This window comes from Canis aureus, chromosome 10, assembly GCF_053574225.1.
Source record: "Canis aureus isolate CA01 chromosome 10, VMU_Caureus_v.1.0, whole genome shotgun sequence".
Classification (NCBI taxonomy): Eukaryota; Metazoa; Chordata; class Mammalia; order Carnivora; family Canidae; genus Canis; species Canis aureus.
Window position 1 is genome coordinate 27,074,772 of NC_135620.1, and position 203,374 is coordinate 27,278,145.

General features: G+C 39.2%; 4 protein-coding genes, 1 long non-coding RNA gene and 1 pseudogene across 36 annotated transcripts; 4 read left to right on the forward strand and 2 right to left on the reverse strand.

Moving 5' to 3' along the window:
• The first annotated feature begins 3,242 nt into the window (after nt 1–3,242).
• MYOT (myotilin) lies at nt 3,243–21,927 on the forward strand. 3 transcript variants are annotated; one of them, XM_077911804.1, is made up of 11 exons: nt 3,319–3,401; nt 5,746–5,815; nt 5,960–6,523; nt 11,570–11,744; nt 12,833–12,937; nt 16,027–16,076; nt 16,901–17,033; nt 18,271–18,478; nt 20,376–20,541; nt 20,962–21,095; nt 21,319–21,927. In XM_077911804.1, exons 3-11 carry the CDS (start codon nt 6,168–6,170, stop codon nt 21,489–21,491), a joined length of 1,500 nt encoding a protein of 499 aa, XP_077767930.1. In that variant the 5' UTR covers nt 3,319–3,401; nt 5,746–5,815; nt 5,960–6,167; the 3' UTR covers nt 21,492–21,927. The 3 variants fall into 3 exon arrangements, with proteins under 3 accessions (XP_077767929.1, XP_077767931.1, XP_077767930.1); XM_077911803.1 differs by lacking the exon at nt 5,746–5,815 and having other exon boundaries at nt 3,243–3,401; XM_077911805.1 differs by lacking the exon at nt 5,746–5,815 and having other exon boundaries at nt 3,243–3,401; nt 16,030–16,076.
• A 1,528-nt stretch (nt 21,928–23,455) lies between these two features.
• PKD2L2 (polycystin 2 like 2, transient receptor potential cation channel) lies at nt 23,456–57,628 on the forward strand. Of its 9 annotated transcripts, XR_013387721.1 has the most exons (16): nt 23,456–23,584; nt 24,297–24,398; nt 26,205–26,338; nt 28,253–28,509; nt 31,030–31,323; nt 34,623–34,851; nt 36,637–36,807; nt 37,086–37,267; nt 46,501–46,621; nt 47,798–47,899; nt 49,302–49,363; nt 49,966–50,017; nt 53,557–53,669; nt 54,261–54,381; nt 55,491–55,608; nt 57,334–57,524. XR_013387721.1 is itself a non-coding variant. In XM_077911793.1 (15 exons), exons 1-14 carry the CDS (start codon nt 23,554–23,556, stop codon nt 54,355–54,357), a joined length of 1,947 nt encoding a protein of 648 aa, XP_077767919.1. In that variant the 5' UTR covers nt 23,456–23,553; the 3' UTR covers nt 54,358–54,381; nt 57,334–57,524. The 9 variants fall into 9 exon arrangements, 6 of the variants coding, with proteins under 6 accessions (XP_077767919.1, XP_077767921.1, XP_077767918.1 ...); XR_013387722.1 differs by lacking the exon at nt 49,966–50,017; XM_077911793.1 differs by lacking the exon at nt 55,491–55,608.
• FAM13B (family with sequence similarity 13 member B) lies at nt 55,711–142,235 on the reverse strand. 16 transcript variants are annotated; one of them, XM_077911775.1, is made up of 25 exons: nt 142,176–142,235; nt 117,242–117,408; nt 115,797–115,988; nt 115,121–115,333; nt 113,963–114,140; nt 113,518–113,659; nt 108,701–108,796; nt 106,150–106,310; nt 90,007–90,048; nt 88,988–89,143; nt 87,183–87,315; nt 79,780–79,844; nt 77,561–77,609; nt 76,794–76,944; nt 74,025–74,090; nt 72,429–72,639; nt 71,166–71,295; nt 70,489–70,570; nt 68,089–68,318; nt 66,064–66,147; nt 65,738–65,833; nt 61,763–61,846; nt 61,510–61,673; nt 59,793–59,894; nt 55,711–58,073 (listed from the first exon to the last, which is right to left on the reverse strand). In XM_077911775.1, exons 3-25 carry the CDS (start codon nt 115,951–115,953, stop codon nt 57,950–57,952), a joined length of 2,916 nt encoding a protein of 971 aa, XP_077767901.1. In that variant the 5' UTR covers nt 115,954–115,988; nt 117,242–117,408; nt 142,176–142,235; the 3' UTR covers nt 55,711–57,949. The 16 variants fall into 16 exon arrangements, with proteins under 16 accessions (XP_077767901.1, XP_077767903.1, XP_077767905.1 ...); XM_077911777.1 differs by lacking the exon at nt 142,176–142,235 and adding an exon at nt 138,499–138,575; XM_077911779.1 differs by lacking the exon at nt 142,176–142,235 and adding an exon at nt 137,783–137,804.
• On the reverse strand, nt 103,910–106,143 carry LOC144322159 (uncharacterized). The gene is made up of 2 exons (XR_013387725.1): nt 105,988–106,143; nt 103,910–105,742 (listed from the first exon to the last, which is right to left on the reverse strand). It is a non-coding gene; the product is annotated as an uncharacterized LOC144322159 (long non-coding RNA).
• Nucleotides 136,389–184,948, forward strand: WNT8A (Wnt family member 8A). Of its 7 annotated transcripts, none has more exons than XM_077911808.1 (9): nt 164,474–164,615; nt 176,769–176,844; nt 177,034–177,207; nt 177,299–177,332; nt 177,566–177,704; nt 179,098–179,223; nt 180,119–180,261; nt 181,570–182,027; nt 184,667–184,948. In XM_077911808.1, exons 3-9 carry the CDS (start codon nt 177,140–177,142, stop codon nt 184,713–184,715), a joined length of 1,017 nt encoding a protein of 338 aa, XP_077767934.1. In that variant the 5' UTR covers nt 164,474–164,615; nt 176,769–176,844; nt 177,034–177,139; the 3' UTR covers nt 184,716–184,948. The 7 variants fall into 7 exon arrangements, with proteins under 7 accessions (XP_077767936.1, XP_077767935.1, XP_077767933.1 ...); XM_077911811.1 differs by having other exon boundaries at nt 164,475–164,615; nt 184,660–184,948; XM_077911806.1 differs by lacking the exon at nt 184,667–184,948 and having other exon boundaries at nt 164,476–164,615; nt 181,570–183,014.
• Nucleotides 157,459–163,289, forward strand: LOC144322158 (transcription factor BTF3-like; annotated as a pseudogene).
• Nucleotides 184,949–203,374: the final 18,426 nt, after the last annotated feature.

Below are 203,374 nucleotides of genomic sequence, written 5' to 3' on the forward strand. Positions count from 1 at the left end.
AACACAGATATCTAAAACTTTTCTCCATGACTACCTATGTTTAGTAGTGAGCCTTTAAGACCTAAAAAGACATTGAATTTATGTGATCTTTCATAGGAGATGACCATCTTTTTCATTAAAAAAAATCATATGTGGAAAAAAATTAATGCAAGTTCCAAAAAAGTTAGCCAGTTTTTACTGAATGTCAACTATGACCCACAATGTCCCAGGCTAAGATAAAAAATAAATAGTGTCTCCCTCAGAAAACATTTAACTTGAAGAGATACATTAAACCACGTAAGAGTCCATTATATGATTTCCTGTTTCATTTGAGTCTCTCAGCAAGCCTCTGATTAGGTTAGTAAAACAGATACTATCTTTGTTTTTCAGTTAATTATTAAAGCTCAGAGAGTTTAAGCAACTTGTCTAAAGTTACATCGCAAGTATACGGTATACGGCATCGTGGGCACTTACACTCAGGCCTCCAATACAGATAATAAGATTAATGGGTCTACAACATTACAGAACATTAACGAAAGTAATGTAACCATTTTTACTGCTGGGGTCCAAACCTAGTGTAATGTCCATTATTTCTCGCTTGAAAAGAATACAAGATCAAATCAAGTGCTCAAAAGGAGATTTCAAATTACAAGTGCTACTTTAGGACAGAACTCCAGTAATGATAGTGAATTATGCATAACCTGAAAATAAATGAAGTGGTCTTCACTCATTACTTCTTTCATTGCAATGTAGCATTTGCCTTCTCTCGGTTGATACAACAGAAAGTAGCCTCATCACATACATTTGACATCTGACTTTAAACAAACCTCCAAGCACCATTTTACAATAGTGTGTGTGTGTGTGTGTGTGTGTGTGTGTGTATAGTTTATATTTTAAAAAAACAAGAGCTATAAACTCTCTGAATGAGTGACAGCTAAATAGCCAAGCCATCCTTCCACTGACGACAGGACAATAAAGAATTCCCCTAACATGCAACAAGAGATGGTTCAGTGAGACAGTAGGAAATTACCTACAGGGATCCCTGGGTGGCACAGCGGTTTGGCATCTGCCTTTGGCCCAGGGCGCGATTCTGGAGACCCGGGCTTGAATCCCATGTCAGGCTCCCGGTGCATGGAGCCTGCTTCTCCCTCTGTGTCTCTGCCTCTCTCTCTTTCTCTCTGTATGACTATCATAAATAAATAAAAAATTAAAAAAAGGAAGTTACCTACATATTGTTAGGCACTAGAATGATTCACCAGAGGCCCTTACTGATAATTCAGAGAAATAAATGGAAAAGGTTGTCTTTGAGGATAGGTTGGAATATAGTTTACTCACGTGACATCTTATGGATTCTTTCAGTTTTGGGACAATTTTTCTTAAATAAGCAACTAAACCTTCAAATAGCCATATTTGTGAGGAAACAAAACACCATTCAAAAAAGTAAACCAACCGTTATAAAGAAGAAAAGGAGATCTATAACAGATTATTAAATATAGACCATCATATTGAGCATGGGGCCTTCAAAGACTTTCTTTACCTTTGTAAAATCAGTCCTTGACTCCCTTACTGTGGCAAGAATTTTAGACTAGACGTACCACAGAGCTACTACACTGAAACCAACATTACATCTTACACAGGCATAGGGGAAGAAAAGAGATAAAGCTTAAAGGATAAACAGTAAATGGAACTAAAATTCCTCAACTATAGTATGTTTAGAATCTGCCCTAGGCAAAGTTAGGGACTTCATAGTTTGTCCTGGGCATCTTCCCTACTCACCTGGTAGCATAACAACTTAAACTTTTAGGTACTAAGATACCTCAAATCTAGTATCCCCTCTTCCATACCATTCTGAACCAAGTATCAGTCACATATACCATACTTAAAGTGCTTACATCAAAGCCCTACTCATAGTAAATGCTATTACTTGTTGGTTATTCTTGCTACTTTGATTGTCACTTGCACTTACATTTTAAGTCTCCTTAATTTGGATTAAAACACTTTGTCCCTATTAATGGAATCTGAAATATCAGTAAGCAGATGTAGAGAAATATTTTGGGAAATTCCTGAAATAAGACTTGGTAGGCAAACACCTACTCGTCCAGTCTAGTGTGCCTTTTCCACTAAGTAATGGCTGTGTGCCCAGGAAGCAATTATCAAACTTTCTCTGAACACCAAAGGAAGATACACCTACATGGTCAGCTGTGAAGAATTTTATATGGCTCATAAGCACTCAAACATCAATTGGACCTTAATGTACATGGTAATTAAATCAATACTGGAGCACCCATGAAGGAGGTTAATAAATAGATATGCTTTAAACAGAAGAAACATACCAAAACTGAAAACACTAAATGGTGATAATTCCACTCAACTGATCTGATACTCATGCCACCTACCCCTCTTTACTACTTCTGTTGTTGATCTGAAAGTTTCTTCCTCTGTAATTATTTAGTTCCCTAACAAAAATGGAAACCAAAATACCAAGACAGTCTCCTCAGTTAAAAGAGAAAGGAAATTGTTTAACTGCTAAGAGTTGAGGGAGATGAGGGAAAGAGTTGACAATATAAAGCCCTAAATTTACAGAATGCTTATTTGTCTGGTAATTTCTTTCTTTTTTTTTTTTTTTTTTTTTTTTTGGTCTGGTAATTTCTTACGTGTTTCAAAACTCTTGAAGAACAAAAGAACAAGGTCATAGAGGCATATGCCATACAGATTCAGAAAACTTGCTAAGAAACCAAATCATGTTTTTCCACTTCACCACCTTCCCAGTGATACATCACCATCACCATGCTCTCTTGCTTTGCCAAGACCACACCCTGTCTCTTGAAACAAACTGCTTGGACTTTGCTCCACCCCTACTTCTATTTGGCAAGGGGGGTGGGGAGCCTTCAGAAGAACAACTACCCAATACAAATCAGTTTGGAACCCATCAATCCCTGTCTTGTTTCTGGAAAATTTTTTACTAGATAGAACATCAGTCTTGGAATACAGTCTCCCCTTTAGTCCTTTCTTAAATAGGAAAGATTCCAAGCCCTCATCACAATAAAGAAACTTGAGTTTCTTTAGACTTTTTTCCACTTCCCAACTCTTTGCTCTTCCTCCTGCATGAGCTTGCTAAAGCTCACAGTCAAAATTCGCATCTAAAATAAAGAGGCCTGCAAGAGAAGCTCATGTAATCCCACTCCTTAAATATCACTGAGACATCTGAGATATTGTTTAGATTGTGGACTCTTACTTTGACATGCCAGCATAGGTAGATGGACAGGCAAGCACATCAGATGTCACTGTTTGGCAGCTGATAAAAGTCAGTGGCGCTATAATACTAAGCACAGAGCCACTAGATTAGTCTGTGAGGGAAGGGGTTGCCTCTTCCTTCCCTTCAGTAGTGGGTTAAACCCAGCTGGCACCCTCTGGAACGACGGGTAAGTCCCATCTTTATTTCTGCTACAGTTTTGGGTTTTGTTTTTGTGTTTCTGTCCAAATCAGAGGAATGTGCACAAAGATGATTTTCACATAAGATGTTTGAAAGTCACAACATCATGTTGTTATACAGAAATGTGAGGAGAAAGTAACTTACTCATTACACTGAAACTGGAAGGCATTATAGAAAAGGTACAAGGAAAGATGGTCATGTGTTAGTATTTTTAAATCATTTTTTCTGGGATACTTGGTCTGACTGTAATTGATGTCCTAGGAAATACCCTCAATCAGTTTTTGTGCAAGTCTGAACTATATTAGAAAGAAAAAGTTAAGATTTTTAAATAGGAAACTGCATAGTATTTTACTTATAAAATCTTTGAAATGTATTTACGATTATTTGGAATAAAATGATACTGTTGTGTAAAAGAATCTATTATAGAATTAAGTCTGGACAGTGACTACAAATATGAAGAAAAGCTTCTCAGAGTTATCTATTTGAGCAACTGCATAAAATTTTGTTGAAACATGGGAACAATGAAACTTTTGAAAGAACATATTTTCAATTGAGCTTTGAAAATAACAGTAATTGTTAACTATGCTGGCTGATACCAAAATGTATAAGATAGTTGATATTCTAAAAACATATATTAAAAAAAAAACAGGGAACATTTGGAAAATATCTACTGGCTATTTGTTAAACAGTTTATTACTTGCTATATGAAATGAATCTGAATGATTTGCCTTCCTAAAAAGGAATTTAAGAACCAAATTTGGATTTGATTCTGCAATGCAATGAATAAGCCCATAACTATAAAACTACTGCCTTGAAATAGAGCCCTTTTTTGAGAAGATCTAATTAAAGCCTCCTTCTGGATGTTTTCCTCCAACAATTTAAAGGCCTAATATAGTTAATTACTAAAATGCACTCTAATTGAACATGTTTGTGTTCATAAACTTGAAATTAAGGAATATATGGATTTTTAAGTGTTCTTTTTCAACAGAATCTTCCTCTTCGCTGTTAAGTCACATTTGTTCTTTCCTAAAACTGCTAGTTTTAATTTAACTCTAAACTACATGCATAGCCTTAGGATAAAGCTATTTGGTCTGAATTTTGTTCATTAAAAATGATACGTTCTTCAAGATAGGAAATTAAACAACTTTAAGATTTCATTTTGATGATGACAGGTTAGCTTTATCAATTAAAAGTTTAATTTATCATTATCTCAGAGTTGGCTTATACTATGTAAAATTAAATGTATTTTGAACTAAATTACCTGATATTTTGATTAGAGACAGAATTAACGCCACAATTCATAGGGTTAGTCTGTGTGTGTAATGTCTACATATAGTTCCGCTTAGACTTACCATAATAATGGAAGAAATCAGAGACAAATATAATCCTTCAAGGTTGATTTTAGGGGCAAAAGATTCATCTAAGGAAAAATGGGGATCATAGGAAGTCCGAAGAACCAATGCAGAATTAAGTCAGAGAAATAGCACCCATCCTTTCTGGTAAGGCATAACTAGCTTCATACTGCCTTACATCCTTCTATACATCCTTGTCTGCCATTTTGGGAAAAAAAGTAAAAGAGAAGCTGAAACAATTTCAGAATTAGTCTAAAATACACATGAAATATGAAAAAATAGAAAGCAAACTAAGAATATTGACAGCAATAACTAGATAATCTAAAAATAACAAGAATTTATATAATGCTCTGGAATAGACATACATACATACACAAAGAAAGACACAGATTCCTTAATTATCATTTAGTTTGGCACTATGGTCAATTTGGAATCAAGGAAAGAAAAAGAGGCAGTACATTGAAAGGTAAAAAAAAAAAAAAAAAGATTACACTCCAAGTTGACAACAATGATTTATACAGTTCCTTCTACTTTATGAAATTCTAAAAGGATGAAGGAGTAAATGCAGACGCTCATGTTCTTTATAAAAAAGATTACTGTTCCCCTTGATTTACCAGGACATCATTCATCACAGATCACCAGGACATTAATTAACTGATGTATCAGAAGAGCTTTCATTGGTCTTCATGAGCAACAGGAAAAATACAGACTGAATGGGAGTTGACATGTTAGATATTTAACAGCTAATAATTTAAATCATTAAATCTCTGTGGTTAATAAAACTGAATCTTCTGGGCAAAAGTTAATCTTAAAACCATAAAATTATCACACTGAGCAACATCACAGAACTTCTTTCCGTAAGTAACCAACCACTTGGCAAACTCAAACTTCCCACTCCTTTATCTTGAAAGTCACTGGGCATGCTTTAAGAATTACCCAGAGGCAAACAAACATTAATAAATCATTTCTTCTTGTTCTCAGGAGAAAAGTCATTTGTACAAAGACAGAGCTAAAGGAAGAGGCCTAGAAGCCAGGGAAGTTCCACCTTGAGGTGACCTTGAAAGCATATAAGAAAAAAAAAAAAAAAAACAAGCTGTATACGCTCCTAAAGATGTAAAACAAACAATAGTTTTTTATGAAAATATTTTAACTGAATCTTTTTTTTTTTTTTTTTTTTTTTTTTTGCCTTTTGAAGGAACAATATTCTTCAAGAGAAGTCTACTCCATCAAAGACAGGAACACAATATTCCCAAGATCTCAACGAGGGGCAGACCAAGACTGCTTCTGATTCCTTGGGACCGTCTGTGATTCCAGGCTTGCCATCCCAAATTAAGGACCCCACCCTTCCAGGAGCAAATTATTACAGTAATAAATTGCCTTCATCTTCCATATACCAGCTAAGCATGTTTAACTACGAACGTCCAAAACACTTCATTCAATCCCAAAATCCATGTGGCTCCAGACTGCAGCCTCCCGGACCGGAAACCTCCAGCTATTCTAGCCAGACCAAACAGTCTTCCATTATCATCCAGCCCCGCCAATGCTCAGAGCAAAGATATTGTGCCTCCTCAACAGTGAGCTCTCATGTCACCATGTCCTCCTCTGCTTTCCCTGCTTCTCCCCAGCAGCATGCTGGCTCCAACCCAGGCCAAAGGGTTACAGCCACCTATAACCAGTCCCCAGCCAGCTTCCTCAGCTCCATATTACCATCACAGCCTGATTATAGTAGCAGTAAAATCCCTTCCAACGTGGACTCCAAGTAAGTGAATTTCTTTTATGTATAACTATATATTGCATATACACTGACCTTGCATCTGAAGAGTGGGGGGCGGGGGGATGTCCTGGTTCTCTATTTGTTATCTAAACAGGCAACTCGACCTCAAGGTCTCACATCATTCTCCTAAGACACCTTGAATCAGGATGCCGGCAGTAAGAGGTTTTATCTGATCCATTCTTCAGTGCTTATATTAAGCTAGACCCAAATTACCTATTATCACATACTATTACTTACCTATTTTCCATCTTCAAAAAAAAAAAAAAAAAAGATTCCTAACATACCCATGAACAGTGAACTATTCTCTCCCAGTTCTAAGTTAAGGTTCTCATGCTGTAAATTTAATTCCTCTGGTTCTGGGCTCAGCTGAGATGAAGAACACCTGTCTGCTCTTCCTCAGATAGGATTTCCTCTCACACAAGCAGAGGCTATTAAATGTCTTCTCGGTCTCAGTCTTTTCTTCCTATTATCCATTTCCCCTCTGACCCTGAATATCCAGTTGGCTAAAAAAAAAAAAAAAAAAAAAAAAAAGTTTTTTGTTTTTTTTTTTAAATAAAAACCTGGGATTCAGATGCTGAAGTGTATGAATTTTCCTTACTATAATCAGAAGAAAGGCTTGAACAGATACATGACCTTAGGATTCCCTTTGGTAATTAAAACCACACTCATCCAAACTGGTTGAGCTGATTGTTCTGTCTAAATAAAGAGAAGAATACCTGGTGCCTTATGCAAGCATGTACTACTTGCAAAGTCCCAAAACTATCCTAGGAGAACCTGATATGAATAAGGACACGGTGGCTGTGCTTTTTTTAAAACATGAACTAAATACTTTGTGCTTATGCAAACCTAGAGATATCAGTTTTCCTATCCCTTGGCTGGCTAAAACACCGGATAATTAATTCAGAGGCATCTGAAAAATTGTCTGATGGAATATGTTTTGTTACAGACTTATCAACAAATTTGCTGAGATGCTTGATAATTTCCCTCAGTCTTCTATGGAGGCTAATTTTTCTAGAGATTCCTATTGTTGGTGACAACTCTGGAAACAGTTGAACTACAGCAAGTAATCTGCAAAAAATACATCATCTTAAAAAATCAAAATGAAGAAAGCCAAAAATATGTTAGAATCCTATATATATTAGGTTGAACCACTTGAAATGGTTGATAGTCAACTATTTTTCACCTACAAAAAATGGTATTCATTTGACCTAATATTTTTTTAACAGATTTTATTTATTTATTCATGAGAGAGACCCAGAGAGAGAGGCAGAGACACAGGCAGAGGGAGAAGTAGGCTCCTTGCAGGGAGCCCAATGCAGGACTTGATCCCAGGACCAGGGATCACGACCTGAGCCAAAGGCAGATGCTCAACCACTGAGCCATATAGGCATCCCAACCTAATATTTTTTAAAGATGCCTTTAAGAATTAGGAGCCCTCTCTTTCTCTTCCCTCCAAAATTTCCGTTATACCCATCATCACACATTGTAGATTTTTCTTGTTACATTTTACCCCAATGATTATTTTTCATCTACCTTTCTATTATTTTCAGATCTCCTATTGAGCATTTTTAATCTAAAATCATCTTTTCTGGGGACCCAGGCCAAATAAATAAACAACCTGTTCTGACTACACTCTTTGCCTTAGTCTTTCAACCCTATTCCAAATATCTGTCCAGAAAAGAAAGCTACAAATATTATGGAACCTCAATCATGTTCCTGGCTTTGTGCACAGAACTGAAAGAAAAAGGCAAAAATGGAGAGGATAAGAAATAAGCATAGGAAGTCCCCAAACCAGAGATCAAAGATACAGCTTTAGCTGCTCCATTTGCAGCAATCATAGATAACTCTTTTAATCTTCCCACAGCCACTTGATATCCATTGGGTGTCCAGCTGCACAGGGTGGAAAGCTCTGGCCCTTTGAACATTTGTGCACAGCTCCCTCATTGTTATGGTGGCCTGAAGTTCACCCTGCCTTCAAAAGTAATCCCTTGGATTCTGACCTAGATTGCTTTGAAAGCTTTATTTAGCTTTTCATCAGGAGGAAACCCTTAAGCAAACATTTTATTCAGTCGATCAGAAATTGAGGATATCTCTAATTCTAATTATTCCATTCAAAAAGCCTGCTGTGTGACATTCAGCAAGTGTGCCTTACCTGCTCGGTGATTCAGTTTTATGATCTAGAACAAAATTACTAATGTGGGTGATTAATGATAGGGAATAAAAAGACCTATGAAGCAGGGTTCAAGAATAATATTAGTTTATAAATGTGAGCACATATCTAGTCTTAACATTTAGGCCATCTAAACTGATGGGAGGTGGTGGGGAACACCTGAGTGGCTCAGCAATTAAGCATCTGCCTTTGGCTCAAAGTGTGATCCTGGAGTCCCAGGATCAAGTCCCACATCGGGCTCCCTGCATGGAGCCTGCTCCTATCTCTGTCTGTGTCTCTGCCTCTCTCTCTCTCTGCGTCTCTCATGAATAAATGAAATATTAAAAAAGAAAAAAAATCATGAGAGAGGGGCACCTGGGTGGCTCAGTGATTGAGCATCTTCTTTTGGCTTAGATTGTGATCCTGGGGTCTTGGGGTTGAGTCCCACATCAGGCTCCTCAAGGAAGCCTGCTCTCCCTCTGCCTATGTCTCTCCCTTTCTCTGTGTCTCTCATGAATAAATAAATAAATAAATCTTTAAAAAAAATAAAAAATAAATTGATAGGGGAATTCAGTGAATAATGTGACTAGATCACATACATATCAGTAATTCTCACACTTGGTTCTGATAATCCTTCAAGATTTCTTAGATATATTGCATTATATTATGACAGTATAAAAACAACTTTATTTGATTCTAATTCACTTTAACAAATGTAAATTTTATAAAGATGGTAGGCTAACATCAAAAAAAAAAAAAAAGAAAAGAAAGAAAGAAAAGAAAAGAAAACAGGCTATGGGGCTCCTGAGTGGCTTAGTTGGTTAAATGTCTAATTTGGTTTCAGCTCAGGTCATGATTTCAGAGTTGAGAGATCAAGTCCCACATGGAATTCTGCACTCAGTGCAGAGTCTGCTTAAGATTCTCTCCCTCTCTCTCTCCACTCTCTAAAATAAATAAAAAATAAAATCTTAAAAAAATAGGCTATCAAAACTTCATATAGTAAGAATAATAGATCTGTAAGACCAAAGGAATTTTACCATTTTGACATGAGAATTCAATTTTAAAAAATAATAACTATTTATTTAAACACTTGATTTATTTACTTAACTGAACAAATTAGACTTTAGTTAAGCATTAATATAGACAGCCCTGAAGACCTAAAATGTAAAGGGGAGAAATGTGTACCATCAACCTTCAATACAGAGCATCCTGAATACAATTAAAAACATTCATTCATTCAACTGATAGAGTAATGCCTATACCATAACTTCTTGTGTGAAAATAAACATTACAATGGTCAGTAATAAGCCATCTTTTTTACTTCAGAATGTTTATAATCTAGAGATTAACCAAGTCTCCAAAGCCTGCAAGAATTAAAACTCCATCTCCTCTCAAATGAGATAAATTTCCACTTAGCTTGTAAGTTCTTTTATTTTTTTTAAGATTTTTTATTTATTTGAGAGTGAGCATGCATATGGAAGAGAGAGCAGAGAGGGAGAGTGTCAAGCAGACTCTCCACTTAGCAGGGAACCCGACACAGGGCTCCATCCCAGGGCCCCCAGATCATGATCTGAGGAGAGGGCAGACGCTTAACAGACTGAGCCAGCCACGGACCCGCTTGTAAGTTCTTTTAATGCCTTGAAAATATCTGGACAGGAACAGGTCAGAAAAGAGATCCAAGCTGCCTCATCTTGGTAACTAGAGGTTTATTATGAGACTGCTAAAATATTCAGTGAGGGTAGTGACCAGTTATCCTGCATTAAACAGATTTAAGTGCTTACCTGCTGGGCCCTAAATGAATAAACCAGGTGAAATCTGAACAAACAACTGGTAAAGTACAAGCTACCTAACAAATTTAGTAATACAGGAATCCCTACCCCCTGCACTCTGTCACAATCAACCGGGGAATGCAGGGAGGGGTTAAAACATCTTTCAAGATAACTTAGGATCAGAATTTGGAATACGGATTTAAACCAAACTCTTCAACTACTATTCAAATTTGCTTTTTTCCCTCCAACTCCCCTTTTCATTCAGGCTACATTTCTTACTCCTTCCTCCTCTAATCATTCCTTTCTTTCTCTAAAAATCATGTCAGCAACATTTAAGAAATCAGTTACTGTAAAAACTATTTGTTACATAGTACCACATTTGAATTGTGTAAGCTAACAAATTAATAGGAATTGGAAGTTAAAAGAAAAGCCAGACTATGTCAACTGTAGACTACATTCAAATCAACAGAATATTCACTAAATACCAGTGGTCACGCTGGTAAATGTTTAACAATCAGCCCTGGAGAAAGGAGCTATGATTTGTGCTATTTTACCAATTTTCCTGTTGTACATACTCCCATCATCACCAATTTCAAACTTCAACATGAGATCATAGGGAGCTGAGAATGGTATTCATTCATGAAACAAACTTACCAAATTGAATTATAAGACTGTAAGAACTCTCAAGCAGCCAGTAACTAGACTTACTCTCTCACTACTTTAGGGAAGATCTTCCAGGAAGGACATCCTCCTTATGCCTAATCTAATTCATTCCTCCAGCCGCTAAATTTTAATTTGCCAAGACAAAAAAAAAAAAGCTAGTAACCATTCTTATTAAATCCCTCTTGACTGTTGCTAGAAAATTGTTTTTAACAATGCTAATAGTACTAAGTGGTAGTTTCAACCTGTATAAAGGTAACTGACAGAGTAAGGTCAATTCTGTTTTAGTACATCTTACTTTGAAGACCTTTTTTAAAAAAATCTTTCTGGGGTGCCTGACTGGCTCAGTCACAGACCATGTGACTCTTGATCTCAAGGTCCTGATTTCAAGCCTCATGTTGGGTATAGAGATTAAATAAAAACTTTATTAAAATATATTTTTTCTTTTTAAAGCTACCAACAACCCTCATTTGGCCAAACTGTAAATGCTAAGCCATCCCAAAGTACAAATGCTAAGCCCATCCCAAGGACTCCTGACCATGAAATACAAGGATCAAAAGAAGCTCTGATTCAAGATTTGGAGAGAAAGCTAAAATGCAAAGACAGTCTTCTTCATAATGGAAATCAAGTAAGCTAAATGTCTATTTTACACAAAAAGCCAATTAAACTATAAAATCTAATCTAAGAAAATTCTATCTCACAGATCTATGTCCATATAATCCGCAAGGGATAGGATTATCTAAAATGAAGAACTATTTGGATCCAATATCAAATACTACACATTAAACCACCTCTTGGTTTTCAGTAGTAGTAGAATGACACAAAAGAAGTAGAGAATGTAAAACAATGTAAAAGAATGAAGCAGGTAGCTCTGGTGGCTCAGTGGTTTAGTGCTGCCTTCAGCCTGGGGTGTGACCCTGGAGACCTGGGATCGAGTCCCACATCAGGCTCCTTGCATGAAACCTGCTTCTCCCTTTGCCTGTGTCTCTGCCTCTGTGTGTGTGTGTGTGTGTGTGTCTCGTGAATAAATAAAATCTTTAAAAAAAGAATGAAGCACGAGAAGAAAAAGAAATCTGAAAAATTTAATAGAAATTTTAAGCATTACTCTCTCATAAAATATGTCTGATGACCAAATAACCAATAGGAAATACTCTCGACTTCTTCGTATGCTGTGGTATTTACTATTGGACATATTAGCTATTGGACATATAACTATGAGATTTATGAGACAACTCTTCTGTACCTACTATATCAGTCACTTATCTTTGAAACAGTACTATACACCTTAAATCCAAATACATTTAACATACCAGTTGCACTGCTTTCAAACAGAAATTAAATCTAATATTTAATAAAAGTTCATTTAATAAAAGTTATTTCTCCATGTGAGGATATGTTGTACAATCTTCAAAGATGGAGCAAACGAGAACATGCAGAACAAAAAGGAAGGTGAAGAACTTCCCTTGACTTGGGATAGCCTTACTTAAGGGTGGTTATGCCTGCGTCTCCTAAGAGCAAGAGGAAAACAGATGAGGGAGGTAGCACTAGAATGGAAGGGAAATGCTTTGAATGAAAACAAAGTTTTAAAACATAATAAATAATTGTAATTCGACAGAACTATACTTCTTTAGTGTAATTCTTGGTAGTTTTAAGGTAAAGATATGCAAACAAGTTTTATTACATCTCATTACTATCTCCTTAATGATTTATTTAAAGCGGCTAACATATGAGGAGAAGATGGCTCGCAGATTGCTAGGACCACAGAATGCAGCTGCTGTGTTTCAAGCTCAAAATGACAGTGAGGCACAAGACTCACCACAGGTAAATTATAATCATCTTTACCTACTTTTCTTTGGTGTGATTTTTAAATGTCTTGTTTTCCAAATGCTTACAAATACCATTTGAAGCAAAAGTCAATCATTTCCATGCTCCATTATGTATAAAAAGGAGAGGCCACATGGGCTAAAATATACAAACTTAAAATTTTACCCCATTTTCTTGCCTTCTAATATCAGCATATGAAATGTCACAAAGTCAAAATATCAAAAGGCTAAGAGTGTCACTTTTCATCTGGACATTTAGTAGTCTGTTACACCTACAACTCTTTTTCCAAGGTTTGCAGGGATAGACAATTTATGAGTTGTAAATCTTTAATATGACAGAAGTTAAAACTCTAAGCTATAGTAATTATAACCTTTTCTCGTAAGCTGTTAATCATTTCAACGTTTTAAAATATAATTGTGAGGGCACCAGGGAGGCTCAGTCAGTTAAGTGTCTGACTTCAGCTCAGGTCACGATCTCAGGGTCCTGGGATTGAGCCACACTTCCAGCTCCCTGCTCAGCAAGGGAGTACGCTTCTCCCTGTCTCTGCCTCTTTCCCTCCTTGTGCTCTTTCATAAATAAATAAATAAATAAATAAACAAACAAACAAATAAATAAATAAAATCTTAAATAAAATTGTGAAACTAATGAAACATCCAATTCCCTTTGTTCCTGTATTCAAAAATTCTTAGTAAAAACAAAACAAGCAACAGCAACAATAAAAAGGCCTTGAGTAACGGCTCTAAGATTAACAAAAGGATCCTTTCAAAGAACAGATAAACTTCATGGAGGGCATAAAGTGAATATCCCACAGGCTTGTTCCTGATCAGCTTCATTCCAACAAGTAAACTTAACCCTGAAGACAAATACACAGTTGAAGAACAGACTGAACTGTTACTGCTGTCTTCCTTGTGTAGTCACCTCTCATTTCTTGCCAAAAACTCCACAAGAAACTGGGAGCCAAAGGGATAAGATTCGACACCCAAGAACCCCAAGCCTCTAAGCACAGGAAATTGAAAATAGAATTTTTGTTTTGTTAAAGGTGATTAGACCTACTAAAAAGGATAGAGCAGGGTCTAATAGGGCAAGTAATGAGAAAATGAAAACAGAACTTGAATCTCTTTTCAGCTACTCAACAGTCCATACATTCATTCGATTAGTTCATTTATATGGAGCACCTACTCGGAGTTGGGCTCTGGACTGTACAGATTACAAGATGTGAAACTAACTCTGTTAGAAGGAACTCAAAACAACATTATATTGATGGCCAATGTTATAAATTCAGTGTATGGTTTTGAGGGCACCAATGTATCATTTTTCTCATACATTCCTTAAATACATTAAAATGAAGGTGATGATACCAAGAAAAAAGATAGCAGCAAAATATTATGAAATCAGAAAAAATAAACCCTAGATTTTGTATGCTTCAAACATTCTAATAACCCAAGATGTCATCAAATTATGTAAAACTGAAATATTAAATTCTGAAAATGAATATATATATTCAAACCACTACTATAGGAAAAAGTCAAAAATTTGGATATTTGAGGTTTAATCAGATGACTTCATCAAAAACTCAGCTGATTTGATAAATGAATTTTTTTGACATTTTGCTTAGATAACCTTAAGACTAGTCAAAATTTGTTAGTTTTAAGAATTTTATTTTAAAATGACCAAATACATTAAACATATTCATTACAAAATAACTTATACTCAGATTTGTTGCACATATATATATGTGTGTGTGTGTGTGCAATTTTTATATATATAAATGTTTTCCAGGTATTTGGATACATATATATTTTTCACTTGTCTTGCCTACTGTGCAATCCCACAGGCTTGTTCCTGATCAGCTGCATTCCAATAAGTAAATTTATCATTGCACATGTATTTTGTGAAATACACAAAATAAGTACTAAGTATATGAGAAGATATTTAATTATGATTTCCATCAATCTCTGGTTTTATTCCCAAATGGAAATAATTTCCTGGGGCTCAAATATAAATCCTAAAAGATGTTTCCTTGGGATGCCTGGGTGGCTCAGTGTTTGAGCACCCGCCTTAGGCCCAGGGCGTGATCCTGGAGTCCCAGGATTGAGTCCCACCTCAGGGTCCCTACATTGAGCCTGCTTTTCTTTCTGCCTATGTCTCTGCCTCTCTCTCTGTGTGCCTCCCATGAGTAAATAAATAAAATCTTAAAAAAAAAAAAAAAAAGTTTCCTTAAATATACCTTTATTAAGCAGGAAATATTTAATGTTTCTTCAAACCTTCTCATAGCTCTACACATACCTTTCATGGTGTCCATCATGATTTTGTGCCATAAGCTAAAAAGAGAAGTATTTTCCAGTCTAATATGTGTTAACTGCTGCTAGTGCACTTTTGAACAGTAGGCATAATACCCTGAATAAATTGCCAACACAAGTGACTTCATGTCTATTCCTGTTTTACTAAAGGACAATCTGTACTATGTGCTCTCATTTCAAATACACCAGGGGGACACATCACCCTTTGTTGTAAAATACTCATATGAAAAATGAACCACCAAAAATTCCAAGGCTAGCTAATTTTCATATACCATGCCTGTTGAATAGTCCTATTAATTACGGGGATTTCTTGCTAGAGTATTAGAAGGTCAGTGTACTATATTTCAGTTGTTTTTAATACTTAACCTTTGAACAATGCAGGAGTTAGAGGTGCTGAGCCCCCCCAACAATAGTTCAAATCCACATATAACTTCTGACTCCCCAACAACTACTAATAGCCTACTGTTGACCAGAAGCCTTACCAATAAGTAGATTAACACAGATCTTGTGTGCTATATGTATTATATACTATATTCTTAAAATAAAGGGAAAAGATGCTGAGAAAATATAAAGTACTGTGCTGTACTATATTTATCTTTCAAAAAAACCTTCATATAAGTGAGTCTGTGCTGTTCAAACCAGTGTTGTCAAAGGATCAACTATATATGTGATTAACCATGACTGCCCAAATACAGTCAACAAAGAGATGTTCAACTATGATACTTAACTCTGCTTCATTTCAAGCTAACAATCATGTTGACAATCTCACTTTGTTCTAATTTCAAGCAGCACAACTTAGAACATGCACGACTGCAAGTTCCTACATCACAAGTAAGGTAAAAATAATTTTTCTTCTCACTTTTTTTTTCTTCTCATTCTTAAAGAAACATTTATTTTGCTACCAAAAATATTTTCAGCTTAAAAATGTAGTATCTATAAAGCCTTACAAGCTTTCTACACTTTTTATTTTTAAAAATGTGAATTTTCTAATGCCTAAGAGGATGATCAAAATTTTTATCTGTTAATTATCAGAGCTAGATCTCAGAGGAAGTTTTTTTTATATGTTTTGGTCAAATAAGCCAGGGCCACATGTCCATGTTAAGCAACTTTCTCATGGTAATTGAAACCCAATTCCAATTACTAAATCATTGCACATAAGAACTGTCCATGGGAAGGGAGACAGAACATAAAGACTCCTAACTCTGGGAAGTGAATTGGGGGTGGTGGAAGGGGAGGAGGGCGGCGGGTGGGGATGAATGGGCGACGGGCACTGAGGGGGGCACTTGACGGGATGAGCACTGGGTGTTATTCTGTATGTTGGTAAATTGAACACCATTAAAAAATAAATTTATTATTAAAAAAAAGAACTGTCCATGGGGTACTCTGCATTGTAATCAGTTTCTTCATCAATTTATAGCATTGTATAGAAAACACAAAGATATATAATTTGTACCAGATGTTTCTAGATTGCTACCATTTCTAATAATCAACAAATATGCCACTGCTAAATAGGAGTTCCAAGGCTTCTCTCTATTGTTATTACACCAACATATCAAACACTAGACACTCTGGGTTCCAATCCAGTGGCTTAACTATATTTGTGTAAAAGGAAGAACAATGACAACTTTCCTACATAGTGATTATTAAAATATTTTTGTAGAAGTAGGTCGTCTTCAAGGGGAGATGTGAATGATCAGGATGCAATCCAGGAGAAATTTTACCCACCTCGTTTCATTCAAGTGCCAGAGAACATGTCAATTGAAGAAGGAAGATTCTGCAGAATGGATTTCAAAGTAAGAGCTCAAAAACACTGGAGGAAAATTACCAAGACACTACGTTTTGGAAAACGTCCTCTTGCTCTTCATATCTTGCTACACACCTGGGGCACATGGGTGGCTCAGTCAGTTAAGTGTTCAACTCTGAATTTCGGCTCAGGTTTTGATCTCAGGACTGTGAGATTGAGCCCCGCGTCAGACTCTGGGCTGGGCATGGAGCCTGTATAAGAGTCTTTCTCCCAGTCTGCCCCTGCCCGCCCCGACCCCCCCCCGCAAAATAAATAAATAACTTACTGTACACCTTAACAAATAACACGTACAGTGGGTAAGAACAAAAATTCTGGAGCCAAGCTTACCTGGGTTTTAATCCTGGCTCTGGCACTATCCAGCTGTGTAACCTCAGATAGGGCAATTAACCTCTCTGTTTTCTGTGTCCTCTGTAAGATGGGAGTAACAAACGTACCTCCTCATAAAATTATGAGGCTTAACTGAGTAAACAGGCATAAAGTACTCCATAAGTGAAGCTACCAAAACAATAGAATTTTTTTTTTTAAAAACAATAGAATTTCTAAAGCAAAATGCCTCTTTAATTCTTCTCCATTAAGAAATTCAAGCTAACCTACTCAGTTGGCCTAGAAGAGTTCTTTAAGCTAGAAGGGATCTTTAGAAAGACCTCCATTTTTTACTATACTCATTTTGGAATCCTTTTCTTATAAAATATTTTTCTGGATTCCTTATGAATCAAAGTATATGGATTTAATTATTAAGGGTTAAAGAAAAACACTTAACAAACTGGCATTTAAAAACCAGAATTATAGCTCAAGAACACTCTGTTTTGGTAAAGTCATTCATTAGATCAGCAAGCGTCACATGTATGTCCCCGTGGGACTTCATTTGCAGTCACCATTAGTGAAAAATGCCATAGCACTTCCTATTTCTTGTGGAGACCTACATAACATAAATTGATATTCTAAATATAGTAACTGAGAGATCTTAAGGAGCCTGAGGTTACATACAAAAGGGTTAGATCTGGTTTGAGGTAGTCTGAAAATACTAAGTTAATTTAGAGTTTTAATTTCCACTGTTTTGTTAAAAAAAAAAAATCGTTGAAACCAAATACCTTTTTAAGCTCTTGCTTTGCATTTTGCATCACAAACCCACTCATATACTAGAATGGTTAAAATCTGTAAAAGGACAAATAGGTTCCAGTGATGATATAATTTAAAATACTGTCATCTTCTGTTTTCCTTTCCAGGTAAGCGGATTGCCAGCTCCTGATGTGTCATGGTATCTGAATGGAAGACCAGTTCAATCAGATGATTTTCACAAAATGATAGTGTCTGAAAAGGGTTTTCATTCACTCATCTTTGAAGTGGTCAGAGCTTCAGATGCAGGTGCTTATGCATGTGTTGCCAAGAATAGAGCAGGAGAAGCCACCTTTACCGTGCAGCTGGATGTCCTGGGTAAGCTTCAAAGAGATCTACAAGAGCTCCTTAAAATCTAGCAGTATTTTTAAAAGCAAGTGTTAAAAAAGAAAAGCCCAGGTGACTTCATATTTAAGGTTAATGTCTACACAACCCAGCAGAATACCAATTTTTATCTAAAAGCCACAGAGTAGTGGTGGTAGAAGAGAAGGGAGCATTTTTGAGGGAAACTCAGTGAAACTTCAATGACAGAGCTACAACCAAAGTTTTTCAGGAAAAGAAATAAAGAAATGGTGCAATTTCAGACAAAATAAGGCATACAGTTGACCCTTGAACATCAGTTTGAACAGCACATGTCCACTTACATGCAAATTTTTAACAACACAGTACTGAATATGTTATTTTCACTTACTCATGATTTTTTAAATATTTTCTCTGGTTCATTTTAGGAATCCAGTATATAATACATTTAACATACAAAATATGTTAATTGACTGTTTATATTATCATTAAAGCTTCCAGTCAAGCGTACGCTATTAGTAGTTAAGTTTTTGGGGAGTCAAAAGTTAATGCAGATTTTCAACTGCATAGGGTGGGGGGTGCTCCAACGCCCTAGCATTGTTCAAGGGTCAACTATACAAGCATTTTTAAATTTAACTAAAGGATCTAAAGTCTATTAGTCTAATCATTTCTCTGACATATAGTCCAAAATAATCTGATTCCTATTTTTACAGAATTGTCATGAACACACATAATTTAAAACTGAGGAATTAACGTTAACTTTTAGCCTTAGATTATGTTTTCTTTACTATGAAACTAGTCTCTAATTATAACAAAAACATGCGTACTTGCTTTAGAAAACAGGTATGGCTAAACTCATGCCTCGGATTTCTTTTCAGTAAGGCAGTTTCTTAGAAAACTTATGCAGTTACTTTAAAATATTACAGCTTAAGTACTTTAAATATATATTTCATTTGTAATGGTTTAAGCCCTAGTATATTGCAGAAGAGATATTTTGCTACAATTCACTGATGATTATATAAAATCTTGATCAAGTTGAAGGATGGACAACTTCCTTGAGTTTGCATTCTACTCGGAACAACGAAAAATCTTTAAGATTATTCTATGATACAATTAATAAAGGGCCTCAGCCTAACGGAAAAACTAGTGATCTGGGAATCAAAAAAAATCCAATTCAGGTGATTAACTTTGGGCAAATCCTTTTTGTGCCAAGAGCTCCAGAAATACTATAATGTTAGAGCTGAAAGAGGCTTTGGCAGGCATCTGTCCAATTTCATTTCTCCTTCAGAAAAGCTAGGGTTACAGTAGTATAGTATCAATTCCTCTTTTCCCTCAGGTAATTAAAGAAATGATGTAACAATTACAGACATTCGTATACTATTTTACAGTTTACAAAATGCTTCTTCATTCGTCATCCCAGCTGATCCTCACAGTAGTTTTGAAAGGTAGTGGTAGGCAGAGCAGTCATTATTACCTATATGTATTTTAGAGTGCATTATCTATTTAACTATTTTACAATAGATAAAAATGAGCTTCAGAGAAACTGAACAAATTTTTCCCAATTTGGCATAGCTGGTGGAGCAAATGGAGAATTTGAACCTAAGCTGTCTAGTCTTGCCACCACTGATGATGTTTCCTTATAGAAGAGACATAAATGAGAATATAACTTAAATTCTTTGAATGAAACATGATTATAAATTCAATACATTACATTACTGTTTTAGAACTCTAATTGGTATATTACCAAATAGTATTACTGTATGTTGTTTTAACTAATGCTAAAACATAAAGCTTCCAATCTTCTTGAATTAGTGTTTTTTAAACTTTTTATGTCAACATACAAATTTCATAACACCTTGGTTTGACTTATATTTTTATAATATTTCCAATACTTGAATTTTTTATTAATATGTAGCAAAAGAACATAGAAGAGCACCAATGTTTATCTACAAACCACAAAGCAAAAAAGTTTTTGAGGGAGACTCAGTGAAGCTAGAATGCCAAATCTCAGCTGTACCTCCACCAAAGCTTTTCTGGAAAAGAAATAATGAAATGGTACAATTCAACACTGATCGAATAAGGTAGGATAAGTATTTTTAGATGTTCCTCTAGTTTATTTGGGTGAATGCAGTTGCACTTGAAATGCATTATAAATGGCATGCATTTGTAATCTGTCTAGTTCTTAAACCATGTGTAGAAATACAATAAACCTCATTAACCCTGATTCTACTAATAAAAAATTTAAGGCATAAAGCTAGGATTTACCTTTTTACTATCAATAAAGAAAGATGGCTCAAGGAAATTATGACACAAACAAAATTAAAGGGGGGATTAAACTCCATAAAACCAATACCTATTTGGCATTGACTAGGTGCAGTCTCAGAATTTCCAAATGCTTCGTTTTCTAACAATCAGACCCCCTGGGTCAGAGGCATCATAAATAAACATTCACAGGAAACTTAATTCCTATACTTCAATTTTTTATTATTGTTTCTTTTCAGTTTATATCATGATAACTCTGGAAGAGTTACTTTACTGATAAAAGACGTAAACAAGAAAGATGCTGGGTGGTATACTGTGTCTGCAGTTAATGAAGCTGGAGTGACCACATGTAACACAAGATTAGATGTTACAGGTATGTCATGCTATAAACCCAAGCATTATAAAGGACTAATCAGAAACATTTAGTTAGAAACACAAATCCCAGCAAAATATAAAAATGTATAGTATAAAATATGACATTTTCCCCATAATCAGTTCTGATTTTTTTTTCTTTTCCTGTCTGATACTGAATACCTAGTGCAACCCATTTGTTTAGAACAGGTTTTCTGAATTAACCTCTATTTGATCTATTTCAGTCCGTCAAAACCAAACTCTTCCGGCCCCTAAGCAGTTACGTGTTCGACCAACTTTCAGTAAATATTTCGCACTTAACGGTAGAGGTCTGGATGTGAAACAAGCTTTTAACCCTGAAGGAGAATTTCAGCGTCTGGCAGCTCAATCTGGACTCTATGAAAGTGAAGAACTTTAATGAGGTTACCAACACTGGAAAACACAATAACTACATTATTAGTAATATATTCAATTAAATTAAATTTTTAAAATAAATAAATCCATGGCAGTATTAACAGATTATGGCTTTAATTAGGTAATATAACTAATATACATTTATATTTATCCTTTGACTCTTGCACATTCTATCTTCTTCTCTGGTTTGCGAAGCCTCTGGAAAATCTGGGCATATGAGTTTGTAATTGTAGAATCCATCTCAAAATGTGAGATTTTAACATTTAAGTCATACACATCAACTTTTTAAGCACATCTAATGCTTGTAATAAGGTTTACCGGTACTGCTTTCTAAATACCGTTTTACCTGTTTTCTCTTATAGGAATACTAACAAGGCATTGATTATCTGAGTGTTCCATAGTTCAATGTCAAAAGAGAATAAAATTTCAAATATTTCAAAGACTGTCTTCTCTTCACAAAAGTCTAGATATTTAAAATGTAACTTTCTGGTCTTTACATACTATACAACACTTAGCAAAACCTAAGAACAACAAGGTCCCAAAAAGCAACAATATCATGTTCTAGAACTGTGTCTCAATGAAGCTCACTTACAGCTCAGTCAATTCCTGACATTAGGCTAGACTTTTCTATGGTTTTCACTTCAAAAGCAAGCAACCACAATAACTTAAATTCCGACAGATCTCTCCTGAAATTGTGATTTTGTTTTAACCAAAAAAGTCCCTAAGCCTTCAAGATCTTGGAGCCTACTGAGCTCAACGGCTCAGTAAGAAGTTTATAGAGCCACCTGCCGAATTTTTGTATCTTAAGTAAATTTTGATGCCAGTGGGGGGAGGGGGGGGTTCTTCCTACATTTCAAGTGCAGATAACCTATAACATTGGAAGGCATAATTTTGTGAGCATCTGAGAATCTAAGTACAGGAAGGGAAAATCCTTTTATTACACAATTCTTAAGCTAGGACATTAGCCCTTTCTTCTTAGGCCTCCTGTCCACTCGCCATGGCCTTTTGCTAGGCCTCTATTTCTTTTATCATTGGTAGTCTTTGACCCTCACGGCTGTGTGGCCTCGTTTTGCTTTTTATCTACACATGAAATAGCATTTATCAACATCACTCAACATCTCTTTCAGAGAAATCACAAAAGCGCCTTTTTTTTTTTTTTTTTTTTTTTTTTTTACTTCCCCAACAGCTTGATGGTTTTTCTTTGCTGGCCAGCCCTAGGGCCTTTCTACTGAATTCCATTTCATTTTCCCTTTTTCCGACATGAGAGTCTCTCCTGTCTCATATCCTGGTGGGGTTTTGGATGCCTTCATTTACAGCCATTTTTTTTTTTTTTGGTTTACAAACGTTCCCCATCTTTGCAAAGCTTCTGGGCCAGGTAGGAGTCTGGGCTCCCAAGGTCTCCTGTTTGGCCTCACTCATCCAAGACCTAATCACTTCAGAGCTGGAAATTTTTTTTTTTTCTTTAATTTATCGCCTTCTTTAGCCACACTGGGTGGCAAGCGGGGTGGAAGCTATTTCCAGCAGCAGCTCTCGGTTAACGAGAACCGGCGTGGGCTCTGGCGTCCAGCACACCTGCCCCGACCACCTGTGCACTTCGGTAAGTCACTGACTCTCTCTCTCTCTCTCTCTCTCTCTCTCTCTCTCTCTCTCTCGGCGCCTCAGCGTCTCCAGACCTAAAATGACGATAAAACACCTACCTTTCAGGAAGGGGGGATGTGAAGACTAAACAAGCCAATAAATGTAAAAGGTGTTCAAGACACAGTAGCCCGCTAGAATTAATTACTACGATTTTTACGACCAACCCCAGGCCCAAAGCCAGATTCGCCCGAGAAGCCGAGTCTCCCTCCGCCAGAGACAAACGCCGCAACTCCCAGCCCCGCCTCGGCCGCGGGCTTTCCAGAGCATCCTCGGTGCGCACGCGCGCTGGCCACTTGTAGCGCGGCTTGCGCCGGGGCAGGAGCGTGAGGGGGCGCGCAGGCGCAGGAGCCAGGGGGCGCGCGTCGCAAAGTTACGCGCAGGCGCGGCCAGCCGGGCAGGCCGAACGGGCGTCGTTGTCCAGGTCCGCCATGGCGGAGGCGTCGAGGTGGCACCGAGGCGGTGAGGGGTGACCCTAAGGCGTGGTGGGGCTGGGCCGACTTGCAATTGCAAGGAGCGTGGAAGGAGCGGCGGAGCCCCGTGTGTGCTCACGGGAAAGCTAGGATTCCCAGCGCGTTTAGCCCGCACAGCCTTCCCGTGAGGAGGGGTGGACACCGGTCCCTTTTCACAGATGGGAAAACTGACGCTTGGAGGCGATATGGCGCCGGGGCTCGAGTTGGAGGCTCCGGGCTGCACACAGGCCGTCGCTAGGCCCTCCTGCGATGCCCTTTCCTGATCTGGGGAGTCTTCCCTTATAAGACCCAGGCGGGGTCCTTCCTCCTCCAGCAGGATCCAGCCCTTCCCGAGCAGCAGTGTAGACGGTAGAGAAAACGACTAGGGACAAATGGGTGGGGTTTTTTTTGTTGTTTTTTGTTTTTGTTTTTGTATTTTGCTTTTTTCACTTTCAGACAGGGCTTCTGAGGAAACGTAATACATAAAATTCATTAGTGTTGAGTCGTAAAGTGACCGCCCGCTCACCCTCTGTGAGAAATGTTAGTAATTATTCCTCCTAAGTAAAAGTGACAGTAAAAAATATAAATAACCAGAAGCCCTTGGAGCTCTCCTTAACAGAGTGTTATCAGCTAAAAGTGGCCGTGTTTTCCCATCATCGTAATTTGTATACATTATAAACTGCGTAATAATGTAAGGAACCAGTTTGTTTTGTGTCTCGCAGGGACTCCGAAACCTAAGCTGCATTACAGAAAGGAAGTAGAAATTAGAACCACACTTCAGGAGTTGGCACTCTACTTTATTTTTTTAATAAACCTATGTATATGTAAGTATGCAGATGTAGATGAAGACACTGTTTGAACTAAGACGTTATGTGGAGGTGAAAAATAAAACACGCACTTTATGAACCATAGGCTCTCAGACTAAGACCTGTGCAATAAAATAGCGACCACATTTTAGACTTACCTCTAGTTCATGTAGATGGTACTGTTTCCATTTCTTAAAGGGCAAAGCTTTGCTGAGGTCACAGATGTAATGAAAACCTTTCATAGACGACACTGAACTGTTCCTTTCAGTTTTCAGTTCTATCCTGAATATAATTGTACCCTTGACTTGGCAGTGTTGACACGATTTCTGCTAGAGCCATGTGAATACATTTGCTCAGTTTCATAGGTCATTCTACACACGAGACCAAAGAAGTTAGTCCTGGTGTCTGCTTTGTTCTTTCTCTGGCCTATTGCACAGTTAGTAGTAAAATATGCTGGTGTTGAGTCGCAGAAGGTATGTATGGATCAATGCAAATCTTTAAGGAGACTGGGAAAACATCTCAATCTGCATTTCTCCTTTCTGTGGGTCAAGAGCATTGACTGACTCAGTAGTAAAGAGCATCTCCTCATTAGAGCACCCAGCAAATAGTAGGTATAAGCTCATTGGCCAGACTTCTCTCACGTTGATATGGCCTGCATACTGGCAATTACGTTATCAGCTAACTAGTTGGAGTAGGAGTGAGTTTGAGTAAGATCTTGATTAAAAAGACAATTCTAGATCTTATAAATTAAGACAACTTAGACTGGTTTTTAAATGCTTCTTACAGAACATTAAGGGAATGGAAAAATATAAAAATCAAAATCTCACTATTCAGAAACATTTAAAAAAATCTTTATAATTAGGAAGAACTGAAAGCAACTTAAATCTATCAACAGAGGATTTGTAAAAAAAAAAAAAAAAAAAAAAAAAGACAGGATTTAACATTTTGGTATTTACAATGAAATAATATGGAACATTATAAAGTATGGCATAGGCTTATATGCTATAGAATAATGTTGAAGATAGATATTGGTAAAAACTAAAAGGCTTCTAGCAAAAAAAAAAAAAAAGACCTAAATAGGTCTAAATATGACTAAATAGTCATACTGAAGAAAGACCCTGGGGATCCCTAGGTGGCGCAGCGGTTTGGCATCTGCCTTTGGCCCAGGGCGCGATCCTGGAGACCTGGGATCGAATCCCATGTCAGGCTCCCGGTGCATGGAGCCTGCTTCTCCCTCTCCCTGTGTCTCTGCCTCTCTCTCTCTCTCTCTCTCTGTGACTATCATAAATTAAAAAAAAAAAAAAGAAAGACCCTGCTATAAAACCTACCCACCTACCCTTGAAATAGAACAAATACTAGTTAATTTTTAAAATTATTATCATATGCCAAAACATGGTTTTAAATGTTCCATATGCATTACCTCACTTCTCAAAACTATGAGGGAGGAGATGTCATCCTTATGTTAGGATTCAATTCAATCTGTTTGAATTTAGAGTCCATAGCTTTATTCACTACATTACATTGTCTACTCAAAATAGAGAAAAAGCTTGGAGAATAGTATGCATAATGTGATCTCATTTCTGTAAAAATAAATTTATTTTCTTTATAAATGTGTAGGCATATGGGAATATCTGAAGAATACATGCTAAACCTAAGTCTAGCAACTTCTTCCTGTTTTGTATATTTCTGTTTCCTTTTTTAATTACTTTTATAATTAGTCAAAAAATTTGAATTTTCGAAACAAAATGGGGAACAAAATTTAATTTTTAATCCTGATAAACAGTTTTTAAAAATAAATTTTTAAACAAAAATTCTTTTCTTTAGTGACTTTTGGGATGGTAAACCCACATATGTATTACTTAAACAAAGTTATGTCATCTTTATTTTTGGACACTTCTGTGCCTGGTGATGAAAGAACCAACTTTAAATCTATACGCAGCATAACTGATTTTTGGAAGGTAAGGTATCATGTGACTGAGAATGAAGTAGCTTTTGGTATTGCATAAACTAACTCTTGGCACACATAATAGGCACTGGAGACATTTGTTGAAGGAATGAATAAAAATGAATATCGTTCCTTTAAACTTTTAGAATCAGCCAATCAGTGTATATTGAGAACGTATGCTCTCATTGTAACAGAGTTCTTAGAATTTTAAAAATTATCCCTTTTTTAACATTATCATTGCATAATTTAAAAAATTATCCTTTTTAACATTATTATTATTTGGAAAATAATTATTATTTGGAAAATAGTAAACTTGCTTATGTGAGGTTAGGATATGTGTCACGCTGTAATTGTATATAGTGAAAATTATTCTTAAAAAATCCTTAAGTGTGGGGCAGCCCCAGTGTCTCAGCAGTTTAGCGCCGCCTTCAGCCCAGGGCCTAATCCTGGAGACCTGGGATCGAGTCCCATGTCAGGCTCCCTGCATAGAGCCTGTTTCTCCCTCTGCCTGTGTCTCTGCCTCTTCTATCTCTCTGTCTCTCTGTCTCTCTCTCTGCCTGTCTCTCATGAATAAATAAATAAAATCTTTAAAAAAAAAAATCCTTAAGTGTGAATGCCTCACTGGCTTAGTTGGAAGGGCATGGAACTCTTGGTCTCCGGGCTATGGGTTCAAGCCTCACTTTGGGTGTAGAGATTAATAAAAAAGTAAAACTTTAAAAAAATCCTTAAATGGCCCATTAAGTGAAATGTATATAATTTTGGTATACAGCCCTGTACTGTGTGTATTACAGTAGTGTACAGTATACAATCAAGTATAATAATAAAGTACATATGCAAAATATAACTTTATAGTGTTTTTAATTATGTGAGAGTATAACTCCTTCAGCTTTGGAATAGATTTGTTTTTTCCATTACATTTAACTTAGCAAGATGCTCACATTATTAGGAAAGAACAATTAAGAGAATGGAATTTTCAGGTACCAACTCACAAACATTAGGACATATAAGGAAGAGATAGGAAGGTTTTCCAGAGTTGATTACAATTCAGTTGTGTTTTCAAGGATGCATACCAGGAGGGCGTTTTAGGTTATGTGCTATAAGTAATTCTACACATGGAGCTATGTTTGGCATTATAGGAATATAGAAAATGAGGTTTAAAAAAACAGGCCAAACTATGAATTGAACAGAGGTCAAATTATGAATGCCATGCTGGGAATCTGAAACTTAGGAAGGAGGCAGGGTCCTTCTTTAGTGTTAGAGGGGAAGTTCGAGATGAGAAGCAGATGATTAGAGGTCATTTGTATAGGCCAGATGAAATAGAAAAGAACAAGGAGATCTTCCCCAAGACTAGGAATAGAGTTCACCCTGCTTTTTTTCATCGTGCTGTCTTGAAGTATGCATGGCCAATGACAAGACAAATGCAGGAGAGAAAAAACAGAATCCTGGGTTTAGGATCTCTTACAAGGGCAAAGCCAGGAAGGAGTAGCAGTCATCACCACTGGAGCTGGTGGGAAAGGAGAACAGACAACTTTGAGGGGAAGTCATGATTTGTGGCCATGACACCATGAGTGTGTGACTATGGGTTTATATACTCATGTATTGGGGACAGTTTTCAATATACCCTCAAACAGAGAAGAAGGGTTGTGAAATTAAATGAATTAATATTTGTAATTTTAAAAATCCTTAAATGGCCTTAAATGGCAATGCTAGAGCAATGCATAGTACACAGAGCTTAGTGAATGTTAACCATCTTCATTATCATCATTGAATTCATTTCCTTTAATACTAGTGGTGACTTGGTCAGTAGTTTTCATACTCCTGAAAATCACTGATTTTCATGGTCTTAAGATAACATTTTGAATGTAGATTCTCTTATACAATTGACATGAAAATATTTTTCCTATAACATTTATCTTTCTATATGAAGTTTATGGAAGGACCCCTTTTGGAAGGTCTGTACTGGGACTCATGGTACACTAACAAGACGTTGTATGATTTAAAGAACAGCAGTCGCATCTACTATGAGAACATACTTTTAGGAGTCCCCAGAGTTCGTCAACTAAAAGTCCGCAACAACACATGCAAAATCTATTCATCTTTTCAGTCTTTGATGAATGAATGTTATGATAAATATACTTCTAAAAGTGAAGACATGGATGAATTTGGCCTTAAACAGGAAACTGAGTAAGTAATGTAACTTTTTCTAACATCTTACCATTGTATGTTTTTTAAAAAATTAGGAAAATATATATTTTTTCCAAATAATACCAACAATGGTCTGACAGGTAAGGAGACTATTTTAATAATAGTATCAAAGGAAGGAGCGGTGTTTAGAAAAGTAAGAGTGAATGTGTTATTTTGATTACCAAAGGATATTAAGAGTATTTTTTCTAACAGAGTGTGAAGTGCTAAGTCATTTTGGACATAAGGTAAAGCATCCATTTTTGCTTTTACAATACTCAATCAGTTTTTCTGTCTCTGACCAGACTCCCTCAAACACATCCCAAAAGTGTCTTGGGACCCCTAGGGAGTATCTTAGGTGTGCCCTGCTGCTTTCCTCCTTCCTCACTCTGGCTCACTTCAGTGATATCTTGTGTTACTGCCAATATGGAAGAGGAGCAGTTATGCTCTGAAGGCATTGCATTTGATGATGTCTTCTAAAGATATTACAGCAGTGTTCTCCAAATTGGCTGAGGCTAATGCTGATGTACACTCATGTCTATACTGAAAACATAAAACCCAAAACCACTGACATTGCCTCCCCTTAATACAGAAGATTCTGGTATCATTGCTTTTATGATCCTATGAAAATCATAGGGAGAGGGAACAAATTTTTTAATGTAATATTTATCAAAATGATACAATTTTCTAGAAGCAGCTTCTTTGAGCTCTTCTAGTTATTTCTTCTGGTGTACTTCCTATTTCTAAATGATGTGCTTATCCTGCTGTTACTTGATTTTACAGTTATATGTATCTGTTGTCTCCGTCATAAAAGGTGTCTGTCCTGTGTCCCTCCCTCTACACATAACTTCCCATTTCTCTTGGCCTGTAGTTAGATCTTAATTTTTGCTAATCATTAGTCAATGTTTATATTATAAATATGAGCAATGATTACATTGCTTTTCTTCAACAACCTCTTCTGTAGCCCCAAGATTAATCACTGCTTTGCAGTTTTTGTTGACTCATTTTTTTCTTTGTGTTAAGTTTTTGGTTATACTTTAGAATAATAAAGTGCTTGTATAATTCTTAGAAATCTAATAAACTCAAAAGCATGGTGACACATTCTCTTAGATACTACAGTACTATATACTACTCTTTCAATGAAAAATTACAAAATAAATCAGTTATTCAATTGCACATCTTAAATTGGAATCTGAAAACTAATCTGTTAGGTATTATTCCAAATTCTCCACAAACAACTACAATTAATTTAAATATCAAAATTAGGGACACTTGGGTGGCTCAGCAGTAGACTGTCTGCCTTCGGCCCAAGGCATGATCCTTGGATCCTGGGATCGAGTTCTGCATCGGACTCCCCATAGGGAGCCCGCTTCTCCCTCTGCCTGTGTCTCTGCCTCTCTATCTCTTATGAATAAATAAATAAAATATTTAAAAATAAATAAATACCAAAATTAACACCACAGATTTGGAATTACAGTGCTTGTTATTCCCTAACAACCAAAATAAGCATCAGTCTGGGCATGCTTGTCTATCTAAAATGTAACATTCGCTAATTAAAAACATAAAAAATTGGAAGTAGGAGAGGATTGGTGTAACAAATGTTTTTGTTCCAGTTTAACAACCATGTGGAAAACACTCAAAAATACAATGGAATTTTCATTAAATCTGAGTATTTTTTCTTAGTGGTATCACTTTTCCCCCCTCCTGAAAACAAACACAGTACTATTAATATTAATAGAAAAATGAGTTTAAGCAGTGCAGTGCACCTTTGGGAAATCATTCAAATCCTGTTTGGGGAGACCGAACAAGGACTTAAATGAGGAGTCAAGACTTTATTTTTTGATATCCCATAATTAAAAGTAGAAAAGATGGGGCGCCTGGATGGCTCATTCAGTTGAGCATGGGACTCTTGATATCAGCTCAGGTCATGATCTCAGGGTTGGGGGATCAGACCAGCCTCCCGCTCCACACTAAGCATGGAGTCCACTTGGGATTCTCTCTCTCTCCCTCTTCCCCTCCCCACCTCACATGTGCTTGCTTGTTCTTGATAAATAAATAAATGGAAACAAAATTCAGTTATGCATATTTTACTTTGATTTATGAACTTTCATTAAAATACCTATTTAACGATCTAGACATTGTAGGAAAGCCCTTGTTTATTGACATTTATACATGGCATATGACCTGTAGAAGACAGACTACGAAGCTCCTCTTTTACTGTATGGAGACCAGTATTTCTGAATCATAGTGCTTGATATTCTTGTCCTACAAAAAGACTAAAGATCTCATAAGACAACAGAAACATGTATTAAAGAAAAAAAAAACTCAGTCATGGTTTTCTAGATTATAAATTCCTTGAGGCAACAGATGGATTTTTTTAAAACCTTTTCTCATAGCATCTAGTCCAGTGTGTTGTCCACACTAAACACTAAAAAATGAAAACATACTAAATCCTTAACTCATTGTCTTGCTTCAAAACTACTATAATACTTATAAACTTAATACTGCTTTTTTTTTTTTAAGGAACCGTAAATTCTTAGAATACATCTCAGTCAGGCTTTCTCGTCTCTCCATTATTCTTTTTATACCTAACAGATGGAAGTATGCTGCTCCTACTAGTTCCTCCCCTTGGCACTGGGGATTTGTTGGTGTTTACCAAAATGGGGGATTTATTTTCACTTTATCAAAATCAAAATCTGAAACAAAAAACAAGTTCGTTGACCTTAAACTGAACAGCTGGATCACAAGAGGGACTAGAGTTATTTTTATTGATTTTTCATTATACAATGCTAATGTAAACCTGTTTTGCATTATCAGGTAAGTAACTCAAAACCTCTTTATTAGCCTCTTGAATTTAAAAAGCTTCCAAAGGGGTGGTTGGCTGGCTCAGTCACTGAAGCAGAGGACTTTTGATCTCAGGGTCATGAGTTTGGGCCCTACATTGGTGTGTAGCCTATTTCAAATACATGCATGCATATATAACATCCAGATACCTCATTAGGGTTTCCAGTTTGTGTGTGTACTGAGATTTAAATCATAAGCCCCAGGGGTGCCTGGGTGGCTCATTTGGTTAAGCATCTGACTCTTGATCTCATCTCAGGCTTTGATCTCACAGTCATGAGTCCAAGCACCATGTTGGGTTCCACACTGGGCCTGGAGCCTACTTAAAAAAGAAATCATAAGCCTCAAATATAATGTAGTTATGCCAATAATGAAAACTATGGTAAAGCAACATCATATTCATTGTTTCACTGTTTTGAGATATATTCAAGAAAATGGAGAATTATAGTATGTTTATATTAATGATATATAGTCCTATTGTCATTCTGCAGCTGTGCAGATCTAACATTTAGTCTTGATATCTTCCTCTAGATCATTCAAATCTGTTGATGTCCTTTCAGAATGAGCTTCTTCATTAAGTTATTAATTTTTGTCTCAAGAATGAATAATATAAGTTCCAAACAATATACACCAATAGCCCATATCCTAGAAATGATTAGAGCCTGTGGTGATTTGCAAAAATGGCCCCCATTCTTCACATCTTTGCCATGTAACCTTGCAGTGCTCTGCCACCCAAGGCCAGGTACACTTACACCCAGCTCCTGATGCTGGGCTCAGCCTTGTGACTGGATGTGGTCAACAGAATGGGAACAGATGAGATACAAGCAGAAGTTTGAAATGAGTTTGTATTTTAAACCTGTTCCCTTGCATTTCTACCATTACATGAGAAGGACACACCCAGGTGATTTGGACCCAGGGAAGATGATAAGAGGTATTCCCTTATGAGGAAAAGGAGGAGGTGGTGGAGGAGAAAAAGGAGAAAGAGAAGGCAGGGGGAGAGAACCCTCTAAAGAGAAAAATTCTTTCCATTAGTCTGATGATCTTAGGTCATTTGCCTAACGTGGACCATGTAAATTGGCTTTAGGCCCATGTTCTAGAATCAAACACTGACAAAGGAAAGAGGATTACCATGATTGGATCTGTTTGATCCATGGATCCATTGATCCATGATTGGATCAGGTTGAATCAGCTTCCTCTGAGTGATCTGGGAATGAGTGGATACCTGATACAATCAGGGTTCTGTTAGAAAAGAGGAATGGGATAATGACCACTAGACAAGCAAACAGTAGTATCTACTGAAATCTCAGTGAGCCTTACATCTCTCCCATGAGTCTTACATTTTTACTCTGAATGGAATATGGAATTGGTGTCTACTCTGATAAGGGGATTTTGTTCAACAGGGACAGTGAAACACAACCATGGCCTTTAAAATCTGGAAAAATGAATAAAATGAATAAAACAAATCGATTGTCTTAAGTAGCCAATGGACATTATGTCATTTATAGTTTTTTTCTCTTCTTTCAGGGAATCAGAGTTTTTTTCTTTTTTTTAGTTTTTTAAAAGATTTTATTTTTATTTTTTAAATAAATTTATTAAATCAGAGCTTTTTTACCAACATTAATCACTTTTTCCAACAGTCCTGCTCAGAATAAAGTGAAGAATACAAATCATTTTTATGTTTTAAATATGAGGAAAAACATTGGGATAACTGGCTTAAAATCATGTGGAGAACTCCTTGTTACACTAGACTAAGTGCAGCTTTCCTGTCTCCGGGGTTTCTGCTTATTCTTTTTTTTTTTTTTTTTTAGATTTTATTTATTTATTCATGATAGTCACAGAGAGAGAGAGAGAGGGGCAGAGACACAGAGAGAGAAGCAGGCTCCATGCATCGGAAGCCCGATGTGGGATTCGATCCCGGGTCTCCAGGATCGTGCCCTGGGCCAAAGGCAGGCGCCAAACCGCTGCGCCACCCAGGGATCCCGGTTTCTGCTTATTCTATGTTTCTGTCTTAAATGCTACTTTTTAGAAACCAGATTTTGAAACTTTAAACGGGTTGTATACCTAGTAAGTAGTTATATGGGAACACGTTACTTAAGACTTTATCCATTGATTTTCCTTTTGTAAACATGTCTGGCAAACTGAACTGAATGCTGTTCTTTTTTTCCCTTTCCACGAGTGTACAACTTCAGATCAAAATCTTGAATTCCTCTCACTGCACTCACTCACCATTCCACACCTACTACATGCAAAGCAAAAACAAACAGTTCTGTTTTCTCTTTAACTGGTTTTTGGGGTTTTTTGGCAGCACCTTCTTCCACTACCAGTATTTGCTAATATAGGAGTAACAGTCGGAATAATTACATTGTGATAGAGATACTGGGTTCCTTAAATTACTGCCAATTCTGAGTTATTTGAAGTTACAGAGAAGATTAGACATACAGTGAACAACTTCAAAACCTTTAAATTTAGTGTTGGAATTCATTTTTATCCTTGTATTTGCCTGTAGATCCTTGAATCCAACATCGTGTGCCTAAAGTAAACAAGAAACATTTGTTTTAGTAGAATATGTAATCTTGACCCTTAGAAGTAAGACATGTCTCTGATAATCTAAAGGGGGAGAGGGTATTTTCCTTTTCTGAAATATTCAAGAATTATGTATTCTGGGCGGGGTGGGGGAGGAGTACTGATTAATAACAGTAAGTAACAGTGGGCAGCCCAGGTGGCTCAGCCGTTTAGCGCCGCCTTAGGCCCAGGGCCTGATCCTGGAGACCTGGGATCCAGTCCCACGTCGGGCTCCCTGCATAGAGCCTGCTTCTCCCTCTGCCAGTGTCTCTGCCTCTTTCTCTGTTTCTCATTAATAAATAAAATCTTAAAAACAACAACAAAAAAAAAAACCAGTAAGTAACAGTATAGCATTTTCTTGAACATCATCTCATTCTCCTGTGGAGATAAAATAGTATTCCCTGTTATGACCAAGCAAGCTGAACACAGAGTAGAAAGAATGTCTGGCTAAAATCACATCTTACTTTTCTCAAGTACATTGGTCTTTGGCCACTGAATATTCAGAGTACAAAAGAAGCGGAGCCATTAAAAAGATAAGTGAGTGCACTAGAATTCCGTGTGTATTAAACAACATGATCCCAAGAGGACATATTTTGTACAAAATAACCGATTATTACAGTACACATCATCCCAGAAGTTTCACACTGAGCTAGGCACTGAAATCGAAATGCTTGAAATAAATGCACAGTCACCCTCACAACCTAATTTTACAGATTGGCGGCAGAATTCCCGGCAACCGGAGGAATAATTACTTCCTGGCAGTTTTACTCTGTGAAGCTCCTCAGATACGTTAGCTACTATGATTATATCATTGCTTCCTGTGAAATCACATTTTGTATTTTTCTTATTGTCTTCACAACACAAGAAGCCCAAAAAATAAGAGAATTTAAGTCTGCCTATTTCAAAAGTGTTTGGAACTGGCTAGAATTACTACTCTTGGTGGTAAGTATACATTCCTGTGTATGGTTGGAGGGAATCACATCTGAACTCTCCAGGGAGGGAGGTATAAAAAGCAGGATTTTCTGTTCATCTGGGACTTACTTTAAAAGCTGCAAGTATCGATCATAAAAAGAACTGTCACACCATTAGTATGCCTCCAAAACTAAGAAGTCTTATTTTTTTTTAAATATTTTATTTAAAAAAATAAATAAATAAAATAAAATATTTTATTTACCCATGAGAGACACAGAGAGAGAGAGAGAGAGAGAGGCAGAGACACAGGCAGAGAGAGAAGCAGGCTCCATGCAGGGAACCCGATGCAGGACTTGATCCCAGGACCCCAGGATCACGCCCTGGGCCAAACTGAGCCACCCAGGGATCCCTAGAAGTCTTATTTCTTTTTTCCTTCCTGATTTGATCCTTGAAATAATCAGCATAAACTTAGAAGAACAGGTGATTGTATAGGTATTAGGATTTAATGTGTACAGGTCTCCCTCCCCTCAAAAAAATGTGTTTCTTATAGCACCTCATGTTGAAAATTGTGGTTATTTTTGGACATGTGCTCTGCTATGTTGCCTTAATCCACTTTCCTCTTTACACTGAATTTTGAAAGAATATGCAAAATCAAGCCTAGAAAGAATACTGAGAGAGGAGGGGCAGGTGGTAGTGAGCAACAGAGGGTAGCTCCTAGGTACAGAGAACACCAGGACTGGGGAGACAGTCTCTGAAAGAAATTCCAGAAACTGCCAGTTCTCATCACTGGAACGTACTAAAATACAAAGAGGTCGGCAGATGGCAAGACATTAGTCTTAGGAACAATGAACAAACATTTCTGGCTTCTACGCTCCTATTGACACTTAGAGCCAATCCAGGATACAGGTTTTGTTTCTCAAAATGAGATTAAAAGTTTCTTGGCCAGCATGGGTGGCTCAGCGGTTTAGCGCCACCTTCAGCCCAGAGCGTGATCCCGGAGATCCAGGATCGAGTCCCACGTCAGGCTCCCTGCGTGGAGCCTGCTTCTCCCTCTGCCTGTGTCTCTGCCTCTCTCTTTCTCTGTGTCTCTCATGAATAAATAAATAAAATTTTTTAAAAAAAAAAGTTTCTCATAGTGAGGAAATGTTCCATCTACATCTCTGGTGTCCTCATTTAGCATTTAACACACAACATGACATTGAATGTTTAACTATGATCATTTCAGGCCAAGGATGTTAAAGGAAGATTTTCATGACAGTTAGAAAGCTGTGATGCCTGACATACCCTGGTTCTGAAATCCTCTTCCAGAAGAATTGTCAAAGGGCTCTCAAAGGGCTTTTTTTTTTTTTTCCCCCACAGGAAAAATTCTTTTTAGTGTGGCAAGGTAGAAGATATTAAACTTTTAGGTATCATGTGTATGGACGTGTTGAACTACTACACAGTACACCTGAAACTAATATAACACTACCTGTCAACTACATTGGAATGAAAGACAAATAAAAATAGGCTTCTAAGAATCACATAGTTACATGAGGCAGAAATGCAGTCTTATCAGAATATATAAATTTGTGTTTCATGACTCAGGCAGATAGATTAGGTTGGTCAGGTGATCAGTATTTTTATACTTTTGTGATCCTGATGCTATCATAAACTTAAGTTGAGGTTTATTTCCATTCATGTAAAAGCCTTCACCTTAATTCTCCCTTCTTTTTTGTTAAACTTCTGGGGAACTTTTTCCTGTGTCTGTTCATAGGCTGCAGGAGATTTAGAAGTAGAAATTGTCTCTAATTTAACTTTTCTTATTTTTCCACTCAGTTGTGTTTTGTGACTGTTACCTTCAACATATACTGTAATGTACAAATTTTTCTCTTACTTGGAGACCTGTTAAAAAATACTGAAAAATATTCAGACTTCTATTTTCTTGCATATTGGCACACTTATTACAACAATGTAATTGCTATCACCATCTTTTTTGCATGGATAAAGGTATTTATAATTTATATTAAATACACCAGATATATTTTTTACTGTATTGGATAGCAAAACAGGAACTAAAGCTGCAAATTAGGGGGGAGGGGAAGGATTTTCTTAACTACAAAGTAATTTTAAAAGTAGCTTGGCCTTGCAATGATTGCGGGCAAATCCTCAAACACTCCTATCATTAAGTACTTCCTTTAATTTGAAGCAATTTTTTTCTGAAATTAATTTTACTCACTCTAAATAATTATATTATTCTTGTTTCAATTAACTTTGTTCTTTTTCAGATATTCAAATTTATAAGCTTTAATAAGACAATGTCTCAGCTGTCATCAACCTTGTCTCGCTGTCTCAAAGACATAGTAGGATTTGCCATCATGTTTTTTATAATATTCTTTGCTTATGCTCAGTTAGGATTTCTCGTTTTTGGATCACAAGTTGACGACTTTTCCACTTTTCAAAATGCCATGTAAGCTGCTAGTGTAAATGTAATTGTATTTACTAGCTTGTAAGAAAGAAAAATCATGGAAAGGCCTATAATAAGTAGTAATATATGTTTTAATAAATTTAGATTTGGCTTTTTATTTTCACTGATAGCAAAATACCTGGTCACACTCAAAGTAGTATTTAGCATTAAAAGATCCAAATGGATAGTACAGTCCATTTTTTAAATGTTAAGAGGTCAAGTTAGAAAAATAATTTTTCACTGGTAAAAATTTTATCAGATATAACAGAAATTGGCCTCTACGTCTCTATGATATTTATTGTCTGGAGAAAAGAAAGCTTAAATGTTTTTCTTTAAGGGCTCTACCTTCAGAATCCTTTTACTGATACTCACCTGATTGTTCTTTGCTGACCTGGCAAAGCTGTGTTTTGAAAATATTTTTATACACATAAAGCAATCAGCATGCAATGAACTTATACCACTTACCAGGTAGAATCCTTAGAAAGTATTCAGGCTTTTTTTTTTTTTTAAGTGAATAATTTAAATAAATTTGCTCTCCTTTTTGGGTAAAGTAAGTTCTGTTTGTGTAAGAAAATTACAATAGTCTGAAATATCAATTCTCAAAATATGTTCTGTGTAACTTAGATCAAGACTGGGGGGAAGTGGCTTCATATTTAAATAAGTTTTTCAAATTTGGCATCACTCTTTTGAAAATTTGCAGTGCATATTAACATACAGCCTTGAGGAAAACTGCAAGAAACTTCTTTAGGTTAGAAAAAATTACTTGTCGATTCCCTTTTACTTGGTTTTGGGAGAACTTTGGTCTAAAGAAACGTTTTAGGTTGCTCTCTCTTCACCATCCACATGGAAATCCTTGAAGTGCCAGTTCTAAGAAATACCATAATAATTTCTGGAATCCTTTATTAATCAGTGGACTAGGAACCAAGGGGATATAGTTCTACTCTCCAATTCTGCCACCAGCTATTCAACTTTTCTAGACCATTATTTCTTTTTTTTTTTTTTAAGATTTTATTTATTTATTCATGAGAGACAGAGAGAGAGAGGCAGAGACACAGGCAGAGGGTGAAGCAGGCTCCATGCAGGGAGCCCGACGTGGGACTCGATGCCAGGACCATGGGATCATGCCCTGAGCCGAAGGCAGATGCTCAACCACCCATCAACCTGGGTGTCCCTAGACCATTATTTCTTTATCTGCAAATGAAGAGACTGAACTAAATTAATCCCAAAGATCCTTTCCAATGTCAAACAGCCTATAATCTGCGAAGTTTAATTAGCTTTCTCATGAGTGAATTATGTTTGCAGTTCCTACTTCTTGGTCCTTTCCTAGGATCTTATTTCAAGCATTACTTAATAATAAAATGTAGTAGTATTGGACATTGAATATAAATGCAGTAATTTAAAGAACCTGGAGGGATGCCTGGGTGGCTCAGCGGTTGAGTGTCTGCCTTTGGCTCAGGTCATGATCCCAGGGGATCTAGTCACGCATTGGTTCTCCCTCTGCCTGTGTTTCTGCCTCTTTCTGGGTCTCTCATGAATAAATAAATAAAATCTTTTTTAAAAATTAAAAAATAAAATAAAGAACCTGGAAATTGGTCTTACTTGATATAGTGAGGAAGAAAGGAAGTATAAGGCGCAGAATAAATAGGTAGACAACTTTAGATTGCATTAATGAAGGGACTTCTGCTTTTGGTAATAATGTGCTAGGTTATTCAGATCAACCTCCATTCAGACAATTTAAAAAGCTAGATGAGGGGCACCTGGATGGCTCCATTAGTTAAGTGTCTGCCTTTAGCTCAGATCATGATCCCAGGGTCCTGGAATCAAGCCCCAAGTTGGGCTCCCTGCTCAGTGGGGAGACTGCTTCTCCCTCTCCTTCTGTCGTTCCCCCTGCTTGTGCTCTCTAGCTAGCTCTCTCTCTCTCAAATAAATAAATAAAATAGTAAAAAATAAAATAAAAATAAAAAGCTAGACAAAATCAGATAACATTGAAGAACTAACCAAAAAAATAGATAGTGGATCAGAACCAAAGAGCAAGAACCCAGAGAACTAAGCTCAGCATCCAAGGCTTCTCTTGCCCCAAAGGCTTTTCTTTAAGTTGATAAGAATTTCTTTTATTGTGTTAAAATATATATGCCACCCAGGCATCCCTCCAGGTTCTTTAAATTACTGCATTTATATTCAATGTCCAATACTACTACATTTTATTATTAAGTAATGCTTGAAATAAGATCCTAGGAAAGGACCAAGAAGTAGGAACTGCAAACATAATTCACTCATGAGAAAGCTAATTAAACTTCGCAGATTATAGGCTGTTTGACATTGGAAAGGATCTTTGGGATTAATTTAGTTCAGTCTCTTCATTTGCAGATAAATATTTTATATTTTTAGTCTCAAATAGTCAATGTTCAGTCTCTTCATTTGCACTTAACCATTTCTAAGTGTACAATTCAGTGATATTAAGCACATTCATATTGTGCCACCATCACCACAATCCATCTCCAGAACTCTTTTCCTTTTGTAAAACTGAAACTATGCCTATTAATCAAGAATTCTCCATGTCCCCTTCCCCAGTAACCACCATTCTACCTTGTGTGTGTGTGTGTGTGTCCCTCTTATTAACTCTAGGTTCTTAGTGGGATCATACAGTATCTGTCTTTTCATGACTGATTTACTTCACTTAGCATGTCTCCAGGATTCATCAGTGCTGAGCAATATGTCAGAATTTCCTCCCTTTTTAAAGCTGAATAATATCCCATTCTATATATAAATCTCATTTTGATTATCCATTAATCTGTTAATAGCCACGTGGACTTCTTCCAAGTCTTAGCTTTTGTGAATAATGCTTCTATGAACATGGGCATACAAATCTCTTCGAGACTCTGCTTTCAATTCTTTTCGGTGTACACCCAGAGGTGGAATTGATGAATCCCATGGAAATTCTATTCTAAATTTTTTTGAGGAACCACCATACTGTTTTCTACAGTGGCCGCATCATTTACATACCTACCAATGGTACACCAGGGTTTCAATTTCCCTACATCCTCATCAACACTTGTTATTTTCTGGGCTGCTTTTTTTTTTTTTTTTTTAATAGTAGACATCCTAATGGGTGTGAGGTGATATCTCATTGTGGTTGTGATTTGCATTTCCCTGATGGTTGGTGATATGGAGCATCTTTTCATGTCCTTAGGATATGTTGGTCTCTTGATGGTGTCCCAGAGGCTCTGTTCATTTTTCTTCAATCTTCTTCCTTTCTGTTTCCCAGGCTTGATAATATCAATCATCCTATCTTTAGGTTCACTGATTTTTTTTTCTTCTGCCTACTCAAATATCCCTCTGACTCCCTCTAATGAACTTTGATGTCAATTATTGTATTTTTCAGCTCTACAATTTCCTCTTGGTTTCTTTTGGTTTTCTATATCTTTATAGATATTTCCATTTTGTTCATAAACCATTTTCTTGACTTCCTCCATGTCTTAGAGTTCTTTGAGCATCTCTAAGATGGCTGTTTTAAAGTCTTTGTCTAGTAGGCTTGCCATCTGGTTTTTCTCAGGGATAGTTTTTGTTGGTTTATTTTTTTCCTTCGATGGGTTCATAGTTCCCAGCTTCTTTGTATGTCCTGTCTTTTCTAGTTGTTGAAAACTGGACATTTGAATGCAGAATGTGGTAACCCTGGAAATAAGATTCTTGCCCTTCACCAGGTTTCCTGTTTTTATTATTATTATTATTATTATATACTGTCTTCATACCGAGGATTAGCCTAAAGTGTAAAAGTTCTTTTGTAAACAAATTTTATTCATTTATTTGACGGAGAGCATGCATGCGCACAAGCAGGGGGAGTGGCAGGCAGAGGGAGAGGGAGAAGCAGGGATCCCGACACAGAGCTCGATCTCAGGACCCTGGCATCATGATGTGAGCCGAAGACAGAAATTTAACTAACTGAGCTACCCAAGTGCCCCATGTAAAGGTCTTCTTAGGTCTTTTCTGAGCCTGCATGTTTCTTGGAGATGCATGGTGACTTTCTAATTTCCTCTATATATGCAGTTGCTTTTGATGTCTTTAATGTCTGGCTCCTTTTCTTTAAAAAAGGAAAAATGAAGGAGGAGGGGAGGGCACCAGCCATTTAATCCCAAGGACATTTCTTCAGCAAGAGGGAGAGGGACATGCAACAGACAGGGGAATATGCCCACCTCTGTCTGCACCCCTACGATCAGAAGGAGCTATCAGCAATCAGAACACAGACCCTTAATGTTTGGAGAACAGTGTCCTGATTGCCCACCCTCACTCCCAGAGGTTGCATGCAAGCTGCCCCAGGGATACATGCATGGCTGTCTGCCATGGGCTCGGGGGTGGGAGATAGGTAGTTTTTGCCAACCTGAAACCTGAAATAGACCAAAGTTGTCTAAGCCATCCCCTGACCATTGCTAGCCTTAACGAGGCTCCAAAGCTCCAAAACAGTTACACCAAATTCTGCCTATGTCATTGTTGCCTAGGTGGGGACTTACATTAGTAAGTCCTAATGTTTCTTACTCCACCACCTTCCTCAAACCCTCCACCATGAAGGCATTTTTGATGATCCAGAGAAATAGTCAAGAAACTGTGCTCCTCTGAGGTGGGCACTTGATGGGATGAGCAGTGGGTGTTATTCTATATGTTGGCAAACTGAACACCAATAAAAAACAAATTTATAAAAAAAAAAAAGAAAAGAAAGAAAAGAAACGAAACAAAACTGAGCTCCTGGCCACCTCTCCCAGAAAGGAAACAGAAGGCAAAGTCCAGAGCTTGCCTGGGGGGTGTCAAGGAGAGGGCTTATCTGAGAACTTCTCCACACATCAGGCAAGGAAACTGAAGTGCTAGTGCCTCAAGTTAAAGGTGAACCAATCCCTCATAATTACCCAGTATCCAGGGAATTTCATGTCTTAAAGTTGGATTAAGATGGTCCTGGGCTAGAAGGTCTGTGTGCATCTGCAGAAACAAACAAAAAACCTCTCTGGAGAAAGGTTTATTCATTCTAAGTCTCAAATTACTTCTACAAGCAATTTTTCAAATATAACTTACTATTGATAGTCAAAACCAACCTGGTACAGAAGGGGTAAGAAATCATAAGCAAGAATTAGCAGATAACAAACAACAGACTCAAAGACTTCTGATACTGGAATAACCATGCAATACTTCCTATATTTAGAGAAATAAAACATAAGTCAGAAAATATCGTTATAGAACAGGACAGTATAAAAATTACATATTTGAAAAAGTATCAAAAACAATTCTAAAACTGAAAATTGTAGTAACTGAGATTTAAAACCTAGTTGACATGGGGCACCTGGGTGGCCCAGTCAATTGAGCTTTGGACTCTTTATCTTGGCTGGGGTCTTGATCTCAGGGTTGTGGATTTGAGGCCCACAGTGGGCTCCATGCTGCACATGGACCCTACTTAAAAATAAAAAATAAACAAAAAAAAACCCTAGTTGGTTTGACAGCAGGTTTGACAGCAAGTAAGAGATTAAGATAATGAATAAAGTAAAAAATAGGTCAGCAAAGAATTACTGAAAATGTGGCGTAGAGATACATCAGGTGGGAGAAGGTATGAGATAGACTGGAAAGAGAAGGCCTAACATGTTTAACTTGAGTTACAGAAGACAGATAGTGGACTAGGCAATATTTGGAGAATGCTGAGAAATAGCTAAGTATCCAGGCATGTGAAGTCGTATTAACCATAATGATATATTATTATGGAATAATCTGTTAGCTGGAAGTTTTCTCAGTAAAAGAGAACTATAGAAAGTTACCAAGGGTAAAAATAGTATTTTCATTCAACATAACCCTGTATGCAAAGCAGTCATGGTGTTCCTTTTAGCTTAGGGTGGGAGGGTGGGAGGAGATAAACTCCAATTAGGAGGAGAAAAATGACAATTACATTGTTTGAAGTCTCCTGATTATAACCATTCAGCAAATTGGTTAGGGTTTTGTTATTCACATTACTTACACAGCAGGGGTATCTGGATATTTTCCTGATACAGAAGGGCTGAATGGGAGCTGTAGTTAATGAGCTAATTTCTGGAGAAGAGAAATGATGCCTCCTTAACGTTTCTCCTATAAATACACCTCAAAGATTACAGATCAAGCTTGATCTCCTATACCAGAGAGGAAAAAATATTTGTTAAGAGACTTTGTTCTTCTTCCAGGTCAGCTTATCTTTTTCTATCTTGTATAGAAGAACATTATGAAACAGTATTAAAAGCTGAATAAATGGAGTACCTAGGTGGTTCAGTCAGTTAAGTGGCCAACTCTTGGTTTCAGCTCATGTCATGATCTCAGGGTCGTGATCTCAGAGTCATGAGATCGAGCCCAGTGTCAGGCTCCGGGCTCAGCCTGTAGTGTGCTTAAGACGCTCCCTCTCTCTTTGCCCCTCCCCCCTGCTCTCTCTTGCTCTAAAATAAATAAATCTTTAAAAAAAGAAAAGAAAAGAAAAGAAGGAAAGGCTGAATAAACACTTTAAGCATGATTTAATTGTGTCTTAGGTACCCAGGATGAAACTCCAGGTAACTCTTGAGTCCAAGTAGCCAATTTCTTTAAATACATTTTCTTCCTTCATTGGTTTTTTGTCTTATTCAAATTCAATTAATTAACATATGATGTATTATTAGTTTCAGAGGTAGAATTCAATGAATCATCAGCCTTATATAACACGCAGTGCTCATCACATCAAATGCCCTCCTTAATGCACATCACCCAGTTACCCCATCCCTCCAATCCCTCCCCTCCAGCGACCCTCACTTTGTTTCCTATGATTAAGAGTCTCTTCTGGTTTGTCTCCCTCTCTGGTTTTGTCTTATTTTTTTTCCTCTCTTCCCCTATGATCCTCTGTTTTGTTTCTTAAATTCCACATATGAGTGAGATCATAATTGTCTTTCTCTGACATTTCACTTAGCATAAGGCCTCTAGTTCCATCCACATCATTGCAAATGACAAGATTTCATTTTTTTGATCGCTAAGTAGTATTCCATTGTATTTATATTCCACATCTTCTTTATCTATTCATCTGTGGATGGACATCCAGGCTCTTTTCATAGTTTCTTCCTTCATTGTTTACAGCTATATGCTCCCTTTACATGCTGGGCAAAAGCAACCAGGAATAAGAAGACTTCCTCCTTTTGACTGACAAACCAATCAAGCAAAGTATCTACATACTACTAAAAAATTCCATCCCAGGCTTCCCCATAAAATAAAGAACTCATTTTAAGCATCTAATAGCAGTAACAATGGCATCAAAATATATCAAACATATATTCAAATAAGGCAAAAGTATCAAATGTGGTTATTCCTTTTTTCAAAATGTGGTTATTCCTAATTAGCTTATGAATTTTTAAAACTTTTTCTTTAGTACTTTCTAAAATTTCTCCCATGAACATGCATTATTATTATAATTAGAAAAACCGGACTGCTTTTTCCTCTTTTAATTGTCCAATATTAGAGTCCTGGCTATACATATGAAACATAAAATAGATGTTATCCATTCCAGAAAATATGAGTAATAAAGAAGCATGTTACTGTTACAAAGCAAGAGTAACAGAGATTATTTTCCTATGTACTGTTCACATAATACAAAGAAAAAAAATTTAGTTTCATCTAATTATTAGTAATTTTTAAGTTATTAATTTAAAATGATCAACTCAGGAACCTGGGTTTTAAAAATGGAAACGACAAATCTTTTTCTAACTTAATAACCTACTGACCCAATGACCTCCTTTGGAATATAGGTTAAATCTGGTATCATTTCCTTTGGAATTTAGTTTAAATCTGATTCCTGGGACTGTTGGCTCTATTAACATTAATTAAAATAATGCTGAAATTTAATTGCTGGTATAATACAGAACCCAAGCAACAATCCTTAACTATGTTTATCACCATTTATGCAAAATTCTAACTTGCTTCCGCAGATTGCTCAGTGTTTGTATTACAGCTAAAAAGATAATTATTCCTAAGAAAACCATTTTAACTTGTAAAGAAAGATCCAAATACTTTTTTTAAAATTTTTTATTTATTTATGATAGGCACACAGTGAGAGAGAGAGAGGCAGAGACACAGGCAGAGGGAGAAGCAGGCTCCATGCACGAGGAGCCCGATGTGGGATTCGATCCCGGGTCTCCAGGATCGCGCCCTGGGCCAAAGGCAGGTGCTAAACCGCTGCGCCACCCAGGGATCCCCCAAATACTTTTAAAATTAATTGTTTAATATATGAATAAAGATGAAATGAAACAGTTCTCAACTTAAAAAAATGAATAATCTACATAATGTATAACATATGCCTGGCATGTCTGGCAATGCCATTGCAAATTAATGATGAGAAAATAAGGTGTTAAATAATCCTAATTCTACCTCTCCTACTACTGTGCTCATTCAAAGCCTTAATTTCTTAATTTTCCACCTTTAGTATTAATAAAATGAAGATCTGTAATATCTTAAATATTATTTTACATCAAATCCAAGATTTACAGTTATTGAAGAGAATAAAATAAACCTCAGGGGGCGCTTGGGTGGCTCCATTGGTTGAGCATCTGACTCTTGATTTTGGCTCAGATCATGATCTCAGGGTCCTGGGATTGAGCCCTGAGTTGGGTTCCGCACTCAGCTGGGAGTCTTCTCTCTCTCATCCTCTCCCTCTGCCCCTTTCCCTGCTCACTGGCATGTGCTCTCCTTCAAAAAAACTAAAGAAAACAAAAAAACTCCAGATCATATTTGAGGATCATTACCAGCACTTGAGACTCAGCAAGTGACAAATTGTTGCATCTTATTTTAGCAGAAGAGGTGTATAATTTAAACAGCACATTTTTGATATTTGAAATTTTAGGGTTCTTGGGTCTAGGTACAAGTTGAAAATCCTGATTGGACAAGGTCAGGTATTCTAAGTTTTAGAAGAGCACAGGAAAGGCTAAGAAAGCTATAGCCAAGATTAATTGGTAAGCAGGTATCTCAAGGGCCAAATCTTGCAGGTGAACATTCAGTATGTGGCAGCCTGTCATTTCCTGAATCACCGCTGAGCTATTGAAGTACTTTGTCTTAACTGTGGGGCGACTTTCCACACCTAGTTTTATAGGACTGTGCTAACATGACTAACACCAGAGAACCTATGCCATATGCAGCTGGATGGATATTTTCCTAGACACAGTGGTAACCCCCATCAGTTGTCATTTATGTATGAGGGGATATAATGTTTTCCTTTCTTCCTATCAAAGATTTGCACAATTTCGAATTGTTCTTGGAGATTTTAATTTTGCTGGTATTCAGCAAGCCAATCGTATCCTGGGACCCATTTACTTCATCACTTTCATCTTTTTTGTGTTCTTTGTCCTGCTGGTAAGTATGACCGTATATGTTCCCTTTTTTGCTTATATTTTTTTAGAATAAAAAAATGAAATTGACTTAGAAGAAATTACAGTATCACTGCTTAGCTGTCAGAATTTTTACATTTATTAGGAATTGTGTGGATTCCTAAGAATCCAGGCTATGTCCTGTGTCTAGATGTTTTCAATTTGTCCAAAGGAGACCATAATCACAGTAGTTACCATCTTGGTGTCTCCCGTGTGCTAGTCATGTGCTCAATCTTCTCCACATATAACTTGAATATCCCAGGTCTCTCCAGCCCGAGACATCCCACACTGGTAGGGATGAATATGCTCTGCCCATAGCTAAAAGCTCCTTTGTGATTTTTAGAAGTCTCCAGGATGGGTCTTCCATGTGTGCTCAGGACAAATTTATTTGGTCTTCCTAATCAGGAAAACTTGTTTTCCTAGTCCAGGCATTGCTGTAGTCCTCCTTAAAAACATTTTGTCAACGTGCAGCAGTTATGCCCTGGTGGTGGCCAAAAGTCCTCAGAGTGACAGAGTTGGGCCTCAGCGAATGGTAGGCAGAGAGTAAAATACCCTTACCACAGCTGTTTGTATTATCTGAACAGAGTATTCATAAGAGCTTTAGTATGGCTGTGCATTTAAACAGCTTATGGAATTTTAAAAAAATACTCTTATGAACATATAGTTACATTATTCTATTTTCTTCTGATATGCAATGTTTACCAATTAGTGTATTTGCATGTGTGTATATATACATATATACCAGTTCATATGCATATTTTATATTTTCTCATTTACCATAAACATATTTTCCTATATCCACACTCTATACATTCCTCATTCTACTATGTTATAGTCTGCATGGCCATTTCTCTATTACTGATCATATGAGCTACGTTATTTTTATTTTTTTTAAAGATTTTATTTATTTATTCATGAGAGACACAGAGAGAGATAAAGAGCGTGATAAGCAGGCTCCATGCAGGGAGCCTGACATGGGACTCGATCCCAGGTCTCCAGGATCACGCCCTGGGCTGAAGGCAGCGCTAAACAGCTGAGCCACCAGGGCTGCCCCATATGAGCTACTTTAAAATTTTAAATCTAATTTTACAAATCCCAGCACTCATCAGAGTCACTAACATGTAAGTTTTTACTGAAATAATTATGTGATTTTTTTTTTCAGAACATGTTCTTGGCAATTATTAATGATACCTATTCTGAAGTGAAAGCTGATTACTCAATAGGCAGACGACCAGATTTTGAACTTGGTAAAATGATTAAAAAGGTATGTCCAAGTCTTTTCCTAACTCAAATTTTTTACGCTTTTATGTATTTATTCATGAGAGACACAGGAGGCTTTAGTTCACATTTGCAAGATTCAAGGACATGTTGAATTCTCATTGCCGACACTGGATTAGGGCCCCCCGCATATTCTTCACCCAGCCTTGAGTATAGTAACATCTTCTGGCCTCATTCCTGCGCCCGCCCAGCTATGTTATCACTTCTCTGCCAAAATTCTTCAGAGTTTCTCCGGGCCCATCAAATAAGTCCAAGGGCCTCCTTAAGTCTCACAGTCCCAACTTCTCTCTAATCACTATCACTGAACTACATATAGCGTTCCTACCTTCAACTCCATTTACAGCATTGTTATGTCCCAGCTCGTGTTTGAGCACAATGCTGTGTACCATCTCTTGCTGTACCTCTCCCCCTGCGCCTCTGCTCATGTCACTCACTGACCCCAGCAATGCTCCCTCCATCCTGACATTCTGTTCTCCTTGACAGATTGGCATCTTCCCTGTCTTCTTCAGCACCTACTTCACTTGAGTTCTTAGCAGAGTCATGAGTGTGCCATCTTGCCCACCTCTGCATAGCCATGGCTCTAATCACATCACTTCACATAGCAAAAGTCCTAAAAGACGTGAGGTTATTAGTGTTTGAAAACCGTCCCAGAACTCACTTGTAAAATGAAACTATTAATATGCCCTCCAGTGAGCTAAAGTGTAGGTTTTTTCATCTTTTTAAAGATTTTTTTATTTATTCATGAGAGAGAGGCAGAGACACAGGCAGAGGAAGAAGCAGGCTCCATGCAGGGAGCCCAGTGAAGAACTTGATCCAGGGACTCGAGGATCACGCCCCGGGCCAAAGGCAGGCACTAAACTGCTGAGCCACCCAGGGATCCCTCATCTTTCATCTCTTGATTACCATGCTGCTAATGTGCATTAGAGTGTTAACATTCTTTTTTTTTTTAAGATTTTATTTATTTATTCATGAGAGACACAGAGAGAGGCAGAAATGTAGGCAGAAGGGAGAAGCAGGCTCCACACAGGGAGCCCAATGTGGGACTCGATCCCAGGACTCCAGAATCACAACCTGAGCTGAAGGCAGACACTCAACCACTGAGCCACAAGGCATCCCAAGTGTTAATATTCTTAAATGCAATAAATGTTAATAAAACTTCTTAATCATTTTTTTCAAGTGTGATGCCCACAAGAGCACCCCTTTTTTTCACTAGCAGGCAGAAAACATATGCAGTGACAAAGTGAAGGAAAGAAAATCATAGCATTGCCTCCATATTTCTTTAGGGTTGTAGTAGTCCCTAGAGACAAGCATTCCATATTTCTTTTTCCTTGATCAGAATATAGGATATTTATTTGCTGAAGTTTTAAACTATTTTTAATTATGTCTAGAGTTACAACAATGCTCTTGAAAAGCTCAGATTAAAGAAACCTGAACAGGATGAAGACATAAGGTAGGATTTTTAACTTACCATTTAAGACTGTATATTATATGAGAAACTCACAATAAGTGAGGTCTTGATTGCAAAACAATCACCATCCAATGTGTTGATTCCAAATATGTTGTCAATACATCCTCCAATAGTGCCTAATTCTGAGAGTGCTATGATATTCTAAGCTAAGCTAATTAAAAATTAATAGAACATATGCCATGCCACTCAGAAAAAGCTTTAGCAGAAAACTGGACAGGACAATACAGACCCCCCTAAAAAGGTAGTTAAAAATTTTAGTCTGCACTAAGCACACTGACTTAGCTATCAAAATAAAAACATTTTTATACAAAATATTTAAGGATACCTTTATATTTAATAAATCATTTTGCTGCCAAAATGCTTCCCAAGACCAGGCCTGTGGCCATGGGACATAATATAAACACTTTTTTATATCTAGAGATGTGACACTCTGGAGAACTTATTAATGACCACATTTTCCAAATGACTGGTGTTATCAAAAAGACCAAAAATGCAGTTCAGAGCCTAACTATAGAGCTGATATTTTATGTTGGCATTTCCTTTTCTACTGTCATATGTCTCTGGTTTTTATTTTATATTCTTAGTATGAAAGGAGATTTGGCTGAGCAAGCCAGAAGAGAAGGCTTTGATGAAAATGTAAGATTTTAACTTTCTCATAAAGATAGCTTTATTAGAAATATGCCTACAAGAGTTCTGATTAATAATTGAAATGATCTGCATTCTTTAGAGCAGTAGCTGCCACCTCCAAAAACGTCTCCCAGTCTAGCTATTTTGTTTAGAACAAGTCATTTCAATGCTACAAGCTACCTGTCTTATTGTTGCTCTCAGCCAGATTCCTGGTCCTACAGCTGTACAGTCGCTGTGGGATTATCACACAGGATTTAGTGAGTATACTCTTATTGACATGATTATATAATTTTCCTCTTGATATCATTAATGTGATGAATCACTTAATGTTTTATACAGTTGACCCTTGAACAACAGAAAGGTTATGTTTACAGTACTGTAAAAAAAATCCATGTGTAAGTGGACCCACACAGTTTAAACTTCACGGGTCCACTTATATGTGGGTTTAAAAAAAAATACAATATTTATTACAAATGTATTTTCTCTACCTTATGATCTTCTCAGTACCTTAATACAGTATATAATACATATTATATACAGAAAATGTTTTAATCAACTGTTTATAGTATAGGTAAGGCTTCAATCAACAATAGTCTATTAGTTAAGTTTTCAGGGAGTCAAAAGTTACACACACATTTTCAACTGCACAGGGGTTGGTGCCCCTGTGTTGTTCAGAGGTCAGTGGTATATGTACTGGAGTGAGGTTTCCAACTGTGAGGTAAGGGAGTCCCAAAATGGAAAGGCTGAAGGTTAAAATGAACTTTGTGGTGTTGGATTAGAATTGTAGATGTGCGTGTGTATTCTATAGCTCTATCTACGCACTAAGTCTAGAAGTAAAAACTAGGTTAGTTGCCCAGACCTTGGTTTCCAAATACCATTCTCTTCTAAAAGGAACCAGGGCCTCTGAGGAGATATGGCTACATTCCAGGGCTGGAAAATACAACGTGAGTCTGGAATATCTGGTTGAGCCAGAAAGTAAAAGCGCTCAAAGAATGATGAAGATCTGTTAAAAAGACAAAAGGTCAGGTTCAAGGGGCCCTCACTAGCCAAATCTGGGAATATTTAAGCACCATAATGAATAATATGTGTAACCCATTGAATAACATAGGATTCCACTGACCTAAACATATACATGGACAAAAATTGGAGGAAAATGGAACTTCTGCATACTTCTCCACAAAATGCATATTAATTACAAAAAAAAAAAAAAAGGAGTTATGTCAGGGTGGGGGAATCTGGCAGACAGTGCCTTGGTCAGTATGGGAAAAAACTGAAATCATACATCTTTTGATAAGATGCTAAGAGAACACAGCTTTTATAATGCTCTTGCCAAAGATGTGTAACATAACAAAATATCACACAAAACTAAACTACTGGCCTGTATTCTTCAAAAGTATCAAGAAAGCCAAGGTAAAGCTGAGGAACTACACCAGACTGAATGAGAGTAAAAGACAAATCATTGTAATGCCTAATCCTGGACTCTAGATCCTTTTACTATAAAGGGCATCACTGGGACAACCGGGAAATTCGAATGGGAGACTCAGCATTAGAGGATAATAATCTATCAATATCAATTTTCTGATTCTGATGTTTATGCTGTGATTATAAAGGAGAATGTCCTTGTAGCAGCAAATACACACCGATGTGCTCAGGGACAATGGGACATTCATGTTGGCAACTCCAGATAGTTCGAAGGAAAAAAAAGTGTATTGTTTTCCCTAAGTTTGAGAGTCTTTAAATCATTTCTGAAATAAAAGATGATGTAAATTGAAAATCATACTGTGTTCCCAGGGGAAATCAGCTAGAATGAACATAATACTCATCCAAGTAAAATATGGACTTACAAGAGAGAAAGAAAACCAGGTTAGCATGACAACATTCAACACCATAATCAAAAGAACCATATCTACAATATGCAAGGAAAGAAAATGTAAGCCAAGCATATTTATATCCAGCAGACCTCTGCTTCAAGTGTAAAGGCTCAAGTAGTTTTAAACATGCAAGAAGACAGCGCTGGACACTTAACAAGCGCAGAGACGACAGTAAGAGGCAGCTGCTATCCACAGGGAAGATAGGAGATGATTAGGACCTTAGACCCGGGAGAAAGAGCCCCAGCATCGCTGCTTGGCTCGTGAGGGAAAGCATCACTTTGCCGTGAACATCAAGGCGGGTTTCACAGAAGTAGTGACGGTTGAGATGTGGTTTTTTTGAACAATGAGTCAAGTTAACTAGGCTGTCTATTTAACTCGTAGCACTGATACAGTCACATTTTAACAGGCCTGGTCATTTAGAAAGAATTGCAGGGCCTGCCACCTCAACACCACATTAAAGTGTAAGTGATTATGTCAGAACACGAATGCTTTGTGGGCAAAGTAAAACTAGCAGGATTGGAAGCCATCCTTTCCTACTTATGCTATGTTGGCTAAAGACAGACTATCTGATGGAGTAGTTTCTCCGACCAGAACAGCACACACTTATCCCGTAAACAGTGTACAAATTTGGTGTCACCATCCTCTCTGGGGAATGTAATCAGAATCCTCATAAAGGGATCCCTGGGTGGCACAGCGGTTTGGCGCCTGCCTTTGGCCCAGGGCGCGATCCTGGAGACCCGGGATCGAATCCCACATCGGGCTCCCGGTGCATGGAGCCTGCTTCTCCCTCTGCCTATGTCTCTGCCTCTCTCTCTCTGTGACCATCATTAAAAAAATAAAAAAAAGAATCCTCATAAAGGGATCAACTTCGGTAACTTTGGTACTTCACATTATTGCTGGAGTAGGGCAGTATCATACTGATTCACCAAGAAGTCTTTGGATCACCTCTGGACACAAGGTGTCCTCTTTCCTATTTTTTTTAAAGTGCTATCCCTATTTTTTACAACCTAAGAGTGCATTTTTTCTAAAGCTGGAAAAAAGTTCTTTGGACACGAAAAGGGAAGTGAGTGGTGGTGAGGACAAAACAGGAAGGACTCTGGAGGAGCAGAGACAAACGCAGCAACAAGAATTTTCTGGTATGCCGAACTTATTTTGGGGTCTGTGGACAGATTGGGAGTGCGCAGATTGATGCAGTAATACGGAAAAGGCGCCTGGGGACTCTAGTCCGGTAAGGCAACAGGGGTGTGGCTTCCAAGCAGCTGGGAGGGCAAATACCCACAGATGTACTCAGAAGTACATTGACTTCATTAAACAACAGAAGTACAGAAAAGAACAGCTTAGCCTTAGCCAAGCGAAGAACAGGGAACATCAGAAATTCAGCCAGAGAAGCAGAGAAGAGGCAGTAAAACAAGAATAAGCTGATGATTTTAATTAAAAAAAAAAAACCCTAGTTCCAATGAACAGTTCTTACACCAAGTCCTCTCAAATGAATCTGCCGACTCACAGACCTGAAAGCCGGGTAGGGCATCCATGGGGCTCAACATCACAGCCCTGGAGAGTGGACTAGTTTAAGATTCTCAACCCCATGGTGCTTGTGTGCCAAAGACTTCATTAAGACAGAAAATTTTAAAGGCTGCAGCTACAAATGGCAACTATATTTGTCCTCTGCCTTGACAGGAGATCCAAAGTGCAGAGCAGATGAAAAAGTGGAAAGACAGGCTTGAGAAAAAGTACTATTCCACAGAAATTCAAGATGACTACCAGCCTGTCACTCAACAAGAATTTCGAGAGTAAGTAACTTCCAACCAGGGCACTGTGGGCTATCATGATATGGGGGGACTGGGGACACAAGCTACAGTACTTTCCTGAAACTAGACCTTTTGGAGATGCCACCCCTTTTTCTCATTTTTACCCAGCTTTTTGTTTTTAAATATTTTTTTATTTACTTGAGAAAGAGCATGACCAAGAGGAGGGGCAGAGGGAGAAGCAGGCTCCCCGCTGAGCCGGGAGCCCAATGCAGGACTTGATCCCAGGACCCTGGGATCATGACCTGAGCCAAAGGCAGACACACAACTGACCACGCCACCCAGGTGCCCTTTTTACACAACTTTGAAATTGAACAGAAAGCACAACTCTACTTGTTTAGATCTAAGGTGAGAGTGAAACCAATTGTTTTTATCCTTTTATCTCCAAAGAGGACTGCTATTTATATTGGATATGAATGGCAGAAACTCTTCTCCAGTTTTAGAATAGAAGATCCATACTTGGCCACACTAGGCCATGTTTTAGAAACTCCCAAGTACTTCACGGTAGGTACTAACAACCTGCTGACTCTTTACGCACAAACGTATGTTACTCATTCTCTGTTACTCATCCTCTAGACTCTTTTTATATGCCGTGGAGCTGGAGAAGGAATTACACTATGTCAGTTTAAAACTAAACCGAGTGATGCGAAAGCTTTCAGCTCTACAATCTTGAGACAAGGGCATGTGAGAACATATGGTATGATCACTGAGCATTTCTTTTTTTTTTTTTTTTTTTTTTTCACTGAGCATTTCTAACAAAGATTTCTCCTTGTACTGAATTATTTGGTAAACATGTGCCCATTATAGATACACTGTAAAAACACTACACCTATCTATCATCAAACTATTTTCAGAGCCAATGATAATCCCAAGAGATTTCCAAATATTAAGTGCCCTTGAATGGGACCTCCTGTTCGATCCGTGCGTATTACAGCAAGCATCCAGAGTACACACACTGTAACACATAAAGGATTTTATGAGATTTATTAAATTCTAGCAATGTGAAGATAAAGTACAAAATAATGCTGCTTATGGTTTGTGGGGAAGATCTCTAATAGGTCACTAAGTAGATAAAAACAGTTTTCTTAATGTTACCTAAAATATAGAAATGTTGGTGCTTTTATCATGTACCATACGTTGTAACTTCTTCTAGGATAAATTAATAAATCCTTAGGATTCTGGAAAACCATTATATAATATGGACCCCAAATAAAATAATCTCATCTCCATTCTTCCCAATTTGAGGTCACCTAGAAAAAGTTAAAATGTAGAAGAACAAACTTCCCAATTTCCTACAGAAATTTCACTAATACTGGAATACACACTGGAAATTCATCTAGAAAGCTTCTAAAGTAACACATTTAAGGTTTCCTAAAAGTGTTTCTTCAACTACTCTAAAAGCAAAATATACTTTAAAAAACAAAGAACAAGGTAGGAGTATCAGGGCTAAGAGAAGTCAACTTAATGTAGGAGAAGTATGAATAAGGGCACCCTGCTTGGGTGGTTGGAAAAATGTGTGAAGTAACTCTTCTAATTTCTTTAGTAGGTTCCTTCCATAAGCCCCCTTAAAAGAGCCATATGTTCTCTTGGCCCAAACAACAACATGAGACCATAACACTCAACTTCTACGTTGGTGCTCAATCAATTTTAAATCTATCCACCTCAGTCAGGGCAACCTTTTCTCTTAGAAATAGTACCTCAAGTTTGCTTATTAGGATAGTTCAAAAAAAAAAAAAAAAAAAAAAAAAAAGGATAGTTCACTTGCAGTAAGAAGTGCTGACGGTTCTCTCTGCATCTTCCCCCTAGATTTCCACAAAGCTATCAACAAACAGCGTGGCCTTTCCTTGTCTTACCAATCCTCAGAGCTGCTGCCAGCCAAGAGACTTAGTCACACTCTTGTCCCCCAACATGGTCCCTGGTTGAGGTAACTCAAACAAAGCCTAAGAACATTAAGGGAAGGAAACACTTAAGGTCTCCATTTTCTTTAACTTCTAATGAAAACAAAACAAAAAACATTTACAATGACTTAGAACACTCAAGTTCTTTTATTACAAAAGTCTATACAATGAAGTGCCAGACACAGCAATGCAATTATATTGGTGGCCATATATATCTATATATTATTTGTATATAGATATACAGCTTCTACTTGTACCAAAGTAAAACTATCACAACTGCCTAATTCTACCACCTACTGCTCCACTATGACACACAATACTGTCACGCAGCAGGTACGTGCCACCATGCCACTTTTGACTATTCTACTCGCAGCCAAACATTAACAGTGAATAACCAATACCATGAAGCAGCTGTTAATTCTAAAATGAAACCAATCAGGCCACTGACTTATAAAAATATGGTACTCATATAGATTTAGCATTATAAAGAAGGAATATATTATTTAAAACATTTAAATAGTGCATATGGACATTTTTGCATGTGGTATATAAAACATTCATATAAAACAATATACAGTGCACATTAAATCAGATGTTTGGATATACTCCTGTCTGGAGACTGAAAGAAATTAAATGTACACTGCATGCTGGATTCAAATCAAAGTGATAATTTCTTTTGGCATTTTCAATTCATTTTTCTAGGTATACATTATGAATAATCTAGCTGTTATCAAAAGGAAATCACACGGAAAGGGCTGGATTTAGTGCTTTATTCCCGAACTACATGTTCACCACGAATGAACATTCCTTCCCCCCCAAAAAAGGCATTGCACACACAAGTGAAATGTGAAATACTAGAAACACTACTTATTCTCGAGCTACTTCATGTGCTTACTATGTAATAGTGCCAGAAGTATGAGGTTCATGCTTCCCTCACTTGATTAAAGTATGTTGCAGAAGTCCCATTTTTATATGGAACTGTTAGTATTATCTAGTTAAGAAAACCATGCATGAGTCAATGCATGCAAAACATGGGCACAAAGTGAGACACTCATCAATCCAAAAAAGCACCAGGAAAAAAATTAACACTTAGATTAAGCCTAACCAGAATACACTGTTATGAACTATATTCTTAGCCCAAAAAAAGTCACCGATCTGTGAAAATGATTAGCAGAATACCAGAAGAGTACCTGAAGAAAAGCCATGCAAAGCTAAAGAAAAAAAGATAAGCTTAGAGTATATGACAAGGGGCATACCACTACGCATCTCTGAACACCACTACACAACTGCTTTAAACAGCATGTGACTGAGCAAAGTGTTCCTGTTAAGAGGATGTTTTATGGATTTTGCTGATTAAAAGAGGAAAAAAAAAATGATGCAACCCCCTGAAGGTACATGTAAAAATGCAGTGGTATAGCCCTTGTTAAGAAAAGATTTAATTCAGGCATAATGATTCTTTTTGCCAACTTAGACCCATCTGACTGAACACACAAAGCTGAGCACCATCAGTGTTCCTACAGACACATGGCTATTTTCTCACATTTTCTGGAGGTGGATGGGGGAAAAAATACAGGATCTGATTCAGACAAAGCACATCATCACCAGCTAATAAACAGTAACTGAGGAAACAGTAACTTATGTCCCATAGGCAGCATGTGATATGATTCAGTTCTGTGTTGATGTGTGGTGTGTGTTTTCACTATACTAAAACAAGGTCACTTTTTGGTCTACCCTCTGTTATCTTCATCCAGGAGCTGTGTGACCAGTGAATTGGAAAATTTTGCTAACATACGACCTGTGAGAAAGTGTCACTTTGGAAATCAAACAGAAATGTGTTCCACAGTAGGACTTGAAATTTCAGTTGATTTTGGTTTTCTAAGAAAACATAGGACATAGTTGCATTTGTGCACATTTATATGCTTTTCTTTCAAATTTTCAGTCATTCTGTAAGAAAAAGGCAACCGAAGAATTCAATGTGAAGATGTTCCTCTGAATTTCCTTCAGTAATTAAAAAAATAATAAAAATAAAGTTGATGATAACAAAAAGCTTGTATCTCCAAAGTTCTTGAAGTTGAAAGAATAAAGTACTAGTCTTTTGCTAACAGGATGTATCTGTAGTACAAAACAATGAAGAAAACTGGATGTTTGCTAAAGGTGTGGAGAGGACAGTCTGTGGTTAATATGGAACACCACGCTCCCTAAAGAGGGTCTACTTACCCTCCCATTTTTCTCTAGTGGCACCACAACCAAGTACAAAATGATACTCCCGGAGTGCCTGACAAAATGAACTCAAGTACCAGCCAAGTACACACGATGATAGCTTCAGGGAATACAACTGATTTTTATGATGTTTTCAAAGAGCATACTTTATATGGATTTTGAAGAATCTTGTTTGCTGATAAGAACTTCAAGAAGCCTAAGTTTGGCTTTAATTTTCTTGTACTCCCTATACTCTTCAAGCACTGGAACACGATCCTCTTTCTGGGCATTCCTAGGGAAGAAAATAAAATCTGTAATATTCTAGAGATCATCTGAAAAATAAAGTTCCAGAAGCTGTCCTAATATGAGACACAATGTTATCAAATATAAACTCCAGTAAAAAATTCCTCTGCAAGAAAAAAGATTACTGGACTAATTCCCCCCATCTCCAAGAAACATTCCTAAAAAACTTCTATTTCTGACGAATTTCTCTGCTGACAGATTAAATAATGCTATATTTTTATCAATGATCATTGCAAAGAACTAGGAAGTAATTAAATATCTTATTAAGATATGCACTGCTAAGCTCAGTCAGGTCTATGAGTGTATGTCAAGCGCCAGAGGTTACAGTCATTTCATACATTTACCAAACTGTGGCTTCAATGAAGTGACATGTAAAACATCTTACCCACAGAAAAAAGTAGTTTCCTCACTTTGTATTAATGACCCAATGCATTTCAGTTTAATCTCTAGGTAAAGCATCAAACCATCCTGAGTATAATTATAAGCAAAGTTTTCTTCCATTCAGACAAAAAAAATAAGAAGATACTTGAAAAATGCATTCTTACACTGAGGGTTTTGTTTGTTTGTTTGTTTTTTTAAGATTTTATTTATTTATTTGAGAGCAAGAGAGAGAGACATGAGCAGGCGGGAAGAGTAGGGAGAGGGTGAAGCAGACTTCTCGCTGAGCAGGGAGCCTGATGTGAGGCTCAATCCCAAGACCCTGGGATCATGACCTGAGCTAAAGGCTGGCACTTAACCAACTGTACCACCCAGGCACCCACACTGAGATTTTTTTTTTAAACCATTTTTGCCAACTACACAGAAGTTTCAAAGTAAACACATTTTGGAATTTGTAATGTAGCTACTGGCTTGGTAAGACCGCCCAGTTACAAACATGGAAAAACTTTTCTGAGGCCTGAGACAACACTCATTTCTGGCCACCATCTGATTTAGATGTACTTTCCTTAAAAAAAAAAAAAAAAAAAAAAAAAAAAAGGAATATTTTTCTTACTTTTCAAAGAGTTCCACTGGGTCAGCTGTGCCCAATTAGATAAAAGCACATGCCATATTGTATTCTAGAAGCCACACTGCTGACTGGCACCCTGTTACATATCTTAGAAATGGGGAACCTGGAATGGCCCAATAGGTAGCCTAACCAGCGATGGTCTTAGTATAAGATCCACACTAGGTGACAATACCAATCATGTTAAGGGACCTTTCCTAAAAAGGAAAAATAGGGGCACCTGGGTGGCTCAGTCAGTTGAGTGTCTGACTCTTCATTTTGGCTCATGTTGTGATTCTCAGGGTTCTGAGAATGCTCATCTGGGAGTCTGCTTGCGATTCTCTCTCCCTCCCTTCTCTCCCCTCCCTCTCTCTAAAATAAATAAATAAATCTTTAAAAAGAAGGAAAAACAAAAATAAAAGGAAAACATCTTATTTCACAAACATTTCCAAAAGGGTGAGAATGTAGAATTCAAAAACACAACATAACTGCCACTCAACCAAGCCTAGAACAACTCTGAAATACTGTATCAGATGTTTACTCTGATTTTTTCTTGCAGTTAATAGCAGGCCTTCAAAGTAAGAAGGTATGTTTTATACTTTTATTTTCAATGGTAACATCCTTACATGCACCATTTATTTCTATTCCTATACATTCTTTTAATTTAGCATATAGGCACTTATAAGTTTAAGGAGAAAGGACTCAGTTTTGTGATGTTCAACAAACCTTCCATTCTGTTGATAAAATGCTTCTTCAAATTCCCGTAATGTTTTACGTAGTTTCTTTTTTTCAGCTCTGGCTTTCCAAAGTTGTTCCAGTAATTCAGGCCTAAAATTTTAATAGGAAGAAAACATTACTAAAAGAGCACTATGGTTCTTAGCAGAGGTCCAAACCCTGGCTGCAAACTAGTCAGCTGGGGAGCATTTAGAGTATCACCCATGCCTAAGCTACAGCCCAGACCAACTAAAAGGGAATAGCTCCAGGTAGGGTTCTGCATCAGTATTTAAAGAAAAATTAAAGTGAAACCAAGGCTCCTATGGAAAATAATATGGACGTTGCTCAAAAAATTGAAAACAGAAGTACCATATGATCCAGTAATTCCACTACTATTTACCCAAAGAAAACACAAACATTAATTCAAAAAGGTATCTGTACCCCTATGTTTATTAGGTCATTATTTAAATAGCAAAGATATGGAAGTAATCCAAATGTCCATCAACAGATGAATGGATAGGGACGCCTGCGTGGCTCAATGGTTTAGCGCCTGCCTTCCACCCAGGGCATGATCCTGGAGTCCAGGATTGAGTCCCACATCGGGCTCCCTACATGGAGCCTGCTTCTCCCTCTGCCTGTGTCTCTGTATCTCTCTGTGTGTGTCTCTCATGAATAAACAAAATCTTAAAAAAAAAAATAGATGAATAAAGAAGGTATGGTATGTGTGCATGTGCACACAAACACACACACATACCACTCACACTATGGAATATTACTTGGCCATAACAAAAGAATGAAATCCTGCCATTTGCAACAACATGGATGAACCTAGAGGGTATAATGCTAAATGAATTAAGTCATAGAAAGAAAAACAAATACCCTATGATTTCATTTATATGTGGAATCCAAAAAATAAAACAACCATATAACAACAGTATCACTAATATCGAGAACAAACTAGGTAGCTGTGAGGGAGAGAGCTGGGTGGGGAGCTAAGTAAAAAGGTAAAGGAGATTAGGAGGCACAAACTTCCAGTTATAAAATAACAGGTCACAGAAACAAAAAGTACAGCACCAGGATGTAGTCAATAATACTGTAGTAACATTGTATGGTGACTACACTTATTGTGGTGAGCACTGAGTAATATATAAAATTGCTGAATCACACACTGTATATCTGAAACTAATATAACATTTTATGCTAATTATACTTTAATATAAAAAAGGCGAAGCAAGGGTTGAAAATCACCATCACACACCGTTAACAGGGAAAGAGGCTGGCAGAGAACAAACCTAACTTTCAGCTAGTTTCAGCACTGTGTTATGAAACAAATGTAGGATTTTAGTTTAATTTTTAAAACACACTAATGTTTGATAAAGAAAATGTGAATGACAACATGTATTTGTAAATCACACCCTTTAAGGGTGTATCTCTCTCTCTCTTTTTTTTTAATATTTTATTTAGTTATTCATGAGAGACACAGGCAGAGGGAGAAGCAGGCTCCATGCAGGGAGCCTGATATGGGACTCGATCCCAGGACCCCAGGATCACGCCTTGGACCAAATGCAGAGGTTCAACTGCTGAGCCCCCAAGGTGCCCCAAGAAGGGTGTATCTCTTGAGCATTACATTAATTCCCTCCAAGTGCCTGATTATATAACACTGAATTTCTTGCCATGTAAATTTCATTATACAAATAGATTAAAAAAAATCACAAACCAGCACACATACATAGAAGCTGCTCGAGTACTTGACAATCGGAGATCCAGAGCCAGTTTTTCTGGATTTTCTTCAACATCAGATTCAGAGTTTTCCAATGAAGATTGTGCCTGTACAGCAGTTTTCAAGATATCAGTTAGCTCAGAGGACAGGGTAACACCATCTTCTTCTTCTTCCTAAAAAGATATCAAACAAATCATCAAACAGGCCACGACTCTCAACTTTTTAAGGAAGATACGAGAGAAAGATTTCTCTTAAGGATTACCTTGATTTCTTCAAAAAAATGGGCAGTTTCTCCTTCTATGATTGGTTGTAGCATCTGACCCCTTCGCTTAGTAGATGGAGATCCCTGTAACATTAAACGTGGTTTATACTTTAAATATCTAAATCAGGGATGCCTGGGTGGCTCAGCGGTTTTTGCGCCTGCCTTCGGCACAGGGCATAATACTGGAAGTCCCGGGATCGAGTCCCACATCAGGCGCTCTGCATGGAGTCTGCTTCTCCCTCTGCCTCTGCCTCTCTCTCTGTCTCTCATGAATAAATAAAATCTTTAAATAATAATAAATATCTAAATCATTCAAAGAAAGCTTCATTCACTATGGAACAGATACTAAACTTTATTTTCAAAATCTTAATCATACAATTTAAAATTTTTCAGCAATTCCTTACTAAATTCATTTTTGCTTATGTTTAATTGTTGTGTACCCACACAAATGCTAATTGATCATTTATGTCTGGATAATCTAAAATGGCTCATTCAATAAGTAAAAAATAAAGTATTACATGTAATTTTATTCAGAGCATTTTCCTTTTTAACAAGAGCTGTCAACTTTTTTGGTCTAGGACACCTTTTAAACTCCTTTTTAAAAATTAACAGCTTCAGGGAGCCCCAGTGGCTCAGTGGTTTAGTGCTACCTTCAGCCGGAGGTGTGATCCTGGAGACCCAGGATAGAGTCCCACGTCAGGCTCCGCCCATGGAGCCTGCTTCTCCCTCTGCCTGTGTCTCTGCCTCTCTCTCCTTCTGTGTCTCTCATAAATAAATAAAATCTTAAAAAAAAAAAAAAAAAAGTAACAGCTTCATTGAGATATAATCCACATAACATAAAATTCACTCCTTTAAAGTGTACAATTTAGTGGTTTTTAGTATATTCAAAGTTGTGCTACTACCACCTCTAATTCTAGAATAGCTCAACACCCCCAAATGAAACTCTGTACTTATTTAGCTATTAACTAATTTGCCCTCTCTCCCTACCTACCCTACTTTCTCTCTATGGGCTGGCCTATTCTAGGTTGAATTTCACATAAATAAACCCTACAATATGTGGTCTTTTGTATTTCATTTCTCTCACTTGGCATGTTTTTAAGGTTTACTCATATTGTAGCATAGATCAGTACTTTCATTCCTTTTTCATGGCTAATATTCCATTATATGGATATACCACATTTTGTTTATCCATCAGCTGCTGCACATTTGGATTTCTTCTACATTTTAACCATTATAAATGATGTTATGAACATTTGTGTACAAGTTTTTGTGTAGACGTGTTTTCAATTCTTTCAGGCATATACCTAGGAGAACTGCTAAGTCAGATGGTAACCCTATGTTTAACCCTTTGAGGTACTGACAAACTATTTATCAAAGTGGCTGTACCATTTTCCATTCATCAGCAGTGTGTCATGTAAGCATTCCAATTTCTCCACATCCTGTCAAACTGTTGTCTTTTCGCATTAAAGCTATACTAGTGGGTATAAAGTGGCATCTGAATGTGGTTTTTATCTGCATTTCCTAGTAACTAATGATGTTGATCATCTTTTCACATGCTTAATGGCAATTTACTTATCTTCTCTAGAGAAATGTCTATTCAAGTCCTTTACCCAATTTTTTTAAAGATATATTTAAAAAAAATTAAAATCAAATGAGAGAGCTTGAGTGAGCAAGTGGTGGGAGGGGCAGAGGGAGAGAGAATCCTGAAGCAGAATCCCTGCTAGGCAGAGCCTGAAATGGGGCTTGACTCCAGGACCCTGAGATCATGGCCTGAGCTGAAATCAGTAGCTGCTTAAAAGACTGAGCCACCCAAGGTGCCCCTCCCCAATTTTTAATTGATTTATTCATCTTTTTATTACAGAACTATAAGAATTCTTTATATAGTCTAGATACCAATCCCTTATCAGATACATGATTTGCACACATTTTCTCCCATTCTGGGGGTTGTCTTTTCACTTTCTAAAATGTACTTTGAGGGATACCTGGGTGGCTCAGTGCTTGAGCATCTGCCTTTGGTTCAGGTCGTGATCCAGGGGTCCTGGAATAGAGTCCCACATGGGGTTCCACGTGGGGCATCCCAAGGGGAACCTGCTTCTCCCTCTGCCTGTGTCTCTACCTCTCTGTGTCTCTCAAGAATAAATAAATAGGGCAGCCCGAGTGGCTCAGCGGTTTAGCACCGCCTTCGGCCCAGGGCCTGATCCTGGAGACCCGGAATCGAGTCCCACATCAGGATCCCTGCATGGAGCCTGCTTCTCTTTCTGCCTGTGTCTCTGCCTCTCTCTCTCTGTCTCTCATGAATAAATAATAATAATAATAATAACAATAATAATAATAATAATAAACAAAATCTTTAAAAATAAATACATAAATAAAATGTCCTTTGGGACACCTGCGTGGCTCAGCGGTTGAGCACCTGCCTTCAGCCCAGGGTGTGATCCTGGAGACCTGGGATCAAGTCCCACAACAGGCTCCCTGCATGGAGGCTGATTCTCTCTCTGCCTGTGTCTCAGCCTCTCTCATGAATAAGTAATTAAAAAAAATGTTCTTGATGCACAAAACTTTTTAATTTTAATGAGGTCCTATTTATTTAATTAATTTAATTAATTAATTAAATAAATAAATTAAATAAATTAAAGGTCCTATTTATTTAATGAGGTCAGTGTTTTTAGTGTCATATCCAAGAAAACACTGCCTAATTCAAGGTCACAAAGATTTATTCTTCTATTTCCTATGAGTTTTAGTTCTTACATTTAAGTCAATGAACCATTCTGAGTTAAACTGTGTCATATAAGGATCTACATTTATCTTTTTTTGCATATGAATGCCCAATTGTCCCAGTACCATTTGTTGATAAACTGTTCTTTCCTATGCAACTGTCTTGGCTTAACTTTTATACTTCAAATTTCTCTGTATGATAGTCATATTTAGGAGTCCATAAGATCTAGCAATACTTGCTATTCCTTCAGTTTAAAAACAAACTTGTGGAGTTCTAAAATGGTTTTCATAAAGAAATTCAAAGGCTAATTGAATTTGAATTATGAATATGTCAATGATACACAAAAAAGCTTTGTAATCAAGGGTCAAAACTGTATGAAACTGTCTTATGTGCAAAGAACATAACCTATACAGGATTTCTTGTTCAAAATAATTGATTATATATAGTGTTGGGATGACCAACTCAAAAACAGCCATTTAAAAAGAATCTGTTTCTGAGGGTTAAAAAATGCTCAGAAGGCCAACATGAACCTTCTAATAATGAGTAGTCAGGTAGTCAAAGCCTGAAAGAAATGCCCATGCAAGTGACTATCGATTTAAAAATGACCTTGCATGCCTAAGCAAACCATATCTCCACTGAATTAATTCCTACAAGATGATTCAGAATGGGCTACATGCTGTTTTCTATTTAAGCCTAAGAGAAATCTAGAGCCATACTATCTATTGGTTAATTTGGAGACAGCACTTAATCTGCACATAAGTATTTGAGTTTTACTTTTTCTCTAAAAATATACACAATTGTAAATACGCATTAATACTTTTTCATTTAAAAAGATGAACTTGAAAAAAAAGGAATTTATTAGACTGTGTAATTAAGTCAATATCATCATAAGAGCCATCACAAAACTGGTATGTTTTCAAACACAATAATTTAATTTGAAAGAAACTAGGCCAGGGTCTGAAATATGTTTTGTTTTGTTTTCTTTTTTTAATTTCACAAGGTAGATGACCCTGGCACATCACTTCTTGCCCCAGTTTCATCATCTGTAAAATGATGCCATCATCTGCTACTTGTTGTGACTTGTCAGGATTTAATGACATCTTCATTTAGTGTCATACATAAAATGCTTTTACATGAGCCTGAGAGATGGTAGGTAGGCACTGATTATTAATTGCTTATTCTTTTAAAAGTAGTAACCTAACCTTACATAGTAGGTCTTGATAAAATGAACTAGATAAATCTTTGTGTGTTTTACTCACAAGGACAGGAGTGATGCTAGCTCTTGTCAGCATCTGTTTTACAAGTCTGTATCTCTCATAAAGAGGTTTCACAATGTGCCTTTCTTCCCTGGTCACCTAAAGTAAGAAAAATGGAAATTACCTAGTCATAAGAAATTCTAAATGTCCAAAACATTAAGCAATATGACTTTCTACTAACTTTTAAGAAGTTATTTTAAATAAGTAGACAATCTTATAAATGCAGAAAACTAGTCTCTATAAACTAGCTCAAGATGTGGGCCACAAAAGAAATTCATGCTCTTTTTTAAGGTAGAAAATGAAATTTCTTTAGCAAAAGAGACATTTACCGGCCTTCCATGCTGACTTTCATAGTAAAGAAGACTTTTTTGGAGAGAAGTTTTCTCTTCTATCAAATGATCTTTTGTCATTTTCTAGAATTTAAAAGAAAAAAAGAAAAACACTCATTGGCACCATCATTATTTTCCTCAATATCACAATGTAAATAATTAGGGTGAAAAGGGCAGCCCATCACCACTCCAGCCTACACTAATAAGGATACAGCCTTTCCTTACAAATTTGCAGACAACAGTTTTCAGTCGCCTGTAGAATCTGGTCTTCAAGTAAGTAGATATCCACTCTTGGTGAGCTTGGATAAGTTACTGAAATGCTTTTTGTCCAATATTCTAATCTATAAAATGGGGATACTTCACCCTACCTATCAGGGCTCTAATGAGAACTAAATGAGCTGATATGTTAAAAGGCATTTATAATTTATAACAGTGCCTACCTACCACACAAGAAATACACACAAATGCCTACTGTTTAATTTTACAGTCTTTTATTGGCATTATTACTCTAATTGTTTTTTTTCTAATTTTGTATAAACACACAAAACATACATATACCAACAGCACAGATCTTGTAATTCAGTATTTCTACTAAACTATTAAGTAAATCTGGCAGCAGTGTAAGTGGAAAAGATCCTGAAAAAGTACACTGCCAGTTTATGACCTAAACTTCTAATCTATGAGCTCAGCTTCCTTTCCTATGACACTTTCTTTACATTGCAATACTCATCTCCTATCTTTTAGTACTCTAAATTACAGAGGAGGAAGGGTATCCCAAATTTATTTGTCCGCAGAACCTTCCCAATTTGTTCCAATGGACCACCTTTAACATTCCATAAAATACCCTTTTGAATCTAGACATAAACTCTCTACTTATTCTCAGGATTAGATAATACTATCTTATTTCTCATCAGAGTGGAATAGAGGTTAAAAAAAGAAAAAAATAAATTTTCCTCTAACAAATATAAATTTAGATTATGTATAGTATATTCCTCTAACAAATATAAATTTAGATTATGTACATCCAGTAGAGGATAGCTGGGGTAAACTGCAAAACACTGACTTCAACCTCAAGCATGCACCTTAAATCTAGGACAATAAATGTGAATAAAGCTAATCCAATCAAAATCATTTCTAGGAAAAGGGGTGGAAGGAAGGGAAAGAAGGTTGGCTGATTCAACCCAAAATTAAAAAACAAAAAAAGCTAAGGGAAGGGAGTGATTAAAATTTCTAATCCAGCCCTGATCAAGGGAGATAAAACACTCCAATATTTAAACCATGAAAGAGGTGTACTCTGTTGTTTAGATAGGAATGAGCCATAGGGCTCATTACTGCCAAGACAAAAGTTTACATGAGGCCATCTCTGTATTCTTGCAGCAAACCTCATCTGATAAATAATTTGGGTTTCCAAGTGCTTTGACCAGGACTGCCCTAGGCTTGGGCTTTGAGGAATGGTTCTTCAAAAAAATTCATTTATTCAATCCTCATAACAACCATATTGTCTTAGTATTTTAACAGACATCCATATCTGTCATAGGACAGTTGAAGGGACTCAAGGGCAGAACCCAAATAAAATAATGAGTCAGGGCCTGGCAAAAGCTAAGAGCTCAATACATGTAACTATTAAGATACAAGGCCCAAGATTCAAGCTCAGTTATGTTTAAGCTTTATACACACTCATCTTGCCTATTGTTTCTAATATATATGAACAGATCACGACCTTTTTCTTAAGATTTTATTTTTAAGTAACCTCTCAATGCAGGGCTTGAACTCACAACCTTGAGATCAAGAGCCGTATGCTCTACCTACTGAGCCAACCAGGTGCCCTTTAGTTTTACTATTATGATTGTGTCCCAGAATGACTGGGTATTTCTGGTGTTCAGATAAAAACATGTTGTTTATCTATAAACCTGGGGAGCAGACTCAGGCCAGTAAGACTACCTACACATCTCCATGACACTGGGTAATTTTTTTGTTTTAGGGACTCTAAAGGCTAGTATGGGCAAAATCATAGCTCAAGATTACTTTGATATCTTCTGGAAGACACCGCTCAACACGTTTTTCTTTCAGTCTTTTCAGAATAAGTTCAAGTGTTGCTTCCTTAGATGGCTTCTTCTCCTTCGGAATGACCCTGGATTCATCCTCATTCTCTTCATCTTCATGGTCTAGAGAAGAGCCAAAGCTTTTCGGAAGAGTGTTACTACGTGGGCGTGTCTGAGGTACAAATTCTCCATCAGAGCTTTTGTGTTTTGCATCTATATTTCAGAACCAAGAGGACAGATAGATCAGTAATGATTTTGCTAAAGATCCAAGGGTTAAAAAAAAAAAATCCAAGGGTAATAAGCAAGATATGTAACAGGATAGTGGACATTAACAGCACACAGGCTCAGATATTTCAAGGTTATATGAAATACTGAAATCTATATGTGGCAAGCTATACCATTCGTTCTTTCAATGACAATTCATAGAAAGCCTACCATAAAGTAAGATTCTCTGATAAGCACTGGTAATACAGGAGTAAACAGAGACATGACCCCTGTTCTTTTGGAGCATATATTCAAGAAAGTAAAAATAAAAACCAAGTAACCAGATTCATAAAATAATTTCAGAGAATGCTAAGTGCTATAAAGGAGAGAAGACACAATGGCATCACAGTGCTAAAAGGAATGTGCTTTGGGAAGAGCAATTATATTTAATGGACTGAAACAGGACTTTTTGAGATGGTAACACCCTAAGTGAACATGGAAGCAGCAGCAGCTAACCCAGCCTAGAAGATTTAGGGAAAGAGATCTTTTCCAGTTGAGGCAATAGCCAATGCACAGGCACTGAAACATGGCATGTTTAAGGAACAGGAAATGAGAGTGGAATGTGATAAAATGGCTAAGGACACAGTAGGCAAGGAAATGAGGTAGCTAAGGATCCATATAATCTCAGATCTACATGATCACTATTTCTCTCCATTATAAGGAGTTTAAGTTAAAAGGGAAGCTTACTGAGGGGTCTAAAGATAGTTAACAAAGTTTTTTATTCTGGCTGCTATGCAGAGAATGAACTTTGAGACAATAAAAGTGGAAGAAAACTGGAAAATTAGTTAAGAGACTAATGCTTGTCAATTTAATATAACCATTAGTAACACATTTAAGGTAATGATTTTGACTGATGGTTGGAAACTGGCATTTTATAAGAAACTGCTTCATAGAATTGTAGGGGAAAGTCTAAAGAGGTAAGGAAGCTTATTTTAACCACAGGGATGTTAACTCAATGACAACAGGGATACCGTCTTATTCACTGCCAAAGGCCCAGATGTCTACAAGTACTTGGTACTTAATGACAGTAAAAATTTTATTGAATAAACTCAAATGAATACACCAAAATGTGATGCTACAAATTATAAACCCATAGTAGGTGCAGATAATTTTTAAGTATTAACAATTACTAAAAAACATGCTGATTAAACACGCACAAAGTAAATATAAATTAGCAATTGCTGTGCTAGGCCAACACCCATAACACAGAACTAGTTTTTATTTAAAGACTTATAATTTTTGGTCTCTGTAGTATAAACAGTTGATTGTGATAGTGTTAAATACCCATCAAAAAATTTTTTTAACATTTTATTTATTTGAAAAGGAGAGAGAGTGAAAGACTCATAGTACAAGAGCAGGGGGAGGGAGAAGCAGACTCCCCACTGAGCAGGGAGCCCAACTCAAGGCTTGATCCCAGGACTCTCTGATGACAAGCCAAAGGCAGACAGACGCTCAACTGAATGAGCCACCCAGGCATTCCCCCATCAAAAATTCTTAATTCTTAATGAAATATCTACCAAAAATCAAAACCGTTTAATATTTGAACTATATTTCAGATAAACCTTATTATATCACCTATAAATATATAATCTAGGGCACCTTTCAAAAGACTATTACTAACAGAAACACCAGAACGACATACAGGAAAAAAAAAAAAAAAAAAGACATACAGAAGAATATAGTAGTATAACTTTGACCATACCTAATAAAAGAACAGGGCCACCTGGGCGGCTCAGATGCCCTTGAGCATCTGCCTTCGGCCTACATCATGATCCTGGGGTCCTGGGATTGAGTCCCACATCAGGCTCCTGCAAGAAGCCTTCTCCCTCAGCCTATGTCTCTGCCTCTCTCTCAGTGTCTCTCATGATTAAATAAATAAAATCTTAAAAAAAAAAAAAACTAATAAAAAAAAGGAAACATTTTTTTTGCCAAACAGCATCTCAAATTTAAATTATCAAAAATTATAACCATAATTGTCGTAGAATTTAATTCTCATTAATTCATGTCATAGAATTATTAATTCATATAATTCTCATGCAATTATGAGAATACTGTAATAATGAGAATTAAAAATACATTTAAAGCACATATAATATTATAAAAATGATATATTTCCTACCTTTAATTTGCTTCCGCAGTTTGGTAAGCTCTGTCATCCATTTTAATACCTTTGGATTGGCTGCAATATCACTGTAGGAGGGCTAAAAAATTAAGGAACACTGACACCTCTGTGGTAAGAGATAATCATTAATTTTTTTTTTTTGTTATTTGTTTGTTTTGGTTTTGAGGTTTTTTTTTTTAATAATTATTAATGTATGCCTAAATAATACTTCACAGTTCCCACAGCAGAGATTTCACTCAATCCTTGTTTCATCTTATTTTATTTGTATACAGATGGTATATAAAGTAAAGCTCTCTCAGAGCAGAGTCTAGCCACTGACAAAAGCCAGATTTGAATATGAGTCTTCTGACTCCAAGTACAGGATTCTTTCCACTTCACATGTTCTAATTATTAAATCTCTCTCCCTCTCCCACTCCCCTTGCTATTTGTGGTCAATGTAAAGTATTTCCTTTAAAAATTATACAAGCTTTTTTGCCAAATGAAATATAAAGATGCAATGATAAGAATAGTGGTGTGGAATTAGAGTGCTAAGGATCTGTATGATCTCAGATCTACATGATCACTATTTCTCTGCACATCTCAACTTCATTATATAAGGAAAGAGATGGACTAATGCTCTCTAAGGAACCTCCTCCAATAGATCTACCAAATCCTGAACAATGTTACACACTTACCTTGCTATTTCTTTCCCTTTCAAACTGTTCCTCAAATTGTCTAATTTTTTTCTGAAATTTCTTCACTAATTGATATGGTGTTCTGTCTTCTCTTTTTTCATCTTTTGAACTGAAAGACGATCTCCGAATCCTGAATTAAAATTAAAACAAAAGGCAAACACTGTGTTAAAATTTCGAGTTATTACAGATGGTAGGGCATGATCTATCATGGGGTTCATTTCAATGTACAAAACTATCAAATTACTATGATGTACACCTGAAAACAACAGAATTTTTAATTTACTTTTTATATTTATTTTTAAGCAATCTCTATACTCATAGTGGGGCTTGAACCTACAACCTTGAGATCAAGAGTTGCCCACTCTACCAACTGAGCCAGAATGGCACCCTGAAATAAAAGAATAGTGTATGTTAGTTATATGTCAAAAAAAGGAAGAAGAAGAAGAAGAAGAAGAAGAAGAAGAAGAAGAAGAAGAAGAAGAAGAAGAAGAGGAGGAGGAGGAGGAGGAGGAGGAGGAGGAGGAGGAGGAGGAGGAGGAGGAGGAGGAGGAGGGAGGAGGAGGAGGGAGGAGGAGGGAGGAGGAGGGAGGGAGGAGGAGGAGGAGGGAGGAGGAGGGAGGAGGAGAAAGGAAGAAGAAGCAGCAGCAGCTGCTGCTGCTGCTGCTACCCAGTCAAAAAATTTTTTTCCAAGTTATATCTCTAATCACTCTGATATAACATAACGCCGTTGCCAAGAAGCAAATCTTTAAAGTAAAAAATTAAGTACCTAACATTAAAGGACAGGTAGTAGTTAAAAAACAAACACTTTACACTATAGTTTTTAGAAACCACACCATTAGCTAACATCAGTACTGTTAAAAACAATTTGTAATCACTCAAAAGTTGTTTGGACAAAAGCAGAAAAGAAACAAATGCCTAGCAGCTCAGAATTCTTTTTGTCTTCAAACTGCAAAGGAAAGGTTTTGACATTTAGAATCAATTTTAAGTTTTAATAATAAAAATGCTAGAGATTGGTGGGCTCCACCTGCCTCCCTTCCAGAGTTCCATATTTCAGTCATAGGTGAATAAATGAATATGTATACTGTGAGAAAATGTCTATTAGAAAGCAAACCCCTACATCTCAATGCAGAATTAGAGGAGTCCCCTCCAAAAACTTACAAAAATATTTTTCATGATACAGGGGGGAAAGTCTGGATTAAATCTTTCAAAGGATTTAATGACATAATAAGAATTGCCTCTCGAAAATATGTAAGAACAATGTACCTAGTAAAAGAAAGTGCCTTCGATGAGGAATCCAATGTTTCTGGATCATGTAGGAAACGCTGACTTTGCCCAAAATCTAAACTACGGTGTGATAATACTGGAGGACAGTCCTCTTCCAAGGGGTGATGATTCATTCTTCCAGCTTGTGGAGAAAGCTGAGCTTCTCCAGACTCAGAGTCTTCCTGCCAAGACTTAAAAGCAGGAAATGGCTCTGTAAAACAAACACAAAGAATAGTACCCATGGGTTTCTTGGTTCCACATGAGAAAAGAAGTCACACAATTATCAGCTGTATTTTCTTTAAACCATATTATATAGTGGTTTATATAATATTTATTATATGCTTTAAAAAAACAAAGGATTTAGGACTTTCATAAAGCTACTGTCGTTTATAATTTTCTATGCTTCTTTTTTTTTAGCTTAGAGTTCTATTTTTCATATAAGGAGTTATACTTAAATTTCTAAAGCCAGTCACAAAGCAAGAAAGGACACTGTCAAGCTCTTTAAAGTTATATTAGTTATATTATTTTTCAAGTGCTGTTTTATAGAGTAAACACGCAACAGTCCTCAATAGTTGCCAGGTGAATAAACTATCACTCATTGTCAAGTGACTGTTTTAAAAGTGGAAAGAAGCTATTCCCCATTCTATTCACAACACTCACTAAATGAAGCTCTCTGACCCCAAAAGAATTCTTAACATTTCCAAATGAGCAGCTAACTCACCTGACAGCACTTGGCCTCTAACATTAAACTGTGGTTATTTTTTATTACAGAATTTCTGTTTAATATATATCTTAACAATTAAACATTCAACAGTATTATCAAGACAAAATTTAACAGCATTAGTCTTTCAGCACATTTATCTTACTGGAGTTATCCTGTATGTTCGCAAATGAAACCACACCGATATATTTGATGTCTGTGCACAGATGAGGTTTGATTACATACAAAACACATACAGATAAACATACAATCCACAAATATACTCCAAGAACAAAAATACAAGTATCACTGGAATCCAGAAGGGGGAAAATTTTTCCATCTACATATTAACTTTATTTATAACTACAATTTAAAACTTTGATATATGGCTATTAGCAATAGTAAAAGTGAGTTTTTAAGTATTTTTGGATGCAAAGATGGCTTGACAGTGTCAAAAAACAAGACTGATGTTTTTTCTTCACACAATAGCTAAGGATCGCTACTTTAGTAATTTAGTTTTAATTTATATATTAGCAACTAAAAGCATTACATAATTTTTCCAGGGTAATAAGAACATAATTTAGTTTTTAAAGCCCAGATCAATCTGATAACTAAAAATTGGGTAAAAGCGTGCAATCCCACAATAAACCCAGCAATAAAGTGATTTTCAAAGCAACCCTTGTACCTGCTTCCCAGCAAATAACTTGTAATAAACATTTTATGAGAAATCACCTGTTTTAAGAGGGAAGTAACAAAAACGAATTTTTCTGGGTATCATTTTTAACCCAGAACAGTTTTCCTAATATATGTGGACAGCAGGAGAAGGGCTCATAAAAAGGCAAACAAAGTGAACCATAAAAAGGCAAAAAAACTAAACTATGGTGAACCATACTTACCCTCCCCATCTCTCTGCAGATGCATTGTTTTGAAATCAATGAGGGGAAAAGTGATAGGGCATGACGCTAATAAAATGGAAAAAATGGCAAAAAATACTAAAGTGAACACACAGCACAGTCAGAACAAACCATACACATAACTAACACAAAGCCAAAGATACCAAAAACATTTCCCTAAAACCAGTTAGGCATTCTGCTCAAAAACTTTATTCAAAGAAATTACTACTAACCAAACTTTAAAAACAAACACAAACATACATTTCCATTTCAGCAAGCAAGGCAAAAAAATCAAAGTAGTGCTGTTTTATTAAAACTCAAACATAAAACTGAAGAAATGGAAACTCTTTAACACCAAGTACTGTTTGAAGCTTTTTAGTTTAATCGATTTGACAGAAAAATATCTCCCTTAGTTTGCTCTTTGAAAAGACGCCACTTGTATTTCATTCAAGAGTTTTAGCAGGAGAGAATCTGAAGGAAAGATATTGCCCACTTCCATTAAAAGCCAAAACCTTTTGATTGGCTGCTACAAATTCAAACCGGTGGGTAGACGTGCACTACCTGCTTGCCAACTGCATTCTGTTGACTATCCTTTGAGCAATACAAAAAACAAAACCCACATACTAAGGAAGAGTAAGGTGGGCTTCTATGTGGAGACCCCAGTTCTCTATTAAACAAGGTAGGTCTCTGATTCCAAAGTACCTAGTGTCTAAAATTAACTTGGTCTCTTAAGGAAGACTTTCATTAGAGCATCCTAATTCCTAGATACAGAAAATCAATCTTTGTGTTGGTAGCAAAGTTGGAAGGAACAAAATGGTCTGCTAACAGGCATTCTTCCAAGCACATGCAGGGTTCATGGCAGAGAAGTTCACCCAAATGTCTACTGCCACTGGCTCTCTGAAAGTCATTGACCCCTATTCCTGTAAAAACCTGCAGGCGGCCTACATGGATTTGTCACAGCTGTTGAGCCAGGTTTCTAACAGGGCAGTTGAGGCACTGAAAATTAGAAGTCTATAGTTAGTTTCTTTCTGTACCACAAGCTGCAAGAGGTGGATTCTGACAGGCAAACAGTGAGCCCGGCATTAAGTTCTCTTTAGGTAAGCCTCCAGAAAGCTGAAGCTGAATACAGAAAAATCTATCTCCTCAGACCATGGAAAACAAGTGCTCTTCTGTGCTTAAAACTTAAGATCAATTTGGCCCAGGCCACAGATTATGAAAGGCTATTTATCTACATTCTCCAAAAAGGGTGAAGCATCAGCCCTCTGTCAGAATCCCAGCCTCATCTTTCAGAGACTGCTTTCCTACTACGGCTGGCTCCAAGGATGCTCTGTTGACCACCACTTCTTTTCAGGGACTATGCCAGGGTAAATAAATGAAAGGGATGGTTGATCTGTACTGCCACCAGGATGCTAACATATCCCCTAATTCTGGGGAGCATCTTCATAAATTCCAAACATCCTAATGACCCAGAACAAAGCAAATGAAAGACAACTTCCTGATTTAGTCTAAGTTAAGACACATAATATGCCACTTGGCATGCCAAACATCTAATACAAAAAAGGAAAAAAAAAAAAAGGAAGGGGGTGGAGAGACAGCAGTAAAGATTGGCACAGACGATGACTTGGTTGGGGCTTTAAAAAATTAGCTATACCTTAAAAAATAAATAAATAAAATTGAGTTGTGATCAAATGAGTAGACTTGAGGTGGCAAAACAAGCCCGTAGTATTAGCACTGCAATTCTTGTTATGGCTACTCTATGTCATCAGCTAACTTACCAAATGTGACATAACCAAGGGGACTTCAAGTGAATAAATAAGTAACTTGAAGATTCCTGAGTGTCTCAAAAACTCTTTACCTAGGAAGGTGTATGATCCAGGACTCCTAAATTCAAGTTTGTTGCTGGCTTCCACTCTCCCACCCCAACATTTTATTTCAAAGTTTATAAATATACCATAAACTTGAAAAAATTTTACACTGAACATTCAAACATCAATCACCTAGATACTACCATTAACATTTTACTATACTTGCTTTTTAACATTTATCCATCCCATCAACTTATTTTTTTCATGGATTTCAAAGTTAACTGCAAGTAATGATACATTCCTCATAAACATTTCAGCATGCAAATCATTCACTGGAGTTCAATATTTATTTAGGTTTTGCAACTTTTGATTAAAAAAAGAAAAACTTATATACAACGAAATCCAAGTCTTTACACATTTACTGAGTTCTGACAAACACATACACATGTGGCGTGCTTTTTAAACTTTTCTCTTTATGTAAAAACTGTTAGGACTCTGTATCCATGCTAATACACAGGTGCAGGGATATGGTATATTTGCTTAGAAATGCCTTTAAAGAACATTAAAAAAAAAGTATTCCTGATGATCATAAAGGAAAGATAGCTACATATAAGCCCCCTGTTTAAAGTGAAATCTCTAAGCCCTAACATATGAAATTTTCAAAGACTGGGAGACAGCACCGGTTTAACAATTAACAAAAGCCTATCCTGGAGATTTTATTTTTTTACTTCTAACTTCATCTTCAAAGCTAACGGATCAGATAAGAACTTCTAGTATATATGAGATAGTCACCCTACAATCTCGTTAGTGCATCTGAGTAACAACACTCACTCTTCTTATATGAAAGAAAGAACTGAAAGTCAAAATGAATAAGGCTGTCCAGAAAAGAACAGTAGTCTCATTATTGCTTTAGGTAATTTCAGTTACAAATAAGAGTATCAGGAAAATAACGTGTGGCTAAAATTACCTTCCCATTTATCACCATCAGAAACATTCTTCAGATCTAAATGTGGAATTTGGGTTCCACATGCTGCTTCCCCTTGAACACCAACACTTTGACCTCCTGGTACTTCTGATTCAGTGTTGGCATTCAAATCACATATCTTGCTACTAGAATCCTGTATTTTAAAATAAAGAATACATTTCATAACCACAAAGCTTTTCTCAATCAGCTTAAAAACAAGCAGCATATATCCTTGTATGGTCTCCATTAGTGTATTATTGTGCCTATCTATACTCAGCTGTCCCACTCCCACCATCGAAATTATTTTCAAATACATATTTGCAATTTTATAATATGTAGTGCTGGAAGACAAAGTCTGGATCCCAAATTCAGGGAAAAAAAAATTTAATATATTTTTTAAGATTTCTATTTATTAGAAAGAGAGCAAGCAAGCACAAAGGGGGGACATGGGGAAAGGTAGAAGGCTTCCCACTGAGTAGGTAGCCCTATGTGGGGCTTGATCCCAGGACCCTAAGATCATGACCTGAGCCAAAGGCAGGCACTAACCAAGTGAACCACCCAGGCACCCAAGAAAATGTTTTTATAACCAAGTTACTTATAATCAAAAGTGACTAATTAAGTCGCTGCTTAAATGTAAAATACCTGGTAAGAGAATCTGTATTTACATCTCCTTTAACCTATTCAACCCAAGAGTTGAAGGCCAGATATAATAATTGGTAGGTTAAACCTAGTCAAATTTGTAAGAATCACAAGAAAAAAATAATTCTTACCAGAATCAAGTGTGACAATGTATCACTGTCAAATGACACACATTCCTTCCTAAAAATACAAGTACAGTTATTAGTCTTTTAGGAATAAGTAGGTTACTATCATTGCACATTTCTTACCTAGATTCCTCTCTTCCCCATATAGTCAGCATTTATAATGTGAGAGAAGAAAATGACAACTGAACATATGCCCATTCTTTGGAGCCCTATATCTGAAAATCACACACTACTGAAAAGATCCACAGAATTACTTCAAGTTTAGAAAAATTAAGTAACATTCACCACCCTCCCCCACACAACCACCCCCCAAAAGAAAAACATTTAAGAGTAAAATTAAAATCCACAATAAATAGAAACCAAACGGGGTTGACTAAATAATGGAAAGATTTTGTAAAGTAAATATTAGCTTTAACCAGAGCTTTATTATCCCCCACTCTGGGACTTCTTTCTCTTAAAGACTTTTTTGTAAAGGTATAGCGATGGTTCTTTATATTTTTTTATGGTCCTATATTTTAAATCTGATTGTTTTCTATCACAATCAAAACAAGATTTCTACTTCTAAACTTCTCCTTCCTCAAAACATAATGGTAACATATAAAAAGGAATCTTTTTAAAATTTCAATTCACCCCATATTCTCCCCCATAAAAATGAACCCCTATTTAGAACAAGTAGTAGAGCAAGCTGTCACAAATGATCTCTACCTATTTGACCAACAATCCACAGAGCATCTAGTATCACAGTAGGTTGGCAATATAACTAATACAGTGGGAAAGTTCTTCTCCCCAAAGATATGGTGGCAATTTACAATGATACACAGATGTGGTTTCTCTCCCAGTGTGTACCAAGAAGACATGTCTTGACCTAACTATGGCAAATCATCTCATCATATGCATAATTACCTTATTCTTGCTGAGCATAAGAAATGAACTAAATTAAATTCTCTGGCAAGCTCAAAGGCCTTCCCTTGCTTAGAGTGGGAGCAAACGGTGGAATGAACTACATTCTACCTTACGACTACAAAAGACCCAATCACCTAAATTTGAGAAACATGAGTGTTAGGCATGCAAAATGTAATCCAACTAACCAAGGAACTCTTTGGATCTAAAAACAAGTTTGCTAACCTATACACAAGTTGAAGAGGAAAGAGCTTTTCCAAAAAGATTGAGTCCTCACTAAATGGATCCTTATTGTTCTACCAAATCCAGATGTCATCATTCTGGGGATGCCTGTTAATCTTATATCTTCAGCCCATAGCTCCAATACTCCCTGGGCTGGAAGAGGATCATTCCTGCCTCCTGAAAGGAAGCACAAGGAACTGCTGTAAGCAGGAAATCTGTGGACCTTCAGAGTATGGAGACACTCCAGAGACATGGCTCCAAAGAATTTACTTACCCTCAGAAAACAGGTTTCCTACTCACAATTAAGAGAGACAATGGCATTAACACAAGTTTACCTTTGCCAACAAGCTATCATCAAATCAGTAATATTTGAGAATCCTTAGTATTTATAATCTAGTCTGCATTTATTACAGATCTGTTTTCTGAATATCAATCATCCTTCCTAAGAAAGTTATAGTAACTGGCAATGTTCAAAGAATCAGAAAAAGGGTAACAAGATCCAAAACCCATTCAGTGACTGAAAACATTCTAGAAAGCTTCTGTTCAAAGGACTGTATCTATTGAGTATCTATGGAGACTACATATGGCTGAAATACTCATTGCCTTAGTATCTCCCTCCCATTTTTCCTGGCCAAGGAAGTAAACAAGCACAAACTATGTAAGACTATGCTGGGATAAACCAAGGTGGAGCTGGAAAGGGAACAAAAATATCCTATACAAATGTGGTAAAGCAAATATGCTATAATCCTTCAGTTAGTTATCATAGTTCTAAGACTATGAATTAACTCACTGAATGGTATATTAAGAATATCAACAAACTCCCAATTGTTCTACAAATCAAGTGAAAAATTTTGAGTGTCTCCAAGAAGGCTCAGTTTTCCTCCCTCTGAACATTTTCCAAGTTATAACTAATGTCTGTCTGAACCTGTGGCTCCCCTGAGTATTTATGAATATACTTTATATTTACTACTAAAACAAGAAGTTGGTTTTTTAGGTTATCAAAAATATATGTTATGACAGATTCATCTAAAAATCTCACCCCCAAATCTGTAAAGTGCTCTAATTCTCAAAGTGATTAATTAGTAATGAGAGAAAATGCTTACCCCTCAAGGCAGCCATCTTCACTATCACCGTGGTCACTGCATGGCTCTAAGAGTATACCTATAGACTGACAAAAAAGAACACCACCACTGTATTAATGGAGCTCCCAATATTCACATATGAGAGAAGTTTCCCATCTAAATTATGGTATTAGATCACAAGTTAGTCAAATTCTTCATAGTAGTCTATAGGTGTTGGCATCTCTTTTTAAAGAGAGTAATTGGGCAGCCCTGGTGGCTCAGCAGTTTAGCACTGTCTTCAGCCCAGGGTGTGATCCTGGAGACCCGGGACTGAGTCCCAGAGAGAGAGAGAGAGAGAGAGACACAGGCAGAGGGAGAAGCAGGGGTCTCCAGGATCACGTCCTGGGCTGAAGGCGGCACTAAACTGCTGAGCCACCCAGGCTGCTCTAGAAGATGTTTTATTTAAAAAAAAAGTTTTATATAGCTTTTTATTTTTATTAAGTTAAAAAAAGCAGTAGTATTTATGGTACCTTGAATGAATTTAATAAACACTTTCTAATTTTTAAATTTTATTTTCTAATGTGGTAAATACTGATACACCTATGTAAACAAAACCCTTCTGGGATACTCAACCCTTTTAAGAGTATCAAGAAATCCTGAGACTCAAACTTTGAGAATCACTGATCTCCATATCAGACTTCATCAACCTTTCTGTCTAGGATATAACTTTACATTTTCAAATTTGGGCCCATGAAATAATCATTACTAGACACAATATTTAAAATAAGCCTTGATGTTTTACTCAAAGAACCAAGTTCAAGTCCCAGCTCTACTTTTCTCATCACAAATATGAGAATAATCATTTATTTGCCTATCTCACAGTTACTGTGAATCAAAAGAAATAGCTTAGAAGAAAAACAAGGTTTTTTTAAAATTTTATTTATTCATGAGAGACACAGAGAGAGAGAGAGAGACAGAGAGAGAGAGACAGAGACACAGGCAGAAGGAGAAGCAGGCTCCATGTGGGGAGCCCGATGCGGAATTTGATCCCAGGACTCCAGGATCAGGCCCCAGGCTGAAGGCAGCGCTAAACCGCTGAGCCACCTGGGCTGCCCACAAAGTTCTACTATAAAAACATACAATCATATCTCCAACTCTATTTAACCTACAATTCATTATACTATGAAATAACGGAAACAAATATAAAGACTGCTATAATACTTTCTAGCCAGATTTAGACAACATAATTATTTTTAAGATTTTATTTATTAGAGAGAGAGCGTGAGCACACACACGCATGAGTTGGAGGTGAATAGAGGGAGAGCGAAGCCCGACACAATAACAGAAGACAAAAACTGATACACTAACAGTGAAGAAGGCAGATGGAATTCAGAGTAAGGTGCAGAGTTATCTTCTACATTATGCCCCAGGACAAAAAAAAAAAAAAAAAAAAAAAGAGGTATTAAGGTCAGGTTAAAGTATGTCCAGACTTCAATTTAACAGATGAAAATAAACAATACTTTTTTGAGAAACTAAAACTTTGAGTTTTATCACTTAAAGGAATTTTACTTCCTCAGAATTCACTCTACATAAAACATTCATTCCTTTGTAGATGGGTAGAAATAACTTGTTTCCTCTAAAACATTAGCCAGTAAACAAGCCCATACCTCCTCCTCCTACCCCTCTCTTCCCCCAAACCATCAGTCCTCAAAAGGAAGTCTAAGGTGCTCTAGTCTCCGTTAAGGTAAGCTAAAGAGCTTTGGTGGTGGTGGTGGTGGTGGTGGAGGCAGTACTCTTGAGAGCAGCAGCTGCAGCATAATTGTAATGCCAATGTTTAGGGGCTGTTGGGGCTCAATTCCAGGAGCTAATTAAAGCCTAATGGGCATTTCTAGTAATTTTTCTGGCTTCCCCCCAGTCCTTATCCATCCATTACTGATGATTTCACAATATTTAGTTCTGCATCTCCCCATCTCCACCCACCCAATATTCCAAGCATGCTAAGGTACTTTCTTTTAAGTAAGCTAAATATCCCCACTCCATTCTACACATTTAATTTGCTTAGTAAACCTTACTACACAGTATATAAAGTATACTTCTAAGCCAATTTCTTCTACTGATTAAGGTGTATGTAAGTCACTACAGTAAAGGAAATCATCAACAAAATGAAAAGGCAACTAAACGGAGAAAATATTACCAAACAATATAGCTGACAGAGGTGCTTGAGTGGCTCGGTCAGTTAAGTGTCCAACTTGATTTCAGCTCACAATCTTTGGATTGTGAGACTGAGCCCCACATCAGGCTCTACGCTGGGCATAGAATGTGCTTGCAATTTTCTCTCCCCCTATGCCCCACCCCCAGATCAAGTACATGTACTCACGCTCTCAAAACAAACCCACAATATATCTGACAATGAGTTAATATCCAAAATGGATAAAAGAGCTCCTATAATTCGATAGGAAAAAACAACAGGATTTAAAAATGGGCAGAGGATTGGAAGAGAAATTTTTCCAAAGGCATATAAAATGTCAAAAGGTACATGAAAACATGCTCAACATCACTAATCATCAGAGAAATGCAAATCAAAACCACAATTAGATAGCAACTCACACCTGTCAGAATGGCTATTATCAAAAAGACTAGAAATAACAAGTGCTGGCAAAGATGTGAACCACAATATATTGTTGGTAGGAATGTAAACTGGTCCAGCTACTATGGAAAGAAGTCTAGATATTCCTCAAAAAATTAAAACCAGAACATATGATTATCAGCAATTCCAATTCAGGGCACTTATCCAAAGTAAACAAAAACACTGCTTCAAAAAGATAACTGCACAGCCACTTTCACTGCAGAATTATTTACAAGAGTCAAAATGTGTTAACAACCTAAGAGTCCATCAATGGATGAATGAATAAAGAAAATGTAGTGCACATACTTATACAACGGAGTATTATTCTGCCATAAAAAGAGAAGCAAATCCTGCCATTGGTCACAACATGGATGGACCATCAGTGCATTACACTAAGTGAAAGAAGTCAGACAGAAAGACAGATGTCACATGATCTTACATGTGACATCTAAAAAACAACCTCTTTTATCATATGACCGCTACTCAAAAAATGCAAAGAACTCCTAAAACTCAACAGAAAACAACCCAATTAAAAAATGAGCTTGGAGTTTGAGAGATTAAAAAATATATATATATATATGGGCAGGGTCGCCTGGGTGGCTCAGTGGTTGAGCGTCTGCCTTTGGCTCAGGGTGTGATCCCAGAGTCCTGGGATCAACTCCCAGACTGGGCTCCTGCATGGAGCCTGCTTATCCCTCTGCCTATGTCTCTGCCTCTCTCTCTCTCTCATAAATAAATTAAAAAAAAAAAAAAAAATGGGCAGAAGGCCTGAAGTCACTGAAGATATAGATGGAAAACAGGCATATGAAAAGATGCTCAACATGGTATATCATTAAGGAACTGCAAATTAAAACAATGAAATACCACTACACACACTTATTAGAATGGCCAAAATCTGGAACACCAGTAACAGCAAATACTGGTGAGGTTGTGGAGCAACAGGAATATGCATACATTACTGATATTATATAAAAATGGTACGGCCATTTTGGAAAACAGTTGTGGGATTCTTATAAAACTTGTACCATATGATCTATCAATCATACTGCTTTAGTATTTACCCAAGGAGTTAAGAACTTATGTCTACACAAAGAAACAGATTTTTGTACCAGTATTATTCATAATCACAAAACTTGAAGCAACCAAGATGTCCTTCAGTAGGTGAATGGATAGAAAAGCTGTGGTACACTGAAACAATGGATTATGATTCAACATTAAGAAGAAATAAGCTATCAAGCCATGAAGAAAACATGAAGAAACCTTAAATGCATATGACTTAAGTAAAAGAAGTCAATATGAAAAAACCAAATACTATATAATTCCAACTATATGACATTCTGGAAAAGGCAAAACTATGTAGACAACAAAAAAATCAGGGTGGTGGGAGAGAAGAACAGAGTACAGGGGATTTTTAGGACAGTTTAAAAACCAGAGTATGATATTATAATGAATACCTGTCATACATTTGTTCAAATCCAGGAAATATACAACACCAAGAATAAACTTTTAGGTAAACTAGACTTTGAGTGTTTACAATGTGTCAGTGTAGGTTCATCCTTGGTAAAATATGTACCATTCAGGTGAGTGATAGTGATAATGCAGGAGGCTGTGCATGTGTTGCAGCAGGGAGCATATGGGAAATTACTTGTACCCTCCCTCTCAATTTTGTTGTAAACCTACAGCTGCTCTAAAACACCAAGTTTTTGGAAAAAAAAAATTCTTGCATTCTTATCAAAGTAATCGATACACTACTTTCATTCAACACATTTACTTAGGGGGTGCCTGGCTGGCTCAGCTGGAGAGCATGACTCCTGACCATAGGGTTTAGAGCTCAAACCAAACATTAGGTGTGGAGCCTACTTAAAAGACAAAAGAGAAGAGAACAAGAACAAATTTACTTAGTTGTTCTAAGAGCCAGATGTTCTCCATTTGTTTGGTCACATATTCCACAAGTACTTAATGAATACCTATGTGTTCTAGATAATGGGGATGCAATAATGAACAAAACAGGTAAAAATCTCAACCCTCATAAAGGCTTAGGGTTTTACAGTCTAATAGTGGCAGAAAGACAATGAACTAATAATTTAAAAGATATGTACAACAGTAATAACACTACCAAGTGCAAGGAGGAGAAGGACAGGAAACTCCAGGACTAGATGGGAGTGGGTCAATGGGAAGACCCCCTAATACTAAAACAGAGTGATGAGGAGATTTAGCCTTACTGAAAAGGTAAAAGTGAGAAAACATCTGCAGGATCAAAGGAAGAAGCAAATCATGGAACACCTGGGAAAACAGCAATCCATACAGGACCTTAATACTAAGATGTCCATCAGTCAGTGTTTCTGAGTGCCTACTCCTATATGGCATTGGAAGAGTCTGAGAAGAGAAGTGACATTATATAATTTTCCTTTGAAAAGAATCGCTCTGGCTGCTGTGCTGAGAAAAGACCACAGGGAGTCAGAGATGATATCATTCAGGAAATTATATCAATCTATTAATCTAGGTGAAATATTGGTTTGGACCCACATGTTGGCAACAGATTCCATATAAACTTTGAAAGTATAGCCAAAAGGCCTCTCTGTAAAGGACTAGATATTCAGTGAAAGAAACCAAGGATGACTCAAGGTTTCTGGCTGATGCATATGGAAGAAATTCTCCTTTACTGAGATTGAGATTTGAGAAAAGCAGATATGTGGACAAGATTATAAATTCAGTTTGGTGCCTGTAAAATTCAAAATGCTTATAAGATATTTAAGTGGAAATGTTAAGCAGAGCAACTTGACACAGGAATTAAGTTTAAGAGAAAGATCTCACCTAGATATATAAATTTGGAAATCTTTAGCAAGTAGATGCTATTTTAAAAACCATTAGCCTAAATGAGATTATGGGGGGAGTGAATGAAAATAAGCAATATTGAGAACTGGGCACTGAGCCATTCCAAATTTCAAAGGTTCAGAACATGAAAAGCAATCAACAAAGAGAGCAGCCAGTCAAGTAGAAAAAACCCAGAGGAGAGAGAGATCCTAAAAGTCAAGGAAAAAAAGGTATCAAGGTAGTGGGAGTAATTAATTGAATTAAACTGTACTCATATATCAAGTAAAATATGCAACAGACATTATTGGTAACTTGCAAAAGCAGTTTCAGAAGAATGATGGGGGCAAAAAGTTACCTGAAGGAGGTTCAAGACAGAGTGGGAAGAGAAGAATTAAAGAGACAACACATTCAAGTTATTTTATTATGGGGGAAGCAAAAACATAGGGGCTTAACTACAGTGGGGTGAAGAGTCAAGAGAGAGTTATTTCCTAAACATGGGAAAATAACATTTTATATTGGTGGGAATGATCCAATAGATAGGCAGAAACTGATAATCCAGAGAAGGGCAAGGAGACAACTACAGAAGCAGTAACCACGAATAGATGAAAAGGGATTGATCTAACATATCAGTAGAAGTAAAAGCATTAATATACAAGTACAGTGAAAATAACATGAACAGCTTAACTTCTGTGAGCTTAACTTCTGTGAAACGTCTCCTAGCTTATAAAATAACTGTATACTTCTACTTCTCTGGATATCTCTAACAATCCCCTAATATAAATATTACTCCCCACCTGTCTATGGAAAAGCAAAGAGGAGATAAGGAAAGTTGGGTAATGTGGCTAAAGTCACAGTGCTATTAAGAGGCAAAGCCAGGGATCCCTGGGTGGCGCAGCAGTTTGGCGCCTGCCTTTGGCCCAGGGTGCGATCCTGGAGACCCGGGATCGAATCCCACGTCCGGCTCCCGGTGCATGGAGCCTGCTTCTCCCTCTGCCTATGTCTCTGCCTCTCTCTCTCTCTGTGTGACTATCATAAATAAAAATTAAAAAAAAAAAAAAAAAAAGAGGCAAAGCCAGAATACAAATCTCAGCTGACAGATCCTGAATTCTTTATTACACCTACACCTAAAGTTTATGCTTTAGTATGAAAACATGCTGAAGAAAACCTCCTTATTCATTAAGAATCTTATTTTAGGGCAGCCCAGGTGGCTCAGCGGTTTAGCACCGCCTTCAGCCCAGGGTGTGGTTCTGGAGACCTGGGATCGAGTCCCACGTCGGGCTCCCTGCATGGAGCCTGCTTCTCCCTCTGCCTGTGTCTCTGCCTCTCTCTGTGTGTGTCTCTCATGAATAAATAAATAAAATCTTAAAAAAAAAATATCTTATTTTAAAAAGTGTTATCAAAACTAAACTTTGAAACACGTCTTAGGATACTGCTTTGTATATTTATTGCCATTTTAAAAACAATGTTACCAATGCCAATTATCATCAATGAAAACAATTTACTTTTAAAATGATGTTCACCAGTTTTCTTTATGAAAAGATCCCATGCCAACGACCCCAAAATTCTGAGGCACTGAGGCAGCAAAACAGTACCCTTTGAGGAGCAGGAGGCCAATAAAAGGTTCAAAGGTAAAAAAAAAAAAAAAAAAAAAAAAAAGAGAAGAGATCTCACATTCTTCAGAAAAAAATTGGGAAATAGAAAAAAGCTATTAAAAGTAAGAAAATTCAACCATAACATCACCAACCACCTCAGCTAACATTTTAATGGAAAGATCCAGGAAAACTATTTTTAAATATTTTATATATAATTCTCTTTTTAAATATTTTATATATAATTCTCTACCCAATGATGGTTCTAGATCTTTACAGAGAGAGTTATGTTCTTGGGATTTATAATTAAGACAAGTATGTGTGTCAGTTTCTGGTATCAAAGGAACACATAAAGCAATCAGAGTTGTATGTTTAGCATACCTACACAAAGATTTTTTAGTCTGTGCATTTCTTACCTGATTATTTTCTTCATCCTCAAATACAAAATCTTGTTGCATAACTTCATTGTCTAAATTAGTGCTAGCCACAGGTTCTGAACAGTCTCTGTTACTTTCACTGGCATTAATAATATCATCAGCAATATCAACCCTAGTAATGAAGATTAAAAAATCAGATCAGGCCAAATGTTGATTATGTAATACCTTTAAAATAAATAAATACCAATGATCTCAAACTTACACACTAAGTTTATTTTTGTCTCTCAAGGGAATGTTGTAAGAAAATTACCTTGTTTGTTATTCTCTTTGATAATTTTTTTCTATTTTTTTTATAATTTTCAAAAACAAATCTGAAAAGATAATTTATGTGCCAAAATAATTTTCCTTAAAAATGTATACTCTGAATCATAATGATCTGTTCCAATAAAATATAAGCCTAGCACTAGACAACAATAATATCAAACACTTTACCAAGTACTGTAGGAATAGCTTCCTATTGTAGATTTTTCATGTTATAGAATTTAGAATATGCAAAAATCCTGCAGCAGGCTTTGATTTACAAAGATGATACTACCAATAAAGTCAGAACATAAGTTACTTCCCCAGAAATAAAAATAAAAATATTGTCTGAGCATGGGCAAAGGTTTTCAGGATCTCTAGCCAGAATAAAGACAAACACTAAGGAATCTACTTATATTCATTTTATCCTTTGGAACACTTTCCCATTATTTCCAACTTCTAACTACTGTTTTTGGGGGTTTTTTTTCAGATACTGCTTTTTTCCTTTATATTCAGCCCAATAGTCGAGATCAATCCAGTTTTATTAGTTCTAATCATGCATTCAAAGCAACACAAATCAGGGCCATGGAGGTACACAGGCTAATGATGCCATCTATTCAGACTACACAGCAAACCTGCAGTTGTACAATATGGTATTTCTAAAATAAACATATTGTAACCACTAGTTTTCATATCTATTAACTTTTTCAGTTTCATTTAATATTTAATAGCTATTCTAGAGTGTACTATATATATTTGGCCTTTTAAAAATCAAACTCTTCAAAAGAAAAATCACTCTACCCATTTTTTTGTACATCTTTCTCATATGTCCTTCAAATAAAATCTGATAAATAAAAACAATGAAATTATTGTATTATGGTCTCAAAGAAAGACACCTTTATATCCCTCAAGTACAGGGCTGAGATAACAGGAAAGGAGAGGAGACCTTTCATCCATTTAAAGGTAACAAGTCAGATGAAGAGTGAAATAACCTCACAAATCGCATAGCACACAGAGGTACTTTTTAACTGATACAAAATTCAACTATTAACAGCTAAACAACAAAAAAGTATGGAGGGAGGGCAGCAGGGTAGTAGCTGGTGAAGGGATAAAATGTAAATTGCAAAAAATGATTCTGCTCACCATTTCACTCAATGACTATGACTGATGCCGATCTGCTGTCCCTGCACCCAGCTGTCTAGATCATTTCATGTCTCTCATTGGTGTGACCATTTGTTTCAAATAGTATGGGTCTAACTTTTTTAACATTTTTCATACAGCATAGTGAGGTAAGTTCACTACTTTATCTGGTGTTCAGGGAGGAAAATCTGGCAGTATTGAACTTAATGTCTACTAACTTAATTGAAGATTTAGATTTTCAATGTTAAGTGAGCATATACAATTTATATACAAAGTCACTTTCCACACACACCGAGAAATTCCCAAGATGAGATCCCATTACGTAAGTAAACTATGGTTTTTAAAAGATCATAAAATAATTTTATAACTGTTAATAATAGTAAAATGTTATAAAAGTTTCTTACTGGTTATTAGATCCTTCCCCATCACAATTAATACTTTCTGCTTCATTATTACACACCAGACTTTGCTGTTGTAAATTCTTAAGATCATGATCTATGCTGCTCTGCAGATCAAAAAGGTGCTGTTCCACAGCTGCTCTAATTGTTCTTTCTAAAATGCTACAAAATAGAACACATTTTAGTGAAAACCAGTCACCGAACTGGGCATTTGTCCACATAAATACAAACATTAAAACGTGGACTAAGGAGACAAATTAACAGGGTATTTAAGTGGGTAGAGTATAAAAAGAAACATAAAAGGAATTCATGATACTGGGCTAAAAGTTTAAAAGAAATTTACCCAAATAGATATTATACAAATCAATCACAGTATCACTATTACTACTTAGGTGGGAAGGATCAGTTGTCCCAGTAATTCATTCCTTGCTAGTATACCGAAAAACCATTTAAATACTTTTCAAAGCTACATTTATAAAGCAAAATAATTTGTCAATACTCAGCTAAATCAAAGAAACTAAGAGTCCTGCCCATATTTTTTACATGAAGTTTACTTCTTTAAGAAAATTTAATAGAGATGACATATCTCAATCATCTCAAAAGATTAAAAAAATCCTTTGTGGCAGCCCCGGTGGCACAGCGGTTTGGCACCTGCCTTCGGCCCAGGGCATGATCCTGGAGACCCGGGATCAAGTCCCACATCGGGCTCCCTGCATGGAGCTTGCTTCTCCCTCTGCTTATGTCTCTGCCTCTCTCTCTCTTTCTCTCTCTATGAATTAATAAATAAAATCTTTTAAAAAAATAAATAAATCCTCTGAAGAAAATTCAATTTTTATTTTATATATTAGGCAATGCATTCTTTCTTCATTTGTTCCTACTGCAGTACATAAAATATTAACTAGGTTCACTGCCTTATGTATAATCCTTCCCCTAAATTAAGCACAATAAATACATGATTTTCATTTCTAAAGTGAAGTAATATTTTTAAATTTTAAAAAATGGTCTTCTACAAGTATACTACTTACTCCGCAGAGGCTGGTAAGATGCTGATGGGAGATAAATGGGCACTGTAATTGAAGAAAGAAATTAGCTATAAAACTTTGCAATACTAATGACAAAAAGTGTTGAAAACTGTCACAGTTGCACTACCTTGACACAATCAACTTTCACATTCATTTCTGGCAGAATAGGATTCTAATTTTCTAAAGAATTTATTTCCACACAAAAAAACTAAATATACATATCCGTGTGTATGTGTAGCCAACTATTTCACTTGGTGCTCACTTGGAGAAACACTGACCTATATTCCAAGGCTGAAGGGAAAAAAGTGTACTACTAGCCCAACAAAACCACCTCATCTAGGATGGTATGAAGGCCTCAATGTTCACTCTGTACTCCTTGCCCGAAGTAACAGCATATGCTACTACTCAGAGGATGTACTCAAGTGACGAAAAAGGCAAAATTGATTCTAAAATTAGACTACTTCATTCACTGTAGCATTAACAGACTTTCCTTAGCAAATTTCGCACCACACTATCTACTAATACTTACAAAAACATAAATAGCCTCATCTTCATCATAGTTAAAAATTCAAGTGAAACCCATGAGATACGAATACCACTTAAATGTTTAAAATTAAAATTGGGGGCACCTGTGTGGCTCAGTCAGTTAAGCATCTGCCTTAGGTTCAGGTCATGATCCCAGGGTCCTGGGATCAGGCTCACTGTTCACAGTCACCCATGGGGTGACTGGGTGATGGACATTAAGAAGGGCAGGGAATGCAATGAGCACTGGGTGTTACATAAGACTGATAAATCACTGAACTCTACGTTTGAAACTAATAATACACTATATGTTAATTAATTGAATTTAAATTTTAAAAAAGAAAAAAATATATTCTCAAGATTCTCTGTAGAAAATCCAATAAACATCATGCAGCAATCTTCAGGTCTCCCTTAGAGCAAACACATGAGTAGCAAATTGCACAACTGCTTTATAAGACAAAAGTAAGTCACCCTGGTTTGGCACATATAACATCCCTCAGCATTTTTTTTTTTTAATATCTTGCATCCACTTTATTTTTTTTTAATTTTTATTTACTTATGATAGTCACAGAGAGAGAGAGAGAGAGAGAGAGGCAGAGACACAGGCAGAGGGAGAAGCAGGCTCCATGCACTGGGAGCCCAACGTGGGATTTGATCCCGGGTCTCCAGGATCGCGCCCTGGGCCAAAGGCAGGTGCCAAACCGCTGCACCACCCAGGGATCCCACATCCCTCAGCTTTATAAGAAAAATTTAACTGCCAACATTAGGCTAGTTTTCATGAATGGATTATTCTCAGCTCAAAATACTTTCAAGATAAGTACTTAAACTTAAGTTTTCAAATTTAAATGACATTTTTTGGAACTTCGTTTCTGAAGGAAACTGGGGAGAAAAATCACATGTATGTGCACAAAGAAGAGTTTAGCTGTGGGTCTGTTTCTAGTAGTTTCAGGTTAAAGTCAGTATTTAGTGACTTCTGCAGAAAAAAAACAAAAACAAAAAAAAAGATAAATGAAGCTCTTCCTATAGCTTAAATGTTAACTAAGGTTAGATCTTTCTCTGTTATTTTGCTACAATGATTTGTTGTTTATATATGAGGTTGCCTATTTAATCATAAAAGTTAAATCTTTACATGGTCTGATCAGTTATATTTTACTCAATAATATTTGTAATTCCTAAGCTTAGGTATTAAAAGTAATTTTAGGGGGATCCCTGGGTGGCTTAGCGGTTTAGCGCCTGCCTTCGGCCCAGGGCGTGATCCTGGAGTTCCGGGATCGAGTCCCGCATCGGGCTCCCTGCATGGAGCCTGCTTCTCCCTCTGCCTCTTTCTCTCTCTCTATGTGTGTGTGTGTGTCTCATTAATAAATAAAATCTTTTTTAAAAGAAAGTAATTTTAATACCTAATTATAATCCACTGACAATGTAGTTATGTTGAATGGTGTAAAAAAAATTCCTAAATCCGGGATGCCTGGGTGGCTCAGTGGTTGAGCATCTGGCTTCGGCTCAGGTCACACGGGGCCCCCACAGGGAGCCTGCTTCTCCCTCTGTCTCTCTCATGTATAAAGAAATAAAATCTTAAAAAAAACAAATCTAAATCCAACATCCTTCCCTTCACCATTTAATTTGTGATTTCTAGTGTGCTTTGGTTTTTACCTTACACAAAAATCTCAAGAAGTTCTAACTCTCAGCTACTTCGTCCAGAAGTATGTTACTAAAGCCTAACACCATATTTTAACTTTTGTTACAGTTTATATCCTTTCTGTTCTTTTCCAAATTTGCCATTGTTAGGCATCTACTTAATCTCCCAGAGGAATTATCTCACCTTTTTTGTCAGATTAGGTTATTACCAAAATGCTAGTAGAAAAATGGAAACACGACAACTAGAAATACAAATTTAAAATAGGATTAATATAAAATTAATATTTTTTGATGTTAATATACCATTCATGATGAGAAAGGCTATGAAACTGACAATTATACATTGCTGGTGAAAAAGTAACTTAGTACAATTCTTAGGGAGATCACTTTGGTGACATGGTTTCTGTTTGTTTTTAAAAGATTTTATTTATTTATTTGACAGAGAGAGAGAGCACAAACAGGGTGAGCAGCAGACAGAGACAGAGAAGGCTCCCCACTGAGCAAGAAGCCTGATGCGAGGCTCAATCCCAGGACCCTGAGATCATGACCTGAGCCCAATGCAGACACTTAACCATTTAACCAACTGAGCCACCCAGATGAACCTTGGCGAGGTGTTTTTAAAAGTAATGCATGCTCTTTGACTCAAAACTTCCACATCTGCACTCTATTTAGAGCCTATCAAGGGACTCCTGGGTGGCTAAGCGGTTGAGTGTCTGCCTTTGGCTCAGGGCTTGATCCCAGGGCCCATTCCAGGGCCCGGGATTGAGTTCCACACTGGGCTCCCTGCAAGGAGCCTGCTTCACCCTCTGCCTGTGTCTCTGCCTCTCTCTCTGTGTCTCTCATGAATAAATATATAAATTTTTTTTAAAAGAATCTATCAAATCTCTCAAAATCTATTCTAAATTAAAAAAAATAATAGTACTTTGTGCCATAAAATTTTCTTTGAAACATTTTTCCCATTATTTTATTATAAAAACTTCCAAAAGCATGAAAAAGTTGAAAAATGATAAACACCCTCAGATATACCAACTCGATTCTTTTTTTTTTTTTTTTTTAACCAACTCGATTCTTAATTAATATGTTACCACAGGGCGCTTGGGTGGCTCAGCGTTTGAGCATCTGCCTTCGGCTCAAGGCATGATCCTGAGGTCCTGGGATCGAGTCCCACATCTGGCTCCTTACAGGGAGCTTGCTTCTCCCTCTGCCTGTGTCTCTGCCTCTCTCTCTGTGTGTCTCTCGTGAATAAATTCATAAAATCTTTAAAAAGGGGTGGCCTGGGTGGCTCAGTGGTTTAGCGCTGCCTTCAGCCCAGGGCCTGATCCTGGAGACCTGGGATCGAGTCCCACATCGGGCTCCCTGCATAGAGCCTGCTTATCCTTCTGCCTGTGTCTCTGCCTCTCTCTCTCTCTCTCATTAATTAATTAATAAATAAATAAAATAAATAAATAAATAAAATAAATAAATAAAAATAAAATCTTTAAAAAAAATTTAAGTTACCCTATTTGCAAAATTATTTTTAAGAAATATCAGAAAATAGGGGTGCCTGAGTTGCTCAGTTTTGTTCAGCATCCAGCTCTTGATTTCAGCTTAGGTCATGCAAGTCCTGTGGTGGGCTCCTGCTGGGCATGGAGCCTGCTTAAGATTTTCTCTTTCCCACTCCCTCTGTACTTCTCTCCCTCATCCCTTCTCTTTCTCTCAAAAAAAGAAAAGGAGTAAAACAAAGAAATAAATATATAAAATGGACTAAAGTACACACAGTCAATGGCCCAATTTGAAATTATCCATGTTCATAAAGATCAGGAAGTAACATGAGAAAGTGTTTTTGTATGTGCATAAATAATGTGTGCAACTATGTATCAAATGGCTACATTTAATAAACGTGTTTTTTAAAAAATAAAAAAGATTTTTAAATGTATTTTTAGAATTCTACATACAAGCTACTAAAGACTGTCAAAATGCGGGGGCTTTTCTACTACCCCTACCCCTAAAACAAGAATGTGACCCATGGGCCACACTCTCCTGGAGTGGCAGTGTTATGTTATTTTATTGGAGATCTAGACCCCACTCCAGACCTAAAAATCAATAAAGCCAAAGTAAATAACAGCACTAACACAAAAAGAAACAAACAGAACACAAGTGGATCCATGCATACACACTTGCTTAAGAACAAAGGTAGCACTACAGAAAGCAGAGCAAGGGCAATCTTTTCAAAATGAGTACTGCACAATCTGGTATCCACACTGAAAAAAGTACTTTGGCCACACTTCCCACACCAAAGACAAAAATCAATTCCAGGTAGATTACACACCTAAATATGAAATGTGAAATAATACAGCTTTAGAAGTTAATACAGGAATGTTAACTATACTAGAATTAAAATTTAGAAATTAAAAATAGAAATAAATTAAAAATAAAAACATGTATATAAGCACTGGTAAAGAAAAAAAAGAATACGGAAATATATGTTCAGGAAAAGATCTCTTAAAACACAAAAAGCATTAACCAAAGAGGGAAAAGTATAGTAAACTTGATTAAAATTATGAATTCTTCTTCAGAAGACATAAGATGGAAAAGGCATAACATAAAATAGAGAAAAGATTAGCACAATACATATTTTTAAAGGGCTCCTACAACTCAACAAGAGAAAAATAGGAGGGGTGCTTGGTTGGCTTAGTCTAAGCATTCTACTCTTGATTTTGGCCCAGGTTATGATCTCAGGATTCTAAGATGAAGCTCCATGTCAAGCTCGACACTGGATGGGCAGCATACTTAAGATACTCTCTCTCCCTCTCCCTCAGCCCCTCTACTGCTTTCCCCCCCTCTTAAAAAAAAAAGAAAAATAGGAAACAATTGAAGAGCTATTTCAAAAAAGAACTGACGACAATACACATATAAAAAGGGGATGAAAAAAAAGGGGGGATGAACCTATTAAAATGACAAGGAAATATTATTTCTATTCCTTCAGAACAGTTAATACCAAGTGTTAGCAAGGATGTGAAGCAATGGGAATGCTCAGACACTGTTTTGTTTTTTTTTTAATTTTTATTTATTTATGATAGTCACACAGAGAGAGAGAGAGAGAGGCAGAGACACAGGCAGAGGGAGAAGCAGGCTCCATGCACCAGGAGCCGACGTGGGATTCGATCCCGGGTCTCCGGGATCGCGCCCTGGGCCAAAGGCAGGCACTAAACCGCTACGTCACCCAGGGATCCCTGCTCATACACTGTTAATGAGGGTGTAAACTGGGACAAGCACTTTAGAAAACAATTTGGTAATATTTACAGAAGTTAAAAGTCAAAAAAAAAAAAAAAAAAGTTGAAAGTCAGGTTCATGTCTTCATGTGCATGCATGTGTCACCAGAAGATGTATAGAAGAATGTACCGGGCAGCCCTTTCTGATGGTGACGACCTCCCCATGAGAACATGCCCCTCACAAAGGACCTCCTGCACCCATCCCCGGAAGAGAAAAGGAAGCACAAGAAGAAGCACCTGGTGCAGAGCCCCACAAGAAGTGCCCGGGATTCTACAAAAGCACCACCATCTTCAGCCACGCAGACAGTAGTTCTGTGTGTCAGCTGCTCCACCGTCCTCTGCCAGCCCACGGGAGGAAAAGCAAGGCTTACAGAAGGATGCCCCTTCAGGCAGAAACAGCACTAAAAGCTCCCTGAATCAAGATGAATAGGACACTGTCCCAATAAAAAGATTTTGAATTAAAAAAAAAAAAAATGGGGGCAGCCCTGGTGGCGCAGCAGTTTGGCGCCGCCTGCAGCCTGGGGTGTGGTCCTGGAGACCGCGGATCGAGTCCCACGTCGGGCTCCCTGCATGGGGCCTGCTTCTCTCTCTGCCTGTGTCTCTGCCTCTCTCTGTCTATGAATAAATAAATAAAATCTTTTTTTTTTAAATAAAATCTTAAAAAAAAAAAAAGTAGCCAGAAAAGCTATTCAAAAAGTAAATGATCAAAAAGAACCAACTGGGGATCCCTGGGTGGCGCAGCGGTTTGGCGCCTGCCTTTGGCCCAGGGCACGATCCTGGAGACCCGGGATCGAATCCCACATCGGGCTCCCGGTGCATGGAGCCTGCTTCTCCCTCTGCCTGTGTCTCTGCGCCTCTCTCTCTCTCTCTCTGTGACTATCATAAATAAATAAAAATTTAAAAAAAAAATTAAAAAAAAAGAACCAACTGTCCACCAAATTTAAACTAGATCACTGAGGCATAATTATATGATGGAATGCTTTACATCAGTGAAATAAACCACAATGACGTACAACATGGATAAATCTACAGTATTTACTGAAAAGGAGGAGGATGGCAGAGTAGTAGGGGACCCGAGTTTACTCTGGTCCCTGGAATTCAGCTTGATAGCTATCAAATCACCTGGACATCTATGAACTCAACAGGTTTTGAGATGTAAGAAAATAATTACTGCAATTCGGGATCCCTGGGTGGCTCAGTGGTTTAGCGCCTGCCTTTGGCCCCGGGGTGTGATCTTGGAATCCCGGGACTGAGTCCCATCATATCGGGCTCCCTGCTTGGAGCCTGCTTCTCTCTCTGCTTGTGTCTCTGCCTCTCTCTCTCTTTCTCTGTGTGTCTCTCATGAATAAAATCTTAAAAAAAAAAAAAAAAAGATTTACTGCAATTCTACCAATAGAAAAGCAACCACATTTTCCAAGGTAGGAGGTGCAGAGAAGTAAATCTGAGAGGATATACTAGGAGGGAGCCCTTGGACGCTAGCTACTGGAAAGTGATATAGCAGCAGCAGAGGGCGAAATCCAAACTTTTAAAAGTCTGCTCTGGCGAAGGGGCGTCCCTGCCTGAAAGCTGTTCAGGTGGTGAAGTGGAGCATAATCCTAGATAAGACAGTGTGGTCTCAGGATCCCCGGGATCACAGTAAGAACCGGCATGCCTGAGTGCAGCAGAGTTCTCAAGCTTCAGAGCAGGGAAGCTAACTGCAAAGAGCCCAGAAATGGGCTTTCTGCTTAACGTTGCCATAAACCTTAAACTGTGGCGCAGTCCAACCTCTGTTCTCTGAGAAGGGATCCAACAAGTGGCAGAGGAGAAGCCCAACAGGTGTGTGCACCACAGGAGTCTGTAAAGTTTGGACACTTGAAAGGGGGTCCGCAAGCCTGAGATAAAAACATCTGGTCACAGGCTAGGCGAACAGAGTGTGGAGTCTTGTCTGTGAACAGTCAGACAAGAATGACTGACTGCTTTTCCACGAGGGCACAATGAAAAGTGAGGGTGTGTGAACTTTCAGCTCCTTGGCTCTTTCATTCCCATCACTCAAAGCAGCATGGGAAAAAAAAAAAAAGCAGCATAGAAAGCCTTCCGGGAACAAGAGCTACACAGAGCAATCTGAAACTGTTTACACTGAACCCAGCCCCGTGGCAAGAGGGGGGGTGCAATTCCACCCAGGGAAAGATACCTGAGATTAGTGTAATAGGCCCCTCCCCCAGAAGACCAGCAGAAACATCCAGCTAAGAGACTAAGTTTACTGATCTCACAGAAGTATAAAGCAGAGCACCAGCACTAAGGGAAAAAAATACATAGAATTCATGGGTTTTTTTCTCATGATTCTTTTAGTGTTTCAATTTTAAATTTTTTTCCTTTTCAACTAATTTCTTTTTATCAACTTTTTAAAATCTTAAAATTTTCATTTTTACATTTATATATGTATATATATTTCTCAATTCTAGTTTCCTTTCATTATATTCAACTTTATTTTTTCTATATATGTAAGTTTTTCTTCTATACAATTTTGGCATCTAGTTTCTTGTAACAAACAGACCAAAATACACCAAGGATCTAGAGTATTGCTCTGTTCTGTTCACCTATTTGATTATATTCTCTCTTTCCACCACTACCCCCTTTATTAGTTTCTGGTCTCTTCTGATTTGTTTAGTGTCTATTTTTCTGGGTCCTTGTTGCTATTTTATTATTCTGTTCTCTAATTCATCTGTTCTTCTCTGGATAGAATGACAAGACAGAAGAACCCCCAAAAAAGAGAACAAGAGGCAGTACTGACTGCCAGGGACCTATCAGTAGGGATAAAAGTAAGATGTTAAAAACTAGAGTTCAGAATAACAATTATAAACATACCAGCTACGCTTGGGAAAAAACAAACAAACAAACAAACAAACAGAAGACACTAGAGAATCCCTCTCTGAAAAAATAAAAGAACTAAAATCTAATCAAGTCAAAATTTAAAAAGGCTATTAATGAGATGTAATAAAAAAAATGGAGGCTCTAATTGCTAGAATAAATGAGGCAGAAGAGAGAATCAGTGATACATACAGAAGACCAACAGAGAATAAAGAAACTGAGAAAAAAGATAAACTACTGGATCACTAGGGAAGAACTCGAGAGATAAGTGATGCCATAAAACAAAACAATATTAGAATAATTGGGATCCCAGAGGAAGAGGAAATGGGGAGAGCAGAAGGTATAATTGAACAAATCATAGCTGAGAACTTCCAAATCTGGGGGAAGAAGCAAGCATCCAAGTACAGGAAGCATAGAGAAACTCCCCTCAAAATCAATAAAAATAGGTCAACACTTTGACATTTAATCGTGAAGCCTGAAAATCTCAGGCACAAAGAGAAAATCTTTAAAGTAGGTTGGGTCAAGAGATCCACAACCTACAAAGGTAGAAACATTAGACTGGCAGCAAACCTATCCACAGAGACCTGGCAGGACGGTATTCAAAGTGCTAAATGAGATAAATATGCAGCCAAGAATACTTTATCCAGCAAGGATGTCATGCAAAATAGAAGGAGATAAAAATAGAAACTAAAAGAATTTTTGATCACTAAACCAGCCCTGCAAGAAATGTTAAAGGGGATCCTTTAAGCAAAGAGAGAGCCCAAAAGTAACACAGACATAAAAGAAAAGAAACAATACATAGCAACAGAGACTTTGCAGGTAATACAAAGGCACTACATTCATTATCTTTCAATAGTTACTCTGAATGTCAATGGGCTAAATGCTCCAATCAAAAGACACGGGTTATCAGATTGGAAAAAAAAGCAAGACGGGGCAGCCTCGGTGGCTCAGTGGTTTAGCGTCGCCTTCAGCCCGGGGTGTGATCCTGGAGACCCAGGATCGAGTCCCGAATCAGGCTCCCTGCATGGAGTGTGTTTCTCCCTCTGCCTATGTCTCTGCCTCTCTCTCTCTCATGAATAAATAAATAAAATCTTAAAAAAAAAAAACAAAAACAAATACACATGGAACATTCTCCGGAACAGATCACATACTGGGTCACAAATTGACTCTCAACTGGAACCAGAAGACTGGGATTATTCCCTGCATATTTTCAGACCACAATACTTTGATACTTGACATCAATCCCAAAAGGAAATTTGGAAGGAACTCAAATACTTGGAGGTTAAAGAGCATCCTACTAAAGAATGAATGGGTCAATCAGAAAATTAAGGAAGAATTTTAAAAATTCATGGAAACAAATGCAAATGAAAACACAACTTTTTTTTTTTAAGATTTTATTTATTTATTCATAGAGACACGGGGGGGGGGGGGCAGAGGAACAGGCAGAGGGAGAAGCAGACTCCATGCAGGGAGCCCGATGTAGGAATCGATCCAGGGTCCCCAGGATCACACCCAGGCTGCAGGCGGCGCTAAACCGCTGCGCCACCAGGGCTGCCCCAAAACACTACTATTTTCTAAGAAGGAAGTATATAGAAATATGAGCTTTTCTCAAGAAACAAGGAAGACCTCAAATACACAACCTAACCTTACACCTAATGGAGCTAGACAAAGAACAGCAAATAAAGCCTAAACCCAGCAGGAGAATAATGATTAGAGCAGAAATCAATGAAATAGAAATCAAAAGAACAGTAGAACAGACCAATGAAACCAGGAGCTGGTTCTTTCAAAGAATAAGATTGATAAATCCCTGACCAGACTTATCAAAAAGAGAAAGAATCCAAATAAATAAAATCATGAACAAGAGAGGAGAGATCACAATCAAACACCAAAGAAATACAAACAATTGGGCAACCCCAGTGGCTCAGCGGTTTGGCGCCACCTGCAGCTCGGGTGTGATCCTGGAGACCCGGGATCGAGTCCCACATCGGGCTCCCTGCATGGAGTCTGCTTCTCCCTCTGCCTGTGTCTCTGCCTCTCTGTGTGTGTGTGTGTGTCTCCCATGAATAAATAAATAAAATCTTTTAAAAAAATAAAATAAATAAAATAAACCACTGGTTGTGAAAAGGTGGTCAGTCAACCAAAACACACAAACTATTTTCATAATATTTACCTTTTTCACTGTGCTGACTTTTGCATGATATACCAAATCAATGGTAGAAAAAAATGCTTGGGGTCTTAGCATAAATCAGGCAAGTGGTACCAGACTGAACCATGGCCACTGCATTCTTTACCACTACTCACTTGCAATTTTTTAAAAAGAGGACCAGTCCTGATGAAGGAGCAAAAATTATTAATTTTACCTCAGCCCTGAGTATAATTCATTTTTGTATTTGGTATGACAAAATGGGAGGCACATTTAGAAAAACACTTCTGCACAGCGTAGTACAATGCTTGTCTTGTTTGAATTGTGAACTCAAGTTTTATCTGGGATCACCGTTTTCACTTGAAAGATAGGCTGACAAACTATATATAGTTATTCCAACCTGAATAATCTGGCAGACATTTTCTCAAAAATGAGCAAGACTGAGACTTCAAGAAAAACAAGTGACACAGCTGATAAGATTTGAGTTTTCAAGTAAAAAATTGAATTCTGGAAAACCTTTATCTTTACCATAAACTCATTAATGTCCCAGGACTTAAAAGATGTCTTTAATACAATCAGTGGTAATATTAAAGAATGTGAACTGTTGATACTATGTAACAAAATGTATCATCATTTGGAAGATCCAAGTAACTCCCTGAAGCCTCATTTTCTGAATGCCTAATTACCATGTTACAAAATCAAGCATGAATAAAATCACCACAGCACAAGACAGACCGACCAAAAGACCAGAGCATGAAAAATTCTCAGATATGGTTTCAAGTTATGCAATACAAATAACTTCTAAAACGCTGCTACTTACCATGTTTTGGCATATTATCAAGAAAGAATGGACACAATTATCTGAAAAGACTATGAATGTTCTATTTCCAGCTATATACTGGTGTGATGGCAAATTTTCTTCATATACTTAAACCAAAATAACATACAGCAACGAATGCAATGCAGAGGAAAATGAAAGAATTCAGCTGTCATCTACTAATGCCAGACATTAAAGAGATTTGTAAAAATATAAAACAAGTCACTAAAAAATTTTTCACTATGATGTTTTTTGGAGATTTTGGAAAACAGTTAACATTTTAGAATTTTACATTAACATGTAATGGATTTATTACTACTTTAAATATATATGTAAATCTCTCAGTTTTAATTCCTAATATAATAAATACCAACAGTTACAAGCTACAGAAACAAAAGTTCTTTGGATCCTAAATAATTTTTAAGTGTGTGAGGGGGGTTATAAGACCAAAGTTTGAGAACTAATGACCTAAACCTAATAGAGGAGGAGTAATCTATCAACCAAAAAACTGTTAGGTAAAAAAAAAAAAAAAGAAAAAAAGAAAAACAAAACACAAAAAAGCCCCTTAGGTCATCAATGGCCATATACAAGCATCTTCCAAACTACAACTCAACAAAGATATACTTCCAATGGCTTAAATATGTTGCTTTAATTTATAATGTGGTAAGTGCCTGTAGGTAAAATCAACATTAACAGAGGTTGCGGGGGGGGGGGGGCAGCCCTGGTGGCTTAGCGGCTTAGCGCCACCTTCAGCCCAGGGTGTGACCCTGGAGACCCGGGATCAAGTCCCACGTCAGGCTCCCTGCACGGAGCCTGCTTCTCCCTCTGCCTGTGTCTCTGCTCTCTCTCTCTCTCTGTGTCTGTCATGAATAAATAAATAAAATCTTAAAAAAAAAAAGAAAAAAAGGTCTTGGGGATCCCTGGGTGGCTCAGCAGTTTAACACCTGCCTTTGGCCCAAGGAGTGATCTTGGAGTCCTGGGATTGAGTCCCACATCAGCCTTCTGCATGGAGTCTGCTTCTCCCTCTGCCTGTGTCTCTGCCTCCCTCTCTCTTTTCTCTGTGTCACTCATGAATAAATGAATAAAATTTTTTTTTTTTAAAAAAAGGTCTCTGGAGTTGTAAATAATTTTTAAGAATGTAACATTTAAAAACAAAAAGTTTGAGAATTGCTATTTTTAAACTATCACTAAATGTTTATTCCCTTAGGTTTCTAACATATTTTCCCATAGTTACTTGTGAAGAAAAACAGAGTAGCTACCTAATACTCCAGTAAATATTTATAAAGTACCTCCCAGAAAAACTCAAAAAGATGGAACATTAAAAGTTACCAAAAGTTCAATCTCCAGTATCCACTAATTCCCTAAAACAAATTTATTAATAGCTCCCTATATCCTAGGGCTTATGCTTATGCATTCCCCTATTTTTCTTTCATCTATGGTAGACAATCAAAGAATGTATTTTTTGGGCAGCTTAGGTGGCTCAGTGGTTTAGCGCTGCCTTCAGCCCAGGGCCTGATCCTGGAGACCCAGGATTAAGTCCCATGTCGGGCTCCCTGCATGGAGCCTGCTTCTCCCTCTGTCTGTGTCTCTGCCTCTCTCTCTCTCTGTCTCTCATGAATAAATAAAATCTTGAAAAAAAAAAAAAAAGAATGTATATTTTTACCTTTATGCAAGCAATCAGCCAACACTACAATAAAAGATTAATATATATATATTAACTGAAATTTTTATCATTACTAATTCTCAAAGACCACTTTGGTAGACACACCTGTTTTTGCTGCCTGATATCCCCAATCTTTTCTTTTGGTAAACAGCCCCATTTTTCTGTGGCAAATTAATCCCTCTTCTCATCCAATAATCTTGATACATAAATTACAATGACCAGCTCTATCTAACCAGACACTTGACCCAATTTAGACCAGACTCTCTTCCCTGCCACCCCACAGGAATCTGGTCTTGAGCAGAATGAGAGTAGGAAACAACTGGAAGGAACTCTCTGAGTAACAGCCCCATGCTAGAGATTCTCCCATAACCCTGCTACTAAATTCTCCAGGGCTTCCTGTGTTATCTCTGCTTTATCTGCAGACTCTGCAATCTATCCAGGATTCTTCTAATAAATTGCTTTTTTTCTTTCCTTTAACCAAGGTCCATTTTTGTGACATGTAATTAAAGGAATCCTGACTACCTATCTCCAAATCTCCAATGAATCTAAAAATTAGTTGGAAGGACTGTCTACAAAACTAGAAAGATATTCAAAAAGACGAAACTATTAGAAGTATCCATTTAAAATAATAACTTTGCTGATAATAAATAAAAATACTGAAAAAATTTCCCCTCTATCAGCGCTACTCAATAGAAATTTCTGCAATGACAGAAATGTTCTGTATCAACACTAATACAGTGGCCACTTATATGACTGTTGAACACTTGAACTGTGGCTAGTACAACTGTGAGAGTGATTTTTAAACTTTATTTAATTTTGGGATCCCTGGGTGGCGCAGCGGTTTAGCGCCTGCCTTTGGCCCAGGGCGCGATCCTGGAGACCCGGGATCGAATCCCACATCGGGCTCCCGGTGCATGGAGCCTGCTTCTCCCTCTGCCTGTGTCTCTGCCTCTCTCTCTCTCTCTCTGTATGACTATCATAAATAAATAAAAATTTTAAAAAAAAAAAAAAAAAAAAAAAAAAAAAAAAAACTTTATTTAATTTTAACTGGTTCAAGTTCAAATTTAAATAGCCACATGTAGCTAGTAGCCACCTATTAGAGATGTAACTCTAACTTACCAAATTAAGAATATTCATTTAATCTACTGTTTTCAGGTCCTGGAGGAAAAAAATGCTAATGGCAATATAAATCAGGATAAGTCTCTTACGCTTGCTGGAAATACTTACTAGGCCAAAGAAAAGTTCACTATTTGAACCTAATAAATGAATGCAAATAATTCAAAAGAAGGAAAAAGGGGCCTAAGAAACCTAAAAAGGTTGTTCAGTAGCAGTTTAGTAGAGAGAAGCTAGCTACAATAATTCAAAACTTCCAGAAAAAAGGACAGGAAATATATAATTAAGATATAAACAGCTCAGCATATAATTTCTAAATATCTTAATATGTAATTATACTTAAGAGGCTCCCCCCTTCCCAAAAGTAAATTAGAAGAGCATGTACACAGGGATCCCTGGGTGGCGCAGCGGTTTGGCGCCTGCCTTTGGCCCAGGGCGTGATCCTGGAGACCCGGGATCGAATCCCACATCGGGCTTCTGGTGCATGGAGCCTGCTTCTCCCTCTGCCTATGTCTCTGCCTCTCTCTCTTTCTCTCTCTGTGACTATCATAAATAAAAATTAAAAAAAAAAAAAAAAGAAGAGCATGTACACAGAAAAAGCACAAACATAATGTTAAATCAGGGGCAAAAGAGTAAACAAACATGTTGATATACCACAATTACAATCATGTTTGAAGAAATCATTTATAATATATAAAGATCCAGAGGCCCACAAAGAAATTTAATAGTTCTGTTTGGCAGTAAACATCTCAAGTTGTTTTATAATTTTCCTATATGAAATTGGACAGTTTCTCCCTTGGATATGAGTTATTTTATGTCATGAGTTAAATGACATTTTGCCTTCTGTTAAATTATTTCCTCTGCTTTTCAATCATTCTACTGAACATGGATTTAATAAAAGATATCTAGCGATTTAAATATACTGGGATCCCTGGGTGGCGCAGCGGGTTGGCGCCTGCCTTTGGCCCAGGGCGCGATCCTGGAGACCTGGGATCGAATCCCACGTCGGGCTCCCGGTACATGGAGCCTGCTTCTTCCTCTGCCTATGTCTCTGCCTCTCTCTCTCTCTCTCTCTCTCTGTGACTATCATAAATAAATAAAAATTAAAAAAATATATATATATACTGCTGCTCTCCTAATTAGAAAGGGCTAGTTGACAAAACATGAGACACACCTACCTCTGGGAAATGAACAAGGGGTAGTGGAAAGGGAGGTGGGCGAGGGGTTGGGGTGACTGGGTGATGGGCACTGAGGGGGGCACTTGGCAGGATGAGCACTGGGTGTTATGCTATATGTTGGCAAATTGAACTCCAATTAAAAAAAAAAGGGTTAGTAAACCATAGAACTTTACAGAGAACTAACATACCTAGAGCTATGGGATTCTCGAATTCTCCAACGCTTCCTAAACAGTATGTTCAATGACTCCAGCTATGCATTAACATAGTGCCTCTACCCTACCACATTTATAAAGTACACAGTATGCCACGTAAGTAGTATTCCTTAACACACAAAAAAAAAATTGGAAAGAAATATCTTAATGCATCACAGAGTTCTCTTCTTACAGCCCAACTCAACCTAGTTCTAGTCTAGAAGCTGGAAATACAAGTTAATTTGACCACTTTATCTTTCCATTTCCAAAGGTCCTGAAATTTTACCCAACTCAAAAAAAAAAAAAAAAAAAAAAAAAAAAAACTTTAAGAAGAAATGTAAAAGGCTGTATTTTGAAAAAAATATATAAATGCTGACACCTGAAATTTTCTTTTTTTTTTTTTTTAAAGTTTTTTTTTTAAATTTTATTTATTTATGATAGTCACACACACACACAGAGAGAGAGAGAGAGAGAGAGAGAGAGACAGGCAGAGACATAGGCAGAGGGAGAAGCAGGCTCCATGCACTGGGAGCCCGACGTGGGATTCGATCCCGGGTCTCCAGGATCGCACCCTGGGCCAAAGGCAGGCGCCAAACCGCTGCGCCACCCAGGGATCCCTGACACCTGAAATTTTTTTAGCAAGTTTGCTTAAAATTTTCTTGTTGCTCTTTTTCATACATAAATCAATCTTTCACACATCATTAAAATTTGTATGATTCAGTGCTTCAGTGAATCTACATCTAGAATAAAAAGTTCAAAGGCTAAAGTTTTCCATTGAAACACTACCTTGTTGATGCTGTAACACTATTTGGTTCCAGGATATTTTCAGTCATCCTTAACTGTACCACCTCTGCCATGTCACTTGATTTTTCTGCACCCTCTTCTGGAAGTTCTTCTATCTGTTCCAACTTTTCATCTTCCTCTTCTTCCTCAGAAAGTTCATTAACCTATATAAATAAGAGAAAATTGAAAATAAAAAATGAATACAACTGTTAACTGACATTAAGATAAACTAAGAAAACGTTCAACACAACTCATTTTTTACTTCATTTCCTAGGACCAATTTTACTAATGGAATAAGTAATTGCCAACTCTCTCATATTAGAAGAAAACTGCAAACCAAATGTAACGTTTTAAAGCACAAAGCAATGATGACCTTCGTCTATCACTAAGAACATGAGTAAGACTGCAAACGATGAAAAGCTTGCACACTGCAGTTAGTTAACATTAAGAAAGCTTCATTTCCTAAGCATTCAGTTTTACAGACTGAATACGTAGGAAGATTTCTAACTGACCTCTCTGATTTCCAGGTGCATTTAACAAGTGATTTTAATATAGGGGAAGTGTCGGAAAAGGGCAGATAAATTTTGCCTTAAGGTGTTAACTTTATTTTAGAAAATGCCAGCTAACTTCTAAATGATTCAGACGGAATTTTTCACGAAAAGACTGGATCTTACAAGGGAGGACTCATTGTTTTGGCCAATAAGCACAACTGAAAACATTCAACACAACTCATTTTTTAGGTTAGAAGGTTATAATTCTAATTTTGGGAGGAGCTATAAAATGTCTTCCATTATCAAGCTGACTACCTAAATAAATAATCACTCTAATAATAATATCAGAGAAGGAAAACCAACAAAATATTCCCAAATGAGAAATAACTTTTCAAGCTATCCCAAAGAAGAAACCAGTCATAAATTGTCTTGACATCTTTTAATTTAATACTAGTCATTAAAAACACAGAGCAGCAAAAGTATATACCTTTATCCATTCTAGACAAGTGCACTGGAAATACCTAAAATAAATTCACCACTATGTGTAACAGTGGTGCTCCTTCCAGATAGTCAAACATATTCTCTGGAATACTCCAGAGAGTAAACTTCAACCAGAAGAAAAGTGATTTCCCTGTGGTATTCTCTACCACACTCGTAATAGGCAAGGACAGATGGCCTGCTTTCAAGTGTAATACAGTAAGTACTTAAAAGCCAGACTCTGAAGGCAGAAAGTTGTATGTCCACACTCCTACTGTGCCCTTAACTATCTCTCAGTTTACTTAATTTTTCCAAGTCTATGATTAAAATGGAGATGTCATATATACTATCTACGTCATAAGGCTAGTTGAAAGGATTAATATATGCAAACTCTTATACAGTGTCTATACATAATAAGCAATAAATAATAGCTATCACTATAACTGGAATTGTTATTTCTATATAGCACAGAGCCTAGTTTCTACATGTAACATCACTTCTTTTGAGAAAGACAGGCAATATTTGCCACCCAAACTAAAGCTGGAGCTCTCAACCACTGGTGTATCAAGGTCAGCAGTCAGCTGGGTCACTAAAAATTCCTTATTAATAATAATACTTAATAATTTCAATTTGTGAACCACTTATTTTATATATAAAGCATACTCAGCAGATTCAGCTGAATTTGTTGTGCTCCTAAAAGCTAACCCTCATCTATCCCCTATCATGTTGAACAGTGATGAAAAAGACTAAAAAACAGTAAATGATTATTAACTGAAAGGTAGTATTTATACACGAAGGTGAAAATTTCATATGATAAATCAATATTTAAACTGAATCAAATGGAAAATAATCCTCATTTCCATATATGTATTTAATAAATGAAATTAAAGAATATACTTAGTATCTACCTGATAATTCAAGAAAGAAAAAAATGCAAGAAAATACTGATTTCAGTAGTATTAAATGGGAATTACTGTGGCTGATCAATGAAGGTTTGGGCACCACAGAATTATTTAAAAAAAAAAAATTTAAGATAGCTATTTAAGCCGAGAATAAGTATTTATTCAGTCCACATATTTTTGGTACAGAGGTACTACTATTTTAACATGCACAACATATGTTTTAAAAACAACTCTGTGCCTGTAGTCAATAGCTCTCAGGAACTACAAATACCTTATACTCAATTATATTGAATATATTATATTCAATTCAATAAGCTTTATGTAAACTAATTGACATTGCCCACTATTTTCACCAATAATCATCCAATAAGATATGACATGAAAAATACCCTAGTGGGATTTCTTTTTCCCCTCTTCCCATTTCCCAGGCCTCCCAATATAACTTCCTGCAGTAAGAAATGATTAAATAACTTTGAGTGAGAGTATTAAAAACTTTAAAAATGCCCTCTCTCACTCCACACTTCACAAGTTCTTAATCCTTTCCTGGTCAGCCTGACCTTCTATTTATCATTGCTCTAATCTGTTCCTAAGTTATTCTGAACCTAGCCTATGTACGCAACTGCCTCAACTCCACTTCTAGAAAATCGCTCACTCCACTTATGGAAAACCCTCATCCATACTTACATCTCTTCTTTCTTTGACTGCTGTAATTCCCTTCTCTAGGGCCTCGTGAAATGCCTGCTCTCCAGACTCCAGCTTGTGGAGAACGCTGCTACCTGCCTTCTCAAATGTATAAAGAAACATAATTATCACCTACATCTTCAAACCACTCTACTGAATTTGCATTCATGTAGGGATCCCATACAAAGAACCTGTCCACCAACTCTGGGTCATTTCTCAAACACTCCCTATTCATCATCTCCAGTCATCTCTCTCACACTATTAATAAAAATATCTACCACCTTGAAAAGGCTCTAACAGCCAAATACTTGCATCAATGGTATAAAACTCCAAGAGAATAGAACACTAGATTAACTTTGCTTCCTTCAAATATAAAAAGTAGAAAAAAAATTATCAAAGCACTGCAAAGATGGGCCTGGTTTATCCACATCTTTAAATATGGGGAAAAGAAATGAGCAGCATTTAAGTCAGGTCGATTTAAAAATACAACCAAAATGTGCTAAATTTGAGGAAATTTTACTTTCACTCACTACATTATCACTTCAGTCTCACAAGTCAAATTAAAGTTACCAGATCTGCTTTCAAGAAAACAAACTTTCAGGTATCTGAATTCTGAAATAATTTGGTTGATTAGTAATGTGGGCCAAAATAATTAAATATGCATCACTGTTTCCTAGGACCCACAGCACTACTCCATTTATTGAGCATATTCTATTCAATATGCTAACATCCCTTTTTTCTTCCCCAAAGATTTTTAAATTTATTTGAGAGAAAGAGAATGTGCAAGAAAAGGAACAGAGAGAGAGGGACAAGCACACTCTGCACTGAGCAAGGAGCCCAACATGGGCTCGATCTCATAATACTGAGAATGAAAACCTGAGCCGAAATCAAAAGTCAGATACTCCACTGACTGAGCCACCTCAAAGAAAGAGGCATTAAGAAATGATTAAATGTAGATAAATGTGCAGAATTCAACATTACGTTTTGGTGTTAATTAACCACAATTCTATTTAATGTAAAGCACAACACTTGTTAAGTCAATTTTTCTAAATTTTTTTTTTAATTTTTATTTATTTATGATAGTCATCAGAGAGAGAGAGAGAGAGAGGCAGAGACACAGGCAGAGGGAGAAGCAGGCTCCATGCACCGGGAGCCCGACGTGGGATTCGATCCCGGGTCTCCAGGATCGTGCCCTGGGCCAAAGGCAGGCGCCAAACCGCTGCGCCACCCAGGGATCCCTAAGTCAATTTTTCTAGTGCTTAAACAAATATAAAAATACAAATGCATTAGATGTGAATTATTTGACCATACATAAGCTGCAAGATATCAGAAATATCAGGGAATTAGATCACAACATAAAACATAGTTAAGGCATACCCTGAAGCCTTCAGAGTCATCAAGATATAAATATTAGGGCAAACTGGCATCATCAGTTTCTTACAAGTCAAATCATCTTAGAAACGTAGGAAATGAGTAACACAAATGTATGCATATTATTTCATCCTGAGCAGCCATAAATTTTATCTAAAAAAATTACTAAACTAAAATATATTTTTTTATTTTATTTTTTAAAGTAATTTCTACACCCAACTTAATACAGCTTGAACTTACAACCCCAAGAACAAGAGTCACATGCTCCACCAGCCAGACACCCCTAAACAAAACTAATTTAAAGAAAAGAAAGGTAGCATACAAGTCCCCAAAGATGGGATTTCTCATGAGCATCAAAAGATATTAAAGGTTTGGGACGCCTGGATGGCTTAGCAGTTGAGCGTCTGCTTTTGGCTCAGAGTGCGATCCCAGTTTAGGGATGGAGTTTCACATCGGGCTCCCCACAGGGAGCCTGCTTCTCCCTCTGCCTGTGTCTCTGCCTCTCTCTCTGGCTCTCTCTAATGAATAAATAAAATCTTAAAAAAGAGATATTAAAGGTTTAAGGAATATCTATCTCCCTGCTCTCTTCTTGTCATTTTCTTTAACGCAAGAATAATCTTGAAGAGGGTTCTGAAGAGGGGCACCTGGGACGCTCAGTAGGTTAAGCAGCTGCCTTCAGCTCAGGTCATGATCCCAGGGTCCCGGGATTGAGCCCTACATCAGGCTCCCTACTCAGCAGGGAACTTGCTTTTCCTTCTGCTTCCCCTCTTGTATGCTTGTATGCCTGTATGCGCACGTGCGCTCTCTTTCAAATAAATAAATCTTAAAAAAAAATTTTTAAGTAATTTTGAAGAGATGTACCAAATTTTTAAGTCAGGACCTGTATATGATAGAAATTCAAAAAATATGCCAAAAGTTCCATGATCACTGATTCTGGCTATGAATTTCATTCACTTGATTTTACTTTAAATATGTATACATATGCATGTTTTCATTCTCAGATCATACATTACAAACTGCAATTTGGCTTGTTACTGTTTCCTTAAAGTTTCTAATACTTGAAAAGAAAGAGAAAAGAGGTGGGGAGAAGGAAAAGGGAAGAAGGGAAAGAGGGAGAGAAAATCAGACAAAGATACAAATGCCTACATGAAGAAAACATGAAAAACTAAGGAAGGTCTCAACACCAAGTATTTTAAAAAGACTTATCCATAGAAGTTCACAATAGTACAGAAACTGTTTTTTAAAAACGATGGGCTATCCAGAAAATAAAACTATTAAATTCACATTACCAGAATCAACACCTATAAAAACTAATGAAAATTTGTATGGTAAACTAACTTTCAAGAGATGCTGCTTCTTAATCTAAAAGCAAATGAGGGGCAGCCTGGGTGGCTCAGTGGTTATGCGCCACCATCAGCCCAGGGTGTGATCCTGGGGACCCGGGATCAAGTCCCACATCGGGCTCCCTGCATGGAGCCTGCTTCTCTCTCTGCCTGTGTCTCTGCCTCTCTCTCTCTCGCTCTCTGGTTTCTCATGAATTAAAAAAAAAAAAAAAAAAAAATCTTAAAAAAAATAAGTAAATAAATAAAAATAAAATAAAAGCAAATGAAGTCACCCAATGTGCATCAATAAATAATGACCATAAAATTAATCCTCAAAACGTGGATATATACAAGTGAAAAGGGGAGCTACTAATAATTACATGAGAAACAAATATAAACCAGAACTCTTCTGAAAAAAAGGGGTATACTATCATCTTTTTTAATGGAAATCAGTATACTAAATCAAATTATAATGTTGCATCCATACAATAGGGACCTATGCATATGTAAACAAAAGAGTATGTTCTCTATATTCCAATAAGAAAAGAATTCCATGGGCAACCCATGTGGCTCAGCAGTTTAGCACTGCCTTCAGCCCAGGGCCTGATCCTGGAGACCTGGGATCGAGTCCTGCATTAGGCTTCCTGCATGGAGCCTGCTTCTCCCTCTGCCTATCTCTGCCTCTCTCTCTGTATGTGTGTCTCTCATGAATAAAAATCTTAAAAAAAAAAAGAAAGAAAAGAATTCCACAGTACACTGTTAGCTGACATACTTAAAAAAAAAAAAAGGGACGCCTGGGTGGCTCAGTGGTTGAGTGTCTGCCTCTGGCTCAGGGCATGATCCTGGAGTCCTGGGATTGAGTTCCACATCAGGCTCCCTGCATGGAGCCTGCTTCTCCCTCTGCCTGTCTCTGCCTCTGTGTGTGTGTGTGTGTGTGTGTGTGTGTGTGTGTGTGTGTCTCATGAATAAATAAAATCTTAAAAAAAAATAAAAATAAAAAACTGAGCAAATATTTACTTTGCATAACAAAACTCTAAAAAAACATACATAAAAAACTAATGGGCCAAAGGAGTGGGTATGGGTAAAATCAAGAAATTTCACTATTTTACTTCTTTTTAACCAGGTGAATGATTTACTCATAAAAAAAAAAAAAAATAGCCCCACCCCATGTCCAAAATATAAGTAACTGCATAGGTTTTAACCTAATAGAAGTTTTTTTGGGACACCTGGGTGGCTCAGCGGTTGTGTGTCTGCCTTCGGCCCAGGGCGTGATCCTGGAGTCCTGGGATCGAGTCCTACATCGGGCTCCCTACATGGAGCCTCCTTCTCCCTCTGCCTATGTCTCTGCCTCTCTGTGTCTCTCATGGATAAATAAATGAAATCTTAAAAAAAAAAAAGTCTGACAAATTATTTCACTTAAGTGCAAAAGAAAAACCTGCACACAGACCTAAATTACAAATCCTAAAACATGAAAATTCTGAATTAATATGGCTTTACAATAAATTAATGACTCTGCATCAATATTCTCATTTCATGAAGGAGAAAGTAATCAGGTCCTTGTACCATCTCAACCATTAACGCATAGCAGAAAAACAAAATATAACGTAGCCAGAGAAATGGATGCTAACTTTCCAAAGACATAAAAGTTAAAAAACTACCGTGATGCTTCCCAGTAATGACAATGATTGCACTGCTCTATTGACTTGTGACTTTAATCCAGAAAAGCTTCCTATTTTTAAAAGTTTGTGTGAACTTTGTATTCAATCTTTCCCTCCCCCTTCTATTTCTCACCCTTTGCCTACATTCCTCCATGCTGGTTCTTCACAAAAGCAAAAAAGAACACCCTATTCTTACAAAATAAACAATGCTTAAGTTAGAAGAAAAACATACAAACCCCACAAAATATCTCAACATATACTCTGCTTTCAATGCCTTTTCCTTACTATTCAAATTGAGAACAAGAAAAAAATCACATTCATATATTACATGGATGTGTCACTCCATATTATTACATATAATAACCAAGAGAACTGCTTTGTTTAGTACTTTAAAATTTCACCTGAGTTTGTGTCAAGCCCTAAAGAGCATATTCTTTAAATATGCTCCGAGTATTTAAAATATTCTCACCTGTTCAGTAATTGAACTCAAATCATTAGATGAGAAATCTTCCTCTTCATTCTCAAAAAACTCATAGTAATTTTCCAGAAGTCCAGCCATTATCCTGCTCACTATTTCTTGTTCTTTCAGATCTTCCACATCTGTATAAATGCTACGAATAAAAGCCCACATTGAATTGAGAGTCCTTAAATCAAATACACGTAAAATTAGAAGACAACCAATGACTCACTTTATAAACCTGAGCAATTTATGTCATCATTCTGTGCCTCTGTTTTCCCATCTGTTAAGCCTACCTAATTTGTACCCTCTTCACAGAAATGCTGGGAGGATTAATCAGATCTACTATAAAAAATAATGGTTTACCAAGCAACCTATGATTCTTGGGAAATAATATAATGACTCTATTTCACAAATTCAATTTTTTTATTACATAAAAATTTCTGGAAAAACTTACTGGAAGACATCTGGACCAAAGACAGCAGCCAAAGAGTTTGCAGACCAAATTTCTTCATGATGTGATGCTACATTGGCTAAAAATCTACACAGAAACTTTAACAAACTGTAATTAACAGGTGGAAGCTGCTGTAAAAGGAACCTCAACTTTCTTCCAAATTCATCTTCATTATTATAATCTATAAAACATAATGACAGGTTTTTTTTTTAATGAAGTAAAAGTAAAGCTCAGATATTTTGCCAGGTTCACATTACTCCACCCACATCACCTTTTTACTATTAACAATTCAAAACCTCTTCACTTCCTCCACCAGAGGCCAAATGCCTTAGAGCTTCGCATTTCACTTAGGTGGAAGAGAAGAGTTGGAGAGAAGGAACTCAACCCCTCAATTGCTGAAGGATGTTTTCCCCTCAGTTACTCATCGGTCCAAACTCTCTAATTTAATTACTTTTCATTCTCATCATATTGCCTCTTGCATGACTGTACCTGTGTTTTAAAAGCAGTGCCAACTACAAGAAGTCAAAATGCACTGGCCAATGCTAATCAACAACTATGAGTGAATAAAAATGATTTAACCAGCACCACCAAAAATCTAACCCAACAAATACAAATCAGCCTTTTTCTCCTTTATTTGAAGTCCAATGTCCAATTTGGTATTTTACTTCCTTCAGGCATGAACCCAAGCATAAGTTTCAAGTATATTCTGAATCTGGAATCAAAGTTGTCTTCTGGTTTTTGCTAGAAGCTCTATCAAACCAGGGATAAATAATATCCTATAGTAACATCATCACTAAGGAACAGCACTGGCTATTATTGGATAGTATGCCACACATACCACTTTATATGTATTTCTCTTCTTTCCCAACCATCCTATTCCTTATTCTTGTCTCTTGCCTTTCTTTCTCCTCCCCCTCCTTAACCTTAGCTTAGGTTTCTTGACCATCATAAAAAAAAAAATAGTACTACAGAGATCTAAGAAATTGCCATTCCTGTAGCTAGACCATATAGACCCAAAGAGCGTTAAGTCCCCAAATGGGAACATAAGCAATTAATCTCAGAACTATTATAATTACTGTTAACATGTCAAGATTTCCACAAGATAAAAAGACTTTGAAATTAATGGTAAAGGATTGATTGGTAAGAATCAAATTAGACTACCTTGAGAAAGCTGCATCAAGTGAATATGCAAACTGCCAGGGATAACAGGTTCAGGAAGTTCCTGAAGGAAAAATCTAAGAAGACTAATAGCTGAGGGAACATCTGCTTCCTTAACCAAATCCACCTCTTCTCCGCTGTCGTATCTCTGCCGAAGCCACTCCACTGTCTCAGCATTTCCATTGACTTGAAAAAGTCCTTGTTGCTCCAGACCTCCTAATTAGTTGACAGTAAAAATTAAGTAAGCTTCAACTTCAACTACCTGGCCATATATATTCATTTTCCAATCAACTTAAAATATTCATACATTTGAAAAGTCCTTCTTGGCTCTCCTGATTGGGCTAAACACCTTCAAATCACACATTTAGAAACATACTATCTCTGTCCTGAGAGAGATTCTATTTTATCCACCCCACCTCCATTAAAAATATTCATATCACCATCCCACTAAAAAATGCTCTATGCAAAAAAAAAAAAAACACACACAAAAAAAAAAACACAAAAAAAAACTCTATGCTGGGCATGTCTGACTTTATGTAAGAAACTTCTTTCATTTTTCCTTACTGTATTTTGGACTTTCCATACTAGAAAGAAAAAAAGGAAAAAAAAATCCAAGGTCAAAGGGATAAGCTGTGTTTATTAAAACAAAGGCTAGCCCTCAAAGTAAGGAAATATATACCATGTTCCTCAATATAGTCCACAACGTGGCGGACTATGAACGGAACCTCATTGTCTGGATGTCCTCCCTGCTGCAGCTCATCAAGTGGAATTCCAAATATTTTGTTAGCAAGAACGGAGTTGCAGTTACTCAAGGAAGGGGAGGAGCTCTTCCTCATATCTTTTTTGCAGCCAGAAATCAAAGCTGTCTTTTCTGCCAAATGAAAGACAGAGATAGAGATAGAGAGAGAGAGACTAATAATCAACAGATGACAATATGCTTAAATACATTACAAAAAAAGCTTTACACCTGAATGTGTTTTCATCATTACATATGTTCCTGTTGTCAGACCCACAACATGTTCTACAAATAAAGCTCAATACAATCATCCAAACATTTTCTCTAGTATGTATAGTTAATTTTGAAAGCTGCCTTCAGTGTTTGAACATTTATCAAACAATAGCAAATACATCATTAAACTTAACAAAGGACATTAATGTCCCAAAGACAAATTAAGGGGCAAATGTGGCTCCAAGAGGACCTTTATTGACCAAGCTTATTGACACAGGTAAAAAAAAAATCAAACCCAATCATTTCTGCATTGTGCTATCTGAAGCCCATCTAATCCTGTAATTTATAAACACCCAAAATAGGAAAGAATCATTTTTTATAAAGTGATAAATAATCACTTTTCATCAACAACAGGCTAGTAAGAGCAAGATTAACCAGTTCTTCTTTCTACATGACAGAGCAGCCACAATACATTTTTATAAATGAAAGAAACTTTTTAGTTTTAGACATCAACTTTCAAATGAGAATGTTCTTTCATCAAGCCTGCTATTTCATTAATTATTTCAAAGAAAAATGTCCATAGCCAGTCTTGTTCAGAAGAAATAAGTTATTTGTCTTAACTTCGTAGGAATAGCGATCAGTAAAACAGTGAGAGAAAACAATGTTTTGAGTATCTGAAGCACAGAGAACAAGTAATCCCAAGAAAAAATTGTTTCCTAAAATAAAAGTTATTACTTTAAGTGGGAAATGGGTATTTTGAAAGAAAAACCTTTCAAAAGTTATGTTAACGAACAAAATGACACCAACTGGGCTGGCTTTTTTGATCACACCAGAGAAACAATTCCTTTTCTCACCACAAGAAAGAACAGAGCAAAAAAATAAAACTACTCGATATTCTAAAGTTTCCAAAAATAACTTCTATATTTATTACATAATAGCCGTACCAGTGGATCAAGAGTGTCACACTTACTTACAGAAACAAAAGAAATTAACTTAGGGGAAGCAAAATGCCATAAATTTACATAGCTTTAAACAAGCAAGACCCATTCTTCAACATATCTAGTGCCAGCTAATAACTACAAAACCTCAAGTTAATAATCAAATAGCAACAGGAGATAATCTCCAAATTTTTTCTGGATTTATACAGCACAAGAGTTATCATTTTAAAAACTTACCTTTGAGTACTTAAACACCTAAGTTTAAAAAATGGCTTCTGCACCAGCTACCCTCACTGAGCAAGCATTCTTTTGTCATTTATGGCTGTTTGAGATTATGGCAGAAGATCAGCCTGTAGTTCCTCATTGAAGAAACGCAGAACTCGATCAGTACTTCAGCAGTTAATCTAGAAGAAAAAAACAATTCTTTTCATTTTCCAAACCATCTCTTACTATGAGAAAGGACTAGAATAAGCAGTGAAATCCATTTAGGGAGGGCACCTACACTGAAAATCATTCTTCGGCCTCAAAATTTGCCTGTGACCTAGTTAGAGGGAAAATCTTGCACAAGATTTCAAATTATGATGGCCAACCTGGACAAGAATCTTTCTGGTAAAAGCAAATAAAGGAATTGCAAAGGAGTATCTTTAACAGTACAAACCTTCAGAGATTACACCACTCAAATAATCCATTTTCCTCAACAGATTCTTCATTTGAACACATATGAGGACCCACCCATCTCCACTGGGTCCCCACATACTCAGAACAAAATGCAGAAACATTTTCAGATCATAGAACAGAAGAAAGGATTTTAAGCTTGGAAAAGCACTCTATGTACTTTATTATTTTCTTTGTATACAGCAAATATTTTGTTTAGCAAGAATGTAGTTGTCTCAACTTTATGGCTTGGAGAAACAATAGCACATGCTGGGAAAAAAGCACCAAAAATGTTGACGTTCAAGTATTAAATACACCATCCGATAGATGTGAACCTGAACAACTTCCATGTCTTCATGTCTCTAATGTTAGGTTTCCTTTATAGAAGAGTAATACCTATATAGCTGTTTAACTGAGATAATACATGCAGGTAGTAGAGAACCAATTTTCTCTCTTTGTATTAAATGTTAAAAGGCTAGCAAACAGACTGAAGAGAGAGATCTGTACGACAATACATTTAATATATGATCTCATCTGTGAATTGTTGTTTCATCACCCTCTGTGAGTTGCAGTAATCTACTTTAAAAATCTTCTAATAAAAAAAAATCTTCTAATAAGCTCAGGAAACTACCCTCTAGCACTCTACTCAAGAGTCCAGGTAAGCAGAAGAGTATTACCATTCAGTGTGGTTTTCAAAAATAAAAATGTCTTATTAGTAACATATACGTCCAGGAAGAACATGAAAAATGGAGAGGAAGGAAAACCACATTCCTACAACAAATCTTCAGTAGATGATTACTTTCCAAACATCCTGAAATGCCTGCTAAAACATGTAGGCTATTCATCTGAAACACAACTTCAAAGTTAAGTTGCAGTAGATCCTTTAGAGAGGTTAATTTCAGAGATAAAATGTTTAACGCACTTACATTAAAGTCAGGTTGATACCTTCACAACAAAAAGAAAAAGAGGATTTGCTTGATGAACAATAAATGAACACTCATTAGAAGAGTCTTGTCAGAGGCAAGTTCTATGTATCATTAAAATGGGTACTCAGTGTTTCTGTATCTTGTTAATGAAACCAGGAATCAGCACCGTGCATATTTAGACTAGTATTTAGTATTTAGACTAGAGAGTGGCCCAAAATAACATTTCTGCAAAATGCAAAGTAGTTTTTGACTTTATTTAATACTGTTCCCCACTCCTTGTCAGAGCTTATATCATGTAAATATTCCCTTCCTATCTGTAGTGGATTCAACTGTGCTCCTGAAAAAACGCATGTTCACCCAGGACTTCAAAATGTGAACTTATTTGGAAATAGGGTCTTTGCATATGCAATTAGTTAAAGATCTCAAGATGAAAGCATCCTGTGGGGCGGGGGTGGGGGTGGGGGGGGTGGGGCATGGGTAACTCAGGCCTCTGCCTTCTTCAGTTCAAGTCATCATCCCAGGGTCCTAGAATCAGGCCCCTGCTGGGTGGAGAGCCTGCTACTCCCTCTCCCTCTGATGTTCCCCCAGCTTGCGTTCTCTCTCCTCTCCTGACTCTCTCTCTCCTGACTCTCTCAAATAAATAAAATCTTAAAAAAAAAAAAAGTCATCATGGTTTTAGAATGGGTCCTAAATCTAATGATTGGTGTCCTTATAAGCAGAAGACAAGACACACAGAGAAACACAGAAAGGAAGAAGGCCATGTGAAGATAGAGGGAGAGACTAGGAGTTATGCTGTCATAATACAAGAAACACCAGGAGCCACCAAAGCTGGAAGAGGCAAAGGAAGATTCCTCCCCAGAAACTTCAGAGAGAATATGGCCTTGCCCACGCTTTGATTTTAGCCTTCTATCTAGCCTCTAAATTTGTGAGAAAAACAACTTCTGTTTTAGAGTTCTGTTTGTATTAATTTGTCATGGAACCCCTAGAAAATTCATGTGATATCTAAACTACAAAATCTAATTCTCAAAGAAAATAGTGTCACGTACCATAGAAAGATGTCTGATGAAATGTCTTAGCAGACAGGATCAATAAATGCAAAGAAAGCAGCTAATCAATAAAAAGGCTTGACACAAGAGATTACAATGTGCACACTTTCAAAATAACCAAGGATTTCCAAAAGCACAATTTTATTATAAATCAAAACAGCAAAACCATTTTAAGACTTTTAAAAATTTTAAGTACACTGTACCACCGCCCGCCAACATGGGACTTGAATGTACGACCTCAAGATCAAGAGTTGGGTACTCTAATGACTGAGCAAGCCTGGCACCCCTAAAACAGCAAAATAATCTTATATACAAATGACAGTTGCCTCCCACAGTGCTAATGACGAGTAAGAAACCATTTTGAATTTTACATGATGAGACAAAAGTGATTTAAAAAACCTCAATTAAATACCAATTTTCATTAACAGTGGGTGATAGGTACATTCAGTAAAGCGTACCTTCACATACCAGGCTATCAACTAAGGAGCAAGATATTTCTGCATTCCATTTAGTCCCACTTATACACACACACATATATATATGACAGCAAGATATACCTTTTTTAATAGCACAGAATCTTTTAAGTACCTAATAAAATTATCAGAGAGGGCTGGGGTTTTTTTGTTTTGTTTTGTTTTGTTTTTGTTGTTGTTTTTTTAAAGATTCCATCCATTTATTCACGAGATATAAGAGAGGCAGAGGGAGGGCAGCCCTGGTGGCGCAGCGGTTTAGTGCCACCTGCAGCCCAGGGTGTGATCCTGGAGACCTGGGATCGAGTCCCACATCAGGCTCCTTGCATGGAGCCTGCTTCTCCCTCTGCCTGTGTCTCTGCCTCTCTCTCTCTCTCTGTGTGTCTCTCATGAATAAATAAATAAAATCTTTAAAAAAAAAAAAAAAGAGAGAGGCAGAGGGAGAAACAGGCTCCCTGCAGGGAGCCTGATGCGGAACTAGATCCTGGAACCCGGGAATCTGGCCCTGAGCCAAAGGCAGACAGATGCTCATCCACTGAGCCACCCAGGTACCCCAAAAGGGGCTTTTTAAAAAAGGTAGCAGGCAGCCCCAGTGGCTTAGTGGTTTAGCACCGCCTTCAGCCCAGGGTGTGATCCTGGAGACCCGAGATCGAGTCCCACATCAGGCTCCTTGCATGGAGCCTGTTTCTCCCTCTGCCTGTGTCTCTGCCTCTCTCTCTCTCTCCGTATCTCTCATGAATAAATAAATATAATCTTAAAAAAAAAAAAAAACAAGGTAGAATACCAACATCAAAACGATGGACAAATAACTGAGCTCTTACAATAGGCCAGGAGCTATTTTTTTTAAGATTTTATTTATTTACTCAAGAGAGTAGGAAAGAATATACAGGGAAAGGAAGAAGCCAACTTCCTGCTGAGCCAGAACCAGACATGGGGCTCAATATCAAGACGCTGATAGGGGGCAGCCCAGGTGGCTCAGGGGTTTAGCACTGCCTTCAGCCCAGGGTGTGATCCTGGAGACCCCAGATCGAGTCCCACATCGGGCTCCCTGCATGGAGCCTGCTTCTCCCTCTGCCTGTGTCTCTGCCTCTCTCTCTCTGTGTGTGTCTCTCATGAATAAATAAATAAAATCTTTAAAAAAAAAAAAAAAAAGACGCTGATAGGATGACCCAAGCTGAAGACAAATGCTTAAAAGACTGAGCCACCGAGGCACCCCTTAAGGGCTTTAAATGTATTAATTCCTTTATCCTTACAACAATTCTATGGATGCAGATACTTTCATTATATCCATTTCAGTGACAAGAAAACCAAAAAAAAACTGAGAACTTTCTGGGGTGACAGAAATGTTCTATGTCATGACTGTGATAGTGGTGGTTACATGCATAATGCACATGTCAAACTTACTGAACTGAACTTTTTTTTTTTTTTAATTGAACTGGACATTTAAACTGATGAGTGCTACGGTACATAAATTGTTATTGCGGGCAGCCCCAGTGGTGCAGCGGTTTAGAGCCGCCTGCAGCCTAGGGCGTGATCCTGGAGACCCTGAATCGAGTCCCACATCAGGCTCTCTGCATGGAGCCTGCTTCTCCCTCTGCCTGTGTCTCTGCCTCTCTCTCTCTCTCTCTCTGTGTGTGTGTCTCTATGAATAGATAAGTAAAAATAGAAAAATAAAAAAAAATTGTTATTGCATATAAATGATACTTCAAAAAAACTGAAAATAAAATAAAAAAAATAAAAAAAAAAAACTGAAAATATTAAAAAGAAACCATACAGGGATCCCTGGGTGGCGCAGCGGTTTAGCGCCTGCCTTTGGCCCAGGGCGCGATCCTGGAGACCCAGGATCGAATCCCATGTCGGGCTCCCAGTGCATGGAGCCTGCTTCTCCCTCTCCCTGTGTCTCTGCCTCTCTCTCTCTCTCTCTGTGACCATCATAAATAAATAAAAATTAAAAAAAAAAGAAACCATACAAATCAAGACATAACATCACTTTAATAGGTTAACAAATACCAAGCTATTTTCATTATAGGGTATGTCATTTTTAAAATGTACTTCCCCATCCAAAAAAGAAAAATTAAAGATCTATTTTAACCAATTTCAAGAACCTATCCTATTCAGCCCTAGTAAATTATCCAGCACATTTAGAAGCTACTACATTTTCTATATCGCATTAAGAAAAATTAAAATTGGACTGAAGATTAAGTCTTTTCAAAGCAAATAATGTAACAGAAAACTAATAGTAATAAGATTTGATCTGTGATACACAAATAAAGTTTTATCATTCTGCAAATAAGCAATCTAAGAGCAGCATCTGCCACGATAAAACCTCTACATTCAAAATGAGGAGAAAGGAACAGGAAAATTCACTTTTGCCCTAAATGCTTTTGACAAAATAGGACGCAATTCACACAGAAAAATTTAAAAGAGGTACCTTAATAATTGCTAATGCCAGAAAGAAAAAAAACATCCTATCACTTGTTTACTATGAGAAAAAAGCCAACAGGGAGCTGGGCCTCAATAAAAACGGTAAACTTTGGGAACAGAAATTTAAGTTTGTAGACAATTACACTGCCTAAGTCAATGAACCAAAGCTTAAGACAAATAAATTTACCCCTGCTCCACACATTCAGCTTTTCATTAGCAAGCTCTAAACATTTCATCAAAGCACCTCTTTCATTCAAATTGAACAAAGATGGCTCTACAAAGATTCCCAAAATGCTAAATCAGTGTGTTCCTTCCTGATGTAAAAAACTGAACAACGGGGGGATCCCTGGGTGGCTCAGCAGTTTGGCGCCTGCCTTTGGCCCAGGGCGCAATCCTGGAATCCCGGGGTCAAATCCAGGGGTCAAGTCCCGTGTCAAGCTCCTGGCATGGAGCCTGCTTCTCCCTCTGCCTGTGTCTCTGCCCCCCTCTCTTTCTCTATCATAAATAAATAAATAAATAAATAAACAAACAAACAAACAGACAGACAGACAAGGCACTAATTTGTCAGAAATCCTTAACAATACACCCAACAAAAAGGAAGGCTGAACAAATGTCCCAAGAGCACATAAAGTCACCTGTCATGTGTTCATAGATGCTATTTTGATCAGGAAAAACACCAAGTCAATTAAATTATTAAATTCATATTGACTATGCCATTAAGTGACTATAGTATAAAACAATTCAGTATTAGAAATTTTTTTAAGTTAAAGAGCTATTATTACACTCATAAGTTTAGGAACTTCTTTTTTTTTTTTTTTTTTTTTTATTTATGATAGTCACAGAGAGAGAGAGAGAGAGGCAGAGACATAGGCAGAGGGAGAAGCAGGCTCCATGCACCGGGAGCCCGACGTGGGATTCGATCCCGGGTCTCCAGGATCGCGCCCTGGGCCAAAGGCAGGCGCCAAACCGCTGCGCCACCCAGGGATCCCTAGGAACTTCTTTACCTTAAAAAACAGAAAAAAAGAGTATGAAATACTTCTTGTGACAATTTTTACCCCTATGCCTGAGGACTTGTTCATCTGAATGCACTTTTTTTTTTTTTTTTTTTTTTTTTTTAATGCACTTTAATATACTACTTGAAAGTACAATCTTCCTCCGTGGTGATTTTACAAAACTAAAATGAGCAATGGAATTAAGCCTATTTTGTAAGACAACAGTTGCCAAACTATACTAGATATAGCACATATACTTCAAATACTAAAACTCACTAAATGTAACCCATTTTACCTTGAGACAGCTTATTATTCCTCTCTTATTTAACATACTCAAGCAAAAATTGGTTGCCCTTGGAAATAAGCTATTGGTAAACAGCCTGGTTCATTCTGAAAAACTCTCAAAAGGGTTTCATGACCACAGTCAATTATTTTATAACCTCCAACCACGACTTCAAGCTATTCCAATCAAAACAAAGTAATAAAACCAGAGGGAGATGAAGTCTCCTGTAACTAAGTCCCCTCATCTCTTCTCCTCACTAATCTCCTCAAAACTAAAATCTAACCCAAATCCCCCTGGCACAAAATTCCACAATTGTGTTCCACTGCCTAGAGTCCTGGACCCCAAATTATTGATAAGGGAAAGAGACAGGAATTCACTCTTCATTTTTGTATTATATGCATATTTCTAAAGTAGAGTAGTAAATAATATACTAGTATATTATACATAAAATAAACATACACAAAAATAACTTTAAGATTAAAATATACATAAAAACACAAATTCTAGGGCACCTGGGTGGCTCATTTGGTTAAACATTAGACTCTAGGTTTCAACTCTGGTCATTATCTCAGGGTCGTGAGATCAAGCCCCACTTCAGGGCTCCACCCTCAGTGCAGAGTCAGCTTGGGAATTTTTCCCCCTTCCTCACTTTCCCCCTCTCCTTCCTCCTTCCCTCTCAGGCTGTATCTCTCAAATAAATAAAATCATTAAAAAGTAAACAAAATAAATAATTAATTAAAAACTGTAAATTTTACTACTGCTACACACACACATTTTTTTTTTTAAGATTTTATTTATTTATTTGACAGAGAAAGAGAGAGACAGAGAACAAGTAAGTGGAGCAGCAGGCAGAGGGAGAGGGAGAAGCTCAGCTGGGAGCCCGATGTTGGGCTCAATCCCAGTATCTTGGGATAATGACCTGAGATGAAGGCAGATGCTTATCCAACTGAGCCACCCAGGCACCCCCACATGCACACTTTAATATATCATCTTGTCCTTCCAAAGTACAAGAGCATCTCATGACATCAAAAAGCAAGCCAATTAAAAAATGAGCAAGGGACCTAAACAGACATTTTTCTAAAAAAGGCATACTGATGGCCAACAGACATGAAAAGATGCATAACATCAGTCTAATCGGGGAAATGTAAATCAAAAATACAATGAGATATCACCTAACACCTGTCAGAATGGCTAGTATAAAAAGAAAGAACACAGGTTGCAAGTACACAGACAAAAAGGAACCCTCCTGCACTATTGGTAGGCAAATAAACTGGTGCAGCAACTATGGGAAATAGTATTCCTCAAAAAAGTTCCTCAAAATATTAAATACAGAAGTACTATACAATCCAGTAATTCCACTCATGAGTATTTACCCAAAGAAAAAGAAAACACTATTCTGAAAAGATACATGCAACCCAATGCTTACTGCAGCATTATCTACAGTAGCCAAGACATGGACACAACCTAAATGTCCATCAGTCAATGAAGAAGATGTCGTGTATAGGGGATCCCTGGGTGGCTCAGCAGTTTAGTGCCTGCCTTCGGCCCAAGGCGTGATCCTGGAATCCTGGGATCGAGTCCCACATCAGGCTCCCTGCATGGAGCCTGCTTCTCCCTCTCCCTCTGCCTGTGTCTCTGCCTCTGTGTGTGTGTGTCTCAAGAATAAATAAAATAAAATCTTAAAAAAAAAAAAAAAAAAAAAAAGATGGGATCCCTGGGTGGCGCAGCGGTTTGGCATCTGCCTTTGGCCCAGGGCGCGATCCTGGAGACCCGGGATCGAATCCCATGTCGGGCTCCCAGTGCACGGAGCCTGCTTCTCCCTCTGCCTGCATCTCTGCCTCTCTCTCTCTCTCTCTCTGTGTGACTATCATAAAGAAAAAAAAAGAAAAAAAAAGAAAGAAAGAAGACGTAGTGTATATAGGCAATGAGATATTACTCAGCCATAAACAAAAAAGAGATCTTGCCATTTGCGACAACATGTATGGACCTGGAGGATATTACATTAAGTGAAATAAATCAGAAAGAAAGACAAATACCACACAATATCACGTGTATGTGGAATCTAAAAAACAATCAGAAACAGATTTGCAAACAATAAAATGGTAGTTGCCAGGGGTTGGGGAGGGGGGTGGATATGGGCAAAAAACTGGAGATAAAGAGGTACAAAATTCCAGTTACAAAATAAATTAAGTCACAGAGATGAAAAGTACACCATAGGGAATACAGTCAATAATAATGTGATAACTCTGTAGGGTGACAGATGGTAACTATACTTACTACAGTGAGCATTTCATAATGTATATAAATGTCAAACCACTATGTTGTACACTTGGAACTAATACAATATCATGTCAACTATACTTATGTTTAAAAAAAAAAATAGTGCCAGTACCCTCACTTCTGAGACCAGTGACCTAGAGCACTATTTCTCTCACTTGTCTGGGGATGGGGAGGGGCTTTGCTCAATATACAAAGTACAAAGCCACAACCCCAATCCAGTATCCATTGAGAGTATGGCTTGAACCTCTGTATGTTTAATAAGTTCTTCAGGTCATTATATCGCTTAGAAATATTTAAGAACTTCTGGTATACAAACTTAACCCTAAATTCCATTGCATGGCCTACAAGTACTTCACCCACCACTACAATCTCCCTTCCTGCCACTCTTTGACCTCACTCTACTCTCCAGCAATACTAAGTTACATGACATTCACAATCTACACTTCTCAGGCTCTACACGTATCATTTTTTGTGCTTAAAGTCATAACTCTACACCATAATCAACCACCACTCTGACCAATCCTATCTTACTCACCAAACTTCTATTGATCTTCAAGTCCAATTCTAATTTCCTGTCAAACCTTGCCTAATTGCCAAAGCAGTTCTCCTTCTCCTTTGCTCCAAATGGACCTTACCTTTTTAGCAGTACCATAGAATTTAAAAGTATGTCTGTCTCTCCATAGATAGCATAGATAGGATCTGTGAAGGTAGGAACCCTGTCATTTCATCTTTGTAACACTAAACACCTCACCCAATGCCTGACATACAGTTTTTTAAATATTTATTGAATAAAGACTTTATTCAATAAATACTGTCTATTCAAAGTTAAGATTAACAAGGGGAATCTCCTTACATGATTAAAAACTAAATAAAAATAAATAAATAAATAAAAATAAAAATAAAAAATAAAATAAATAAAATTAAAAAAACTAAATAAAACATCAAAAATGGCTGCCATATCTACTTTCCACAATAACAATAAGCGAAGATAATCAAGTCATGAAGGGAAAGCAACTATTAGTTATGAAAATATCTAAAGCACTTTACAAGTTATTTCTCACACCTAGAATAATTCTGTGAATCAGACACTTTTACATATATAAAAAGTGAAAGTGGGGCACCTGGATGGCACAGTCAGTTGGGCAACTGACTCTTGTTTCAGCTCAGGTGATCTCAGGATCTTAAGATCACGAGATCCAGGCCTGAGTGGTGCTCCATGCCAGCAGAGTCTGCTTAAGACTACCTCTCCCTCTGCCTCTGCCCCTCTTTACCCTGTGCTGTCTCGCTCACTCTCCTCTCTCGAATGAATAAATCTTTTTAAAAAAGTGTAAGTGGGGATGCCTGGGTGGCTCAGTCAGTTAAGCATCTGCCTTTGGCTCAGGTCATGATCTCAGGGTTCTGGGATGGAGCCCCACATTGGGCTCTCTGCTCAGTAGTGTGTCTGCTTCTCCCTCTCTTTCTGTGTGATCTCCCTGGCTCTCTCTCAAATAAATAAACAAAATCTTTATAAAAATAAAAATAAAATTTTAAATATAAATTTAAATTTAAAAATAAATTTTTTAAATAAATTTTTTAAAAGTGAAAGTAGTATGAGCCTCAAGTTACTTACCTAACTTCAAATTTATAAATGGTGATGCTAAAATATGCTGCTGAATCTACTGCACATCTTTCTAACCCAAGTGACTTAAAAATCTTAAGAAGGGATCCCTGGGTGGCTCAGCGGTTTAGCACCTGCCTTCGGCCCAGGGTGTGATCCTGGAGTCCCGGGATCAAGTCCCACATTGGGCTCCCTGCATGGAGCCTGCTTCTCCCTCTGCCTGTGTCTCTGCCTCTCTGTGTGTGTGTGTGTCTCTCGTGAATAAACAAATAAAATCTTTAAAAAAACATAAAAATAAACTCAACAACAAAGAAACAATCCAATCATGAAATGGGCAAAAGACATGAACAGAAATTTCACAGAGGAAGACATGACCAATAACCACGTAAGAAAATGCTCCACATCACTTGCCATCAGGGAAATACAAAACAAAACCACAATGAGATACCACCTCACATCAGTGAGAATGGGGAAAATTAACAAGACAGGAAACAACAAATGTTGGGAGAGGATGTGAAGAAAGAAGAACCCTCTTGCACTGTTGGTGGGAATGTGAACTGGTGCAGCCACTCTGGAAAACTGTGGAGGTTCCTCAAAGAGTTAAAAATAGAGCTACCCTAGGAATCCCTGGGTGGTGCAGCGGTTTAGCGCCTGCCTTTGGCTCAGGGCGCGATCCTGGAGACCCGGGATCGAATCCCACGTCAGGCTCCCGGTGCATGGAGCCTGCTTCTCCCTCTGCCTATGTCTCTGCCCCCCTCTCTCTCTCTGTGTGACTATCATAAATAAATAAATAAATTTTTTTTTTTTTTTAAAATAGAGCTACCCTACAACCCAGCAATTGCACTGCTGGGGATTTACCCCAAAGATACAGATGCAGTGAAAAGCCGAGACACCTGCACCCCAATGTTTATAGCAGCAATGTCCACAGTAGCCAAACTGTGGAAGGAGCCTCGGTGTCCATCGAAAGATGAATGGATAAAGAAGATGTGGTCTATGTATATAATGGAATATTACTCAGCCATTAGAAATGACAAATACCCACCATTTGCTTCAACATGGATAGAACTGGAGGGTATTAATGCTGAGTGAAGTAAGTCAGTCAGAGAAGGACAAACATTATATGGTCTCATTCATTTGGGGAATGTAAAAAATAGTGAAAGGGATTAAAGTGGAAAGGAGAGAAAATGAGTTGGAAATATCAAGAGAGGTGACAGAACATGAGAGACTCCTAACTCTGGAAAACGAACAAGCGGTGGTGGAAGGGGAAGTGGGTGGGGGAATGGGGTGACTGGGTGATGGGCACTGAGGGGGGCACTTGACGGGATGAGAACTGGATGTTATGCTATATGTTGGCAAATCGAACTCCAATAAAAAAATACACAAAAAATAATAATAATAAAGTAAAGTAATGCCTGTCTCCTGATTAAAAGGTAAGCCTGTAATGTGCTAGAGGAAGATGCCTCCCAACAGGTTCCCTTTTCCCACAGGCACTCCAGCGTCACTGGTCCACTAATATGGCATGATTTTCCATTAACTCAAAGTGACTATCAGCTAAATTAATCCTTCACACTAAGTATCTGTACAGTGAGTGACCCTTTTTTAAAAATAGCACTATAGGGCAGCCCGGGTGGCTCAGCAGTTTAATGCTGCCTTCAGCCTAGGGCGTGATCCTGGAGACCCGGGATCGAGTCCCACATCAGGCACCCTGCATGGAGCCTGCTTCTCCCTCTGCCTGTGTCTCTGCCTCTCTCTCTGTGTGTGTCTCATAAATAAAATAAAATAAAATAAAATAAAATAAAATAAAATAAAATAAAATAAAATAAAATAATAAAATAATAAAATAAAATAAATAAATAAATAAATAAATAGCACTACAATTTAAAAGGTGGCAATAAGGCATACCTGGGTGGTTCAATCAGCTAAGTACCTGTCTTCAGCTCAGGTCATGATCCCAGGGTTCTAGGATGGAGCCCTACATGGGGCTCCCTGCTCAGCTAGGAGCCTGCTTCTCCCTCCTTCTTCTCCCCACTGCTCATTCTCTCTCTCTCTCAAGTAAAACTTTTAAAAAATATATAAAATAAAAGGTAACAAAAAAACATGTGAGAAAGCATATATACTGAAAACACATACTCTAGACAGTTAAATGTGTGCATGTAATCTCAATTTTTACAAATTTTGATTCTCCCAAACTCCTCTATCCTAGTAACCTTTCACCTCTTTTCCACTGGAAATATGCACAACCAGTGCCTACCGCAAACTAATGAACAAGGTTTTAGGAAGACTAGTTTATCATTTCCTACTGCACACAAATACAAAACTGTAACACTTCATTTTTTTCATGTAAGGGGCATTGTCGGTATTTCACAACTTTTTCTTTGGGTCCCTTGAAATCAGGATATTTCTCCTTTTGCACAAACTTGTGAAGAAACTTCTCTGGGGAAAAAAAGAAAGAAAAGCTAGCATATGAACAAAAAAACACTTAATATACTTATTTCTGTATGCGTTGTCCCCATTAGATTATGAACCTTGAGAGCAAAATATATGACTTCACCTTGTTTACCCAGTTGTGAACACTAAACAAAAGGAGAACTCCAATATCTAAACTGATGCTATCATTTCTGGTGTACTTCCATTTCCAGTTCACTATCCAAATGAATCCTCACAACCATCTTCTGTGAGATAAGCAGGATAGATCATCATTCCCTCTCTCAGAATAGAAACAAACAAACAAAAAATCTCAGAAAGCTGAAAAAACTAGTTCAAAGTCACTGAACTAGTGACTAGAACTCTAAGACTGCTATCTTTTAAGTGGATGCTCTCTTTCAGGCAACAATGACTACAATCATCACTGAAAATTTTGTTTAAAATTTCACTGAGATGTTTGAAGACACACAGGAGGTAAATTATAAAACACTTGGGCAGCCCAGGTGGCGCAGCGGTTTGGCGCTGCCTGCAGCCCGGGGTGTGATTCTGGAGACCCAGGATGGAGTCCCGCATCGGGCTCCTTGCATGGAACCTGCTTCTCCCTCTGCCTGTCTCTCTGCCTCTCTCTCTCTCTCTCTCTCTGTATGTGTCTCTCATGAATAAATAAATAAAATCTTTAAAAAAAATTATAAAACACTTAAATATTTTGTACCTGCTACCCAAAAAATCATTATTCAAACTACAACATTCCTTAGTAGAAAAAAGTTTATCTTTTGAAATTATAAGTTTCAAAAATGATTCTACAATCAATCATAATATGGTCTGCTTTTCCTATAAAAATTCTTTCATCTTATCTGATTCTAAATTTGAGTTCTTTTGCCTTTCCAATTTCTTTTCTTTAAGTAGGCTCCAGGCCCAGTATGGAGCCCAATGTGGGGCTTGAACTCACAACCCTGAGATCAAGGGCAGTCCCGGTGGCTCAACGATTTAGCACCACCTTCAGACCAGGATGTGATCCTGGGGTCCTGGGATTGAGTCCCATGTCAGGCTCCCTGCATGGAGCTTGCTTCTCCCTCTACCTGTGTCTCTGCCTCTCTCTCTGTGTGTCATGAATAAATAAATAAATAAAATAAAAAAAAAATACTGTAATAATGTTGTGGCATATGGTGATCACACTTACTGTGGTGAGCACTGAATAATGTATTGAACTGTTGAGTCACTGTAATATACACCTGAAACTAATTTAACATTACAATGTCAACTATACTTCAACAATAAAAGAAATTTTAAGTTGTTTCTGCTATTTTCTTTTTTAAAGATTTTATTTGACAGAAAGAGGACGAGAGAACATAAGCAGGGAGAGTGGCAGACAGGGGGAGAGTGAGAAGCAGGCTCCTGGCTGAGCAGAGAGCTGGAAGTAGGCTCCTTCCCAGGACCCTGAGATCATTACCTGAGTGGAAGGCAGATACTTAACCAACTGAGCCACCCAGGCGCCCTTAAGTTTTCTTATTTATTTATTTTTTTTTTTTTTTTACTTTTTCTCTCCAAATGTACGGAACAGCAGCTTGATAAACAAAAATAAATGTTTTAAGAATAAGTAAACAGCTCGATGTTTTGTTTTTAAATTCCCTAAAGAGGACAATAATAAACTTGACATTCCTCTGAAAGTTGTTTAAAATCAAAGAGATATGAATTATCATGCATCATATACACAAGGAAAAGAAAATACACACTAGAGCTAAGTAATAACCTGACAGAAAAGATTAGAGTATTTCCCTCTAACAGAAATCCAATAAATTTCATTAAGTTATCCTATCAACGCACCTCATTTTTCTCAACTGAAGACTTTCATGCATTCTGGTTTATCTACCTAAAACACTGTCCCCACTTCACCCTACTCATCTTCAGCTCTTACTCAAGTACCATTCTTGGAGGGGCTTTCTCCAATCCATTCAATCTAATGATCTCTGCCTGTTAAATTTTCTCAAGGTTTATCATTCCTTAGCTCCAAATCATTCACCACAGGTTTTACTATATACTCCTTTCATGTTATATGTCTATTTCTCCCAAAACAGTATAAGCTCCATGAAGTCTGCTGGTGGGTTTAAAAAAAAAGGCTTCATTAAGGTATAATTTACATACCACAAAATTCACTCTTTTCAAGTGTACTATTTGAAAGTGTCTAGTAAATTTACAAAGTTATATAACTGTTACCAAGTGACTACTTGTTAACTCTGGAATTTAGAAGGAGATAAATATCTGATGAATGAATAAATCAATCTGATAATGACTTACTCTACTACTATGTGTTCAGTGTACCATGTGATTTCATAGGCAAAATTGCCTTTATTACTATTCTATTTCAAATTATCCTTCCTTATTTCCATTTCCAATCAAAGTCAGCTCTCCCTTAAGGCCCCAAATTGAAACTATTCACCTATTAGCCTACTGCCTCCCTTGGGGAACCATGACTCATTCAGGTCAAGTTCATGTATGCAGGGCAGCCTGGTTTAGCGCTGCCTTCAGCCTGGGGCGTGATCCTGGAGACCCAGGATCAAGTTCCACATCAATTCCACATCAAGTTCTGCATCGGACTCCCTGCATGGAGTCTGATTCTCCCCTCTGCCTGTGTCTCTGCCTCTCTCTCTCTCTGGTCTCTCATGAATAAATAAATAAAATCTTAAAAAAAAAAAAAAATTCATGTATGCATACTACAATTCCTTTTTCTCTACCAAGTAATCTCCTCCTTTGCTCCCAGCCACATTAATAAAACACTCAAAAAACAAAGTTAAGTTTAGGAGCACTAATGTTACTCACTGGTGAAGACAGGACATTTATTTAATGGATGTACCTTTGTAATATTGAAGTGATGGAAATAAGTTCTTAGTACTGATATACATCTATTTGGGTTCTAAATAAAGAGTGACTTACAATATAATTGGAAATATTTTTCAGATATAATCAGTCCCTTTGTTGTTTATCCAACGTATAAAACAGAAATTTTCTAGCTGTTTTTTTTTAATTTATTTATTCATGAGAGAGAGAGAGAGAGAGAGAGAGAGACAGGTAGAGACACAGGCAGAGGGAAAAGCAGGCTCCATGCAGGGAGTCCAATGTGGGACTTGATCCCAGAACCCCAGGATCACCACCTGAGCCAAAGGTAGATGCTCAACCACTGAGCCACACAGGTGCCCCTCTAGGTCTGTTTTTTAAATTTCAGTATTTCATTCACTTTTGGAACAGTTTTCAGATAAAAGATTTAATTCATGTATAAAATAACCTTAAGAACCTATTTTTAGGGATCCCTGGGTGGCGCAGCGGTTTGGCGCCTGCCTTTGGCCCGGGGCGGGATCCTGGAGACCCGGGATCGGATCCCACGCTGGACTCCCTGCATGGGGCCTGCTTCTCCCTCTGCCTCTCTCTCTCTCTCTCTCTGTGACTATCATGAATAAATAAATAAAATCTTTAAAAAAAAAAAAAAAGAACCTATTTTTAATTAATCTTGTTTTAAAAATAACAAAGAAACAAAAAAATTCAAAAATGAGCAAAGGACAGGAATAGACATTTCTCCAAAGACACACATATGAAAAGTAGCTTTCTGACTTAAGGAAATGAAAATAAAAGCCAGCTCAACTCCATTAAGATGGCTATTACCAAACAAATAAATCAACCAAAAAAAAGGAAGAAAGTAACAACTGTTGGGAGAGGATGTGGAGAAAATGGAACCCTTGTGCTTTGCTAATAGGAATGCAAAATGGTACAGCAGCCCTGGAAAACATTTTGGATGTTCCCCAAAAAGTTAAACATAGAATTACCATATGATGCAGCAATTCCACTGCTAGATACATACCCAAAAGAGTCAAAAATAGGGACTCAAACAAACACTTGTATATCAATACTCATAGCAGCATTATTCACAAAAGTCAAAACGTGCATTAAAAAGGAAGACAACATGGTCACCTTGCTGGCTCTGTCAGTAAACATGCGACTCTTGATCTTCAGGGTATGAGTTCAAGCCTCACATTAAGCATGGAGCCTACTTTAAGAAAAAGAGACAGACAACAGGCCCAAAATAGAGTCACCTAGACTAAGCCTTCATCGCCAAACCAAGACTCTATATCTACCTAGCTGCTTCCCCAAAGAATGTAATCTTAACCAGTCAGTCTGGAATTTCCTGGTCAGCACTAGTGAAGTAATCTGCCTGAGAGACTCAGGCTGTCCAAAGTATGGTGACCTGCCCGAAACAACCCACTCTTTGCTAGTAACTTCCTTATCCTGCCTCCTTCTGCCTATAAGCCTTCCATTTTGTACAGCTCCTCAGAGCTCCTTTAGATCTGCTACATGGGATGCTGCTCATGAATAGTTGAATAAAGCCAGTAAGATTGTTAAAATTTGTTCAATTGAATTTTCTTTTTTAACAGGTAAAAACAATCCAAATGTCCATCAATAGATGAATAAACAAAACGTGGTATATGATACAATGGAATTCAGCCTTAAAAAGGAAGTAAATTCTGATACAAGCTATAATATAGATGACCATGGTCATCTAACATGGTTAAATGAAATAAGCCAAACACAAAAGGACAAACACATTCCACCTACTTAGGGTACCAAAAATAGAATTTAAAGAGACAGAAGGTAGAATAAAGGTTATGGGGCTAAGAGTAAGAGGCAATAAGTAATTATTGTCTACTGAGTCTCTGGGATGATAAAAAAAAGTTCTGTAAATAGATAATGGTAATGGTTGCACAACACCGTAAATGTACTTAATGCCGTAAATTGTACATTTAAAAATGATTGAAATCGTAAATTTTGTTAAGTATCATTTACCACAATTTTCTCCAAGCATAGTTACAGTAACTTCTATTTTTATATCCCCCAATAGCAAATGTTAGTGTACAATGAAGGAGAAGCCATGCACAAAATGAGTGGTTATTCATAAACGAAAATAAAAATAGCTGTCATTTTACTGGTAAGGGAAAACTGACAAGTCGCAATGCATTCAATTTCAGCCATTTTCTGTCCTAAAACAATGGCAGTCTAATAAAAAAAACATACTGTAACATTTACTTCACTCGGTGAAAAATCTTCTGACACTGTTAATATGCCTTTCTACATCTTTCTAAGGACTTAGGTTGTGTCAAAATCCCTAACTGGTGACACAAACTGGAAAAAATACTGCCCTAATTTTAAAAACAGCATAGATTAATAAAGGAGCTCCCAATGGATATACAAATAGTGACCATCCAATTTCAACAAGTAATTAGTAAATGCACACACAGTACCCGTGAGAAACCCAGGCCAACAAGTATGGCTACTGCACTTGCAAAAAGGAAAGCTGAAGACACAGCCTCACATTTAACTCAGAGTCATTACTTCAAACTATCATTTAATGTCTGCCTCTAAAAGTGCATCCCAGTTATTTAACGTCCATAGTATGCATTACCTTGGTGCCGACTGTTATTTTTAGATTATCAGCTCCCTGAAAGGAAGGTAAATGCCCAACTTGAGGTACTTCTCTCGACAATTAGATGGCATAATGAGGAACCGAATGAAATTCTGCAACTGCCTAAAATTCAGTGATTTTTAATTGATCACAGACAAAGGTTACCAATTTCTCACTTCTCAAGTGTGCCAACCGATTCAATTTCCTATAACCTTATTTCGGAAAAGAGTCGCCCCAACTGAAACTTAAGGCTGTACCCCTCTCTGGGCTGCGTATTCAGAGTGCATTCTAGACAAGTCCCCAATATACCAATTTTGGCTATATTCTCTTAGCAATTTAAGGAAGTCAGCAACCACTCATCTCACGTGATCTTAAAACGGGGCGCAGCTGAGCCTAGATTAAACCACACTTTTTTTTTTTTTTTTTTTTGCATCAACTTCACCGACCAGCATCAAGGAAGTGGGCAGGGAGGTGGCGCAGTCTGGTGTTCAGGCGAGACTAGAAAACGCGTGGGCTGCTGTGCCTCGGACTTTGGGGGAGCTAGGAGATAAGAAGGCACACCAGCTCACGCGCATTGCAGCGGCTGAAAAATCGAAGATTGCCACACCCCCTCCCCCCCCACCCCCGCTGAAGCAGGCACTGCTTCACCTCCTCAAGCTCAGGCAGGAAGGGGGCCCGCTCTACGGGCTCGCCCACCGCAGGGCACTGCCGCTAACCCCGGCACCCCGACGTGCAACGCCCTTGAGCATCGCGCGGCTGGGACAAGGCGCTGGGGGGCGCAGGGCGGGGGGGGGGGGGAGCCGCGGCGCTGGGCGACCCGCGCATGCGCAGAGAAGGGTACCCGCCCGTTCACCTACCGTTGGAACCACGACGCCCCGTTCCCCGGCCGCGGCCGCTTCTCCAGGACCTGCGGCGACGGCACGAGAGAGAGAACTGAGGCCCCAGGTGGCTCCGCGGCCGGCGAGCCTCCTCCTGTGGCGGCCACTGGCGGGACGCTGAAGCGACGGCTGCGGCGCGGGGCCAGCCCGGTAAGCGACCCCCGGATGCCCCCGGCGGTGGCGGCGGCGAAGACGCGGAAGAAGGGGCAAGAGCGGCGACTGAAGCAGCGGCTGAGGCGCAGACCCTCCCTAACGGCGAGCGGGAGGAGAGCGGAGGGCGGAGGGCGGGCGGAGGCCGGGCCGGACGTGACGTGCGTGGGAGGGGGCGGGGCGGGGCGGGCCGCGGGTGGGGGCGGGGGCGGGGCGTGCGCGCGGGCTGGTGGGGGTCCCCGAAGGCCCTGGCCGCGGCCGGGGGGTTTGTGGGCGTCAGAACCACGTCTGCTTTTCCGGCCCCGAGCCTGGGCCCCTGCGCTAGGCTGCGAGAAGCCCGGCGCGCGCTTGAGGGAGGCGTGTGGGGGTCCTCAGCCCGGGGAGGCTGGAAAGAAGAGAAAACTCGGGAGGCGACGTAGGAGGGACACAGTGTCCATGTGTTAGACCGAGGCCCCCTGGTCTCTGCAGAGGCGGCCGTGGCCTCCTGCAGAAGCCCAGGAAAACCCGGGTGCCCTTGTCCAGGTGAGGAGCACGGGGTATGCCGAAAACCGCCAGGGAGGCCGAAGCGGTGACTCACGTGCCCACTTCCCAGCGTTGGGGGTCAGATCGGGACCCTGCCCCCGCCCCCACCCTTCCTCTTCACCGAAGGACCAGACCTTGACTCCAGAGAGAACATACAGGCCTCTAGCGCGGAAACCGTCTGGGAACATGCGCGTCGATAGGCGACATGCTCGCAGGGAGTTTCCTATACTGAACCAGAGTCTGAAAGCAGAGCTGGAAGGCGGAATCAGGCGCCCTGTGAGCTTGCATAGCCACCCAGACCGACCCTGCAGCTCCCACGCGCTCACAGAGGTGTGAATATTCAGCCAATCTCTTCTTTGCTTTAGTGTGTTAAGGGCTTTGAGATCTTCCGCTAAGTAGAACACGGTATTCCTGTTTTTGGACTCCTTGATGCCTGGTAGATCCACACCTGCACAAAGAACTCTGGGTGTCTGTAAAAATATAAATGGCTACAATTCGGTTGTCTCCTGTCTCCCGGAGGTGCGAGTCACCTACCGAGAACCAAGAAAATGCCAAACAAGAACCCTCACAGACCTTGGGACGAGATTTAAAAAAAAAAGAAAAGAAAAAGTCACCCTGTGAGATGATCTGTAAATGTGTTACAGAGGCCAGGGTAGCTCCCAAATTTCATCAGAGAGTAAAATCACCTGTAACTTCAGTGTCACCTGCCCAGTGGATGCTGTCATAAAAGAAGGGTGGGGTCCATCAAGAGCCTAGAACCAGCAGAATCTGAGTAAGAATGTAGTGTGGGCCCCTACTCTGTCCAGAAGAGAGGCTACTGATTCTAATGACCAGGACCAATAGCTGTTATCAGGACAGGTAAAAACCTAATTCAATTTCAATCCCTCACTCAACAAATACTCACTGAATACTTACTGTGTTCTAGCCTCTCGTACTCCTCAGCAAGTAAGATCTCTGCCTTATTGAGTCTCTATACTAGCAAACCTAAGTTCTGAATATCCTTTAAGAACATGCAAAGACCCAGGCTCTGATGCCATACCCATGAAGTAGTCTTCCCATCACTTAAGGGGTCTCAAGTAAATAAACCCACTAAGAAGCAATTGTCCAAGGCACATGACTAGTACTAGTTAAACTTGCTATACACTCTTTCTCAATTAATAAATTCACATCAGGGTTATAAAATCAGCTTCTGTTCACTGGGTTGAATTATAAAGGTGTTTTATTCAAAAATAAATTTGTTTTATCCATATTAATTTTTCAGAGCCTGATTAAGCTTAAGTGAAGGGAAATATAAGTTTCTGAATATTGCCAAACTGAGGACCAGACAGGCCCAGTTTCATAGCAGCCCAATCAAGATGCAGCCTAGGCATCTTTCTTTAAACATCTTAAATGGAAGCTTTACCTGTGGTTCCATACTTGAAGAACAGGGGCAGCATGATTGCTTCTAAAGCTTAATCATAAGCCAGTGAAATTTAGAGTAAATCCGTAGCATGAAAACCTTCCTGTACCTGTCCTACCTATGCAACACAGGCTCTTGTTGACATAACTGACTGTAATAGATACATTACTCTGAGTATGCAACCTAAGACTAAGCTCCCAGGGAACAGAGAATGCTCTGCATTTATGGCCCTACTCCCACAAAGTAAGGGCTCCCAAAAAACAAACGAATCAGTTGAATGACCATTTTCCCCTGTAAAACTCAAGAACATGTCCTTGGAAGATATCTTTTCTAGATCCTGCTTTATAATATGTAACCGGAATGATATGTGACCAATATGAATCCGTGCAAGATTCAGGAGTATCATTTTAAAAAACAAAAACCCTTCATTTTTATCTTTCACCATCCTTTTAAACCTGGGCAGCAGTAGTACATCTGTTATATATTTGATTAAGGCAGGTTTCATGAGTTCCATGGTCACCCTCAGGAACAGAAAATTCCTAGGGTATCTGAGGGACGTCTGGCTGGCTCAGTCAATGGAATATATGACTCTTGATCTTGGGATCATGAGTTTAAGCCCCATGCTGGGCATAGAGCTTACTTAAAAATAAATAAATAAATAAATAAATAAATAAATAAATAAATAAATAAATAAAGTCTTATGGTACTTGAGTCACAAAGAGTGACCCTTTTGCCTCTTCACCTGAGGCTAGCTCCCGCACTGCTCTCCCTAGAGGGGCACCAGGCCTGGTCATTCTAGTGCTCTCCCAGCTTCCCACCCAGAGGCAAAGGGAGGGAGACAGAGGTAAATCAGGATTCTTTACTTTCACGTGATGGTTTCACACTTGAGCAGATGTTTAAAGCCACCCATGAATATTTGTATGGTTACTCCAGAAACCAACCCCATCCCCATTCTCTGGTGGTTTCCTACCCATAGTTCTCTTGATTTGCACAAAAGTGTCTGTTCTGGCAGTTCTTTTACTCCCTCTTTCAGTCCCTTGGAATCTGGAGGTCTACCTCCAACTTCTTATCTGTTGAAACTTGTTTTTCTCTGTAAGGACCTTGTCGGTTAGGAGCTAAGGTCACTCTTGACACTGATCAGTCCATTTGCAAGTGGCCCTGGGGGCCACGCCTTCTAGTTGTGCTTGGGTCTCCACACCCGAGGGAGTGCCATTCACAGCATCCTTGTTGTAGATTTGTATCTTCATTTTGACAGTTTTCCAGCAGGTGGCAGTAAAGTATTTTGTCCAAAGTAAACGTATTTTCCAATAAATGGAAAGTGTGAAGTGTCTGGATGAAGGAGAACTTCTTTCTCATGGTGCTGTTTATGCTCGAGGTAGCACTGTATGGTCCACACCTGGTCTGCGTGAATCTCTCATGCACTTCTGGCCCAAACAGACTGGGGAGCACAGGTCAAGCCCAGTGTGGTTTCAGCATTCCTCTGCTCTTTTGCCAAAACAGTTGCCAGCCCTTCTCTTGTCCTCTGTATTTTCCAGGCAGGAATCAGACAGAGGTCCACTGTGCCTCTCTCACCACAAGAGTACTCTGAGTAGTTCCATTGAAGGTTCCCTCCCTCAGCTTGAGGTAAAACTAAGGCAGGTGTGTAGTAAGAATTCATGGCATTGCAGCAACAGTCTCCAATGAAATAATATTCTCACTTGACTTTTTACAACTTGCTCTAAGCATTTAGAGTTATCTACGTGATTCTGTCTAAATTTCTAGGGGGAGTCCATCTCAGAACTCACTGTAATGAGTATTTTGGAGGGAAGGGGCAGTTGTTGGATATTTTTTGTAATATCCTGGTGTTTCATTAAAAACAGTAGTTCTTAACCATGGACAATTTTTATAGCCATGTCTAGAGACACTTCTATGAGCTATTGGTGCTGATGGCATCTAGCGGGGGAGGTGCTATTGGGCTCTAGCAGGCAGAGGTCCAGGACACTGCTAAACATCCTATGATATAGAGGACAGCCCTCTCCACAACAAAGAACTATCTGGCTGAAAATGTAACATCTTGTGACAGATAGTATTTCTACACTTGGCAATCACTGTAAGTAAGAAAACACCTCAAAATTACATCACTTTTTTCTTCCTTTTGCCTCCAAGTGTTTCACCTATGGATGCAGAGGTTACATTTTAATATATCATTAATGTCAACAACAGCATTTCACATAGCTGTATGGCCAGGATGAGAAGTGACTGGTGTGTTGCCAGGACTACCTCTGGAAGTGAGGCGTGCCAACAAAATTATTATTTCAGGTGAAATTTTTTTAGGTATTTCTCTGCAAGATGATTTTTATAGTCTAGGAAAATAAATACCTTACCCAGCTTCTCTGAGCAGAGGCTTTCAGCCCCTCAGAAGTAGAGTCAGGAGTCAAATACTATAGAAGAAATATCTAGTTGCTGCAATGCCCAGAACACATTCTAGCTGCTGGCTGGGGGGATGGGATGGGTTTTGGTGGAGTGGGGGGGACTTCAACCTGTCTGCTTCCCCGGGGTCACCAGTGTCACCGGGATGAGACTGAACTTAGGGAGCAGCTGTCTCTAGACACTCTACCATGGACACCCTTACTATTCCTGGAGGATGCAAATGGACCCCGCCCCCCACCTCACCCAAGGAATACTTTGAATTCAGCTCTTGTAGATGTAGCAGGACATGGAGTCCTGCTCTTGTGCCTCCAGTAAGGAAACTTTGATTATTTAGGTGTCCTCCTCACCCTTACTGATCCCCTATCTAGCCAAGGCTATTTGAGGACTAGCATAGAGATGAACTTTTGTTCACTCAAGGCTGCTATTATCTTTTTTAATACAGTGTTCACAAGAAACTGGAGCCATGCTAGCCAGCAAGAGCCAAAGAGGCATAATCCATCCCCACTGATCCTATCACTTAAAAAGTAAAACATTCAACACCCACAAATGTCGGACCTGGAATGAGAACATGGAACTTGTAATAAGAAAACCTGTATCTGAGTTCTAGCCCTTTCACTTAGTAGCCATGTGACTCTGATCCAGGTACTTAACCTAAATGCACCTTAGAGTCCCCATTGGTAAGATAGGAAAGAGGATACTGAAATGAACTGGTATGCATAAAAGCGTTTTATAAGCTGTGTACAATTCTTTTCACTCCTCCCTCCTGTGCCACTTTCAGAGACCTGAAGAAGTCTCTGGACATGTTTTGCCACCATCTGGGTTTTTATTGCTAGCAATGAGCCCCATGTGGAAGCCTTTCTTGGCAGAAGTTGCTAAATACTTGTAAATTTATTTTTAAGTGAAAACCAACAACCACTAAGAACCCCCAAACTCTTGGTGTTATTTTTAAGATAACCCTGAACCTTGTGAATTCTAATCCATATGAGCATACCGCCTCCCTACTTAGGATGCATATTTACACTGCCCACTTATAGAAGAAGACATGCATAGAGATAAGAATGGGAAACATACACAGTTTTATGTGCAGGAGAAACTATGGCACAGGACACAATGCTATAATTATGTGGATTCCCACAAAGCAGTAAAATGTTATCAAATTTCAATCAAACTCTGCCAATTGTCTCTTTCCTGAAGTATTCGTGTATATTGGGAAAAAAGAAAGGACTAAAAACTCCACAAAATTAAAATTTTCTCATAAAGAAGGAACTCACCATTAGACAGTGGTATTGCTGGCTCTCCTGAGGAATGCAATGGAATCTGTCTGTGCCACTGTGCAAGAATGCATGTTCTTCATAAACAAAAAAAATATTACTAGCTGCAAAGAGAAGAAACTGTTCCAGGGTGTACAAATCCCACGCCAACATCCAAAATAATGGCAAATACTGTTCTGATCTTAGCAACCTAAAGTAACCTTTGAGCCATTTATTTATTCAACACATATTTCTTGAGCAACTATTAGGGGTCCAGCACTGTATTAGGGGATATAATCATGATCTCTGCCCTGAAAAAGCTTCATCTTACATATCTCTGGAATAGAACATTTCTGGAATAGAACCAAAGCTAACATAATGTTTATTTCAGCTTCCATATTCACTCACACAGCTTCTGGTACCATCCAGTTTGGGGAGCTAGAACAATTAACAGTAACTCTCATCTTTGCCAAGTCCACATTTTTGGCCTGATCACTCAGAATTCACTGTATGACTGGGGGGTGGGGAGGCGCCTGGGTGGCTCAGTTGGTTAAGCATCTGCCTTCAGCTCAGGTCATGATCCCAGGGTCCTAGGATCAAGACCCCATTAGGCTCCCTCCTCATGGGGAGTCTGCTTCTCCTTCTCCTTTTGCCTGCTCCCCCCCCCCTGCTCTCTCCTCTCTCAATAAAATCTTTAAAAAAAAAGAAAAAGAAAAAGAAAGAAAGAAAAAAGACCTAAGTGTTTTGGTCTCTCTCTCTCTCTCTTTTTTTTTTTTTTTTTTTTTTTTTTTTTTAGTGTTCTGGTCTCTTGATTAAATTCCTGTAGTCAAGTAGGTATTTTTTTTCCAGTCAGAACTTTTCTGCTTTAAAAAAGGAAGGTTGGGGGCGCCTGGGTGGCTCAGTCAGTTAAGCATCTGCCTTTGGCTCAAGTCATGATCCCAGGGTCATAGAATCAACAGGGAGCCTGCTTCTGCCTGCTGCTCCCCCTGCTCCTGCTTACACTCTCGGGCGCTCTCTCTCTCTCTCTCTCTCTCTCTCTCTCTCTCTCTCTGTGTCAAATAAATAAGATCTTTTAAAAATAAATAAAATAGGGCAGCCCCGGTGGCGCAGCGGTTTGGCGCCGCCTGCAGCCCAGGGCGTGATCCTAGAGACCTGGGATCGAGTCCCACGTCGGGCTCTCTGCATGGAGCCTGCTTCTCCCTCTGCCTGTGTCTCTGCCTCTCTCTCTAGCTGTGTCCCTATGAATAAATAAATAAATAAATAAATAAATAAATAAATAAAATAAATAAAATTAAAGCGGGGGATGGTGCATGGCTGGCTTATTTGGTAGAGCATGTAAACTCTTGATCTCAGAGTTATGGGTTCAAGCCCCACATTGGAGGTAGGGTTTACTTAAAAAAAAAAAAAAAAAGATATCCCTTTCTCTTCTCCCCTCTCCCTATATCCATGTGGGGGAAATTTAAAAAGTGCTCAGAGATTCGATGAGATTATGACCTTCACAAAACCCAGGTAGGACAAAGAAATCCAGAAATCCAGGTAGGAAGATCTTGCCATTCTGCATACCCTTCCTCTTCCAAAGGCCTTAGGCTTTTGGATCTTCCTACCATTTGACCAGCCAGACTCCTCAAACTCATTAGGGCCACACCTTCTCTGGCAAACTAACAGCCCAAATATTTGCAGATTACAATCTAAATGCAACCACATTTTTGCCAAATATTTACACCTGACTGCTCTTTTCCACTAAAGACAGGATATAATGATTTACAGAAGCATCTAGTGTTTTTCCAGTTCCCAAGCTCCTCAGCAGAAAGACTCTGAAGTATGAAGGCTCACACTCTCCTTTCAGCCTTTCACAGTGACAGAAACCAAACTGTACATTGGACAGAAGTATCACAGTTATTATGCATGTGTCCTATCACCCTTTTAGAGAACGGCACTGCCTGTATCCTGAATGAGTGTCTTACCAAAAACAAAACACTTGCTGGAAAAAGAAATGGCCCATAGCGTAACCAAATTTGTTGTCTTTTAACAAGGTTTTGCTATTGGTTTCTTCATTTGCTTTATGTGTATTGTTTTCCTTCACCTGGACTACTTGGATGCTTCTTACTCATTGATACATTTAAAAATATTTATTGAGGGGGATCCCTGGGTGGCGCAGCGGTTTGGCGCCTGCCTTTGGCCCAGGGCGCGATCCTGGAGACCCGGGATCGAATCCCACGTCGGGCTCCCGGTGCATGGAGCCTGCTTCTCTCTCTGCCTGTGTCTCTGCCTCTCTCTCTCTCTCTCTTTCTCTCTCTCTCTCTCTCTCTCTCTGTGACTATCATAAATAAAAAAAAAATTTAAAAAAAATTTATTGAGGGCAGCCTCGGTGGCTCAGCGGTTTAGCGCCGCCTGCAGCTCAGGGCGTGATCCTGGGGACTCGGGATCGAGTCCCACGTCGGGCTCCCTGCATGGAGCCTGCTTCTCCCTCTGCCTGTGTCTCTGCCTCTCTCTCTCTCTCTCTCTCTGTGACTATCATAAATAAATAAAAATTAAAATATATATATAAAAAATAAAAATAAAATAAAATCTTAAAAAAAAGTTTACTAAATAAATAAATAAATAATAAAAATATTTATTGAGCACCTAGTATGTACTGTGCCAAGTGCTGGAGAAATAGCAGTGAACACATTAGACACGATCCCTGCCTTGTGGGGAACACAGTGTAATTATGTCAATAAGCCTAAGTCCAGTTTAAATATCCTAAGTATGACTTTATCTGGGCATCCGTTGTGACCTCATTTAGGTTAGATAAAACATCTGTCTTCTCTGGGCTTCAGGCATCTTCCCCATATTTCACATTGGAGACTTCCCCCTCAACAGGAGAACATGAAAAAAATCTGACCTACCAAAGGAAAGGGTAGGGAAACTTGATGGTCTCTGCCTTAATTGAGGATGGAGTAAAGAAAAAGAAAACTCTCCTCTGAGATTTCCTAAACAAGTTTTATGAGCACATTGAGGGGAGCAAAATTTCATACAACCTGTGTGAACCAGAAAACACTGAGATGAAAATTCAAAAGCTGATCACTTTAGTGCCCCAGGCACCTCGCATAAGCAAAAGTAAAAATCCTCTGTGGAGATCCCACAGGTAAGGTTCCAAGAAATATGACTGATAATAAAATATTACTAAAATAACAAGGAAATCATGCATTTCATAATAATACCAGCAATGACTGCAAGGATTTTAGTTACCAGATATGGAATATAAATAAAATATGTGTGACACTGTAATATAATAAATAAATATTTGTTCTTTTCCCTAGTTCTTGGCACAGAGCTCCTAAAACCCTTGTCATTTCCTCAGTAATAGGGGTAAAAGGAGTGTATTTCATTATTCACAAGTCCCTTTTTCCATCACACCTGAGCTTATGCTAAGTTGAATTAGAGTGGGGCCCCTAAATAGGCCCATATGAGGCCGATGCCAGAAAGACCAAATGATTAGAGGGTTAGAACTTGGCAGCCCCACATCTGACCTCCTGGGAAGGAGAGAAGCTAGAGATTATAAGCTCTATAAAAACTGGAACAAGATTTGATGAGCTTCTGAGTAGGTGAATGCATCCATGAGCTGTGACAGTAGTATAGCCCAAATTCCTCAGTTTTTTGAACTTAGGATCCTTCTGTACCTTGCCCTAAGTACCTCTATCTGGCTAATCATTTGTATCTATTATAATATCCTTTACAAAAACCAGTAATAGAGAGTTAAGTGTTTCCATGGGTTCTGTGAGCCATTATAGGGAATTATTGAACCTGAGGAGAGGGTAGTGGGAACACCCCTGATTTGCAGCCAAGTCAGACAGGAGTGGGGGGAAACCTGGGGACCCTCTACTTGCAATTGTTATCTGAAAGGGGGAGTTATCTTTGTTTTGGAGTGATTAGATGTGCATTGCTGTCTTGAAAAAGGAAGGGGGTGCCAGTGCCATGAGCCAAGGTATATGGACAGCTTCTAAAAGCCAAGAAAAGCAAGGAAACAGATTCTCCCTAGAGATCTGAGAGCCCTGATTTTAGCCTAGTAAGATCCAAATGAGACTTCTGACCTACAGAACCATAAGGTACCGAAGTCATGGTTGTTGTTGTTTTTTTAAAGAAAAATAACTTTATATCTTGGAATAATTTCAGGCTTACAGAAAAGTTGCAAAGAAGGGAGCCTAGCTTGCTCAGTTGGTGGAGCATGAGACTCAATCTTGGGTTGTGAGTTCAAGCCTGATGTTGAGTATACAAGATTATTTAGAAACAAGTTTTTTTCTTAAAAAAAGTTGCAAAGGGGCAGCCCGGAGGGCTCAGCGGTTTAGCGCTGCCTTCAGCCCAGGGTGTGATCCTGGAGACCCAGGATGGAGTACCACATCAGGCTCCCTGCATGGAGCCTGCCTCTCCCTCTGCCTCTGTCTCTGCCTCGCTCTGTGTGTGTGTCTCTCATGAATAAATAAATAAAATCTTTAAACAGAAAAAAAGTTGCAAAGATCACACAGAGAGCTCCCAGTTTCCCTTAATGCTAGTACCTAATGCCTTTTTAAAAAACAAAAAACAAAAAACATGGACATTAGAGCAGTTTTAGGTTCACAGCAAAATTGAGCAGAAGGAAGAGATTTTGTAGATATCTTCTGCCCCCACGTATGAATTTGTATTTTTTAAGCCACTAAGTTTGTGGCAGTTTGTTAGAGCAGCAGTAAAAAATAAATATAAAGGCAAGTGGCATTTTGAGGAGGAAAAAAAAGAGAGATGTAGAGATATATAGAGATACTGTAAAATGCTGTTAAGAAACAAAATTGGCTTCACTGAACAATTCATGAATTGAGTAGCATCCCATCTAGCAAAGAGAGGGAGGGGAGCGCTGAGTTTGAAATGGAAGATTTTTATAGGCAGAAGCAAGATGGGACTAGGAAGTTAAAAGACTGGATTATTTCAGGCAAAATTACCTTCCCTTAGGAAAAGGCTGAGGTTTTATCAGACAGATTACCTCATTAGTGCTGACCAGGAAATTCCAGATTGACTTTTAAAATTCCACTCCCGAGAGAGGCTGAAACTGCAATTATGTGAGCTAAGTATTAAGTCTTGGTGGGGCTATACACAGGTGACTCCATGGGCCTGTTTTTTCTTTTTAACAACGCTAACAAAAAATGAGAGAATAATTCATTCAAAATCCAATATAATTGTTACTTCTAGTGGAGGGTATGGAGCATATAAGAGGGACACCCTCCCCAAGAACAGGGCCACACTAGCCTGTAAGTCATCTCTATGGGAACTAGGAAAAGGGTTGTTCTTGAGCAAATGAATTAAAAAACAAGAGCCCAGAGGGCCCACAGTCTGCCCCGGGAGCCTTTGTACGCAAGGAAAAGACCCCATTCTCCAGGAGATCTCCCTCCCCTTGGCTAGGACCTTTATGAAGGTCCAACTCTCACCACAGTGCTGGCAGCCCCACCAGGGAACTTCAGAGTTTCTATAATATTTTACTATTCAAGCTGGGTAGAGGGTTTGTTTTTCATAATTAACCTTCAAACTCTATATACATGTATATACTATATACTCTTCCATTCGTACTGATCACAGTTTTTAAAGTGTTAAAATATTCAGCTATGTGATAAAATGTATACCATTCCATCCCATGCAGAGCTTTACCAGTACTTGGGCACCATTCTTGCTCTTTGTACAATCTAAGAATCAGGGGGTTCTGAAGAATACTGGAGTGACCCTTTCTTTTAATATATATTTTTTCAATTGTTCAGATATATTTTCTATTATCATTATTTCTCAGATATATTTTCTTTTTATTATCATTACTTTTTAAAAGTAATCTCTATACCTAACATGGGGCTTGAACTCACCACCTCAAGATCGAGAGTTATATGCTCTACTGACCAAGCCAGCCTCATGTCCCTAGGGTAATACTTTTCCTAACTCCACATAAGCTCTTTTCAGAGTAGGGGCAAGTCATCCATGAGCAGGAAAACAGGATTCCCCTTCTTTCAGCCCTTATCCCTATCTTAAATAAGAGATTTTTGTCTGTGTTCTCACCCAGATATTGTACACAGTGGTAGGAGCTGAATGTGCAAATCACAAAGAAGTTAGTGGGCACCTATAATCCAAGAATGCTTCCTGAGACCTAAGAAAAATTTCATTATTAGAGATCTGGTATGTCTGATAAAATCTGACATGCTGACCTGAGAATAAGCAGACAGATGAACTTAGAAGGTTCTATCCCAGCCTAGGAGTCTTGGATCCTGAGATACTACAACTCCGAGATTGCCTTGACTCTTCCAAAGAAACCCAGGACCTTCTCTTTTCTTTTCTTTTTTCCTTTTCTCTGCTTTTCCTTTTTAAAAGGGCACCTGGGAAAAGGACAGAAGGCTACTGAAACACCTCTCCTTTATTCCCATGCAGACATGCTATCTTCAGAAGGGGTCACTTGGGTTCACTAGTCCATCAATCCAAACCTCAAACCAAGTTTTGCTACTCAAATACAAGCTTCTGCACCCTTCCAGACCTAAGAAGTGCATGGCTCTACTCAACTGTGATGTTGGATCTAGAGAAGTACTCAACTTACACAGTAGCTGAAAGATGGTCTAATTCACACTGCCACGCTTTTTTAAAAATTGTGTTTTTTTCAAATGGAAAAATAATACATAGTGACTGAGAAAATTTCAAAAAATTTAGAATAAAGAATAAATGGGACACCTCGGGGGGCTCAGTGGCTGAGCATCTGCCTTCGGCTCAGGGCGTGATCCCAGGGTCCTGGAATCGAGTCCCACATCAGGCTCCCCATGGGGAGCCTGCTTCTCTCTCTGCCTGTGTCTCTGTCTCTCATGAATAAATAAGATCTTTACAAAAAAAAAAAAGGAAGAAAGAATGAAAAGCAAAATTCTCTACCTGCTCATTTACTTTCCTCCCCACAAGTAAATTTTATGAAGTATATTCTCCCAGACTCCTTTCCATACATTTATATAATGCACACACTCACACAATTGCTTTTCTTGACATAAATGGGATCATACTGTAATATTCTATAATATGCTTTTTACACATAATTTTCCATAGAAATTCATCCATATTAGTAAAATATAGGTTGTTTCCAGTTTTCTCCATTAAAAACCATAGTGAAAAAAATTCTTGTACCAAAAAAAAGGTCGAATGAAGAAACCTACATAAGCCACACAATAAAATTCTTTACAAAGGAGAAAACAAAGCAGTGGAATAAATGTTTGTATACTCATGTATATACTTGTGTATAACAGATTCCTAGAAACAAAATTGCTGATTTGAAGAGTAACACATTTAAACTTGGTAGATACTACCAAACCTCCCTCAGAAGAGGCTTTCTAGGAGATGCCTATTTGCTTAAACTTTCACCAACAATGGATATAATGTGTATTTTTATTTTTGGTCAATTAGATGAGCACATTATTTGACTTGCATTTCCCTAATTACAAAGAGTCATATATATGCTTCCTTGCCTGCTGTATTTCTTATTCAGTGAATTACCTATCCAACTCCATGGCCGATTTTTCTGCTTGCAACTTCCTCATTTTGATCATAAGCGTAGCTACTATATTTCAAGCACTTGGCTGTGTTCCAGACACCATGCTAGATGCTTGAAAATAAAGTTTGTCTTAAAACAACCCATGCTGTGGATGGGAAATACAAGAAGCATACAGAAATGAGATTCATACCCTAGTCTTTTTTACTCTTGAGGCTGCCCCTTCTCTCCTATGTCACTTTATCAAAAAGCCTCATTTTAGGGGCACCTGGCTGGTTCAGTCAATAGAGCATGCAACTGTTGATCTCAGAGTTGAGTCCAAGCCCCATGTTAGGTGGGGAGCCTACTTTAAAAAAAAAAAAAAAAAAAAAAGCCTCATTTTGCCCAAATGTGGAAACCGAAAGGGAATTGACTCACCCAAACATTCATAGCCTCGTAGCTAGATGCCTATCTCAATGTAGACCACTGGTGGGCTTTTCACTACGCTGGTCTTCCCAGAAAACAACATTTCCCAGAGGCGATTCAGGCAAATATTTCAGATCGGCCAGCCTATTACCTGTGTTCTTAGAAATAAAGAACTAACACAAACTACAAAGGTCAAAGATAAATAAAACAGAAACCAAGAAACAGAGACTTTGGCCCCATTCCATCCATATCACATAGTCCAAGAAGAGGACTGATGGCCCTTCAAGTCAGCCTTAGGGTGTAAAATGGTCTCCCAGTTACTTCCCAACACCCACCTGCCAAATTACAGTTTTTTTTTTTCAGATTTTATTCATTTATTTGAGAGAGAGAAAGTATTGGGAGGGATAGACAGAGAGAATCCCAAGCAGACTCCATGGCGAATGTGGAGCCTGGCATGGGGCTTGATCCCTCCACCCTGAGATCACGACCTAAGCCAAAGCCAAGAGTCCAACACTCAACCAACTGTGCCACCTAGGCGCCCCTTCAGCTTTAGAGTCTTAAAAAAAAATGGGGGCGAGGTGCAGTGGGTTAAGCGTCCAACTCTTGATTGTGGCTCAGGCCCTGATCTCAGAGTCATGAGATTGAGCCTCGGGTTGGGCTCCACACTCAGTGCAGTCTGTTAAAGCTTCTCTCCCTCTCCGTCTGCCCCTCCCACCCCTCTGCATGCTCACACTCTCTGTCTCACATAAATAAGCAAATCTTTAAAAAACACACACACACACACACAAAAACTCTGAATCTGAATGAACTATTAATCACAGACATGAGTAGCAAATAGTTTGAGTTTCTTCTTTCTATAAAGTTGAAACGTTCATTTTACAGTTCTTTATTTAATAATCCAGAATTCCAAGAATTCCACTCCTTTTTTTTCCTCAAAGTGATTAACCCAATGAGAAATACAGGAGGGGTGACTGGATAGCTCAATCAGTTAAGTGTCTGCTTTTGATCTCAGCTCAAATCTTGATCATGGGTTTGGGCCCCATTATATATATATATATATATATATATATATATATAAAGCAGGATGGGGTAAATTATTTCTAAGAAACTGCTAAACTCTCTTCCTTCCAAAAGCATTGATTAAATGCCTATATAATGACTTGACAACAGTTTGAAGCCAGTTCATGGAGGTGCATTAAAATATTTTCTGGGGGGATCCCTGGGTGGCGCAGCGGTTTAGCGCCTGCCTTTGGCCCAGGGCGCGATCCTGGAGACCCGGGATTGAATCCCATGTCGGGCTCCCGGTGCATGGAGCCTGCTTCTCCCTCTGCCTGTGACTCTGCCTCTCTCTGTGTGTGTGTGACTATCATAAATAAATAAAAATTAAAAAAAAAATTTTCTGGGGATCCCTGGGTGGCGCAGCGGTTTAGTGCCTGCCTTTGGCCCAGGGAACGATCCTGGAGTCCCAGAATCGAGTCCTGTGTCAGGCTCCTGGCATGGAGCCTGCTTCTCTCTCCTCCTGTGTCTCTGCCTCTCTCTCTCTATGTCTATCATAAATAAATAAATAAATAGTTGTTAAAAATAATAAATAAAATATTTTCTACCTTCAAAAAATTTAATTTTTCCAATCATAAAAAATTTTATTTTTTTCTTGACGAAATCGTCTTTATTTTTTTTTACTTTTTTTTTAATAAATTAATTTTTCATTGGTGTTCAATTTACCAACATACAGAATAACACCCAGTGCTCGTCCCGTCAAGTGCCCCCCTCAGTGCCCGTCACGCATTCATCCCCACCCCCCACCCTCCTCCCCTTCCACCACCCCTAGTTCGTTTCCCAGAGTTAGGAGTCTTCATGTTCTGTCTCCCTTTCTGATATTTCCCACACATTTCTTCTCCCTTCCCTTATATTCCCTTTCACTATTATTTATATTTCCCAAATGAATGAGACCATATAATGTTTGTCCTTCTCCGATTGACTTACTTCACTCAGCATCATACCCTCCAATTCCATCCACGTTGAAGCAAATGGTGGGTATTTGTCGTTTCTAATGGCCGAGTAATATTCCATTGTATACATAGACCACATCTTCTTTATCCATTCATCTTTCGATGGACTCCTTCCACAGTTTGGCTATTGCGGACATTACTGCTAGAAACATCGGGGTGCAGGTGTCCCGGCGTTTCATTGCATCTGAATCTTTGGGGTAAATCCCCAACAGTGCAATTGCTGGGTCATAGGGCATGTCTATTTTTAACTCTTTGAGGAACCTCCACACAGTTTTCCAGAGTGGCATAAAAAATAAAAAAGTCCTATGTGCCAAACACTAGATTGGACACTAGAAGTCCAGGGACAAATAGAACATAGTTCCTGTTCTTTTGAGGAGCAATAATCCCTCATGTTATCACGTTAACATGTTACACGTCATGAAGCACTTTAAATGTATTTTGAACACATAATACATTTGCAATTTATTGCAAATTTAACTTGGAAGCCATCTACTTTTTATTTTTCCTATGTTTTTTGTTTTGTTTTGTTTTCTGTGATAAATCCAGATCTCTAAAAGACCAGAACATGGTTTCAGGTTGGAGGGATGGGCTAGACCAGGAAGGAGAGATCTTTCTTTCTTTTACAAGTGGGACCCTGGTAAGAGTTGGTTTCAGGATGCTTCAGACAGTATTATCAAAATCTTTTTTTTTTTTAAGATTTTATTTATTTATTCATAGAGACACAGAGAGAGAGAGAGGCAGAGACGCAGGCAGAAGGAGAAGCAGGCTCCATGCAGAGAGCCTGACGTGGGACTCGATCCCGGGTCCCCAGGATCACGCCCTGGGCTGCAGGCGGCGCGCTAAACCGCTGCGCCAACAGGGCTGCCCTATTAACAAAATCGTAAATGGCATCTCCACCCTTTTAAATACTTAGAGGGAGCCTTTCACTCACAAAATCCTTCTTTGAATTCAAGGTAATTCTCCTGTTTCAAGACAGTTAAACTGGGTCACAAAAAAAGAGCCACTTTCCCAGGATTAGATGGCAAGATGGAGTAAAATTTCATTACCTTCAACTCCCAGAGTCTCATTCGGTGAAGCCCAACCATGAAGGGCAGAGGACTGATGCTGACATCTAAATTATGTTTCCAATCAGATTGATCACGTGCTTGACAGAGCTGCTAGATTAGCCCATTAACCTCTGGAATGCTGTCAGCCTCAGGTCTCAGAGTCCACATGAATATGTCCTGCTGCAATTCTCTTTTAGAAGTTTCTACCTACTGGGGGGCCTCACTGGCTCAGTCAGCAGAGCATGCAACTCTTGATCGTGGGTTGCAAGTTTGAGCCCCATGCTAGGTGTAGAGATTACCTAAAAATAAAATCTTTTAGGGGCACTTGGGTGGCTCAGTCAGTTGCTTAACTGACTCTTGATTTCGGCTCAGGTCATGATCTCAGGGTCATGAGACAGAGACTCAGGTCAGGCTCCATGCTCAGCTTAGAGCCTGCTTGAGATATCCTCTCCCTCTGTCTGTCCCCACCCTCTTTTTTTCTCCAAAACAAATAAGTAAAATTAAATAATCTTTAAAAAAATATTTTTTAATTAAAAAAAATAAATTTCTACATATCAATTCTCTCCCATGTGATTATAAATCCTTTACTGTATACAAATGCTCAATCAGTGAGCCATGAAAAACTTCTTTAAGGAGACCAGCTATATTGGGTGTGTTGTCTTGCTTTTTTGTTGTTGTTTTTTTCTTTCTTTCTTTAAAGATTTTAAGTAACCTATACACCCAACATGGGGCTCAAACAGTGCTGAGATCAAGAGTCACACATTCCCCCAACTGAGCCAGTCAGGCACCCTATTTGTTGTCTAATTCTTTTTTTTTTTTAAGATTTTTTTAGTTTGATTTTTTTAAAGATTTTATTTATTAATTCATAAGATACACACACAGAGAGAGGCAGAGACATAGGCAGAGGGAGAAGCAGGCTCCATGCAGGAAGCCCGATGTGGGACTTGATCCCGGGACTATGGGATCACGCCCTGAGCCAAAGGCAGACACCCAACCACTGAGCCACCCAGGCATCCCAAAGATTTTTTTTTTTTAATTTGAGAGAAAGAGGAAAGAGAGTGGTGGGAGGTGAGGAGAGAATTTTCAGCAGACTCTGCACTGAGCCCAACATGAGGCTCAATCCCACAATCCCGAGACCATATCCTAAGCCAAAAATCAAGATTCGGACACTTCACAGACTAAGCCACCCAGGCACCTGCTGTCTAGCTTTTTTTTTTTTTTTTTAAGATTTTATTTATTTATTCATGAGAGACACAGAGAGAGAGGCAGAGACACAGGCAGAGAGAGAAGCAGGCTCCATGCAAGGAGCCCAACATGGGACTCAATCCCTGAACTCCAGGATCACGCCCTGGGCCGAAGGCAGCTGCTCAACCCCTGAGCCACCCAGGCATCCCTATTGTCTAGTTCTTAAGTGTGTGAGTTTATACACACAGACTAGCCGGACTGTCAGAGATAAGCACTCACCTATTACTCCCACCTCATCCACAATTACTTCATTCTTCCTGTCTCGGTTTCCTTATTTGCAACCTAGAATTTGATCCTGCCTTCCTCCTTCCCAGGAAGTTTGGGTAGATTTTTGATGCAAAAGCAGGGCCAAGAGCTCTCCAATTTTTTTTTAAACCAAATATCACCAGACAAACATTCTATTAGACTTAAATCCTATAAGGAATAAAGCTCTCAGTAAACCCGTCTTCCTGCTATCAAAACCCCATTATTTGACAGAATCAAGAACAAAAGATTGTTTGATGTATGCTTCAAAAACTGTTTGCAGGGGCGCCTGAGTGGCTCAGTCAGTTAAGCGTCTGCCTTCAGCTCAGGTCATGACCCCACTGAGCCCTGATTTGGTCTGCTCCCTGTTCAGGGGGGAGAGAGTTTGCTTCTCCCTCTCCCACTGCCCCTCCCCCTGCTTGTGCTTTCTCTTCTCTCAAATAAATAAATAAAATCTTTTTTTTTTTAGATTCATTTATTATTTATTCACGAGAGACACAGAAACACAGGCAGAGGGAGAAGCAGGTCCCTGCAAGGAGCCCGATGCAGAATTTGATCCCAGGATCCCAGGGTCATGCCCTGAGCCAAAGGTAGATAGACGCTCAACCACCGAGCCATCCAGGCATCCCTAAATAAATAAAATCTTAAAAAAAAAAAAAAAAAAAAAAAAACCTATTTGCAGTTAGTGATGAAAGTCAAGGGAAAGGAAGGCAGAACTCCTGAGACAGACTTGTTTCCATGGTAAAAGTTCATTCTCACCTAAGAACTGATAGGCAAACAGGCATGAAAACCACTCTAATATCAAATATTGAGAACTGAATATTGGAGAAGGGAGCCCTGTTTCCACACTACAGGCAGAGGCTATTTGGAAACATAATTATACCTTTTATTCTAAATTGATTTAAACTTAAAATTGATGGAATATAGAGCGCTGGACTGTTCCATGGTGGTGTTTTTTTAAGGGCTTAAAAACAGCTGTTTTCTTTCTTTCTTTCTTTCTTTCTTTCTTTCTTTCTTTCTTTCTTTCTTTCTTTCTTTCTTTCAAAGATTTTATTTATTTATGCATGAGAGACACACACACACAGAGAGGCAGAGACACAGGCAGAGGGAGAAGCAGGCTCCATGCAGGGAGCCCGACCCAGGCAGGACTCGATCCCGGGAATCCAGGATCACGCCCTGGGCTGAAGGCAGGAGCTAAACCACTAAGCCACCGAGGGATCCCCCCCTTTTTTTAAACAGCTGTTTTCTAGGGAAAGAGACTAGAGGAGGATTGACTCCCTTTGGTACAGTGTAACTCCCACACAAGACTCTCTCTGCTCTGTGGCCAGCCTATTTTAAACCCAGTCCAGACTGCACCTAACAAGTTCCAATTGTCTCCGAATCTGTGGCAAACTCTCCAAACTCGAATTCTACAGAAGAGCAATTTTACCACATTGAAACAGGACTAAAAGATGGAGGGATAGGGTAACGGGGTGACGGGCATTAAGGAGGGCACATGAGGGATCCCTGGGTGGCTCAGTGGTTTAGTGCCTGCCTTTCGCCCAGGGTGTGATCCTGGAGTCCCAGGATCAAGTCCCGCATCAGGCTCCCTGCATGGAGCCTGCTTCTCCCTCTGCCTGTGTCTCTGCCTCTCTCTGTGTGTGTCTCTCATGAATAAATAAATAAAATCTTAAAAAAAAAAAAAAGATGCAAGTGTCTTAAAAAAAAAAAAAAAAAAGGAGGGCACATGAGGTGATGAGCACCGGTGTCATACCCAGATGATAAATTATTGAACACTACATGTGACACTAATAATGTACTACATGTTAGCTAATAGAATTTAAACTTAAAGAAGAAGGAAGGAAGGAAGGAAGGAAGGAAGGAAGGAAGGAAGGAAGGAAGGAAGAAAGAAAGAAAGAAAGAAAGAAAGAAAGAAAGAAAGAAAGAAGAAAGAAAGAAAAGAAAGAAAGAAAGAAAGAAAGAAAGAAAGAAAGAAAGAAAGAAAGAGAAAGGAAGGAAGGAAGAAAGAGAGAGAGAGAGAAAAGAAAAAAAAGAAAACAAGACTAAAGACAAATCCTCTGGAGAGAATGGACTTGTATTTGGGGATTCCTGGGGAAATACACTGTGCAAAGTATAAACTGTGATGAAGAGACGAAGGGACCCTGAAAAAATTATTGCTCACCTTGGTGGTTTTGTCCCAGGTGCTTTATAAAATCTTTCACAGGGCACCTGGGTGGCTCAGATGGTTAAGCATCTGCCTTCTGCTCAGGTCATGATCCTAGCGTCCTGAGATAGAGCTCTGAGTTGGGCTCCCTGCTCCACCTTTTTCTCTGTCTGATTCTCTGTCTGCCTCTTCCCCTCTCCTTGCTCATGTGCTCACGTGCTTTCTCTCTTTCTCCCTCTCTCTTTCAAATACATAAATAAAATCTTTTTAAAAACCCAAACTTGGGTCACCTGGGTGGCTCAGTTGGCTGAACATATGCCTTCAGCTCAAGTCATGATCCTGGAATCCTGGGATCCAGCCCCATTTCGGGCTCCCTGCTCAGGGGGGAGTCTGCTTCTCCCTCCAACTGCTCGTGCTCTCTCTCTCTCTCTCAAACGAACAAAAATATTTTAAAACTAACTAACTAAAGAAATAAATAACCCAAACTTTTATCTGTGACACCTTCACTCATTCAGGTGGCCTGTATGCAACACCTCCATGTGCCTAGTACTACTATTATAAAGATATGTCAAACACCTCTTGATTCATGCTTAGCTCCCACCACCACCAGAAATAAGCAGAGATAGCTCCCTGTTCCCTTTTGCGAGCTTCCTTAATAATTTTTACCATTTGGGGCACCTGGGTAGCTCAATCAGTTGAGCACCTGACTTCAGCTCAGATCATGATCTCAGAGTCCTGGGATCGAGCCCCAAGACAGGCTCCACACTCAGTGGGTAGTCGGCTTCTCTCTCGCCTTCTGCCCCTCCCCTCCATGTCTTCTCTCTTTCTCTCCCCTTTCTCTCTCTCTTTCTCTCAAATAAATAAATAAAATCTTTTTAAAAATATTTTTTACCATTTGTTGAGCACCTACAGTATGCCAAGTACTTTCCATATCAGAGGTCCCCAAAATTCCTCTGTTCACAGAACCATAGGAAAATTCAATAAGCTTGCCACCATTCCCTTGGGCCAAAGGAAATACCTAACAGCTCCATGTAGTAAATAATTAGATCCAAAAACACTAAGATGCATTAATATACTAACAACTTAGTAGTTGCTTGAAAAAATATTTTTATTTTATTCTTAAATAACTACAAGTATTTACAAATGGGATGTTCACACCTATAGTACACTGCTCAGCTTCTTAATCGGATTGGATACCATCGCCCTCCTTTTGTGTTCCACGCAGATTTTCACATGCTACTTGCCTTTTATCGTACTGAAAACCTCGCTTTGTGAAATAATACACAAAGCATCACAAGGCGTCAAGTAATATAGTGCAATCTAATGTTGAAATGACAAGCTACCTCTGCTTCATTGTGTTTGCCTCAGAAATTTGAAAAATTCCTCGGTGGTCTGGCGTGACTTCACTGCAGAGCTTTAGGGTGCCTGAACACACAGTTTGAGAACCATGGACATACACTGCTTCCCTTCAACTTCAAAACAGCTGTGAGTACAGCTATACATTTATAGATCTGGGCAACCAGGCTGAGGACAGTTGAATAATTTGCAAAGTTCACATAGTTAGTAGGTGGTGCTGGATCTAAATCTAGGCCTGGATCTTGCGTCCCCGCGTGTGTGCGCCTAACCTCAGCTGGTCCGCCCGAGACCCCCTCCGAGCGCCAACCCTAGTCCCCTGCGCGGTCCCATTTGCGCTCCAACAAGATGAAAGAAACTATCACGAGCCAGGAGAAACTCGCCAAACTGCAAGCACAACTGCGCATTGGTGGGAAAGGAACTGCTCGCCGAAAGAAGGTGGTTCATAGAACAGCTACAGCAGATGATAAAAAAACTTCAGTTCTCCTTAAAGAAGTTAGGGGTAAACAATATCTCTGGTTATTGAAGAAGTGAATATGTTCACAAACCAAGGAACAGTGATCCATTTTAACAACCCTAAAGTTCAGGCATCACTGGCAGCGAACACTTTCACCATTACAGGCCATGCTGAGACAAAGCAGCTGACAGAAATGCTACCCAGTTTCTTAAACCAGCTTGGTGCAGACAGTCTGACTAGTTTAAGAAGACTGGCTGAAGCTCTGCCCAAACAATCCGTGGATGGAAAAGCACCACTTGGGGGATCCCTTGGTGGCTCAGCGGTTTGGTGCCTGCCTTTGGCCCAGGGCGTGGTCCTGGAGTCCCAGGATCGAGTCCCAGGATCGAGTCCCACATCCGGCTCCCTGCATGGAGCCTGCTTCTCCCTCGGCCTGTGTCTCTGCCTCTCTCTCTCTCTCTCTCTCTCTCTGTGTGTGTGTGTGTGTGTGTCTCTCATGAATAAATAAATAAATCTTAAAAAAAAAAAAAAAAAGGAAAAACACCACTTGCTACTGGAGAGGATGATGATGATAAAGTTCCAGATCTTGTGGAGAATTTTGATGAAGCTTCCAAGAATGAAGCAAACTGAATTGAGTCAACTTCTGAAGAAGATAAAACTTGAAGAAGTTACTGGGAGCTGCTATTTTATATTATGACTGCTTTTTAAAATTTTGTTCATGGATCTGATAAAATCTAGATCTCTAATATTTTTAAGCCCAAGCCTCTTGGACACTGCAGCTCTTTTCAGTTTTTGCTATACAAAAACTTTATTTTTTGTATATTCATTCTTTGCAGCTAATTAAGTTGAAGAAGCCTGGGAATAAAGTTTGAAACAAGGTTAATAAAGTTCTTTACCTAGGAAATAATAAATAAATAAATAAATAAATAAATAAATAAATTTATCTAGGCCTACTGGACTCAACATCCTGTTAATCGTGCTACCTCTCACCAGCTTTGCAGGATATTAGAATCACAGACTCTCAGATCTGGAGGGGATATGAGGCATGATATAGTCTCAGCACGTGGAAAACCAATGCCTGAAAAATGAAATGATCTGACCAAGGTGCACACTGCTTAAAGGCAGAGCTGGGGCCCAGGCTTCCAGGCTCCTAGTCTAGAGCTCTCTCCATTCCAACAGCCTACCATCCTTTTAGGAGGGTTTAACAGGAGGAGAAGTGTCCCCAAGAAGAATCTGCCCAATAAGTACCCATAAGTGGGGTCTCATGGGGTCCTTGGAAGCAAAGAAGGGCTACCCTCCAAAGATCAGAGGCTGCTGTTGGTGTACATATGGTAACTTACATTCCTCCCTCTGGTGTCTTCCATTTGGAACTAATCTTCAAGCTAATCACTGCTCTCTCTGCTCTTTTTGGGCATCTTGTCGCTATCAAGTAAAGCCCCACCACCTGAGTCCCCTCTCCTCTTGACCTTCCTCCCATAGTTCAGGGCAGGGCTTCTGAAATGCCCAGGCGAATGATGGTTCTTCTTCTCATTGGTGGTCTTTGCATTTCTGTTGCAACAAGGAACCATTTGTGCAAGAAATGTTTCTGCAGTTTTAAGAAGCACTAAAATAAGCAAATGGCAAACATGTTAAGGTCATGCAAAGGTATATCTGAAATTTCCAAAGGAATTTTAGAGTTACAAATTTTTCATGAAAACAATAGCTCCCAGAAAACATCTTCTTGGGTTCCACGTTCCCACTGAGCTGTTCATAAGTATCAACTGCAGGTAAGAACGGGGACATAAGAGGTCCCTGGGTGGCTCAGTGGTTGAGCATCTGCCTTTGGCTCAAGGGGTGATCCTGGGGACCTGGGATGGAATTCTGCATCAGGCTCCCCTTCAAGGCTCCTGCTTCTCCCTCTGCCTGTGTCTCCTGCTTCTCTGTGTGTGTGTCTCATGAATAAATAAAATCTTAAAAAAAAAAAGGGGGGAATGGGGACATAGGATAGCAGATCTTCCCATCCTACTATCCACATGACAACTATCAAAAAAACAGAAAAAATAGAAAATCCCTTAATTTTCTCTCTGCAGTTTTATGTTTTCAGAACAGGAAGCTCTGGATTCAATTTTTTTCTGTGCAGACATAAAACCATTTCCTGGCTGGGCATTAATCCTCCCCTGCTTTTGCACACTCCTCTAGAAGACATCCCACACTCTTCTTCTATAGAAGCCAAGAGCTGAAAGCACTTGTTCAGGAATGGACAGCAAGGTCAGGATGATGATGATGATGATGATATTCAACTCTGGACATGTACTGTGTGCCAGGCCAGGCACTGTGCTAAGGGCTCTACATTTATTATTTATTTTCTTTTAATACGAAATTTTATTTTTAAAAAATTTTTATTTATTTATTTATTTGATAGAAAGAGAGAGCTCAAGCAGGGGGAGCAGCAAAGGGAGAGGGAGAAGCAGATCTCCACTGAGCAGGGAGTTTGAAGTGGGGCTGGATCCCAGGACACTAAGATCATGACCTGAGCTAAAGGCAGATGCTTAACTGACTGAGCCACCCAGGTGGCCCTCATATGAAATTTTAAATGACTTATTTTCAAATATATACACAGAATATGGCATAAAGCATATATATAAAGTATATATATAAACATAATATATATTTTTTTATATATTTTAAAATAGTTATAAAGCAGGTGCCTGCCTGGCTGGCTCAGTCAGTAGAGCATGTGGCTCTTGATCTCAGGGCCATGAGTTTGAGACCCATGTTGGGTGAAAAGCTTACTCAAAAAAAAAAAAAAAAAGTTACAAAGCAATAGTCATGTAACATCACTCAGATCAAAAAAACAAAACATCACCAACACCTCAAAAGCTCCTCTCCCATCACAACCCCACCATTCTTTGTAGAGGTAACTTCTATTCTAATTTTTATAATCATCATTTCTTCATTTTTCTTCAAACTTTTACCAACTTTGACATAGCCATAAATAATATGTGGCTTAGACTATAAATCGCTTCCCTCCAGGATTCAGCCTCCTATTCCAGGGACCTTTGCTGCTCAGACTTCCCTTCACATCTTCCTGGCAAATCCTCTACTTCCTGGATTCTTCATCTAGCTGCTTCTTGAGAAACAGTAAAAAGCCAAAACTGCATATCTGAAATGTCTTTACTGTATCTTCAAACCTGATTGATAGATAGACTCAGAATAGAATTCTAGGTTAGAAACCAATTTCCATGGGACATTTGAAGGCATTTCTCCATTGCCTTTTAGCAATGGGATTTGCTAAAAATCTACTGGGATTTTTGAGATATCTGATGTCATTCTTATTCCTGTTCCTTTCTGGATGCCCTGTTTTTCCCCTCTGAAAGCTTTCAAGATCTTTTGTTTCCTTTTTAAGTTTGTTTGTTTGTTTGTTTGTTTGTTTGTTTGTTTAGTGATCTCTATATCCAAACGTGGGGCTTGAACTCACAATGCTATGATCAAGAGTCACATGCTATTCCAACTGAGCCAGCCAGGCGCCCCTGAGATCTTTACGCAGGATCTGGAATTTGGGAGTGATGAATGCTATACTGTACAATCCAGATCCCACTTCAAGAATGCAGGACTTAGGGATCCCTGGGTTGCTCAGTGGTTTGGCACCTGCCTTTGGCTCAGGGTGTGATCCCGGAGTCCCGGGATCGAGTCCCGCATCAGGCTTCCTCCATGAAGCCTGCTTCTCCCTCCTTCTGTGTCTCTGCCTCTCTCTGTCTCTTTTTGTGTCTCTCATGAATAAATGAATAAATTAAAAAAAAAAAAAAAGAATGCAGGACTTATCTCCCTCAGCTTCTGGGAATGCTGCCATGACCCTCAGCTATCAGTCCTCTTTGGAGAATGCTTTGGCTGAAGAAAACCTCCAGGACAGCCTGTACTGCATAAGCGACAAGATGGGAGTACGAAAGGTCCAGCTCCCTCACCACAATTGGCAAGTTCTGAAGGCTCATCCCAGCTCTACAGCTCCCCATGGGAGGTCAGCTGAGGTCTTCCCTGGGCCTGCAACACAGCCCACTTCTTCCTCTGCCCCATCTTGTTTCCTTCTCCTTCCTTCTATAAGTGTCGACCCCAAGAGCACTGTCTCATAAACACCCTGCCTGCTACTCTCCATCTTAGAGTTTGCTTCCTGGACAACCCAGCTTGAAACTACAACATGCTTTAGGTCCTTCTGCATTCACCATGTTGAACAATCCGTTGGCCGCATATTATTAGCTAATGTTTACCTTTACTGTGAGTCTGATGGCATTGTGCCTAGTTTATAGATGCACAAACCCAAGCTGTGGAAGCACAAAAACTTGCACAACAAGGCCACCCGGGTAGTAAGTAGCAGAAAGGGGATTTGAAACCAAGTCTGCCTCAGTGCAAAATCAGCACAGTGTTTGGGGCACCTGGGGGCGCTCAATGTTTGAGCATCTGCCTTTGGCTCAGATCGTGATCCCGGGGTCCTGGGATCGAGTCCTGCAACAGGTTTCCCAAGGGAGCCTGCTTCTCCCTCTGCCTATGTCTCTGCCTCTCTCTGTGTGTCTCATGAACAAATAAATAAAATCTTTTTTAAAAAATCAGTGCAGTGTTCATTTCTGGAGTAGCTGGGGAGTTTTGGCTATGCACCCAGGGTTTCAGGCTTTCTGAGGAAGGAAAGAGAAGCAGGCATCAGAATGAGTGGGTACACAGGAGTTAAGCACCCAGTATGAATACAGTTCTCCATCTTCTTTCAGGGCAAGGCATTTTGTTCCTATGGGAGAGCACTGACTCCGCAGGCTATGATGGATGTTGTGCCATCAGGAAGCATGGCATCCACTCAAATGAAAGCTGCATGTTTCTCCATGAAAAGTTCTAATAAATATTGGACTGGTAAAAAAAAGAAAGAAGAAAGAAAGAAAGAAAGAAAGAAAGAAAGAAAGAAAGAAAGAAAGAAAGAAAGAAAGAAAGAAAGAAAGATACAGTGGGGAAACAGAGGTTCTATCTAGCGCTTTTCTCATCTGACAAAGATTTAATATTTAATTTTATTGCCAGCCAAGTTCACGTGACATTGGAAAGAGTCCTTCTGGACCTCATTTTTTCTTTTGGCAAAATTTAAAAAGTGAAAATAGACAAATCCCATGGGTTTTACATACTTCAAGAATCATGGGATGCCTGGGTGGCTCAGTGGTTGAGCGTCTGCCTTCAGCTCAGGTTGTGGTCCTGGGGTCCCGGGATCGAGTCCCGCATTGGGCTCCCTGCAAGGAGCCTGCTTCTTCCTCTGTCTGCGTCTCTGCCTCTCTCTCTATCTCTCTCATGAATAAATAAAATCTTTAAAAAAAAAAGTCCTAATCTGTAAGAAAGGAGAGTCTTTGTAAGAATTTGGTGGTCCTCTAGCCCTTGGGTGAACCTTCTGGTGGTGACACTGGTTCTGCCCACACTCAAGACAAGCTCCCACAGAAAGTGGATGTCAGGGCAGCCTGGACAAATTTCTGTATTGTTCCATTAGTGCTAGAAGGGCTCTCTGATATCACGTGGTCCAGGTACTATACTTTACCAAATGAGGGGGAACCCTCAGGCTCAAAGGGAAGACTCAGTGGCAGATGCAGAGATAGAAACCAGGCCTCCTAATGGGATGATCAATTGCCTCAGTTTTCCCAGAATATGGAAACCTTGGTGTCAAACTTGGGCAAGTCCAGGGAAAAACATGATGAGTTGGTCATTCTGCTTCTTGATTTTGCTTGTCCAGTGCTTTCTATAAATATCTTCAGGAAGCTGCATCATTCCCTGCTGATCCCAAGCTCAAGAAGAAAGTTTGTTTGTTTCCTTTAACTTCCCTTTCAAGTCTTACACAGAATTTTTGTGCACTGTGTGCTCCTCCTTATTGCCTATTTCTCTTCATTTCCTTTCCCTTGTTTTCTCTAGGAAAGTTGAGTCTGCAGGGCAAGCAGGGTGACAGTCCTTGAGGAATTGGGAGGGCATGAGTTTATCTCCATAAAACCAAGAAGTCCTATGACTGCATCTCAGTGGTCAAAATGATGTCCAGAGAGCAAAGCAGTATTCCTCATATCACATGGAAGGTAAGAGTTAGCCTTTGAGTAAGTAGACAGCTCCTGAAAAGGTGTTATTTCAGGGCCAGGGATGGTTCTGTGCTGTCCCTCCAACAAACACCTCTTCTTACTCACTCAAGTCAATAATTCCATCATCAGGGCAGCGCCGGTGGCTCAGCGGTTTAGCTCTTCCTTCGGCCCAGGGTGTGCTTCTGGAGTCTCGGGATCAAGTCCCGCGTCGGGCTCCCTGCATGGAGCCTGCTTCTCCCTCTGCCTATGTCTCCGCTTCTCTCTGTGTGTGTCTCTCATGAATAAATAAATAAAATGTTTTTAAAAATTCCATCGGGGGGACACCTCTGTAGCTCAGTGGTTGAGTGTCTGCCTTAGGCTCAGGGCAGGATCCTGGGGTCCCAGGATCTAGTCCCATATGGGGCTTCCTTCATGAAGCCTGCTTCTCCCTTTGCCTGTGTCTCCGCCTCTCTCTCTCTGTCTCTCATGAATAAATAAATAAAATATTTTTTAAAAATTCCATCGGGGATCCCTGGGTGGCTCAGCGGTGTGGCGCCTGCCTTTGGCCCAGGGCGCAATCCTGGAGTGCCGGGATCGAGTCCCTCATTGGGTTCCCTGCGTGGAGCCTGCTTCTCCCTCTGCCTGTGTCTCTGCCTCTCTCTCTCTATGTCTATTATGAATAAATAAATACCATCTTAAAAAAAAAATTTCCATCATCAGAGTTTAATTCCTGCAGCTTAGCCAAAGACTTTACTCTCATTACATGCAAATGTCCCTTGCAAAGGTTAATGAATCAGCCATCCATCTCTCCGAAGAAAAATACTTTCTCAGAAATTCCAACCACTTCCCTGCCTTTCCAGTGCACCCATCCTAGTCTATGTTCACAGTTCAGGCTCACATGCACATGCAAACTCTTCACCAGTCTGCATCTCCTCTACCTACACTCCCTGTCATGTCCCCACAAGCTGGGGACATCCTTCCAACCAGCTCCCATTATAGGGTCCCATGAGAGCAGTGTCTCATAGAATAAAGTCTGAACACCTCTGCTTGCCTGTGAAGACCTGTCTGATTTGCTAATGGGTGTGCTCTGACGTACAGAGCCTTGGTTTCTTGGTTCACAGATATAGTCACAGAGCCTGACCTGGGGCACAGTTTGCAGGGATGCTAAAAAATATATACATGTTGATCAACTAACTGATTCAGCTCCTTCTACACACATTTATCACTTATGATTTCCTGACTGAAGCCTCCTCTCACAAACTCCCAACAACACCCTGACTTTGCACACATACTCAATAGTCAGAAATTTCTGTTATACCTTGGTCCTTGGGCTTTTTTTCTTAAGATTTTATTTATTTATTTGGCACAAAGAGAGAGAGAGTACAAGCAGGGGGAACAGCAGAGGGAGAAGCAGACTCCCCGCTGAGCAGGGAGCCCAAAGCAGAACTCAATCCCAGGACCCCAGGATCACAGCCTGAGCCAAAGGCAGACACTTAACCGACTGAGCCACCCAGGTGCCAGTTCTTGGGCTTTTTAGCCTGGAAATCCCTGCTTTCATCTCCATCAACCTAGTCAGTCTACCTGTCCTTCAAGATCTGTTCAAGGGGATCCCTGGGTGGCTCAATGGTTTGGCCTTTGGCCCAGGGCATGATCCTGGAGTCCTGGATCGAGTCCTGCATTGGGCTCCTTGCATGGAGCCTGCTTCTCCCTCTGCCTGTGTTTCTGTCTCTCTCTCTCTCTGCGTGTGTCTCTCATGAATAAATAATAAAATAAAATCTTAAAAATAAATAAATAAATGAATAAATGAATAAATAAATAAATATCTGTTCAAGTCCTGTTTCTGCCGCAACCCTTTGTGAGGATTCCAACCTGGCATAGCTCCTCCTTTGCTGTTGTGTTCACCTCTCAGCCGGCACTCTGGCTTAAGTAGTCCTGCATTTCTGCACTGCCCTGGTGCTGCAACCTTACAGTACTGTCCCTCTGCTGCTTTTGCTGGCATTGCTTCGGTCTTCTGCTCTTTTCTCTGAATCCCCTCTCTCAGATGGTTCATACAATCTCACAGCTTCAACTATTCCTTCTCCATAGGAGATCTGAAATCTAGACACTCAAAATTCTGTCCTTTCTCTGCAGCTCCTCAGCCAAATTTCCAGCTCCCAAACATTTCCATTGGGCTTTGCTGCCATCACTTTTTTCACCAAAAGAAGCCCTGATTTCTCAGGTCATGCTATCGCCTTTCTCTCCAGTCACATAGGCTGGAAAAATGCTAGGACTGAGGAGGAACGAGGAAGAATGGTAAATTAAGTAACGAGAACTGGTCAGTTCTTCTTAAGAGAGATCTGCCAATATCTTTGGCACCACCTCCACCACCAACTCATTGTCCACACAGCAGTCAGAGTAATCTTTTAAAAATGTCAGTCAGGGGCAGCCTGGGTGGCTCAGCAATTTAGTGCCTGCTTTCGGCCCACGGTGTGATCCTGGAGACCTGGGATCGAGTCCCACGTTGGGCTCCCTCCATGGAACCTGCTTCTCTCTCTGCCTCTCTCTCTTTTTCTCTGTGTCTCTCATGAATAAATAAAAAAATAAAATCTTTAAAAAAAAATGTCAGTCAGGGTGGGACACCTGGATAACTCAGGTAAGCATCCAACTCTTGATTTCCACTCTGGTAATGATCTTATTGCCAACTAAGCCATTCAGGCACCCCAGAATATTATTTTTTAAAGCATTATTCAAAGAATAAGAGAAAACTCTTAGATATTAAAGATTTGATGCAGAAATTAAAAGAATGTAATCTAAAGGTTGGAAGACGGTGTGCCAAGGTGAGTCAGTCAGTTAAACATCTGACTCAATTTTGGCTCAGGTCATGATCTCTCAGGGTCATGAGCTTGAGCCCCATGTCAGGCTTTGCACTGGGTGTGGAGCCTGCTTAAGATTCTCTCCCTCTGGGATCCCTGGGTGGCGCAGCGGTTTGGCGCCTGCCTTTGGCCCAGGGCGCGATCCTGGAGACCCGGGATCGAATCCCACGTCGGGCTCCCGGTGCATGGAGCCTGCTTCTCCCTCTGCCAGTGTCTCTGCGCCTCTCTCTCTCTGTGACTATCATAAATAAATAAAAATTTTTAAAAAAATTAAAAAAAAAAAGATTCTCTCCCTCTTCCTCTGCTCCTCCCCCCACTCTACCCAGCACACACACTCTCTATCTAAAAATAAATAAGTAAACAAAAATAAATAAAGGTTGGAAGAAAAGTTGAGGAATTCCTCCTAGATAATAAACCAATAAAACAAAACAAAAACAGATGGAGTCCAGGCAAGAAGAGATAAAATGATAAAATGAAAGGATCAGCCAAGGAAGTCTGTTATCCTCACACAAACATACAAATACAATTGTAGAAAAAGAACATAGAAAATGAAAGGAGGGATCCCTGGGTGGCGCAGCAGTTTGGCGCCTGCCTTTGGCCCAGGGCGCGATCCTGGAGACCCGGGATCGAATCCCACGTCGGGCTCCCGGTGCCTGGAGCCTGCTTCTCCCTCTGCCTATGTCTCTGCCTCTCTCTCTCTCTCTGTGACTATCATAAATAAATAAAAATTTAAAAAAAAGAAAATGAAAGGAAAGAAACTATCAAAGAAATAATACAAGAAAGTTTACCAAAACAAAAAGACATATGTTTACAGACTGAAAGAATGCATGAGTACTAAACAAGAAATAAAAAAGTTGTAAACCAAAGCCACATCATTGTGGAATTTCAGTATGCTGAGGAAAAAGAAAAGTTTCTACAAGTTTCCAAAGGGAGTAGGGGGAAGAAGCACAGGTAACCTATATAAGACTAGCATTCAAAATGGCATAAATTTCTCAACAGCAATACTGGAAACTAGAAGATATTGGAAAAATGACTTCAACATTGCATGGGAAAATTATTTCCAACCTACAACTCTATACCCTACCAATATATTAATCTAAGAAAAAAATTAAATATCAACAAGCGAGAGTAGAATAAAGATTTTCAGACATGTGAGGTCTCAAAAAATGTGTTTCCTATGCACCCATTCTCAGGAAGCTACTAAAATATGTTACCCACCCAAATGAGGGAGTAAACAGAGATTAAAAAACATAATATTTAAGAAACAGGATGCATAACAAAGTGGAGAAGCAAAGTGAACCCTATCCTGATAGTGAAAAAAGATACTCAAATGACAGCTTTTCAGTATGCAGAGAAACAGCTCAGCCCGACTGGAGCGGGTATGAGAATTCAGTGTCTTGAGAGGCATTTTAGAAGAGTGGCACAATTAGGGGCTGAAGTGGTAATAACTACATAGAAAAGAAGCAAACAACAAAAGAAAAGAAAACTATTCATTCCAGGCAAGACAGAAAGACTTGTAGGGAAAGAAAAGTAAGGCTGGTTTACCACATGCCCCTCCTCTAAATAGTATTTATATAATCATAGTGTAAACACTGAACACTTTCCTTTTTTTTAAATTTTTATTTATTTATGATAGTCACACACAGAGAGAGAGAGGCAGAGACATAGGCAGAGGGAGAAGCAGGCTCCATGCACCGGGAGCCCGACGTGGGATTCGATCCCGGGTCTCCAGGATCACGCCCCGGGCCAAAGGCAGGCGCTAAACCGCTGCGCCACCCAGGCATCCCACTGAACACTTTCCTAAGTAAAATTATAGTTTAACTATCTTGGGAGATGAGAGAATGAAAAAGATGGATTTCTATTTGGTAGATGGGGAAAGAAAAGAGAGGCAAATCCTCAACTTCCATGGTGGGAAGTCAACAGGTAATACCTAAAATTGAGAAATTAATAAATAGGATTCAAATATATTTTGTTTAGAAATATAGAAGTAGGGGTACCTGGCTGGCTCAGTTGGTTGAGCATGTGACACTTGACCTTGGGGTTGTGAATTCAAGTCCCAATGAGTGTAGAGTACTTAAAAACAAAATCTTAAAAGTAAAATTAAAAATTTTTTTAATTTAAAAAAAAATTTTTTTTAATTAAAAAAATAAATAAATAAAAACGTAAAATAAAATCTTTTAAAAAAAGAAATGTGGGGCAGCCCAGGTGGCTCAGCGGTTTGGCGCCACCTTCAGCCCAGGGCGTGATCCTGGAGACCCGGGATTGAGTCCCATGTCGGGCTCCCTGCATGGAGCGTGCTTCTCCCTCTGCCTGTGTCTCTACCTCTCTCTCTCTCCTCTCTGTGTTTCTCATGAATAAATAAATAAAATCATAAAAATTAATAATAATAATAATAAATAAAAATATAAAAAAAGAAATATGGAAGTAATACTAATAGCAACAAATAAAAAGAATTGAAAGTGGTTGCTTCTTAAGAAGAAAAAAGGGGGTATAATTGAAGGCTGTGCTTTTCTTAAATCCTATAAAACTTTTAACTCTTAGGAGCATGTTTTTTATTTAATATAAAAATTAAGAAAAAATAAGGTCGATTGTTTTGTAGTGTCACAGAAAGGTGTCCCTGAGGAAAAATTCAAAACCAAGCTGAGGAATAATAACACAGTTCTACTTTTTAAATTACATAGGTATAAGGGAACCTGGCTGGCCCAATTGGTAGAGCATGTGACTCTTGGACTCAGAATCATGAGTTCTATCAAGCCCCAAGTTGGGCATGGAGTCTACTTAAAAAATTAAATAACAGAGCAGCCCAAATGGCTCAGTGGTTTAGCTCTACCTTCAGCCCAGGGCCTGATCCTGGAGACCCGGGATCGAGTCCCACATCGGGCTCCCTGCATGGAACCTGCTTCTCCCTCTGCCTATGTCTCTGCCTCTCTCTTTCTGTGTCTCTCATGAATAAATAAATAAAGAAAATCTTTTTTTAAACAATAATAAATAAATAAATAAAGTTAAATTAAATTAAATTAAAATAACATGTATATATCAACATGCAGAAAAAAGAATCCACACTAAAATTCATAATGGTTATCTACAGGGAATGGATGGGTGAGACTCATTTTTTAGATTATGTATTTCCATTTTGTTTAATTTTTTTGGTAACGAGCATGAATCATATATACAAAATTTTTTAAAGTTCATTTGTTCATGCATGCACATCAAGTATTTATTTGGCTGATAACTACCTTAATTATGCCTTACACTCACAAGCACAAGTTTTTCAAGGATGGAGATCATTTTAGAAGCTTTACTGTATGTGCCCCACCGTGCCAACCAATGGGCTGGCCATCCATCAGGCAGGTTCATACAGGCTGAAATTACAGTAGTGAAGCTTCCATCAGAGCAACAAGAAGCCTGTTGTACCATCTACTGTCACCAGATGGCAGGTCTCCATCAGAAGTCCCATTCTATGGACTTTTTCTCATTATTTTCATTCCTTACTCCACCAAAGTAATTTATCTCATTGTATTATTATAAATTGTTTAAACGTCTCTTTCAGACCAGACTGAAAACTTGTCCAGGATAAAAACATCAACTAAGAGACTCCTGGGTGGCTCAGTTGGTTAAACATCTGCCTTTGACTCAGGTCATGATCCTGAGGTCCCAGGATTGGGCTCTGTGTCATGGTCCCTGTTTCTCCCTCAGCAACCACCTCCCTCCCACACACACACACACTGCTCATGCTCTCTCACTCACTCTCAAATAAATAAATACAATCTTTAAAAAAAAAATCAGCTAAGGGTAATTCATATTAGACTCATAAGTGTTGAGTCCTGGCCTGAATTCAAGTAGATACATTTTTTTTAGAATGAATAGATGGATGAATACTTCTCTGAAAACTAAAAATCCCACAATCATCTCCATACTTTCTTCCTCAACAATCAACTGAAAAACATTAATTGGGAATTTCTGTGTCCTATCCAAGGCTCACAGATGGGAGTTTAGAATGGTGAGAGAATAAAAAAACAGAATAAAGAAGTTTTAACCACCTGATATCTCTCTTCAGAGGAGCTCCTCCAACTCCAAACCTTCCAAGGCTAATAGTGAAGATATACCTTCTGCCATCTGGGCTTCTCCATCCAATGGGAGAAACTGCTGTTGTCCCTTGAGAGATCCCCCTGTGATTGGGATTTACAAAGCCTACCCTACAGAGCTTTCACAATGATGAAGGAAGCATCTTCAAACATGAAACAGTAATAGCTTGCAGATTTAGATCCTCTGATGGACCCCAGCCCTCACAAGCCCATGTGTTCAACAGACAACTAACTGTTTCCATTTCCCATACAGGAGGCCCCCTTTTTTTCTTCCCCACACCTGGAACTCTGGATCTGAGAGCCAGAGAACTTAAAGTATGCTCCTCTTCCTTCCTTGGACATACTGTGTGTGGAGGAACTTTGCAAGTCATTGAGAAGTTAAATTGGGGGGACCAAAGGGAGGGTCCAGGGTTCAAGCAGCTGTGGCATTTCGACTGGGAGTTGAGGATCCCCAGGGAGTGGGAAGAGACCAATCTCCAAGGAGAAGGGGTGGAGACCAGAGATTGAAAGTCCCTGAGCTCTGCTCAGTGTCACACTTTAGAAGAATATGCATGGAGGTATATTCTCCCCCCCTGCTCCATCCCCCCTTATCTAATTAGCAGAGGAGTGTAAAAAGTCAGAAATCCTATCTCTCTTTCTCTTCTGTTATTTCTGGCTACCTCCACCCACTCACTCTACTGCCCCCATTCCAACTTGCTCCACAATCTAAGTGGTGCTAGTAGGGTCAGGGCCCTGGAAGGAGCCTGGAAAAGAAAAGTAGGGGAACCAGGAATTTGGGAGTTTAGTGAGAGTGTGCATTCGGAAAGAAACATTGGTCTAGGATGCACACCATCATCGTTGTAGGGTGACCAATCACCCAGCTTGCCCAACACTGCCGGGATGTAAGCACTGCAAGTTCCACTCTATGGGAAATCTTTCATCTAGAGCAAACCAGGATGGTAGGATCCAAGTGTTCTTGGCCTCAACTCACTGTGTAACCATGAGATGTCTCCTCTCTCTGGGCTTCATGTAGTTCAGAAAATGGGACCCTCTAGCTCAGATACTCTACTGTTCTTTGGATGGCCTCTAGATTTCCTGAAGCTGGGCACCACAAGGGCAACTCTGGCTTATTCCTCATTGATTATAATCCCCAGAGCTTTCCCTAGGATTCTTGAAACTTCAACATCCTTGAACAGTAGAGGTAGAGGGGGCCTTTAAGACTATCTGATCCTGGGCAGCCTCTGTGGCTCAGCAGTTTAGCGCCGCCTTCAGGCCAGGGTGTGATACTGGAGATCTGGGATCGAGTCCCACATCGGGCTCCCTGCATGGAGCCTGCTTCTCCCTCTGCCTGTGTCTCTCTGCCTCTGAGTGTGTGTGTCTCTCATGAATAAATAAGTAAATAAAATCTTAAAAAAAAAAAAGACTATCTGATCCTACTTCCTTTCTAGTTCTATGAACACCTTTCCAGAGGTACATGCATTTGTTCATTCATCATAGTTAAATATACACCTAAACCTCTATTTACTGTTTACTAGGTACTAAGCTCCTTGAGGGCAGGTAGCAAGATTTATGGCTCAGCAAGAGTGAAAGCCTTGCATATAACAAAATGATAAATAGATGGTGTTCAATTCCACATCGAAATCTTTTGCACTGTATCTCCCAGTGGCCTAGAGGGAGGACACAGGGCTCTAACGGTGTGCTGTGGGGTAGTTTGTCCCAGTTCAGAAAGCTGGGACAGGAATTTTGCAAACTGGTTGTTAAACACAGTCATAATTAAAAATTAAATTACATGGGGGAGCCTGGTTGGCTCAGTTGGTATAGCATGTGACTCTTGATCTTGGGGTCATGAGTTCAAGCTCCATGTTGGGGATAGAGATTACTTAACAATAAAACCTTGAGCAGCCCGGATGGCTCAGCAGTTTAGCGCTGCCTTTGGCCCAGGGCCTGATCCTGGAGACCCGGGATCAAGTCCTACGTCGGGCTCCCTGCATGGAGCCTGCTTCTCCCTCTGCCTGTGTCTCTGCCTCTCTCTCTCTCTGTGTCTCTCATGAATAAATAGATAAAATCTTTTTTAAAAAATTAAGTTTCGTAACCAATAAAAACAAAGAGAACAAGTACTCAAAATTCATCTTTTCCTGATTACTTTCTGATATTTTACTACTATCTACACTCTTTTTTTAAAGATTTTTTATTTATTTATTCATAAATAAATAGAGACACACAGAGAGAGAGAGAGAGAGAGAGAGAGGCAGAGACACAGGCAGAGGGAGAAGCAGACTCCCTGCAGGGAGCCCTACAAGGGACTGGATCCCGGGTCCCCAGGATCACGCCCTGGGCTGAAGGTGGCACTAAACGGTTGAGCCACCCAGGCTGCCCCTATTATCAATACTCTTAAGGTAATTTACATCTATTATAGCTATATGATAGAATATTACATAATGATGTGGTACTGTTCATCTCTTCCCAAGCCCACGTTGGTAGTTTGAAAAAGGCCATGGTGGGAGTATTTACACCATGGAAATCAGCAAACACTACCAATCATGGCTCCTGACACACCAGAACTGGTTGTTAAATACCTGTCTACCAGCACATCACTGGTTCAGAGACGTTATGGCCTTGTGATGGTACCACTCTATCTCCCTGTCATCATCTGCTCTGGTCTTCAGATCCAGATCTCCCTCTCTGGAAAAGAAAAACGAAGAGTTGGATCATCACTTAAAAACTAAAGAGATAGGGATGCCTGGGTGGTTCAGTGGTTGAGCATCTGCCTTTGGCTCATTGCCTTCGGCTCAGAGCATGATTCCAAGGTCCCAGGACTGAGTCCCGCATCAGGCTCCCCATGGGGAGCCTGCTTCTTCCTGTGCCTATGTCTCTGCCTCTCTCTGTGTCTCTCATGAATAAATAAATAAAATCTTAAAAAAAAAAAAAAAAAAAAACTAAACTAAAGAGATAGGAGCATGTGGCTGGCTTAGTCCATAGAGTTTAGTCTTAATCTTAGGGTTGTAAGTTCAAGCTCCACGTTGGGCATGGAACCTTTTTTTTTTTTTTTTTTAAAGGAGAGGGACACCTGTGTGGCTTAGTCTGTTAAGCAGTTGAAGGAAAAGTTCAACATTCTTTTCTTTTAATTTATTTTTAAAGATTTTATTTATTTATTCATAGAGAGAGAGAGAGAGAGAGAGGCAGAGTCACAGGCAGAGGGAGAAGCAGGATCCATGCAGGGAGCCCAACGTGGGACTCGATCCCGGGTCTCCAGGATCACACCCCGGGCTGCAGGCGGCTCTAAACCGCTGTGCCACCGGGGCTGCCCAAGTTAAACGTTCTTAAGAAGGAAAAGTTAAACATTAGATTCTTGACTGGAGAAAATAGTAAGCAAACTTCGGGGCTTTTCCCAAGTGACTCAAGTCTCAGATACTTCTTTTCCCCAAGGAGAGGAGCCCACAACCAAGCAAAGGAAGACAGCTTGCTGGGCTCAGAGGCCGAGCTTTAAGTCCATTAAGGACATTTTGCTTTTGTGACATTTGCGCCCATCCTCTTAGAAAAATGTAACAGGAAAAAATATATACAAAATAGGAATCCAAACGTCTTATTATTAGATTCAACATATCTAAAATTATACATCAGGGCACCTGGGTGGCTCAGTTGGTTAAACGTCCAACTCTTGATCTCACCTCAGGTCTTGATCTCAGGGTTGTGAGTTCAAGCCCTATGTTGGGTTCCAGGCTGGGCATGGAGACTACTTTTAAAAAAATTAAATTAAATTAAATTAAATTAAATTAAATTAATAAAATTGCATTTTAAAAATAGTAAAAAAAAAAAAAAAAAGTAAAATAAAATCACTACATCAAATCATTGTAAAAATTTCTAAATACTGGGACACCTGGGTGGCTCAGAGGTTGTGTATCTGCCTTCAGCTCAGGGCATGATCCCAGGGTCCTGGGATCGAGTGCCACATCGAGCTCACTTCATGGAGCTTGCTTCTCCCTCTGCCTGTGTCTCTGCCTCTCTCTATGTCTCTCATGAATAAAATAAAATCTTTTTTAAAATTTCTTAATATTTTCATTTCTGTACTTAGTAACAGGTAGCAGTTTACAGAATGACACCAATCCTAGCCCATAATTTGAATGCACTGCCCTAAAAAGTAAAAAAGCCAGAAGACTCCTTGGCTCCTGGAACTCCTTTGATGAGGGGATGTCTGAGCTCCCTTTTTCACCAAATCAGGCCCTGGGGGGCTGGGATGTGATCTGGATACCATGGAAATGAGTCATGATGGTGACCTCCTGTTTGTATTTTCCTCTGAGTCTCTCTGGACTGCCTTCCCCAGTCCTAGAAAAGAGCTCCATCAACCAAGGAAGATCTTGACTCCTTGACCCCAAACCTATCTAAATGGTGCCTCAGGTCCCTATTAGGTAGTGGTCACAAATTTCTTTCATTAATTTGTTTGTCATCCAGGCATCTTCTCAAGCACTTAAGTGAATCTAAAGGAGGGATTCCTGGGGTGCCTGGCTGGCTCAGTTGGTAGATTGTGTGACTCTTTTTTTTTTTTAAGATTTTATTTATTTATTAATGAGAGACACAGAGAGAGAGAGAAAGAGAGAGAGAGGCAGAGACACAAGCAGACTCCATGCAAGGAGCCCGACATGGGACTCGATCCTCGGTCTCCAGGATCACGCCGTGGACTGAAGGCGGCGCTAAACCACTGAGCTACCCAGGTTGCCCAGATTGTGTCACTATTGATCTTGGGGTCATGAGTTCAAGCCCCAAGTTGGGCACAGAAATTACTTAAAATAATAATAATAATAACAAAAAATTAAATAAAAGAGAAATTCCTGCCTAAGGAGCTGATATCCTAGCAACAAAGTGATGTGAAAAGGGCATTCAGTTTTTCAAATACAGCCCTGGGTGGCCCAAAGGTTGATTTTCACATATAAAATGATAAACCCTCCTAGGAATGAAGGAAATTAGCCAGAACTTAGAATGTGGTAGAAGGGCCTGTTATGGAGATGGGCTCTGAAATGTTTCTGCTCCATGGTCCCATGATTCCACAACTTTACAGCCACCAAGGAAGGAGATAGGAAAGGTGTATTCATGTACTTTGGTAAAATGAGTAGGAGGGTGCACCAAATAGGGTTCCCCCTGTAAGTAGGAACACTTGGGGAAGAAGGCAGGACAAAGAGTGAAGTCTGGGTGACAGATGAGGACACGGTAGCTCACAGGAACTAGTGACCTACTTTCAGGGTTAGGAATCTCATCTGCTCTAGGCTCCAAGACTCTAAGAAATTGAACCATGTAGCAGAAAGAGAGCAGTCTGATCTATAGAGGAAAGAAACCTCAAGGGTAGGGAAAGGCTTCAGCCCCTCGGTCAGCCTGGGAGGGAAGAAGGGCTGGTGGGGCGGGGTGGGGCGGGGCTTTCCTTGGAGGCTTTGGGGCTGAGTCCTTCCTTTCTGGTCCCCCATTGGGTCAGTGGATCCTGCAGCCCTGCCAGGGAAGGACAAATGAGAAGAGCTGTTGGTTTTTCCCCTTTAGCCATTCAGAATTTTCCCACATAAATACCGAGAAAGACCCTGCTCTCCCCTCACTTCTCAGGAGTTGCCCCTGGGCTGGACCTGGCGCCCTCAGGGTGAGCAGGGCCATGGGGGACCTGTTTATGCTCAGGGTGGCCATGGGCATATGCTACGCCACCTTCAGTGCCTCTGCCTGGTAAGTACTTTCCATCCACCTTCCCCACCCAGGAAGCTCCCATGATCTCATTCCCATTCACCGCTGCTTCATTTTTTTCTCTTTTTGACAGGTCAGTGAACAATTTCCTGATAACAGGTCCCAAGGTAGGATGATCTCTGGCTTCTGTTTTTAGCCACCCAGTTTCCTAAGGGAACTCTTTTTGAGGAAAGAAAAGAGGGAAGGGGAAGGAGACAGTGACGGAAGTTCCCCACCCAGAGGAACCCATAATTGTTCCTTCATGGAGAGCGAGCCCACCTGAGTCCTGCTTGCCCCCCAGCAGCCCCGGACGACCTGACCCAAGTCAGGACTGACCTTCATAGTACTTTCCCTTTGCCAGGCCTATCTGACCTACACCACCAGCGTGGCCCTGGGCGCCCAGAGTGGCATAGAGGAGTGTAAATTCCAATTTGCTTGGGAACGCTGGAACTGCCCGGAAAGTGCTCTCCAGCTCTCCACTCACAACAGGCTGAGAAGTGGTAAGTTGTGCTCTCGCACAAAGGGGTATATTGTGCATGGTGATAGTGCGCTTGCTGCACGTGTACGTTTTGTGTGTACGTTTGTGTGACATGTATACGCACAATGAAATGAAAACGTTATCAGTGATCTACTGACCTGCCACTTCCTGGCTGTGAAACCTTGACCGAGTTACCCCTCCCCTTTTTCAACCCCAGTGTTGTCATTGGGTCAATGAGGCCAGCTCTATTTAGCTCCCCAGGAATACTAGGAGGGTTGCATGGGGTGGATACAAAGGTATTTCCATACAAATGTCATCATTTCTCTATTTTTTTAAAATGCAGGGCTGTATGTGTGTGTTTGTATACACTTACCTTGCACTGAGTTGCATGAAATAAAAACAGGGAAAGGGTTCTGTGTTTGCAGCCGCTGAGGGGTTTCCCATCTGCCCAGCTGTCATAAACTCCCAACAACAGAGAAGCTGAAAGATCATATTGAGCTGTATCTCGTGTGTGTGTGTGTGTGTGTGTGTGTGTGTGTGTGTGTGTGAGCGCGCACCTGTTGGTTCTTTATAACTGTGTGTAGTAGTTTGCATAAAGTTCGTTTATATACAAAAAATACAGAGTTGCCTGAGAAGGGGGGCAAGAAGGGAGTAAAGAAGATGTGGAAGAAGAGAGTCCACACTCTCTTTACAGATTCCTGTGGGAATGTGGAGTGTGTGGAAATGAAACGGAAGAATGTTTTTTAGTAATATATGAGCTCAGTAAGTGGTAGCCATGATCATTATTATTATTAAATAGTTCCTGAGTTATATCAGAAGGAAGAAAAGGCCCTTCTCTCTTTGCTAAGTCAGCTTCATGGCCCTTAGTCCCCACTGCCCAAGGACTGGAAGCAGTGGCTAGTGAACAGAAGCCCAGGCTGGATTTTAGAAGAGCAGTGTCTTGGTCCCAATACAAGTGGTGAGGAGAGTGGCCTTGGTGCCATCACTCCCTCTCTGGGTTTTATTATCCTCACCCCCATAGGGATACTGTCTACCTGAATGAAGTAAGGATGCTGGAAAGACATGCATTGTTCTCTCAAGTAGAAGAGCATCCTCTCTCTCTCTCTCTCTCTCTCTTTTTTTGTAAGATTTTATTTACTTGAAAGAAAGAGCATGAGTGGTGGGGGGAGGGTCAGAGGGTGAAAGAGAAGCAAACTCCCCACTGAGCAGCAATCCCAATGTGGGGCTCAATCCCAGGACCCTGGGACCATGACCCAAGCCAAAGGCAGATGCTTAACTGACTGCACCATCCAGATGCCCAGAAAGAGCATCCTTTTAAACCCAAAAGGGACAGGGGACAGAGGAGAGAAACAATTGCTTTTCTAAAGCCTCTGCTTTGAGTCACCAAGTTTCCAGTCCCCTCTTTCTCTCCAAAGCCACCAGGGAGACTTCTTTCATTCATGCCATCAGCTCTGCTGGAGTCATGTACATCATCACCAAGAACTGTAGCATGGGCGACTTTGAAAACTGTGGCTGTGATGAGTCAAAAAACGGAAAAACAGGTAAGCTGTGCTCTGTGTGGGTAGGAAGAAGCGAGGAATGCAGAGCTACATGCAGGTTAACGTCTTCCAGGGAAAGGCTAAGGGACACAGGTCCCTCAGATACCGAGATGCTAGCAGCAACTTCTTGGTGGGAGCTCCTGGACCTATACTATTCCAAGAGTTGAGCCCGGGTCCTTGATTCCAGGATCACAAAGTAGCACTGAGCTCTAAAACTAATAAGACATCGAGGAATGAGAAGGCCAAAGACAGTTTAAAGCTAACCCTCATATTTCAGGCTGAGAACAGCTTGGCCATAATCCAGAGCTACTCAATTATTTGTAGACGATCTAAGAGACTCGGATTTGTCATCAAAGAGGGAGAAGATGGCTCTAACAAGACTACTGTAGGATAATGGTGCACAATTACAGAATATTTGAGCTGCAATGAACCTGTAAGATCATCTTGGCCAGGCTCAGTATGCTTACATTTACTGTGCGTAGAAAGACTAATTGCCTAGAGATGGAAAGTACCTGAAGGGTAGGCAGTTGGCTTTGGGGAAAGGACCTTACCCACTCACCTCCACTTCCCTCTCTCACCTGCAGCTTTACATGCTTCTAGGGCTCTTGGAGAATGGTTTGGCTATGTTAGCTAAAGTGACCTTGACCCTTCTGAAACTTAGCCAGGAGGAGTATGTAGGACTTGGGCAGCCCCGGTGGGTGGCGCAGCAATTTAGCTCCGCCTTCAGCCCAGGGTGTGATGGAGCCTGCTTCTCCCTCTGCCTGTGTCTCTGCCTCTCTCTCTCAGTCTGTGTCTCTCGTGAATAAATAAATAAATCTTTAAATAATAATAATAATAAAGTTTGATTTACTTATAAAATGAAAGAAGTATGTAGGACTTATTGTTTCCTTATGTGTAGGAGGTCATGGCTGGATCTGGGGAGGCTGCAGCGACAATGTGGAATTTGGGGAAAGGATCTCCAAACTCTTTGTGGACAGCCTGGAAAAGGGAAAAGATGCCAGAGCCCTGATGAACCTTCACAACAACAGGGCAGGCAGGCTGGTAGGTATAGGAGCCCCCCAGTGAACTATCAGGATCACTATTGGCAATAGCCTCACATGTGCACAGCCCTTTACAACCTAGCAAGAGCTGTCTCAGACCCATGTGCCATCCTCATACCACCTAACAGGACTGGGATGGCCACCGCCATTCTCTGGATGACAAAGTCAGTTCAATACAACTAATAAGCATCAGAACCAGGCAATAAACTCAGATCTTCTACTTTAGTATTATTATGAAACATTACCATGTAGCCCCTTCTGCAGGCAGGTTTCTGAGAACACAGGACAATACGGTAGCAATGCCTTGCTTTCATGACAAAATTTTAAACATTTCAACTGTGTATTCTAGGAAATTAATGGGGGAGGGGAGGGAGATCATCCAAATTGTATCCTAAAATCTGTCTGGATTTCTAGGGATTGGGACTTATCTAGACTTCTCTGGAGGGGCTGTTTTCACCCAAGACTTCTGGAGTGTTCTGAATTCAAGTGCAAGCAAGTTGGATTTAAAACTAAGAGCATAAAAATTTCCCCGTGAGCCCATACCTGGAAGACCTGATTGCCCAGGGCAAGGGGAAGAGATTTTCAAGGCAATTACACACACATGGGTAATTGCCTTGCCGGTAGAGGTCCAGACTGCATGAACTCCCCTACCACTGGGAGAGGACAAACCCTCACCAATACTCCAGCCTCTACCTTCAAGACAATAACAGTGCCGATGATCATATTTTCTCCTTTAATTTACCCGGAACTTTCTTGATCATTCTTATTCCAATGACAGAGAGAAACAAGCTCAACAAGGGATGGAGTTGGGCCTAGAGCCTCGGTTTCCTATTCCTGCAACTTCTTCAACACTTGCTTGATTTTCCCATACAATACCCAACAGCACTTTAAAATTACCCTTATAGGGACGACTAGGTGGCTTAGCGGTTGAGCACCTGCCTTCGGCCCAGCGTGTGATCCCGGGGTCCTGGGATCGAGTCCCACATCGGTCTCCCTGCATGGGGCCTGCTTCTCCCTCTGCCTGTGTCTCTGCCTCTCTGTGTGTGTCTCTTATGAATAAATAAATAAAATCTTTTAAAAATAAATAAAATTACCTTTATAAGGCCTTTACACCCCTGAATACTCTAATTGAGAAGATCTGAGGTGGGGCCCAGGAACGAGCATTTCCCACAGGCCTCTCCAGTAATTCTGATGCTCTTCCAAAGTTAAGAAGGACAACTCTAAAATATCCCATTGAATTACTAGCCTTTGGTCTTCCCTACCCAATGTCATTTTATTTTTTGTCCTCTCTCACTTCCTCTCTCTCTAGGCAGTGAGAGCCATCATGAAAAGGACCTGCAAATGTCATGGCATCTCTGGGAGCTGCAGCATCCAGACATGCTGGCTGCAGCTGGCTGACTTCCGGGAAATGGGAGACTACCTGAAAGCCAAGTACAAGCAGGCCCTGAAAATTGAGATGGATAAGCGGCAGTTGAGGGCTGGGAACAGTGCTGAGGGCCACTGGGCCCCCACTGAGGCCTTCCTTCCTAGTGCAGAGGCTGAGCTGATCTTTTTAGAGGAGTCACCAGATTACTGTACCCGTAATTCCAGTCTGGGCGTCTATGGCACAGAAGGTCGGGAGTGTCTGCAGGACAGCCACAACACATCCAGGTGGGAGCAACACAGCTGCGGGCGCCTATGCACCGAGTGTGGCCTGCAGGTGGAAGAGAGAAGAACTGAGGCTATCAGCAGCTGTAACTGCAAATTCCAGTGGTGCTGTACAGTCAGGTGCGACCAGTGTAGGCACGTAGTGAACAAGTACTACTGCACAAGCTCCCTGGGCAGCGCTTCGGCCAGAGGCAAGGGCAGTGCTTCATAGCAAGCACTTGCTTAGTTGCAAGTGAATTTGACAATGGGAGGGGACATGGTTTCTTTCTCAGAAAGAGTGAATTAGAAAATCACATAGTTGGTCTGTAGCTCTCTTCATATCTGCTATTGATGGGGAAATGGAGGCCCAAGGTTATATAGCATATTCTTGACAGAGTTGAAATTGGAATGTGGCATTCTAACGTGGGCAGACCTCATTTAATCTCTCCTGCAAGCTGTTTCCTGGACTTTGTGTCTGTACTTTTGCATCTTGCTAAAGGGGAGTTTGGCTTGGGGGTCTTATCCAGAGGGACCCTCAAAGTACTTGTCACCATAAGTTTCAGAGGGAATGGAAGCAAAAACCAAAGAGTTCTGTTCAGACTTCTGAAGGAGCAAGCTTCCCCGATGCTGGCTAACTCCAGAAAGAACAACTATATGTTCACGCAGATCATTGAGGCAGAAACCATATATGTACCTAGTGGGTGGCTTTTAAGGTATTGAGTTTTTCATCTGAGTATGCACTTTTAAAAAGTTCTCAGGGCACCTGACTCGCTCAGTTGGAAGAGCATGTGACTCTTGATATTGGGGTTGTGAGTTCAAGCCCTACACTGGGTTCAGAGCTTACTGAAAAAAAAAGTTCTCCCCTCAAAACCCTGGGAAAACCAGGAAACCAGGACCCAACATAAACTGAGGACTTTCCCAGCTCAGAAACCACCTCTGTAGCCATGGAAAAAGAATGGTCATAGCAAATGGGCAGGTGACCCCAACTTATCTAGAGGAGGCTCTCCTCCATTACCCTGCCCAAAGAGAGAGATTTTTGCCCCCAAGAGCTGTGAAAGGACTCTTTTGTTATTTTCCCAGATTGGGAATTCAACTTCATTTTGCAATAAATGCTAGAATATACATCTACCTGAGACGTTTTATTTCTCACTTTGGTAACCTTAGGATAAGAAAGGGAATTGAAAACCCTGCTTGTATATTCCAGTTGTGCACAAAACTAAGGGAAAAACTGGAAATACACAACCCTCTTGGTATAAGTGTTTAAGAGATGATATAATTGAGAATCAGGAACTGGTCAATAGGAAAACAATGTAGACTCCTGGATTTAGGTGGTGTTATTTTAATGCAACCTAAGAAACTTGATGAACAAGGAAGCCTTTTGAACTTGAACCATATTCAAAGTGTGTTTGCTCTCTTAACTTGGGCTTCCTGGGGTGTCTGTATGCCTCAGGGAGACCCTGGGCTAGAGAGACTAGGAAAGTTGTGGATTCTACCTTTCTCATTTGCACTTCTACATCTTCCACTGGCAATCTTGGGGTGGAGAGCCCTTGGGGGCTCAAAAATTGGTCTCCTAAATTTGAGCATCTCAGCTTTAGGAGTCTCCCCTTTGTGCAAAGGCCAACCATAAACAAGTACAATGACTGATCACCAAGAGTGAAGAAACCTCTCAGCTTAATGTTTTAAATTAGAAAACAATTTAAATGTTCAACAGTAGGGCAAAGTAGTTAAATCATGGCCCCACAATGGAATATCAACCATTAAAATCATATTTTGGAGAAATACCTGGCAACATGAAAAACATACATGATATATTAAGTGAGTAAAGTTAATTACAAAACAGCATGTTCAGGATAACTCAATTTTGTTTTCAAAAACTTGAAAAAACTGGCTGACTCAGTTCTTAGGTCATGCCACTCTTTTTTTTTTTTTTTTTTAAGATTTTATTTATTTATTCATGATATTCACACACAGAGAGAGAGAGAGAGAGAGAGGCAGAGACATAGGCAGAGGGAGAAGCAGGCTCCATGCAGGAAGTCCATGGGATTTGATCCCAGGTCTCCAGGATCGCACCCTGGACCAAAGGCAGGCACTAAACCGCTGCACCACCCAGGGATCCCATCATGCCACTCTTGATTTCAGGGTTGTGAGTTCAAGCCCCACACTGGGCATAGAGCTGACTTTAAAAAAAAAAAAAAAAAGAGGGATCCCTGGGTGGCGCAGCGGTTTGGCGCCTGCCTTTGGCCCAGGGCGCGATCCTGGAGACCCGGGATCGAATCCTACGTTGGGCTTCCAGTGCATGGAACCTGCTTCTCCCTCTGCCTATGTCTCTCTCTCTCTCTCTCTCTCTCTCTCTCTCTCATAAATAAATTTAAAAAAAATTTTAAAAAAAGAAAGAAAATATTTGCTATTGTGTAGTACCAAATAGAGTAATATGTTTACCTGTTTGTGTTTTTCTGTGTTCTTACACTTGTCTACGATAATAAATATTTTTCTTATCAAAAAGAATCGTTACTGGGGTACCTGGCTGGCTCAGTCAGTACATGTAATTCTTGATCTCAGGGTGGTGTGTTCAAGCCCTCGAAAGAAAGAAAGAAACCAAGAAACCAAGAAAGAACAAAAGGACAAAAGAAAAAAGGAAGAAAGATAGATTTAAAAAATACTTTTTATAAAATACTTCTGGAAAAAAAGAATGAGTTATTTTTTTTTTAAATGCCAACAGGAAATAACCTTCTTCTTCTTCTTCTTCTTTTTTTTTTTTTTTTTTTTTTTTTAGTGAATAGAAATGTGAAATATTCATTAAGGAAGATGGCATCTCAAGAGAAACCATAGGGGATGCCTGGGTGGCTCAGTGGTTGAGCCTTTGCCTTCAGCTCAGGTCGTGGTCCTGGGGTCCCGGGATGGAGTCCCGCATCGGCTTCCTGCATGGAGCCTGCTTCTCCCTCTGCCTATGTCTCTGTCTCTCTCTGGGTCTCTCATGAATAAATAAATAAAATCTTGAGAGAGAGAGAGAGAGAGAGAGAGAGAGAAACCATAAGCAGGTACCTTGAAAGCTTACTGTGGTCTTTATTTCTTCTGGTGCATTTACAACTCCCACGGATGGTGGAAACAAGAAAAAATCCATTAAAGTACAGCCTATGTCAAGAAAATGGAAGATTTCTTCTACCTTTCTCCTAAGAAAGTTTACAGAAAGACACTACAGTTATTGACAGAGAAAGTGTGTGTGGCGGTAGTGAAAAGGGGAAAGAGACACCATCTAAGCATAAAAATTATGGTGAAGAAATAGGCAATCAAAAGAAAAGATTAACCTGGGGCTCAGAGAAAAACAAAAATCATAAAATTATGTGGCATTGAGGTCAATCCTCCAGTGCACACAGATGCCAAAGTGCCCGTCATAAAATCCGAATTGTGAAACTGTGCTAGGGAAATGAACAAACTAGATTTTCTCCCTTCATTCCTAACGGAATCTCCATCCAAAGGACCCAGGTACTTGATGCTTTGCCATCAATCAATCACATCAACAATCTTCCTACATAGACCCTGAGCCAGAAAGGAAAGGAATTCAGATTTCTCTACATCCATCACCTTCCTGTCAGGGATCCATTCCATGGCTTACGGTGTTACTCAGCTTCCTTAGTTACAACCCTCCCCTCCTTCCCTTTTGGCTCACCCTGACAAGTGGGCTCTCATGGAGGTGACAGGACAGTAAAACTCCTATGTTCAGTACGTTCAGGACCCCAGACAGGCAGACTGGCCATAATCTATGGTGGATCTTGAAAACCTGTTGAAAAGAGAATCAGCTCAATAAGGGAAACCTGTCCACAAGCCTATTCACCCATTTCAAATCCAAGCACTGCTTCATGTGGCCTGGAGAACAGAAGCCTGTATTTTCTGTCTAGATTAAAAGGAAAATATGCTTATGCTTGCCAGGCCCCTATAAAGTTTTTTTCTCCTCCCCCTCCCACCTCTTTTTCCTCCTTCTCTTCCTCATCCTCCTTCCCATCTGACCTTTGCCATGAGTAGAACTAGGGATTCCCAAGAAAACTGTGAGGTCTGTTCCTAGAGTCTCCTAAGGTGCCCTGCCAGTCTCCTCAGGGCTTGCCAGTGGTTGTAACAGTAAGGGTGGAAAGAAAATAATGGAGCGCCTATTAAGTGTCAAGGGCTTAATATATGTTATATGCTTCATCCCTGGGAACAACCCAATTAAAGAGTTACAATTATTCCCCTCTTATTACTGAGGAACTATGTCTCAGATAAGTTAAGCACTCACCCTAAAATTAAACACAAGGAGGTGGATTTGAATTCAGGCCAGGATCACACAAATCCACACGCTTTCTTTTTTTTTTTTTTTTTCCACACTCTTTCTTGACACCACTTGTGCTCTGGGAGCCCAGCATCTCCGGTGACATTCTTAACTGTCTTGACAGCTTTGCCGAATGACTACCATTCATATGCAGTGAAAGGTGTCCTCTTCCTCCCTCTTCTGCAAGTAGGAGAGTTAAATTTCTCAGCCCTTCTCTAGAATGGGGAAACCTAACTTTTGACTTGCAAAGATCTTCCTTAGAATGATAAAGCAAGATAGCCTGACTCCTGCTGACTTGGGATGGCGAATCCTGGTTCACTAGGGGGTACTCAGAGAAAAAAGCTAACAATTATGGTCTATATTAGAGGTCAAAGTTTCAAAGGAATGTCAAAGGAGGAGTGTTTATTTTAGAGGGTAGAGGAAGGAAAAACAGGATCTAGAGAAAGACAAATTTCTAGCCCCAGATCACAAACTACTTCTAATAATTGATCACAAAAGATAGAGACTCGGCCCAGATACAGATGTTTGAGTTGAGGGGAAATGCAGTGAAAGCGAAAACCAGAGAAAGGGCTTCAGGAGAAGTTAAAGACCTTTGAGTAGAACTACAGCTCTAAAGCAGCTAATCCTGTCGCATTCCCTAACAAAAAAAGGGGAAAGCTGGGTTTAGAGGAGAGAAGTGTCCAGCCCTATGTCACCAAAGGAGATAACTGATGAGATAACACTAGACTCCAAGGCCCTGAACACTCTCCATGGCTGGTGCTTTGCCAACCCTTGTCAGACTGCCGTTTTCATCAAAAAAGGGACATTGGATGAACAATGCGAGTATTGAGGAAATTAGGTCAAGGCTCCAGGAAGCTTCAGACTCTACTTGGTCAATGAGGGAATAGGGAGACTAGGGGTAAGGGAACTAGGCATATGGGTGAGGGAAAAGGCCTGCTGGTATACGAGGACCCCAAACACATTCCCACATTCCTCTCAGATTCTCCAGTACCTGTGCAGACCTCTGCTGAGGTGCTGAGGTACTGAGGTCCCTTATCATTTCTTCACCAGGAGCTTCTTACAGCCCAAAAGAGATCACTTGATTCAGCCACATGCTTCTCAACAGAACAGCTCCTAATCAAAAGCCTAAGGAAGAGAAGCACACTGAATACTCTGTTTTGTTTTTTGTTTTGTTTTAAAGATTTTATTGGGATCCCTGGGTGGCGCAGCGGTTTGGCGCCTGCCTTTAGCCCAGGGCGCGATCCTGGAGACCCGGGATCGAATCCCACGTCAGGCTCCCGGTGCATGGAGCCTGCTTCTCCCTCTGCCTGTGTCTCTGCCTCTCTCTCTCTCTCTGTGATTATCATAAATAAATAAAAAAAATTTAAAAAAAAAAAATAAAGATTTTATTTATTTGTTCATAGAGACAGAGACAGGGAGAGAGAGACAGGCAGAAATACAGGCAGAGGGAGAAGCAGGCTCCATGCAGGGAGCCCGATGTGGGACTCGATCCCAGGTCTCCAGGATCACGCCCTGGAATGAAGGTGGTGCTAAACCGCTGAGCCATCCAGGCTGCCCACATACTCAGTTTTGAAAGACCATCAGGGGAGGGGGCACCTAGGGGGCTCAGTCAGTTAAGCATCTGCCTTAGGCTCAGATCATGATCTCCGGGTCCTAGGACCAAGACCCGCCATGGGCTCCCTGCTCAGTGGGGAGTCCGCTTCTCCTTCTCCCTTTTCCTGACCCTTTCATTCCCCACTCATGGTCTCTCTCTCTCAAATAAACAAATAATATCTTTAAGAAAAAAGAAAGAAGAAAAGAAAGAAAGAAAGAAAGAAAGAAAGAAAGAAAGAAAGAAAGAAAGAAAGAAGAAAGAAAGAAAGAAAGAAAAAAGAAAGAGACTATCAAGGGAGATGGGAGCCAGTCCTTTCCTCCTGTGATAAAGTGCTAAAGTGCTTATCAGGATGTTTGCTACATGTCTAACCTGAGTCATCAATGCTATATTTTAAGGTTACCAAATCTTTTAGGACCTCTCATTATGGATTCAGGCCTTTAAATTCTCCTTTTCTCCAAGCTAAAAACCCCTAACTAGTTTCTCACTATTTCTCTCTCACATTCTTTTTCCTAGACTGCCTTCAAATGCACCAAATCTAGGCTTCTATGAGGAGTTAGGTAGGGTGCAGGCCACATACCCTTCTCAAGCCTCAACTGCCATGACCTCTTTGTCCTCAATTATTTAAAGAATCTACCTAATCTCCACTGTCATAGAGTTTTGATCGACCCATCAGGCCCTACTTGCATTTCTCCATGGCCTGAGTTCATTTCTAACCCCCTTCACTCCAGTGAAGTAGCCTTGATCCCTGCCTCCGTCAGCTGGGACCATAATCATCAAAGTCCTCCTGTACCAGGGGCTGGCAGTGGTGCAGGGGCAAGAACATGCAACTAATATCAGGACACACTTGCTCTCTGCTCCCACCCTTGGAGAGCTTTCTTCTCTTCTCTTCTCTTCTCTTCTCTTCTCTTCTCTTCTCTTCTCTTCTCTTCTTTCTCTTCTCTTCTTTCTTTCTTTCTTTCTTTCTTTCTTTCTTTCTTTCTTTCTTTCTTTCTTTCTTCTTTCAAGATTTTATTTATTTATTTGAGACCTTCTCCTTACCCTTGGGTATAAATGGTAATGGTATGTTTGGGAAACATCATATGTTCTTCTCTTTCCTTTTTTTTAATCCAAAAGATAACAGGAATTGCCTGCCTTTTATTTGATAAAATCTAAATATCACTGCCTATGATATCTAGTCATTACATATTTTTCTGTCTCAACAATAGGGCTGACAAGTTTCCCCTTGGAGGTAAGACCATGTTACTTCTCTGTGCCTCTATAAGCCTCTCACAACACTTTGCATGTGGTAGATGATTAGTGCTCTTCCGACATTAAACAGCTCATGGAATCTCAGAGATGGAGAAGACCTTAATCATCTCCTACAATCCTCTCATCTTGCAGAAGAGGTACAGGGACACCTGGCTGACTCAGTCAGAAGAGCATGGGGCTCTTGATCTCAGGGTCATGAGTTTGAGCCCCATGTCGTGTGCAAAGATTATTTAAAAACAAACTTTGGGATGCCTGGGTGGCTCAGCAGTTAAGCGTCTGCCTTTGGCTCAGGTCATGATCCTGGAGTCCTGGGATCGAGTCCCATATCGGGCTCCCTGAATGGAGCCTGCTTCTCCCTCTGCTTGTGTCTCTGCCTCTCTCTGTGTGTCTCTCATGAATAAATAAAATCTTTTTAAAATTTTAAAAATAAAAATAAAAACAAACTTTAAAAAAATTACTGTAGGGCACAAAGTCAGAGTTACCTTGGATTTCTGATATCTCTGGAAACCCAGTGCTCTTCTATTACTTCATGGTTTATGTCTGTTGTCCCAAGTATAACTGTAAATGTGTCTCCTTTCACACTGAAAAGTACCCTGGCTTGGAGATATGATGCTCCTATTTATAACCTATTTTATTCATTCATTCATGTAATAAATATTTACTGAACACCTACTCTGTTATACACATAATACAAACACAGGGGATACAGAAGTTCATGACATTGACAGGTCTCTGCCCTCATAGAACTGGCATTCTAGTGGAGGACACACAGAATGAGGAAATAAAAAAATAAATTATTACACGTTGAGATAATTGTCATGATAGAAATAAGTACAGCTGTCATAAAAAGGCAGCAAAGTCTTTAGAAAAAGTGGTGAGAAGGGCACCGGGGTGGCTCAATTTGTTAAGCAATCATCTCACTCAGGTCATGATCTTGTGGGATTGACAAGCAGAGAGTCTGCTTCAGATTCTCTCCCTGCCCTCCTGCTCTCTTGCTGTCTTTCTCCCTCTCCCTCAAATAAATAAAAAATAAAATCTTTTTAAAAAGAAAAGAAGAATTGGTCCGATAAGGCTGTGAAGTTGACATGTAAACTGGTACCCAAAGGATGAAGAGAATCCAATTATAAGAGTTTCAGGAAAGCATAATCCGGAAAGTACCCTCGTAAGTAATAAAGCCCAAAGCAGAAAAGAGCTTGAAAAATTCCAGGAGTTGATCAAAGTTTGATGTGACTGGGGCATGGTTTGCATGTGGTGGCATGAAGCGAAATTAGAGAAGCAGGCACTGGTCAGATGGTCTAAGAACCACGGGGTCATAGTAAGAAGTCTGAATTTTGCACCAGAGGAATGAGAAGCCACTAAAAGATTTTTTTTTTTTTAAAGATTTATTTATTTACTCAGAGAGAGCGAAAGAGTGGCAGAGACACAGGCAGAGAGAGAAGCAGGCTCCATGCAGGGAGCCCGACGTGGAACTCGATCCCGGGTCCGCAGGATCATACCCCGGGCTGCAGGCGGTGCCAAACCGCTGCGCCACCGGGGCTGCCCCACTAAAAGATTTTAAGTGAAGTGGTCATAGGATCCTAGATACTTTTTAAGAAAACTCATACAGGCTGCTATATGGAAAATGGACTGAAGAGAGGCAAACACGGAAGCTTGGAGACAAAAGAGCAATTGTATTAAGTTAGGAAAGAGGGCAGCCCCGGTGACCCAGAGGTTTAGCGCCGCCTTCAGCCCAGGGCGTGATCCTGGGGTCCCGGGATCGAGTCCCACGTCAGGCTCCCTGCATCGAGCCTGCTTCTCCCTCCTCCTGTGCCTCTGCCTCTCTCTCTCTCTATGTCTCTCATGAATAAATAAAAATCCTTAAAAAAAAAAAGAAAAAAAGAAAAAGTTAGGCAAGAGCGGATGGTGGCTTGGAGTAAGGTAAGGACAGAGTGAATAGAGAGAACAGGGAAGATGAGAAGAATGTATAAAGTAGAACCTGATGGACTCAATGTGGTGGGTGAGAGAAGAGGAGGGATCTAGGATAACTCTGGTTTTCTAGTGAGTGGCATAGGCAAAATGAGAGAGGACCAGGTTAGAGCTGATGGGAACATGGGAATTAAGAGTTGTCTTTTTCTTTTTAAGATTTTATTTATTTATTCATGAGAGACACACACAGAGAGAGAGAGAGAGAGAGGCAGAGACACAGGCAGAGGGAGAAGCAGGCTCCATGCAGGGAGCCTGATGTGGGACTTGATCCCTGGTCTCCAGGATCACACCCCTAGCTGACTGCAGCGCTAAACCGCTAAGCAACCGAGGCTGCCCCAACAGTTGTCTTTTTAATTTAATTTAATTTAGGGACGCCTGTGTGGCTCAGCGGTTGAGGGACTGCTTTGATTCAGGGCATGATCCTGGAGTCCCGGGATTGAGTTCCACATCGGGCTCCCTGCAGGGAGTCTGCTTCTCCCTCTGCCTGTCTCTCTCTCTCTCTTTCTCTCTCTCTCTCTCTCTCTCGAATAAATAAATAAATAAAATCTTTAAAATTTTTTAAATTAAATTAAATTTATTTAAAGTAGGCTCCACACTCAATGTGGGGCTTGAACTCATGGGACCCCGAGATCAAGAGTCCCATGCTGTACTGACTGAGCCAGCCAGGCACCCCAAGAGTTCCATTTTAACTCAGTCAATACAGCATGGGACTCTTGATCTCAGAGTTGTGAGTTCAAGCCTTACTATGGGTATAGAGCTTACGTAAAGAAATAAAAATTAAAATAAATGGCAGGGTGCCTAGGTGGCTCAGTCAGTTAAGCATCTGCCTTCTCCCTTTGGCTCAGGTCATAATGATCCCATGGTCCTGGGATTGAGCCCCCCATCAGGCTCCCTGCTCCTTCTCCTCTGCCTCTCACCCCACTTATGTTCTCTCACTCTCTCTCTCAAATAAGTAAATAAATAAATAAAATCTTTTAAATAAATAGATTGCAAAGAGTTCCATTTTAAGCATGCTGACTTTTCTGAGACATTCAAGTGGAGATATCAAGTAGGCAATTGGCTATTAAATCTGGTAAAGCTGGGGCAGCCGGGTGGCTCAGCGGTTTAGCGCCGCCTTCCGCCCAGGGCGTGATCCTGGAGACCTGGGATCGAGTCCCGCGTCAGGCTCCCTGCAGGGAGTCTGCTTCTCCCTCTGCCTGTGTCCCTGCCTCTCTTTCTATGTGTCTCTCATTAATAAATAAATAAAATCGGGATCCCTGGGTGGCGCAGCGGTTTGGCGCCTGCCTTTGGCCCAGGGCGCGATCCTGGAGACCCGGGATCGAATCCCACGTCGGGCTCCCGGTGCATGGAGCCTGCTTCTCCCTCTGCCTGTGTCTCTGCCTCTCTCTCTCTCTCTCTCTGTGACTATCATAAATAAATAAAAATTAAAAAAAAAAAAATAAATAAATAAATAAAATCTTTAAAAATAAAAATAAATCTGGGAAAGCTGACTAAATAAATTAGAGAAGAAATTTGAAATGGAGATGTAAATCTAGGAGACATGAATACAGAGTTAGCTCTTGAGGTCATGGGAGTAAATGAGACTTCCTAAGAAGAGGAGGAGGTGAAAGGAAGAGGGTACAGGTTCAAGTCCAAAGAAACACTGCACTTCTCCCACTGATGCCTACCTGTGCCCAAAGAGGAAGCTGAGCAACTGAACCTCTTTTCGACCCCTGGAATCGCTAGGTACAGACTTGCTGGCAGGTAGAGAAGTAGACAAGCTCAAATCTGTGGGTGGCCTCTTTCAATCTATTCGTTCAATGAATGCCTTCTGTGGGCCAGAGATATAAAAACGAAGGGACATAGTCCTTCCCAATCAAGAAGGAAAGCATACTTGTGCACATAAAAATGTGCTATGGTGAGCATTGTAGTGGAGGGACATAGGGAAGCAATGTGAATACAGGAAAGACAGCAAGTAATGTTTGCCTGGTCCAAAGCTGAAGCAAAGCTCTTTCAAGCAGTGAGAGGAACTGACCATTTTGCAAGGGAGCTCTGAAGCCAGAATGGCTTTTTCCCCACCTCTGTTTGGTTGTTTGATTCTGTTTTAAAAGCAAATCTTATGCTTTCTGGAATAAAGGTAAAATCCTGACAGGTTGGCAGGGATAAAACAAAAACAAAAACAAAAACAAGGCTTTGGTTCTCTGACCATTGACAATAGAGAACAGTCCTTTCCGATGGGCCTTAATCAGGTGTGGGGTGGGGTGAGAGTCAGAGGAAAAAGTGGAAGATGAGAGTGGTTTATTGCTGTTCACAAAAAAAGCAATAAAATACTTTGCCCTGAGCTGCATAAGGGTCATAATCAGTATGATAAGCTATCATTTAACATGAGGAGGAAATTGAAGTTTCATTTCCTTGCTTTTGTAGCACCCCTTGAATTGAGTTGATGACACCATTCAGTCAATCAGCATGAGGCCTGCCTTACCAATTTTGTTTTGCAAAACAAAGCCAGTCACGGTCAAACTCAGTTGGTCAATTCCATAGATTAACGTGAGAGGCCCCAAGAAAGCAAGACAGCTGGGATAGCTCCTGGCTGGGAAACGATGGGTTAATCCTAGGCCAGCTTGGCAGGAAACTTCGTAAGATCTTTCAGGTCCCTGGCACCCTCCCACTCCTCACCCCTCCAAGAGCTTCCCACACTCACCAGTGTCCTGGGGTTGACTCTGAATAATCTCTAGAGTTTGAAGGAAAGGGGTGGGCTGGGGTATGGATGCAGTTCCCCACTGTGTCCTATAATCCTCCTTCTCAGGTCTGATTTCTTTACACACAGGGAGGGTAGTATGTATGGTGACAACGGAAAAAGTCTGACTTGAATCTATATGAGTGTAAACTGGGAAGAATGAAGTTTTCTTGAAAAATTAACAATACAAAATTTCTCCCAAATCCTGGGCTCTGAGAGGTGTATAAACACAACCCACAACCTAAAGAAAATAGTGAAGATAAAAATACTGTTAGAGCTTTCCTGAACAGGCAGATATTTCTGTTGCCTCTACGGCTAAAACGTTAGGAAAGAATTGTTGATTTTCCTAGAGGATGACCCAAACACATTCTGGGTCCTTTCCATGCCCAGAAGTTGTTAAAAACTGAGGCTACTTTAGAATAGATCACAATCTGGAGCTTTTCAAAGTTCCCATTTAGCTGAGATAATTCCATTTTTCTCTTTTTCTGAATTCTAATGTTTCTGGTGAGAAAACAATTCTGCCAGTAACCCATAAGGGCTATCAAAAAGCCAGGAAAATGCAGTGAAGTTGCCTGAATAATATGAGGGTTCATGCTCCAACAAAGATTAAGGTAATGTTTGATTTTAGTTCCCTGGCTATCTTTTTTTTTTTTTCAAAAGGATTTATTTCTGCTATCTCTGGACTATCAACACAATATAATTTTAAGTAATCAAAGGAGGCAATTTGATATTACAGGAAAAGCACTGCTGATTTTGCTGCAGATTTTACTATAACGCCATGCAAATCACTTTCTGAGCTTCAAAATCTTTGCTATAAAAAGAAAGGGATTGGATTCAAATGCATTAGATATGCACAAAACTTTTTTGAAATTCTAAAATTCTATTCTGAGACTCTAAGTGTCTCTATCCTGACAGTTCTGCTCATATGATGTCCCATGCCAATGGCCATATGTTATAAATTAGAATGAATTTCGGTTTCTAGAAACTTACAGCATGTAAAACAGCTATAGTAAGATGTTCTTCATATACATACAGTCTTATGATTAGATTTCAGTAATTTGATTTTTTGTGCTGAAGGAAGCTTATTTGTATATTATATTTTAGAAGGGCTTACTATTAAATTAACACCACAAAAAAAGACTGCAGGTGGAGGTTGTTAACAGTTTCTGATAACAATCTTTTCAAGGGGCTCCTTGCATAATAAGTAGCACTCTGGATGTGAGCCAGGAACCTGGGTCCTCAGCCATTAGCTACATTTGTGACCTTGGGCATGTCTCTTAGCTTCCCTGAGCCCATTTGCTTCAATTATAAATGAAGGGGTTGTATTAGATAGTTTAATATTCATTGGTGAAGCCGAGCAAGAATGAGTAGTGGTTCAAGGTATAAAAAAGCATTCAGGCCTTTACTGATACAGAAAATGAAAAGGAATTTGGAGACACTTTTTAAGTGATAAAGGAGGAGGAAAAAAATGATCTATGATTGTAGGCCCCAAAAAGCAACAGCATAAACGTAGTAAAGCTCCAAGTTCCACTCCACTGATTTATTCATAATAAATCCATTAAATGAATGAACTGGGTCTGTACACAACACTTAGCTGACCCTATGAGAAAAACAAGGTTTTCTTTTTCTTTTTTTAAAGATTTGCGATGCCTTGGTGGCTCAGTGGTTGGGCATCTGCCTTTAGCTCGGGGCCGTGATCCTGGGGTCTTGGGATCCAGACCCACATCAGGCTCCCTGGAAGGAGCCTGCTTCTCCCTCTTTCTGTGTCTCTGCCTCTCTCTGTCTCTCATGAATAAATAAATAAAATCTTAAAAAAAAGATTTGGATATGTCAATTATATCTCAATAAAACTCAAAGAGTTTGAAATTATGAAGCACATCACAGACTGAAGTAGTTAAAAACAGGGTGCTCACATGCACTCTGAGCCAGAGGCAGATGCTCAACCACTGAGCCACCCAGGCCTCCTAGCATACCCAAATCTTTACAGCAGTTTATGTTCATGTCAAGGAATACCAAACCCCCTGATAAAAATAAAGGGAAATGATGAAGGTGAGGGAAAAAAAAAAAGATGAACAGCCTTTGAAAATAGTGGAGCTGTGAAAGGAAGAAAAGTCTGAGATCCAAGGGCACAGAGTCCAGTGAAAAGGCCAGCCAGATGGCTTTGGAGAGCCTAAGGCCAAGCCCTCAGAATCAGGCAACTCCTGAAGAGTATAGAGAAGAGGACAGGTAGGGGTGCTCAAACCTATAGGAAGCTACACAAAAGGTCTGGCTATCTGCATACAGCAGTGGATTCAGATTGGGACCTACCATATTAGCAACAGAAAGGGGGACGTGACAATGTGATTTTACCAATGAGTTAATACCTGAATAATATGATATTTTCAAGTATATTTTATTTCTTAGCACAAAGATAACAATGGTTTCAAATATTACATTTTCTTACATCCCTGAGAGGCATGAAGGAACTCATAATGGTTTGCCATTTGTATGTTGAACTTGTATCTCTGAAAGGTGCTAACAGGCTAAACTACACTAGAATTGGGGGGGGGGAGGGGCTATTAGATATAATATTTTTTTAATTGAACTTTGAATGGAAAGACTGGAACTTTAAAGCCTAAAATTTTCAACTGGGATGTTTAGTCTAAAGCCAGTCATCGGATGGTTAGAAGTTTAGCATGACTAATTCTTCACACTCCATTTGCTAAATGACACATTATAAAAGCAAGCATGAGCTTGTTTCCAAGGTTTCAGCTTCATTGTAGACTGTTTTATATTGGTCCTTGTCTAACCATTTTATGGTGCAAGAGGCTCTAACCACATATATTTGTTAAAGACTCCTTGAAATGTTCTCACATTGCAAGGACCAGAAACACTGGATAAAGTCCAGGGAGGTTGTCATTCAGGCCTGAACATAAAGGCCACCTAGAGAGATCAGGATTTTACAATCCTGATTAAGATAACTTATTATTTTTGTAAAAACAGCTTAACCCTCTCTATCCCACAATTACAAAACTTGTGCTGAAAACTTCGCAGATCCCTGTAGAACAGCTGAGAATGCTAATTAAGTAAGCCCTGCATGGCTGTGTCATAAAAAGCTGAACACGGAGACAGTAATAATAGAAAGTTTAAAGAAGGATCTAGAAATTGTAATTCAGGTTGACACATTGTTGGTAATCTGTGTCTTTCAAGGGCCTTGCCTATTTCATCTAGTTTGTCAAATTTGTTGGCATAAAGTTATTCATAATATTTCCTGATTGCTCTTATAATTTTTTTAAGATTTTATTTATTTATTCATGAGAGACACAGGGGGTGGGGGGAGAGGCAGAGACACAGGCAGAGGGAGAAGCAGGTTCCGTGCAGGGAACCTGATGTGGGACTCGATCCTAGGACTGCAGGATCATGTCCTGGGGCAAAGGCAGGCGCCAAACCGCTGAGCCACCTGGGGATCCCGCTCTTATAATTTTTTAAAAGATTTTATTTATTTATTTGAGAGAGAGCACAAGCAGGAGGAGGAGCAGAGGAGAGGGAGGGAGAAGCCGACTCCTCGCTAAGCAAGAAACTTCAAGAGGGGCTAGATCCCAGGACCTCAAGACAGTGACCTGAGGCTTAGTCAGACACTAAACTGATGGAGCCACCCAGGCGCCCCTGCCCTTTTAATATCTGTAAGGTCTGTAGTGATCTGACAATATCGGGCCTAATAAACAGAGTTGGTTTAAGAAAGAAAAAAATTTTTTAAAAATTGAGCCTGATTTGATAGACCATATTGAAGCCATAATTCTTCCAAGGAGCATTCCACCACCTCAGCTAAGAAATGCAGATGAGGCAAGTAGAAAAAAAAAAAAAAAGAGCGGGGAGTTTTTTATGGTTCTAGTGACGGGGCTGTTGGTCAGATTAGTTGCCCATTTGTCTGCAAGCTGCTTTCTCCTCCCATTCCCTGCTCCTAGCTATCACAGTGCAGCTGCTGGCCAGGAAGCCTGAGGAAAGGGCTCCCTCTGGAGCTGATGGCGGTGGCACTTTGGAAAGTGCTGGCAGGGGGTAGGCTATAAAAAACAATTTGGTTTGGGAACAAAAGGCATCAATCAAAGCAGTGTCATCCACCCTTGATTTGGATGGGAGAGAACTTTTTGAGTCCTCTTGGGAGCAGGAAAGGAAAGACAATATCATTTTATATAGTCATCTTAGTCCAATGGACCCAAGGGTCTAATTTAATAGGAAAGCTATGCATGACTGCTCCACAAAGATCTCTTTCTTTAGTCATGTCTTGTGGTGAGGTGGGAGAAAGCCATCTTGCTTTTACTTTGTATCTGAAATTGCTAGAAATCACTGGATTCTACCTTTAGAAGTAAACTCTGTTAAAGGCTCTCTTAAGTCCAACAGTCTAGGAAATTTAACTACCTTTTGGAAACCAATTATAGATCTAAAACGAAAGGTATAAAGTTAGGATAGGGCCTGTTGTTTTAACAAAATAATCCAGGAAAAGGGGAGCCTGGGTGGCTCAGTGGTTGAGCGCCTGCCTTCAGCTCAGGTCATGATCTCGGGGTCCTGGGATGGAGTTCTGCATTGGGCTCCCTGCAGGGAGCCTGCTTTTCCCTCTGCCTGTGTCTCTGCCTCTAAATAAAATTAATTAATTAATTAATTAATTAAAATAAAATAAATCTTAAAAAAAATCCAGGAAAAGCATCTGAAGTCCAAGAAGGAGGAAACAAAAAATTGAGTCCTCTCTGAATCAAAAGTCGAAGCTTAACATACATAGGTCTTACAAACAGTTAACTGCATAAAACCAGTGGCAGTATTTCTGAGCTAGGAAAGTACTTGTCAAAAGTCATCTGTGACACTTTGACATCAAGCTAATCTGTGGTACCCTTTTCCCAGGGCAGACACACTACTGCCCTGGACTCTCTTCCTCTAGCAATATTCTAGTCTTCAAAATGCCCCCAACAGCAGCTGAGGTAGGTCTGCCCAGGTTAGACATAAGGTACCATGTTTCCTGGCCAAGTTGAAGAAGACTGGTAACAGGCATAGGAGTTTCCAGATGCCATCCCAGATCTAGACTTCCACAGAAGTAAAGAAACATCTGAAATGCTTAGTTGAAAGTCATAATGGAGTTGCCTGCTTGCCTGTTATCTTTGGTTTCTTCGAGTCCTGGAGAAAGGAAATAAATGAAATAATATATATTGGTTAATACGGATACCACACTACTATTCAATGTAAGAGAAATGCATTGAATCACCAGCACTTAACTATGACAAATGTGTGCATAGCAGTGCTTTGGTTCTGCCTCAAAGATTGTGTCGGAAGGTGCTCTTTCTCTCCTCTCCAGTTACCTAGGAAATAAATAAGAAGGCAGTCTTCCCGTTTTTCCTATTCACCCTATGCTACACTTCCCAGTTGTGATCAATGAAATAATTACCTCAAATGTGTCTACAATTCAAGAATTCTATAGCTAACTATAAGTTTTTCCATTTGCCTATTAGTTTTGTCTATTCCTTCTCCAAAATACATCTATTTCTCTTGTTACCCCCTCTCCATTTTTAAAAATTCTTTTTTCTTTTCTTTTTTTTTTAAATTTTTTTTTTATTATTTATTCATGATAGTCATAGAGAGAGGAGAGAGAGGCAGAGACACAGGCAGAGGGAGAAGCGGGCTCCATGGCAGGAGCCCGACGTGGGACTCGATCCCAGAACTCCGGGATCGCGCCCTGGGCCAAAGGCAGGCACTAAACCACTGAGCCACCCAGGGATCCCCTCTTTTTTCTTTTCTAAGATGTTATTTATTTATTCATAAGAGACATACAGAGAGAAGCAGAGACACAGGCAGAGGGAGAAGCAGGCTCCATACAGGGAGCCCGATGCAGGACTGGATCCCAGGACCCTGGGATCACGCCCTGAGGCAAAGGCAGATGCTCAACTGCTGAGCCACCCAGGTGCCCCTCCTCTTTCCATCTTTTTAAAAGATGTATTTATTTATTTGAGAGAGAGAGAGAGAGAGAGAGCATGAGCAGGGGGAGTGGCAGAAGGAGAGGGAGGAGAAGCTGACTTCCCTTTGAGCGAGGAGCCTAACATGAAGCTTAATCTCACAACCCTGAGATCATGACCTGAGATGAAATCAAGAGTAGAAGCTTAATCAATTGAGCCACTCAGGCACTGCCCACTGCCCACCCCCCACTCCATTAAAAACAAACAACAACAACAACAAAAAACAAGTGTCTGGAGGCTGGAGCTGCCCTTCATTGTGGAATTTTTCTGCCATATACAATACTGCCTTTTTTATGCAAGAGTAGCCTCTTGTGGTGGAAATGACTGCCTTAAGCTGTCACACTGAAATCTCATTATAAAAACTATTTGCTTTTTCCTAAGTGCTCTTGGCCATTGCTCAAAATATAAAATCTAGGAGGTCTCTGGGTGGCTCAGCGGTTTGGCACCTGCCTTTGGCCCAGGGCACGATCCTGGAGTCCCGGGATCCCACATCAGGCTCCTGGCATGGAGCCTGCTTCTCCCTCCTCCTGTGTCTTTGCCTCTCTCTCTATGTCTATTGTAAATAAATAAAACTTTAAAAAATATTAAAAATATATAAAATCTATCACTTATTTTTTATTAAGATTTTGGTTTGGGGACACCTGGGTGGCTCAGGGGTTGAGGGTCTGCCTTTGGCTCAGGGCGTGATCCTGGGATCCTGGGATGGAGTCCCGCATGCAGTTCCCTGCATGGCGCCTACTTCTCCCCCTGCCTATGTATATTTAGGTTTGTCTTCTCAGCCCCCAATGCTAGTGTTCTGAAATGAAGCAGGTATATCAGTCTCAGGAGGAGTATGTCCAAAAATTCATATCTACACCAGCACTAAGAACTTGTAAAACATCTCGGTGATAGATAGCCTATTAATAAAGAACCCTTTTAAGTTGATATCTATCGAGGTGTTTATCTTTTTAGGGGTGCCTGGGTGGCTCAATTGGTTAAGTGCCTATTTTTTTTTTTAGGTTTATTTATTTATTTGAGAGACAGTGTGAACAGGGGGAGGGGCAGAGGGAGAGGGAGAGAATCCTCAGGCCGATTTCCCAAAGAGCAGGGAGCCAGCCCAACACGGGGCTTGATCCCAAGACCCTCAGATCATGACCTGAGCTGCAATCAAGAGTTGGATGTTTGGGCCACCTGGGTGGCTCAGGGCTTGAGCTTGTGCCTTTGCCTCAGGGTGTGATCCCTGTTCCGGGATGGAGTCCCACATTGGGCTCCCTGCATGGAGACTGCTTCTCCCTCTGCCTTTCTGTGTGTCTCTCATGAATGATAAATCACAATCTGGAAAAAAAAAAAAAAAAAAAAGAGCTGGATATTTAACCAACTGAGCCACCCAGGTGCCCTGTGTCCGACTGTTGATTTTGGTTCAGGTCATGATCTCAGGGTTGTGATATTGAGCCCCACAGTCCTCTGTGTTAGGTGTAGAGACTGCTTAGGATTCTCTCTCTCCCTCTCCCTCTGCCCCTCTGCGTCTCCACTATAATTTTTTTTTAAGATTTTATTTTATTCATTTATTCATGAGAGACAGAGAGAGAGGCAGGGACACAGGCAGAGGGAGAAGCAGGCTCCATGCAGGGAGCCCGACGTGGGACTCAATCCCAGGACTCCAGGATCACACTCTGTGCTGAAGGCGGCGCCAACCCGCTGAGCCACCGGGGCTGCCCAACATATATGTATTTTTTTATATATATTTTTTTTTCATATATGAATCTTTTTCATCAAAGTGAGATCACATTGAATTGTTGTTTTTTTTTTAAGATTTTATTTATTTATTCATGATAGACACGGAAAGAGAGGCAGAGACAGGCAGAGGAGGAGAAGGCTCCATGCAAGGAGCTTGATGTGATCCCAGGAATCCGAATCAGGCCCTGAGCCAAAGGTAGATGCTCAACTGCTGAGCCACCCAGGCATCCCTGTGCATATTGTTTATAATGCATGTTTTCCAGTTACTTATCTTTACCTTCCAAGACGATATATTTTCATCTCATCTAATACTCAGTCTGGATTCAAATCTTCCCAGTTACCTCAAAAAGGTGTTTTGCAGCTTCCCTGTCTAAATAAGGGTCCAGGACATCTGGGTAGCTCAGTAGTTGAGCGTCTGCCTTTGGCTCAGGGCATGATCCTGGGGTCCTGGGATTGAGTCCTGCATCGAGCTCCCTGCATGGAGCCTGCTTCTCCCTCTGCCTGTGTCTCTGTCTCTCTCTGTGTCTCTCATAAATAAGTAAAATCTTTTTTAAAAAGTAAGAATTTTACATTTTCCATTGCAACTCATACCTTATCCCAAAAATATAATTGGGAAACACTAACCTAAGGACTAACCTAAGGACTAAGGAAACTCCAGGATGCATTACTTTCAGTTACACAACCAGGAAAGTAATAGGCAAACCAGGGTGAATTGCTACCCTACTGTCTGGTCACAGTTGGAGGGCACTTGAGGAAATATATATAAATGATTAGTTAAAATCATAACACAGTTCAGACCATTTTAATTATACAAAATAATTATTTAGATACTTAAATACTTTTAAAACTAAATGGTGTGAACTGTGTATCATTTATGCATCTAGATGGAGGATATATGCTTAGGAAAATATAACTAAAATTCTGTGTTGTGGTGTGCCTGGCTGGCTCATTTGGTAGAACATGTGACTTGGGTGATGAGTTCAAGCTCCATGCAGAACTTACTAAAAAAAAAGTTCCATGTCCTACTTCTCGAACTTAAAAAAAAATAATAAGCAACATCTTCTATCAGTCTTCTATCCTTCAGTGTTACATCATTGTTAAAATCATACCGTAAGCTGACAGCCATTGCAGTGTACTGCTCCCAAGAGACAGGACCAGGGCAAGTCAGAGCCAGATGGGCACTGGGTGATTCTGTATTACACTGAAAAAAAAAAAAAATAACCATACATAGGCAGAGAAGATCCTAAAAGACCAAGAAGCAAAATGTCATCATAGGCATTCTTTGTGCAAACTTGCCAAGAGGAGCACGAGAAGCAACCAGATACTTGTCACCTTCTCAGAGTTTTACAAAAAGTGCCCAGAGAGGTAGAAGGACATGTCTGCTGAAGAGGAAGGTAACTTTGAAGACATGGCAAATGCAGACAAGGCAGTTGCAAAAGAAATGGATAACTGCATTCTTCCTAAAGGAGAAACAAAAACAAAGTTCAAGGATCCAGATGCACCGAAGAGGCTACATTGAGTCTTGTTGAGTAATGCCCCTGATCCAAGGAGAACATCCTGCCTATGCACTGGTCATGCTGCAAAGGAACAGGGAGAGATGTGGAATAGCATTGCTGCAGATGACAAGCAGTCTTAGGACAACATGGCTGCTGAGGAGAAATAGATAAAGCAGATAAATTGCTGAAATATGAAATATAAAATATAAAAATAAGTTTATGTGACAAAAAAAAAGAGTCCTCAAAAAAAAAAAAAAAAAAGAGTCCTCAAAGCTGAAAACCAGAAAAAGGATTAGAAGATGGAGAGGATGAGGAGGAGGATGAAGATGATGATGATGATGATGATAAATAAGTGGGTTCTACTTTCTTTCTCATCTCTAAAGTATACAACTTACTCCTTTTGAAGAAAAAAAGTGAAATGTAAAACTGTGGGAAACTTGTTTTTAAACTGTACAGTGTCATTTTCTATATAGTTAAC

What these genes read in the sequence shown, in the direction of transcription:
- WNT8A (XM_077911806.1), top strand. Translation starts at nt 177,140, where the DNA reads ATGGGGGACCTGTTTATGCTCAGGGTGGCCATGGGCATATGCTACGCC. An exon ending in TCCTGATAACAGGTCCCAAG is followed by an intron (nt 177,333 to 177,565) that starts GTAGGATGATCT and finishes TCCCTTTGCCAG; the next exon opens with GCCTATCTGACCTACACCAC. An exon ending in TCACAACAGGCTGAGAAGTG is followed by an intron (nt 177,705 to 179,097) that starts GTAAGTTGTGCT and finishes TTCTCTCCAAAG; the next exon opens with CCACCAGGGAGACTTCTTTC.
- MYOT (XM_077911803.1), top strand. Translation starts at nt 6,168, where the DNA reads ATGTTTAACTACGAACGTCCAAAACACTTCATTCAATCCCAAAATCCA. An exon ending in CCTTCCAACGTGGACTCCAA is followed by an intron (nt 6,524 to 11,569) that starts GTAAGTGAATTT and finishes TTCTTTTTAAAG; the next exon opens with CTACCAACAACCCTCATTTG. An exon ending in TTCAACACTGATCGAATAAG is followed by an intron (nt 20,542 to 20,961) that starts GTAGGATAAGTA and finishes GTTTCTTTTCAG; the next exon opens with TTTATATCATGATAACTCTG.
- FAM13B (XM_077911775.1), bottom strand. Translation starts at nt 115,953, where the DNA reads ATGAGGAAGAGCTCCTCCCCTTCCTTGAGTAACTGCAACTCCGTTCTT. An exon ending in GAAGATGGCTGCCTTGAGGG is followed by an intron (nt 77,610 to 79,779) that starts GTAAGCATTTTC and finishes TTGTATTTTTAG; the next exon opens with GAAGGAATGTGTGTCATTTG. An exon ending in ACTGCGGAAGCAAATTAAAG is followed by an intron (nt 68,319 to 70,488) that starts GTAGGAAATATA and finishes TCTGAAATATAG; the next exon opens with ATGCAAAACACAAAAGCTCT.
- PKD2L2 (XM_077911792.1), top strand. Translation starts at nt 23,554, where the DNA reads ATGGCGGAGGCGTCGAGGTGGCACCGAGGCG. An exon ending in GGCCTTAAACAGGAAACTGA is followed by an intron (nt 28,510 to 31,029) that starts GTAAGTAATGTA and finishes TTTTTTTTTAAG; the next exon opens with GAACCGTAAATTCTTAGAAT. An exon ending in GAACAGGATGAAGACATAAG is followed by an intron (nt 49,364 to 49,965) that starts GTAGGATTTTTA and finishes TTATATTCTTAG; the next exon opens with TATGAAAGGAGATTTGGCTG.